The sequence below is a fragment of the Bubalus kerabau genome, chromosome 12 (assembly GCF_029407905.1).
Source record: "Bubalus kerabau isolate K-KA32 ecotype Philippines breed swamp buffalo chromosome 12, PCC_UOA_SB_1v2, whole genome shotgun sequence".
In the NCBI taxonomy this organism is placed as follows: Eukaryota; Metazoa; Chordata; class Mammalia; order Artiodactyla; family Bovidae; genus Bubalus; species Bubalus kerabau.
This window is the reverse complement of record NC_073635.1, coordinates 73,392,969-73,657,345: the sequence shown is the minus strand read 5'-3', so window position 1 is coordinate 73,657,345 and position 264,377 is coordinate 73,392,969. Positions and strand designations below refer to the sequence as shown.

The window sequence follows — 264,377 nt, the reverse complement described above, 5'->3', positions numbered from 1 at the left end:
TGAAGTCCATACTATATATTTAAATATTTAAAAGTTATAAATCAATCAAACAAAACAGTCAAGTACACCTTCCTAACTATTAATACCTGGCAGACCGGGGTTTTGGACACTGAGCTCCAAGCCAGAAGGCAGGACAGCAGAGGGAGGGGCCGACCCAGCCCCCCAGCCCTCCCCCTGCTCTTCCCACCTCTGGCTCTGACCCTCTCTGTGCCCTGAGGAATCTGCTGCTCAAGCAAGAGCACCCCCAGCCTTCAAGTCCAAGCTCAGGCCACACTCTTCATGCCCATAAACAGCTGTATAGTGACCTCCTTTCGGGCTGGGACATGGGCCCTGGGAGGGAGGCGGGCACCGGCGCTGGGAGCAGGGGTTCTTGGGTACAGGTGCTCAGAGGACAGCCTGGAGGGGGCGGGGCTCCAGGTGGCCACACCCCCTGGTCCTCCCTGGCGGCCTGCCCCTGGAGAGGGTGCAACCGCAGGCAGGCGGACTGATCAGGGCCTCTAAACCAGCGCTTCTCTGACTGCACTGTGAGCAGGACTCACCTGGGATCTGGAGATTCTGAGTCAGTGGGTCTGGGTAGAGAAAAGATTCCGTGTTCTAACAGCCTCGCAGGGCAATCTGACACTGGTGGCCCGCATGCCACGCTTAGAACAGCAGAGCCCTAGGGCAGGGTGGGCAGACTTTCCCTGTAAACAGTCAGGAAGTCAAAACATTTCCAGGCTTTGATGGCCATATGATCTCTGCTCAGAAAAACATCTACTTCTGCTTTATTGACCACACTAATGCCTTTGACTGTGGATCACAACAAACTGTGGACAGTTCTTAAAGAGATGGGAGTACCAGACCAGCTTACCTGTCCTCTGAGAAACCTGTATGCAGATTAAGAAGCAACAGTTAGAACCAGACATGGAACCACTGCCTGGGCCAAAACTGGGAAAGAAGAACGAAAAGGCTGTACTTTGTCACCCTGTTTATTTAACTTATATGAAAAAGAATGTATGTATATGAATAACAATCACTACTGAATAGCAGAAATTAACACAACATTGTAAATCAGCTATGCTTAAATAAAATACATTTTTAAAGAAGCAAGAAAAAATGCCAAGGGTGTCAGTAGTTTCATTATTAGTAATGTTTACTCTGGTCACTTGCTTAGCCTGGTGTTTGCCAGATTTTTCCACTTTAAAAATACAACTCTTCCCTAAAGAATTAATCAAGGAAGATACTTTGAGTCTATGAAAATGCCATGCCTCCCCCAACCCCATAAACATTCACTGTATATTCAGTCAATGATGAACTTTGTCTGAATTATTTATGATGATGGCTGCCATATGATACTTTTCTGTTGACCTGTCTACATTTGTAAGTTGGTATTCTATTGCAAAAAAGAACTCACCCTTCCTCCCGTCTATTTTATGTCTTATCAGAATGAGTATAAACTCCTGGATTTTTAAAAATTTTATTGTTGTAAAATGTAGGGTTTAAAAACCTTCAGTCCTCTGTTTATCACTACTTACTTACAGTATTTCTAATGTAATATGAACTCCATCTCAGAGATTCAATTTTTGTCTAGGTAGTCTGCAAAATTTAATTTTAAAAATATTTTTTACCTAATGTCCTCCATAATTAAATATGATTAGCTTTTGAATTAAACACTGTTTTGGAATACCCAAAGCTTCCAGCAATTAGAATGGATAATTGTGAGCATGTTTGCTGAGTGAAGAGTGAATTTAGTCAGAACCATCCAAAGTAAACTTCATGTAAAACATGCTCAGTGTATCTAAGTCTTAATCTTTGTTCTTAAAAAATCACACAATCCCAATTTTCAATCCTAAGACAAATCATTTGGGCCTGGAGTATAGATAGAGGTCTCACTAAACTCAGGCATGTATTCCTTCTAGTAATGTTATTTTTTAGTTCTAAATTAAAAAAAAAACTATGTATTTCTCCCAGCTTTTCAGCAAACATTGCTGTTTTAGTTTTTGGGAAAAAAATTTTTTTTTCCTTACTACATTAGGTTTAAAAAGCAAAAGCTGAGTTAATCCACATTCTTGCTGTTTTTAAAGGAAAATTAACAGGTTACACATAAAACCTGTGTTTAAAAACCTCTGAAGGCTTTAAAATGGTCTGTTGTGTTTCCTGGGACCTTCTTCAACATTAGGACCATGCTGCTGATTCAAAAATAGTATCAGTATGAATATAAGCATAATATTGTTTTTAGACTTGAAAAAAAAAAAAACCCTCCAAACTTGAACAGAAATTTAATTATTTCTAACTTTATAATGCTATTAAAAATATTGATAATATATAATAGGGCCTTTTGAAAACCTGTATGGTCTAATTTTAAACATAAATATGATGGGAACAATTAAGAAAGAAGGCAGTGCTGGAGAGGGTAGTACTGATGGGGCGCTAATCACAAATCCAGCATAGTTCAAAAGCAGTGTTTCCCACCTGTCTGGGGTTAAGAATCAGTTTTATTTAATTTTACATTTTCAGCCCATTGCAACCTAATCAGTGATCCACTGAGCACAGCTAGTGCTCAGCTCAGTCGTGTGCACCTTCCCTCTGCAAGTGAAACAGTCACACTGGTCTCTGGGCTGTTCAGGATCCCACCCCTCCTGAGTGTAGATGTCACAGCAATAACAGACGGCTGCACGTGTCTAGTTTTGTCGAATTTCCTGTACTTATTTCTAACATAGTTACAAACTGGTCATAGACTGGCGCTAGCCCACAGACCATGCTGTGAGTATCACTGTAACAGTTACCTTTGCAACAACCCTCTGAGAATTGTACTAACCTCACTTCCACTATCAAAGAGACCAAGACACAGTGGGTTTGCTAATCTTAAAAGCCCACAGTTAGCAGGTAGCAGAATCATAACCAATCCCAGTCAGTGCCCAGAAGAACCAGTAATTGTCCCTGAAAGCCTGATTCCAGAACATGTGCTCTTTGTGTGCATGTTTCATTTTATATGTGAAGGAGGAACAGTTTGGTTTAGGCCATTAGATGAGGACCTCCTCAAATACATCTTCTACAGTCTACAAACCTACCTTCATCCACATCCATCTTGCTCTCCTCTCCTGGTAATTAGGAATCGCCAAGGTCAATGATTCCACCTGTGTCTTTGGACACAAGGATGGATGGTCACAGACTGGCAGTAGCCAGTCTATGTCTCTTGGTCCATCCGTCATCCCAACCAAAGAACTGTTCAAGTGCATAAACTATATTCATTTTCCAGATGAAGCTGAGATTCAGAGGTTGAGACACTTACCCAAGCATGTAACTATGGCTACATGGCTATAGGGTGACCAGAGCCCATTTTGTCAAGGATGGTGCCAGTTTATTTTCCTGGCACCTTGGCTGGTTATTGTTTTCCTTTCACTCTCAAGTGTCCCACTCTGAACAGTACATTCTTTGGGCACTTACACTGATAGTGAGTAGTAGAGAAAGAACTGGCATGCAGACCTGTGACTGACTCCAAAACCAGGGCTTTCTGTTATCCCAGGCTACCTCTTAAAACTTCAAATTTATGAAGTTGTGAAGGAAGGTTTGTTCTCAGATACCATTCATTCATCCATGCATTCAGCAAACATTTATGGAGCACCAGCTATGTGACACATACCGTGCTGGGAGATGGAATTAAAAAGTGAATAGGGCATAGTTTAAAGTCTTTTTCTCACTTAGTTTTATAAGAAAATAGAATGCTTATGGATATTCATTGTTAGGACAGGTTGCATAATTTATAGGATCCAGTGCAAAATGGAAAGAACAGGGACCCTTGTTTAAAAATGAAGTATCTCAAGATGGTGACAGCAAGACACTAACCAAAGATGGTTCAGATTAACAAATGAGAGGTGGTCAGGGTATTACAGAAATCCAGGTTACCTAGGGCAAGGATTAATCTTAAGGTGACTTCCTAGCAGGGGTGACAACTGGGCTGAGCCTAGAGATGAGGCTGTCTCCTCTACATGGACCTTCTCTACTTTTTTTAGACCAAAGGGCACTGAGAAGAATCACAAAATCATCGTTTTGACTTACGTGTCGTCACCAAGAGTTCTCCCCACAGCACAGCCTAATCACCCATGTCTGGAACTGTGACACATGCTGTTGCATAACATGGAGATGGGCTGCCCAGACCTCCCTTCAAGGACTCGTTCTCCAGTTGCTGGAAGTGCTGTAGGTGGGCAGTCTTCAGCCACCAGGTCTTCTGGGGGCAGCTTCTATGCTATGTCCCATCTGTGTGGAGGTATAAATACCTGGCCACTGGACATATCAGGATAACCCTGAAGGGCTACCTTCACTCCAGCTCTCCATGGGGTCAGTTAAGGTCATCTGGCCAGTGATGCGTCTTGATCTTTCCCTCTGCCCTATCCTGTTAATTCCCTCCTGATGCCACAAGTGTTGATCCCAAGGGCACCCCTGATACTCATCCCAGCACTAAACTCCATCCCAGTCTGCATCCCAGAGAACCAACCAGCAACACATGTCAGAAAATATTCCAGTACTCAGGGGGGCTTTTATTTGAAAATTACTGATTACAAACATACTTACAACATTTTAAGCCCCCCAAATAAAATACAAAACAGGGGTAACAAGGGCTTTTTGTGTGAACGTGGTTACCTTTGATTTAAAATCCACAATCTAATGTTGTCTGACCAAAATGACATTATGTTATTAATAACAAAAGAAAACTATTAGGTTGAACCACATGAAAGTGCCACTGTATGGCTTATAAAAAGGCTGAAAGTTAGCTGTTCCATATGGGGCAATCTAATAGAAAAAATCAATTAGCATTTGAAATTTAGAGAACATTATATTTATGAATAACTCATGGGTAAAACATATAGTTAATGAATTAAATTAGGAATTAGAAAATATATAATATTATGGCTATTGATTGGTGGTGAGTATCAAAACTTGCAGGTTGCAGCTAAAGTGGTCTTGGAGGGTGGAAAGGCTTTATATACTTATATTACAAAAATAATGACATTATTAAACTGTTTCCAATTTAATAATTTATAGAAAAAAACCTCAAAGTAAAGGAAAAGTTGAAAGAAAGAATGATACAATGAACTAAGAGAAAAAAAAGGAAGAGCAGCAATCAAACAAAAAGTTGATTCTTTGAAAACAGGAAAAATATATGCAAGATTATTCATAAAAAAAGAAGGCTCAAAGAAAATTAAAAAGCCAAAAGAACACAGTTAGAGATGCTGCAAAGACTAAACATATAAGATATTGTGAATAAATTTATGCCAATCAAGCTCAAAAATTCACAGGAAACAGAGCTACTCCTAGAAAAATGAAACTTATCAAAATGACTCTGCAGAAATAACACACTGAATAGGAAGCACATAATTACCAAAAGTTACTAGACAGCATATGAAAAAGCAGAGACATTACTTTGCCAACAAAGGTCCATCTAGTCAAGGCTATGGTTTTTCCAGTGGTCATGTATGGATGTGAGAGTTAGACTATAAAGAAAGCTGAGTGTGAAAGAATTGATGCTTTTGAACTGTGGTGTTGGAGGACTCTTGAGAGTCCCTTGGACTGCAAGTCGATCCAACCAGTCCATCCTTAAGGAGATCGGTCCTGGGTGTTCATTGGAAGGACTGATGCTGAAGCTGAAACTCCAATACTTTGGCCACCTGATGCAAAGAGCTGACTCATTTGAAAAGACCCTGATGCTAGGAAAGATTGAGGGCAGGAAGAGAAGGGGACGACAGAGGATGAGATGGTTGGATGGCATCACCGACTTGATGGACATGGGTTTGGGTAGACTCCGGGAGTTGGTGATAGACAGGGAATCCTGGCGTGCTGCAGTTCATGGGGTCACAAAGCGTAGGACATGACTGAGTGAGTGAAATGAACTGAACTGACCCAGACAATGATAGTTGCACAACATGGTGAATGTGAGTAATGCCACTGGATTGTGGGATTAAAAATGGTTATATGGCCAATTTTATGTTCTATATACTTTACCAAAATTTTTAATGTAAAAATATAAAAACCTTTATCTAGAAGACAGTCTAGCACATATCTGTCCTTCATTAGCAAATCCCCTAGAAGGGCTCCTATTTTGAGAAAGCATATTTTCTTTTCCTTCTCTTAGAACATATAATATTGTCCTTCTGTATTTAACCATATATCCTTTTTTTTTTTTGGTTACTTAAACTATGCAGAGTACATCATGAGAAATGCTGGGCTGGAAGAAGCACAAGCTAGGATCAAGATTGCCGGGAGAAATATCAATAACCTCAGATATGCAGATGACACCACCCTTATGGCAGAAAGTGAAGAGGAACTAAAAAGCCTCTTGATGAAAGTGAAAGAGGAGAGTGAAAAAGTTGGCTTAAAGCTCAACATTCAGAAACCAAAGATCATGGCATCTGGTCTCATCACTTCATGGGAAACAGATGGGGAAACAGTGGAAACAGTGTCAGACTTTATTTTTTTGACTCCAAAATCACTGCAGATGGTGACTGCAGCCATGAAATTAAAAGACACTTACTCCTTGGAAGGAAAGTTATGACCAATCTAGGCAGCATATTTAAAAGATATATTTAAAAGCATATTTAAAAGCAGAGACATTACAAAAGTCCGTCTAGTCAAGGCTATGGTTTTTCCAGTGGTCATGTATGGATCTGAGAGTTGGACTGTGAAGAAAGCTGAGCGCTGAAGAATTGATGCTTTTGAACTGTGGTGTTGGAGAAGACTCTTGAGAGTCCCTTGGACTGCAAGGAGATGCAACCAGTCCATTCTGAAGGAGATCAGCCCTGGCATTTCTTTGGAAGGAATGATGCTAAAGCTGAGACTCCAGTACTTTGGCCACCTCATGCGAAGAGTTGACTCATTGGAAAAGACTCTGATGCTGGAGGGATTGGGGGCAGGAGGAGAAGGGGACGACAGAGGATGAGATGGCATGATGACTCGATGGCCGTGAGTCTGAGTGAATTCCGGGAGTTGGTGATGGACAGAGAGGCCTGGTGTGCTGCAATTCATGGGGTCGCAAACAGTCGGTCAAGACTGAGCGACTGAACTGAACTGAAACTATAGTATATTGTATGTTTTTCCTATCAGGTTTCTCTGTAGTATTTTAACCAGAGGTCTTTTGGTGGAAAAATGGATCCTAGTCATGTTAAACGAAGTGCTGACACAAAACAGCAACTTCACACAGTCATCAAGTAAACATACTCCCTGATAAAATCAGAAAGTAATATGTAATTCTGGGAACAGTAAAAAACCATCTGTGACAACTTTGTCTCAAATCTTAGAAAATGAGTTTGGCTCTGGAGTCTCTCAAGGCACAAAATCTGGGACACAGCTTTTATTGGTGGCCTGTGCCTTTCATTTGCATAAGAAAGAAAACATTATATAAATAAATATAATAAATCCTTTTTCAAGAGCTTGAAATGTTGAGTGAAGTTGGAGAACATCTTGTAATGTGTAAATATTTGTTGCTGGTATTAAAAAAGCAGAATATAGTTTATGCAGTGCAAAACCTATTGGAAAAAAGCCTTGGAGTAGACATGAACTCATGGTAGAATCACAGTGTTGACTCAAATATTATTAAGGCTGAGGGCTGTCCACTGGAAACATTCACAACCACAAGGTCTCTGTGAGTAACATCTGGCTATCTCCTTTTGAAGTACACCTGAGGGAGAAAAAGACAAAATCAACATGTTTAAAATTTTTAACGTACTTCTCCTAAGGCAACACATTTCTAGGTTTCCTTCTTCATGTGAAGCAATCATATCACTATTGGAGGAGGCACAGTTTTTAAAAATCAGGGTTGTATTTATTCTATGGAGGAAATAGCCCCACTAAAACATTCAGTGGGGCTGGGTTAAATGCCAAACAACCTGTAGATCTCCTAGATTTCTGATCATTCTGATTCACAGATATGCTTTATCACTATCTTAAATTGATAAGCAAAATCAGTTTACTCCCTGGAATAAATTAAAAACAGGGTAACAAAGAGGATAGGAAATCTTGCACCTCAACAGGGTTTCTCATTTTCACACATAAAAGGAACACAACAGATTTGGATGTTAATATCAGGTTGTTGCTTTTATATTTTAAAAACTCTGACTGACAAGGACTGAAACACTGGCATATATGTACGAAATATCCTGGTGTTTAATTTGTGCAGCAAAGCAGTTATAGGTCCTGTAGAAATGTGACCTGTGGATAGTGGTTCCCAAGAATGAAAGGGAATCAAAAGCTTTAACAAGGACTCAACCAAGTGACTTCTCTAAAATGGAAGATGATACCCAATAATAGGACAGCTCTCTGCCAGGCCTTGGGGTTCTTGAATTCTACCAAATTCTAACTGAACTGGAAGAAATACCGGTTTTCTCAGTGTATAATCAGAACACAGAGGAAGTGAAGTGCTGTCAAAGTGCACAATTGTCAATTTTCAGTAGCTGTGTTGTATCTCGGTTCCTTAACAGATGCACATAACAAAATAATGTCAGGGCTTGTGAAGCCTTATCTCTGAATGTGTTTGGGCAAAAAACGACTTCAAGTGTAACTCTTTATCCTTAAAAAAGAATGTGAAAAGTTTTGTTTGAGTCTTTCAAACAGAAAATATATCATCTACCAGAGGCTGACTTGTGTCAGAAACTGGGTTGCTTAGACATATGATTCCAGATCTCTTTTATAAAACTTGACCAGAAGTGCATTGTGGGTGCTGTAAGCAAAGTTATCATGAGAGAGAATGAACTTCAGACACGAAACAGAAAAGCACTAGGACACCCACCTTCATAGTAAGTGCACTTTCTTACTCTCTTGTTGCCAGCATAACCTACTACCCCCAAACAGCTCTGCATACGAAATGCTATATATTTAAATGTCACTTAAGGAGAAAAATAAACCCTCCAAGAATGCTTCAGCCTCACTGGCTGAAATCTGAAGCTATTTCCATTGTAATGGAAGCATTTAAAAATAAAGCTTCTGGTGGGGGTTGGGAGGGGGGGTTAACTGCATACCATCACCCTCCTCCATTTTATTAACCTAGCCATATTTTCTGATTCTATCCTTATGTACTCTTTTGGTGAAAAGTAAAACGAAAAAAGAAAATTAATTTCATTTTCTACTGCTTGATATTCTTTCTAAAATTACCTGGTTCCTTTCTTCATAACCCTTCTCAATATAATTTTCATAAAGAAAAATATTATTTTTAGCAACATGTAACTGAAAAGGACTTTGCTTCGTGGTCTGAAATACCTGAAGTGAATACTGCGAAGGAACTTCAGCAGTTGGGGATCCCTGACTCAGAGTCTCTAAAGTTATCTAGAAGAAGATATAAAGAAGAGGTGTCAAGAATTCACAGAAGAGCTGTACAAAAAAGATCTTCACGACCCTGATAATCATGATGGTGTGACAGTCATCTACAGCCAGATATCCTGGCATGTGAAGTCAAGTGGGCTTTAGAAAGCATCACTATGAACAAAGCTAGTGGAGGTGATGGAATTCCAGTTGAGCTATTTCAAATCCTGAAAGATGATGCTGTGAAAGTGCTGCACTCAATATGCCAGCAAATTTGGAAAACTCAGCAGTGGCCACAGGACTGGAAAAGGTCAGTTTTCATTTCAATTCCAAAGAAAGGCAATGTCAAAGAATGCTCAAATTACCACACAGTTGCACTCATCTCACATGCTAGTAAAGTAATGCTCAAAATTCTCCAAGCCAGGCTTCAGCAATATGTGAACCATGAACTTCCAGATGTTCAAGCTGGTTTTAGAAAAGGCAGAGGAACCAGAGATCAAATTGCCAACATCTGCTGGATCATCAAAAAAGCAAGAGAGTTCCAGAAAAACATCGACTTCTGCTTTATTGACTATGCCAAAGCCTTTGACTGTGTGGATCACAATAAACTGTGGAAAATTCTGAAAGAGATGGGAATACCAGACCACCTGACATGCCTCTTGAGAAACCTGTATGCAGGTCAGGAAGCAACAGTTAGAACTGGACATGGAAAAACAGACTGGTTCCAAATAGGAAAAGGAGTACATCAAGGCTGTATATTGTCACCCTGCTTATTTAACTTCTATTCAGACTACATAATGAGAAATGCTGGGCTGGAAGAAGCACAAGCTGGAATCAGATTGCAGGGAGAAATATCAATAACCTCAGATATGCAGATGACACCACCCTTATGGCAGAAAGTGAAAAGAAACTAAGAAGCCTCTTGATGAAAGTGAAAGAGGAGAGTGAAAAAGTTGGCTTAAAGCTCAACATTCAGAAAAGAAGATCATGGCATCTGGTCCCATCACTTCATGGGAAACAGATGGGGAAACAGTGGCTGACTTTATTTTTGAGGGCTCCAAAATCACTGCAGATAGTGATTGCAGCCATGAAATTAAAAGAGGCTTACTCCTTGGAAGGAAAGTTATGACCAACCTGGACAGCATATTAAAAAGCAGAGAGATTACTTTGCCAACAAAGGTCCATCTAGTCAAGGCTATGGTTTTTCCAGTGGTCATGTATGGATGTGAGAGTTGGACTATAAAGAAAGCTGAGCACAGAAGAATTGATGCTTTTGAACTATGGTGTTGGAGAAGACTCTTGAGAGTCCCTTGGACTGCAAGGAGATCCAACCAGTCCATCCTAAAGGAGATCAGACCTGGGTGTTCATTGGAAGGACTGATGCTGAAGCTGAAACTCTAATACTTTGGCCACCTGATGCAAATAACTGACTCATTTGAAAAGACCTTGATGCTGAGAAAGATTGAGGGTAGGAGGAGAAGGGGACAACAGAGGATGAGATGGCTGTATGGCATCACCGACTCAATGGAAGTGGGTTTGGGTAGACTCTGGGAGTATGTAATGGACAGTGAGGCCTGGCATGTTGCAATCTTTGGGGTTGCAAAGAATTGGACATCACTGAGCAACTGAACTGAACTGAACTGAAAGCTATCTAGCTTTCTAGATAGCTATATCTATATAGCTAAATATAGATAGCTAGAAAGCTAAGTATTTTGTTTTATTACTGGGATACAAGGCTTCTGCCTACAGTCTTTTTAAAAATGATCCCACCTTTACACTGTAAAACACTATATTCTCAAAGAACTTAAGCATCTGCTCTCTTATCTGATCCCCGTAATAACTGTGAAGAAGCTGGCAGGGCTGTAATCCCTGCTCTACACACAGGCGAGGACCTGAGGCTCAGGGACCTTGGGGACACAAGGCCAGTGGATGGTAAGTGCCTCCTCCATGTATTCAAACTGGTCCAGGCTCCTAGAGCTAGCATATTAGGATTTTATAACTTCTGGTTGTATTAGGTGATTTGACAAATAGACAACATGACAGCTCTGTGACACACTGGGAGCAGAGAAACTTCAGAAAATTCAACCAGGTCTGCTTCATCATAGAACAGAATGAATGGAAGGCATCTATACTTTATTATGGGCTGAACTGTCCCATCCAATTTTACATGTTGAAGTCCTAAACCTGGCAGTACCTCAGAATGTGACTATTTGGAAACAGGGTCTTTAAAGAGGCAATAAAGTTAACATGAAGTCATACAGGTGGGTCCTAATCTAATAGACTGGGGTTCTTATAAGAAGAGAAAATCAGGCACAGACATATACAGAGAGAAGACCATGTGAGGACAAAAAAGATGGCATCACCAAGCCAAGGAGAGCATCCTCAGAGGAAACCAACCATGCTGACACCTTGACCTGAGACTTCCAGCCTCCAGGGATGTGAGAAAATGAGTTTCTGTTAAGTCACCTACTCTGTGGTACTTTGCGTGGAGGTCCTAGCAAACTAATGTACCCTTCAGCTTTATGTATCTAAAGATACTTTCTCTGCTATTTCATGGATCATCTAAAGGGCTTAATCAAACAGTGATCAGCTCACCTGAACTGTGTGTTTAAAAAAATCTGACTTGGAAGCACATTTCCCCAGATGTTGTTTTGTTTTTTGTTTTTTTTGTTGTTTTTCAGATGAATGAATTCTGCTCTATTAGAATGAAAACCTTGTTGACTTAGGCTAATGCTCCCAGTGTTACAGCTCTCAACAATGGATTGCCATCTGATGCTTGCACATTCAAAAAAAACTGATAATCTGACGGCTCACCTAAGAGGATGCAGAAATAATGCCAAGAAGACATTCAACTGGAATGAGAATCAAGAAATGTACTTCTTTCCTTAGAGGTGACCTGACCCAGCGGCAGGACTGGAATCCAAGACTGAGGTTCTGCCACTCTGTGAACTTGGGTGATGGCCCCATTGTGGCTACCAGGTGACAGAAGCAGTGTTCTCAGACTCGATGCACAACACAGTATATAGGACAGCACGCAGGCTCCACCAGTAATTGCCCCTCTGTGCTTCCTGGACCAGCTCTATGACCTTAGGTGAGCCTGGACCCACTCTCCTCATCCATGACATGGGATAAAAAAGGACCATCATGAGATTAAGTGAAATCATACATGTGAGAACAATATAAAAAGAATTATAAAGAACTACACAAATGTAAATTATCATTAGTATTGTCAGAGTAGGTGCAGGGTTATTAGGCCAGGAATCACAAGATTTCTAATTCTATGACCTAAGTCTGCTTCCATGTGTATGTTACACTTGATTTAAGACATTCACTGAAAGAACAGATTTCTAATTCTGAGTCTGCTGCAAATTAGCTTAACATCAGTTTTATACATAGGGCCACGTTCCTTCTAAGGGGCCTTAGTTTCCTCACCTGTAAAATGAGGCTGTTGAATCTTATTATCTTATATGATCTAGACTGATCTAAAATTTTGTGATTTCTCATTACTCAATGTCTTGATAAAATATAATGAAAACATAGGTTTTAAATGAAGACTGTGGCATATAGGTGGATACATCTCTTTTTTATATGAAATGCCTGAGGTCAAAAGAGCAAAAGGGTTTTGGAGATTCCTGGGTCTCTAGGTCTTAGGAAGGAAGGTCTGACTGGGAGATATTCTAGTAGATGAAAGCACTCTGTGAATTTCAGGCATAAAAATTAGAGTTCTTTGTTCAACTTCTCAAGATTTGCACACAATATAGTACTTATATGAAAAGTTTAGAACACAGACTTCCTTGTTTCTAAACCTAGGTATGAATTCCAACTCCACCAGCTCTTCAGCCTGCTCTGTGACCCAGGCAATTTCCTATCCTATGAGCAGTGGAAGGTCCTGCTCTGCATTTCCTCTATTTCTAAGGAGGATTGAGAAGAGACAGTGACAGAAGGAACTTAGGCCACATTTTAGATAAATCTTTCGTATAAAAGTACTTAAGATACTGGGACATGTTTTCTTTATGATATATTTTAAATACTACACTAGTAATTATTCTACTCACAAATGAAAATCTGGGACATGCAGAAAAGCCTGAAGAAGGGAAAATACACCCTTAATTTAATACCCAGAAATAAATTTTCGATGGGTAAGCCTCATAGCATGCAGCTGGAAGCCTCATCCCACCATGAACCACAAATGTCAAGGGGTAAGAACACCAAACCTTTCTTTCCTCCCTCTATCTTCTCATCAACCCACTCCCACCTTGTTCCAGAAAGAATTACAGGCAGCTGTATGACAATGGCTAAGTCTCTTAAACCAGACCTCAGTTACCATCTCACCTTTGTTAGGAAGGTGTCACGTGACCTGAATGTTACCCATCGAGAAACTTCCTCAAACCATGTACAGTGCATTACACACCCCATCTCAGAGAAAGTGCTTTGTAAAACTTCAAGCACCATTCTGACTATAGAGTTAAGGCATTGTGGGTTCTTGATTTGTCCTGATGACAATTTCACCTTCTAGGAGGTAGAGGAAGCATAGCGGGGCAACTGGACCTAACTTTCAGTTCAGTTCAGTTCAGTTCAGTCGCTCAGTCATGTCCGACTCTTTGTGACCCCATGAATCACAGCACACCAGGCCTCCCTGTCCATCACCTACTCCTGGAGTTCACTCAAACTCATGTCCATTGAGTCGGTGATGCCATCCAGCCATCTCATCCTCTGTCGTCCCCTTCTCCTCCTGCCCTCAATCCCTCCCAGTATCAGGGTCTTTTCCAATGAGCCAACTCTTCGCATGAGGTGGCCAAAGTATTGGACCTAATTCTAAACAACAGTAATTAGGGATAAAGTGATAATATCAGGTAGATGTTTTCCTTACAGATTAGAAAACAGAAAAAACCCACACCTTTCCCTGGTAAATCTTGCTAAAGCCAAAATATTCTAAACTGTTTTCCCTTAAACTCTCAAATTTCCTGGATATTCCTTGATAGCACTTTTAGTACAAATGTGCTGAGCACCAATCAGAATGAATGTGAAGGGTTTACAAAATGAGTTTTCTGTTCTCTATGAGATTCTGAACCCACAGTCCAAACTGTGGAAAGTCCAATCTGACATCTCTCTCTCAGGCACATTTTTGCACACACAGAGAAGCACACATATCCACCCCACCCCCAAATCTGCTGCAGAATCCCTGCAGATCTGCCTTCAACCTGCAATGTGTTGTTAAGACCCAGCCATGAGACTTCCTCTGTGGAGGCTTATAAGGGCACAGAGTGCTTGTTATCAGACACCCAGTAGAGATTGTGAAGATTGAACCCTGGAGACAAACTTTAATTACAACTCCCCGCAGCGAGCTCACCTATTTCGCCCTTTCAGTGAGGGCAGTGACCTCAGCCTCACCCAGTTGTCGCGCCATCTTGTAAAATAGGCTGTTTTTATTCCGCCGCAAATTATGTGGCTCTCCAGCTTCTCTATATATCCCTGAATCCAAAACCTGTTAACATCATAAAGAAATCCATTAGCACACAGTATCTCTCAGTACCATATTATAGCCCAGACAATATTTCAAAAAGGGGCAGGACAGGGAGAACAGACAGACTCTGTGTGGGTGGTAGGACTGGCTGGTGTTTAAATGGTCTGATTACTGTTTTACTGGGCAGACAAAGGCCTCGCCTGACCTTTTAATATTACAATGTTATCAGAAAGGAAGAAAATGAGTTTTACACTAGGATTACTGGCACTCTGTAGCATCTTATATTCTGCCCAGGGTATTTGGGGTTGTTATCATTAGTTAGTGCTTTTATCTCTCAGGCTCTGAGCTTTGCGGCAATTTATACAGATACACAGAGTTGGGAAATATCTTGATTGCAGAAAATGAAACTGCATTTATCTAAAAAGTAGGGTGATGACATACAAACCAGCAGGCAGAGCCCTGACCACAAATTAAATGTCAAGTTGATTTGAGAATCTGAGCAGTATTTAGGGAAAAAAGAAAACACGTTCCGAATTTCTTTCAGGTCCTGGATTATGTCAGCTGCTAAGAAGAACAGAATCCCTTGTCTGAGAGGTTGAGATACTTCTAGAAGTTGGCTGTGGTTGTGGTTTATTCTTCTGAGAGTGGAAGGCTGGCAAAAAGAGCTGGTACAGAAGCAGCTTTTACCGAATTGCTCTGCACAGAAAAATTCTCTAGAAATCCAGTTTTGTCTTTGGTAAGACTAAAGAAGCAAGTAAGAAATAGAGCTCCGAATTCCAGTGATCTCAGCCTGCAGAGAACATGGGGCAGCCCAGTCTAACTGCCTAGGATCTGAATCTGTAGGATCTGAATCTGTTTTCACAAATTACTAATATATTTTTTACTTTGTTTCTCTCTCTTAAACCACCTGCCTTTCACCCCTTTTATTGCTCATTAATAAGTCTGCTAAATGGAAATTGAAAAGGAGAGGAAGGGGCTCTTAACTCTGCCTTTCTACTTATTAGTGACTTTGGTTAATGGTTCTGGAGAGAAAAAAGTGTCTGAAATAAATGGCCCAAATGACATAATTATAAAAACAGTCCTGATGCTAAGAAGCACTCAAGCCTTCATTTAGGTCATGTTTAGAGTACATGTATCTTAAGAGAATATGCTGGATGGGCTTCCTGGTGGCTCAGTGGTAAAAGAATCTGCATGATGATGCAGGAATCACGTGTTCAATCCCTTCTCCTGGAAGACCCCACAGGGTGCAGAGCAACTAAGTCTGTGGGCCACAACTATATAGCATGTGCTGTAGAGTCTGGGAGCCACAACTCCTGAGCCCATATGTCACAACTACTGAAACCCACGTGCCTAGAGCCTGTGCTCTGCAGCAAGAGAAGCCACCACAATAAGAGGTGTTCACACTGTTCAAAAAGAGCTCCACTCACTGCAACTAGATAAAAGCTTGTGCAGCAAGGAAGATCCAGCACAACTTAAAATAAATAAATTTAAAAAATTAACTTTTTGAAAAAGAAGAGAATATTCTGGAACTCTAAACGAGATACAGGTTGTTTTTCCACATCTAGGTATTTCAATTAATTTCATCCTTTGTATTTAATTGGAGACATTTATTAAGTCTCATGAAGGCCATTTTTCTGTTAATCATTTGTTTACTATTGTGGATCATTGCTAAGGGCAGCATTCTCAAATAAGTACAACAATAATTCAAACTGTCTTATCCACATAATAATTTAAATGTTCTGTAACTTGGCATACCAATTTAAATGCCTCAAATGTGCAATTTTATTTAAGCATAGCATAATAGAACATAACTGTTCTTCCCCATGTTGAATAAGAAAAACTGCAGTTTTAAAACACTGGTCTCCATACATCTATGGTCAATTAATCTATGAAGGAGTAGACAAGAATAGAGAAAAATACAGTTTCTTTGGTAAACAGTACTGGGAAAGCTGGACACTGACAATGAATGAAATTAGAACACCCACTCATGCCATACACAAAAATAAAGTCAAAATGGTTTAAAGACCTATTATAAGACTGAGCACTATAAAACTAAAGGAAAGCACAGGCAAAAGACTCTTTGACTACATTGCAGCAAATATTTTCTTAGTTCACTCTCCCAAAGCAAAAGAAATAACAGCAAAAACAGATGGGACCCAATCAAACTTAAAAGCCAAGGCTCATGTCAGAGGCCACAAGAGCTGAGATGGGACACAGACTAAGAAAAGGCCAGAAATAGAAATTTATCAACTTAGCCTTTATATTTACTGGTTTGATCAAAGAGTCTAGATATTTCAGAACAAATAAACACAAAGCAAATCCAAATTCTCTTTCTGTACAGAAAAATAGGTATAATTTTGAATTTTTAACATCTTTTATAAGAAAAGGTTCCTATATTTTTCCTCTGTCCCCTCTCTTCCTGTAACCCAAGTTAAACTATAAACTAAATCACACATTAAAGTTGCTACAACAACAACCCCAGGACCTCTCCTGGAGCCCCAAACTTGAATGGCTTATCAAGTTCTAACATTATGTTGTATGAGTCAGTCAGTTACATAAGCTCAATGAAGATGTGTTCATCAAGCTGTTTGTGTGCAAATATTCCCAGTAGCTGTTCTAGACATAAAAATGAAATGGACCCACTGTAAGATAATTTCATCCATTTTCACTGGCAGGATGTTATCAATGATGTAGATGAGTACATGGAAAGGTGGAGGACAGGAGAGGGTGGAGGAAAAGCCTGATAAGAAAGATGCTGGGAAATGATGACAACAATAGAGATAGATCCCACTTAGCAATATGGAGAGTTGTGAGGGGAAAGACCGGAGAGTCAGACCTCTGTCTTTGGCCACCAGGTGATGACACAGGACAGTTGTCCAACCTTGGAAGGTGGATCCCTCATTGTTAAAATGGTGCCTGTAGTTTTCTCAGTGACTGGACAATGTGGTAAGTATTAACTCAAAATCATTTCTTAGGTCTTGAAATAATAAATCATTCTCTCACCATGGGAAAAATGAATGCTGGGTCATAGTCACTTCCACAGCTGCTCTCTCAAAACTGTTGCTTTTGCATATAAGCGACCCCTTTATAAAGTATTTCTCCTCCCTGACTATGCTTTCTACCTCAGTGTTAGTTATCTCTCCTCTGAAAACTTGAATGAAATCTCTTGGCGTGTTTTTGAAGGAGTTTTTCTCTTCTCAAATGTTCTAATTGCAGCCATGCAGGTTTATGAAAGAAAAGTTTCATGAAGGTGAAAAACAGAATTTAAGTAAAACTGTAGTTAGGTATGAGCTGTTTTGGGCTTTTCAGGTGGGGATGTTAAAACATTTTTGGTTTTCTCTTCTGTGAGAAAATTCTAATAAGAGGTTTGTGTTGAGGAAGAAACATAAAAAATATAGAACCATAAATTGACTACTAACAGAAGAGGTGGGATCTGAGTTTCTTAGCTCTGCTTTTGGTTCTTCATCATTCATTGCCAAAGAATACTCTAACTAGAGACAGTGAAAATGTTGACCACAGACAACAATACTGTTAGAGCAAGTGCAGCTTGTCACAGGCTCCCTTTGCTCACGTTACCAGGGAGAATCCGGGTAATATGAAGACTGCAGTGAGCAGAGACTAGAGGGAAGGGCTGTGCTGCTGGCTGCAGAAAAAGCAAGTCTGGAGCACCCAGCTAATCCTGAAAACTACAGGAAGAACCCTCTAGTGTAGAGAGAGTGGTGAGTCAGGATAAAGAGCATTTCTAATTTGTCTGTCTTGCTCCACTGTTTTGTGGCAACAGAGAAAGTAAGGAAGATTATATTACTATCACTATGACTCCATCATGTTTAATAAATATTGAGAAAACTTCTTTGTGAAATAGAATTCCAAGCCTGACACATTAATGGTGCTTAATGACTCATTGGAAAAGACTCTGATGCTGGGAGGGATAGGGGGCAGGAGGAGAAGGGGACAACAGAGGATGAGATGGCTGGATGGCATCACCGACTCGATGGACGTAAGTTTGAGTGAACTCTGGGAGTTGGTGATGGACAGGGAGGCCTGGTGTGCTGCGATTCATGGGGTCACAAAGAGTCGGACACAATTGAGCGACTGAACTGAACTGAACTGAATGAATCAAATCACAGTAAATCCCTTTGGAAAGTCAACAAATAAACAAAGCTATTAATTAGGTCACATTTGTTTCCCAACATGTCCTTTCTCTGATTTACTTACAGTGAACAAAACTATATCCATCTAGATATGTCCATCTAGAAATCCATTTCAAAATTTTTGATAAAAGTGACAATTGGGAAAATATATAAATGTCTAAGTTTGAGATTAATTATACTCTAGCTCTATGATGAAATTTTAGGCAGCTATTAAGAACCAAGCTATGGAAAATTAATAAATGACATGGGGAATTTTAAGAATAAATAAAAATTCTGCTAATAAAATAATTTGTTTTGCATAAAAAAATATTAAACTGGCTCTAGTGATACCCAAATAATATTATTATAGTATTAAACAACTGTTACTTTCTGGTAGTGAGTATTTTGTAATCTTCCCTTTATGAGATTTTCTTTTATTTCCCTATTCTACTTTGCACATTTATTGCTTTTTTATAACAAAAATATATTATTATGGATTAAATTCAATTAGAAAATAAAATTTAAAAAACCCATCTATCTTTGTGCAGAAGTATTCACTTGGGCAACAAAATGTAATTATTACACCTTCAGTTTAGTTCAGTTGCTCAGTCGTGTTGACTCTTTGCGACCCCATGAACTGCACCACACCAGGCCTCCCTGTCCATCACCAACTCCCGGAATTTACTCAAACTCATGTCCTATGAGTCGGTGATGCCATCCGACCATCTCATCCTCTGTCATCCCCTTCTCCTCCTGCCTTCAATATTTCCCAACATCAGGGTCTTTTCAAATAAGTCAGTTCTTCAGATCAGGAGGCCAAAGTATTGGAAGTTCACCTTCAACATCAGTCCTTCCAGTGAATATTCAGGACTAATCTCCTTTAGGATGGATTGGTTGGATCTCCTTGCTGTTCAAGGGACTCTGAAGAGTCTTTTCCAACACCATAGTTTGAAAGCATCAATTCTTTGGTGCTCAGCTTTCTTTATAGTTCAGCTCTCACATCCATACATGCCTACTGGAAAAACCATAGTCTTGACTAGATGGAACTTTGTTGGCAAAGTAATGTCTCTGCTTTTTAATAAGCTATCTAGGTTGGTCACAACTTTTCTTCCAAGGAGCAAGCATTTTTAATTTCATGGCTGCCGTCACCATCTGCAGTGATTTTGGAGCCCGCAAAAATAAAGTCTGTCACTGTTTCGACTGTTTCCCCATCTATTTGCCATGAAGTGAAGGGACCAGATGCAATGATCTTAGTTTTCTGAATCCTGAGTTACACCTTAAGCAATAGGACTTTATGGTGACAACCCTGTCGGTTATGCCCTTCGTCAGCATCTGTCACTTCCCCAGCTACTCCTTGAGGCCGGTCACCCACCCTCTGGAGCATCAGTCTTTGCAACAGATTCATTAATCTTTATGTCCACGTTAAAGCTTCCAGAACAGACAATCACCTGTTTTCCCAAAAGGAATGAGGTACAGTCATCCCTCAGTGTGGGTGCAGTTCCAGAACACTGGAATGAAGTGAACATGGCAGTAAAGTGAGTCATAGGGATGTTCTGGTTTCCCAGAGCACACAGAAGTTATGTTTAACTACACTAGCCTACCAAGGGTGTAAAAGCATTATGTCTGAAAAAACAATGTACAGACTTTAACCTAAAAGCAATGCATTGCTAAAAAAATACTAACCGATAGAGGAGACTGCAGCAAGTCAGAGCAGTAACACTGATGTTACAGATCACCAGAGCAACAACGTTGGTGAAAAAGTTTGACATATAGGGAGAGTTACCAAAAGGTGAGACAGAGAAATGGAATGATCAAATACTGTTTGAAAAATGGAGCCCATAGATTTGTTTGACGCAGGGTTCTGATAAGCTCTCAAATTGTAAAAAGGCAGTATCTGGGAAGGGCAATAAAACATGGTATGTCTATTTCTAAAGCAAGAAATACAAATAAGGTTAAAATTGGGAAACAAATACATCAAGGCTGTATATTGTCATTCTGCTTATTTAATGCATTTGAATCATGTGAAATGACAGACTGGATGAAGCTCAAGCTGGAAACAAGATTGCCAGGAGAAATATCAATAACCTCAGATATGTGGATGTGACTGGTGATAGAAGCAAGGTCTGATGATGTAAAGAGCGATATTCTATAGGAACCTGGAATGTCAGGTCCATGAATCAAGGCAAATTGGAAGTGGTCAAACAAGAGACTGCAAGAGTGAATGTCAACATTCTAGGAATCAGCGAACTGAAATGGACTGGAATGGGTGAATTTAACTCAGATGACCATTATATCTACTACTGCAGGGAGGAATCCCTCAGAAGAAATGGAGTAGCCATCATGGTCAACAAAAGAGTCTGAAATGCACTACTTGGATGCAATCTCAAAAATGACAGAATGATCTCTGTTCGTTTCCAAGGCAAACCATTCAATATCACAGTAATCCAAGTCTATACCCAACCAGTAATGCTGAAGAAGCTGAAGTTGAACGGTTCTATGAAGACCTACAAGACCTTTTAGAACTAACACCCAAAAAAGATGTCCTTTTCATTATAGGGGACTGAAATGCAAAAATAGGAAGTCAAGAAACACCTGGTGTAACAGGCAAGTTTGGCCTTGGAATACAGAATGAAGCAGGGCAAAGACTAATAGAGTTTTGCCAAGAAAATGCACTGGTCATAACAAACACCCTCTTAAAACAACTCAAGAGAAGACTCTACACATGGACATCACCAGATGGTCAACACTGAAATCAGATTGATTATATTCTTTGCAGCCAAAGATGGAGAAGCTCTATACAGTTGGAAAAAAAAAGATCAGGAGTTGACTGTGGCTCAGATCATGAACTCCTTATTGCCAAATTCAGACTTAAATTGAAGAAAGTAGGGAAAACCAATAGACCATTTAGGTATGACTTAAATCAAATGCCTTATGATTATACAGTGGAAGTGAGAAATAGATTTAAGGGCCTAGATCTGATTGATAGAGTGCCTGATGAACTATGGAATGAGGTTCGTGACATTCTACAGGAGACAGGGATCAAGAGCATCCCCATGGAAAAGAAATGCAAAAAAGCAAAATGGCTGTCTGGGGAGGCCTTACAAATAGCTGTGAAAAGAAGAGAAGTGAAAAGCAAAGGAGAAAAGGAAAGATATAAACATATGAATGCAGAGTTCCAAAGAATAACAAGAAGAGATAAGAAAGCCTTCTTCAGCGATCAATGCAAAGTAATAGAGGAAAACAACAGAATGGGAAAGACTAGAGATTTCTTCAAGAAAATCAGAGATACCAAAGAAACATTTCATGCAAAGATGGGCTCGATAAAGGACAGAAATGGTATGGACCTAACAGAAGCAGAAGATATTAAGAAGAGATGGCAAGAATACACAGAAGAACTGTACAAAAAAGATCTTCACGACCCAGATAATCATGATGGTGTGATCACTGTCCTAGAGCCAGACAGCCTGGAATGTGAAGTCAAGTGGGCCTTAGAAAGCATTACTATGAACAAAGCTAGTGGAGGTGATAGAATTCCAGTTGAGCTACTCCAAATACTGAAAGATGATGCTGTGAAAGTGATGCACTCAATATGCCAGCAAATTTGGACAACTCAGCAGTGGCCACAGGACTGGAAAAGGTCAGTTTTCATTCCAATCCCAAAGAAAGGCAATGCCAAAGAATGCTCAAACTGCTGCACAATTGCACTCATCTCACACAATAGTAAAGTAATGCTCAAAAATTCTCCAACCAGGCTTCAGCAATACGTGAACCGTGAACTTCCTGATGGTCAAGCTGGTTTTAGAAAAGGCAGAGGAACCACAGATCAAATTGCCAACATCTTCTGGATCATGGAAAAAGCAAGAGAGTTCCAGAAAAACATCTATTTCTGCTTTATTGACTATGCCAAAGCCTTTGACTGTGTGGATCACAATAAACTGTGGAAAATTCTGAAAGAGATGGGAATACCAGACCGCCTGACCTGCCTCTTAAGAAATCTGTATGCAGGTCAGGAAGCAACAGTTAGAATTGGACATGGAACAACAGACTGGTTCCAAATAGGAAAATAAGTACGTCAAGGCTGTATACTATCACCCTGTTTATTTAACTTATATGCAGAGTACATCATGAGAAATCTTGAACTGGAAGAAACACAAGCTGGAATCAAGATTTCCAGGAGAAATATCAATAACCTCAGATATGCAGATGACACCACCCTTATGGCAGAAAGTGAAGAGGAACTAAAAAGCCTCTTGATGAAGTGAAAGTGGAGAGTGAAAAAATGGGCTTAAAGCTCAACATTCAGAAAATGTAGATCATGACATTCGGTCCCATCACTTCATGGGAAATAGATGGGGAAACAGTGGAAACAGTGTCAGACTTTATTTTGGGGGGCTCCAAAATCACTGCAGATGATGACTGCAGCCATGAAATGAAAAGACGCTTACTCCTTGGAAGGAAAGTGATGACCAACCTAGATAGCATATTCAAAAGCAGAGACATTACATTGCCAACAAAGGTTCGTCTAGTCAAGGCTATGGTTTTTCCAGTGGTCATGTATGGATGTGAGAGCTGGACTGTGAAGAAGGCTGAACACCGAAGGATTGATGCTTTTGAACTGTGGTGTTGGAGAAGACTCTTGAGCGTCCGTTGAACTGCAAGGAGATCCAACCAGTCCATTCTGAAGGAGATCAGCCCTGGGATTTCTTTGGAAGGAATAATGCTAAAGCTGAAACTCCAGTACTTTGGCTACCTCATGCAAAGGGTTGACTCATTGGAAAAAACTCTGATTCTGGGAGCGATTGGGGGCAAGAGGAGAAGGGGACGACAGAGGATGAGATGGCTGGATGGCATCACTGACTGGATGGACGTGAGTCTGAGTGAACTCCAGGAGTTGGTGAATAACAGGGAGGCCTGGCGTGCTGTGATTCATGGGGTCGCAAAGAGTCGGACACGACTGAGTAACTGATCTGATCTGATCTGATGCACAGTAACTGAAGAAAACAAAGTCTTATAAGTTGCTACAAAGCTGACAAACACATACAAGAAAACTCCCTCTTGCCTTGCAAATGCTAGATATAATTCAATGAGAAAAGCTAGAGCAATAGAGAATTGGACAAACAATTTAGACCACTCCCACTCCCCAAGGTCCCCAAAACTGTGAACAAGAGGCAGAGACTGCTGGCTGTCCTTTCAATCTGCTCTTGTTCTTCTGAGGTAACAAACCCTGGATTTTAGCTGCATGTGGCAGCCTGGAAGGAGGCCCTCCCTCTGTCTCCAGGCTCCGGAGCAAACAAGGGGAGCCACGTGACTAAATCCAGGGCAGTGGAGAGTGACAGCAACCAGGACCTTCCTCCATACCAGCCTGGGCCTTGGGGGCTCCCAGCAGGGTTAAGGTCACATGCAGTGGAATAAGATAAGAAGAGAGAAAGAATCTGGGTCCCAACACCATGGAGGTTCACACTAGCCATGGGACTTGTTATGGGGAGAGTTGTATCACCATATAAAAGATACATTCTAACTCCACTTAGCTCAAAATGTGACTTTATTTGGAAATTTGGTTGTTGGAAATGTAATCAATTAGAGGGAGATCACAGTGGAGTAGGGTGGGCCCTGAATCCAATATGACTGGAGTCCTTAGGAGAAATGCACAGACAGACAGACACACAAAAAACAGCTACCTGATGATGGAGACAGAGGCTGGGGTGATGGCTTTCAAGTCAAGGAACACCAAGGTTTGCCTGCAACCACTCAGAGCTAGCAGAGGCAAGAAAGGATGCCCCCTTATCGGATTCAGAGGGATCCTAACTCTGCTGACAGCTTGATTTCAGACTTCTAGCCTCCAGGACTGGGAAACAAAACATTCCTGTGGTTTTAAGCCACATGTTTTGTGGTACTTTGTATCCGCAGCCCCAGGAAACCCATACAGAGCCTCACAAGGATTCTTGCATGAGAGAAAAACAAATGACCCCTGTGCAGGTTTAGCATGGGTACCTCTTGGACCCACAGGTAAACCAAATCCTAACCCATATGGGCAAAAACTGAAACAAGTATGTGAGAATGTTTGAGAAAGAAAATGACACATAAACAGTAATCTACTACCTTAAACATCTTGACACCCTATCTATCGTGCCTCAGAGTCATGAATGTGATTGCAAAGTTCTACTTAAAAAGAAGAACTGGTCAAAACTGAATGTGAAAACCCTTGTGCAGGTAAAGAAAGCCAGGATCCTTGCATCTCTGAGAAATATCAGCTGGTGGAAGATGCTTTCATTCCTTCCTCCGCTCATCCAAGCTCACTGAGAACCTAACACTGAGCACAGTGACTCCTACCTGCCCGGAGCCCATGTCCACCAGGAGGCAGGATGGACGGAGAGTGGTCTGAGGACACGTTTGCAGATTTTCAACCACCGCAGCCTGAGTTCTCTCTCCCCACCACCATCTTCAGCCAGGTACCAGCTCTCGCCTGTTCTGACACAATTAATCCCTCTCCCAACTCTCTTTTCCTCTTGAAACAAAATAATTTCAGAATCTCACTCACTATTAGTTATTTCAATAATGCAACTTTCCTTTTGCTGGTTCCTTCCCCAGTCCTCCCCAACATCACTGACCCCACCCCAAGACCACTCCCTCCTGATCTCCTTACAGCCCTTCAGAGTGTCCATAAGCTTAACACCCACCCACCCCCCCGCCCTGGCCCCAGTGGCTCCCCTGCAGCTAAGTACACGGTCCCCAGGCGGCCTCTGCCTGGACACCCTGAGTACTGACCCCACCCACCCTTCTGGTCCATCTCAAATACTAACCCTACTGAAACCAGCTCAGCACATCCCCAGCTGGCACTGCCCTCCCTACTTCTGAATCCCCTGAGGAATACTGAGTCACACAGAGGGGAGACACCTCATCATTTGTGCACTTTTACTGTCCCAACTCCAACTAAGACCAAGCCTTGCACAGTCAACCCATCGAGGGTTCAGGTAAAGGAAGGAACAGACTGCACGTCTGCTCAAACCAACCAACTACTGACTACATGGCTACAGGCTTACACAGTCTAAGCTGACACAGCAACATGCAAAAGGTGATGGGACAGGCTGGGACCTGGGACCCTCTACGGGAGTGCTTGCACCTGGACAAATGTCTCTTGAGCAACAAAATAGAAAAAAAAAAAACAAACAAAAAAAAAACATAAGGGACTAAACATACCTGCACACATGCAAAGGCAGTCATGAACAATAAGATACAAAAACACTACAAGCCAACTGGCATTTCTGAGCTGCTGGGAGCAAAGCAGGGAACTGTGCATGATCTTGGCACATGGCACCTACAAGACGGTGAGCAGACCACGTAAGTCACCCCTGTGGCTCAAACCACCAATCCTCGCCTACCCTCACCCCACTTAAGGAACCAGCCCACTCTTCTCAAACATCAATGGGACATCAGTTTCTTGTTTTCATACTTTGTGCTGAAGCACAAGCCTCAGTGAAGCCTTGCTTGAATTTCTCATCTGACGTATTATCAACGTCTATTGATTAAGTCACATCAGTCATGTCCGACTCTGTGCGACCCCACAGACGGTGGTCCATCAGGCTCCCCTGTCCCTGGGATTCTCCAGGCAAGAACACTGGAGTGGGTTGCCATTTCCTTCTCCAATGCATGAAAGTGAAAAGTGAAAGTGAAGTCGTTCAGTCGTGTCTGACTCTTTGCGACCCCATGGACTGCAGCCTATCAGGCTCCTCTGTCCATGGGATTTCCCAGGCAAGAGTACTAGAGTGGGTTGCCATTGCCTTCTGGTCTAGACAGAATCAAATTCCAATTTCAGCTTAAGCATGTAACCAAGACATTGATACTCAATCTGTATACATTAGAATAGAAACACCTCACTTTCAAACAAGAAATAAAGAAAAAGAAAAGTATACCCTATGTGAATAATTAAATTTATTGAGCATCTGTCCACAAACAATACCTCTGAGGCAAACAGATGTCACAGTCTCCCAAGGGTTAAATGAGACCCCATTCAACACATGATCAGCATGTAAAGGCACCAGAAGTGCTGGCTGTATTTTTCTCCAAGACTGAGTCTGATGAAAAAGCTGAAATTAAAGGGCCAGTAGAGCCATGAATTGCAGACCCAGAACAGGTTATGCAGGAAAGTTGATACTACCAAAAAGACTGACTTGCTTGTAGCTGGTAATGGAAAACAACCTCAGAGACAGATTGTTACTACATGTTATAGTTACTGAAGACTTTTAGTGAGTATTTTGAAGTTGAGATCTTTTACAATTCTGTTGGAGTCATCCAAGGCCAGGACCATGGGTCCCCCTTCCTCACTTAGAGAAAAATAGAGAGTTCTTGGGCTTATGAGGTCATAATAAATCATTCATTTTTACAAAGCTGATTTAATCTTCATTTTAAACAGAAATACTTGAGCACCTACTGTGTGCCAGCCCCTTGTGTGACTACTTAGGGACATTTAGTTTATTTACCCCTGACTACTTAGGGACATTTAGTACTTTTTCCTATAAAATCCCATGGATGGAGGAGCCTGGTAGGCTACAGTCCATGGGCTCGCTAGAGTCGGACATGACTGAGCAATTTCACTTTCACTTTCCACTTTCATGCATTGGAGAAGGAAATGGCAACCCACTCCAGTGTTCTTGCCTGGAGAATCCTAGGGATGGGGAAGCCTGGTGGACTGCCGCCTATGGGGTCGCACAGAGTCGGACATGATTGAAGCGACTTAGCAGAAGCAGCAGCAACAGTTTAAAACAGGAGACAGTAAGTATGGTCAGAATTACAAGTTTGAAAGGAAGAGGGCAGCTAGAGACAAGCTTAGACACTTAGTAAAATAATGACAGGAATAAAAATGTAGAGATCAGAAATCAACAAGAAAACATCTTTTGGAGGAAAGACTCCATTTTTAAACACAGAGAACTAAGTGAATCTGAGGCCACTCTTCTTGCCCAGGGAACAGGGACTTCTCAGCAAGTTCCTCCCCTCCCAGCCCAGAGAGGAATCCTAGTCACCCCAGGACTGTGCACAGTCACTGCCTAGTCATTCCAGTCAGCACAGGAGATTCATCTGTTCGCTTCTCCTGCTTTTAGACATTTTAATCATCCTGCAGCCATCACTGCACATCAAGAGTCTGTGCTGCCTATTTATACTACCAGTCCTAAACAAGCATGGATCTTACAGTATTTTTAACACACTTTTTACCTAAAAAAAAGAGGGGAATACATACATTTTGGAAAGACTACCAGCTTGGAACTGAAAGAGTTAAATCTCACCTAACTGGTACACAGTGACACCACATAAAAGGAGGAGTTTTAGGTAAAATCTGCCTGTAACTTTAAAAAGTTATTTTTCACTAAACCTTGATTCTTTGGATGCTGATGACAGCCTCTGACACCTTCTCAATGGCCATGGGGAAGTAGAGGGTGCTCGAGAACCACAGAGTCTTGAACAGCATCACCACCACAAACACTTGGCTGGCTGTGATCACGTTGTCAAGGAGCTCATTGGTGATGAAGGTGACAAAAATCATGATTTTGCTCACAGTGAAAAATGATGCCAAATTCATGCCTCTAAGGTAGGAACTTTTCAGAATCTTGGAAATTTACTTACTGTAAAAAGAAAGTAGGACAAAGGTTTTATAAGAAGCATCAGCATACAAGACATGAATTCAGTACCCTGTGTAAGTGGCCCCTTTCTAGGGAATTGACACAGATTAAGATAAACCATCCCTCACATCATGGAGACATTAGTATAGTGCACACTCAGGGGTCTGGCCGACACCAGGACAACACACTTCATCCCCACTTCACTCTTTCAAGTAAGGGGCTTTCTGTCACAATTTCAAACATTTTTGGGTCAATCCGACAGGGTCTGAACATTCATTCAACAAACTTTCATAATCACAAGTCTGTGCCAGGCTCCTCACAGAAAGACACAGCCTGACTCCTCCATGCACTCATGAACTTATGGGCGAAGAGAATTAGCAACCACAAAATTGGGAGACAATAGACAGAGATGGTCATCACAGCCCCCAAGGGAGCCCAGAGCTGGGATATGTAACTCAGAGCAGTGGAGTCAAGGTAAGTCACACACCTGTGGACCCTGAAGATGAGCTGGAGTCAGGCTTGGAGGCCAGAGTAGAAGGAAGATGGGCTCTGCAAAGGTGCAAAGTGAGACGTGACAAGGTGGGGTCAGAGAAATGCTCACCAGATATTTAAATGAAAGATGGAAAAACAGTATAAAAACATGAAGCAGAACAAAAGGGACAGTATTTTCATAGCTCCATTTGAATTGAATAATAGGGATTCATGAGCTTTCATGATGGTAAAGAATCCACCTCCAATGCAGGAGACACGGGTTCAATCCCTGGGTCTGTAAGATTCTCTGGATGAGGAAATGGCAACCCACTCCAGTATTCCTGCCTGGGAAGTCCCATGGCCAGAGAAGCCTGGCGAGCTACAGTCCATGGGGTCACAAGGAGTCAGATCCGACTAAGCAACTAAGCATAGCAACAACGAACAATAGTGATTCATACAGTTCGGCTCAATACAAGTATACCAAGTCTCTATAATCTTCCTGGTTATCAGCCATCACCATAAATTACAATTTAGTTTGAATGTCATTGTCTCAAATACTATGTTAAAAGCATTGCTTATTGGGATTTGAGGTATTAAGAACTACTTAGAATTTCATTTCTATATAAGTAAGAAGCATATATATTTTTCCTTTGAGAAGATGGCAAATGAAAGAGCAGGTTAAATGATATCTCCACTATTCTTAACCCTCCCTGCAACATGTAGGGGATGCAGTGAATAGTTAGTATTTAAGTTCACCTTAATGTGAAGATGAACTTAAATACTTCTTTGGTAAGACATCTAAAGTATCTAATAGAATAGGAAATAAAGTATGAAAATATGGAGTGATATCTATATATATAAACTTACCTTCTCAGTCTGGTAATAAGATCTATAAATGATTTTCCCCAAGCATTCACTTTTATTGTTCCGATGCCAGTTATGACTTCACTCATGGTCCTGATCCTCTTGTCTGTGAGAGCAGCGGTCTCACTCCTGAGGGGACAGACATGAGATGAGCCTTAGTGACCAAAGCCCAACTTTCCTCAGCAGCAGCAGGAGTGGGCATGGGGGTGGGGCTAAAAATAAAATTATTCTCTACAGCCCTTTTGCACTTAGAACTCAGGCAGGTCCTACTCAAAGTACAAATGGAGAAAACGGCTTCAAATAGGAAGTCAACCATTCAGTCCATTTCAAGAAGTAACTTGGAGAATGTGCAGCATTGGCTAAGAAAGACCTGAAATGTGTCAGATACAAACCATCTGCTCAAAGAGGTCACTGTCAAGTAGGGAAATACAAAGACACCCAGGAAGACAAAATCTGTGCTGTAATAAAATAGGAGAGAAGTTCTGGGGAGCAGAAAAGATGGGGCTGTTAATTCCACCAGGGAAAGAGAACAAGAGCTTCAGAGACCTGGTAGCACTGGAACAGGGCCTCGAAGGATAGGGAGTATCTATCTCTCCAGCAAAGACAGGAAAGGAAATTCCAAATAAAGAAAGACACCAAGCCCAGAACTGCACACACACAATAAACACAAGAATTGGTGGGAATGCAAACTAGTACAGCCACTGTGGAGAACAGTGTGGCGATTCCTTAAAAAACTGGAAATAGAACTGCCTTATGATCCAGCAATCCCACTGCTGGGCATACACACTGAGGAAACCAGAAGGGAAAGAGACACGTGTACCCCAATGTTCATCGCAGCACTGTTTATAATAGCCAGGACATGGAAGCAACCTAGATGCCCATTAGCAGATGAATGGATAAGAAAGCTGTGGTACATATACGCAATGGAGTATTTACTCAGCCATTAAAAAGAATACATTTGAATCAGTTCTAATGAGGTGGATGAAACTGGAGCATATTATACAGAGTGAAGTAAGCCAGAAAGAAAAACACCAATACAGTATACTAACCCATATATATGGAATTTAGAAAGATGGTAACAATAACCCTGTGTACGAGACAGCAAAAGAGACACAGATGTATAGATCAGTCTTATGGACTCTGTGGGAGAGGGAGAGAGTGGGGAGATTTGGGAGAATGTCATTGAAACATGTATAATATCATGTATGAAATGAGTCGCCAGTCCAGGTTCAATGCACGATACTGGATGCTTGGGGCTGGTGCACTGGGACGACCCAGAGGGAGGGTATGGGGAGGGAGGAGGGAGGAGGGTTCAGGATGGGGAACACATGTATACCTGTGGCGGATTCATTTCGATATTTGGCAAAACTAATACAATATTGTAAAGTTTAAAAATAAAATAAAATTAAAAAAAAAAAAGAAAAAGAAAAAAATGGTGAAAAGAAAAAAAAAAAAAAAAAAAACTCCATGAGCTTCAAATAGCACAACATCTCATCACCGGACAACCATCCACCTCCAACCCTCTGGGACCTGCTTCAATCTAACTCAGCACTAGAAGGCTCTTCACCACCAGCCACTTTTCTGTCACATGTGCTGCTGTGACTGTGGGGCTTCATAAAGACACAGTGAAGATCAGCCGGGCTCGGGGGGTGCTGATAACTTAATGGAAACATGAATAAATACCTGAAAGGCTCCAACACAAGCATAACAAAAATATATGCAGTGAGAAAAGGGACTACAAGATTATTACTATTTACCAATATTTAAATAAATTGGACAGGGTAAATTCTGCTGAAGGATACTCTACTTTTTCAGACATGGGGCCAAGAGGACCCAGTGACTGCCTTTCCTGTTCCTGTTTCGGGATCAGCCTTCAGTTTAAGGCTGGAGCCTCCACTGGCTAAGCCTGTAGGGTCTACAACTCACACAAAGAAGAGACTAGAGAAGGCATTTGTCTGTTTTTGAACAAAACCATCAAGCAGACTGTGGATGTTACCAATTAAGTATTATCAATTTTTAAAAGAAGTATTTCTCTTACCAGAGTGATGAAAACAACTTTCCGAAGCAGCTTTGCAAAAGCAGAAGAATAATGAGAACCGCCATCCCGGCAAGACATGATATTCCTATTTCCAACCAGAGCAGGGTGGTCACTGCGACAGCCTGCAGTGCCCCTACCCACAGATAGTGCAAGAAGATCCTTACCTTAAAAGAGAAAGACAAAAGCCTTCTTCAGTTCAGTTCAGTCTCTCAGTCCTGTCCGAATTTTGCGACCCCATGAAGCGCACCACGCCAGGCCTCCCTGTAAATTATTAACTCCCGGAGTTTACCCAAACTCATGTCCATTGAGTTGGTGATGCCATCCCACCATCTCATCCTCTGTCATCCCCTTCTCCTCCTGCCTTCAATCATTCCCAGCATCAGGGTCTTTTCCAATGAATAAACTCTGTGCATCAGGTGGCCAAAGTATTGGAGTTTCAGCTTCAACATCAGTCCTTCCAATGAACACCCAGGACTGATCTCCTTTATTTTTTTTTATTTATTTATTTTTCTTTTTGATCTCCTTTAGGATGGACTGGTTGGACCTCCTTGCCATCCAAGGGACTCTCAAGAGTCTTCTCCAACACCACAGTTCAAAAGCATCAATTCTTCGGCACTCAGCTGTCTTTATAGTCCAACTTTCACATCCATACATGACCACTGGAAAAACCATAGCCTTGACTATACAGACCTTTGTTGACAAAGTAATGTCTCTGCTTTTTAATCTGCTATCTAGATTGGTCATAACTTTCCTTCCAAGGAGTAAATGTCTTTTAATTTTATGGCTGCAGTCACCATCTGCAGTGATTTTGGAGCCCCCCAAAACGAAATCAGCCACTGTATTTGCCATGAAGTGATGGCACTGGATACCATGATCTTAGTTTTCTGAATGTTGAGCTTTAAGCCAACATTTTCACTCTCCTTTTTCACTTTCATCAAGAGGCTCTTTAGTTCTTCACTTTCTGCCATAAGGGTGGTGTCATCTGCATATCTGAGGTTATTGATATTTCTCCTGGCAATCTTGATTCCAGCTTGTGCTTCTTCCAGCCCAGCATTTTTCATGATGTACTCTGCATAGAAGTTAAATAAGTAGGGTGACAATATATAGCTTTGACATGCTCCTTTTCCTATTTGGAACCAGTCTGTTGTTCCATGTCCAATTCTAACTGTTGCTTCCTGACCTGCATACAGGTTTCTCAAGAGCCATGTCAGGTGGTCTGGTATTCCCATCTCTTGAAGAATTTTCCACAGATTATTGTGATCCACACAGTCAAAGGCTTTGGAGTAATCAATAAAGTAGAAATAGATGTTTTCCTGGAACTCTCTTGCTTTTTTGATGATCCGGCAGATGTTGGCAATTTGAGCTCTGTTTCCTCTGCCTTTTCTAAAACCAGCTTGAACATCTAGAAGTTCACAGTTGATGTATTGCTGAAGCCTGGCTTGGAGAATTTTGAACATTACTTTACTATCATATGGGATAAGTGCAATTGTGAGGTAGTTTGAGCATTCTTTAGCATAGCCTCTCTTTGGGATGGTATAAAGACCATTAAGGATAGAGTATAGAAACAATATGCTCTGAAGGAACTGACAGAAACCTAAATAGAAATGATCTCACTGGGTGTTAAACCTGCTAAAGCAGAAAGCCAAGTGTCCACCCCAGATGACACTGTTCCAGGGCAGCACAGGGCTGACTTCAGGGATGTCCCTGGAGAATCAGACCAGCAGCAAAGAAGGAAGATGTGGATTTTGACCACAACACAGATGAGCTCAGGGCTTCTCCAAATGCTCTCCATCCCAGAGTTTAGCCCCCATCTCTCCTGGGCTCCCCAGCATCCCAGGAAAGCCTGTATCATGGTACTCACTGCTCTCTCCAGTAATTACTTGTGTATTTACCTCCTTGATAGACTGGGGCTTCTACAGGGCAGAAACTAAGCTGTATTCATCCCTGAAAGTGAGTAGGGGCCTTACTTCATGTTTGATGAATGAATACTTGAAAGAGAAGTGTCTACTACAACATAGATCTGATCAACAGCTACGATGTTCTGGGTCATGTGATCTATGCTTAAGTTCAGTGGAAAAAACAGTGTGCGGGGACAGCAGAGAGGAGGTTGTGTCTGTGGACCCCCCACTTGAAATCTCCCTGTGCAGCAGGCACTGAACAGGGTGCATGGGAAAAAACAATCCATGACCACCAGGCCTTCATCACCTAGAGGAGGAGGAAGACAGTTCATCAACACCTACACCACGTGCCAAGAAGGGCCACTCCAGGAGGACCCCTTGGGACACTAACCAAGCTGGGCAAGAACAGTGCTTCCATTTATTATCAGAAAAACAAAACTTTCACTTATGAAACAATACGTATAATTACATCTAATTTGCACACAGAGAAGTGAAAGTTGGATAAATAGAACCGTTGTCTTACATCCTCAACAGAACCCTGGCTAACACCAAACCCTGGCACCTGGCATCCCAATAAGCTGAACTCCGTGAGAAGAACAGGAAATGGAAGAGGATCCCTCAGGGGCAGCGCACCTGGTCAAACCTGTTCACATCGTTGGACAGCAGGTTGACTATCTGGCCTGTGGTGGTCTTCCCCATGGCTGAGCTACTCAGGCAAAGGCCCTGAAATGAGAGAGGGAGACAGAGATCCAGATTCCTAAGGTGATACCAAGTCATCTTAGAATATAACACAATGGAGCATGTGTTCTGGGGTCCTAAGTGGTCTCAGCAGGAGCAGGATGACCCCTGACAGCAGGGCTCTAGGGACCCTTGTTCAGCTTCTAACTCCTGAGTGTGGCAGCAGCCCCAACCACAGGACAGCAAAGGGAGGAGCAGGAGGTAGAAGCAAAATCCACCCCCCGTTTCAGTGAACTTGGACTTGACTGAAGGTTAAAGTGTGTAGGTTTAGACTTAGGAGCCAACTAAGTAATTTTTAGCCAAATTGGATGAGACTGGAACAGTTGCCTTAGGAAAGAAATTCGGAGACTTGGATTCAATCATTCATCCTGTGGGTGACAATATTTAAACACTTTGGGCTTAGTTTCCTCATTCTGAAATGAGCAAGTATGAGGTTCAAAACACTGTTCCTGTGAGGAAACTGTGGTCTTGATGCCAGTCTGCTGATTTTACAAAGTACACAACCCGTGTTGCTCAATCCCTTTATTTAGTAAGAAAAATGCCCTAGAGATCTGAGGAAGCTGAAAAGACACCAGGAGTTGCTTCAACAGACCAACTACAGCCACTGATCCAAACAAAATGTCATACTTCATAAGAAACGTTTTCTTTACTCAAGTTAAAGAAGAAAACAATGATCAAGTGAGAAGGTAAAATGATATAAACACAATGGAAGAGAATACGGAAGTTCCTCAAAAATTAAACATGACATTAGCATACAATACAGCAATTACACTACCAAGGATACATTCAAGAAAACTAAAAACACAGCCTTGAACAGACAATTTGTACACTCATATTCACAGCAGCAATGTTCACAATAGCTAAAAGGTGGAAACAACTGTCCATTGACAGATGAGCAAACACACAGAATGTTGCATAGGCCTATAGTGGAAGATTATTGAGCCTTAAAAAGGAATTAAATTCTGACACCTGCCACAACATGGATGAATCTTGAAGGCATCGTGCTACAGAACATAAGCCTCACACAAAATGACAAACACTGTATGATTCCACTTACATGAAGTACTGAAGTACTCAAATTCACAGAGATAAGAAGTAGAATGGTGCTGGGTGCGGTGAGAGGGGTTGGGGAGTTAGTGTTTAATGGATGCGGAGGTTTAGTTTGGGAAAAAGAAAAAGTTCCAGAGATGATAATGGTGATGGCTGCACAACAATGTGAGTGTGCCTAATGCCACTAGATGCTGTACTTAAAGGGAGTGAAAACGGTCAACTTTACACTGGGAGTATTTTACCACCACCACCACCACAACAAAAACAATGATCAAAAGTCAAAGGTAATTTTACCAAAGCTGTGGAAATGTATTAATCAATAAATGGCAAGTCATTTTTATATATGATAACTCCTTCGCAATCATTCAAAATTCAGCTGCAAAGAGCACGAAATGCTGAATGGGCCATTTTAGGAGTGGAATATGTGCAGCCTTAGAGACCACCTGGAGATCTGCCCCAGCCTGGAACCCATGGTCAGAACAAACTATGGCTACGGGCTTAGCAGCCACTCCATTTCTAATGCCCAATCTGATTCCTCCCCAGGACCAGGGATCAGGAGGTGGGGCCTGAGCATGAACCACAGTTCAGAGGGGCCTTTCAGAGCTGTTCAGCAGCACCAGTTGTGCCCTAAAGAATCAGCCCACCTGTAACCTGAAAAGAAGTGTCTTGTTTCTGCACCCCAGCAGGACTCTAGATGCAAGGCTGTGCATGAGGAAATTTGTCTTTTCCAGGTTTCTGGAATTTCAAGTTATGTCTATGTTATAATCCCCATAATTCCTGACTTCATATAGGGCCAACATTTAGGTAAAATCAAGGCAGTGAATGAACTTCTTGGGAGATAGTTACATTCACATAAGCCAATGTGCCAGGTCAGATCACAATTCCCAAAGGCAAGATTCCAAAGTGTGGTGGGAAGAGGAAGAAACACAGGTAGACAATGGCTCACCTGTGCAGCAAAAAGTCAGCTTTCACTAAACCATCACCTCACACCTAACTTAAGGTTTCACAACACGGTTTGGGTAAAATTTCACAACTATTATGAGAGTTAAGTATGATCTGTAAAGACAAACATGTAGCCAATTTGTGAGGAAATCTGAGTATCCATCTCCTAAATGGTTAAAGATGCAACAGAATAACAAAGATGATGATAAATGACAGTAAAGACCTCTGACTGCGGTTTGCAGGCACAGTTGCAATTTCCACATCACCCAGAAGCTAAGCAGCTAGATGCTGTTGTCAGACAAGACAGTGAGATGCCAGGTCCCCAGTTTCACGCAATCCAGAAAAGTACAAGATTCTGCTCAAGGAAAGATGAGGAGAAGACATCTCACTTTCTGCTGAAAAAAGTATTCTGAAGAAGCAGAAGCTCTAGATAAGCAGCAGCCAGGTAAAAGAAGCAATATTTTCAATTTAAGCTGCTTGGTTTTATCTTTCAATGAGGACTTTATTTCTTAATAAGAATTGCATACATTTAAGGTTACAACATGATACTTTGGTATAAATACACACTGGGAAATGATTACTGTAGTAAAACCACTTAAAGTATCCACTATCTAATATAGTTATCCTATTTAACATGTGTGGTGAGAACATTTAAGATCTACTCTCTTTGAAAATTTCAAGGATACAATACAGTCAAATAAGGATTTTGTTTTTAAACAGTCTAAGGCAAAGACATATCCAGGATCAAGTTTATACACAGCCCTTCAGCTCTTGACACTGATATATCTGTGGCAATACCTTTGTAAAGATACCTGAAAGCCTTACTCTTTTTACACTAGTTTAGACAAGGGTAAACTATGGAATAATTTCATGGCATTCCTCAATACAAAATCACTAAACACATTAAATCAGTTCTTATTAAAACTGCTACAATGCATACTAAAAATAAAAGGAAATATTGTATTAAAATGATTTAAATGAAGAGCAATAAATTATCTCTAGAATTCATAAAACAATGTAAAATTTCAAATTTCATCTCAAATATCCTATTTTCTTTCATACTATTAACAAAAATTATCTATAAAATATAAGGAGTGAGTCTATATGTAGCATGAATTCTCTTTATATTTTTCCGTAGCAAACATAATTATATTGAATATAATTAGATGGGTCTTTTAAAATTAGAATCAGTCTGTTTATCAAATACATTCTCTGCTCTTAGATATAGTTTTATAGATCCAATCTCTGAAGCTCACTTTTAAATGCAAATTTGATGTACTTGAAGGTATTAATGAACGACAACAAAAAATTTCCATAAACATCACTATGGGATTTGGGCATGAAGACATTGAAAATCAACTTGATACTTTTCATACTTATTCTTGAATATTAATTTAATATTTTACAGTAAAAATTTAGTGGTTATTATGTGACAGCCTATGGCTAAAAGTTGCTAAGGACAGCCCACACTTGATCTCAAAAGAAAACTTTTCATTATTTATTGGTAAAGTTTGCTTCAACAACAACAAAGTTGGCTTGATGCAAAAGCAAACTTCTCTAGGAAGGTGTAAACAATCCCAGTTACAAAATTTGCAATTTACAGAGAACTTTCCCCAAATGTTCATGATCCCTCAAGAGAGGAACACACCGTGGTACCGAGCGACACTCACCTTGCGGTAGGTCATACGGCACACGGCTACTCTCAGCCTCATCCCCACGCGCTGCATGTGGTAGAAGCACAAGTGGTGCAGAACGGCCCACAAGAGCACGCAGGCGCTCAGCGCTGCCGCGTAGGCGTAGGCTTCAGGCAAAGCGGCAGAATCGGAAAGATGGTACTTTTCAACATAGCTAATCATTTTCCCCAAAAATATGGGTTGAACTACTCTGCCTTCCTAAAAGAAAAGAAACAAGTCTTAATTAGAAATGTCAGTTTTTCTTTACACAAGATTTACTTTTATCATTAACATGTTTAAAATACATTTTGACAAAACGCTATATTCGTGACTAATTTAAAAGAAAAATATGCAGATTTATTATCTCCTATAAGACAAGCAGGCAACAGTTTAACCTTAAGGCAAAATTTTCCATTCAAACATAGTAAAGCCTTAGCACATTGTGCTTAGCACACCTTGGATGCTCAACAAATGTCACAAACAGGCTCAATACCCACTGAGCCTTAAGATGAATAAAGAAAAAGGTGGCAGAAGAAGAGGAAGAAATCTGCTTCCACAGGAATAAGCCTGCTGACAGCCTGCCCCTGTCCTCCATACTCTCAGTGTCCCAGCCCAATAGAAAGTCAATGTGGTTCACATATGGGAGACACGCTTTCATCACCTTCTTCATGAATCCTTATGAACCGAGACACTGGCACAAACACATTCACTCTTTTCTACCCCAAACTCCACACATAGATCCAGGGAATAGAAACCAGCTTTGGCTGGAGTACCACAAAGAAACCAGGTTTGGCAGCTCTGCAGGCTCTCAGCTCCTGAGAGCACTGCCTCATTATGTCTCTACCCTCTAGAAGTTGGAATGTTCCTTGGAGTAAAAAATTAAACATGGTGGAGGCCAAGCTAAAAGTCTCCATAGTTCTTGATCCACCATCTACTGAAGTTGGTGATTTGGAAGAAATTTTACCAATCCTCTCTTCCCCAAGGCCTAAACCAATTGACTCAGGGTGCACTGAGGCTTCCACCCTGAGTACGACTTAGGGAAAGCAAGTTTCTTTCCCAAAGAAAAAGGCAAAGGAACGGCAACACCTACCCACCCTGCCAAACATCCACTCCACCTCACAACCTGCTTCCTCTCTCTAGTCACCCCTTGAAGGTCCCCTTCTTCCTAGGTCCCCTTCTTCACCATCAAGGAAAATCATTCAACAAATCCAAGTTACCAAAACTAAATACCTGGGGCCGAAATATCATTTCCTGCACAGACTTCTCAAAAGACAAAATGTTAAAAGTTTGGAAGTCTTTCAGGAACAGGGCTTTTCCTTTTTTGGCAATCCCGCATTACTAACACAGACAGGGTAAGCTTTGCTTACCTGACAGGTATGCTTTGATAGCTCTCTTCTGTCTATCTGAAGCTGAGGAATACACATACAAGAGGGAAGGAGAATCCATAACACATAACACCAAAAAGAAAACCAAGCATTTTCTGCTCAGCCAACCAGGGCTTGATCAGGATATTTATTCAAAGATGTACCCATCCTTCATATTGGGGTCTCATTAAACCTTAACATTCCTGTCTTGTTCTAACAAATGGACACATGCACACACACACGTTAACAGGCTGCACCAACTGCCTCTCCCTCCATGAACTCATGGAGATTTTAATCTATGATAGAGGATAAAGGGAATACTATTTAGTTGAAGAAGTGTGAGTAAGGTGATCAGACCTGAGTACAATGATCAGTTCTCATACATTTCCACCGTAACCTGTCATCCATCCCAAGAGGCACAGAGAGCTCATGGAAGAGTCCCTCACACAGTGAACAGTCAACCACACTGTTTACAGTTTCCTGAGATGGAAATGTGGAGGCCACACAGAGAAGCAAGAACATCAAACTGTACACACAGGCAGTCCCAGCCCAGGTGCCGCCAAGGGCAGTCCAGTGCTGGAGCCACAAACCACCAGAAGCCCAGCAGTAATATCTGCCATCCCAAACTTTCCTGAAACTTATGATTCTATTTGGGAAACACTGTTTGTTGCCTGTTCCTCAGCTCTCCATTTGAGCCTAAACTCCTTGTAATTACAGGAGAAATAAGAGTAATAGCACTCACCAAAGATAATATGGATAAATTCAATAAATCCAGCAAAAAGAAGTGTAAATAAAGGCAGGTCATTACTGTCTAAGCATATCTGGAGTTTTTCACTGAGAAACAATATTTAATAACCTAATTGAGGGACTTCCTTGGTGGTCTTTTAGCCAAGACTCCACACTCCCAATGTAGGGAAACTTGGTTCGATCCCTAGTCAGGGGAGTAGATCCCACATGCAGAAATTAAGACCTGGCACAGCCAAATAAATCAATATTAAAAAAGCAAAACCAAAAAACAGTTGGAGAAATAGCCTCATTAAGGTATAATGCCACTTCATGGCTCATATCTTCCACTCATCTGTGAATTATTTTTATTCTTAATAATGACTATTATTTAATTGGGATAGAAAATTTGTTATCTTTCAAAAAGATAACAAAGGATTTCAAACATGAACTCTTATTGATGCAATTTGAGGGGAGAGTCATTTATTATTTGGGGACTTTCTCCAATGGCTCAATGGTAAGGAATTCATCTCAATGCAGGAGTTACAGGGAATGCAGGTTTAATCTCTGAGTTGAGAAGATCCTCTCAAGAGGAAATGGCAACCCACTCCAGGATTCTTGCCAGGATAATCCTATGGACAGAGAAGCCTGGTGGGCTACAGTCCCTGGGGTCACAAAGAGTCAGACAGAACTGAGTGACCGAGCACACATGCACAACTTTGCCTCCAGCAAGGAGCTGTCACAGCAATTTAGAGCACTGATGAAAAGTATAACATACAAGAAATTTCCATTCTGGCATAAGTTGCAACTATGGAAAACAGAAAATTGATATTATGCTCCATATGAAAAATAGCAGCAAGTAAAAAACAATTTTCCAGTAATTTCTCTCAAAAAGAAAAAATAGAAAGCAAAATAATGAATAGCACAAAATTGTGAAAACAAAACCCCAAGTACATACAGAGAGTAAGAAGAAACATATTAAATATGATTCTTCAAAGCTTCCAGAATACACAGGGCAGAAGTGACTGAGGCCATCAAAGGTAGACTGAGTAAATCCATCCCCTCCACACACAAGGAAAGGTTAGAGATGGAGAGTCATTTAGCAGGACAGCTGGCAGCAGCATTTATAATCTGTGAGTGTTTCCATTTCTGACATTCGGTAAAACTGGCTGAGGCAAACCAGGCAAAAGTTTGTCCAGCTACCAGAAGATTAACTCCTGCATATGCTCAACGCTCTAGTCCAAGTATTAACTCCAAATGAAACAGTGGTGTGAATCCCAAGGGTAGACCGAATTTCAGAAGACTCTGCTTGCTTTGGAGAGTCTCTCAGAGAGGCAAGGAGTGGCTGTGGCTCACCCTGGGGACACAGACACTGGTGGCAGCCATTCCCGGGAGCTGCCCCCACCACGTGTACACTGCTGTGGGCAGACACCACCAAGGAATTCTCTCATCTAGACATTCCCAATTCTCACCATCAACTAATAAGAAATAAAACAACTGAGAAAATATTCATGATCAATCATGAAGCTAACCAAATTGAAACATTCTTGATAAGCAGAAACAAGGTCAAACACTGTCCCTTAAACCTTTCCTCTCTGACATCAATCTATGACCACATGTATATTCTTTCCACAAACCAGTTGAGAATATAGTTCTTATTCTTTCACAAGAATTCTTCACAGCTCTGAAATCATAAAGGATCTTTAAAAGAGTTGAATTTAATACCACAACATCCATTATTCAGGATTATCTGAGAGTCTGAGTCTCTGAGGCAGACTTTTTATTTTGGCCACACCCTGTGGCATGTAGAATCTTAGTTCCCAGTCCAGGGATCAAAAACCCTCATATCTGCATTGGGTGCATGGAGTCTTAACCACTGGACTGCGAGGGAAGCTCGTGGTAGCCATTTCTTGATAGAGTCCTTGGTATTCAGCCTCCTGAAAGCACCTGATATTGGGTTCCACCTTTTGCTTCTTAGGATAACTTCTTTCAGGGTTCAGTTAGAAACTAGAATATCTGCAGTGGATAGAATTCCTCCTCCAAGTTAAGGTACTTGAAACATTTCTCACGCAATTTCCCCACATCTCATTCATGGAAATAAAAACACAAAAATAGAAGCAAGGTAACAAAGAAAAACACTTGAGTGAAACATATAAGCAGAAAACAGTGAGCTTGTAGGGAAAAATTGAACAGGCAGTTAATCTTTAGAACTGGGGGAGTTCTAAAGTAGAGTTGAGAAAAATCCAGAGATGAGGAGAAAAAGCAGTGAATCTGCAAAATCATAACACCCAGCATTCTAGATATCCTAGCCTTCACTCATCTTTACACAGTAGTATTCATCCTGACTGCACCTTAGCATCACCTGGGTGGGGATAAGGGCACTCTGATGCCCGAGGTCCAGCCTCCAGAAACTGGCTTAGGTTCAACTGATTGGGGTGGAGCCTGAAGTTTCCTCTCCCTGGAAGAGTCTGGATGCAGAAACTAACCCCATGTAAGCATCTGCTAACCTCCACTCTTGCACTGTCTTGGCATCTGAGCCTGGAATGGCTACAGACCTGCTACGAAGGAGTTACAATGATCACAAAGAGTTTTAACCAGAGTCCCATGACACATTTCATGCTTCCAGAAAAATCCTTATAAACCCAAGTCCAGAGATTACAGCACTGAAATTGAAAATTTTCTTTCTGCACAGTAGGAAAATGAAAATTTCAGAAAAAACTATATTTAAAAAACATTAATAAAAAGATGAGTCAAAATTAGCCTGGAAAGTTATCTCTAAAAGGAGAAGGAGAATTAGAATAGAGCTAACAAGGATATTAGCCTTATTTAAAAGTAGCCTTGTCTTGATTTTGGAATCATGAAAACATATACAGAATTATAATTATAAAAGAACTAATGTTTTAGAAAGCAATTCCTAAACTTTCAGAGTAAACTTAAATAAAAGTACCTAAATATCTGCCCCTCCTGTTGGTTCAAAGAGCCATACAAAAAAGAACTATCAAAAGTGGTTTTAAACAAAACAATTTGAAAACACATTCTCTGCGTGATACACCCACAGTGAAGACAGTATGAACTGCCAAAAGATAAATCTTATTATGTTTTCAGAAGTCACATTATAAGGTAAAACAAATGAATAGTTACATTGATATCATTGAGAATTGGGCTTAGACATGGGACAAAGAGAATAGATGATGGGAGAAAAGAGATACAGATGTAAGCACAACAAGATGAAGTAAAAAACTAGTGTCCTGTATCTGATTTGGATTGGAAGCACCCATATAAACATAGTTGTTTACCTTAAAAATGTATTCTAACTTGGTCTAATGAAAAAAAGCCAAGAAACAATAACCAAGAGCAATAAGCCCCTCTAGCATCCAGACTATAGTCTTTAAATACCATTTCACACTAAAAGAAGACAGGGCTGCTTGGAGAAATGGATGATTCCAGGGCTGAGCAAATGCTGTACAAAATGAACTAGAAACATTCTTTCACACCAGAAACCAAAAAACCAAAACAAACAAAAAAAGACATTAAAAAAAAAATAGCCAAGACTTCTAGAGTATGTGCAAAAGACTTAGGACCCAACCTGAATATACTCCCACTTCCCAAAGATGGCCAAAGGTTGACACAAGCATAACAAATAAAATGGACTGAAGCAGATCAGAAATGCTTAAATCCATGAGCTCAAAGTGACATTCACCAAACCAAACCAAACAACCAACCATGAAAACTCACTAGCCCCTCTCCTTACTAGAGGAGAACCAATTCCCCATTTGGAAAAGAGGTTTTAAAAATGGAAAAAAACTATTTTCCCCTACTCTCCCTATAAACACTATAGTTCAGCATTAACCAAAGAGCTTAGAACATCCCCACTTTGCAACCCTTAATAAATTAATGGACCTTGAGCAAGGATCATGAATAGCTCCAACATCACACACACACACACACACACACACACACACACACACACAAGATGTTATGTACCTTATAAGGGAGATATACAACCCTACCTCCTACATAGACGAAAGGGGCGAAGAAAATCCGAATGAGCTATATCAAACTTCTAGACCTAAACACCAACCTAAGGTGCCAGGGAAACAAGTTAATTGACACAGGGGGAGATGCGATCAGCCAAATCCAGGCTGTGGGAATCTCTACAGGTCAAACAACCTAGAAGCTCGGGGTGGAGGGGAACAGAAAGGCAATCTGAATAACCTGTGTCAGCCAAGTGTACCTTATTTAATACTGCTTCCAGCAGAAGAGGGGAAAAAGACAACTGTAAGCACTGGCTAGATACTAATGATATTAAAGTTAATATTTATGCATAAAAACAATAAAGTGAAAGTGAAGTCGCTCAGTCGTGTCCAACTCTGTGACCCCATGGACTGTAGCCTACCATGTTCCTCCAACCATGGGATTTTCCAGGCAAGAATACCGGAGTGGGTTGCCATTTTCTTCTCCAAGAAATCCTCCCAACCCAGGGATTGAACCTGGGTCTCATGCATTGTAGGCAGATGCTTTACCATCTGAGACACCAGGGAAGTCTATAAAAATAATGTTTATGCTAAATATGTTTAGTGGGGGGAGATTACACATCTTTTAAAGATACATACTAAAATATTTATGGATAAAAATGATTTGATGTCTTGTAACTTTTTAAAAAGAATCTTGGGAAGTGAGGGTGAGTTTCAGAAGAATCAAGACTGCTCATTATGGCAATTATTGAAGCTGACTTAGGGTGACATAGGGGCTTATTTCCCTTTACCCTTCTGAGTTCCCTGTAATAAATGACAGAATAACAAGAGAAAATGAAACAGAAGTTTATTAACATGTATATTTCTGATACACATGTGAAATATCAAGAAAAACTGAGTAACTCCCTGAGATGGCCCAAGTCACCACCTTAAATGCCATCTCCCCCTAAAGACAAAAGAAAAGGCGATGGAGCCCCAATGAGAGGTTAGCAGGAGAAGCAGCTTAAACTACAGCAGGGTTGGATTTGTTAAGCAGATTTCATCCTTCTTGAAGACTGTCCTTCAACAGGATTCTGCTGTGATTTAGAGCCATCCTTCTTTTTCTGGTACAGAGAGGGAGACACCTTTACAAGTGGAGATTTCCTTTATCAGTGTAAATGTCCCTCAGAAGAATAACTTCTACTCTGTCTTCAGAGTTTCTCCTGTGTCTATTTCTGAAAAACACAATCAACTCACAACAATCGTTCTGCCAGAGAGCCCTACTCTGGAGTGACACATTGTGTTACCTTTCCATTCTATTCTATTTTTGTATTTTTGAAATGTTCTTAAAAATCTACAGGAAATTAAAAAGAAAAAAAAAAAAAAAACCACTATAGAAAGCAGTTGACAGAGGGGCCAGAGCTGTTGCTAGAAAAGCAGCTCCTCTTGGCTCTGAGCCTCAGTGGAGGCTGTGGGAGGAGAGGACAGAACACAGAGAACATGGGTCTAGCAGTCAGAACACCACGCCTCAGAAACCAGGTCGGCCACCTGCCAGTCACAGGACCCTGAGCCCATCGTGTGCCCTCCTGGGCCTCCGGGTCTTTACATGTGAAAATACCCACCATGCCTCCCTCAAGGAATCCTGGGACACCTAAATGAGCTACAACAGTGCAGAGTGCTCTGAAACCACCATAAAAACAAGGATTTTTCATCACTTTTATTAGAAGTCCTGATAAGAGACTTACTCTATTCTTAATGGCAGAGGCTGGATTCACAAAGGCTTGGAAAACTCATTATTCCTCACAGGCAACCACAGTGGAACAAGAACTCTTGAGAAAAGTCATGTGTAAAACCAAATTTTCTAGACTGTAATTAAAGTTTCACTTCTACCCAGACTGCCAACATTTTTAACCATTATGAATGCAACCTTTCAAAAAGAGTCTCCTACTTCCCTGACTACATAAAGAAAATGGATCGAGGAGGGTGGAGGAAACAAGTGAAATAGATGAAGGAACTTAAGAGGTACAAACTCCAAATTATAAAATAAGTAAAAGGGGATGGGTGGCAAAAATAAATATATAAAAATTTAAAAAATAAAAAAATCATGGAATTAAACAACATAGGAAATATATTCAATAATATTGGAATAATTTTGCATGGTGACAGTTGGTAACTAAAATTATCATGTACTGTATAAAATATTAAATCACTAATTATGGCAGAAAGTGAAGAGGAACTAAAAAGCCGCTTGATGAAAGTGAAAGAGAAGAGTGAAAAAGTTGGCTTAAAGCTCAACATTCAGAAAACGAAGATCATGATATCCGGTCCCATCACATCCTGGGAAATAGATGGGGAAACAATGGAAACAGTGTCAGACTTTATTTTTTGGGGCTCCAAAATCACTGCAGATGGTGATTGCAGCCATGAAATTAAAAGACGCTTACTCCTTGGAAGGAAAGTTATGACCAACCTAGATAACGTATTCAAAAGTAGAGACATTACTTTGCCAACAAAGGTCTGTCTAGTCAAGGCTATGGTTTTCCAGTGGTCATGTATGGATATGACAGTTGGACTATGCAGAAAGCTGAGCACTGAAGAATTGATGCTTTTGAACTGTGGTGTTGGAGAAGATTCTTGAGAGTCCCTTGGACTCCAAGGAGATCCAACCAGTTCATTCTGAAGGAGATAAGTCCTGGGTGTTCTTTGGAAGGAATGATGCTAAAGCTGAGACTCCAGTACTTTGGCCACCTGATGTGAGGAGCTGACTCATTGGAAAAGACACTGATGCTGGGAGGGATTGGGGGCAGGAGGAGAAGGGGACAACAGAGGATGAGATGGCTGGATGGCATCACCGACTCAATGGACGTGAGTTTGAGTGAACTCCTGGAGTTGGTGATGGACAGGAGTGCTGCAATTCATGGGGTCACAAAGAGTCAGACATAACTGAGTGACTGAACTGAACTGAACTGATGTACCAGAAACTAATATAACATTGTAAGCCAATCATACTTCAATTTTAAAAAATTCTTTTAATTTTACATTAAAAACTTACATATGCTTAGAAAAAGAAAATAAGGTGGATATAAAACCCTAATTTATAATTCAAGGTCATCACTGTGGATATTACTAACACCTAATGGCTAATCGCTAATGCTATGCTCTCAAGAACCAGCAGGGTGCACACAGCAGGTCTGCTCCACAGGTCCCCTTCTGCTTGGCTTAAGGCCCCCTCCTCTTCTCCCTTGCTGTGTGGTCCTCAGTGGTTGCTCTCAGCCCACAGTATCTTTGCCACCAGCAGCCACTCCTTTGCTCCTGGGTTAAGCAAAGTGAGGGACACATGGAAGAAAGTATTGGGAAATAAATGCAAAGACCACTCAGCTCTTGGGGAACCAGCTGTGAGCTGAGGCACAAAGCCCACTGTGGAATGCAGAGGATTCTGTTTACTTCCTGTCCATCAGCTGAGCTCCAAAGTGAAGGTTTACACACACATGGGCTTCCCACAGCCTCCAACTGGACCAGAGACCATCAGCAAAAGTGGCTTCAAACAAAGGCCAAGTGACTGGACAAGGCTGGGCCACTTCTAAGAGTCCTGGGAAAAGGACACAACTCCCAGAAACACCTCCCATCTCAGGGGAAGGGACTGGGTGAACCCACTCTGGCTCTCTGAGATCACCCCACTTACACACCAGCAATGGAGACCTCATCTCTTAGAGAGAAGCACTGATGACGTGGGGAGGTGGTCTCTGTGACTCAGGCCCAGGCAGAGGCTTCAGGCTCCTCCTCTCTACCCTGAGGGCTGCGGGCAGGTGGGGACCTGTCCTCTCCACCCACAGTACCCGTGGAGGTGCACACAGGGGCCAGGGGTGCTGGGAGCTCTCAGGCTGTTCTATTCTAATTAGGGGTGACAGGCAAGTGCTCCACAGCCTGCTACTTGTTTCTCTGAGAGGAAGAGATACTCCTCAGTTTTCACAGGACAGCCCATGGAATTCTCCAGGCCAGAATACTGGAGTGAGTGGGTAGCCTTTCCCTTGTCCAGGGGATCTTCCCAACCCTGGGATTGAACCCAGGTCTCCCTCATTGCAGGAAGATTCCTTACCAGGTGAGCTATCAGGGACGCCCTTCTCATAGGACAGAGGTTTCATATCTCAAAATCCTAAAACACTCACTCTGGACTGGCGTCACCCTGCTTTCTCCCACTGGTGCCGCCAGGAGCACCTGGGAGGCCCTGCTTGTGCTGTGGGTGGAAAGACCACACTGCTTGGGATCATGGATGATCCATGGGGCGTTCTGTGCACCTGAGGGATTAAAAGAGGGCTAGAGGTCAAAAAGGAAACATGTTTGTGTTTTAGAAAATCCTGGGCTGAGTTTAGATCTTCCACCATCTAAAATATAAAGAATAACAAGTATAGATTGATCACAACACGGGAAGTTGCTTCATAAAATCAATTATTAACTAACTAGCACTGCTGCTAGTGCTAGCAGTACTGCCACACAGATGAGCCCCTAAATTTACGTCCTCTACTCCCCACTTCTCTGCCATGACCACCCAGCGACCAACCTCCTGAAAGGGCCCAGGGCTCTACCAGTTGCACCTTATGCAGCCCCAGGCCTGGCCTTCCTGGACCCCCAGCAGGAAGTATTACTGGGGCTGGACAACTTGGAAATCAACACTCCCAGCACCACAGTGGGGAGGATTCCATCTCAGGAAGAACCCCAGATCCTGTGGCCTGTCCCTCTATGTCTGCTTTTCCCATGAGCTGACACAGCCAAGACCCAAAGCTCATATTAGGATGGGATCCATCCAAGGCTTAGCAACTCCACTCAAGGGACTAACAGCCCAGGACAGCAAGAAAAACTAGCTCAGTTCAAACCCAGCCACATGGGCTATGCTTTGAACCCACCTGACTTTAAGACTCTTTAGCATCTGCTACTAAAGAGAAACCAGAGAACCAGGGACAGCAGAGAAAGACCTGCCCCAGGATACGATCCAACATTAAACCCGGAGGCCACTCATCCAACCAGGCACCTGGCATGAGCCACAGGCACACACCGAGGCCCCAGGGTTTCCTGATAAGCAGGATTCATGAGACCTCTGCTGTGTGAGGTCGGGAAATCCTGCACAAACAGGCCACACCAACTTGCCACTTGTGTCTTTCAAACAGACTTACTGTGACTAAGTGGAAATTCCATGACTGGGACAGCTGCACACGGGACAAAGAAGGGCTGGGGCAGCCTGATGGGCTCCTGCTCCCTCTCCCACCCCTGTCCTTCACAAGACACTGCAGTACCTAGGTGGTCAGTGCCCTCTCAAAGGCGGCACTCTGCCCCACATACCTGTCCCACCCTCTGGCACAATGGCCAATCCTCTTCTGACATCAGTGAGAACTCCATCCCCCAGGACCATCCAGTCACCTGGGAGCTGACAGATTCTCTGTCTCTCCAGTTTTGTGGGGCAGACTTCACCTCCCCAGCTGCCCTTTGCCCGCAGTGCCCTTCAGCACAGCACAGCCTTTAAACCAGAGCCACGCCGCCCACCTGTAAACCACCTGGCCCACCCACGACACCCCCAACACAATGGACTGAGGACAGCTCACACCTTCTGCACCTAAAACACCCCTTTCACAGCAACTGCATCTTCCATCCCTCCCATCCTCACACACTCACAGCCCACCCATGTCCCTAAGGCAGCGCTAAGGACCACAGAGAGCACGAGCCACCCAAGGGGTTCAGCAGCAGACCCCCAGCAGGCTCAGCCAGAACAGGGGGGCTGACGGCACTGTGTCCCCAGGTGAACTGTCCTCTGGGGGATGTTGACCCAGGATCTTCAGGGTCACAGAGGTCACTGACCTCACAGCTTTCTGCCTCTGGTTTGCCCTGCACATTCCCTCCTACACCCTCTGCCAATGCCAGGATACCAGGATCCCCCTTCAACCAGGGAAAGAAAGCAGCGTGGAGGGTGCACAGAATTCACAGTGAAGCTGGAGCTCCTCCCCACAGGGGCTTTGCTCACAGTGCCAGCCCACGGGGAAGGGGGAAGCCTGGGGAAAGGTGTGCTCTTAGGAGTTCTGGGCAGGTGGTCCAGATGCAGGGCCCTGGGTTCTGATCCCCTGGAAGAGGAAAGACGATGGTATCTTCTTAGAAAAGCATTTATCAGATGTGACCTGATCAAGGTAACAATTTTTAACTTGTTAAACTATAACAAAGCACCATAAAAGGTATTTTATTCTGGGCTCGGGTCCAAGTTGCTGCTGCTGCTGCTGCTGCTAAGTCGCTTCAGTCGTGTCCGACTCTGTGCGACCCCATAGACGGCAGCCCACCAGGCTCCCCCATCCCTGGGATTCTCCAGGCAAGAACACTGGAGTGGGTTGCCATTTCCTTCTCCAATGCATGAAAGTGAAAAGGGAACGTGAAGTCGCTCAGTCATGTCCAACTCTTAGCGACCCCATGGACTGCAGCCTGCCAGGCTCCTCCGTCCATGGGATTTTCCAGGCAAGAGTACTGGAGTGGGATGCCATCGCCTTCTCCAAATTACCTTCCTCTAAATCACAGGGCGCATATTGCCTGAGGTTGCTGGAATCTTCTTTTGGTCAAAGATCAATCAGCGTTTATACTGAGCACCAGGAACTTTCTACCATACTATAAAATGCCTTTTATTTCAAGGCCATCCTTCCACAACAGTCTTGAATCAGTTAAAAGAAGAATAGTAACCCCTGGAGTCCAGTTCTTGTCATTCTAAAGATGAATACAATGTCTGAGCTCTATCATGTTTCCATGAGGGTTTATATTCAGACTTTAGACCACTGGCCTCTCTCCCCACCCGTCTCGTCCACCTCAGTACTGAAACACATACACCAAAAACCAATGCACAGTATAAAAATCTTTTACCTCAAGAAATGTAAACATTCCCTGAATTAAATAGGATTTCCAGTAACACTTTACGATTATTTTCATTAACGAAGTTTCATGTGACTCTTTCTGGGCTCTCTTCACTTCCTGATCCCAGTGCCTGCGATGAGAAACAAAGCACAGGGAAGCACAGCCTGTCCACCAAAGGGGAAAGGGGGCGGGGCAGAGTGGGAGTCGAGCCTGCACTACAGGGCGCTCTGCGGCTGTGCAATAGATGCTGGTTACCTGCTCAGAGGGCTCCTGAAAGACAAGCGGTGCAGACTCTGAAGCACCAGAGAAACAGGCCTTGAGGGAAAAGTTCCAGATTCTGGAAACAAGTTCCTGCCAAGCTTTGCTGGACTCACAGGTCATGAGGAGCTCAGGAGGGTAAACACCCTCCTCCAGGGGCCCCACCTCGGAGACAGAGCTCAGCCTCCAGGGCCGTGGCTGAGGGCTCCCTCCACGTCCACAGATGCACAGGGAACACGGGCTCCCCCAGACTCCAAAGTGGGCTAAGCCCGGGGTCAGCCTGAGGGGGTGAGTGTGCAGTGTCAGGCGAGGAGGCTCAGGAGAACCCAGAGGAAGGTAAAGCCTTCCCCAAACCTTTAGCCCCACATGGAAATTCTCACTCTTCCTCCCTTCTCTCTGATGTCTGTGCTCACCCTTGCAGCTCTTCTCCAAGGCGCTGAGAGCGATCTTCTGGAAGCACTGAATACATGTCATCGGTTCTAATTTCCGTTTGTGACCGATTTTAAACAAGGGGTTTAGCTACCTGTTAAACATGAAAAGGAGAGTGACATATATCCAATTTACACATCTCTAATTAGAAACCTACACTCATGGACATTGTTAAAAAAGAAGTCTACATTTTAAATATATAAAGATACAGGAGGAATTTAGACATGTGCTTACACACATACATTCTAGGTATAGGAAAGTCATGCTGGCTTATACATGGTATAATTTAAAAGCAGGCTGTTTGTGGCCTACTGAACATACACTGTACATCTGCTTTAATTATTAAGGAAAAAATATATCTAGAAATGAAAATAAAGTAACGGTGTTTCAGGAAAGCAGAATAGAGCTGAATAGCCATTGTGGGTAAGGCTGCAGATACGTTCCTGTATTACTGAGGACTTAAATGTTCTGAACTGTATCAGATTCAAGGATACCTACATGGCACTAGTGGTAAATAACCTGTCTGTTAATGCAGGAGATGTAAGACATGCTGGTTCGATCCCTAGGTTGGGAAGATCCCCTGGAGAAGGAAACAGCAACCCACTCCAGTATTCATGCCTGGAAAATCCCATGGACAGGGGAACCTGGTGGGCTACAGTCCATGCGGTTGCAAAGAGTCGGATACGACTAAAGTGTTTGAGCACCAGTCATATTCAAAGCAGTTTCAACCCTTATGTCAAGATCTTCTTAGATCAGCTGTCAACAGAGAGGAATTTTTACAGGCAATTATCTTATGGACACAAAACCCTGAGTCTAACAGGCTCTGGACCCTGAACTCCTTACACTCCTATCAGACTCCCCTCAGCCAGAATGCTCACGTGAGCCTCTTTCTGACCCCAATCTTCTGAAGACAAACTCAAGATAAGTAACACCTTCCCAGCTAAAGTGCACAGTTGATTCTTCTTATGGTCCTCCTTGGTAAAACTCCCTGGCAGATTCATTTATTTTAAAAAGTAACATTCAAGCATCCAAAAGGGCTGAAGTTTTACTGACTGTTGGAATCTTCACAATCAGCCTCAGTCAGGGAACTCCACTAACAACTGACAACATCACCAAACTACGGTTTAATTCCTCCATGCCCAGGCTTCTGCCCAGGGACATCAAGGTTGCCCACTGCCACCACACCCCTGCAAAGGCATATGTGTTAGTCAAATCCCTGTTTTCTAAGAGTTCAACCAACTGTTCACTATAAGCCCTCCACCTACAGGCATGGCCAACTCTAAGTAGTTATCATGCTTAATGGCTGTGGGAACAGGATCATACCAAACATAGAGGGGTCTGGTTATGCAACCAGTACCCTGGATGGAAGGGCGCCACCATGAGCCTAAACTTGACTCAAGAAAACTCAAAGACAGTGTATGCACCCCTGAGGGATGTTTATTCCTCAAGGCCCCTGTGGCAAGGGCCACCCATGTTGGGCCATCAACTGTCTCCAAGAAAACTCTACCAGGGGACACTGGGCTATAGGTAGTTCACACCCAGATCAAGGTTACATTCAGATTTTAATTACACTCTCACAACCTGTGAATCAAAGGGGGCCATTCATCTAGTCAGTGGGGGAGCTGGACTGGTAATAGCAGTTGTCTCTCTTGTGGGATCCCTGATGAGCCTAGAACTAGAAATGATTTATAATCCCATAACCATAAAAAAAAAAGTCAGAGACTGGCTTGGGTAAGTAGAGGACCCAGTTCTAACCTTAGAATGACAAAATCTTCACTAGACCCTCTGGCCCACATGACACTTGACCACTATAAAGCTCTTGATTACCTGCCGGCTGATCAAGGGGGAATCTGTGCTCCAGCAACCATTTCCTGTTGTTTCTATGTTAATACAAGTGGTCTGATAAAAGAGAGTACATCCCAACTGCCAGAGAAAGCTGCTTGCAGACTAAGATAAACATATGGTATCACTTATACATAGAATCTTTAAAAAACGGTACAAATGAACTTACCTACCAAACAGAAATACAGTTACAGATGTAGAAGACGAACTTATGGTTACCAGCAGATAACGGAAGAAGGGACAATTGGGAGACTGGAATTGACATATATAAACTACTATATTTGTGTCTGACTCTTTGTGACCCCATGAACTGTTGCCCACTAAGCTCCTCTGTCCATGGGATTCTCTAGGCAAGAATATCGGAGTGGGTTGCCATCTCCTTCTCCAGGGATTCTTCCCAACCCAGGGATCTAACCCAGGTCTCCTGCATTGCAGCCAGATTCTTTATCATCTGAGCCACCAAGGAAGCATATATAAAATAGATAACTAATAAGAACCTACTGTATAATGGAGGGAACGCTATTCAATACTCTGCAATAGACTTTATCATTTTTTCTTTTTTAAAGAAAATAATCTTTTTTAAAAAGTGGATATATGTATAATTGATTTACTTTGCTGTACTCCTGAAACTAACACAACATTGTAAATCAACTATACTCCAATAATTTTTTTTTTTTTTTAGAGAGGCCACTTGGCTAAATGCTTAGAACAAGAATGGCCTGACTGAACAAATTTGTGACAGTTTCAAAAGAAAGATCCACAGACTCCCTGAGCTTCTAAGGCCATTCTTAGAGCCTTTTCCAGTTACTCTCCTTCTCTTGCTCTTTGGTCCATGATTCCTCAATTGTCTCATTAGTTTCATCTCTTGGAGAACTGAGATAATCAAGCTGCAGATGGTCTTTACCCATCCTTCCTCTCCAGATGAGTGTAAAGACCTCTGCAGATGATCTTTACCCTCCTTCCTCTCCAGCAGGAAAACTAGAAATGGATGCCAACCAAAATCAAAGTCTCCACCTTCCATTTCTATGCACATACATTTTCAAAATCAACAAACAGAATGTGCTTTGAGAGTTTCTTGCCCTACCTGAAATTAAAGAGACATTTATCTGTTTTGCTATTATTTATGGTAACCACACACATATTCCTTCTTTTAGGGCCCTCTTTCCTTAAGGAACATCAAATAGCCATGAGATGTAGCCACATACACTGACTATACCACCATCAAAACAAGCATAGCAGCTGCCATCGCCCTGGGGATCCCCTAGGCTGTCCCAGAAAAGAAGTATCAGAATTTGTGGGAAAGATGAATGGGTTAGAGTCGAGAAACAAAAGATCTAGTAATCACCCAAGTGTAATTAAAGTCCAAAGGTTCAGGCCTGCCTTTCTGTGAAGTGAAGTGAGGTTGCTCAGTCGTGTCCGACCCTCAGCGACCCTATGGACTGTAGCCTATCAGGTTCCTCCATCCATGGGATTTTCCAGGCAAGAGTGCTGGAGTGGATTGCCATTTCCTTCTCCAGGGGATCTTCCTGACCCAGGAATTGAACCTGGGTCTCCCACATTGCAGGCAGATACTTTTACCCTCTGAGCCACCTGTAGTCCCAGCTATTAGATGAAAACTTCATTTAAGAGCTTCAGCACTCTGCAGCATTTTTCACCTGTGTGTTTCCTCCCAGCTCAGGGATCCTTCAGTGGTTTCAGGACCATAGGACTCCTGGGCAGGACCATCTACATCAAGACCATGCACTGCTTCTCTCAGCTAGAGATCTGGATAAGACCCCACAGGTTTCATGGACCCCATTCCCAGGATCTGGTCCTCAAAGGTGGAAGTGGAGATATTTACAGTAGGGAAAGGGGCTATGGTCAAATAGACACTCTGCTCCTGGCTGTGTGTCCCAGGAAAAAGCAAAAGCTGTTCCAGAATGGTGTTCCCATTCATTTCATAAAAAACAATTGTGTTTTGTACACACATGAAATTGGCCTCAACTAGGTACCAGGACAAACAGTCAACCACACAGGGAGGGAGGCAGGGAGAGAAAGAATGCCATGGCCATAGACAGGGTGAGAGAGGGAGCCCAGGGCAGTTGGAACTCAGATGTTCACCTAAGGAACATGGGGAAAGGTGGGGACATTATTGGAAGATGGCAAAAGTTCAGGGCACTGATTAGATAAATAAAGTTGTTCATAAGCTGCTTCCTTGGGGTGAAAGTCGCAGCTTCTTTCAGAACTGACAGTGAATTGCTGAGTGGTTCTGCGGCAGCTGGATAAGGTGGACACCAGGTCCTTGGGTCCTCCTCCCACCCCTAGTGCTACCAGTCCCGAGCGCACCCTCTCCTTGTCCCTTGGTCCCCAACAGAAGCCAGCAGTGTCAGGCACGTGCTCGCAGGAATTGTCACAGCTTAGATGGGGCGCTCACCAGACAAACAGGCGCGAGCAGAAGTTCGCCTTCTGCAGCGGGTTGGTCTTCATCTCCGGGGACACAGCCAGCATCTTGCTGGCCAAGGCGGACACAGACCGGGGTCACCCTGCTCAGGAGGTGCTGGGGCTCCTGCTGCTCCTGGAGGTGCAGGCGCGGATGCTGGAGACTGGCAGCCCCGCAGGTCCACTGGGCCGGAGCCTGAGAACACCTGCTTCTGAGAGTGGAGTGCCTTTGTACGCCAGGTCTCACCTCCCAGGACTGAGAAACCGCCAGAGTCCACCTTTGAGGCACCCGCTCTGTGCAGCTGCTGCCACAGGCCTAGGATGGATACAGCGTGCCACATGTGGGGCTGCAGGACCATGAGATACCCAGGTAAACGCTTCTAGGAGCCCCACGCAGGTGGGAGGCAAAGCTACCAGCTCTTTGATAAAGGCAGGCAGGCAGACTGACTGCGGGGCACATCCAGCCCAGCTTCCTGGAGCACACCTGGCTGCAACTCTACAGAAGTTCCTGCTCTGAGTCCAGGAACTCATAGGAGGCTGGAGTCTCAAGCCCCGCCCATCTCTGCTGCTCAGAGGCTGCCCATGCCCTGCAGAGGAAACTCTGAGAAAGATGGCAGAAGGAGACAGCAGCCCACCCTCTGGACATGCTGCCCTCCTCAGGACCAAACAAGGGCACTGTGGGAAGCTCTCCAACTGGAATGGAGCAGGACACTGAGAGACCTTCCTGGGATAGACCCTACCCCCACCCCATGCCCTCTGCCTGGCTCTTGTTTGTAGAAAAGCTTCAGTCTCCCAGACCTCCTCTGAGTCACAAAAGGCTGGCTCAAGGATAATTGGAAGAATGTGAAGATGTAATAACAAAAAACTTCATCGATAGATTAGCCATACAGCAGTCACAGAATCTTTATAAAAGGGTCTGGTGTATATTCCTGAGTCGTATTGCAGATGCTAAAATGTCCAACAGGTGGAAGAAGTTAACTGCATGATGACCAGGATCAACTGGAACCTAAGGATTTATGATGAGAACCCCTGTTACATTACCCTGCTGCTCAACATCAATCGGAATAGTGCGTGAGCTAATCAAGTACCCTGGACTCTCTCCCTCAGCTTGCCTTTAAAAATCCTCCCCTGAAATCCACTGGGGAGTTCCAGCCTTCTGAGTATGAACATCCTGTACTCCTTGCTTGACCCTTGCAATGAACCTTTCTCTGCTCAGAACTCCAACTTTTCAGTTTGTTTCACCTCAATGTACATTGGGCACAAGACCTTGGTTTGGCCAATACAAACCAGACACCAAACATTTGATGATGGCCAACAATCATGATGGTGTGATCACTCACCTAGAGCCAGACATCCTGGAATGTGAAGTCAAGTGGGCCTTAGAAAGCATCACTACGAACAAAGCTAGTGGAATTGATGGCATTCCAGTTGATCTATTTCAAATTCTGAAAGATGATGCTGTGAAAGTGCTGCACTCAATATGCCAGCAAATTGGGAAAACTCAGCAGTGGCCACAGGACTGGAAAAGGTCAGTTTTCATTCCAATCCCAAAGAAAGACAATGCCAGAGAATGCTAAAACTACCAGACATTTGCACTCATCTCACAAGCTAGTTAAGTAATGCTCAAAATTCTCCAACTCAGGCTTCAGCAATATGTGAACCGTGAACTTCCAGATGTTCAAGCTGGTTTTAGAAAAGGCAGAGGAACAAGAGATCAAATTGCCAACATCTGCTTGATCATCGATAAAGCAAGAGAGTTCCTGAAAAACATCTATTTCTGCTTTATTGACTATGCAAACGCTTTTGACTGAGTGGATCACAATAAACTGTGGAAAATTCTGAAAGAGATGGGAATACCAGACCACCTGACCTGTCTCTTGAGAAATCTGTATGCAGGTCAGGAAGCGACAGTTAGAACTGGACATGGAACAATGAACTGCTTCCAAATAGGAAAAGGAGTATGTCAAGGCTGTATATTGTCACCCTGCTATTTAACTTCTATGCAGAGTACATCATGAGAAACGCTGGGCTGGAAGAAGTACAAGCTGGAATCAAGATTGCCAGGAGAAATATCAATAACCTCAGATATGCAGATGACACCACCTTTATGGCAAAAAGTGAAGAGGAATTAAAAACCCTCTTGATGAAAGTGAAAGAGGAGAGTGAAAAAGTTGGCTTAAAGCTCAATATTCAGAACATGAAGATCATGGCATCCGGTCCCATCACTTCATGGGAAATAGATGGGGAAACAGTAGAAACAGTGTCAGGCTTTATCTTTTTGGGATCCAAAATCACTGCAGATGGTGACTGCAGCCATGAAATTAAAAGACGCTTACTCCTTGGAAGGAAAGTTATGACCAACCTAGATAGCATATTGCAAAGCAGAGACATTATTTTGCCAACAAAGGCCCATCTAGTCAAGGCTATGGTTCTTCCAGTGGTCATGTATGGATGTGAGAGTTGGACTGAGAAGAAAGCTGAGCACCAAAGAATTGGTGCTTTGAACTGTGGTGTTGGAGAAGACTCTTGAGAGTCCCTTGGACTGCAAGGAGATCCAACCAGTCCATTCTAAAGGAGATCAGCCCTAGATGTCCTTTGGAAGGAATGATGCTAAAGCTGAAACTCCAGTACTTTGGCCACCTCATGCAAAGTGTTGACTCACTGGAAAAGACTCTGATGCTGGGAGGGATTGGGGGCAGGAGGAGAAGGGGACGACAGAGGATGAGATGGCTGGATGGCATCACCAACTTGATGGACGTGAATTTCAGTGAACTCCAGGAGTTGGTGATGGACAGGGAGGCCTGGCGTGCTGCAATTCATGGGGTCGCAAAGAGTTGGACACGACTGAGTGACTGAACTGAACTGAACAACAGGGTTTAGCACATATTATGCTTATACAGCTGCAAGATTTAGAGAAATGTGACAGATTAGAGAACTCACAATGATTTAAAAACATGAATTTGCTGTCATCAGAAAACTCCACATGTGAGATGTCTTACATCTCACAGGTTACATTGTGGGGGTACTCTTGTGAGCTTTGTGCTGCCTTCTTACAAGGGGAATTTGGGGCAGAGAGATTGCCTTATGATTTCTTTCATCATGAGCTCAGCTCAATAAAGCTGGAGGACAAATCTATTTTAAAGAAATCCTTAATGTATTCAAACATTTTTTATAACTCAAACATGTAACAGTGGCATATGTTATAGAACACAGGTTATGTGCATTTGTGGGGAACTTGCTTCACTTTTAACTCAAACAATGCCCTATTCAGGGAGGTGTTTTCTGTTTTACAGATGAGAAAAATAAGGCTCAAAGACAGAACTTCTCCAAGGTCTTTGAATCAGTAAATGATAATCTTGATTTGGATTCAAGTCCAAGTCCAGCATGACTGTCCCACTAGTGGATGGTCAGTGTGTGAAAAGTGCCAAGAATATGCTATCTGAATGAATCAATGACCGTAGGACTGAGAACAAAATCTTGGGCCCTCACTCATAAGTGATAAATTATTTCTGTGGCTGCCTTATCAGCTCAGAAGCTTTACTTCCCTTTCATCCTAAATGAAGAAAGATCCAAGTTTATGGGGCTTATAACAAGATCACCTCATTATTCTTTTATAATTTCCCATGCACCTTGGCTAAAATGGTGTTATTAACAATGAGTTTTAGTTTCAGTTATGCAAGATGAATATGTCCTGCAGAACTAGGGCATGGCAATGTGGCTACAATGGACAATTCTGTACTGTGTCCTTTTCATTTGCTGAGAGAGTACAGCTTAGGGGTTCTCAACATAAAAGAGAGAAAAAAATCTAAATGATTAAGATGTGAAGTGATAGATACATTAATTGGCTTAGTATGATGAGCATTTCAGTGTATATGTATGTCAAGTCATCAAGTTGTACATCTAAATATATACAATTTTGATTGTCAATTAGATCTCAATAAAGCTGAAGGAGAAATCAATTTTAAAGAAATCCTTAATGTATTCAAACATTTTTTACAACTCATACATGTAACAATGGCAATGTGTTGATTATTTTCTATTAATGGGCATGATGGTGGCTTATTATACTATTTTCTTGATATTATTTTCTTAATTTGCATGCAGGTTTGAAATTTTCTATTGCAAAAAGGAAGACAGAGCTGAAAATCGTCAGTTTTCAATTACCCATCTTTCTGGTGTTAACTCTTTCTCAGATAATGCAATCTACAATCTAAATAATCACTCCTCACCTAATTTCCAGTTGTCTTTGAAATTCTCTACATTTTCCATCCCTATAAATGTTCAGCTACTAGTTCTTCTTCAAAGATGAAGAAATTGCTTGCTGAAGTTGGGAGTCTGGTGACTTCCCTTTTCCCAATTCCCCAGACTGTTCTCTCCAGTTCCAACTATCTCAGGACCATAATTGTCATCTCTAAACTGTCAAATCATTCAGTCCCCTCAGCTTCTGCTGTATTTTTTAAAACTAAGAGTTTTTTGAAAATTTTAGCATTCTTTTATGAGCATAAACTAATATGATGTTTAGAAGAAATGTTGAAATCCAGTGTTAAATTGTTCAGAGAAGAGTGGCTCTAGAACCAGGGGACCAGATCCTTCACTCATCCTACTTCCTACAGGGTTACTGTGAGCCTCAGGATTTGTGAGAGCATTTTCTAAAAACTAAAACCTAAAACAACATACAAATAAAACTTTGTTTTGCACAGATGTTCAGTGAATGCCTTTCAGGTGCAGGACCACTAGGCCAGACACAGAGCTTACAAATGGGGGAGATGTCATAAGACCTCTATCTTCACTTGTTTATTGATCTGAAATGGCTCAATACTATGACTAAAGGAGCAATAACAAGTGATGGAGAGGATGCAGAGAAACCGGAATCCTCATATACTGCTGGTGGGAAAGTAAAATGGTACAACCACAAAGTTACCACATAACCCAGCAATTTTTCTCATAGTTATCTATCCAAGATAATTGAAAACATATGCCCACTTGAAAACTTAGATACAAATGTTATAACACCATTATTCATAGAAGATAAAGGTGTGAGGGGTGGGAAGAAGAAAGTGTACACTACCTTATGAATGGGTAAATGAAATCTGGAATTACATGCAATAGGATATGACTTGTCAAGATAAATACACTGATGTATGCCACAAAGCAGATGAACATTGAATATATTATGCCGAGTTAATGAAGCCAGCCATTGACTCTAGTGAGGAGGACAAAACAATATCTAAGGAGAAATTCAATCTTGTTGGACTTGATGATTCATTTCCAAACAAACCTCAGGGATACATGGTGAAAATTTGTATCTGTGCAAACTATAAAATATTATATGGTCTACAGCAGGGGTCCTCAACCACTGGTCTGTGGCCTGTTATGAATCAGGCCACATAGTAAGAGGTGAGTGATGGGCAAGGGAGAGAAGCTTGATCAGTATTTACAGCCACTCCACTCATCACTCGCATTACCACATGAGCTCCACCTCCTGTCAGACCAGCAGCAGCATTAGATTCTCATAGAGGCACAAATCTAATTGTGAGCTGCCCACATGAGGGATCTAGGTTTTACACTCCTTATGAGAATCCAATGCCTAATGATGTGAGGTGGAGCTTAAGTGATGATGCTAGCACTGGGGAGCACCTGCAAACACAGATTATCACGAGCAGAGAGATTGACGACACAGAGGCCAAAATAAGACAATTGCTTGCAGACTCATATCAAAACCCTTTCAGTGAGAGGCAAGTGAAAAGCTGCATCTGCTGGCAGGCTGTACAGTAGCATGAGTTGATGTACTTCAACTAGACAGCCAGATCTCGTGATAGGCTTCAAGTCAGAATTTGACACTCATTTCATTGTGCACAAGGCCTGCCCATTATTTTCCATCAGTGGCTATTCCTGCACTGCACACTTGTCTCTGTCTCAGTCTGGTAAGTCCACAGCTAACTTTACCAAAATGAGTGAAAAACAAACACAGCTGGAGAGCTTCTTTGATAATGGGGAGAGACCCAATGATGAGACAGCAAAAGACTCTAAGACCGCCAACAAAAAGAAAACTTAATTTAAGATAAAATATTGAGAGTTCTACTTCAATTATGGGTTCATTGCAACACATATATGTGGCAATCAGTTATCCAACAAAGTAAAGTGGCTGCATTCCGTGCCAAACTGGATCTATGGGGGTGACAAGTGAACATTGAGATTTTTGACATGTTTCAAATATTAGCAGAGATTTTGAAAGAGACTGAGCCAGGGACTTCTTTCTCCCAGCTGGTGGGTGATCACCTATCTCAGCTTTCTAAAGAGTTTGAGCATTACATCCCAACAGCAAAAGACTCTTGAACTGGGAAGGAATGGATCTGTGACCCATCTGTGAATAAGCCAGGTGAATCGACTTTGTTCATGCTAGAAAGAGGATCAGCTTCGTGAGACTGCAAATGATGATGACCTAAAAGTATGTTTGAGACAACTTCAAATTTCTATACATTCTAAAGTCAAGGCAGAATATCCTGCCACAGGATATTCTCTGTGGCAGAGATTGCCACAAAGCCCTGAAAAGCCTGCTTCCATTTCAAACAATCTATCTTTGTAAAACAGAGTTTTCTGCAGTGACAGCAATCAAAGCAAGGTCACAAAGTAGATTGGACATAAGAACACACTTCGGGTGTCGCTCTCTCCCATCACCCTTGGATGAGACCATCTAGTTGTAGAAAAACAAGCTCAGGGCTCCCTGATTCTGAAATATAGTGAGTTGTATAATTAATTATATATTACAATGTAATAATAATAGAAATAAAGTTCAAAATAAATAAATTGATTGAATGATCTTGAAATCATCCCACTATCCCTGATCCGTGAAAAAAATTGTCTTCCATGAAACCAGTCTCTGGTTCCAAAAAGGTTGAAAATGACTGGTCTATAGGATCTCTGTCAAATCGTCAAAACTTCAAGTGTTAAACCTGCAGCAGGTATAAGAGCAGTACTAAAATGATTCAGCTGAGATAATGCAGGTCCTTAAGCATTTTCAACCAAGACATATAGGAAAATGAGATTCACAATTTAAACATAATCCTGTGGGTATGCATAGTTCTGAATATAGTGATAATTTCTCTATCACTTCTCCTAGTGATATATCCACCTCTGTAAACTCAGGAGTGAGTACCCAGCTGAAATCTAGCCAATCTTCATATGCCATGACCTTGTCCAGAGGGCTTGGTTGAGAGATAACCTCATGGCTAACCAGACCAACTGGATTTCTTCCTTGAGAATGTTGAGCAGTGAGGGGCTGGGGAGGTGAGGGTGATTTTTGTTTTGTTTTTTGCTGGAGCTAGAAAGAGAAAACCTCTCTTTCCTTTCTGATGAGGGAGTTTTAAGGACATGACCCATGATTGGTAGCAATATGTCCCATTTACATTGAGAGCCTTAAAGAATAAAGCAGGCACTCAGGGAAAGTCATACAGTCAACATTTATTAAACACCTACTATTCCAGGAGCTAGGGATATATAAATGAATAGAATGAGTGGTATAAAGCAGAGTCTTTGTAACATCAAGTCTTTGTAATATACTGAGGCTAACAGGATCCCTCCTTGGACAGTGTGACCTGCTGGAGCAGAAGCTGTCACTTTCTAGCTCATGTCCTCTGACTCTTCTCCAGGACTAAGGAATCCACTGCTTATCTGCAACTCTCCACTTAGGGCCTCTTTCTAGCTATGGAATCACACTGGGGCCATATGAAAAGCAAGCCAAAAACCTTGGATTCAACCCTTAACCAGTGATGGATGGGGAGTGGGTAGATAAATGCCCCAATGCCCTTGCCTATGAGTTGGAATAACTGTGTCTACCAAGGTGAACACAAGGGAAGGAGCCCAGTTGTAAAAGCAGTAACTTTCTTGCTAACACACTTTTTGTTGGTTTCCTTCCCACTTTGTCTCACTTCTCCACTCCCTACATGTGTTTTCCTGGGATCACTTCCAAAATAAACCACTTTCACTCAAATGTTTGCCTCAAAGTCTGTGACTGGAAAACCCAAACAATGAAACCTCTGAGGAACATCATTCCAAGTATTGAAAACTATATTCACTTTCTCTTTGAACCCATGAAAATCCTTTTTAATATTATAAACCTTGGGTTTATAATATTAATACAGCAGCAATATTCACATGATGATTTTGAGGTCTTGAAATGCATCAGGTCCAAACTGAAGTGTCCTTTAACTGCACAATACAACATGGATTTCAAAGACAGCATAAAACTTTTTATGCCTCAATGGTTTTTTACATTTATTACACATTGATATAGTATTTTTGACACATTGGCTTAAAAATATCTTCAGTTCAGTTCAGTTCAGTCACTCAGTCGTGTCCAACTCTTTGCGACCCCATGAATCGCAGCACGCCAGGCCTCCCTGTCCATCACCAACTCCCAGAGTTCACTCAAACTCACATCCATCGAGTCAGTGATGCCATCCAGCCATCTCATCTTCTGTCGTCCCCTTCTCCTCCTGCCCCAATCCCTCCCAGCATCAGAGTCTTTTCCAATGAGTCAACTCTTCTCATGAGGTAGCCAAAGTACTGGAGTTTCAGCTTTAGCATCATTCCTTCCAAAGGACACCCAGGGCTAATCTCCTTCAGAATGGACTGGTTGGATTTCCTTGCAGTCCAAGGGACTCTCAAGAGTCTTCTCCAACACCACAGTTCAAAAGCATCCATTCTTCGGCGCTCAGCCTTCTTCACAGTCCAACTCTCACATCAATACATGACCGCTGGAAAAACCATAGCCTTGACTAGATGGACCTTTGTTGGCAAAGTAATGTCTCTGCTTTGCAATATGCGAAGGTTGGTCATAACTTTCCTTCCAAGGAGTAAGCGTCTTTTAATTTCATGGCTGCAGTCACCATCTGCAGTGATTTTGGAGCCCAAAAAAGATAAAAAGTCTGACACTGTTTCTACTGTTTCCCCATCTATTTCCCATGAGGTGATGAGACCAGATGCCATGATCTCAGTTTTCTGAATGATGAGCTTTAAGCCAACTTTTTCACTCTCCACTTTCACTTTCATCAAGAGGGTTTTTAGTGCCTCTTCACTTTCTGCAATAAGGGTGGTGTCATCTGCATATCTGAGGTTACTGATATTTCTCCTGGCAATCTTGATTCCAGCTTGTGTTTCTTTCAGTCCAGCGTTTCTCATGATTACTAATATTATTTGTCCCTATTAACTTTTTCACAGGGCTACTACAAATTTAAATTTACAGATGTGGTTCACTGTAAATTTCTATGGATAGCACGGCTGTAACCAGTGGAAAGGCTTTAGCACCAAAAATTTCTCTCCCATTCAAGAAAGCAAATAAGTAAGGTCATGTTAGTATACGAATTTCGAATGTGATCTAATTCATGGAAAGAAGTCACACTCACATTTCAGAACTTTGTTGTTAGTGATGAGTTCCTGTGTCACTTCCCACTGGCCCTCAATCCCATTTGCATCATTTCACTATCATATAGAGACCTGATGTAAAAAATTAAGCAAAACTTCTCAATTTGGGCCAATGGCTTCCCTGGGGGCTCAGTGATAAAGAATCTGCTTTCCAATCAGGAGGCCCGGGTTTGATCCCTGGGTTAGGAAGATCCCCTGGAGAAGGAAATGGCAACCCACTCCAGTGTTCTTGCCTGGGAAATCCCATGGACAGAGGGGCCTGGCAGTTACAGTCCATGTGGTACTAAAGAGGATGACTGAGTGACTAAACAACAATATTAAGACATTATAATAATAATGGGAGCTTCAGTTATTTTGTTTTCAGCCTTTTGGAAAACTAGTCCATTACTGAGATAAGTTATCTGGAAACTGCTAAGAGTTGATAAGTGTGTCCTCAGAGAATAATATACCTAAAAAGATGAAAACCCTGCTTTCATTGGGCTCACAATCTAGAAAAGGAATAGGTAAAAAAAAAAAAAAATTGCAGCAAAATGATACAAATAATATAAACGTAGAAGTATATTCATTCTCACCTATTAAATCAGCAACACTCTTTAAAAACCAGACTAGCCCACACTAATGAAAAGTGTGATAGGCACTGTAGTCTATTGGTTAACTATAAATTAGAAAAGCATTTTCAGAACATAATCTGACAATATCTATTAAAAGCCTTAAAAACATTCATCTTATTTGACTCAATAGGATTTTTACTTACACGATGATGAAGGCAAAAAAGTCATTTATAGAGAAGTATTTATGCACAATTTTATTTATATGCAAATGTTTCTCAGAACAGTGGTTATTATTAAATTGTAATAGGATTTAGAAATGTCCTAACTTCTAACTTTAGCAACAGCAACATGATTGAACAAATTATGAATTATTTTTAAACAAGTGCTTTTTAACATCTACCATACATCTATCTTTCAAAGCACTGGGAATCAATGGACTACAAGATATGTAAGGTTTATCTTCTCATGGTGTTCACATTGAAGTAGTGGGAGATAGATGGTTAAAAAGTAAATGGATGAACAAGATAACATTAGGTTTGATGAGGAATATGAAGAACAGGAAGTGATAGTGGCTAGAGATGGCTGGCAAGCCCTGCTTTAAATTAGGTGGTCAAGAAGGCTTCTTAGAAGAGAAACTTAGCCAAAACCAGAGAGTCAGTCTTCTGCAAACCTGGTAGCAAAAAAAAAAAAAAAAAAAGGTAAAAAAATTCCATGGTATTGGATAAGATAACTTACATGAGTGTAGATTAAAAAAAAAAAAAAAAAAGAGGAAAGGGAGACCTGCTCTTGCATCTGTCAAAGGAGGCAAACTGCCACCCCCGAGAGTAGGGAGGCTCACAGGTGAACAGAGGAAGTTGAGGCTTCCTCAGGGTGAAACAACCATGGGAACCTGTGCTTGGGGAGGAAACCAGAGCCATAACTGACAAACTGCTGGAGGCTCAGTGTCAACAATCTGAGAGTAAAAACTCCACGGGACCCAGTCATGGGGGGACTCACAATATTGTGAGATTTACCTCCAGGAGCTTCACCAGGATCCTACAGGAATACCAGGGAAAATCCCCTCAGCCTTCCTGCTAGGAGTGGGGTGATAGTAGCCAATTTGAAATAGACCAGAACACTCAGTCCTCTTAAGAAGCCCCTAGATGAAAACTAGTACTAGAGTCTAACCCTCTGGGGTATTAACTGAGCCCAGCTGACCCTCAGAAGGGACTACCCAGCTACAGCTGGCTCAGGCCATTCTGTCCCACATAAAGGATGGGGTAGGGGAAAGAAAAATGAGAAACACTTGTGAGGTTCACAGTCCAGAGGAAGAGGCTCACTGAGGGGCTGAGACCTAATCATGGGATCTGCCTGCCCTCACACCTCACCTCCTCATTTAGCAGTGCCTTTAATCCAGGATATCATGTCCGCATTTCAAGAAAAACTTACAAGACACACCAAAAGGCAAAAGAAAAAAGAAAAATATTTTTGAAGAGACAAAGCATCATCAGAACCAGACATGGCAGGGATGTTGGAAATATCAGATGAGGAATTGAAAGGCAACTATGCCTTCCCTGGTGGCTCAGTGGTAAAGAATCTGCCTGCCAATGCAGGAGACCTGGGTTTGATCCCTGGGGCAGGAAGATCTCCTGGAGAAGAAAATGGCAAGCCACTCCTGTATTCTTCCCTGGGAAATCCTACAGACAGAGGAGCCTGGTGGGCTACAGTCCTTGGGGTCACAAAAGAGTCAACTGCTACAGAGAAACTAAACAATAACAATAACATGAATAATATGCCAAGGACTCTAATGGATAAAGTATACAATATATAAAAACAGATGGGTGATAAAAGCAGAAAGACGGAGATTCTAAGAAAGAACCAAGAGTAAATGCTAGCGATAAAAGGCAGTGTAACAGAAATGGGGGGGGGGGCCCTAACTAGGCTTATTATTTTCAAATTAAATAAAAAACATTTTGGCTATAGATAAATAAAGATAAAAATTATATTCAATTCTCCTCAGAAACCAAGCAAACATGGAAGAGAGTAGGGTGAAAAAGTTTTAAGTGTTGAGAGAAAAAAACACCAACTTAGAATTCTGTAATTTGTGAAATGATTGTTCAAAAGTGAAGGAAAAATGAATACTTTTTCAGACAGACAAAAATTGGGAAAGGAGTACAACAAGGCTATATACTGTCATACTGTTTATTTACCTTATATCCAGACTGCTGTTGCTGCTAAGTCTCATCAGTCGTGTCCAACTCTGTGTGACCCCATAGACGGCAGCCCTCCAGGCTCCCCCATCCCTACATCATGCAAAATCCCAGCCCGATAAAGCACAAGCTGGAGTCACAGTTGCCAGGTGAAATATCAATAACCTCAGATACGCAGTTGAAGCCTAGTGTGCTACGGTCCACAGGGTCGCAAAGGGTCAGACACAACTGAATGACTGAACTGAACTGAGGCAGATGATATCACTCTAGTGGCACAAAGCAAAGAGGAACTAAAGAGTCTCTTGAGGGTGAAAGACGAGAGTGAAAAAGTTGGCTTGAAACTCAACATTCAAAGAGCTACGATCATGGTATCTGGACCCATCACTTCATGGCAAATACATGGGGAAAAAGTGGAAGAAGCAGTGATAGATTTTATTTTCTTGGGCTCTAAAATCACTGTGGATGGTGACTGCAGCCATAATGTTAAAAGACACTTGCTCTTTGGAAGGAAAGCTATGACAAACCTAATAAAATCTAAAGGGAAGATGTAGAAATTCTGAAGATGGAGTCACAACAATGTGAATATAATTACTGCCACAGAGCAGTGCATTTAAGAAATGGTTAAAAGGGTTAGTTTTACATTATGTATACTTTACTGTGTAGGGGAGAGGGAAATTCCTCTTTATTTTATACTTCTAGGTTCTCTGGATGGAGCCTTGGAAATTCAAATGATGTAAGACAGATAAACAAGAGAAATACAGTTTATTAACCTGTGCAGCATGCACACTTATGGAAAGATCTTCTATCATTTACAGATTGGTATTGTTGTACTCGGATAGTTTTGCAAAAGTGTTTCATGTTCAAGAAGATTCATAGAAAGGGCTTTTGATAAATACAGGTTTCTGATAAAATTCAGATGCTACTCAACTTTGTAAGAAATTTTATAGATCTAGCAGAAAGCCTAATGGCTTCATAAAACTGTTAACAAAAAGGATTTGTTTCTGAGTGAACTGGTGAATGCAGCTATGATTTTTATGGTTTTTGTCTAAAATATTACCAGTTTAAGTTTGCATTTTCCAGATATAATGAAACAGTTCCCTTCAAGATAATTATGACTTAACAACAATTTGGAAAATTAGACCTTTGTAAGTAGAACTAAAACAAGTCTTTTCTTTCTACCTGATCCCTCCAAAACTTGGAAACTCTTAGGTTCCCAGCAGATGTATCAGATAAATAAGGAAGGGCACCTCCTAACAGGGACAACTCTTCTACCTCTGGGTGATAATCATACTCCCTGAACATAGTTTCTCATCTGTAAAGGGGGTACTGAAAATCAGTATAAATTTCATGGAGTTATTGTTGATGTGAAAGAGCTTACTGCAGATCCTAGCACAGAAGAGATGTTCAATAAGTGGAAACAATTACAGAAAGATATTTTACCAGAATATTAAATTGACTGTCCCTTGCTATGGTGTGAATGTTTGTGTAAAAGGAATGAAAATGGAATTCTTGAGGTTATAGCTTAAAGGGTACTGGTGCTGGTATAAAGAGCACAATTGGCAAGAAAACAGCCAACCACGATTTCCTCCACAGAACAGAGATCAAAACCCAAGTCAGAGGAGAGCAAAGGTCTGGGAATGAGAGGCAGAGAGCTGGAGACATCTGTCCCCAGTGATCACCATCCCCAAAGAAGGGAGGGATAGAGGATATGATAGAAACCCCTTCAAGTATGGCTCATGCCTTACCTCCTTCTAGAAGCCAGCAGAGTTATCAGCTTTGTAGAGGAGACTCCCATGCCATAAACCTGTATTACGAGTGAAGTAGAAAATCCTGATTGCCCACTTGGGGTCTGGAAAATTCAGAAAGCAGAAAGCAACAGGCTTATGGAATCTAGAGACAGGATGAGAGAATGCCATAGAGGGAGATGAAGTATGTGCCGTCCAGCTGGGGAGCAGATGAGACCGAATTACACCCTTCTTTAAAATCCCATGAAGCTAAGAGAAGTGAAAGTCACTCAGTCGTGTCCAACTCTTTGTGACCCCATGCACTGTCCATGGAATTCTCCAGGCCATAACATTGGCGTGGGTAGTCTTTCGATTTTCTAGGGGATCTTCCCAACACAGGCATTGAACCAAGGTCTCCTGCATTGCAGGCGGATTCTTTACCAGATGAGCCACCAGGGAAACCCAAGAATACTGGAGTGGGTAGCCTATCCCTTCTCCAGCAGATCTTTCCAACCTAGGAATCAAACCAGGGTCTCCTGAATTGCAGGAGGATTCTTTACCAACTGAGCTATCAGGAAAGCCCTAAAATCCCATACCAAAGTGCGGGGAGCTGTCCGTGAGAACGGGGTCTTTTGTCCGAAGGACACAGCTCTGGGAGCTGCCTCAGTCCTTGAGGGTTTGCTTGCAAACACAGCTCTCTGTCCCGCCACCCCAGAGATTAGGCGCTTATTTACTGCAGGCACCTGGAGTTCTGTGCAAACTTCTCACGCACAGAGAAATGTTATCTGGTGTAAGAAATAATAACAGGGTGCCATTCCCATGCTCTCAAGATTTCTTGTGACTTTGTAAAATGTATAGGTCAACCAAGAAAAATGCTGTCTTGTCTTTCTCACGCTCTTCTGTATAAATATGAGATGTTGAATAAAGTTGGTGTCAGACTGCGTCCCTTCGTGGAGACATGTCTGAACCTCTCGACCCCATCTTTGTTGTAGATTTCTCTTGCTTTAGTTTCCTTTCTAAGCCCCGCCGTGCATGTTCTCGGGACCTGATCGACTTTGCCGGCTGGCACCGGCAGGTGGCGCCCGAAAAAGGGACTCGGGAATCGGAGCGCGACGACGGCCACTGCCCGCCAGGATTGAAGTAAGTAACAAGGAATTCCTAATTATATGAAGTAAAAGGGCAGGGGGTGTTACTGTCGAGAGTAATAAATCATGGGACAAGGCAATAGCCGCCAGTTATTTGTACATATGTTGAAAACTATGTTAAAAGGTAGGGAAATTCATGTAAATAAGTTACAGCTAGAGAAGTTTTTACTTTTTATAGTGGAAGTTTGTCCCTGGTTTCCAGAGGAAGGAACAGTTAGTCTGGAAACTTGGAAAAAAGTAGGAAAACAATTGCAGACATATTACTCCTTACATGGTCCCAATCGTGTACCTGTGGATGCTTTTTCTTTGTGGACTCTCATAAGAGACTGTCTGTATCCTGAACATGAGGGACATAAAATTCAAACGGCTCTCAGAGATTCCACAGAACCCAGAGTTGCAGAGCCTTCTGCCCCTCCGCCTGAGCCGCTTTATGCTGTGCCTGAGGGAACAGCTTGTAAGGCTGGAGGGAGTGATGATGTGTTAAGCTCTGATGAACAAGAAGAGTTAAATGAACAAACAGCTCAGTACCATATAGAGGATATGCCTTGGGAAATAATGGTTAACATGCAATCCCCCCCGGGAAAAGGGGAATTAAAGCATTCAGGGCTTTCTGAAGAACAACTGGAAAATTTAATTCAGAAGATTGTTATAGCAGTAAAAAGGGATGCACAGGGAGACTCCCACTCCAGTCAGCCTGTGCCTCCAGCATGTCCTCCCTCGGTTCTTGCTGAACTTGATCCACCTCCACCTTTTGTAGAACCGAGAGAGCTTATATCTATCCCTGCTTCTTTGCCTGGTGAAAACATAAAAATTAGAAGTGAGATATTATTATCTCCTCTTCAACAAGCGATTAAGCGAGCTAATGAAGGAGAACATATTCCTGGGTTTTCAGGAATCTATCCAGTATTTGAAAATTCTCAACAACAGAGGTATTATGAACTGCTGCCCTTTAAACAACTTAAAGAGTTAAAAATGGCTTGTGCACAATATGGCCCGACTGCGCCGTTTACTCAGGCTATTATAGAGGCTTTAGGAAATCAAAATCTGCCACCTAATGATTGGAAACTGGTTGCTCGAGCTTGTCTATCTGGAGGAGATTATTTACTATGGAAATCTGAGTTTGTTGAACAGTGTGGGATCACAGGTGATATCAATCGGTGACAGGGACTGAACACCACTTATGAAATGATGGTGGGAGAGGGAGATTATTGAGACACTAATAGTCAATTATTTGCCTGGAGCCTACCCTCAGATTAGTGCTGTGGCTCTACGAGCATGGAAAAAACTTCCAAATTCTGATAAAAAGACTGAAGATTTATCTAAAATTCGCCAGGGGCCAGATGAACCATATCAGGATTTTGTTGCCCGCCTGCTTGAGGCAATTGGTAAAGTGATAGGGGATGAGCAGGCGGGGATGGTGTTGGCTAAACAGCTTGCTTATGAGAATGCCAATTCGCCTTGTCAAGCTGCCTTGAGACCTTACAGACAAAAAGGGATGCTTATCCGATTATGTACGGATTTGTGCCGATATCGGCCCTTCGTACGTTCAAGGCATAACTTTGGCCGCGGCATTACAGGGAAAGACAGTCAATATATCATAAGAGCCTTAAACGCTATTGAGACTGTTCCATTTATTGGTACTCTGAATTCTACTATCCAAACTCTTTTTCGTGATATACAACATTTAATTTGCTCCAGAGTTAATAAGTGCTATTTTGGTCATATTCGTGCTCACTCTGGACTTCCTGGACCCTTAGCATGAGGCAATGCTTTGGCTGATGAAGCTACACGTATGATATTTCCTTCATTGGAACAAATGGCAAAAACTTCTCACAGCTTACACCATCAAAACAGTAATAGCTTAAGACTTCAATTTGACATTACTCGAGAAGCTGCCAGACAGATTGTTAAGCAATGTCAAACACGTCCTCAAGTTTTTAGTGTCCCCCATTATGGAGTTAATCCCCGAAGATTGTTGCCAAACGATATATGGCAAATGGATGTTACTCATATTCCTGAATTTGGTAAACAAAAATTTGTTCATGTTACTATTGACACCTTCTCTGGCTTTTTACATGCCTCTCTACAATCCAGAGAAGCTAACAAACAACGTATAGCTCATTGCATTAAATGTTTTGCTGTTATGGGAACCCCTAAGACCATAAAAACAGACAATGGTCCAGGATACACTGGAAAAAATTTTCAACTATTTTGTACACAATTGTCTATCTCACATAAAACAGGTATCCCTTATAATCCTCAAGGTCAAGAAATTATTGAACGGGCACATCAAACTCTCAAACATCAATTGCAAAAACTAAAGAAGGGGGAATTGTATCCCAACACCCCCTCCAACTCTCTAAACCATGCTTTATTTGTTCTAAATTTTTTACAATTGGATATAAGTGGCCATTCAGCAGCACAGCGATTTTGGAATTTTGATGCACAAACAATAAGACCTAAAGTCTTTTGGAAAGACCCACTTGTAGGAAAATGGTATGGACCAGATCCTGTACTAATCTGGGGACAAGGGCATGTTTGTGTTTTCCCACAGGATGCCAAAGCGCCGCGCTGGCTGCCGGAAAGGTTGGTACTCACGGAGCAGACGATCTCTAGTAAACCAGATGAAGAGATTGGCGATTCAAGAGCATGATGAATTACCATCTCGGCAACAACTTCAGACATTGATGCGAGAGGCACAGAATCGTGTTGCTGTGCAGGGTGATCTGATATCGCCTTTAAGCTTCCTGATAACCTTATTAATTATCTTAAATCAGATTAATACTGCACATTCTAAAGAATATTCAAATGCTTACTGGGCTTATTTTCCCGATCCTCCCCTTCTCCAACCAGTGGGCTGGGAGGGTCAGTCCATCCCCATTTTAACTGTTTTAGTTCTTGCACCTTGTTTAATTAAAAAACTGATTGATGATCTATGGATGATAAAGGCTTCCATCTATGGAAATGGTCTGCAGTTAAAGGAACATAAGTAATACATTTGAATCAGTTCTAATGAGGTGGATGAAACTGGAGCCTATTATACAGAGTGAAGTAAGCCAGAAAGAAAAACACCAATACAGTATACTAACGCATATATATGGAATTTAGAAAGATGGTAACAATAACCCTGTGTACGAGACAGCAAAAGAGACACTGATGTATAGAACAGTCTTATGGACTCTGTGGGAGAGGGAGAGGGTGGGAAGATTGGGGAGAATGGCATTGAAACATGTAAAATATCATGTATGAAATGAGTTGCCAGTCCAGGTTCGATGCACGATACTGGATGGTTGGGGCTGGTGCACTGGGACGACCCAGAGGGATGGAATGGGGAGGGAGGAGGGAGGAGGGAGGAGGGAGGAGGGTTCGGGATGGGGAACACATGTATACCTGTGGCGGATTAATTTTGATATTTGGCAAATCTAATACAGTTGTGTAAAGTTTAAAAATAAAATAAAATTAAAAAAAAACAAAAACATACAACTGAAAAAAAAAATAAATAAAATGAATGTGAAAAAAAAAAAAAAGGGTATGAGGAATGAAATTGCATTTTGTGAAGGGAAAAGGAAGTAAGCCTAACTTACAGGTGGCTTTTTAGATGGACGATGACAGTAATGGGTACAGAAAGGGATAAGGTTTGTGAAAAGTCAACCCTGAGGAAAAGTTTTGTATATGGTTATGCTAGGTAGTTAGAATAGGGAAAAAAAAAAAAAAAAAGAAAGGAGATGCAGGGAGCTGCCCCTGAGAACGGGGTCTTTTGTCCGAAGGACACAGCTCTTGGAGCTGCCTCAGTCCTTGAGGGTTTGCTTGCAAACATAGCTCTCTGTCCCGCCACCCCAGAGATTAGGCGCTTATTTACTACAGGCACCTGGATTCTGTGCAAACTTCTCACACACAGAGAAATGTTATCTGGTGTAAGAAATAATAACAGGGTGCCATTCCCATGCTCTCAAGATTTCTTGTGACTTTTTGTAAGATGTATAGGTCAACCAAGAAAAATGCTAACTGTCTTGTCTTTCTCACGCTCTTCTGTATAAATATGAGATGCTGAATAAAGTTGGTGTCAGACTGCGTCCCTTTGTGGAGACATGTCTGAACCTTTTGACCCCATCTTTGTTGTAGATTTCTCTTGCTTTAGTTTCCTTTCTCAGCCCTGCCATGCATGTTCTTGGGACCTGGTTGACTTTGCCAGCTGGCACTGGCACCAAAGTAGATTTTAAAAACAAAACAAGTTAAAAAAAAAAAAAAAAATCTGCTGGGAAAGCAGAAACCAGACTTTGCTAGAGTTTAAGAGACACTAGGACAATAAATGAGAATTCTTCTTAAATACAGGTCAACTACTTATAATCAGGTTAGATCTATAATCTCTATCCTTCATTCTCCAGGTTACTAGTGGTGCAGGAGAAGGAAATATCGTGTCCTGGGAGCCCTGAGACTAGCTGTCCAATGAGGGTCTTTGGCTTCTGCAGGAAAGAATACAAGAGCGAGCTGAAATAGAGTGAAAATGGACTGATTCAGAGAGGTACACACTCCACAGACAGAATGTGGACTTTCTCAGAAGGCAAGAGTGCCCCCAAAGTATGGGGTTGTGAGTTTTAATGGGTTGGGGAATTTCATAGGATAGCAAGTGGGAAGAATATTCTTGCTATTCTGAGGAAGGGACGGGGAGTGTCAGGAGCTGGGTCACGGAACATTTTTTGCCTTTCATGGTCAGCCTTGGAACTATCACAATGCCTGTCATGGTGCAAGGGGAATGATTTTTAGTGTTCTAATGAAGGTGTAATGAGTTAGAGGTCAGTGACCAGATCATACTCAACACCATCTTGATTGTAGCTAGTTTGAGCCAGTTTTTGTGGGATCCTGTTTTTCTTAATATCTATGCTCCTGTCCTCATTTTGTTAACCATTGTGCCCCCTCCTTCCTGTCTCACAAGCATAGACACAGTTCCCATAGGGATGAGGCCATCTTAGCCCCCTACCCAGGAGCCCAGACATGGTTCTCTTGCACCCTGATGCCTAGTCTCTTCCCTTTCCTATTTAAACAGTACCTAGTTGTCTTCCTCAAATGAGGGACTCCAAGGAATTCCACTAATTTCAGGAGCAACATCAAACCCCTGCCAAGAGGGAGTTACTTTGTGAGTAAAAAACAACAACAACAAAACAAACAAAGTTGATTATTTCTTTGTGCTTAGGGAAGAAATTGGTCTCTTTCTCTTCATTGGATTGTCACCACAGGTAACAAAGGAAACAGTCATTAAAGGTAAGGTGGTGCCCTTAATATTCCAGGAGGCCAGGTGCTGATGAAGCAGTAACTAGCAAAGCCACCAACAATTCCCTGGAGTAAAAGTAGAATCCGGGGCTTCCCAGATGACTCAGTGGTAAAGCACCCGCCTACCAATGCCGGAGACACAAGAGACGCAGGTTTGATGCCTGGTTGGGAAGATCCCCTGGAGAAAAAAACAGCAACGCACTCCAATATTCTTGCCCAGGAAATCGAATGGACAGAGGAGGACGGTGGGCTACAGTCTACGGGGTCACAAAACAGTTGGATTCGACTGAGCAACTAAACAACAGAAAGTAGAATCTGGGTCATAAAATAAAAATCTAACCTTTTTTCTTTCCCTTTGTGCTGAGTTGACTTTCACTTGCTCACGAGTCACCTCCTGCAGAGGGCTCGCATCCCTGGCCCTACAGACAAGACTCCCTGGGGAGAAATGGCTCCATGGACACCTCAGTGCAGAGGGCCGAGGGCAGAGACGTTGCTCCCGGGGCTGTGATCAAGATGGTGGCCAGGGGGCGGTGGGCAGAGACGATGCACCTGGCACTGGATCTGGGTGCGTAGCTACACAGCTGAGCCCGGACTCCCGAGAACCCCGCCCCTCTCCATTCACATGAACCACTGGCAGCAGCCCCTGGAGGGCTTTTAGTGGGGAGCATGTGCTCCAGAGCAAGTTCTGTTGGAACTAGCCACACCTGGTAAAGGATGCTTGTTGGGGTCTAACGTGGGATGGTGGGTAACAGAACAGGAAGAAATCCAACCCCCTTCTGCTCAATAAGAGTATGATTCTCCTAGAGACGTAGGTAAGGGAGAAGCAGCAGACTAGTTAAGAAAATTATTACTTAATACCATTGTAGTTTGCATCATTCCCTTTAAAAGTTATATTTACTCTTGAAAATCTATGCCTCCCCTCCTGATAGAAGCCAGGTGAGGCTGACATACCTTCCTGTTCTATCAGGTCAAAGACTTAAAGAACCAGATTCTCAGGAGCCTCTCAGAGTGGGACTCTTGAGGGAAATCTGTTGTCTGGGTGACCAGGTTCACACTAGACCCAGAAACCAAGAGCATCTTCTCCTTCAGATGCCCCCAGTTTTCCTGACATGAGCCCCAAGAAACACCCTGTCATGCTAAACTGAGGATTTAAACTCAAGATTTACTGGGTGGCCAGGGAATGGAGCCTGACTCAAGTGATGAGACCTTCATGGGGATGGGATTTTCCCATGAGGATGGGTCTCCTGCAGGAGGCAGGTAGAGATTCATGTGAACAGAGTGGAAGGGGACCCTCAGTAAAAACCCAGGTTCAAGAGGGATTATGTTGCCATGGGGAGTTCCCTCCAAAGAAAGAAATTGTAGTCACTCAGTTGTTTCCGACTCTCTGCGACCCCATAAACCATAGCCTGCCAAGCTACTCTGTCTGTGGAAATCTCTAGGCAGGAGTACTGGGGTGGATTGCCATTCCCTTTTCCAGGGGCTCTTCCCAACTCAGGGATTGAACCTGGGTCTTCCATATTGCAGGCAAATTCTTTACTATCTCAGCCACAAGGGAAGCCTAGTCTCAATTCTCTAAGTGATTTCCCCTTTATAATATAGGAAAAGACAAATTGTGAAAAACTTTAGCTCTTTCCCTGCTTACTGAAATAGATACTGACCCTTTGAAACCTATTCTGGTTCTTGAGTTAACTGAGACCATCCCTGCCCAGTGCAGGGCTGCAGTTCCAGGGAGCCTGATGGGACAAGAAGGTGAGATAGAAAGGGGAACAGTCTCCCCACATCCACTCACTGACCTAATGGGGAGAGAGCGTCAGCCTGTCAAGTGGACCGTGACTCAAAAACTCAGGTCCTGAGAGCAGTCCTGTGAAGGGGACAGAGCAGGAGGTTAGGGGGAAATTCCCCACAGTAGCAGGGAGCTCTCCTTACTGCACAGTCAGGAACACCAGGGAGAATGAATCTGCTGTCTGTCACTACATCAACCACCTGAGACATAAGCACCCTGAGGCAGTGGTCACTTTTTCATTACTCAGTACAGTTGTGAGGCTGATGAGGCAGAGTTGTTGCTGGCCTCCTGGGCTCACTCACAGGCCTGCCCACAGCCAGGGACCCCGCTGGCACTGGGTGTCCAGATGGGACTCACTTCCACTCCAGCCTGAGCTGGGATGGCTGGAGGACCTGGGGTGGCCTGGTTTCTCTCCCCATGTGGCCTCTCATCTTAGGCTTTAGTACAGCTTGGTGGTCAGGGAGGGAGTCTGTGATGGAGTCACCTTCAAGGTGAGGTCTCCTAAAGGATTAGAAGGCAGCAGTGAGCAGGGAAAAGGGGCAGAGGCTGGTGAGAGGGGAGAAATTGACTTATAAAAGAGAATAGCAAGACCCTGTGAGGGAAGAGGAAGTATGACACTTTCTAGAAAAACAGGAATAAGGTTAGGTTGGTTACTGCAAGTAATATAAGAAAAGAGGGGAGGTGAGTGTCCAGTCATGCAAATTCAAGGAGCTAAGGAGGTTTTGTTTGTTTTTAATCTTCCTACTAAGAGTGGGAAACCGTTGAAAAGTTTTAAGCAATGGGGTGACATGACCTGATGTTCTCTTTAAAGAAACAGCATGATTATGCATTTCAGGTTTTACAGGGGGAATGGAGCAGGCTTTCTCAAACTTAGCACTGTTGACATTTGGACCAGACAAGTCTTTGTTGGTGAGGGGACCTGTACATTGCAGGGTGTGTCACAGCGTCCCCGACCTCTATCCACTGGATGTAGTAGTCACCTCCTCCCTCAGTCGTGACAACCAAAAATGTGTCCAGACGTTGTTGGTGAGGTATCCTCAGGGAAGCCAGTTCCTGGTTGAGAACCACTGGGCTAGAGTGAATGCAGAGTTTCCTCTGTCTTCCGGGAGAGAAATACTCCTCACCTGGCTTGAGTGGTGGAGGTGGAGCTGAGATGAGCAGATGGGACTGCAGAGACCGGGAGATGAACTCAGCAGTACTTGGGGGGACAGACCCATCACTATGATCCAGTTCTCAATCCTCTCTCTGCTTCCCTCCTTCAACATTCCACCTGCTCTGAAGAAGGAATCTGGTCTTGTGTTGGGGATACTCATAGTTGGGTGGCAAAAGGATAGTATGTGGAATGTAAAGTTCTCTTTCACCCTGTTGTAGTTAGTTGATCCAACACTCATATAGTGTTGAAGTCTGATAAAGGAATTTATTTCTCACGTGGGGTGAAAGTTTGATCAAGGAACTGATTGAAAATCAGTAAGGTAGGGCCAAAAAACCCAAAAGTTAAAAAAAACAACAAAAGGGACTTCCCTGGCGGTCGAGTGGTTAATACGACTATGTGCTCCCGATACAGGAGGTACAGGTTTAATCTTATTTTCCCTGGTTGGGGAACAAAGACCCCCCCTGCCACACAGTGTGACATTAAAAAAAAAAAAAAAAAAAAAAGGAAAGAAGGCAGGTTAGTCCCATGATTGTTTGTTTACTTGTTTTATTTTTGGCTGTGCTAGTCTTTCAGTCTTTGTTGCTTTCATGCAGCTTTCTCTAGTTGAGGAGAGCAGGGGCTGCTCTGCATTGTGATGTGTGAGATTCTGGTTGCAGTGACTTCCCTTGTTGTGGACCACAGGCTCTAGGTATGTGGGCTTCAGGAGTTGCAGCATGGGCACTCAGCAGTTGTGGCACACAGGCTTGGATGTTCCACAGCATGTGGAATCTTCCCAGACCAGGGATCGAAGCTGTGTCCCCTGCATTGGCAGGTGGATTCTTATTCACTGTGCCACCAGGGAACTCCTCCCAGGCTTATTTTTAAATGAAGGAAGTCTAGAGGTCTGGACAGCAAACTGAGATGTGAGGGCAATGGAGAGAGGGCTCTGGAATGAACTTGCTGAGGTACTAGCAGCAAACCTTAGAACATTTGTCTGCAGAGACAACCATGTTTTTAAATATAACTGTGCCCTCATTCCCTTGGTTTTTCATGTTCTTATTCAGTCACTTAGTCATGTCCAAGTCTTTGAGACCTTATGAACTAGAGCACACCAGACTCCTCTGTCCTCCACTGTCTCCTGGAGTTTGCTCAAATTCATGTCCATTTAGTCAGTGAAGCTATTTAACCATCTCATCCTCTGCCACCCCCATCTCCTTTTGCCTTCATTCTTTCCCAGAATCAGGGTCTTTTCCAATGAGATGGCTCTTTGCATTAGGTGGCCAAAGTATTGACGTTTCAGCAACAATCCTTCCAGTGAATATTCAAGGTTGATTTCCTTTAGGATTGACTGGTTTGATATCCTTGCTATTCAAGGGACTCTCAAGAGTCTTCTCCAGACCACAATTCAAAAGCATCAGTTCTTTGGCCCTCAGCCTTCTTTATGCTCCAACTCTCACATGGATACATAACTATGGGAAAAACCAGAGCTTTGACTATATGGACCTTTGTCGGCAATGTAACATCTGCTTTTTAATACACTCTCTAGCTTTGTGATACCTTTTCTACCAAGGAGCAAGTGTCATTTAATTTCATAACTGCAGTCACCATCTGCATTGATTTTGGAGCTCAAGAAAATGAAATCTGTTACTGCTTTCACTTTTTCCTTTTTTATTTGCCATGAAGTGATGGAATCATATACCATAATCTTAGTTTTCTTTCATGTTGAGTTGCAAGCCAGCTTTTTCACTCTCCTCTTTCACCCTCATCAAGAGGTTCTTAATTTTCTCTTCACTTTCTGCCATTACAGTGGTATCATCCACATATCTGAGGCTGTTGATACTTCTGCTGGAAATCTTGATTCAAACTTGTAATTCATCCAGCCAGACATTTTGCATGATGTACTCTGCATAGAAGATAAATAAGCAGGGTGACAAAATACAGCCTTGATGTACTCCTTTCCCAATTTTGAACCAATTAGTTGTTCCACATCTGGTTGTAACTGTTGCTTCTTGACTCACATACACATTTCTTTCTGCATAATGAATAATAATTCTCTCTTCTGTGCCTGCCTATTAAGGAAGTATCATGAGGAATGCTGAGTTCCCAACCCTAAAACACTGGGAATTCATCTGATCAAAAACCCTGTCCTTAGTTCTTATTTGTTCATATCCTATCATGGCAAGTAGGTGTTTAAACTTTTTATTATAGAAATTTTCAAACATATCCAAAAGTAGAATAGCACAATGAACTTCCACGAAACAAGCTTCACCAGTTATTCACATGTTTTCCATCTCATTTCATTAAGCTCTCCTCTTTTACAGTAGTGCCACCAATGTTTAGCACAACTTCCAGATACATATTTCACCCACTGATATTCGAGTACACATTTCTAAGAGCTAAACACTTGAGAAAGATAAACACAGTACCATCATCCCTTTACTAATCACATGAACATTAATATATATGTGTGTGTATGAATATATATACTCACACTCAGTACAGTATCTCAAGAGCATCTTAAGAAACAGACAGTTGCCTGCTAAAATCTTAATGCTAGTATTTCACTACAGTTTTCATCAGATCCATCAGCCTTTATAAGCATGCACATTTAATTCAGCATTACAATCCTTTATGTATTGAACCCAAGAGGTTGTTCCAATGATCACTGCTTCCTTTTCTATTTTTTAATTAAATTTATTTATTTTAATTGGATGCCAAGTACAATATTTTGACATGAATCCACCATGGGTGTACATGTGTTCCCCATCCTGAATGCCTTCCCACCTCCCTCCCCATCCCATCCCTCTGCTGCTGCTGCTGCTAAGTCGCTTCAGTCGTGTCCAACTCTGTGTGATCCCATAGACGACAGCCCACCAGGCTCCCCCATCCCTGGGATTTTCCAGGCAAGAGTACTGGAGTGGGGTGCCATTGCCTTCTCCATCCCATCCCTCTGGGTCATTCTAAATCATCACAAGCCATTGGTTTAGTACTGCACTTGGGCTTCCTTGGTGGCTTAGTTGGTAAAACATCCATCTGCAATGCAGGAGACCTGGGCTTGATCCCTGGCTTGGGAAGATCCCCTGGAGAAGGGAAAGGCTACCACTCCAGTATTCTGAGTGACTTTCACTTTCTTTCACACTTATTTGGAATTTTACATGAGGGCAGTTTCTGGAATGATTTATTTCTTCCCTTTGAAACATTGGATAGTGAGCTTCAGTCTTATCTTGATACCACTCTTTTTCTTTTGTTATTATTATGCAATAAGCAAATGAGATAATTTTCCACCCAACAACTGGAGCCAGATAATAAACATGAGTTTGAGGGCTTTCCTGGTGGCTGAGATGGTAAAGAATCTGCCTGCAATGTGGGAGGCCTGGGTTTGATCCCTGGGATTGGGATGATCCCCTGGAAAAGGGAATGACTACCCACTCTCATATTCTTTCCTGGAGAATCCATGGACAGAGAAGCCTGGCAGGCTACAGTCCATGGGGTCACAAAGACTAGGACATGACTGAGCGACTAATACTTTTATTTTCACTTTGAGAAGAGGTAGGAACAGGCCAAAGACCTGGAGTGTTGGGAAGGGCTGCCAGTGACACGGAGGTCAGTTCAGTTGCTCAGTCGTGTCCGACTCTTTGTGACCCCATGAATTGTAGCACGCCAGGCCTCCCTGTCCATCACCAACATCCGGAGTTCACTCAAACTCATGTCCATCGAGTCGGTGATGCCATCCAGCCATCTCATCTTCTGTCATCCCCTTTTCCTCCTGTCCCTAATCCCTCCCAGCATCAGGGTCTTTTCCAACGAGTCAACTCTTTGCATGAGGCGGCCAAAGTATTGGAATTTCAGCCTCAGCATCAGTCCTTCCAATGAACACGTAGGACTGATCTCCTTTAGAATGGACTGGTTGGATCTCCTTGCAGTCCAAGGGACTCTCAAGAGTCTTCTCCAACACCACAGTTCAAAAGCATCAATTCTTCCGTGCTCAGCTTTCTTCACAGTCCAACTCTCACATCCGTACATGACCACTGGAAAAACCATAGCCTTGACTAGATGGACCTTTATTGGCAAGATAATATCTCTGCTTTTCAATGTGCCATCTAGGTTGGCCATAACTTTCCTTCCAAGGAGTAAGCGCCTTTTAATGTCAGGGCTACAATCACCATCTGCAGTGATTTTGGAGCCCCCAAAAATAAAGTCTTACACTGTTTCCACTGTTTCCCCATCTATTTCCCATGAAGTGATGGGATCAGATGCTATGATTTTAGTTTTCTGAATGTTGAGCTTTAAGCCAACTTTTCATTCTCCTCTTTTACTTTCATCAAGAGGCTTTTTAGTTCCTCTTCACTTTCTGCCATAAGGGTGGTATCATCGGCATATCTTAGGTTATTGATATTTCTCCCAGCAATCTTGATTCTAGCTTGTGCTTCTTCCAGCCCAGCGTTTCTCATGATGTACTCTGCACATAAGTTAAATAGGCAGGGTGGCAATATACAGCCTTGACATACTCCTTTTCCTATTTGGAACCAGTTCATTGTTCCATGTCCAGTTCTAACTGTTGCTTCCTGACCTGCATATAGGTTTCTCAAGAGGCAGGTCAGGTGGTCTGGTATTCCCATGTCCTTCAGAATTTTCCACAGTTTATTGTGATCCACACAGTCAAAGGCTTTGGCGTAGTCAATAAAGCAGAAATAGATGTTTTTCTGGAACTCTCTTGCTTTTTTGATGATCCAGCAGATGTTGGCAATTTGATCTCTGGTTCCTCTGCCTTTTATAAAACCAGCTTGAACATCTGGAAGTTCACAGTTCATGGACACAGAGGTCAGGGGCCAACAAAGCTAATTTCCCTCCCTGTCACAGGTGTAGGGGATCTGGTTCTGGTGAAATGCTGTGATGTATGCCTTTGCTGTGTGTTACGTGCTCCACACCCTAGTTTAAAAGTGAGATAAGAAACTAAGCAACACCTCAGACCCTCCTGTCTTTGCCATACTCCCAGTTCTCCCCTTGTCCTGAGTGAAGTCACTCAACTATCAAGGGATAAGATTTTACACAAAGGAAAAGATGGTTTAAGAGAGATTTCAGCTCTGAGATAGAACTCTGGGAAGCCTTGAATGAATATGAGAGGAAATCCAAGGGCAAGTACAAGGGCAGAGGGAATGGAAGGGTGGAGGTGCTGGGGGTAGGGCCGGGGAAGGACTGGCTGTGGGACCAGAGGACACTCATTCATCTCACCCTCCTCCCTACCTCTAAGTCACGGGCTCACTCAACAGTCAGGGTGCTGGGGATGGAGACATGACAAGCCTTCTCCTACCCTCAGGCCTGCTGTTCTGGGGAAAGTGAATGAAGAGTTCTCAGAGGTTGAAGGATAGGACTCAGGGATAATCAGTCCTTCCTTCCCTGGGAGTGGATGAGAGATTTGGACACTGTAAAATGTGTGACATCCCTATTTAAGCAGCTTGTTTGGGGGTACAGAGTAGCAGCCATTTATACAAAGAGACACAACACGTGTTTCCCTCAGGTTGAGTTTCCATTCACAGCCTTGACCTCAGAGCCTCAGCATATCATAGAACCAGCCATAGGAAGCCCTCAGGGAACATCTCCATGGCACATTCATCCTGGGAGCCTCTTTCACACACACAGGACAAGCTTTGTGCGAATCACAGCAACTAGCTGTCGGCCATACTCTTCCTGAACTTCCCAGTTCTTTTCTCCCTTCTCTCTCCAACTGTCTTCTATTTAAATCATGCAGGTGTCCTAACCCTGCCCTCAAACACCTGAAGTTTATTAGCCACTATGTCCTAAGTCCAAGGGGAAAAGAAAACCAAGTGGACACATTTGAGACTTGGAAAATTGTTCACCTACCACCTGGATGTTTTCAAAGTCAGTCACTAAATACTGAGCCCACCTGTGCCCGGGCTCCTAGACAGGTGCTGGGGTCCCTGGAGGAGACACAACTGCCACTCTTCCCGGCTGAAGGAAGGAGAGGAGAAAGGAGCCAAGAAAGGAGGGGAGAGGGGCAGGGACGGGGGTTCATCTCAGGGAGAAAGAGTCCTGCTGGGTAGAGCCATGTCTCACTTGTGACCTGAGAGGAGAGTAAAAGTCTGTCAATAAAATATGTGTGCAGGGAGAAGGTTTCCTTGGCAGAAAAAGATGGGTCCAAAGGTCCAGAGCAAAGGAGAGGTTGGTGGATGTGAGAAACTAAAACAGTTAAGACACATTGGAGCTCAGGCTAGAGTGAGAGAAAGTCTGGAGATGAAGCAGGAGAGCAGGCAGGACTCAAGTGATGGAGGAGTCATCCCACTTCCTCCTGTGGACACAGTCTTCTGTCCTAAAAGAGTCCTTCCCCAACTCCTTACATGCCCCATTAGGGTTTTTCACTGAGTAGTTAAAATCCAACCTTCCTCAGCACCTTCTAGGGCAGGCCTGGGACTAGATCTGGAGGAAAATAGTGATAACACTCAGTCCTCCTAGTAAGTGGGCCATGTAATTATGTTCTTTTTGAAACACCAACTATCAAACACAATGACTCTATCTAAGACACAGGAGAAAAAAATTAAAGACTAAAAAAAAATTTAAAAATCCCACATAATCAACTCCTTTCAGTTAAGTCACTCAGTCGTGTCTGACTCTTTGCAACCCCATGGACTGCAACATGCCAGGCTTCCCTGTCCATCACCAACTCCCAGAGTTTACTCAAACTCATGCCCATTGAATCAGTGATGCCATCCAACCATCTCATCCTCTGACGTCCCCCTCTCCTACCTTTAATCTTCCCCAGCATCAGGGTCTTTTCTAATGAATCAGTTCTTCCCATCAGGTGGCCAAAGTCTGGAGCTTCAGCATCCAATGAATATTTAGGACTGATTTCCTTTAGGGTGGACTGGTTGGATCTCCTTGCAGTCCACGGGACTCTCTAGAGTCTTCTCCAACACTACAGTTCAAAAGCATCAATTCTTCGGTGCTCAGCTTTCTTTATGGTCCGGCTCTCACATCTATATATGACTACTGGAAAAAACATAGCTTTGACTAGACAGACCTTGGTTGGCAAAGTAATGTCTCTGCTTTATAATATGCTGTCTAGGTAGGTTATAACTTTCCTTCCAAGGAGCAAGTATCTTTTAATTTCATGGCTGCAGTTACCATCTGCAGTGATTTTGGAGCCCCCCAAAATAAAGTCTGTCACTGTTTCCATTCTTTATCCATCTATTTGCCATTAAGTGATGGGATTGGATGCCATGATCTTTGTATTTTGAATGTTGAGTTTTAAGGCAGCTTTTTTCAATCTCCTCGTTTAATTTCAAAAGTCTTTTAGTTCCTCTTCACTTTCTGCTAAAAGGTTGGTGTCATCTGCATACTGATATTTATCCCGGCAATCTTGATTCCAGCTTGTGCTTCTTCCCGCCCAGCATTTAGTATGATCTAGGCAATGGCACCCCACTCCAGCACTCTTGCCTGGAAAATCCCATGGGCAGAGGAGCCTGGTAGGCTGCAGTCCATGGGGTCGCAAAGAGTCGGACACGACTGAGCGACTTCACTTTCACTTTTCACTTTCATGCATTGGAGAAGGAAATGGCAACCCACTCCAGTGTTCTTGCCTGGAGAATCCCAGGGACGGGGGAGCCTGTTGGGCTGCCATCTATGGGGTCACACAGAGTCGGACACGACTGAAGTGACTTAGCAGCAGCAGCAGTCTGCATTTAAGTTAAATAAGCAGGGTGACAATATACAGCCTTGATGTACTCTTTCCCAATTAGGTTGCACCATGTCCGGTTCTAACTCTTCCTTCTTGACCTGCATACAGATTTCTCAGGAGGCAGGTCACGTGGTCTGGTATTCCCATCACTTGAAGGATTTTCCACAGTTTTTTGGGATCCACACAGTCAAAGGCTTTGGCGTAGTCAATAAAGCAGAAGTAGATGTTTTTTTCTGGAAATCTCTTGCTTTTTCTATGATCCAATGGATGTTGGCATTTTGATCTCTGGTTCCTCTGCCTTTTCTAAATCCAGCTTGAACATCTGGCGGTTCTCAGTTCTCATACTGATGAATCCTCACCTGGAGATTGTTGACCATTAATTTGCCAGCAGGTGAGATGAGTGTAATTGAGCAGTAGTTTGAATATTCTTTGGCATTGCCCTTCTTTGGGATTGGAATTAAAATTCACCTTTTCCAGTCCTGTGGCCACTGCTGAGTTTTCCAAATTTGCTGGCATACTGAGTACAGCACTTTTACAGCATTATCTTTTAGGATTTGAAATAGTTCAACCGGAATTCTATTACCTCTACTAGCTTTATTCATAGTGATACTTCCTAAGGTCCATCTGACTTCACATTTCAGGATGTCTGGCTCTAGGTCAGTGATCACACCATCATGGTTATCCAGGTCATTAAGTTTTTTTTTTGTTTTTTTTTTTTTGCATAGTTTGGTGTTTTCTTGCCACTTTTTAAAAATATCTTCTGCTTCTGTTAAGTACATTCTCTTTGTGTCCTTTATTGTATCCATCTTTGCATGAAATGTTCCCTTGGTATTTTAATTTTCTTGAAGAGATCTCTAGTCTTGCCAATTCTATTGTTTTCCTCTATTTTTTTGCATTGATCACTTAAGAAGGCTTTCTTATCTCTCCTTGCTGTTCTTTGAAATTCTGCATTCAGATGGGTATATCCTTCCTTTGCCTTTAGCTTCTCTTCTTTCCTCAGCTAATTGTAAGGCCTCCTCAGACAACCATTTTGTCTTTTTACATTTCTTCTTCTTGGGGATGGTTTTGATCACAGCCTTCTGTATGATGTTATGAACCTCCATCTATAGTTCTTCAGACACTCTATTTATTGGATCTGATTCCTTTAATCTATTTGTTATTTCTACTCATAAGGGATTTGATTAGGTCATATCTGAATGGTCTAGTAGTTTTCCCTACTTTCTTCAATTTAAGTCTGAATTTGGCAATAAGGAGTTCATGATCTGAACCACAGTCAGCTTCCAGTCTTGTTTTTGCTGACTGTATGGACTTCTCTATCTTTGGCTGAAAAGAATATAATCAATATGATTTCAGTGTTGACCATCTGGTGACATCCATGTGTAGAGTCATCTCCTGTGTTTTGGGAATTGGGTGTTTGCTCTGACCAGTGCCTACTCTTGGCAAAACTATGTTAGCCTTTGCCATGCTTTGTTTTGTACTCCAAGACCAAATTTGCCTGTTACTCCAGGTATCTCTTGACTTCCTACTTTTGTATTCCACTCTTCTATGATGAAAAGCACACCTTCTTTTGGTATTAGTCCTAGAAGGTCTTGTAGATTTACATATAACATTCAACTTTAGCTTCTTTGGCATTAGTGGTTGGGGCATAGACTTGGATTAGTGTGATATTGAATGGTTTGCCTTGGAAACAGAGACCATTCTGTTGTTTTTGAAATTGCACCCAAGTCCTGCACTTCAGACTCTTTTGTTGACTATGAGGGGTACTCCATTTCCTCTAAGGGATTCTTGCCCACAGTAATAGAAGAAATGGTCATCTGAATTAAATTCAGTCATTCCAGTCTATTTTAGCTGAGTCCTAAAATGTCGATGTTCACTCTTGCCATCTCCTGTTTGATCACTTCCAATTTACCTTGATTCATGGGCCTAACATTCCAAGATCCTATGTAATACTGTTCTTTACAGCATCAGACTTTACTTCCATGGTCAGTCACATCCACAATGGGCCATTGTTTTCTCTTTGGCTCTGTCTCTTCATTCTTTCTGGAGTTATTTCTCCACTCTTCATATTGAGCAATTACAAGCCTTGGGAGTTCATCTTTCAGTGTCATATCTTTATGCCTTTTCATACTGTTCATGGGGTTCTCAAGACAAGAATACTGAAGTGGTTTGCCATACCCTTCTCCAGTAGACCACGTTTTGTCATAAATGTGAATTAAAGCAGCTGCCATTTGGGAAGAAAGATCTTTTGCCTCCAACAGTGGTTCTCAGTTGGCAACAGGGTAGAATCACCTGTGGGGTTTTAGTAATAAAAAGTGTCGACTCCTGCCTCCCATCCCCAAGATTCTGATTTAACTGAGAGGACTACTCAGCACTGGGATTTTATAGAGCTCCTCTGGTGATTCGAATTTGCAGCCAAGTTTACAAACCACCGGCCTTTGTCATATTGAGGATATAAAGGACTGTACCTGGAGAAGGTAACTGAATATACAGGGATCAAGTGATTCTTCAGGAGCAGGAGTGTGCATTTCTGTGTGTGGAGGTGGGGATGAATGAGGATGAGGCAAAGCTAGAGGCCCCAACCTTCTTGCCTGCCATGAGGCCTTCCTGGTCCCTCATTCCATGAACTTTCCATGTGCCTCACCTGGACTTGTGGATTCTTCTGCCCCCTGGTAGTGATTTTCAGTATGGTACAGTTGTTTTTAGCCACTTGATGAAAGTGAAAGTTGAGAGTGAAAAACTTGGCTTAAAGTTCAACATTCAGAAAACGAAGATCATGGCATCCAGTCCCATCACTTCATGGGAAATAGATGGGGAAACAGTGGAAACAGTGTCAGACTTTATCTTTTTGGGATCCAAAATCACTGCAGATGGTGACTGCAGCCATGAAATTAAAAGACGCTTACTCCTTGAAAGGAAAGTTATGACCAACCTAGATAGCATATTCAAAAGTAGAGACATTACTTTGCCAACAAAGGTCTGTCTAGTCAAGGCTATGGTTTTTCCTGTGGTCATGCATGGATGTGAGAGTTGGACTGTGAAGAAGGCTGAGCACCAAAGAATTGATGCTTTTGAACTGGTGTTGGAGAAGACTCTTGAGAGTCCCTTGGACTGCAAGGAGATCTAACCAGTCCATTCTGAAGGAGATCAGCCCTGGGATTTCTTTGGAAGGAATGATGCTAAAGCTGAAACTCCAGTACTTTGGCCACCCTTGTGAAGAGCTGACTCATTGGAAAAGACTCTGATGCTGGGAGGGATTGGGGGCAGGAGGAGAAGGGGACGACAGAGGATGAGATGGCTGGATGGCAACACTGACTCGATGGACGTGAGTCTGAGTGAACTCCAGGAGTTGGTGATGAACAGGGAGGCCTGGCGTGCTGCAATTCATGGGGTCGCAAAGAGTTGGACACGACTGAGCGACTGACCCAAACTGAGCGGTTGTTCCTGGAGGTTTTATACAAGCCCCTCCTCAGTTCATCACAAATCTGTGAGCAGGATTCCTTCACATCCCAAAGATGTGGTTTGCCGGGAGGGAAATCCTGGGAACCGTACACAAGGAGCAGCTTGGCAGTAACTTCAGGAGTTGCTCCTGCACAGGGAAGCTCAGGGAGCTCTAGGTCACTGGCCAAGCATGGGTCTGGCACATGCCTGTGACTGGAGCCTTCCTGTGCCTGGGGTTTGAGGAAATTGGTCTTAACAGCCAGTGACAAGTGCCTGTGATATCAAGCATCAGGAAGTTCAGAGGTGTAACTTGACAAGCTTCACAGTAAACGACAACAGTCCTGCTGTATATTCCGTTCTCCTGTATAGCAAAGCTATGTTTTTACTTAATTACCACGTTTACCTGTAACACAAGCCTAGAGGTGTTAGGATTCCCATTTCACAGACATGGAAACAAGCCTACAGAGCTTAAGGAAATTGCTCAAGGTCATCCGACTCCTAACTGGCAGATGCAGCCTCTGAGCCCAGGCAGGTGGGACCCCACAGTCTGTCCCCGCTCCTCCCGTGTCCTGGCAGGACCCGGAGTTCTCTCCTGTCCCAAGATCTGCCCAGCCCTTCAGCCCGACTCTCCCGGTGGGTCCGGGTGGTCCGTCCAGGCTCCTACAGCCTCTTTGCTCCTATTTTCCCTGACTCCGATCCTTCCTTCTGCAGGGCAGCCCCAAGAGCCCCACAGTCAGCAGGAGGACACACTTGCCCTGTTCTGGCAGCTTCTCCCTGCAGCCAACTCCCGAGGGTGGGGTCAGCCCAGGTTGTAAGGGCTCATGAGAGAAGGAGGAAGGGAGTGAGCTTGTGGTCAGTACCTTCCTGTGACCTGGGACCTCCCTTTCTCTACCTCTCACTTCCGACCACTTATGGCAGCTTCCCTCTAAGTTCCTCTCCCGCCGCACCCCCCCCCACCCCACCCCCCAATTACAAGTGCTCCTGTAGCTCTGCTGTGGATCAGAGTTACCAGGGGAGAGGTCAGAATGCAGAGTCCTAGGCTCCATTCCCAAAGATCTGATCCAGGAGGTCACACAGTGGGGCCTGGGAATTTGAATTTTTATCAAGCATCCCAGTGGATTGGGGGATTGGGATGCAGGGGATCCTGTGAACACTCGGAGAAACATTTAATAGACCTGCCACTCACATCTGTGGGCCCTGGGTCAAGAGTACAAATGAAGGCCATAGAGTATTTTTAAATAGTTAGAAGTTATAAATCAATCAAACAAAACTGTCAAGTACACCTTCCTATTAACACCTGGCAGAATGGGGTTTTGGACACTGAGCTCCAAGCCAGAAGGCCGGACAGCAGAGGGCGGGGCCAACCCAGCCCCCAGCCCCCTCCCCCTGCTCTTTCCACCTCTGGCTCTGACCTTCTCTGTGCCCTGAGGAATCTGCTGGTCAAGCAAGAGCACTCCTATCCTTCAAGTTTAAACTTAGGCCACACTCTTCCCACCCATGAACAGCAGTATCTTGACCACCTGTCAAGCTAGGACATGGGCCCCAGGAGGGAGGCTGGCACTGGGGATGGGAACAGGGATTCTGGGGTCCAGGTGCTCAGAGCACGGCCTGGAGGGGGCGGGGCTCCAGGTGGCCACACTCCCTGGTCCTCTCTGGCTGCACCTGGGGAGGGTGCATCCGCAGGATGACCGAGCAGGGCCTTGAAACCAGTGCTTCTCAAACTGTACTTTGAGCAGGACTCATCTGGGATCTGGAGATTCTGAGTCAGTAGGTCTGGGATAGAGACAAGATTCCGTGTCCTAACTGCCTCCTAGGACAGTCGATGCCGCTGGTCCACAGGCCACACTTAGGACAGCAGAGCTCTAGGGCAGGGTGGGCAGAATTTTTCTGTAAAGGACCAGGAAGTACATTTCCAGAATTTGTAGGTCTTATAGTTTCTGCTTAGGAAAACATCTACTTCTGCTTCATTGACTATGCTAAAGCCTTGAGTCTGCAGATCACAACAAACTGGAAAACTTAAAGACCACCTTACCTGTCTCCTGAGAAACCTGTATGCAGGTCAAGAAGCAACAGTTAGAACCAGAAATGGAACAACTGCCTGGGTCAAAACTGGGAAAGGAGTATGACCTGTATGTTTTCACCTTGCTTATTTAACTTACATGAAAAAGAATGTATGTATATGTATAACTGAATCGCTGCTGTACAGCAGAAATTAAGACATTGTAAATCAACAATACTTAAATAAATTTTTAAAGAAACAAGAAAAAAATGTCAAGGGTGTCAGTAGGTTCACTATTAATAATATTCACTCTGGTTATTTGCTTAGCCAGGTGTTTGCCAGATTTTTCCACTTTGAAAATACAATTCTTCCCTAAAGAATTAATCTGAGAAGATACTTTGAGTCCATGAAAATCTGTGTCTCCCCCAAGCCATGAACATTCACCGTATATTCAGACAATGATGAATTTTGTCTGAATTGTTTATGACAAGGATGGCTGTTAAATGGTACTTTTCTGTACATCTGTCTACATTTGTGAGTTGACCTTCTACTAAAAAAAAAAAGGGTTTTCCCTTCCTACTATCTACTTTATGTCTTATAGGAATCAGTATAAACTCATGGATTTAAAAAAAAAATTTAGTGTTGTAAAAAGTAGGGTTTAAAAGCCCACAGCCCTCTGTTTATCATTATTTACTTATGACATTTCTAATGTGATAAAACTCCATCTCAGAGACTCATTTTTTGTCTAGATAATCTGAAAAATTTAATTTAAAAAATGCTTTTCCTGTAACGTCCTCCAGAATTAAATATGATAAGCTTTTGGATCAAACACTGGTTTGGAATACCCAAAGCTTCCACCTGTTGGGATGGATACTTGTGAGCATGTTTGCTGAGTGAAAGAATGAATTTTAGTCAGGACTGTCCAATGTAATCTTCTTGTAGAACATTCCTAGTGTATCTAAGTCTTAACCTTGGTTCTTATTAAAAAATCACACAATCCCAGTTTGACTCCTAAGGCAAGTCAGATGGGCCTGGAGTACAGATGGAGGTCTCACACAGCTGGGGCATGCAATTCCTTCTAATAATGTTATTTTTTAGGTCTAAATTCAAATAAATATATATTTCTCAGTTTTCAACACACATTGCTGTTTTAGTTTTTGGAAAAAAGAAATACTTTTCTTAGAACATTAGGTTTAAAAAACAAAAGCTCAGTTAATCTACATTCTTTCTGTTTTTAAAGGAAAAGTAACAGCTTACACTCAAAACCTTGTGTCTAAAAAAATTCTGAAGGTTTTAAAGTGGCCTGTTGTGCTTCCAGGGACATTCTTCAACATTAGGACCATGCTGCTGATTCAATAATAGAATTGGTAAAATATATGCAACAGTACTGTTTTTAGACTTGAAAAAAAAAAAAAACCTTTAAACTTGAACAGGAATTTAATTATTTCTAACTTTTTAATGCTATTAAAAGTATCGATAATGTATAGTAGGGCCTTTTGAAAGCCTGTGTGCTCTAATTTTAAGATAAATATGATGGTAACAATTAATAAAGAGGATAGGGCTGGAGAGGATAGAACCGATTGACAGATTATCACACATCCAGCATTGTTCAAAAGCAGTCTTTCTCACCTGTCTTGGATTAAATATGAGGTTTACTTAACTTTACATTTCCAGCCCATTGCAACCTAATCAGTGATCCACTGTGCACGGCTAGTGTGCCGCTCAGCCACGGGCCCCTCCCCCACCCCACAAGTGCAACCCTCACACTGTCCCGGGGAGTTCAGGATCCCACCCATCCTGAGGGCGGATGTCACAGCAATACAGAGGGTTGTGAGTTTCTAGACTTCTTGAATTTCCTGTACTTATTTCTAACCAGGTTACAAACAGGTCAGGGACTGGCACTAGTGCACAGACCACACTGTGAGTATCACTGTCATAGTTAATCTTTGCAGCAGCCCTCTGAGAATCAAGAAGGCTATCCCCACCTCACCTTTCAGACAAAGACCCTGAAGCACAGTGGGCTTCCCAACCTTAAGAGCCCACACTTGCCAGGGAGCAGAACTTGAATCCAAGCCCAGTCAGTGCCCAGAGGAGCCAGTATTTGTCCCTGACTCCAGAGCTTGTGCTCCTCCCCGTGTGCTTGTGTCATTTTAACTACATGTGGAGGAGGAACAGTCTGGTTTAGGCCATCAGATGAGGACCTCCTCAAGTACACCTACAGCCTACAAACCTCCTTCATCCACACCCATCCTGTTCTCCTCTCCTGGTGATAAGAATCTCCAAGGTCAGTGATTCCACCCTGTGTCTTTGGATGCTCTTAGGTCATCATTCCAACCAAAGCAATGGTTCAACAGCAGGAACTATATTCATTTTCCAGACAAAGAAGCTGAGATTCAGTGGTTGAGATGCTTACCCAAGCATGTAACTAAGACTACGTGGCTGTAAGGTGCCCAGAGCCTATTTTGTCAAGGATGGTGCAATTCTAATGTCCTGGCACTTTGACTGGTTACTGCTTTCCCACACCCACAGTGCTAGTGAGTAGTAGAGAAAGGACAGATCAGTGTGACTGACTCCAAAGCCACGGCTTTCTGTTATCCCAGGCTACCTCTTAAAATCTCAAAGTTATAAAGTTGAGAAGGAAGGTTTGCTCTCAGTCATCATTTCTTCATTCCACAAACACTTACTAAGCACCCTCTGTGCACAAACACTCTGCTGGAAGACATAATTAAAAAGTGAACAGGGCACAGCTTCAAGTGCCCTAAACTAAGGGAGAAAAAGACCACGTGTGAACACTCACAGTCAGGGCAGGCTACATGCACAACAGAAAGAACAGGGCTTTGTTTAAAAATAAAGTCTCTCAAGATGGTGACACAGGACACTAACCAAGTATGGTTCAGTTTAACACAAGTGGTGCTCAGGGTAACACACAAATCTGAGTTACCTAGGATGATGACTGATCTTAATGCGACTTCCTAGAAGAGGTGACAACTGGGCTGACCCTGGAGAATGAGGATTTCTCTACTACATGGACCTTCTCTGTTTTTTAGACCAGATGGTATTCAGGAGAATCACTGAGTCATAATTTTCACTTAAACATCAGTCATCAAGAGGTCCCCCACAGTACACCCTCACCACCTACCTCTGGAGCTTTGATACATACTGAGGGGGGACATGGAGACGTGCTGTCCTGACCTCCCTTCAGGGACTCATTGTCCAGCAGCTGTAAGTGCTGCCAGTGGGCAACCTTAAACCACCAGCCCCTCTGGGGGCAGCCTGAGTGCAATGACCCATCTGGGTGGAGGTATAAAGGACTGGTCATTGGATGTGTCAGGACAACCCTGAGGGGCCATCATCATTCCAGACTCCCATGCGGTCAGCTCAGGTCATCTGGCCAGTGATCCAGCTTGATCCTTCCCTCTGCCTTACCCTGTTTCTTCCCTCCTGATTCCACAGTGTTGACCCCAAGGGCATCCCTGTACACATCCCAGCACTAAACTCCATCTGAGTCTGCATCCCAGAGAGCCAGCCTGCAACATGTATCAGAAAACATTCCAGTATTTGGGGAGGATTTTTACTGAAAATTACTGATTACACATGTACCAGTTAACATTTTAACATTAAATGTTAACATTTTTAAAACTCCCAATAAAATACAAAATGGTAGAAATAAGGACTTTTAGTGTGAATGTAGTTACCTTTGGTTTAAAATTCACAATCTAATGTTGTCTGACCAAATGAAATTAAGTTATATATTAATAACAAAAGACAACTATATGTTGAACCATATAAAAGTGCCATTTTATAGCTTGTAAAAAGACTGAATATTAGCAGTTCCACATGGTTCAATCTAAAAGAAAAAATCCATTAGCATTTGAAATTTAGAGAACATTATACTTATGAATAACCCATGGGTAAAAGATATAGTTAATGAATTCAATTAGGAATTAGAAAATACATAATACTATGGCTATTGACAGTGGTGAGTACCAAAACTTGCAGGTTGCAGCTAAAGTGGACCTTAGGGAAGATGTCAGCTTTATATATTTACATTAGAAAAATGATGACATTACTAATCTTTTTTCAATTTAAGAATTTAGAGGAAAAACCTCAACGTTAAGGAAAAGTTGAAGGAAAGAAAGAATGATATGATGAACTAGGGGGAAAAAAAGAGCATCAATCAAGCAAAAAGTTGATTCTTTGAAAACAGGAAAAAGTTATGCAAGATTATTCATAAAAAAGAAGTCTAAAAGAAAATTAAAAAGCCAAAAGAACACAGTTAGAGATGCTGCAGAGATTAACCATATAAGATATTGTGAATAAATTTATGTCAACCAAGCTCAAAACTCACAGGAAACAGATTCCTCCTAGAAAAATGAAACTTATCAAAATGACTCTGCAGAAATAACACACTGAATAGGAAAAACATAATTACCAAAAGTTACCCAGACAGTGTGGCTACACAACACTGTGAATGCAATTAATGCCACTGTACTGTGTGACTAAAAATGGTTATATGGTAAATTTTATGTTATATATATTTTACCACAATTTGTAATATTAAAAAAAATAAAATTATCTATCTAGAAGACAGTCTAGCACACATCTGTCCTTCATTAGCAAATCCCCTACAAGGGCTCCTATTTTGAGACAGCATTATTTTCCCTTCCTTCTCTTTTAGAACATATAATATTGTCCTTCGGTATTTAACCATATATCTATTTTTTTGTTGTTGTTATTTAAACTATAGTATATTATTATGTTTTCCCTATCAGTTTTCTCTGTAGCATTTTAACCAGAGGTTTTTTGGTAGAAAAATGGATCCTAGTCATGTTAAAGGAAGTGGTGACACAAAACAGCAACTTCACACAGTCTTCAAGTAAACAGAATCCCTGATATAATTGGAAAGTAATATGTAATTCTGGGAACAGTAAAAATACATCTGTCACAACTTTGTCTCAAATCTTAGAAAATGAGTTTAGCTCTGGAGTCTCTGAAGACACAAAACCTGGGAGACAGCTTTTATTGGTGGCCTGCACCTCTGATTTGGATAAGAAAGCGAGTAATATAACATTTAAATAAACATAATAAATCCATTTTCAAGAGCTTGAAATCATTGAGTGAAGTTGGAGAACAAACATCTTGTAATGTGTAAATATTTGTTGCTGGCATAAAAAAAGTAGAATATAGTTTATGCAGTGCAAAACCTATTGGAAAAAAGCCTTTGGAATAGACACGAACTCCTGGTAGAATCAAAGTGTTGACGCAAAAATTGTTCAGGCTGAGGGCTGTCCTCTGGAAACATTTATAACCACAAGGTCACTGTGAATAATATCTGGCTATCTCTTTTTGAAGTACACCTGAGGGAGAAAAAGACAAAAACAACATGTTTAAAAGTTTTAAAGTCCTCCTCCTGATGCAACCATTTCTAGGTTTCCTTCTTCATGTAAAGCAACCATATCACTACTGGAGGCATGGTTTTTAAAAAACCAGGGCTGTATTTATTCTATGGAGGAAGCAACCCCATTAAAACCCTCAGTGGGGCTGGATGTAATGCCAAATAACCTGTAGATCTCCTAGATTTCTGGTCATTCAGAATCACATATGCTTTATAACTACAGTAAATTGATAAGCAAAATCATTTTATTCCCTGAAATAAATTTAAAACAGTGTAACAAAGAGGACAGGAAAACTAGCATCTGAACAAGGTTTGTCATTTTTACACATAAAAGGAGCACAACAGATTTGGATGTTAATGCTGCTGCTGCTAATTTGCTTCAGTCCTGTCCGACTCTGTGCAACCCCATAGATACCAGGCTCCTCTGTCCCTGGGATTCTCCAGGCAAGAACACTGGAGTGGGTTGCCATTTTCTTCTCCAATGCATGAAAGTGAAAAGTGAAAGGCAAGTCCCTCAGTTGTGTCCAATTCTTCGTGACCCCATGGACTGCAGCCTACCAGGCTCCTCCGTCCATGGGCTTTTCCAGGAAAGAGTGCTAGAGTGGGTTGCCATTGCCTCCTCCATTGGACTGGCATATACGTATGAAATATCCTGGTGTTTAATTTGTGCAGCAAAGCAGTTATAGGGCCTATAGAAATGTGACCTGTGGATAGTGGGTCCCAAGAATGAAAAGAAAATCAAATGCTTTAACAATGACTCAACCAAGAGACTTCTCTAAAATGTAAGATGATACCCAATAATAGGACAGATCTCTACCAGACCTTTGAGCTCTTGAATTCTACCAAATTCTAGCTGAACTGGAAGAGATACAGGTTTTCTCAGTGTATAATCAGAACACAGAGGAAACGAAGTGCTGTCAAGTTCCACAATCATCAGTTTTTAGTAGCTGAGTCGTATCTCAGTTCCTTACAGATGCACATAACAAGATAAAATAATGTCAGGGCTTGTGAAGCCTTATCTCTAAATGTGTTTGGACAAAAAAAAGGACTTCAAGTGTAACTCTTTATCCTCAAAGAAGAATGTGAAAAGTTTCATTTGAGTCTTTAAAACAGAAAATGTATCAGCTATCAGAGGCTGACTCCTGTCACAAACTGGTTTACTTAGACACATGATCCCAGATCTCCTTTATAAAACCTGACTGCAGGTCAGGTGGGTGCTGTAAACAGAGTTATCATGAGAGAGAATGAACTTCACACACAAAACAGAAAAGCACTAGGACAGCTACCTTCATAGTAAGTGCACTTTCTTACTCTCTTGTTGCTAACATAACCTGCTCTGCATATGAAATGCTATACATTTAAATGTCAGTTGCCAGTCCAGGTTCGATGCACAATACTGGATGCTTGGGGCTAGTGCACTGGGACGACCCAGAGGGATGGTATGGGGAGGGAGGAGGGAGGAGAGTTCAAGATGGGGAACACATGTATACCTGTGGCGAATTCATTTTGATATTTGGCAAAACTAATACAATTTTGTAAAGTTTAAAAATAAAATAAAATTAAAAAAAAATAAATAAATGTCACTTAAGGAGAAAAATAAACCCTCCAAGAATGCTTGGGCCCACTGCCTGAAATCTGAGGCTATTTCCGTTGTAATGGAAGCACTTAAAAATAAAGTCTTTGGTGGGAGTGGGGGGGATGATTAATTGCATATCATCACCCTCCTCCATTTTATTAAGCTAGACATATTTGGTGATTATATGCTTATGTACTTTTTTGGTGAAACTAAAAACAGTTAAAGGAACCAAAGAAAATTCATTTCATTTTCTATTCCTTAATATTCTTTCCAAAATTATCTGGTTCCTTTCTCCATAACCCTTCTCAATACAATTTTTATAAAGAAAATATTATTTCTGCTGCTGCTAAGTCACATCAGTCGTGTCCGACTCTGTGCTACCCCATAGATGGCAGCCCACAGGCTCTCCCGTCCCTGGGACTCTCCAGGCAAGAACACTGGAATGGGTTGCCATTTCCTTCTCCAATGCATGAAAGTGAAAAGCGAAAGTGAAGTCACTTAGTCGTGTCCAACTCCTAGCAGCCCCATGGACTGCAGCGCACCAGGCTCCTCCGTCCATGGGATTTTCCAGGCAAGAGTACTGGAGTGGGGTGCCATTACCTTCTCCCATATTATTTCTAGCAACTTTTAATTAAAAAGGACTTTGCTTCATGGTCTGAAATACCTGAACTGAATACTGCAAAGGATCTTCAGCAACTGGAGACACCTGATTAGGGTCTCTAAAGTGACCTAGAAGAACTATGGGTATATTTGTTTTATTATTGGGAGGCAAGGTTTCTACCTACAGCCTTTTATAAAATGATCCCACTTTTATACCGTTAAATGCTCTATATCCTCAAAGCACTTAAGCATCTTCTCTCTCAACTGATCCCTGTGATAAGTGTGAAGAAGCCAGCAGGGCTGTAATCCTGCTCTACACACAGGTGAGGACCTGAGGCTCAGAGACCTGGGGGACACAAGACCATGTGGATGCTAAGTGCCTGCTCCATCTATCCAACTGGACCAGGCTCCTAGAGCTAGGATATGAGACTTTTACAACTACTGGGCTGTATTAGGTGATTTCATGAATAGGGAAAATGACACCTCTGTTACATACTGAGAACAAAGAAACTTCAAAAAATCTCAACCTGATCTGCTTCGTCACAGAAGAGAATGGATGGCAGGCATTTATTCTTGGAGCTGAACTGTGTCCCCTCTGAAAGGCTGTTGCTGAACACAAAAGATGCCACGATTCTTGGCCTCCAGAGAAGAATTCAATTTGGGGCCAGTGATGAAGCCTGATCACTCAGAGCTTCTGTGTAATAAAGTTCTAATACAGTATAAAAGAGACAGAGAAAGCTTCTGACATAGACATCAGAAGGGGCAGAAAGAGTGCCCCCTGCTAGTTTTTAGGCGGATGTTATATAGCTACTAGTAGTAGTAGTGTTAGTCACTCAGTCGTGTCTGACTCTTTGCGACCACATGGACTGTGGCCTGCCAGGCTCTTCTTTCCATGGGATTCTCCAGGCAAGAATACTGGACTGGATGGTCAATCCCTTCTCCAGAGGATCTTTCTGACCCAGGTATCTAACCCAGGTCTCCTGCATCATAGGCAGATTCTTTACCATCTGAGTTACAGGGAAGATCAATATAGCTACTAGCAGTCTGCTAATTAGAGAAAGGAAATGTCTTAAAACTCAGAGAATGGTACCAGGCCCCTCACAAACAACTTGCATTTTGAGACAACATTGGCACAAGATGAACTGTCCCTGGCCATAAAACGATTGACATGAATCTTGAAGAAAGGCACATTTCTAAGCAATTATATTCTCATTGACATAGCTTAAGAGAACATTTGAATGAGTAAACATTCTGGTTTCTCAAGTCCATTCTGAGTCTTAGGGGAACTGACTTGAAGACAGAATCTAGGATAAATACATAGTTCATTAACATAGTTTAAGAAAAACATTTCCATAAGAAAAATGCATTGGTTAGCTCAAGGTTTGAGAAAAGTTCAGGTGGAACCAGGTATCCTATGGCAACACATAATTTTAAAAGAAATCTCCTTTTCAAATTTGTATCATTTCAGTTCAGTCACTGAGTCCTATCCTACTCTTTGTGTCCCATGGACTGCAGCATGCCAGCCTTCCCTGTCCATCACCAACTCCTAGAGCTTACTCAAACTCATGCCCATTGAGTTGCTGATGCTATCCAACCATCTCATCCTCTGCCATCCCCTTCTCCAGCCTTCAATTATTCCCAGCATCAGGGCCTTTTCAAATGGGTCAGTTCTTCACATTAGGAGGCCAAAATATTGGAGTTTCACCTTCAGCATCAGTCCTTCTAATGAATATTCAGGACTGATTTCCTTTAGGATGCACTGGTTGGATCTCCTTGCAGTCCAAGGGACTCGCAAGAGTCTTCTCCAACACCACAGTTCAAAGGCATCAATTCTTCTGTGCTCCGCTTTCTTTATTGTCCATTTCTCACATCCATACATGACTACTGGAAAAACCATAGCTTTGACTAGATGGACCTTTGTAGTTAAAGCAATGCTCTGCTTTTTAATATGCTATCTAGGTTGGTCAAAGTTTTTCTTCCAAGGAGCAAAGAAAGTGAATGTGAAGTCGCTCAGTTGTGTCTGACTCTTTGCGACCTGTGGACTCTAGCCCACCAGGCTCCTTCATCCATGGCAAGAATACTGGAGTGGGTTGCCATTTCCTTCTCCATGGGATCTTCCCAACCCAGGGATTGAACCCAGGTCTCCCACATTGCAGGCAGATGCTTTAACCTCTGAGCCACCAGGGAAGCTCCAAGGAGCAAGCGTCTTTTAATTTCATGGCTGCAGTCACCATCTGCAGTGATTTTGGAGCCCAAAAAAACAAAGCTTGTCATTGGTTCCATTGTTTCCCCATCTATTTGCCATGAAGTGATGAGACCAGATGCAATGATCTTAGTTTTCTCAATGTTGAGCTTTAAGTCAACTTTTTGGGTCTCCTCTCTCCTCATCAGGAGGCTCTTTAATTCTTCCTCACTTTCTGCCATAAGGGTGGTGTCATCTACATATCTGAAGTTATTGATATTTCTCCCAGCAATCTTGATTCCAGCTTGTACTTCATCCAGTCCAGCATTTCTCATGATGTACTCTGCATATAAGTTAAATAAGCAGGGTGACAATATATAGCCTTGATGTACTCCTTTCCCAATTTGGAACCAGCCTGTTGTTCCATGTCCAGTTTTTACTATTGCTTCCTGACCTGCATATAGATTTCTCAGGGAGCTGATCAGGTGGTCTGGTATTCCCATCACTTGAAGGATTTTGCACAGTTTGTCGTGATCCACAGAGTCAAAGGCTTTGGCATAGTCTATAAAACAGAAGTAGATGTTTTCGTGGAACTCTCTTGCTTTTTTGATGATTCAGTAGCTGTTGGTAATTTGATCTCAGGTTCCTCTGCCTTTTTTAAATCCAGCTACTTAAACATCTGGGAATTTACGGTTCACATCCTGTTGAAACCTGGCTTGGAGAATTTTGAGCATTACTTTGCTAGCATGTGAGATGAGTGCAATTGTGCAGTAATTCAAGCATTCTTTGCTATTGCCTTTCTTTGGGATTGGAATGAAATCTGACCTTTTCCAGTCCTGTGGCCACTGCTGAGTTTTCCAAATTTGCTGGCATACTGAGTGTAGCACTTTCACAGGATCATCCTTTAGGATTTTAACTAGCTCAACTGGAATTTCATCACCTCCACTAGCTTAGTTCTTAGTGATGCTTCCTAAGCCCCACTTGACTTTGCATTCCAGGATACCTGGTTCTAGGTGAGTGATCACACCATCGTGATTGTCTGCATCATGAATATCTTTTTTGTATAGTTCTTCTGTGTATTCTTGCCACCTGTTCTTAATATCTTCTGCTTCTGTTAGGTCCATACCATTTCTGTCCTTTATTGTACCCATCTTTGCATGTAATGTTCCCTTGGTATTTCTAATTTTCTCGAAGAGATCTCTAGTCTTTCCCATTCTATTGTTTTCCTCTATTTCTTTGCACTGATCACTGAGGAAGGCTTTCTTATCTCTCCTTGCTCTTCTTTGAAACTCTGCATTCAAATGGGTATACCTTTCCTTTTCTCCTTTGCCTTTAGCTTCTCTTCTTTTCTCAGCTATTTGTAAGGCCTCCTCAGACAACCATTTTATCTTTTTGTATTTCTTTTTTGGCAGATATAAATTGTATAGAGAAGGGGAAAACATATAACACTAGTAGTTTGATTCTTCCTGCAGCTTATGAGAGAGAGAAAAAATGTCTGACACTTGCAGCCCACTCCCTCCATTTGGAGACCCCTGGCCTTCCTTCCTCCAATTTTACATGTTGAAGTCCTAAACCTTCCAGTACCACAGAATGTGACTGTATTTGGAGACAGTGTCTTTAAAGAGGCAATAAAGTTAAAATGAAATCATACAGGTGGATCTTAATCTAACAGATTGGAGTTCTCATATAAAGAGACCAGGACACAGGCTCAAATAAAAGGAAGAGCATGTGAGGACACAGAGGGAAGATGGTGTCTACAAGGCAAGGAGCGAGACCTCAGAGGAAAACAACCCTGCTGACACCTTGACCTCAGATTTCCAACCTCCAGGGCTGTGAGGATATAAGTTTCTGCTCTTTAAGTCGCCTACTCTTTGGTTTTTGTATGGCAGCCCTAGCACACTACTGCCCCCTTTAGCTTTATGTACCTAAAAGGGACTTTCTCTACTATTTCAAGGATCATCCAAAAGGGTCAATCAGACAGTGTCAGCTCACCTGAGCTGCAAGTTCAAGAAAATGTGATGTGGAAGCACCTTCTCCCAGATATTGGGTTTTCTTTTCAGATGAATGAATTCTGTTCTATTAGAGTGAGAACCTTGTGACTTAGGCTAGTGCTCCCCGTGTTACAGCTCTGAACAATGCACTGATATCTAATGCTTGCACATTCAAAAAAACCGATAATCTGACAGTTTATCCTCCTAAAAGGATGCAGAGTATGCAGAAGTAATGTCAAGATGGGATGAGAATTAAGAAATGTATTTCTTTCTGTAGAGGGACTTGAGCCAGTGGCAGGACTGAAATCCATGAGTGAGGTTCTGCCTCCCTGTGAACTTCGGTGACTGGCCCGACTTTGGCTAACATGTGACAGGAGCAGTGTTCTCAGGCTCGACACAGAACACAATACCTAGGACGGCACTTCGACTCTGCCAGCAGTTCCCCCCTCTGTGCTCCTTGGACCAGCTCTGTCACCTTTGGTGAGCCCTGTACACACTCTCCTCATCCAAGACATGGGATAAAAATGGACCATCATGAGATTATGTGAAATCATACATGTGAGAACTGTATAAAACAAAGAACTACACAAATGTAACTTACCATTAATATTGTTACAGTAGGTGCAGGATTACCAGACCTGGAATCACAAGATTTCTAATTCTATGACCTATGTCTGCTTCAGTATGTATGTTACACTTGATTTAAAATATTTACTAAAAGACCAAATTTATAATTCTGTGTCTGCTGCAGACTAGCTTAACACCAGTTATATACATAGGGCCACCCTCCTTCTAAAGCACCTTAGTTTCCTCATCTGTACAAAGAGAGTGTTGAATGCTATTATCTTATTATCTGGACCAATCTAAAATCCTGTGTTCTATTTCTCATTATTCAATGTCATGATGATATAGTTTTAAAATGGATACTTTGACATACAGGTGGGAACACCTCTTTTTGATGTGAAATGCCTAAGGTCAAAAGAGCAAAGGGTTTGGGAGATTCCTGGCTCTCTAGGTCTCAGGATGGATAGTCTGACTGGGAGACACTCTAGTGGATAAAAGCACTCTGTGAATTTCAGCCATAAAAAAAAAAAAAATACCCTTGTTCAGCTTCTCTACATTTGCATACAATGTAAGTACTTATGAAAAGTTCAGAACACAGACTTCCTTGTCCCTAAACCTAAGCACAAACTCTAACTCTACCAACTCTTCAGCCAGCTCTGGGACCCAGGAAGTCTCCTACCTGATGAGCAGCAGAAGGTCTTGCTCTGCATTTGCTCATTTCTACAGAGGATTGAGAGAAGACAGTGATGAAATCAGGCCACATTTTAGATAAATCTTTCTTATACAAGTACCTAAGATACTGGGACATGTTTTCTTTAAGACATTTTAAATATTACACAAATACTCTTATTCTATTTACAAGTGAAAATCTGGGAATGGCAGAAAAGTATGAAAAATGGAAAATATATCCATAATTTAAAACATCCAGAGATAAAGTTTTGATGGGGAAACCACATCCCACCCTGAACCACACATGTTAAGAGGTAAGAACACCAGACCTTCCTTCCCTCCCTCTATCTTCTCATCAACTCCAATCCCACTCCCACTTGGTTCCAGAAAGAATTACAGATGGCTGCTTGACAATGGCTAAGTCTCTTAAACCAGACCTTGGTTACCACTACACCTCTCTTAGGAAGATACCACATGACCTGAATGTTACTCACTGAGCCCCTTCCTCACACCACACACAGTGCTTAGTGCTTCACACACCTCATCTCTGAGAAAGTGCTCTGTAACCTTCAAGCACCATTCAGACTACAGTTTTAAGGGTATTGTGAGTTCCTGATTTGTACTGATGACAATTTCACCTTCTAGAAGGCAGAGGAAACATGGGGGGGGGGGGCGAAAATGGACCTAATTCTAAACAACAAAGAATTAGGGAGAAAGTGATAATATCAGGTGAGAGTTTTCTTTACAGGTTAGGAAACAGAAGAGACCTACACCTTTCTCTAGAAGAGCTTCCTAGAATCAAAATATTCCAAGTTTTTTTCCCCTTAAACTCTCAAATTTCCTGGATATTCCTTGACAGAACCTGATTCACAAATGTGTTGAGCACAAGTCAGAATGAATGTAAAGGGTCCAAAAAATGAGAGTGTTCAGTGCTCCATGAGAATCTCAACTCAGAGTCCGAACATGTGGAAAGTCGAATCCAAAATCTGTCTCAGGCACAGGTGTGTGCACACAGAAGGGTTCACACATCCCGACCCCACCCCCAGCACTGCTGCAGATTCTCAGCAGACCTGCCTTCCACCTGCTACATGTTGTTAAGACCCAGTCATGAAGCTTCCTCTCTGGAGGCTTCTAACTGAAAACAGCACAGAGTGCTTGCTCCCAGACCCTTGGTGGAGATCCTGTGAAGAGTGAACCCTGGAGGTGAATTTTAATTACAGCTTCCCGCAGCAGGCTCACCTATTTTGCCCTTTTGGTGAGGACAGCAGCCTCTGCCTCGCCCAGTTGTTGCACCATCTTGTAAAACAGGCTGTTTCTATTTTGCAGCAAATTATATGGCCGACTATATTCTTTCCGTGTCCCTGAATCCAAAACCTGTTAACAGCAGAAAGAAACCCATTAGCACACAATATCCCCCAGTAACATAACTCAGATAATATTTCAAAACGGGGCAGGTCAGGGAGAATTTGGGTGGTAGGACTGATATTTAAATAGTTTGATTACTATGTTTTACTAGGGAGACAAAGGCCCAGCCCAACCTTTCATCATTATATGGTTATAGGAAAGGAAGAAAATAAAAAGTTTAGAATATGATTACTGGAACTGAACAGTCTATAGCATTTTATATACTGCCCAGGGCATTTGGGGTTGTTATCATTAGTTAGTGCTTTTGGCTCTCAGACTCTGACCTTCGAGGGCTATTTATACAGATACACAAAGTTGGGAAATGTCTTGATTCAAGAAAATCAGACTGCTTTTATCTAAAAAGTAGGTTGACATCATACAAACCACATGGCAGTTTCCTGACAACAAATTAATTGTCAAGTTGATTTGACAATCTGAGCAATATTTTGGGGGAAAAAAGTAAATACTTCCAGAATTTCTTTAGGATCCTGGATTATGTCAGCCCCTACTGGAAGAACTAATGCTGAAGATGAAACTCCATTACTTTGGCCACCTAATGGGAAGAGCTGACTCCCTGCAAAAATCCCTGATGCTGGGAAAGATTGAAGGCAGGAGGAGAAGGATACGACAGAAGATGAGATGGTTGGATGGCATCACCAATTTAATGAACATGAGTTTGAGCAAATTCCAGTAAGTAGTGAAGGACAGGGAAGTCTGGAGTGCTGCAGTCCATGGGGTTGCAAAGACTCTGAAACTGAGAGACTGAGCGACTGAATAAGAGGGGCAGAATCCCTTGTCCAAGAGGTTAAGATGCTTCTTGACATTGGTTGTAGCTGTAATTTATTATTATGAGAGTGGAAGGCTGGCAAAAAGAGCTGCTATATAAGCAGCTTTTGCAGAACTGCTCTGAACAGAAGGAATTTCTAGAAATACAGTTTTCTTTTTGGATAAGACTATAAAAGCAAATAAGAAATTGAGCTCCAAACTGAAGTGATCACAGCCTGCACAGCACATGGGGCAGCCCAACCTGAACTGCCTAGGATATGAATCTGTTTTCACAAATTACTTTTATTTGCTTCTTTCTCTTTCTTTCTTAAGCTACCTACGTTTCACCCCTTTTATTACTCATTAATAAACCTGCTAATTGGAAATTGAAAGGGAGAGGAAGGGGCTCTTAACTTTGCCTCTCTACTTATGAGTGACCTTGGTTAATGGTTATGGAAGAGGAAAAAGTACCTGAAATAATTGACCCAAATAATAGAACTACAAAAACAGTTCTGATGTTACTGCTGCTGCTGCTAAGTCACTTCAGTCATGTCTGACTCTGTGCGACCCCATAGACCGCAGTCCACCAGGCTCCACCATCCCTGGGATTCTCCAGGCAAGAACATTGGAGTGAGTTGCCATTTCCTTCTCCAATGCATGAAAGTGAAAAGTGAAAGTGAAGTCACTCAGTCGTGTCCAACTCTTTGTGACCCCATGGACTGCAGCCTACCAGGCTCCTCCGTCCATGGGATTTTCCAGGCAAGAGTACTGGAGTGGGGTGCCATTGCCTTCTCCAGTTCTGATGTTAAGCGGAATTTAATTATTCATTTAGGTCATATTTAGAGTAAATGTATCTAAAGAGAATATGTGGTATGGGCTTACCTGGTGGCTCAGTGTAAAAGAATCTGCCCGCCAATGCAGGAGTCAGGTTTGATCCCTAGTCCGGGAAGACCCCACATACTGTGGAGCAAATAAGTTCATGCACCACAACTACTGAGCCCACATGTCACAACTACTGAAGCCTGAGCGCCTAGAGCCTGTGCTCCACAACAACAGAAGCCTCTGCAAGGAGAAGTCTGCACATTTGCCGCAACTAGAGAAAAGCCCATACAGCAATGAAGACCCAGCACAGTCAAAAATATATTAATAAAATTATTTTTTTTAAAAAAAGAACAGAATATGCTGGAACTCTAAACAAGACATAAGTTATTTTTTCTACACATAGGTATTGCAGCTAACTTCATCCTTTTTATTTAATTGGAAACATTTTTTAAGTCTCACAAAGGGCATATTTCTATTAATCTTTTGTTTATACTGTGAATCATTGTTAACAGCAGCTTTCTCAAAAGACTCCAAGAATAATTTAATGTCTCATCTACATAATTAATTTTCTATATGCCAATTTAGCATGCCAGTTTAGATGCCCTGAATGTGCAATTTTACTTAAGTATAGCATAATAGAACATAACTGCTCCTCCTGAAGTTGAAGAAGAAAAACTGCAGTTTTAAATCACAGGTCTCAAAATATCTATGTTCAATTAATCTATGAAAGATTAGGTAAGAATATATATTGAAGAAAAGACAGTATCTTTGCTAGGTGGTACTGGGAAAGCTGCATACCTGGAAATGAATGAAATTAGAAAACTCCCTCATACCACACATAAAAATAAACTCAAAATAGTTTAAAGACCTAAGATAAGACTGGGTACTATAAACAAAAAGGAAAACACAGGCAGAAAACTCTTTGACATAAAATACAGCAATATTTTCTTAGATCAGTCTCCCAAAGCAAAGAAATAAACGCAAAAATAAACTGGATCTAATTAAACTTAAAAGGCAAGACTCACATTAGGGGCTACAAGAGCTAAGATGGGACATAGATTGAAAAATGGCCAGAAACAGAATTTTACCACCTTAGCCTTTACATTTACTGGCTTGATCAAAGACTCTAGATATTTCAGAATAAATAAACATAAAGCAAATCTAAATTTTCTTTGTGTACAGAAAAATAGGTATAGTTTTAGATTTTTAACATCCCTTATAAGAATAACATCGTATAATTTCCCATTATGTCTCCACCCTTGCTGTAACACAAGTTAAACTATAAACTAAATCACACATTCAAATTGGTGTGATAATAATCCCAGAACCCCAGGATCTCTCCAGGAACCCCAACCTTGAATTACTTATCAAGCTCTAGTCAGTTATGTAAAAAAACATTATGTTGGACAAGTGAGTTACATAAGCCCAATGAGACATGTTTATCAAACCTGTTTATGTGTATATATTCTTGGTAGCTGTCTAGACATAAAAATTAAATGGACCCACTGCAAAAATAACTCGATCCATTTCGTTGGCAAGATGTCATCAGTGAAAAGGAGGAATGCAAGGAGATGTGGGCGAGTGCACAGAGAGGTCGAGGGCAGGAGAGGATGGAGTTAAAGCCTGATAAGAAATGATAACAACAATAGAGATAGAGCCCCACTTATCGACAAGTAGAGCTGCAAGGGGAAGGTCTGTGTCATATCTGTTTCTTGTCGCCAGGTGATGACACAGGGACAGCTGTCCAAACTTGCATCGTGGGTCCCTCACTGGTGACATGGGTGCCCGCGATTTTCTCAGTGACGGGGCAAGGTGGCAAGTATTAACTGAAAATCCTTTCCTAGATCTTTAAATAATAAATTAGTCTCTCACCAGGGGGGTGATGTAGGCTGGGTTATAGTCGCCTCCACAGTCACTTTCCCAAATCTGCTGCCTTTGCACAGAAGCACTCCCCTCTTAAAGTATCTCTTCTTCCCAACTGTGCTTTCTACCTCCATATTATTTTCCTTTGAAAACTTGAGTGAAATCTTTTGGAGTTTTTGAAGGAGTTTTCTCTTCTGAAATATTCTAATTACAGCCATGTAGGCTTCTGAAAGAAATGTTCCATGAAGGTGAAACACAGAATTTAAGTAACAGTCTAGTTAGACATGAGCTGTTTTGTGCTTTCCAGGTGGGGATGTTACAACAGTTTCTGGTTTTGATTTCCCTGGGGAAAATTCTACTGAGAAGAGGTTTGTGTTGAGGAAGAAACAAAAAACAAAATCATAAGATTGACTGTAAACAAAAGAGGTGGAATCTGAGTTTCCTGTCCCTGGTTTTGGTTCTTCATCATTCATTTCCAAAGAATTCTCTAACTGCAGACAGTGAAAATGTTGACCACAGACAACAATACTGTTAATGCAAGTGCAGATTGTCACATGCTTCTTTGTTCATGGTTCTAGGGAGAATTCAGGTGACATGAAGACTGAAATGTTCAGAAATTAGAGGCAACAGCTCTGCTACTGGCTGCAGAGAAAGCAGGTCACAAGCACCCAGCTAATCCTAAAATCTATAGGAAGAACCCTCTAATATAGACAGTAGTGAGTGTAAGGAGAAAAAGGATTTCTAATTTGTCTGTCTCACTCCACTATTTTGGAGCAAATGAGGATGATTAATTTAGTTGCTGTTCTGACTTTTATGCTTAATCATAACTTAGATGCTGTTATGACATCTTTAAGATACTTAAAATTCAGAGAATTTCTTTGGAAAATAAAATTCTGAAATGGTTTAGTGAACCAAAACTAGGTAAATCCCTTCAGAGAGCCAACACATACACAAAGGTATTAACTGGGTCACAGTTGTTTCCCAACAAGCCTTTTCTCTTGTTCACTTACACTAAGCAAAACCATATCCATCTAATCACTTCAAGATTTTTGAATAAAAGTGACAATTTAAAAAATATATAATCTCTAAAGTGAAAGTGTTAGTTGCTCAGTCATGTCCGACTCTTTGTGACCCCATGGACTGTAGCCTGCTAGGTTCCTCTGTCCATGGAATTCTCCAGGCAAGAATACTAGAGTGGGTAGCCTTCCCTTCTGCAGGGGATCTTCCTGATCCAGGGATCAAACCTGGGTCTCCTGCATTGCAGGCAGATTCTTAACAGTCTGAGCCTCCAGGGAAGCCCATATTATGTCAAAGTTTCAGATTAATTATACTCAATCTCTAAGATGAAATTCTAGGCAGCTATTAAAATTGTACTATAGAAAATTAATTAATGACATGGGGGATTTTAAGAATATATTGTTGCTATAAAAATTCTGCTGGTGAAATACTCTGTTTTGCATAAGACTAATTATCAAACTATTAATAGTTCTAATTTTATCCAAATAATATTATAGCACTATACAACTGTTACTTTCTGGTGGTGCATATTTTGTAATCTTCCCTTTATGAGATTTAAAAAAATTTTCTTATTTGTACCTTGCACATTTATTGCCTTTTTGTAACAAAATATATGTTTTTATGAGTTAGACTCTTCATTTTAAAAAACAGAATAAAAGAAAATATCCATCTATTTTTGTGCCAAAGTGTTCATCAGTGCAACAATATGTAATTATTACACCTTAACACCTGCAGTGACAGGACTCTATGGTGACAGCGCTGTTGGTTATGCCCTTCCTTCGTCAGCATCTGTCACTTCCCCAAGCCCCTCCCCCAGGCTGGCAGCCCTCCCTGTGAAGCATCAGGCTTTGTAGCAGATTGACTTTGACTTGTCTTTATATCCTTAAAGCTTTCAGAACAAACAATCACTTGCTTTCCAGAAAGGAACTGGTATAGGCATCCCTCTGAGCTATTGCAGATTCAGTTTCAGAACACCAGAATACACTGAATACTGCAGTAAAGTGAGTCACGTGAATTTTCTGGTCTTCCAGGGCATATAGAAGTTATGTTTACACTATACTATACCCAAGCATGTGTGCAATAGCATTATGTCTGAAAAAAAAAAAAGTACAGAACTTAACTTAAAAATAAGGCATTGCTAAAAAACATTAACCATCATCAGAGACTTCAGTAAATCATAGTAGTAATATCAAAGATCGTTGATGTTACAGCTCACCAAAGCAACTGCACTGATAGTGAAAATGTCTGATATATTGTGAGAATTACCAAAAGGTGACATAGAGACATGGAATAAGCAGATACTGATGGAAAAATGGTGCCTGTAGACTTGCTCAATGCAGGTTTATGATAAGCTCTCAATTTGTAAAAAATGCAGTATCTGGGAAGCACAATAAAACAAGGTATGTCTATAGTTCTAAAGCAAGCAATAAAAATGAGATTGCCTCAAAAATTGAAGGTTTGAAAGAGAACATTATTTGTGATGTTTTCACTACATTGAAAGCCAACTGGTAATTAGAAGCTCTAGAATAACATACAAGCTTTACACCTGGGATGAATGGAGCACAGAGGACAATCCCCAACCCTGAAGCTGGGGGATGCCTGTCTCTTGGTGCCCTGAGGTCTAATCCTGTTATTCCTACAAGAGGAGTCAGCAACAAAAACTAGCTCAGAATGAGAAGTAAACACAGGGCAAAGCTTACATCTCCTGGTAGGACCTCCTTGTGACACCACTGATGATCTCAACCAGGGAACCTTAAACTGAAGGTCTCCCAACACAGAAGTGGGAAGAGCAGCTCCACGGTGAAGGGTAAGATCCTTTCTGGAAACAAGGTCATTCATCACCATGCTGACAGACTCCAAACAGAACCCTTGCCTTTCCCTTCTCCCTCCATCTTCCCCATTCACCCAAATGCTCAGTCTCTGCACCCAGAAACCAGCATCAACTTCTCTCTCTGCCCTCAGATCCCATGTTCAATCCATCACACAGTCCACTTGGCTCCACTTCCATATCTACCCCAAGTCCCACCATCTCACCATTATCCACTGCAGGCACCTTAGACTAAGCCAACAGTCTACAGAGAGCACATTGTAAGAGGGTGAACATTGAATTTGGAGAACTGAAAGACCATCAGTGTGGTTTTAGCTGTAAAGGAAGGAGGGAGAAGAGAGTGAGACAAAACTAGAAAGTTGGGGAGGGACTGGCTGTACATTGCTTCATAAAAGTCCTTTAAAGATTTGTTCACAGACATTGACCAAGAGAGAAAAATTTGAGGTTATAGAAATTTACCAGGATATATTGATAAGATATTGCAAGATGCTTATTCCTTGGAAAAAAAAGTTATGACAAACCTAGAGAGTGTATTAAAAAGGAGAGACATTGCTTTGCTAACAAAGGCCCATATAGTCAAAGCTATGATTTTTCCAGAAGTCATATATAGATATGAGATTTGGACCATAAAGAAGGCTGAGTGCCAGCCAATGAGTTGATGCTTTTGAATTGTGGTGATGGAGAAGACTTTTGAGAGTTCCCTGGACAGCAAGGAGATCAAACAGTCAATCCCAAAGGAAATCAACCCTGTATATTCACTGGAAGGACTGATGGTGAAGCTGAAGCCCCAGTACTTTGGCCACCTGATGTGAAGAGCAAACTCACTGGAAAAGACCCTGATGATGGGAAAGATTGAGGGCAGGAGGAGAAGGGGATGACAGAGGATGAGATGGTTGAATGGCATCACCGACTCAATGGACATGGGTTTGAGTAAGCTCTGGGAGATAGTGAAGGACAGGGAAGCCTGGCATGCTGCAGTCCATAGGGTCACAAAGAGTCAGACACAACTGAATGACTGAACAACAGACCAATAAGTAAAGAATTAAAAAAAATGAGCATATTTTGATAATAGCAACAAAGCTGACTGGTTCAGAGGATATAGATGTTCACATCTGCAGATCAGGTGCTGAGTGATAACAGTTTAGGACTGATCAGGCAACATGTCCTCCATTTCTGTGCTTCTTCAGTTTCCCTAACCAACCACACATTCCAAGGTGACAGTATTTCCAAGAATTAGATAATAAAAATAATCTGTTACCATGAATGTTATTAATGCTATAATACCGAAAAACCAAAAATAAATCTTTAGGGTACATTTAGGAACAAAAAATTTAATTGAACAGACCCTTAACTGAGCTGGATATCAAGCCATCTTTCTGCCGCTATGTTTAAAGCCTGACAAAGGGCTTGAAACAGGTACATTTCACAGCATCATTTATTTATTATGGAAAAATGATGCTTTGGGGGACAGTCTTTGAAATACAATGTTGAGAGGTAAGAACAACAAAGTGACAGGTAAAAACTAGAAATAAAAGGTTACTTTTCCAATTAGCATTCAAGAACACAAAATGAAGGACTGACACAAAACATTTCTAGAAATTAAGAGTCACTGTTGGGCAATCTTGAATGTCACCTCATCTTTCATGAAAGTCTGCAGGTAGAGCCTGCTTCCTACTGTGATATCTAGTCCACGTGACCAGACACACTGCTTGGAGCCTAGACGACAGGATGTCCCACTCCTGTCGTCTGCCTCCCCAGAGCTCACTCCTGAGCACTTCCAGCTTGGGGTGTGAGGCTACAGGCACTGCCTCAATGCTGACAGCCTGGTATCTTCTCAGTGTCCCACTGATGATCCCATCTGACAATGCATGTGAAGTAGGATAGGAGGTGATATTCCAGAAGCTGCCCAAGAAGTCAAAAGAGATGGTACTATTATCCTTAAACATAAGGAACTGTGGGTATTACTGACCACTCATTAGTGATTATTACTTGTTTTGTATGAACCATCAACATACCTTAAAGTATCTTGCATTCCCTGAGATTATTTGCTGCCAAAGTTTTTCCTTTGAGGAATGCTTTTTTTGTTTTATAAAGCCACATCCTAATATTTATTGAAACTGAGCAAACAACAGAGGGAAAGGACAAGGAAAGAGATAAAATGAAAAAGAGAGAAAAGGAATAGTTAGAGGAAGGAAATAAAGCTAAGGATGGAAATATTAAATTACTAAGGAAGAAAGAGCCAACCAAACCTGGAAGGAATATACTAGACAGATAACCAGAGACCAAAGCCTGGAACTTGCCATGTGTGCAGAACAGAGATATTGTGTAAGAGACTTGCTGGTTGTTTAGTTAGTCTCTCATCCCTGATTTGCCTTTCTTTCCAAACTCTCATCTGTGATGCAGAAGCTGGGTCTCTGCAAGTCACTGCAAGACTTCAGACTCTTTTTCCAGGTGGCCTTTGTTAGGTCCTGCAAGTAGGGGGCCCTAGAGCGAGACTGAAGGTGGAAACAGCTAATGTGCTACCTGATTCTGCTACTAGCATCACCTCGGCACTGGGACCTGACTCAGCTCCCAGCTATTAGCACCTGGAGAACCAGCCCCATCCTGCCCCCTCACAAATATGACCAGCAACCGGGCAGTGACCTCTCCTTGGAGGTCTGAGCATCAATTTTTTAGGGCCTCTCTTCTGAATTCTCAGGTCTGGAGATCTGTCTGAGGATATGGTAGCTGCTTTCTAAAATCATTACCCCAGTGTTTCATTTTTCTAGCCCTCTAATCCATATGTAATACATTTCTTATATGAAATCCTTTCAGTTAAAGTACTGTTTTTCTCACTAGGCTTTTTCTTCTCATGGACTCCTGAGAAATTCTACAACTTTAGCCATCAACCTCCTGGCAATCTAAATTAGAGCCAAATTTTTTGATAAGAGAATCCAAAAATGCTGAAATTACTATGATACAGTGAAGATGATGGAGTTCTGCAGCACTAAAATATGGAGCTATAACTTGGGTTTGAAATATTTTAATGGTTGGTGATCATAAAAAAATGACAATTCAAATAAACTTTTAATATGAAAATATAAGATTATTGGATATATTATTTAATAGTGCATTCTAAAAGTATAGTTAAGTACTTGAGTAATTTTCAGGAATGAGAGAAAAAACTAAAAGAAAAATTAATGGACGTTCCTATCAAATTTTACATGGAAGGATACATTGAAAATTGAACATAAATGGAAACAACTAAAATGGAGAGGGTCTTACCAGTATCCAATCAGAGTCAATAATGTTGCTCAATCTGTGTGCAATGGTCAGCACAGTGCACTGGGCAAATCTCTCACGAATTTTTCCTTGTATTAACTCATCAGTTCTAGAAACAAAGAAGTTTATTTAGTTCAATAAAGACAGGAAAAGCAGACTTAAGACTTAAAAATATCCTATGATATTTTTACAATGTTTTTAAAGATCAATACTTTAACATATAGTCTTGTTCCTAAAAAACTAAGTATAAAAATCTACTTAGAAATTTAATATTTTTTATAAAATGATGGAAAATTAGTCTTCCCTCAAAATTGCTTGAAACTATCAGGAGTTGGATTTAGGAATTCAGCTCTCTTATTGTGCCTCAAAACATTAACACCATATAACATGTCTTGGTTTTTTCCTTTGTTTTCTGGAATTAATATTATCAACAGATATCCATGAGGCCAAAAGAGCACTTAGAAACATTTCAAAGATTCACTAAATGTTTTCCATTTACCACATTTACAAGTCAGTTCAAGATTTCCTGGGGCTCAGCTCCATACCTTGGATCCACGTTTGATGTGGCTTTGTCAATAATCAATATCTGATTCTTCCTGAGAAGAGCCCTGGCAAGGCACACCAGTTGTTTCTGACCAACACTCAAGTTCAGTCCAGATTCTGCTAGTTTGGTATTCATTTTAGCAGGAAGACATTCGATGGATTCTTTAAGTTGTACCTATGGATACAGAAAGAATGACATTTTTCTAAGCAAACTGTTCCTGAAGTAGACAAGCCTCTTAGACATTAGAGCTTTGACATTCTCAGGACTTCTTATGTATCTTTCATGTACAGCCAGGTGATGGGGAGAGCTCCTTCCAGTGAATGTTCACTGAGAAAGAGGGTGGAGTCAACTCAGGACAGAAAGATCTCAGTGTCCCCCATTCCCATCACAGGACATCCACCAGAAACCCCACCTAGGGGTTAGTTAAGGAAGTCTCTCAAAAAGTGAAGCTATTTCTCCCAATGTGACTTAAACAGAAAAGTTAAAAGGATCTTTATGGTTGAGTCAAGTTTCCCAAAGTACATTTTGCATAGGAGTTGGTATACTAGAGAAAAACTTTCAAAAATTTTACATAAAAACTGGTTCTCTGAAGATATAAGCTTATTGAGCCTTTATTATTTTCTGAAGTTTAATATATGCAAGTTCAAGCAATGACAAACTGCCCCTTATACATTAGTAATCCTGGAACCCATTCTGATGATGGTTCTTTCCCAAGTTTAATCCTATAAATAGTGGACAAATCAAGTGCATTTTCTTCAGTGTCATAAATGCATTGTAGTGAATGAAAACACATGAAAAATAAAACACAACATCTTATTTCCCAAAGCATATGGATACAGGTTATTGTCGTCCAGTTGCTGAGTCGTGCCCAACACTTTGCAACCCCATGGACAGCAGCACACCAGTATTCCCAGTCCTTCACTATTGCTTGGAGTTTGTTCAAACTCAGGTCCATTAAATTGGTGATGCCATCCACCCATCTTGTCTTCTTTTGTACCCTTATCCACCTGCCTTCCATCTTTCCCAGCATCAGGGTCTTTTTCAATGAGTTGGCTCTTCACATCAGGTGGCCAAAGTGTTGGAGCTTCAGCTTCATCATCAGTCCATCCAAGGAAAATTCAGGGTTGACTTCCTTTAGGATTGACTGGTTTGATCTCCTTGCTGTCCAAGGGACTGTCAACAATTTTCTCCAGAACCACAGTTCAAAAGCATCAGTTCTTCAATACTCAGCCTTCTTTATGATCCAACCCTCACATTGGTACATGACTACTGGGAAAACCATAGGTTTGATTACATGGACTTTGTCGGTAAAGTGATGTCTCTGCTTTTTAATATTCTGTCTAGGTTTCTTGTAACTCCTCTTCCCAGGAGCAAGCATCTTTTAATTTCATGGCTGCAGTCACCATCTGCAGTGATTTTGGAAATAAAGTCTGTCATTGTTTCCACTGTTTCCCCATCTACTGCAATGTAGGATGAGACAGGATGGCATGATCTTAGTTTCTTGAATGTTGAGTTTTAAGCCAGCTTTTTCACACTCTTCTTTCACTTTTATCAAGGGGCTCTTTAGTCCTCTTCACTTTCTATGATTAGGGTGGTATCAGATGCATATCTGAGTTTATTGATATTTCTCCCAGAAATCTTGATGCCAGCTTGTGCTTCATCCAGCCCGGCATTTTGCATGATGTACTCTGCATATAAGTCAAATAAGCAAGGTGACAACATACAGCCTTGACGTACTCCTTTCCCAATTTGGAACCAGTCCAAATTGTTGCTTTGGAACAGCTGTTCCATGTCCGGTTCTAACTGTTGCATCTTGACCAGCATATAGGTTTCACAGGATGCAGGTAAGATGGTCTGGTATTCCTATCTCTTTAAGAATTTTCCACAATTTGTTGTGATCCACACAGTAAAAGGCTTTAGTGTAGTCAATGAAGTAGATTTTTTTTTTTTTTATGGAATTCTGTTGCTTTTTTGATGACCCAATGGATGTTGGCAATTTGATCTCTGGTTCCTCTGGCTTTTCTAAATACAGTTTGTACATTTGGAAGTTCTTGCTTCATGTACTATTGAAGCCTAGCATGAAGGATTTTGAGTATTGCTTTGCTAGCATGTGAAATGCGTGCAATTGTGTGGTAATTTAAACATTCTTTAGCACTGCCCTTCTTTAGGATGGAAAGGAAGACTGACTTTTTTCCAGTCCTGTGGCCACTGCTGAGTCTTCCAAATTTGCTGGCATATTGAGTGCAACACTTTCATGGCATCATCTTTTAGGATTTGAAATAGATCAGTTAGAATTCTGTCACCACTAGCTTTCTTCATTATGATGCTTTCTAAAGCCCACTTGACTTTGTGTTCCAGGATGTCTGTCTTTAAGTGAGTGATCACATCATTGTAGCTATTTGGGTCATTAAGACCTTTTTTAAAAATAGTTCTTCCATGTATTCTTGCCACCACTTCTTAATCTCTTCTGCTTCTGTTAGGTCCATACGGTTTATGTCCTTTATTTTGCCCATCCTTGCAGGAAATGTTCTCTTGGTATTGCTAATTTTATTGAAGGAATCTCTGGTCTTTCCTTTTCTATTGTTTTCCTCTATTTCTTTGCATTGATCACTTAGAAAGGCTGTCTTATCTCTCTGTGCTATTCTTTGGAACTCAATATTGAGATGGGTATATCTTTCCTTTTCTCCTTTGCCTTTAGCTTCTCTTCTTTTCTCAGCTATTTGTAAGGCCTTCTCAGACAACCATTTTGCCTTGTTGCATTTCTTTTTCTTGGGGATGGTTTTGTTCACCACCTCCTGTAGAGTGTTACAAACCTCTGTCCATAGATCTTCAGGCACTTCAGAACTAATCCCTTGAATCTACTTGTCACTTCCACTGTATAATTTGTAAGGGATTTGTTTTAGGTCATGTCGGAATTGCCTTGTGGTTTCCCCTACTTTCTTCAATTTATGCCTGAGTTTTGTAACAAGGAGTTCATGATCTGAGCCATAGTCAACTGCCATCTTGTTTTTGCTGACTGTATAGAGCTTTTCCGTCTTTGGCTGCAATGAATATAATCAATCTGATTTCAGTATTGACCATCTGGTGATGTCCATGTGTAGAGTTGTCTCTTGTGTTGTTGGAAAAGGGTGTTTGCTATGACCAGAACGTTCTCTTGACAAAACTCTGTTAGCCTTTGTCCTGCTTCATTTTGTACTACAAGGCCAAACTTGCCTGTTACTCCAGGTATCTCCTGACTTCCTACTTTCACATTTCAGTTCCCTATGATTAAGAAGACATTGTTTTTGGTTTTAGTTCTAGAAAGTCTTCTAGCTCTTCATTGAACTGTTCAACTTCAGCTTTTTTAGCATTAGTAGTTGGGGCATAGACTTGGATTACTGTGATACCGAATGGTTTCCCTTGGAAATGAACTGAGATCACTCTGTCATTTTTGAGATTGCACCAAAATACCGCATTTTAGACTTTTGTTAAATATTTTTTTTTCCAGCCAAACAAAAATAAATTGGAGACTTGAAGCCAGGCAGCCTGGCATAAGTCTTGCCTGGCTGTGCCAATTGGGCAAGTTCCTGAACCTACTCTATCTTATCTTCCTAAACTCTATGTAAGACTATAATATCATAATTATAAACATGTATACCTCTTAAGATTGTTAAGAATATTAAATGTGTCAGTGCATGTAGAATTTGTAACAGATCAATAGATATTGCCGATTATTAATAATGCTATCAGCTCACCCTTCCTCAAGTTCTGCTTCACTCTTCTCCTTTGCATGTATCAGCACTGAGATTTCGTTACATATGTGCATTTTGTTACATATGATTGGCTTGATTTTCAACTTCTCCAGGAGAATTTCAGCTCCTGAAGGACAGACATTTTATCTCTTGATGATTGTGACAGCCTCAGAATCTACAGCATTGCCTAACAAGCTCTCAGTAGATATTTGTTGGCTGGATGAAGGTGGGCTTCCCTGGTGGCTCAGTGGTAAAGAATCCACCTGCCAAACAGGATACTTGGGCTCGATCCTGGGTGAGATCCCCTGGCTAAGGAAATCGCAATCCACTCCAGTATTCTAACACTGTTTCCTTAGTAAGTGTAATTGTAAAAAGGATATATTCTTATAACAATTAACTGACTCCAAGATATCATATCACACTTTAAACAAAGGAAAGCACTGAAAAAGTTATAATTTAAGGAAAATAGAACAAATAATAAATATTCAAACTATACATCTCTGTATAGAATACTTCAGATTATTTTTGAACTTGGGAAAATAATAGAATATAGCAAAACTGAAAAAAATAAACTGGACTCATAAGGCACCCTGTCTCCATCATTGCTATGTGCACTCTGTGTAGTAGGTGCTGACGCCCCTCACATGAGGTGAACACAGATGTCAGGTGCTTTCCAAATTTTGTGGAACTTTATTACTTTTGAAAGAGAAAATCTGGTGTGGGCCAGAAGGAGACACTGAAATGCAATCAACAGATGGGGAAGAGCTGTTATCAGAGCAAGGCCAGCGGTAGAGGAAGTTCACCTAACACAAGGCCCCAGGAAATGGACATGTGACCTGTCTCCACCTCAAGGACTGAACCACGTGGTTCCTGATGCACCAGCTGCTGATGCCCAAATTTCTTTATCTCAGTTTCCTGTGTGATGTGACACACTTGTGTCCTAACAGAGGCACTATCAATGTCAGACATTTAACCACATGATTTCTTCCCAGTTTTGACAGGACATTTTTGTTATTGTTTAGTTGCTAAGTTGTGAAGCTGATGGACTATAGCCCACCAGGTTCCTTTGTCCATGGGATTTCCCAGGCAATAATATTGCAGCCAGTTACCATTTCCTCTTCTAGGTAATTCTCCCAACTCAGGGATCAATCCCACTTCTCCCCCATTACAGTCATACTCTTTATCACTGAGCAACTGGGGAAGCCCACATACTCTACCCTTAATTCCAAATCCCAGTATCTAAGGTGTTTTGTTTTTGCTTTTTAACAGAAGCAACACATCAATGATTCATTCCCAGAGTTTTATCTACTATGAAGTTTTAACCTCTGAGTGATAAAGTGCTTCATCTTCAGGTACTACTCATGTTATATTTTTAGAGCTGCCTTTGCTTTTTAGCACCCCAATAGCACTAATTTCTGATGAACTTTTATCAGTTTACAGTAAGTTGGCAAGTTTTCAGTACAGGAAAAATGTATTTTCAGCATATTTAGAAAAATAAACAAAATGAGACAGGCAGCATCCATAGGACTGTCTTCCTTCTGAATGCCCATCTCTGCCAAGGAAGAAGGAGGAAAGAGAACTAGAGGACATTAAAAAAATTTTAAGCCATATTTTCCTTTTAACTGAAGTTCATAAAGAGGAAAACATAGTGGTTCTCTCCTACTCATTCTCAGGTTAACTCTGTGAGTTTGGGTTCATATATCCAGTTAGGCATCATACACAAATTAATAACTAGGGTTTTTGGTTCACTTAAAAACTGACTTCATTGATTTAGTGATACCTCTTGATGAGGGTGAAGGAGGAGAGTGAAAAAGTTGGCTTAAAACTCAACATTAATAAAACTAAGATCATGGCATTCAGTCCCATCATTTCATGGCAAACAGAAGGGGAAAAGATAGAAGCAGTGACAGATTTCCTTTTCTTGGACTCTAAATTCAGTGCAGATGGTAACTGTAGCCTTGAAATTAGAAGATGATTTCTTCTTGGCAGGAAAGCTATGACAAAACTACACAGTGTGTTAAAAAGCAAAGATATCACTTTGCTGACAAAGGTCCGTATAATCAAACCTATGGTCTTTCCAATAGTCATCTACAGATGCAAGAGCTGGACAACAGAGCACTGAAGAATCGATTAGATTATGGACTGTTCCATCTCTGGGTTGGGGAGATCCCCTGGAGAAGGGGATGGCTATCCATTTCAGTATTCAGGCCTGGAGAATTCCATGGACTGTATAGTCCTTGGGTGCAATCTATAGCACTTGGATGCAATCTCAAAAACGACAGAATGATCTCTGTTCATTTCCAAGGCAAACCATTCAATATCGCAGTAATCCAAGTCTATGCCCCAACCAGTAACACTGAAGAAGCTGAAGTTAAACAGTTCTATGAAGACCTACAAGACCTTTTAGAACTAACACCCCCAAAAGATGTCCTTTTCATTATAGGGGACTGGAATGCAAAAGTAGGAAGTCAAGAAACACCTGGAGTAACAGGCAAATTTGGCCTTGGAATACGGAATGAAGCAGGGCAAAGGCTAATAGAGTTTTGCCAAGAGAACACACTGGTTATAGCAAACACCTTCTTCCAACAACACAAGAGAAGACTCTACACATGGATATCCCCAGATGGTCAACACTGAAATCAGACTGATTATATTCTTTGCAGTTGAAGAGGGAGAAGTTCTATACAGTCAGAAAAAAAAAAGATCAGGAGCTGACTGTGGCTCAGATCATGAACTCCTTAATGGCAAATTCAGACTTAAATTGAAGAAAGTAGAGAAAACCACTAGACCATTCAAGTATGACCTAAATCAAATTCCTTATGAGTATACAGTGGAAGTGAGAAATAGATTTAAGGGACTAGATATGATAGAATGCCTGATGAAGTATGGACGGAGGTTTGTGACACTGTACAGGAGACAGGACCTGTCTCCATCAAGACCATCCCCATGGAAAAGAAATGAAAAAAAGCAAAATGGCTGTCTGGGGAGGCCTTACAAATAGCTGTGAAAAGAAGAGAAGTGAAAAACAAAAGACAAAAGGAAAGATATAAGCATCTGAATGCAGAGTTTCAAAGAATAGCAAGGAGAGATAAGAAAGCCCTCCTCAGTGATCAATGCAAAGAAATAGAGGAAAACAACAGAATGGGAAAGACTAGAGATCTCTTCAAGAAAATTAGAGATACCAAGGGAACATTTCATGCAAAGATGGGCTTGATAAAGGACAGAAATGGTATGGACCTACAGAAGCAGAAGATATTAAGAAGAGGTGGCAAAAATACACAGAAGGACTGAACAAAAAAGATCTTCATGACCAAGATAATCACGATGGTGTGATCACTCACCTAGAGCCAGACATCCTGGAATGTGAAGTCAAGTGGGCATTAGAAAGCATCACTACGAACAAAGCTAGTGGAGGTGTTGGAATTCCAGTTGAGCTATTTCAAATCCTGAAAGATGATGCTGTGAAAGTGCTGCACTCAATATGCCAGCAAATTTGGGAAACTCAGCAGTGGCCACAGGACTGGAAAAGGTCAGTTTTCATTCCAATCCCAAAGAAAGGCAATGCCAGAGAATGCTCAAACTACCGCACAATTGCACTCATCTACACGCTAGTAAAGTAATGCTCAAAATTCTCCAAGCCAGGCTTCAGCAGTAAGTGAACCGTGAACTTCCAGATGTTCAAGCTGGTTTTAGAAAGGTCAGAGGAACCAGAGATCAAATTCCGAACATCTGCTGGATCATGGAAAAAGCAAGAGTGTTCCAGAAAAACATCTATTTCTGTTTATTGACTATGCCAAAGCCTTTGACTGTGTGGATCACATTAATAAACTGTGGAAAATTCTGAAAGAGATGGGAATACCAGACCACCTGACCTGCCTTTTGAGAAACATATATGCAGGTCAGGAAGGAAGAGTTAGAACTGGACATGGAAAAATAGACTGATTCCATACAGGGAAAGGAGTACATCAAGAGTGTATATTGTCAGCCCACTTAATTAACTTACATGCAGAGTACATCATGTGAAATGCTGGGCTGGAAGAAGCACAAGCTGAAATCACGATTGCTGTGAGAAATATCAATAACCTCGGATATGCAGATGACACCACCCTTATGGCAGAAAGTGAAGAGGAACTAAAAAGCCTCTTGATGAAAGTGAAAGAGGAGAGTGAAAAAGTTGGCTTAAAGCTCAACATTCAGAAAACGAAGATCATGGCATCTGGTCCCATCACTTCTTGGGAAATAGATGGGGAAACAGTGGAAACAGTGTCAGACTTTATTTTTTGGGGCTCCAAAATCACTGCAGATGGTGACTGCAGCCATGAAATTAAAAGACGCTTACTCCTTGGAAGGAAAGTTATGACCAACCTAGATAGCATATTCAAAAGCAGAGACATTACTTTGCCAACAAAGGTCTGTCTAATCAAGGCTATGGTTTTTCCTGTGGTCATGTATGGATGTGAGAGTTGGACTGTGCAGAAGGCTGAGTGCAGAAGAATTGATGGTTTTGAACTGTGGTGTTGGAGAAGACTCTTGTGAGTCCCTTGTACTGCAAGGAGAACTAACCAGTCCATTCTAAAGAATATCAGTCCTGGGTGTTCTTTGGAAGGAATGATGCTAAAGCTGAAACTCCAGTACTTTTGCCACCTCATGTGAACAGACTCATTGGAAAAGACTCTGATGCTGGGAGGGATTGGGGGCAGGAGGAGAAAGGGACAACAGAGGATGTGATGCCTGGACAGCATCACTGACTCTATGGACATGAGTTTGGGTGAACTCCGGGAGTTGGTGATGGACAGGGAGGCCTGGCGTGCTGAAATTCAGTGTTGCAATTCATGGGGTTGCAAAGAGTCAGACATGACTGAATGACTGAACTGAACTGAGCTGAAGAATTTATGCTTTTGAACTGTGGTACTGGAGAACACTATTCATAGTCCCTTGGAAAACAAGGAGATCAAACTAGTCAGTCTTAAAGGAAATCAACCCTGAATATTCTCTGGAAAGACTGATGCTGAAGCTGAAGTTCCAATATTTTGGCCACCTGATGCAAACAGTTGACTCTTTGGAAAAGACTCTGATGCTGGGAAACATTGAAGGCAGAAGGAGAAGAGGGATCAGACGATCAAATGCCTGGATGGCATCATCGACTCAATGGACATGAACTTGGGCAAATTCCAGGAGGTGGTGAGGGACAGGAAAGCCTGGCATGCTGTAGTCCATGAGGTCACAAAGAGTTAAAGTTGACTTAGCAACTGAACAACAATAACTTAGAATGATAAATCACCCCTTTATCCAGATCCTCTAGGAATTATTTCTTTATTACATTTGTATGTTTTTCAATGAATGATTTGGTAAGGTTTCTTTTAAAATAGTCATAAGGAATCAATTCCTAGAGAAGCATAATAATGGGATGATTTCTTTAAGTGATATCACCAAAATTAACAGGGTTAATTCCAGAAGCAATACATAGAAACCACACACTTCACTTCGTGAAATAAACTCACATTTTTTTTTATAGAAAGTTCCAAATGTAGTTTAAATAGAAGTAGATCTTAGTATTATCTACTACTTCAGCATTTTTATAATTTAGATTGCCTCTCTGTCCATGGAACAATGTGTTCTAAAATTCTAGAGTAATGCTACCTGTGAATCTGTGAAAAAAGGTCTCAATCTAGGAAACAAATAGAAAAATAATTTACCAGTACTTCCTGTTTTTTCTTTTTTAAGATGTGTCCCAATTTCACTATTAAATTTGTCCTATGAATTAAAGAATAATGGATCATCCTTTTGTTCTTTGTGTTTTATTGTTAAATGCTCTACACACCTCTTCTCTTGTAGAATTTTACTGCAAAAGTGTTGGGAGCCGCGTTCAGCATTACTGACAAAATGGAGGCATGGCCCCAACCCCCTATCCTTGTCCTGTAGGCACGGACCTGGCATGAAGGAGTTGGGCCTTGTGATTCTGACTTGTCTTTTCCTCTCCTTGGCTGAGTTGACTGAAAAGGAATATTAAGCTTCTTATTGTTCTTGAGAGGAGCATGAGAAGGCACAAAGCCTTCTGCAGTTGTGCTCAGAGAATAATTCATAAAGTTAATCACTGAAATTTGTTCAAGGACTTGTACAAAAGAGTATTCCAGGATGAGCACATAGGCCACAGCCTGAGGCCATGGGAGCGATTGCTATCTGTAGCCTATTTGTGAGGAAAATGTTTATGGCAAAGGAGTTTACTCAATTTAGGGCTTAGTAATAATTAAATAGAAGTTAAAGATTTAAGAAATGTTGTAATGTTAGCATATTTTATTATAGCTTATAGAGGTTAGGAATTTTAGAGATACTGATAGAAGTCTTTTTAAGAGATAGTGAGCTCAGGATGTTAGGAGCAAACAGGATTTAGAAAGATAAGAAATAAACTGAGGAATGTAGCATGAGTTACAATGTAATCACAAGTTAACTATAGGACACATAAGAGGAAGTAGATAATAGATGGTAAAGCTTATTCTGAGAGAATCGCTGAAGCAGGAACTGTGTTTGAAGGGCAACAATGATTTATGGAGATAACAAATCTGGGTGAGGGGAAATAGAAAATGTCAAACCTCCAACCTAATGCTTTTGTAAAAGTACAAAAGAGAATTATAAGCTTGAAATAAATACACAGTCCAAGAAAATTGAGAGGCTGCATCATTTCTTGCTGACACCGCTCACCCCTTCAGGTTGAATCCCTGGTTGCTGGAGCTGGACTCAAGCATAAAAGACTCACAAACATAAATGAAATCAGAGGTGCACTGTTTTTCAGGCAGAAGGTGAAGCAATCGACCCAATTTAAGAAAACAAAATCCATATGCTGCTGAAAAGCAGGGTGGGTGTATAAAGACTCAGTGGTGACATCCTTCAGAAACCAGAATTACTGCCTGGAAATGGTCATACCTCCAAATCTGCCTGCTTACAGTCAAGGCTTATCTGCATATTACAGATTTCAGAGCTTCCCTGGAAGGGTGACACTAAATGACAAACACACCAATTCAAACCAACATGAACAATAAATCTCTCAGATTTGTGTAACAACAACAACAACAAAGATTAAAAAATATATATGCCACACTTCTCTGAAATGAAAAGATCAATCAAACACTTAGTAGTTATTTAGGTAGTGTTTTCCCTGTGTTGTCCTCTAAGAGTGTCATAGTATCTGGCCTTCCACTTAGATTTTCAATCTACTTTGAGTTTAATTTTGTATATGGTATCAGGGAGTGTTCTAATTTTATTCTTTTACACAGAGCTGTCCAGTTTTCCTACACCACTTACTGAAGAGACTGCCTTTTCTCCATTGTATATGCTTACTTCCTTTGTCATAGGTTAGGTGACCACAGGTATGTGAGTTCATCTCTGAGCTTTCCATCTTGTTCCATTGATCTATATTTCTGTTTTTGTGCCAGTGCCATACCACCTTGATTACTCTAGCTCTGTATTAAACTAGTGAAAAAGTTCATTTAAGTTTTTCCATCAAATCTTATGTAACAAACGTTTTGGTCAACTCAATAATATATTCTGAAGTCAGGGAACCTAATTTCTCCAGCTTCATTTTTATTTCTTAAGACTGCTTTGGCTACTTGGGATCTTTTGTGTTTCCATTAAAACTGTAAAAATTTTTGGCTCTAATTCTATGATAAATGCCACTGGTAGTTTGACAGGGATTGTATTGAATCTGTAGATTCTTTGGGTGTATAGTCATCTTCACAATATTGTTTCTTCCAATCCAAGAACATGGTATATCCCTCCATCTGTTTTGTGTCATCTTTGATTTCTTTTGTTAGTATCTTGTAGTTTTATGAGCACAAGTCTTTTGTCTCCTTAGATAGGTTTATTCCTAGGTATTTTATTCTTTTTGTTGCAATGGTAAATGAGATTGTTTTCTTAATTCCTCTTTCTGATCTTTTATTGTTAATGTATAGGAATGCTCATTCTTACTTTTTAAAAGCAAAAGACTATGTATGGAAAAACCACTGCAATATAGTAAAGTAATTAGCCTCCAATTAAATAAATTACAAAAAAGAAGTCTAGGGTTTCTGCCATCAGTAGAACTGATTTGTAAAAGGAATGCAAAATCACAAAATAGTCTGTATTAAAATACAAACTGACAGCAACAGTCAAATTTTCTTTTCATGCAAGGGTTAAGAAATTCAAAGAAACGGAGCAAGGGAAAACATGACACAAATAACAGAAAATTCTCTGGAAATGAAGCTCCCATGTGAAAGCTGAGCAGATGTTCCAGGGCTCTGTTATCTGCATTCAAGCTACAGCATTAAAATGACATAATTTCCAATAAATAATCATCATTAATTCCGACTATATAATTTACCTTTATAAACACTTTCCTATGAAACTCCTACATTTCATTAGTATGATCTTGTTTATATCTTTTAGTTTTAATAAGGAAAAACTACTATTGTCTCCACTTAGGAGATGTTTCCTAAGACCAGAGGAATAAAACGAATATTGGAGTGTAATGGAGTAATTAATTCACTATGTCACTAGTAGAATTTGATCCCACAGTTTTAACATCTAATTGAGTACTCTGCTAAGGACAAGATAATGTGTCTATTTGTTCAGGGTTCTAGGAAAATAGCTAAAATGAAAACATGTCACATTATATTGTTGATTTTCATCATCAATACACACATTTTTAAGTGCACCCATGTCATCAGTGTTTTCTATTACCGAAGTCAGTGAAACTGACACGCTCCCCTTAATTATCTGCAATGCTCTAAATGTAAACACACATATACAGATGCTAACAAGTTAATTACAGTTACTATTAATAAATTACCTCTTCCAAGGCATTCCACAGTTCGTTATCTGTATGCTCATTAAAGGGATCCAGATTTTCCCTCATTGTTCCAGTGAATAAAACAGGTTCCTAAATATGCCAAAACAGTGAGTGTTATTACCTTAACCTCTTTTTATTTTATTCTAATGTGTACAGACTGTCAAAATTAAAATACAAAAACATCTAAATTCATTAACTATTAATAATAAAGTTGCAAATGTATGTTTGCAAAACAGTATCTCTAAAATAATTTTCCATTGTACCAAGTATGCTACAAAATATCTTCTGAACTACTGAACACTAACAGAATAAAGTGTTGAAGAAGTTTTTTTCATCTTAAGGAAAAAACTGAAGACAAAGGAAGACTTGATAAAAAAAAAAAAAAAAACACACACACACACACCCTGGTAATAAATATCTGTTTAAACACTCACACAAACTGAGGAAATAATTACACAAGAAACTTAACATCAAGATCTACATAAATTAACTGTCAATCCTGGTGTGACTGGGAAATACCAACAGCATGATTAGTAGAGGTTTGTGCCTCAAAGCAAACCATTAAATATTTACACATTAGCACCAAAGACTAAACTAGGCTATTTTCTCCATTGGTCAGACTGTCTTCTAGGATCTGGAATCTCTCCACATGTGTGAAATGAACATCCCCACATGTGCAAGGGGAACGTCAGCTCCTGGGGTCTGCAGCACCAATGTCCATGGAGAGATCAGCTCTGATTTTGGCATCAGTTGGCCCCCATGTTCTCTCACATGTGTGTTAGGCTGGCCTGCCTCACAGAACTTCATTATTAACTGCAAGGACAGGAGGACCTGAAACCCACTGTGACCTGTGTCATGATGCTATGCTATGCTATGCTAAGTCACTTCAGTTGTGTCCGACTCTGTGCGACCCCATAGAGGGCAGCCCACCAGGCTCCCCCATCCCTGGGATTCTCCAGGCAAGAACACTGGAGTGGGTTGCCATTTCCTTCTCCAATGCATGAAAGTGAAAAATGAAAGTGAAGTCGCTCAGTCGTGTCGGACTCTTCACGACCCCATGGACTGCAGCCTACCAGGCTCCTCCATCCATGGGATTTTCCAGGCAAGAGTACCGGAGTGGGGTGCCATTGCCTTCTCTGCTGTGTCATGATATTTTAATTTAAATAGTTCTTCCTATTCCTCTGCTTCAGGAGGAGCCACAAGTAAATTAATCTGGGAATATATGTCTCTTCTTGCCTCAATAGAGAATCCCATACATAAACTAATGTAGGCCATTTACATTTTCTTCTGGAAGGCTCAGTAAGCCAGGTCATAAGAATATGCGCAGAAGAGAAGAGCCCAATTGGCTCCTTTCAGTGAAGGGGGCAGGACAAGGGGAGGCACATGTGTGGGAACAAGAGGAGACCTGAGTCTTCCACAAGTGCCCAGAACTGCTCAGAATCCCCACATTCAAATCCCACCTGGCCTTGGGGCTGGATTTTTTTCCTCACTTCACAAAAGCCCAAGAGGAAAGATGAAGAAGACAGACATTTCTTTTCCCTAATCATGAGGAAGAATGATACTCAGGAAGCCTTCCAATCCTTCCTTCAATATGGTCTCAGTTTTAAGTCTAGTGAGAGAGAAATGAATACAGAAAACTCAGGGTATGCCACCAAAAAAAAAGACATACTCCTGAGCAAAATCCACAATTAAAAAGACATTATAAAGGGAGATTTAATTGCACAAAGTTGATTAAGTGGCCAATATGCTTCCAAAGCACTGAAAATCACTACTCATACAATATTTCAGAATGAGTACTTGTTGGGAGCTGCATTAGGCATTGCTAACAAAATGGAGGCACGGCCCCAACCCCCTCTCCTCATCCTTCAGGCATGGTCCTGGGATGAAGGAGTTAGGTCCTGTGATTCTGACTTGTTTTTTCCTTTCTTCGGTTGACTTGGCTGGAAAGAATGTTAAAGTGGTTCTTGTTCTTGAGAGGAGTGTGAGAAGGCACAAAGCCTTCTGCAGTTGTGCCCAGAGAATAATCCATAAAGTTAACCACTGACATTTGTTCAAGGACCTTTACAAAGAGCATTCCAGAATGAGCACGTAGGCTGCAGCTTGAGGCCATGGGAAGGATTATAATCTGAGATCTGTTTGTGAGGGAAATGTTTATGGCAAAGGAAGTTTGCTGAGTTTAGGGTTTAAGAATAGTTAAGAATAGTTAGAAGCTAAAAGTTTAGGAATGTTGTAGTGTTAGCATATTTTACTATAGCTTGTAGGGATTAGGAATTTTAGAGATATTAATAACTAGAAGCTTTTATAGGAGATAGTGATCTTAGGAAATTAGGGGCAAGCAGGATTTAGAAAGATAAGAAATAAACTGAGGAATGTGGTATGCAGCCCAGACATAAGCATGAGTTACAATGTAATCACAAGTAAACACCATTCTGAGAGAATCACTGAGGCAGGAACTCTGTTTGAAGGGCAACAATGAGACAATTAATCTGGGTGAAGGGGAACTGAAAATGTCAAACCTATAACCTAATGCTTTTGTCAAAGTATAAAAGAGAACCTGGAGCTTGAAGCTTGAAATAAATATGTTCCTTTTCAGGGGAATAACCATAATTCTACTTCAGATTTTTATAAAACTTGTTACTCTTTGTAATTATCAACCTTAAGATTCCCACATCCAGGTGATTTCTCATCCTTCAGCTGTCTCCATGAGTTTTACACAAGCGACATAGCCAGGCGAGGGGAGGCTGGTCCCCAATATTCTTCCTCCTTCCCCTCTCCATCTTCCCTTCATTTTCCAGTTTCTTTCAAGTAAGCAGGCTACTCCCTGCATATAATCTCAATCTCAATTTAACTACTTCAGATCCTGAGCACAAAGAACACACATACTTCAGCTACCTGTTGTGTTTCTGGAAATTTGTTAAGAAGAACTTTCATTTTAGATTATTCCTAAAATTTTGAACAGAAGTTGAGGAGTATCTTCTTAAAAACACAGAATTTATCTTTGAAAGTTCCCCCCAGGACTGATGGTCTATGTCCCTACTACCCTGTCTCTGCTCCTGCCCAGGTCCTTGTTACCATCACATCTCCCCAGTTCTGACCTGTTCATGCAGGGTAAGCAGTGATGGGGATGAGCCTGGGAGGAAGAGAGAACACCATGGAAGCTCCTGATGCTTCCTGGATCACAAGGACCCAGGATCTAGGGAAGATGGTATGGGCCTGGCTCAGCTAAGAGAGACAACTCAAAGAAACAGCACTGGGCTCCCCATCTTCAGAGTCTGCTCTCAGCTTCCTAAGTTCCCTATATTGGGGTGTTGAGACACAAGCATCACTGCTTCCTACTCATTTGGGGGAAGAGGAATGTAAGTTTTTGCACTTAGACAAGTAAATTCAGGCAACCAAACTAACAGACTTTCTCCACCTCTGCAGCTAGCAAGATGCTGTAAAGACAAAGGGCTCTTGATTGGGAGGGATAACATTTTGAGTATCTTCAACTGACACATATCAGCCCATAACATACAAGTGCATAAACCCATTTCTAAATTGATATTGTCCAAATGAGGGACAGAGCAATAGGAGTAGTATCTTCTGGCTTTGTTCTATAGTTATTCATTCTTGCTATGGTTTGGGGAGTCCTTCCAAGTGGGATGGTAGGAAAAATGGTAAAAATATCTGATGAGTACAACACAGCTGAAGAATTGATGCTTTTAATTGTGGTGTTGGAGAAGATTCTTGAGAGGCCCTTGGACTGCAAGGAGATCAAACCAGTCACTCCTAAAGGAAATCAACCTTGAATATTCACTGGAAGTACTGATACTGAAGCTAAAGCTTCAATACTTTGGCCATCTGATATGAAGAGCTGACTCACTGGAAAGACCCTGATGCTGGGAAAGATTGAAGACAGGAGGAGAGGGGGATGGTTGGATGGCATCACCAACTCAATGGACATGAGTTCGAGCAAGTTCCAGGAGTTGGTGATGGACAGGGAATCCTGGTGTGCTGCAGTCCATGGGGTCACAAAGAGTTGGACATGACTAAGAAGTGGACAAGGTGGAGACTGGAGAGCGTAGGTCTCTGTTATATGACTAGTACTTACTAGTACTTTGGATTTTACTCTGCTGCGATGGGAGTCTTTGAAGATAAAACTGAAACTCTTCGCTATACAACTGAAACACTGTGAATCAACTATGCTGCTACTACTAAGTCGCTTCAGTCGTGTCCGACTCTGTGCGACCCCATAGACAGCAGCCCACCAGGCTCCGCCGTCCCTGGGATTCTCCAGGCAAGAACACTGGAGTGGGTTGCCATTTCCTTCTCCAATGCATGAAAGTGAAAAGTGAAAGTGAAGTTGCTCAGTCGTGCCTGACATCTTAGCGACCCCATGGACTGCAGCCTACCAGGCTCCTTTGCCCATGGGATTTTCCAGGCAAAAGTACTGGAGTGGAGTGCCATTGCCTTCTCCAGAATCAACTATACTTCAATTTAAAAAAATAGGCACACATAAAATTTGAATCCTGGTTCTGCCCCTTACTTGAAAAATAGGATAAGCTCCCAGTAACTCAGTGTTTAAATCTGTCAGATAAAGATAACAACAAATTGTGAGGATTAAGCAGGAAATGGTGGGATACGAAACTAAAATGTATTAACAATTCCATAAACTTTAGGAATTATTATTAATATTCTTGTAACTTGTCAGGGACTGTAACAAGCACTAGAGGAACAGAAATGAGAGATATAGGCCCTGTCCTCAAAGAGAGAAAGAAAATAGTCAAGAGTGTGCAGAGGGCTGAGAAAAAGGCTGGAGGTTTTGGTGGGGGATTGGAAAGTAAGATCATGTACAAGGTGATAGTCAGGAAAGAATCTGGTGCGAGGAAAGCCAGAAATCAAAATACAAAAAAATTTTAGTCTGAGTTCTTGCTCTTGGTGGAAAATGTTAGACACATTTCTCTGTTATGCTTTTCCCCAAAATTCCTATTGTGTTTTTTGTTTGTTTTTGTTTCTTTGCTTTACTATTAATATTTATGTAACAATTTAGTTTTTATTATTAAGCAATAAATATAATCACCAAAGACCATGAACACATAAACAAAAATTAAAGAGAAAAGTCATTTCAGAAGGTGTTACTCTTTTTACTTAAGTAGAAACAATACCCAAAAGGCCAGTGCCCTGATTCTTAAGAATATTAACAGTTCCTGATGACTGAGCACTCCTAAGAATGAGACATGGGCACAAACATTATCTCACTAAGCTACATCTTCACAAATCTGTGGGTCCATGATTTCCAGACCGGGTTTAAGGACGAGGATGTTGATGCTTGGCAGCCAAGTTACATCATCAAGGCCCCACAGTCGACGAGGCAGAGCAGGAATAAACTGTGGGTCACACTGGCACTGGGTCTACACTACCATTCTATCCCCGTCTGCCTCCTGAATGGCTTCCTGGGAATCTTTACACATTGAAAGTTCTCTCCAGATTCTTTTTCTTTAATCAACCAACACTGCACCTTGGAGACAAAGGCATAAAAAGTGGAATCTACATGGATACAAAGCTCAGCACTATTCTGTAAACACACTCTCTGGAGTGTGTACCTAGAACATGCTCCAAGGAAGGATGGAAACCAACAGAACAGAACCAAAACATGCTGAGGTCAAGGCCTGTTTAGTCCTTGCTCAGATGTGCTTCCAAATATTATTGGCAGAGCCAAAAAATCATCCAATGTTATTTATTTACAGAGTTATTTTATGTATACAAACATGCAACTTTTTCCTATTAAGAAGCATTAAAAATAACGCAGGGCATGTTTCTAAAGCTTTGCATCCAATAATATGAAAGGAATTTACAGACATGCCCTTTATTTCTACTAACTAATCTCACATGACCATTTTAGTGATGAGTACCATCAAAACATAAAACTTGGGAATCTAAGCTCATTTATTTTATACTGTAACCATAAGTCATAAATTTAATAACCAGAGGAAATCTTTAAATATGGGGACTGAATGTGCTGAAACATTCTTCCCATTTTTCCTGAAAGGGATACCTTTGAAAAAAATTTTTTTTCAATTGTGATAAAATATACATAAAATTTGCTGGATTAACCACGTTAAGTGCGCAGTCCAGTGACGCTAAATACATTCATACTGTTGTACAGCCATCACCACCACCCAGCCACAGATTTCCTTTCATCTTAAGGAACTGAAACTCTGTACCCATTAAACAACATCTCCCCTCTCCTGGCCACTCCTGGCACCCACCATTCTACATCCTGTATCCATGAATTTGCTATTCTAGGTAACTCCTATAGTAGAATCATACAGTATTTATCCTTTGTAAATGACTTATTTCACTTAGCTTAATTTTTTCAAGGTTCATCTGTGCTATAGCATGTGTCAGAATTTTCTTCTTTATTAAGGCTGAGTAATATTCTACTGTATGGGTATGCACCACATTTTGTTTGTTGACTCATCTGTCAATGGACATTTGAGTGCCTCCACTTTTTTGCTGTTGAGAATAATGTTGCTATAACAAACACGTTTCAGCATTTCTTCAAGACCTTTCTTCCAATTCTTTGGGGTTTATACTCTAAAGTAGAATTGCTAGGTAGGTAATAGACTATGGTTTTTCCAGTGGTCATGTATGGATGTGAAAGTTGGACTGTGAAGAAAGCTGAGCACCGAAAAATTGATACTTTTGAACTGTGGTGTTGGAGAAGACTCTTGAGAGTCCCTTGGACTGCAAGGAGATCCAACCAGTCCATTCTAAAGGAGATCAGTCCTGGGTGTTCATTGGAAGGACTGATGCTGAAGCTGAAACTCCAATACTTTGGCCACATCATGCAAAGAGTTGACTCATTGGAAAAGGCCCTGATGCTGGGAGGGATTGGGGGAAGGAGGAGAAGGGGACGACAGAGGATGAGATGGCTGGATGGCATCATCGACTCGATGGACAAGAGTTTGAGTAAACTCTGGGAGTCGGTGATGGACAGGGAGGCCTAGCCTGCTGTGATTCATGGGGTCGCAAAGAGTCGGACGTGACTGAGAGACTGAACTGAACTGAACTGAACTGATGACAATTCCATCATTAACTTTTCAGAGCAACCACCAAGTTGATTTCCATAGTAGCTGGACTATTTTACATTACTATCAGCAATGAACAAGGATTCTAATTTCTCTACATCCTTGCCAATGCTTATCATTTTCATTTTTCTCTCTCTTTTCTTTGATAACAGACATCTTAAGGGGTGTGAGGTGGCATTTCACTAGAGTCTGAAAAGAATATCTTGGTTTTAAAATTATTTAGAGTAATTCCAGGTATTTTTGAGGTCATGGGTAGGTAGCAACACTTGTACCCAAGTCCACATCCGCCTTCCTTTGGGAGCCATGTTGTACATGCTTCCTGATAAACAGGTATTTCAGGACATATTGCACCCACATTCCAGGAAGCACATTTGCCTGGCTCATTCTCTCTCCTCTCCTCTCTGTTTCTCATCTCAAGCAGGTATTTTTCTGAGCTTTCTTTGATGGGAAAATGATTATTAAGTATATAAATAAAAAACTCAATTTTTTTTTTTAAATAAGCATGTCTGTCAAAGCACTGGGCAGGATGATAGATGAGGACACAGGAACTAGGTTGCCCTTGGCTATATACTTGGAGGATAGTAATTCTCAGTAAATATCATGGAATTATGTTCAGTGAATGAACCACAAGGAAAGACAGGAGTGTCTACCCGTCTATATAATCCAGTCTCCAAAACTCTCCCTGAAAGTTATACTACTTTACGAAGAAGAAGAAAAGAAAACAGAATCAGAGCCCAGGAAGAGATGGCCAACTCAGCACTCCACCATCACAGCAGGCACATATGGGTCTACATGAACCACTTCACACTCACTGACCTATTTTGTCCTCACAACAGACTGAGGGGGTGATATCATTATCAGCTTTGTTAGACAGAGAAAACCAAGGTACACAGAGACAGAATTCTGAGTCCACTGCTCTTCCTTATTATTCTGTACTGCCTCCCTGGTGAAAATTATTCATTAATGGCTAAATTATCAGTCTCCCCAAAGCTTCTATATATCCTATAATTCTCAAAGCCCCAGTTTCACAGAAAGTTCTCCAAGGAGATATCACTTTTGAAAAGATGTCCTCATTTCCCACAGCAAAATTATATCTATAAGACACTTATTAATAAAATCCATGTTTCCCTATAGGAAACTCTGCAGTGCTAAGCAAACCATTTATCCTTCTGTTCTCAGAATTATGTGATTATCAGTGGATAACATTGTGGAAACTGAGGAAGTCTGAGTCCAGAAATCTATCTCAGTAAGTTATTAAATCACATGCACACAAAACTAACAGATGAAACAAAACAAAACAAAACCTGGTATCCAATGAAAGTGTTTGTTGAAAATACCTCCTGCTAAAAATATGCTCTATTGGGTAGAAAAGGATCAACTCATTCACTTAACTTGAAAAGACCAATCAAATTAAAAGCACTTAAACTTTAGACACCTTATGAAAAGAACATGTGAGAGTGCTCTGCTATGCATACCTGAAGTGCAACTGACATTTTCTTCCTTAAATCGTGCAGTCCAATCCTGGTTGTCAAGATGTCATCAATACAAATGCTACCTTCAGGTTCTGACAATCTAAAAAGGGCAGCAATGAGGGAACTTTTTCCAGCTCCTGTTCTTCCCACAATGCCAACCTGTAAAGAGACCCAGGGGGATGAAGAATTAACAGGATGCACAAAACCCAGGAGAACCCTGATTGTTGAAGATGAATTTTATAAGTTCTATTATATGTAAAGAATAGTCTATAAGTTTCTCAAGCAAGGTCCTGCTGACATTTTGGACCAGATAATTCATTGTTGAGGGTTGGGGGCCTGTCCTGTATATTGTAGGATGATTAACAGTAGCCATGAACCCACTAGATACCAGATGCAACGCCCAAAACTGTGGCAACCAAAAATGACAGAAATTCACAAATGTCCCTAAATGAGACCACCATCATCTCTAGAATACACAATATAAAGTATAACGACTTTTATGCCTTCTATTCATATTTCCCTGAGTAAATGCTTAATATGCAGAAAATTGTTTGTTTTCTATAATTATCACATAGTATCTGTTATGTGGTATGTTAGAGGGGGAGACATGTATATGTATGTGTTATATATGTGTGTTTGTTTGTGTGTATGTATGTAACTAACATCCATAAATAAAGGAAGAAGATGACTTAAATAACCTGACTGTAGTGAAAATCCAGCAGTCTCCTAAGTGGTCCATAAGAAGTCAATTTTGAATTAGTTTTATTCCTACTCCCTGTGTAATTTGACCTTGAGAATTACATGGGTAATTTTACAGAGATATCAACAAGTCAAGTCAGAAGGATTATACACAAACAATATTCACTTTCTCAGGGGTATGTTATTTATTTAAGAGGAATTATTCTTCGGCAGAAAAATGAAATCACTTCCTGATATTAAATACCTTAATTACATTTTATCTTGAAAGGAAACATCTTCACATATAAAATGCAGGTCTCAGTCTTGAAAGACAGAGGCCAGTAGACAAAATGTACATATTGAGACCAACAACAACACAGACAATATTTGATATTTACATTGGACCTTTCATTGGAGCAGTTCAAAAGACATTTTATTAATACTTAAAATTGAACCTTGGAAAAACACATGTCAAGCGTCAGTCTATTTATTAAAAGCAAAGCAGAGAGAAACTAAATGCACTAACAGTAAGGTTAAAGAATCAATACAATGTAGGTAAAATGCTGGTGGTTGGTAGTTTAGTTGCTAAGTTGTGTCTGACTCTTGCGACCCATGGACTGTCACCTGCCAGACTCCTCTGTCCATGGGATTCTCCGGGCAAGAATACTGGAGTGGGTTGCCATTTCCTTTTCCTAGGTAAAATGCTGGTAGGGGATAGTATATGCAAATATATATGCAGAAACTGGCCTTTTTTACCAATGAATTTTAAAATGAAAGAAAGCATTAGACGATCAGTCATGTCCAACTCTTTGCGACTCCATGGACTGTGGCCTGCCAGGCTCCTCTGTCCATGGAATTCTCCAGGAAAGAATACTAGAGTGGGTTGCCATTTCCTACTTCAGGGGATCTTTCTGACCCAGGGATGGAACCCGTGTCTCCTACTTTGCAGGCAGATTCTCTACCGTCTGAGCCACCCAGGAAGCCTAAGTGCAAATTTTCTGAAGGAAGTTTTCCAAGAGATGATTTCATCTCTATGTAAAATCTGGAATTGATGAGAGTGTAAGATATGCTTGAATCATTTGTAAATCAGTAAAGTTTTAAAACTCCTGGCTTTAAATAAAGAAGAAATAAATCTATACAGTTATGTAAAGTTTAAAAATAAAATAAAATTAAAAAAAAAGAAAAAAAAAAGAAGCTAGTGTTAAAAAAAAAAAAAAAGAAGAAATAAATCTTTCTGAGTAATATAATCGGAATGCTTAGAACTTTTCATGTTTCCTGATTTGAAAACCTCTGAAGTTTCACATCTTAGTCTGTAAAATCAATCATGGCACTTCAAAAAAGAATTTATCTTTATAGAGATTAAACGTAAGAAAAGTGGGTTCAGCTAATTTTATTATCTTATAAAGATAATGCAATGACTATAAGATATTTTGATATTGTTCAGTAGTGTCTGACTCTTTGCAACCCCATGGACTGCAGCACTCCAGGTTTCCCTGTCCTTCCCTATCTCCTGGAGTTTGCTCAAACTCATGCCCATTGAATCGTGATGCCACACAACCATTTCATCCTTTGTTGTCCCCTTCTCCTCCTGCCTTCAGTCTTTCCCAGCATCAGGGTCTTTTCCAATGAGTTGGCTCTTTGTGTCAGGTGGCCAAAGTATTGGAGCTTCAGCATCAGTTCTTCCAATGAATATTCAGGACTGATTGCCTTTAGGATTGAATGGTTTGATCTCCTTGCTGTTCAAGGGATTCTGAAGAGTCTTCTCCAGCACCCCAGTTCAAAAATATCAATTCTTCAGTGCCCAGCCTTCTTTATGACCCAACCCTTATATCCGTACATGACTACTGGAAATACCATCGCTTTAACTATACGCACGTTTGTCAGCAAAGTAATGTCTCTGCTTTTTAATATTCTGTCTAGGTTTGTCATAGCTTTTCTTCTAAGGAGCAAGTGTCTTCTAATTTCATGGCTGCAGTCACCATCCACAGTGAGTTTCTGAGCCTAAGAAAATAAAGTCTATCACTCTTTTCATTGTTTCTCCATCTATTTGACATGAAGTGATGGAACCAGATGCTGTGATCTTAGTTTTTTGTATGTTGAGTTTTAAGCCAGATTTTTCACTCTCCTCTTTCACCTTCATCAAAAGGCTCTTTAGTTCCTCTTTGCTTTCTGCCATTCAGGTGATATCATCTGCTTATCTGAGGTTACTGATATTTCTCCCAGCAGTCTTGATTCCAGCTTGTGCTTCATCCAGCCCAGCATTTCGCATGCTGTACTCTGCATTAAGTTGAATAAGCAGAGTGATGATATACACCCTTGAGGTACTCCTTTCCTAATTTTGAACCAGTCCATTGCTCCATGTCCGGTTCTAACTGTTGCTTCTTGATCTGCATACAGGCTTCTCAGGACATTTTGTACCTTATGTTAAACCCTAATTCATATAATATAGATGGGCCATTCTCTGCATATAGGCAGGTCATAGTATGTATTTATGTGGCTCATGCATTCTGTGTACAGGCAGGCCTCAAAGATATTTTGAATATCAAAATAAACCAAGTTATATGAATGTTTTATTTCTCTATGCAAATAAAAGTTAGGTTTATACTATACTGTAGTCTAGTGATGTACAATAGCATTATATATAAAAAATGTACATACCTCAAATACTTTATTGTTAAAAGAATGCTAACCATCTAAGCATTTATAGGGTAGTAACATTAAAAGCCACTGATCACAGATCAGGATAATAAATATAATAATAATAAAATGGTTTGAAATACTGCAAGAATTATCAAAATCTGACAGAGACATGAAGTGAGCAAATGCTATTGGAAAAATGGTGCCAGTGTACTTGCCTGACACAGCGTTGCCATAAATGTCCATTTTTTTAAAAGCATTATCTGTGAAGCACAGTAAAACAGGTGGGCCTATATTTCTGAGTATTCTTAGACACAAATCAACACACATCAGGACACAGGTGAGAACTGATCTGTGAGAATGTGTGTATGTTCCCATGTTATCAGCTCCACCAAAACTGATTCATCTGTGCAAATGGGAACATCTGTAAACTTTGCATAAATGGATTGAGATATGTAGGGGCACCGAGGACTGTTCATTACCACAGGACTGTGAGTTCCAAACTCCAGTGAAGAGGACTAAAAAACCAAGGGACTTCCCTGGCATTCCAGGGGTTAAGAGTCTGTGCTTCTACTGCTGGAGGCATGGATTCGATCCCTGGTCAGGGAAGTAAGATTCCACATGCTGCATGGCCTCAGACCCCCCAAAAAGAAAAAGGCAACTCAAATAAAACCTGATTCTGATCATTCCTAGAGTTCAGTCATCAAAGCTATAGTCCAAATGTCTTTTCTGGGTAACCATAGGGTTTTACCAATTGCCCATGGAGAGTGTCACCAGTGTCAGTAAGCTTACATTCTTCAATCTAAAGACACCTGGGGTCTTCCCTGATGGCTCAGTGGTAAAGAAACTGCCTGCCAGTGCAGGAGATGTGGGTTCAATCCCCAGTCCAGGAGAATCCCACATGCTGCAAAGCAACTAAGCCTGCGAGCCACAACTATTAAGCCTGCACTCAAGAATCCATGAACCACAACCATTGAGCCTATGTGCCACAACTGTTGAAGCCCTCTCACCCTATAGCCCATGCTCTTAACAAGAGAAGACACCACAGTGAGAAGCCCACACACAGTAACTAGAGAGGAGCCCTAGCAGCAACAGAGACCCAGCCCAGCCAAAAATAAAGAAATAGATACAATTATAAAGACTCTTAAAGAAAATCTTCTGTTATTTTCTTCAGTGGCGCCTTTCTGTTTTTCCAACCAGGTTGCTCTCTGATGATAACACAACTTGTTAGACACTTACTCCTGGATCTCTCTTCACACATCAAATTCAACATAATCAACACCCAATGCTCCACACAAAACCACCCCTTCATCCATCTCCCCCACTTACTCTCATTACATCTTTCCCAGGCACACAGTGTTTAAAAAACAAAATAAACTCTTTCCTTGATCATAATCAGTACAAATGAATTTGAAAAGTAAATAAATACTAGCTATGCCCCAGCACTCTGAAAAAAACATTCTTAAAATGATGTTTTTAACTTTCTAGGCTTCTATATATGTTCTTTTTGTTGTTGCTGTTGTTATTTTTTTGGATGTATTCTTAAAGATACAAGTTCACATATTTAAACAAAATGGGATTAATGTGAACATACTGTTATATGTGCTTTCATTTCATATTTCATAAAAAATTACATTAATTGTTGCATAATATTATAGTACATGTGATCATTTATTTAACAGATCCTCTACTGCTTGATCGGAGAAGGCAATGGCACCCCACTCCAGTACTCTTGCCTGGAAAATCCCATGGACAAAGGAGCCCGGTAGGCTGCAGTCCATAGGGTTGCTCAGAGCCGGACAGGACTGAGCGACTTCACTTTCACTTTTCACCTTCATGAACTGGAGAAGGAAATTCTTGCCTGGAGAATCCCAGGGACGGAGGAGCCTGGTGGGCTGCCATCTATGGGGTCGCACAGAGTCGGACATGACTGAAGCGACTTAGCAGCAGCAGCAGCAGCAGCAGCAGCTACTGCTTGATATTTAGGCAGCATCAAACAGTTAGCTATTATAAATAACTGTCTTAAATATCCCTGAAGCTAAATCTTTGCAAACAATCTGAATCATTTTTTTCACATAAATTCTCAGATGTGGAATTGCTGAGAGTCAAATATGAACCCCTTGACAGCAAGTATGAATTCGCTGGACAGCAAGGAGATCAAACCAGTCAATCCTAAAGGAACTCAATCCTGAATATTCATTGGAAGGACTGATGCTGAAGCTCCAATACTTTGGCCACCTGACACAGAGAGTCAACTCATTGGAAAAGACCCTGATTCTGGGAAAGATTGAAAGCAGGAGGAGAAGGGGATGAAGGATGAAATGGCTGGATGGCATCACTGATACAATGAACATGAACTTGGGTGAACTACAAGATGGTGAGGGATAGAGAAGCCTGGTGTGTATCAGTCCATGGGGTCATGAAGAGTCAGGCATGACTAGGTGACTGAACAACAACAAGGTATGAACATTTTCAGGAGGAAGCTGTTAAACTGCTAACCTACCCCCAGAAGTATAATACCATTTTCTGCTCCCACCCATTTCCCTGCATGTTCACAAATCCAGGTGATATAGCTTTGTTTTAATCGACATCAATTTGATTCCAAGAAGTGGAATCACTTTCCCAGGATGTCTTGCTGGAGGCATAACAGCTCCTGGCTCCCTGTCCCCTGCCCCTGCCTACTCTGGTCCATGTGCTCTCACTTCTCAGATTAAACTTCTGAATTCCAGCTCAGCACTCAACACTCCACCCCAGGATGTCTCTTCTACAAAACTGTCCTCTCTAACCTCTCCATTCTTCATGTACACGAGTCAGCTTCCTTGGCACCACTAAGTAGTGGTGAGGGTTGAATGTAAAAATGTGTGTGTCTAGGTCTTCATTCACTGTATCAGGACATCATACTTTTGCTTATGCTGGTCCCACCTCCTGGAATGCCTTTCACATGCATTCCCACCTGCTGAAACCCTAACGACACATCTCTAAGTCTGTCTCATATGTCTAATTCCTTGGAAATACTCTCCGTGTCTCCTCATGTGGGTTTGTTCCAACTCTAAGAGATGTTATGTCATTTTTTATATACATCCATAAAAATTGTGACCTCGTTCTAGCTTACAAAGTTAATATAGCCATTTTCTTGTTTCTTCAACTAGACTGTATATGTTGACATCAGGATCTGTATTGGATTTGACTTTTTCTTATTTGTATTACCTGTGGTGCCCTGAGACAAAGAAACTTCCACTGGGAGCTGAGATTTTTAACTCAAGCCAGAGAAATTTATGGGAAATCTATTACCATATTATTTATGTATAAGATAAATCAGACAGAGACAGACACAGCAGATGGATCCTATAGCCATAAATACAACTTCAAATGGCTAACACCTCATTCTTATGGGACAGAAACCACCTTCCACAGTGTAAGTGGTTATGGTCATTTTACACCCTATGAAAATGATGACCATTTTTGTCCAAGTATTTACTCTTGGTGCTTTACATGTCTTATCTTAAATTGTACATCAGGCCTACAGGTTACATCCTTTCACTTCCATTTTGCATAAGAAAATATTTAGGCTTAGATAAATTAGTCTGTCTGAATATCAGAGCTAATAAGTAGCAGGATGCAACTTAAATCCACATATGTTGGCCTCTTTTCCATCTGCTGATGGGCCTTCTTATCCCCTGGATGGCCTGACAACTTATCATGCCCCTCTGTGTAGACAGAACAGAGAAAGTGGGGAGAGGTGTAGTTGTAGTTAAAGGAACAGGCCTACCATAGAGATCTTATGGTCAGAGAGTTAAAGCATGACGGGGACACAGGCATATATGTGGCGAGTGAGAGTGAAGAGGGTACCTGCAGGCAGGTGTACCAGCCATCAGCAGGAAGAACCGGCACCCACAGCCAGACTGAGAGAGAAATCTGCATAAGTGGGACACATGGTGCCTGGGGAATAGGCCAAACAGACTTCATGCCCTGCTTGGGGCAGAAAGACTCATTTTTGATCCCATCAGGTTGTGAAACAGCCAAATATACACTGCTACTTGGGGCTGTCTCTGACTCCAGGTCCAGGCAGGGCTGAGTCTGTGGGAAATCCCTCCAGTCCCTGAAGGAGACTGGTGTGGGGAACGACAGACAGCAGGATGAAAACCGCCTGTAATGCAGACAGACTCCACTGGAAAGACACAAATAATGTGATGGAATCACACAGAATTAGATTATAATGTAAAAGTGAAATTTATAGAGCATAAAAGTAAGTAAATCTAGAGCCACAGAACATTCTAGAGCCTCTTGCTCAACCACAACAGAGATTTGGGAATTCATGAGTTCAATTTCAAACTGTCAAAGAACTTTTCTTGAGAATCACAGGTTATCACTCATCAAAAACTGTCCATGGGAGAGAAAGGAAGAGGTCATGTTCAGAAACGAATCTGAGTCAAGAGGTCTGGGTGAGCCTGAGACTCTGCATTTCTAAGAAGCTCCAGGAGAGGCAGGTTCTGCTGGCCCTGACACCACAGTCTGAGACACAGGGAATTAGGAAGCCAGCAAGGAAAGGGGATGACCTGGGAGTGAAGGGAGCAGTTTTTAAGAAAATATTATGTAAAAAAGGGAAAAAGTAGTAAACTAATATTTTTGTACATTATAGCATGGTCTACTAAGCATCTGTAAAACTGTATCATCCGAATAATAGCTGTGAGCAAAAACAAAGCAAAATCAATCTACCTCAAGAACTGGACAATACTTTATTGTTCAGGACTCTCTAAAATGATCAAATCAACCACAAAATCATCTAAATGAAAAATGAAGCCCATGTTCAGACTCTAACCAAGAAGTCTAGGGTGCTATTTGCCTCATGTTTATTTATTTATTTATTTATTTTTTGTTTGGCTGTGCTGGGTCCTGATTGCTTTGCACGAGCTGTCTCTAGTTGTGACAAGTGAGGGCTACTCCTGCAGTGCACAGGCCCCTCACTGAGGGGGCTTCTGTTGTTGCTGAGCAAAGACTTTAGTAGTTGTGGCATGTAGGCTCAGTAATTGTGGTGCAGGGCTTAGTTGTTCAGTGGCATGTGTAATCTTCCCAGACCAGGGATTAAACCAGTGTCTCCTGCCTTGGCAGGCAAATTTTTATCTGCTGCACCACCAGGAAAGTCCTAGTTCTTTATTTTCACTTGCTATTTCTTCTGTGAATTAAAATTCTGCATAGTACCTACTATACTCTCCTATTGACTGTAACTTCTAGGAATTGGGATAGAAGAAGAAATGAGGGAAAGAAAATAAAGCCCCCCTTCTGCTGGGCTGGCTCACTCCCATGTCCCCATCCCCCACCCTCTGACAACAGCCTCTCTCAATCAAATCCAACACCAAAGAGGTGTCCTGGAGTGACTAGGGCTGGGACAGGTGAACAGGAGACCGAGCCTGGGATGTACACAGGTGGAGCGAAATCAATTCATGAACACACTGCCAGGGTATAATTTCCAAACACAGAAATGAAGCTAACAGTGATACTGAGAGTGGACCAAGGCACAGATCAAAAGTCAAGTTACTGAATTTATTAATTCAGTGTCCAAATTCATTTCTCCCTCAAACATTTTAGAATCTCAATTATCCTATGATTTACAGGTTTTAAGAAGGAAGAAGAAGAATCTGTTATGTTTCTAAGTTGTACTACAGAGTTTCTTAGATAATTCATATTTTATGGCTTTGGGGAAATTTTAAGACAAGTACAGGTTAACAGAATTACATTTACAACAGAAAACCTGACAGACACATTGTCTGAGTGTAAGTAAACATCACACACAATGCTCTGAGGGAAAGATTGTATCAAGAGCTGTGATTAATGTTTTCCTGACACAGTAGTTCACATTTTTCCTGACCTACAATGGAACTGGAAATAATTAGGACCAGCTTTTGCCCTGTGACTAACTGAAGCTGCTCCCTGGGTAACATTTAGGCATTAAATTGAATATTCTTTTATGTTACAAGGGTTTCATTCATTCAGTTCAGTTCAGTTCAGTCACTCAGTTGTGTCCGACTCCTTGCAACCCCATGAATTGCAGCACGCCAGGCCTCCCTGTCCATCACCAACTCCTGGAGTCTACCCAAACTCATGTCCATCGAGTTGGTGATGCCATCCAGCCATCTTATCCTCTGTCATCCCCTTCTCCTCCTGCCCCCAATCCTTCCCAGCATCAGGGTCTTTTCCAATGAGTCAACTCTTCACATGAGGTGGCCAAAGTACTGGAGTTTCAGCTTCAACATCAGTCCTTCCAATGAACACCCAGGACTGATCTCCTTTAGAATGGACTGGTTGGATCTCCTTGCAGTCTAAGGGAATCTCAAGAGTCTTCTCCAACACCACAGTTCAAAAGCATCAGTTCTTCAGTGCTCAGCTTTATTCACAGTCCTAATCTCACATCCATACATGACCACTGGAAAAATCATAGCCTTGACTAGACAGATCTTTGTTGACAAAGTAATGTCTCTGCTTTTTAATATGCTGTCTAGGTTGGTCGGACAGGGAGGCCTGGCGTGCTGCAATTCATGGGGTCGCAAAGAGTTGGACACAACTGAGCAACTGAACTGAACTGAACTGAGGTTGGTCATAACTTTCCTTCCAAGGAGTAATTGTCTTTTAATTTCATGGCTACAATCACAATCTGCAGTGATTTTGGAGTCCCCAAAAATAAAGTCTGACACTGTGTCTGCTGTTTCCCCATCTATTTGCCATGAAGTGATGGGATCAGATGCCATGATCTTTGTTTTCTAAATGTTGAGCTTTAAGCCAACTTTTTCACTCTCCTCTTTCACTTTCATCAAGAGGCTTTTTAGTTCCTTTTCACTTTCTGCCATAAGGGTGGCGTCATCTGCATATCTGAGGTTATTGACATTTCTCCTGGCAATCTTGATTCCAGCGTGTGCTTCTTCCAGCCCAGTGTTTCTCATGATGTACTCTGCATATAACTTAAATAAGCAGGGTGACAATATACAGGCTTGATGTACTCCTTTTCCTATTTGGAACCAGTCTGTTGTTCCATGTCCAGTTCTAACTGTTGCTTCCTGACCTGCATATAGGTTTCTCAAAAGGCAGGTCAGGTGGTCTGGTATTCCCATCTCCTTCAGAATTTTCCACAGTTTATTGTGATCCATACAGTCAAAGGCTTTGCCTTAATCAATAATGCATTAAATTATAGCTAATTTCCACTAGATGGGTCTGTGGGGTGGTAGGAGTTTTAAAGAGCAGTTTTTCAGTTATTTACGGAGTTGTCGCGTGCGCACGTGTGTGTGTGTGTGTGTGTGTGTGTGCTGGTTTCTGCTTGCTCACACCTGTGTAACTCACTCAGCCTCACAACCAGCAGTCCCTCAGTACTCTCTCTGTGCCCTGCAGAATGCTACTTTCTGGAACAAATATGAAAACAAGATGCTCCCTGATTTTACAAAGCCTCAAGGTACTATGAGATATAGATCCCAAATTACAAAGCACGCCACAGGTGCTATCTTTTCTTTTATTTATGATAAAATTCACATAACATAAAATTTAACTATTTTACCATTTTTAAGTGGTTAGTTTGGTGTTCAGTACGTTCACATTGCTGTGCAACCAAGCTTGAGAATTTTTTTCTGCCTTGTAAAACTGAAATTCATACCCATTAAATAAAGAGCTCCCCATTTACCCTCCCCCAGTCCTTGGAGACCACCATCCTACTTCTTGGATTTTACTCTCTAGGAGTCTCACACAAATGGAATCGGAGTATTCATTCCTTTTTTGTCTGGCTTATTTCATTTAGTAAGATGTCATCAAGGTTTATCCACAGGTCAGAATTTTCTTCCTTTTTAAGGCTGAATAATGCTTCACATAAGGATTTAGTTCCTTCCAACTTTGGGCTGCTATAAATATAGCTGTACCATAAATGCTATCTTGAAAGAATATATAAGACACTAAGGAAGAACTGAGGGTCTCAAAGATGCACTAGGATTGACTCAGAAAATGAGGAGATTTTCACCATCCAGATGACAGAGGGCCTGGGTCTATGAGGCTGAGGGGCAGCATGTGCACTGGGAACAGGGAGGACGTGGTACTTTGGGAGAAACTACACACAATCCGAGTTCAGGGGTGTGTGTGTGTGTCAGACAAACTGGCTGCAGAGGGAAGTGGGGAAGAGCTCCTATCACCTTGTCCAGTTCAGTCTCTTCTTCAAGATTCTGTCCTGATCCCAGCTGAGGGCCTCAAACTGAGTGCAGAAGGAACATCACAAGCAGACATGGATGCTGACAGGTCCAGGTCACAAGCCTCTCTGCCGTCTCCCACACAGATCTTCTCTGATCCCATCAATTTGCTTTTGACTTTGAGCCAATCTCTAGACCTTGCCTCCATCTGATACCATGATTCCTCACTGCTGACTGGGTTATTATTGAGGCTCTTCTCTGGTGGACACAGCTCACTCCATGGCCCCTGCTGGAGTGGACTTGAAGCTATGCTATGGTTCCAGCAGCAGCTCACCAGGCCAGTAAGGATCAGATCTGTGCTAAAGAAAGCAGCAGTCTGTGGTGGGAGGGCAGGGGGATGGCAGCTCAGTGTGGGTGAGTGGAAGACAAGGCTACAGGAAGGGCTAAGAGACAGAGAGGGAGGCTGCAACCAGAGGGCACCATGGGAGGAAAAGAAGATTTCAGAAATACAAACAAGTAAATATGGCAAGGAATGAAATACTGGAGAGTTAGGGCCAGGAAGACAAGGCTGACGTCCCAGACTTTGTATGAATAATCAGATGTCATATATAGTGTCCTGAGTCAGGTTAAGATGGAGCCCTGGATTCCAGGGCCCATCAACCATCATGAGGGAACTCATGACACAGGGAAGAAATTTCTTGGTATCCCCATTCCATGGTCAGTTTCCAAGAAAGATTAGCCTACAGTGTCACTGATCTAACCTGCATCCATTAGGAATAGAGTCCCCCTGACACACTGACAAAGAAGTCAAGAGCAGATGTGGTGCTAAATCTTTAGCCAGATTTTAAAAAGGCAAATGGCTTAAACTAACCTTTTGTCCTGGGTTAAATTTTGGATACATGTTCCGCAATACCAGACGCCCGTCCGATGTATGCCTGAAGCACACATTGTAAAAGAAAATCATTCCTTTGTTGGGCCAGGATGGTGGTGGACGATACTCAAGTTCCCAGGATGCTTCTTTCACAAGGTCTGTGTATTCAATCACCCTTTCTACTGAAATCATCTGAAACACGTATGACATCTCATGAGTTAGTATCAGAGAGTCTTGTTTATAGATGTTCAGACATTGTAAATGAAACCTTCTGCTTTTATACAGTTCAGAACAACATCCACAAAGATCTAGATCTAGATCTCAGCATCCACGAAGGACAGAAGTAGGAGTCTGATAAGGCCTTGAATGATTTAAAAACTTATTCATCATCTTCAACACTTTTACATATGACTATTTCCTTCAATTTTATATTAAAGTTAAAAAATTAAAGAAATGCATGGTAAAATTTTATTGATCCTCCTTTCACATCTGAATTTAAAAAAAAAAAAAGAATATTTTCAAAGAAAAGAATACTTTTGGACACCAATTAGTAATGTGTGGCCACAGAAGGGCCACGTGTTACAGATGAACAGAACTGGATTATCATCAAACCTCATTTTAATAATCAGTCATTTTCTACTCTGTTATGAGCTTTCCTGATAGCTCAGTTCATAAAGAATTTGCCTGCAATACAGGAGACCCTGGTTCAATTCCTGGGTTGGGAAGTTCCCCCTGAAGAAGAGATAAGCTAACCACTGCAGTATTCTTGGCCTTGCCTTGTGGCTCAGCTGGTTAAGAATCCTCCTGCAACGCAGGTGACCTGGGTTTGATCCCTGGGTTGGGAAGATCCCCTAGACAAGGGAAAGGCTACCCACTCCAGTATTCTGGCCTGGAGAATTCCATGGACTGTATAGTCCATGGGGTCGCAAAGAGTCGGACACGACTGAGTGACTTTCACTACTTCTACTCTGTTAGAAGAAAGATATGGAAAATTTTCATTTTTATTATTTTTCTCCCTTTAGGAAAAGGTACAAATATTCAAAAGCGTATAATGTTTCTTCTAAACAACCATGACTCCACATCTTAGAGAACATATTCTGAGAGGGAGCCTATCCTACCAGGAAGAAGGGCCACCAGCAAATTCAGTGTTCAACACACACAAAAACAAACGATAAAATTGGGGATGGGTGGAGGAACATAGTAATTAAATAAACCTCAAAATATTGGATTATTTTCTTTTACCAAAAATGAGGAATTACCCAATAAGAAACAAATGCAAAAAAGCTGCTAAGAAATTAGCTTACATTGTCTCCAGAATTTCAGAACCTCCCTCCTACAGAGACATTTATTGTATTTGAAGACAGTTTGTGATGAATACAAAACCTTCTGACATGGCATACACATGACTGAGAAAAATATGTGTATATTTTATTTTACATTAACTTTAAGCACATGGAAAGTTAAAGTGAAACTTGTTCAGTCATGCCCAACTCTTTGCAACCCCATGAACTGTAGCCTGCCAGGCTCCTCTGTCCATGGGGATTCTCCAGGCAAGAATACTGGAGTAGCTGTTCCCTTTTCCATGGGATCTTCCCAACTGAGGGATCGAATCTGAGTCTCCTGTGTCTCCTGCATTGCAGGAGGATTCTTTACCGTCTGAGCCACCAGGGAAGCCCTTAAGAAGATGGAGGAGAATGTAAAAAACTTTGTAAAATGATGTAAAAATAACAGTTTCATTATTTTACATAAGAATTGCTTTTATGTCATATAACAGCAAGGAGACCTGAAAAGGCTAAGAACAGAAAAATAAACATCACCATGTTCTCAACTTCCACACTTTGCCTGACGCACCACTGGAAGATACTGGTAAGTGTGATGGTTAGTGACAGGACGAGACCAACATGCCCAGCATCCAAAGCTAAATGAGGAAGAAGAAGAAAGTCAGTCTGCTTCTCAACCCCTCACATAGGTCCTTCTGTCACTCTACAAAGAAGACTCCTTTATTTTTATGATTTTTATTGGAGTGTAGTTGATTTATAAAGTTGTGTTAGCTTCAGGTGTACAGTAAAGTGAATTAGCCAGACATATATGTAATCTGCTCTTCTAAAATTATTTTTCTACATACATCATTACAGAGTATTAAATAGAGTTCCCTGTGCTATACAGTAGGTCTTTTTAAGTTAGCTATTTTATATATAGTAGTGAAAAGACTCCTTTATAATATTTAAATCATTTGTATGTAATGATAGTATTACTCATAATATTACTTCTGTTGTATGAGACAATAATAAAGTTTAAAAAAAAAAAAACACTATGAGGGACTTTCCTGGTGGTCCAATAGCTAAGACTCCGAGCTCCCAATGCAGGGGGTCCAGGTTCAATCCCTGGTCAGGGAACTAGATGGACTACATATGCCACAACTAAGAGTTCACATGCTGCAACTAAAGTCCTGCCTGTTACAACGAAGACTGAAGATCCTGCGTGCCCCAACTAAGACCCAGTACAGCCAAATAAATAAGTAATTTTTAAAAAAATATGAATTTAGAAAGAACTAACAAAGTTGTTAGATGACAGAGGATGAAACTGTTGGATGGCATCACCAACTCAATGGACATGAGTTTGAGAAAACTCAGGGAGTTGGCGATGGACAGGGAGGCCTGGCGTGCTGCAGTCCATGGGGTCACAAAGAGTCAGACACGACTGAGCAACTGAACTGAACAAAGTTGTTCAGTCACTAAGTCATGTCTGATTCTGTGTCTCCATGGACTGCAGCACACCAGGCTTCCTGTCCTTCGTTATCTCCTGGAGTTTGCTCAAACTCATGTCCATCAAGTCAGTGATGCCATCCAACCATCTCATCCTCTGCCACTCCCTTCTTCTCCTGCCTTCAATCTTTCCCAGTATCAGGGTCTTCTCTAATGAGTCAGCGCTTCTCATCAGGGGGTCAAAGTATCAGAGCTTCAGCTTCAGCATCAGTCCTTCCTGTGAATATTCAGGGTTGATTTCCTTTAGGATTGACTGGTTTGATCTCCTTACAGTCCAAAGGACTCTCATGAGTCTTCTCCAAAACCACAGCTTGAAAGCATCAATTCTTTGGCCCTCAGCCTTTTTTAATGGTCCAACTCTTATATCTGTTGACAACTCTTACATGACTACTGGAAAAAATATACCTTCAATATGTGGATCTTTGTTCTCAAAGTGACATCTCTGCTTTGTAATATTCTGTCTAGATTTGTCATAGCTTTCCTTCCAAGAAGCAAACATCTTTTCATTCATGGCTGCAGTCACAGTTTGAAGAGATTTTTGGAATCCAAGAAAATAAAATATGTCACTGTTTTTAATTTTTCCCCAGATGGGACCGGATATCATGATCTTAGTTTTTTGAATGCTGAGTTTTAAGCCAGCTTTTTCACTCTGCTCTGTTACTTTCATCAAGAAGCTCCTCACTTTCTGTTATTAGAGTGGTATCATCTGCATATCTGTGGTTATTGATATTTCTCCCAGAAATCTTGATTCCAGCTTGTGCTTCATCCAGCCCAGCATTTTGCATAATGTATTCTGCATATAAGTTAAATAAACATAGTGACAATATACAGCTTTGTCATTCTCCTTCTCCAGTTTTGAAGCAGTCCATTGTTCCTCGTCCAGTTCTAACTGTTTCTTCTTGACTTTCATACAGGTTTCTCAGGAGACATATAAGATGGTCTGGTATTCCTATCTCTTTCAGAATTTTTCACAGTTTGTTGGGATCTACACAGTCAAAGCCTTTCACATAGTCAATGAAGCCGATGTTTTCCTGGAATTCCCTTGCTTTCTCTATGATCCAGTGAATACTGGCAATTTGATCTCTGGTTCCTCTGCCTTTTGTAAATCCAGCATGTATAGCTGGAAGTTCCGGGTTCATGTACTGCTGAAGTCTTGTTTGAAGGGATTTGAATATAACCTTCAGTTCAGTTCAGTTCAGTGACTCAGTCGCGTCCAACTCTTTGCGACCCCATGAATCGCAGCATGCCAGGCCTCCCTGTCCATACCAACTCCTGGAGTTCACTCAGACTCATGTCCACTGAGTCAGTGATAACCTTACTAGCATGCAAAATGAGTGCAATTGTATGATAGTTTGAATATTCTCTGGGATTGCCTTTCTTTGGGATTGGAATGAAAACTGACCTTTTCCAATCCTGTGGCCACTGTTGAATTTTCCGAATTCACTGGTATATTAAGTGCCCCACTTCAACAGAATCATCTTTTAGGAGTTTAAATTGCTCAGCTGGAATTCCATTACCTTCATTAGCTTTGTTTGTAGTAATGCTTTGAAGTTAAGGTCCACTTGACTTCACAGTCCAGGATGTCTGGCTTAGGTGAGTGACCACATCATCATGGTTATCCAGGTCATTAAGATATTTTCTGTACAGTTCTTCTGTGTATTTATGCCATCTCTTCCTAATCTCTTTTGCTTCTCTTAGATCCTTACCATTTTCATTCTTTATCATATTAATCCCATGTGGATTGAGATACACTTGACAGAATAATATAGGTGAGGATGTCATTGCTCAGATTTTTATCCTTATACTTCAATTATCATTATGTAATTTCACTTTCTATGTCCAATGTAGCTGCAATTGAAATCACAAAAACAAGGCAATGGGTTTTGCAAAACAAGGCAATGCTTTTAAATCTAAAAAATTACTCTCATTTTTGCATTAAAGACTGTGATCCAGGGTTATTGCTATGGAATAGAGAGGGATGGTGAATTCATGACACACATTCCAACAATTGCTCATCTGTGACCCACACAGCAGTGAGGATATTGTTTTTGCTACAGAGACTCTTTCTAACACCAGCACACCAGACCCCTACAACCAAGAGATCCAAGTAGTCCTAAAGCTAAAACCTATAAACTAAACTGTCAGTTCAGTTCAGTTGCTCAGTCCTGTCCAACTCTTTCTGACCCCATGAATTGCAGCTCGCTAGGCCTCCCTGTCCATCACCAACTTCCGGAGTTCACTCAAACTCACGTCCATCGAGTCGGTCATGCCATCCAGCGATCTCATCCTCTGTCGTCCCCTTCTCCTCCTGCTCTCAATCCCTCCCAGCATCAGAGTCTATTCCAATGAGTCAGTTCTTCGCATGAGGTGGCCAAAGTCCTGGAGTTTCAGCTTTAGCATCAGTCCTTCCAAAGAACACCCAGGACTGATCTCCTTTAGAATAGACTGGTTGGATCTCCTTGCAGTCCAAGGGACTCTCAAGAGTCTTCTCCAACACCACAGTTCAAACACATCAATTCTTCAGTGCTCAGCTTTCTTTACAGTCCAACTTTCACATCCATACATGACCACTGGAAAAACCATAGCCTTGACTAGCAGACCTTTGTTGGCAAAGTAATGTCTCTGCTTTTGAATATGCTATCTAGGTTAGTCATAGCTTTCCTTCCAGGGAGTAAGCATCTTTTAATTTCATGTCTGCAGTCACCTCTGCAGTGACTTTGGAGCCCAAAAAAATAAAGTCTGACACTGTTTCCACTCTTTCCCCATCTATTTCCCATGAAGTGATGGGACCAGATGTCATGATCTTTGTTTTCTGAATGTTGAGCTTTAAGTCAACTTTTTCACTCTCTACTTTCACTTTCATCAAGAGGTTTTTAGTTCCTCTTCACTTTCTGCCATAAGGGTGGTGTCATCTGCATATCTGAGGTTATTGATATTTCTCCTGGCAATCTTGATTCCAGCTTCTGCTTCTTCCAGCCCAGCGTTTCTCATGATGTACTCTGCATATAACTTAAATAAGCAGGGCGACAATATACAGCCTTGATGTATTCCTTTTCCTATTTGGAGCCAGTCTGTTGTTCCATGTCCAGTTCTAATTGTTGCTTCCTGACCTGCATATAGGTTTCTCAAGAGGCAGGTCAGGTGGTCTGGTATTCCCATCTCTTGAAGAATTTTCCACAGTTTATTGTGATCCACATAGTCAAAGGCTTTGGCATAGTCAATACAGCAGAAATAGATGTTTTTCTGAAACTCTCTTCCTTTTTCCATGATCCAGCGGATGTTGGCAATTTGATCTCTGGTTCCTCAGCCTTTTCTAAGCTGTACAGAAAGCTTAATAGTAAACTTGGTTCTCTGTATCCAACTACAGGACACTACCTGGGATGTTCAGAAGGTCATCCTGCTACATTTATGTAGACCTCCACCCATTCAAAGAAAGATAAAAAGATAAAAGATCTCCATGATGACCTCCTGTAAACAAACAACCTACTTAAGCAATCTACAGCTTCAATGCAATTCCTATTCAATTACCAATGGCATTTTTCACAGAATTAGAACAAAAAAGTTTACATTTTCAATGGAAACACAAAATACCATAAATAGCCAATGTAATCTTGAGAAAGAAGAAAAATGAAGCTAGGAAGAATCATGCCCCCTGTCTTTAGACTATATTACAAGGCTACAGCAACAGAAAGTGGCACCAAATACTAAGAGGCACCAAAATCAGAAATACAGATCAACAGAACAGTACAGAAAGTCCAGAGATAACCCCCAGGCACCTATGATCACTTATGACAAAGTAAGCAACAATATACAATGGAGAAAAGACTGTTTCTTCAATAATTGGTGCTGGGAAAACTGGACAGCTACATGTAAAAGAATAAAATTAGAACTTTCCCTAACATCATACACAAAAATAAACTCAAAATGGATTACAGACGTAAATGTGAGACCAGACACTACAAAACTTTTAGATGAAAACATAGGGAGAACTCTCTCTGACATAAATTGCAGCACCTCCTAGAGTAATGAAAATAAAATAAAACATAAACAAATGGGACCCAATTAATCTTAAAAGCTTTTGCACAGCAAAGAAAACCATAAAAAATACCAAAGACAGTCTTCAGAATGGGGAGAAATATTTGCAAACAAAGTGACTTACAAGGGATGACTCTCCAAAATACACACACAGCTCATGCAGTTCAATATAAAAAAATAAATAAATAAATAAACAAAAAAATCCAAAAAATGGGCAGAAGATTAAAAGAGATGGTCTCCAAAGAAGAAACACAGATGGCCAAAAAAAAAAAAAGCATGAAAAGATGGTCAACATCTCTAATCATTAGAAAAATGTATATCAAAACTACAGTGAAAAAAAATGAAAAAAAAATGCAAAAAAACTACAGTGAGGTTTCACCTCACCACAGTCAGAATGACCATCATCAAAACAATAAATACTGGAGAGGATGTGGAGAAAAGGGAACCCTCCATCACTGTTGGTGGGAATGTAAACTGGTAAAGCCACTATGGAGAAAAATATGGAGGTTCCTTTAAAAACTAAAAAGAGAGCTACCATATGATCCAGCAATCCCACCCCTGAGCATATATCCAGCGAAAACCATACTTCTAAAAGATACATCCACCCTTATGTTCACTGTAGCACTATTTACAATAGCCAGAACATAGAAGCAACCTAAATGTCCATCAACAGAGCAATGGATAAGGAAGATGCGCTATTATACGTATAGTGTAATATTACTCAGCCATAAAAAAGAGTGAAATAATACCATTTGCAGCAACATGGCTGGACCTAGAGATTTTCATACTGAGTGAAGTAAGTCAGACAGCGAGTATGATATTGCTTATATATGGAATACAGCAAAAGGCTACAAATGAACTTATCTACAAAATAGAAGTAGTGTAATAGATGTAGAAAATAAACTTATGGTTACCAGGGGATAAGTGAGGGGAGGGATAAATTGGAAGACTGGGATTGACACATACAACTATATATAAAATATTAAAATAGATAACTAATAAGAAACTACTGTTCAGTACAGAGAACTCGGTAATGGCCTACATAAGAAAGAACCTAAAAAAGAGTGGATATATGTATATGCATAGCAGATTGACTTTGCTGTACACCAGAAACTAAGACAACAGTGTAAGTGAACTATACCCCAATAAAACTTAAAATAAAAATGAAAGAATGGCCTGAGCGAGCCAAAGCAGGGGCCCAGGGCACCACAGGTCTGCTGGAGCAGGCATGTCATACCTGGTCTTTGCTCCTAAGGACTCTGAAAGTGAAAAATAGAAATTCTTTTCTAAAAGACAGTTCATTTGAAGTATTAATCAAAATGCAAATTACTAAAAAAAAATATACATTCACCCCAATGTTCATGGGGTATGGAAAAATAATCTTTAAAAACTGGATATATGTATAACAGAGTCACTTGGCCGTACACCTGAAGCTAACACATTGTAAATCAACCATATACCAATCATTTTTTTAATGGCCTCAAAAAGACCTACTGTAAATAAATAAGTAAATTAAAAAAAAGATAAAAGTTCTCATTAAGACACAAACAACTTCTCATGGACCACACTGTGGAGTCACATACTGCAGACACTTAAATACAATTCATTAGAACCAAAGAGTATATATTAGACATGATGACAAGAGTTTAATAACTACAAAAAAAAGCTAAAAAGTGTAAACATACCACAAATATTCACATGTGTACTTACTTTCTACCAGAATCAGGGCCCCAAAGGCAACAACAGTGACAAAGATGGCACAGATGACATCCAGATACACAGCGAGCCATCGGGACGTCGTCAAAAGCAGGAACCAAGCCTCTGCATTTGTGAACCATAATAAGTGTAATATAAAAACCATGTTAGCTGCTTCTCATGAGGGAGAATATTTTCTCAGTTGAGCTACAGAAGATTTTACACAGGTAGGACAGCAAAGTTACATACCCAAGGAACCTGAAGATTCTAGAAAACTAGGTTCTAACACAAGACAATGTATGAGACACACAGAAATCAGTCCAGGAAGCATGCATTGAAAACTTCAACCCACAGGTTATCAACAGAAATAAGATCAGAAGAAGGAAGATGGAAAATTGTCTCATCTGTGCATTTCCTGCAGTGCTGGGCCTCAGCGTGAAGATCATCCTCTCACAGGGTCGACTGCTCCCAGCTCTCACACAGCAGAGAGCACAGCTCACACTGTTTCCAGCACCTTCTGCCCTCACTATAGGACCCTGCAGTGTTTATTCTTAGGATCCAGTGTCTATATGACCATCAGCTAATAGGATCTGCATGTGACTTTCAAAATGCCATTTTTATCTTCAAAATACAATAATTATTGGAAAGTTTGGCTTGGATTTTATAGACTTAGAGGAAATTCTGAATTTTCTACCTAGGGAAAAATTTCACTGATAAAAACATAATGAAGTGGGTGGCAAATCAGGAAATTATTTCCTCAATCACATCTGCCACCCTCCATGCTCTGAAAAGAGTCAGCAAACCGCAGTATGGAGGGTGAGAACAGCCACCACCTGATTCTGTAAATAAACTTTTATTGGAACACAGAAACCGCCATTTTCTGATGTATTATCTTTGCCCCTCTTTGTGCTACAACAGCAAAGGTGAGTAGTTGCAACAGGCACAGTATAGCACACAAGCCTACAATATTTTCTATCTGGATCTTCACAAAAAAAGAAGCTAGCTGACACTCTTACCCTAAAGAGACAGAAGTCTACAGGGCACAGTGATGCAAGGACAATGCGAGCCAGTCAGGGGAGAAAAGCAGGGGATGACAGGGAAGAAGGGAGCACTGAGGAGATGCTGAGAGGAAGGGGTGGGGGAGGCAGGTGTGTAGAGGGGGATGAGGAGTGACACAGAAAGAGGTGCTGGCCTACTAGGCCACCTGAGAGGGAGGTCAGCCTCAGAAGGGAGCACATCCCATCCTTTGAAATCATCTCCAGAAACTTACAGACCTGAGTGCAAATCCTGGTGTGCATCAAACAGTTCCTGAAACTTCTGTTCAGCTTTGAACACCCGGATGGTCCAGAGTCCCCTGAGAGAAGATGCTAAGTGGGAAAATACCGGGCTCCGTGCTGGGGAAGCAGAGACAGAGAAGGTCAAGAAGGCTGGATGCAAGGAAACCCACTGCCTCCCGGGCTCTGTGGTCACATATCCCGACAAAGAGAATACTCCATATGACCCTCAAAGTCCTGCTCACACCAAGCTTCACTTTAATGACCTGGGAATGAAAGATTCTCCTTGAAACTATCTTTGATCAAGTTCAAATCACAGCTAGATTTAGATAAAGAAATTATTGTTCTTTCATCAAGATCCTCTCACACATGCCTCCCTCCAAATTTTTCTGGCATCTCATCAGGTGGAAATTGTTGACAATTTTTTAAAAATATATTGAAGTACAGTTGATTTACAATAATGTTCTAGTTTAAGGTATATAGTATAGTCATTCAGTTATTTTTTTCGGATTTTATTTCATTACAGGTTAATACAAGATACTGAATAAAATTCCCTGTGCTTTGCAGTAATTCCTTGTTGTTGTCTATCTGACACATTAATAGCAGTATGTCTATTAATCCCATACTTCTAATGTCTCTGAGTCTATTTCTATTTTGTGTACAGATTCATTTGTATTATTTTTAGATTCCATATATAAGTGATATCATATTTATCTTTCTCTGACTTACTTTACTAATATTCCCTAAGTCCATCAATGTTGCTTAAAATGGTAATATTTCATTATTTGTCATGGGTGAGTAATTACTGTTCACTAATTTTTGAATCAGTAGCCTTTTAAAATTTAATTCCTAATTAGAGTCCTCACCACACTGAATTTTGTTGAGCAACCTGTGGGCCATCTCCTCCTTAGATGAGTAACCTAAGGGCTGGGATAGAGTCAGTACATCCCCCATCCTGCACCAGAGCCAGACACAGGACAGGGTGAGATAAATAAGGGGAGTGGACAGTCTGCTGCCTCCCGCGTCGTGGGCCTCTCTCTGCACCTGCGCCAGGAGCCTCTGTGTGGGTCACAGAGCACCTGGTACTGCCCCGCCCTTGTGCCCACAGGATCCGGCAGACGAAGAGCCTTTGAACAGTCTTGACTTCCATTCCAGGAACCTGATGGACATTTTATTAGCTGTCTGCTAGATACCTGTCCTGGTGTTCTGAGGTCACTGTGGCATGTGACACTCACATCAGTCTTTTAGAATCTGACAGTGGCCTTAGTGGCCATTCTCTTTTGAGTGACTTCATGTGGGTGTGGACCTGGTGTCACATGACTGACCATTCATTTCCTGCCTTCTTCTCTAAGAGCACACTGACCACAAGCACCAAGGTCAGGCTCCTGCCTATCAGGGAACAGGTGGGCTGCATGCTGCCAAGCAGGGAGGACACTTCTGGTGGGGTTTTCATTCCTCCCATGAATGAGACTGTAACTTGCTGTTGTCAGGGGCACATAGTGAGCCTGTGACCTCTGTCTGGGGTGAGTGATAACTTGTGCTGTATCAGCAGGAAATACTGACATCACTTTGTTACCTGTGTGTCTCCTCGAGAAGACCTGTTAGTACAATTAGGTTGTTTATGGGAAGTTAGTAATGCATCTTACAGGAGGCTACAGAGATTTTATAAAATGATGGGGAAATAATCAAGGGGGAAACTCCAAACTGTTTTCAGGTCCTCACTCTTTAGTCCAGTATCTGAATGCCTGTCTAATGACAGTTCAGTCAGTACCAACATGCATCTGAGCACTGCACATTTAGAGGGATTGAGGTACAAATAGGTAAAGACACAGAACCTCCTCTTGTGTTTAGTGTTCCCAATTCTATAAGGAAGGAAGGAGCAGGCTTCCTTCTGTGAGACACTGGGGCTCAGAGAGAATGGGAAGCCCTCGGCTGGGGGAGGACAGCCTGGGCTAGGGGCCAGGTGACCATCCACTCAGCCCTAGGATGAGATGGTTGGATGGCATCACCAACTCAATGGACATGAGTTTGAGCAAACTCTGGGAGATGGTGAAGGACAGGGAAGCCTGGCGTGCTGCATGTAGTCCCTGGGGTCAAAGAGTCAGACACCACTGAGGGACTGAACACAACCACCACCACCACCTAGATAGAGAACATAAACATTCTAATCAACTGGCTACTGAATATGGTTATCTGAGGTGTGCAGGATGGGGTACCTGGATTAAATGTATTGTCTAACTTGTTTTATTGACTATGCCAAAGCCTTTGACTATGTGGATCACAATAAACTGTGGAAAATTCTGAAAGAGATGGGAATACCAGACCACCTGACCTGCCTCTTGAGAAACCTGTATACAGGTCAGGAAGCAACAGATAGAACTGGACATGGAACAACAGACTGGTTCCAAATATGAAAAGGAGTACGTCAAGGCTGTATACTGTCACCCTGCTTATTTAACTTATATGCAGAGTACACCATGAAAAATGCTGGGCTGGAAGAAGCACAAGCTGGAATCAAGATTGCTGGGAGAAATATCAATAACCTCAGATATGCAGATGACACCACCTTTATGGCAGAAAGTGAAGAGGAACTCAAAAGCCTCTTGATGAAAGTGAAAGAGGAGAGTTAAAAAGTTGGCTTAAAGCTCAACATTCAGAAAACGAAGATCATGGCATCTGATCCCATCATTTTATGGGAAATAGATGGGGAAACAGTGGAAACAGTGTCAGACTTTATTTTTCTGGGCTCCAAAATCACTGCAGATGGTGACTGCAGACATGAAATTAAAAGATGCTTACTCCCTGGAAGGAAAGCTATGACCAATTTAGATATCATATTAAAAAGCAGAGACATTACTTTGCCAACAAAGGTCCATCTAGTCAAGGCTATGGTTTTTCCAGTGGTCATGTATGGATGTGAGAGTTGGACTGTGAAGAAGTCTGAGCGCCGAAGTATTGATGTGTTTGAACTGTTGTGTTGGTGAAGACTCTTGAGAGTCCCTTGGACTGCAAGGAAATCCAGCCAGTCCATTCTAAAGGAGATCAGTCCTGGGTGTTCTTTGGAAGGAATAATGCTAAAGCTGAAACTCCAGTACTTAGGCCACCTCATGTGAAGAGTTGACTCATTGTAAAAGACTCTGATGCTGGGAGGGATTGGGGGCAGAAGGAGAAGGGGACGACAGAGGATGAGATGGCTGGATGGCATCACCAACTCGACGGACGTGAGTTTGAGTGAACTCCGGGAGTTGGTGATGGACAGGGACGCCTGTCGTGCTGCAATTTATGGGGTCGCAAAGAGTCAGACACGTCTGAGCCACTGAAATGAACTGAACTTAACTTGTTTCAGCCTACTCTGTGCAAAAAATCCAAATAATCCACAGTGATGGTGCCAAAGTTCTCAGACTCTCCAAATCAAATTCTGAGAAAATCCTGTACTGCTTCTTGACAAAAGCCTCAGAAGGAGCTCATTTCTCCACTTCCATGTGAATGGGAAATAGCCCTTGCCCCACGCAAAAATTCTGTCAAATATTCTTTCTGGAACAACCTCTCTCTCAATGTGCCAGAGACCTGCTTTGCAACAAGACTATTGAATGACTCCATTTCATGAGTGGCCTCAAACCATAAAACGTCTGAACCCTGTCTACACAGAAGACTGGATGGAGCTCATCACTTCCTCTTCTGCCTACCCAGGTCCTACCATCCCACTGAGTCATATAGGTAGAACTGCACACACACCTGGACTCTACTGCTCCCCATCCATCCAAACACCTCGCCAAACTTGACCTCACAGGAGGTTAGCTGCTTCTCTTGATGAGTGAAAATGTCTTCTACAGATTTTATGAAACTGATGATCACTATTCTTTTTGCAAATAAAGGTAAGTACCTCAAGTGTTATTATTAAAAACAAAACATACAAATTCCACAATAAAACAACTCCTCTGACTGGATGAACTGAGATTTTTTTCCACTTAGTAGATACAGAGAAGCATGAGACTCAACATGCATCTGTTCTTGGCTTGATTTCTAGAAGGTTAAGTTGGTATTAATCTCCAATAATTATTCAAGGTTGAGGTCTCTGATGCAAACATATTCTCTCCTTACTTTTTGGTTATTTTTAGAACTTTTAAAAACACATAACAATCTATTTTCCTTATTTTTGTTTCAATACTGATGAAATGTGTGCAATAATAAGAGAAAAATTTGATTATTTCATCATCTGTGATTATCTGTAGAATAGACTAATGAATCATAAAATGTGTTCCCCATTATTCTGTTTTTTTTTTTGTTGTTGTGGTTTTTTTTTTTTTTTGCTGTATCTTGCAGGATCTGGTTTCCCAACCAGGACTAAAGTGGTGGCCCCCACAGTGGAAGCACAGAGTCTTAATCACAGGACCACCAGGGACGCCTCTGTTCCCCACTATTCTAAAACTAGGAAAGTGAATGGAGTTATCAACTAAATACATACTGAACCATTCCCCTCCTGTGTTCTCCTAGGGGATTATTTTCAGCATCATTTATATGAATAGCTTTGAGAAAGGGGAACACAAACAGTGTGGTTCAATTCAGTTCAGTCGCTCAGTTGTGTCAGACTCTTTGTGACCCCATGAACCACAGCATGCCAGCCCTCCCTGTCCATCACCAACTCCAGGAGTCCACCAAAACCCATGTCCATTGAGTCGGTGATGCCATCCAACCATCTCATCCTCTGTTGTCCCCTTCTCCTCCTGCCCTCAATCTTTCCCAGCATCAAGGTCTTTTCAAATGAGTCAGCTCTCTGCATCAGGTGGCCAAAGTATTGGAGTTTCAAATGCTTCAAAATCAGTCCTACCAATGAACACCCGGGACTGATCTCCTTTAGGATGGACTGGTTGGATCTGCATGTAGTCCAAGGAACTCTCAAGAGTCTTCTCCAACACCATAGTTCAAAAGCATCAATTTTTCACCACTCAGCTTTCAAACAGTGTGGTTATCACCCCAAATACTGAAAATGACAAAGAGCAGACATGAAAATAAAAGGGCTTATCTTTTCAATAGGGCTTCCCTGGTGACTTAGATATCAGAGTCCACCAGCAATGCAGGAGAGCTGGGTTCAACCCCTGGGTCAGGAAGATCCTCTGGAGAAGGGAATGGCTATCCACTCCAGTATTCTTGCCTGGGGAATTCCATGGACAGAAGAGCCTGGTGGGCTACAAACCATGCAGTCTCAAAGAGTCAGACATGATTAAGTGACTAACACACATCTTTCCAATACTTTTAACAACTGCAACTTAACTAGAACATGTGAAAGAATATTTTTTTCAAATATATCACTTTTGACATATATTTCCTGAGGTCTCCTTTCCTTTCCCTAATCTTTTCCTTTTCTTGTCATTTCTGGTAACTTTCAGTTCAGTTCAGTTCAGTCACTCAGTAGTGTCCGACTCTTTGTGACTCCATGAACTGCAGCACACCAGGCCTCCCTGCCCATCACCAATTCCCAGAGTTTACCCAAACTCATGTCCATTGAGTCAGTGATGCCATCCAACCATCTCATCCTCTGTCGTCCCCTTCTCCTCCTGCCTTCAATCTTTCCCAGCATCAGGGTCTTTTCAAATGAGTCAGCTATTCATATCAGGTGGCCAAAGTATTGGAGTTTCAGCTTCAACATCAGTCCTTCCAATGAACACTCAGGACTGATCTCCTTTAGGATGGCCTGGTTAGATTTCTTTGCAGTCCAAGGGACTCTCAAGAGTCTTCTCTCCAACACCACGGTTCAAAAGCATCAATTCTTCAGCGCTCAGCTTTCTTTTGAAGAACAATTCTCTATTTTCCTTCTACATTAGTTCCAACATGATGAAATACTTTCAAGAATAGTATTAACAGAGTGGATACTCTGTGTTAGGACATAGGTCATGAACAAGACAGAAATGGTTCCTGTCCTCATGGTGCTCACATCCATCCTCCTTGGGATAAAATGCAAAGGGCAGCTGACCTGCTGCCAGCTCCATTTGCCTTAAGGGCCAAACCTACTCTCAGGGGCCATAACTTTCAATCACCTAATGTTAACAGTGAGAAATACCATAGAACAGTCTGCAGAGTTTCAGAGGTCTGGTTAATTGAAGCATAAATGGAAGATAGACTGCACTGCCATCCCAACCTGAGAGCCCTGGTACTCACTTGTACATTCCAGGCGTTTCACATCTCGTGATGTCTCTAAGAAATATCGCTGAAGAAAAAAGAAAATGATGCCAAGAGGAATCACAGGTATAGCAGTCCAAGGAATTGCAGCCACCATCACGCCCACCACACCAATCACAAGTAGAAATGTCTGAAATAGCAAAAATACAGAGGCCTTCATGTCAAGGATACTTTTCAAAGATAAATTTTATTGATTTGTTAGGATTAAACTCCTTTCCTTGAAACTTGTTGAAACAGCAGGGAATGCTTTCCCTTCCAAAGAAATAGAAGTATAGGTGGTCCTCATGATGTTTATTGCATGCACCAAACACTCTGATAAGAACTTTCTAGGTATCAGCTCTTGTGATACACTCAGTAGCCCTTTGAGGCAGGAATTATTATTTTAAACAGATGAGACTATTTGAGGCTCAGAGAGTAGGAGCTGCATCTCAAACTATCAGGAGTCAGCAGGTGCTACTAGAGAGAGGAGTGAGCAAGCATTACAGATGAGGAATCCAGATGCTTCAGCTATCCATGTAGGGATAAAGAAGTGGTTAATCACTTTCACTTTTCACTTTCATGCATTGGAGAAGGAAATGGCAACCCACTCCAGTGTTCTTGCCTGGAAAATCCCAGGGACGGGGGAGCCTGGTGGGCTGCCGTCTATGGGGTTGCACAGAGTCAGACACGACTGAAGCGACTTAGCAGCAGCAGCAGCAATTACAAATTCAGTGTAACATATCTAGTAACAGTATTATCTAATTTTACAAATGGAGACAGTGAGGCACAGGGAGAGGAAAAGTAACTTGATGGAAACTGCAAAGCCTAAGTCATGGAGCTGGGAACCCCATTTCATGAGCCATTATGACATATTTAAGCTTGCCCCCAACATACAACCATCTTTCTGTCATTATACTAAGTATTTAAAATGCCCATTCCAAAGGTTAACTATTATAACACCACCAGATTCCATTTACAGTGTGTGTACTGTGTGTAAGGCCCTGTGCTGAGTTCCATGAACATTCTCTTAATCATCACATTATCCCCTGAGATGATTTTCTCTTAGGAAATGATCTAGGTCTAAAAAAGACAGCAGGTAGAACAGAAAATGAAATCATTGGTTGATGCTGATTTAAGTATACATCTTTATCAGGAAAAGTATGATGATACTCTGGAGGACAGTATCAGGCAATAAGAATACAATCAACACTTAGTGTCTGCCTGCTATGAAAGTCGGGTGAGGTACTAGGGACTAGCAGATTCACCCAGTCTCGGCCAAGGCCTCTGAAGTTTATGATATCAGGTGGATACAAATCCATGGTGATCTGCACAGGGGGATGGGGAAACACAGGGAAGAATACATGAATATTTTTAGACAAATTTAAGACTCATGACTGATTTTATAGGCTTCTTTAACAAATAGAAAGAATGGCATGAATGACTTGCAGGCAGTAATCACAGTTGATGGAAATTTTGACAAAAAAGGAGCTGGGATGAGAAGGCTGAGATGCTTGTCTGAGTTAACACTGGCTATTCTTTAAGATAAGAAATGATGAAGTTGGGAGGGTAAGTGGTTGTCCTAAAGTTTCCCAGTAAGGTATTGCTTATCCTGGAGAAAGAGAGGAACCGTTTGTACTCAGAGAATCCCAGAGCCACAGCTGCAGGCGGGAGGAACAAACAACCGGAACTGTGACTCTGTGGCCAGGAGCCCTTGGGAACCAAACTGCATGATCTGGATAGAGACACATGTGCTTTTCCTGTTTCTCCCTGTCTCTGCTGTGGTATCAAAAGAAAACTCAGAGTGAAGAGCATGGAGTTCTGAAGGAATAAATGCTAATCATAAGTGGAGAAAAATAGGGCTGTCTGACCGCCCTCCTATTAGACCTACAGAAAACAATTTCTTTCAGCCACTGGCTTAACTGTGCATCCTACCAGGCTACAACCTTCATGTTCATAGGGAGGGGTCCTTCCAGCTCCTTCTATGTCTAGCCTTTAGGTCACTTGGCTTGCCATTGTTTTTTGTCAAAAACAAAAAACTACACCTAAAGTGTTAATTATTAAAAGAAAAAAACCCAAATTACTGGTTTTTAGCAGACTTGCATCATTTGATGAACAACATTCATCCGTTTCAATAATCTGGCTCTCCCCAGGTGGCTTCCCTGGTGGATCAGTCATTAAAGAATCTGACTGCTATGCAGGAGACCCAGGTTTGGTCCCTGGGTCAGGAAGTTCCCCTGGAGAAGGAAATGGCAACTGTCTCCAGTATTCTTGCCTGGAACATCCCATGGACAGAGGAACCTGGCATGCTAGAGTCCATGAGGTCAAAAAGAGTCAGACAAAACTGAGTGACTAAACCACTCCAGGTGAGGGCCTTTTATGACTAACCCAGCCTGGCATGTAGCCTGGGAAGCAGAGGTAAGATCAAAATGAAGGGTGCCATGGAAGCTGTGCCAATGCTTTTTCCTTAGGTACCCACTGAAGACCCATTACTAATGCTCTCAGAAACTCTGGAGTTAGGTTCAGATTTCATGGCCCTAAATTCTAAAGCAATTCAAAGAGGGTGCCTCTAACAGCTTTATTATACATACACACACACACACACACATACACACAACATATTGGTTTCCCAAGTGGCTCAGATGGTAAAGAATCTGCCTGTAATGCAGGAGACCCAGGTTTGATCCCTGGGTTTGGAAGATCCCCTGGAGAAGGGATGGGCAACCCACTCCAGCATTCCTGCCTGGAAAATCCCATGGACAGAGGAGCCTGGCAGGCTACAGTCCATGGGGTCCCAAAGAGTTGGACATGTCTGAGAACTTTTACTTTTATATTTATGTACATTTGTGAATCTTTTATTGTCAGCCATCTCAAACACTTTATAGAAGTTTGTAGAAGATGAAAATAATATCTAAGCAAGAAGTTAACATCTGAAGGAGGAAACAAAAGGTCCTAGTGTACAATAAACACACAATAAATCCCTTCCTTGTAGCCAACCTCATTTCTTTCTCCTACATTCTCAGGAATGTCAAAAAGCCCAATTCAAGCTACACACACAGTTACCCCCACCTGGTTGGATTCCAGGCCCATCTGATGGACCACATCACCATGGCCTGTGCTTCTGCACCTCTGTCAGACTATGGAACAGAGACAGTGATGGATATATAGAAAGAAGCATATTGACCCAGAAGCAAGTGACACAAGTCCTGGTATTCCCCAGATAAGGAGAATCATTATTTTTATATATTTCCCATTTGGACTACACCATTTGGGAAATTCTATCCAAAGTCTATGAATCCACATAATCAAATAAAAAATTCTTAGATGAAATCTTTCACTTGAGAGAAAATAGTGATTTTTCATAATTCAGAAAAATTCACAGAAAATCCCTGGGTTGGGAAGATCCCCTAGAAAAAAGAATGGCACACCACTTCATAATTCTTGCCTGGAGAATTCCATGGACAGAGGAGGCTGGCAGTTTAGTCCATGAGACTGCAAAGAATCGGTCACAACTGAGTGACTAACAAGCGTACACACCCATGTACAAACCCTAAGACTAAGCTTTTCTAAACCCGCCCTTTGCTTGGGATATATTAATCATATTCTTCATCCCTCATTTGACTGCCTTGGGTCTTTTCACAACCACATAAGCTCTGGGACCTGGATATCCTTCAACTCACTCCCAACATAGAGTCATAGCTAACTCCACTGAAGAGTGAATAGTGGGGTTTGATTCACAGTTTGCTAACCAGCACAAAGGAAGCTTTAGGGAAACATGGTGTATCTCTTCCTTCATGTTTAGTGTATCTCACTGATCAATAGTTTCCTTTCCACTTTTGTCAGGGTTCAACGATATTACAAAATTTAAGACTGGAGTCCTCTTATTTTATAATTTATCATGGTACACCTTAAAAAGAAGAGCACTATAAAAGTATATCACAGGGAAATCTATTTAACATTCTGTGATAACCTATATGAGAAAAGAACCTAAAAAAATGAATATAGGTACATGTATAACTAAATCACTTTGCTGTACATCTGAAACAAATACAACATTGTAAATCAACCATATTCCAATAAAATTAAAATAATTTTTTAAAAAGAAAAAAGTCTTTAAAAAAAGCTAAAATCAAGGGTTTTGAAATCCATCTTATAAATAAAAGAAAGAAAACAGCATATTAAAGTATGTTGAAGAATGAAAATAGAAAAACAAAAAAAATAGACTCTAGAGAGTCCCTCGTACAGCAAAGAGATCAAACCAGTCAATCTCAAAGGAAATCAATGGTGATTATTCACTGGAAAGATTGGATGCTGAAGCTCCAATACTTTGGCCACCTGATGTGAAGCACTGACTCACTGGAAAAGACCCTGATGCTGGGAAAGACTGAGGGCAGGAAGAGAAGGGAGCGACTGAGGATGAGATGGTTGGATGGCATCATCAACTCAATGGACATGAGTTTGAACAAACTCTGGGAGATAGTGAAGGACAGGCAAGCCTTGCGTGCTGCAGTCCATGAGGTCACAAAAAATCAGACACAACTAAGCAACTAAATGACAAAAGACCTGAATGAAAAAGAAAACTAACTTCTAAGCAGAAAAATCAACAAACACAAAGCATGGTTCTTTGAAATCACCACAAAATGCAAAAGGAAAAAAAAAAGAGAGAGAGAGAGAAAATTTACAATTCACATGAATTAAAAGAGGATAACACAAAAGATTGGGCTTCCCTGGTGGCTCAGATGGTAAAGAATCTGCTTGCAATAGGGGAGATCCACATTTGATCCCTGGGTTGGGAAGATCTCCTGGAAAAGGAATAGCAACCTATAGCAGTATTCTTGCCTGGAGAATCCCATGGACAGAGGAGCCTGACAGGTTACAGTCCATGGGGTTACAAAGAGTCGGACATGACTGAGGAACTAAAACTTCAGCTTTCATTTTAATACAAAAGATACCATAAGCATTACAAAGAGACTATAATAAACATTGTGCAGATAAACTTTTAAATTTTAATGTAAAGGACAAATGTCTTAAAAAATGACATATAAAACTAACATAATGATATAGAAAATCATAATAAATGCATATTGATCTAAGAATTAGAATTCTTTTTTTTAATTTTACTTTATTTTATTGTTTTGGCCATTCCATGCAGCTGGTGGGATCTTAGTTTTCCTACCAGCAATCGAACTCAGGCCCGCAGCAGTGAAAGCACCAAGTCGTGACCACTGGACTACCACGGAATTCCCTGAATACATAATTTTTAAATTTCTCAAAGAAAAGACTGTAAGTCCAGAGGGCTTCACAAAAACACTGTGCAGAAAAGTTTTACCGAACTTTTCCCAGTACTTTTCCAGGGTCCAGCATTATCATGATATAAAAACCAGATAAAGACATTAAAAGAAAGAAAAATTGTAAACCAAACTGTCTTGGAATAGTAAATGACATACCAATGAACTGAATCTAGCAATATAAAAAGGTAATATTCCACAATCTAACTTGACTGGCCAAGTCCAAAATACTCAGGGTCGCCTGTTACAAAGGACAGGGTGGAACCCTTGGGCAGGAGCTGATACTGTTCTCTACAAGCAGAATTTCTTTTTAGTTCAGGGAGGCTTTGTCCCTACTTAAAATCAACTGATTATGGACTTCAATCACATCTACAAAATACCTACAGAGCAACACACAGATCACCTTTTGACTGAATAACTGAGGAATGTAGTCTGGTCAAGCTGACATTAAACTTACCATTAAAAATGGAAATATTTCCCATGTATTTTCATGAAGATACATAAGAATTGATGCTTTTGAACTGTGGTGTTGGAGAAGACTCTTAAGAGTCCCTTGGACTGCAAGGAGATCCAACCAGTCCATCCTAAAGGAAATCAGTCCTAAATATTCATTGGAAGGACTGATGTTGAAGCTGAAACTCCAATACTTTGGCCACCTGATGCAAAGCGCTAACTCATTAGAGAAGACCCTGATACTGGGAAAGATTGAAGGCAGGAGGAGAAGGGGATGACAGAGGATGAGATGGTTGGATAGCATCACTGACTCAATTGACATGAGTTTGAGTAAGCTCCGGGAGTTGGTGATGGACAGGGAAGTCTGGCATGCTGCAGTACATGGGGTCATAAAGAGTCGGACATGACTGAGCAACTGAACTGACTGACATACTTCTGATAACAAAAGGTGACAAAATATTTTAAGTAAAGCAAATTATAGACCAATATCCTTCATGAACAACAGGTCCAGAAATTCTTGACAAACTACAGCAATACAGAAAAAAGATGCTACATTATGACCAAGTAAACTCTTTTCCAGGAATGTTAAGTTAAACTTTCAAATACCAATCACTATAATTCACATTAAAAGAGTAAAGATAAATAATTGTATGACCAGCTGAAGAGATGTAGAAGAAATATTTGTTAAAATTCAATACCTATTCTTCATTTTTTTTAAAGTAAAATTCCTGACAATTGAGAAATTAAAAGAAACATTTTCAATCTGATAACAGATACCTACTTTAAAAATTGCAATTAATATTATTTGTAATGAAAAATTACTGAAAGATTTTGCCCTAAGAATACAAGATTATCTTATCTAACCAATTCTCTTTAACACTAACTGGAAACTCTAGGCACAACAAGTCAAGAAAAGGAAATAAAGGTCATAGATATTGGAAATGAAGATACAAAACTGCCATTATTTACAGCTGACATGTTTGCATATGGACAAAATCCTATAGAATTTAAAAATATAAAAAACATACCACTATTGACTCCAGGCAATGCAAAGTTAATTCACAAATAAATCAACTATATTTCTATAGACTAGCAACAAGCAAGTGAATAATGGTATCAGAAATAAGACTTCCCTAGTGGTCCAACTGGTTAAGAATCCACCTGCCAATGCAGGGAACATGGGATTGATCCCTGGTTTGGGAACCACATGTGCAGAGCAGCTAAGCCCATGTGCCACAGTCACTGAGCCCAGGCTCTAGAACCAGACAGCTGCACCTACTGAGCCCATGTGCCACAACTACTGAAACCCATGTGCCCTAAAGCCCATGCTCTGCAATAGGAAAAGCTAAATGAGAAGCTCACCACAGCAACTAGTCACCCCCACTCACCACAGCTAGAGAAAGCCCATACATAGCAAAGAAGGCCCAGTGCATCCAAAATAAATGAATAAATACTTAAAAAAAAATCCAATAATACTATGAAAAACAAATATGCATGAATAAATTTAACCAGAGAAGTGTAATATGTCTATACTAAAAATTACAAAATATTTCTAAAATTAAAGAAGACCTAAATAAGCAGAGAGAGACAAATATTAGTAATTGCAGATCCAACATTGTTAAGACTCAGACTTCTTGAATATTCTATAGCTAAAAGGAAACATTAATAAAATTTTCAGGCTTTTATTTAAAAACAAATTGAAAGATTTCTAAAACTGACACATAAAAGTAAAGAATCCAGAATGATCAAAGCAAACTTGACAAAGAAGCACATAGTTAGACAATTTAAACTATGGGTTTCATCTCTTATTAAAATGTACAGTAACTAAGAATGCAGTATTGGTATAAGGATCAAAATATTGGCATAACCTGCAACTACAGATGCAGATTTCCTTAATCCAATGCATAAAAGTCTTTAGCAAACATGTCCAGAATAATTGGAAAAAATAAAACTCAACCACTAATTACTCTTTCACATATAAAAATTAGTGCAAGATGCATCAATATCTAAAAAGTTAGAACACAGAAAATTATCTTCACACTCCTAAGGATATGCAAAGATTTCTTAGGATACAAAAACACCAACTACAAAAGAAAAAAAAAAAGGTAAACATTAGACTTCATCAAAATTAAACCTTGATCTCCACTAAGGATATAAATGGCAAGCCACTGACAGGAATAAAATATCCACAAAGGACTAGCATTAAATATATATTAAAAATAAACATCCCCAAGGGGAATTTGAGAAAGGGGTTGGGAAAGGGATCAACACCCACAGAGATCCTAAATGACAAAGTCATTGTTCAGTGGGAGAGGCTGGAATACTCTGTACACACTTTCCCTGACATCTCCACACAATGAAATGCAAGGGTCAGTGGTGCTGAGACAAGTAAAGGCTGCAAAATCAAGTGGCCCATAATAACCTATTACACTGAGTCTCAGGCTTCGTTCTCAATATCCAGATGCAGTGGCCTGTTGTTTTGAACTCCCCTCTCTGGAAAGAAATGACTGAGGACACCTCCTTCACATTTTATTTTTCTTGGGCATTTTCGCTTTATAAAACTGCAGTCAGCGCATTCTGTGTGTGCTGAGGAGGGAGTGACACTGTCCGTGGTGGTCCCACCATGGCCGCCATTGGTCACCCAAGTGCCCTCAGGATTAGCCCTTTGTGTCCATGAAAGGACATGAAGACTAGTTCAGCTCTGTCAAGCTGCTGATTTTTTTTTTTTTTTTCCCGAATGAGGGATGTGTGGGGAATAAGCGTTTTGCAACTTAGTTTTCCTCAATAAATGACAGTATTTTGCTGAGAGCAGCTGTGTGCAAGTTCACATGCTCAGACCAGTCCTAAACCTTTTCTTTGGAAAATTACAATGCCTAAACCTAACTTCCACATCTCACCTTCATTTTCACTTGTTTTAGCAGTAGGAAGACTCCTTGGAGATGATGATTTCAATGACAAGAATTGTAGATAATTTAGACTTCTTACTCAGTGTTATTTGGGACTTTGGCAAATTGTTTGAAAATTACATTACTCTGAAATAGTTAATGCTCAATGGTCTATCTTGAAAACAACTTATTTTTATTTTGTGAGTCTATATAAGAAAGTATCCATCAAAATCTTCAAGGATTACAAACCTGGAATCTCTGTGATACAAATTCATAAGATAATATTTATGGGCCTTGAAACTGTCTCTGATAATAACTTTAATGCAAAATAATGCCACTTTGCCAAAGGCAAAAGGAGAAGAAGGTAGCAGAGAATGAGATGGTTGGATAACATCACTGATTCAATGACACTGAACTTAGGCAAACTCCAAGAGATAGTGAGGGACAGGAAGACCTGGTGTGCTGCAGTTCATGGGATCACAAAGAGTTGAACATGACTTAGCAACTGAACTACAACAAATACCACTGTCATCAGACTATTTCTCTTACCTAAAACACACATGTGGTATTTTAAAAATAGATACTTAGTGCTCAACATTCATTTAGATGTTATGTAAAAAATAATATTAAAATGAATTTCATTTTATCTTTCCAACAAACTTAGGAAGTGGATGTTATTTTCTCCATTTTACAGAAAGGACAGTGTGGCTTTGTGGGGCAGAGATGGTAAGAAGGAGAGCTCGGATGGAGGCTTGGAAAGGGAGACTGTGGGGCTCTGCACTGCCACACTTTAAGGCTGTTGACATCATGAATAATTATCAGGTGCAATTACACCACATAAATTGACTTTTTTATGCTGCTCTCCTTCATCCTTTGAAATGATGGACAGATCCAATTTGCCCAACCACTTATATAATGTGACTGAACAGGCTGGTGGCTGTAAGAGTCAGTGTACAGGATGGTGCACAAACTCATGATCATCTCTCTGTTGGAACGTGGTCTCTGAGTGAAATCACCTGAGGGGGTGGACTGTCCTGCAGTGTAGACCACTACTCAGAGTCCAGGGTTTTCCTTAGCCACATTTGGCATCACTATCACAAAATATTAAATAAATTATCTGAAATTTCATATAAGGGAATGAGAAGGAATTAGATGAGGGAAAGTATATGGAGTAAACACTTTCAGTTCAGTTCAGTTCAGTCACTCAGTCATGTCCGACTCTTTGCAACCCCATAAATTGCAGCATGCCAGGCCTCCGTGTCCATCCCAACTCCCAGAATTCACTCAAACTCACATCCAACGAGTCAGTGATGCCATCCAGCCATCTCATAAAAATAAAAATGATCAAGAATCTTCTAAGGTTTATCAAATACAACAGGGATAAGCAAAATCATCAAAAATGAGTTTGAACACAGGTATGCTAACATTACTGAAAAACGACCTTCCAGCCCCTTCCCCTCAGCTGGTGATAGAGAGAAAGACTGGGTCCCACACAGGAATTTGGTTTCCACCAGCACCTTTTGCCCCACCATTCACAGTGGCCTTTCCCTCTCATCCGGGATCAAAGGTCACCTCCTAGAAGATTCTCCTACCTCCTGGACCAGGAGTCAGCTCTTTGCATCAGGAGGCCAAAATATTGGAGTTTCAGCATCAACACCAGTCCCTCCAATGAACATTCAGGACTGATTTCCTTTAGGATGGACTGGTTGGATCTCCTTGCAGTCCAAGGGACTCTCAAGAGTCTTCTCCAACATCACAGTTCAAACACATCAATTCTTTGGCACTCAGCTTTCTTTATACTTCAACTCTCACATCTACACATGACTACTGGAAAAATCAAAGCCTTGACTAGATGGACCTTTGTTGGCAAAGTAATGTCTCTGCTTTTTAATATGATGTCTAGGTTGGTCACAACTTTCCTTCCAAGGAGTAAGCGTCTTTTAATTTCATGGCTGCAATCACCATCTGCAGTGATTTTGGAGCTCCAAAAAACAAAGTCTGACACCATTTCCACTGTTTCCCCATCTATTTCCCATGATGTGATGGGACCAGATGCCATGATCTTCGTTTTCTGAATGTTGAGCTTTAAGCCAACTTTTTCATTCTCTTTCACTTTCTTCAACAGGCTCTTTAGTTCTTCTTCACTTTCTGCCATAAGGGTGGTGTTATCTGCATATCTGAGGTTATTGATATTTCTCCTGGCAATCTTGATTCCAGCTTGTGCTTCATCTAGCCCAGCATTTTTCATGATGTACTCTTCATATAAGTTAAATAAGAAGGGTGAAAATATACAGCCTGGATGTAGTCCCTTTTATATTTGGAACCAGTCTGTTGTTCCATGTCCAGTTCCAACTATTGCTTCCTGACCTGCATACAGATTTCTCAAGAGGCAGGTCAGGTGGTCTGGTATTCCCATCTCTTTCAGAATTTTCCACAGTTTATTGTGATCCACACAGTCAAAGGCTTTGACATAGTTAATAAAGCAGAAATAGATGTTTTTCTGGAACTCTTTTGCTTTTTCAGTGATCCATCAGATGTTGGCAATTTGATCTCTGGTTCGTCTGCCTTTTCTAAAACCAGCTTGAACATCAGGAAGTTCACGGTTCATGTATGTTGAAGCCTAGCTTGGAAAATTTTGAGCATTATTTTACTAGCATGTGAGATGAGTGCAATTGTGTGGTAATTTGAGCATTCTTTGGAGAAGGCAATGGCACCCCACTCCAGTACTCTTGCCTGGAAAATCCCATGGACGGAGGAGCCTGGTAGGCTGCAGTCCATGGGGTCACGAAGAGTCGGACACGACTGAGCGACTTCACTCACTTCACTTTGAGCATTCTTTGGCATTGCCTTTCTTAGGTATTGGAATAAAAACTGACCTTTTCTAGTCCTGTGGCCAGTGCTGGCATATTCAGTTGAGCACTTTCACAGCATCATCTTTTAGGATTTGAAATAGTTTACCTGGAATTCCATCAACTCCACTAGTTTTGTTTGTAGTGATGCTTTCTAAGGCCCACTTGATTTCACATTCCAGGATGGCTAGCTCTAGGTGAGTGATCACACCATCATAATTATCTGGGTCGTGAAGATCTTTTTTGTACAGTTATGTTTATTCTTGCCACCTCTTCTTAATATCTTCCGCTTCTTTAGGTCCATACCATTTCTGTGCTTTATTGAGCCCATCTTTGCATGAAATGTTCCCTTGGGATCTCTAATTTTCTTGAAGTGATCTCTAGTCTTTCCCATTCTATTGTTTTTCCTCTATTTCTTTGCACTGATCACTGGGGAAGGCTATCTTATGTCTCCTTGCTATTCTTTGGAACTCTGCATTCAAAAGGGTATATCTTTCCTTTTCTCCTTTGCTTTCCGCTTCTCTTCTTTTCACAGCTATTTGTAAGGCCTCCTCAGACAGTCATTTTTCTTTTTCTTAAGGCCTCCTCAGACAGTCATTTTTCTTTTTCTTGGGGATGGTTTTATCCCTGTCTCCTGTACAATGTCACAGACCTCCATCCATAGTTCATCAGGCACTCTGTCCATCAGATCTAGTCCCTTAAATCTATTTCTCACTTCTACTGTATAATCATAAGGGATTTGATTTAGGTCATACCTGAATGGTCTAGTGGTTTTCCCTACTTTCTTCAATTTAAGTCTGAATTTGGCAATAAGACACCTTAGGACAGAGCAATCAGCCTGTGATAAGAAAAACTGTCTACAAAAACAAAAGACATTTTCTGAGATGACTTTGATCCCATAATCAAATTACTTGCTTAAAAGCCTTCATATCTTCAAAGCTTGTCTCTATTAAACTTGTTGGACTTCTCAGGTGGCTCAGTGGTAAGAATCTGCCTACACTGCAGGAGACACAAGTCTGATCTCTGGGTCAGGAATATTCCCTGGATAAGGAAATGGCAACCCACTCCAGGATTCTTCCCTGAGTAATCCCATGGATGGAGAAGCCTGGTGTGCTGCAGTCCATGGTGTCCCAGAAGAGTCGGACACAATTTAGCAACTAAACAACATTGTCCTTGTTAAAGTATTATTTTCACCTTATTTTTAACCAATCTTTTATTTGGCTTTATCCAAATAAAATGGTGCAGCAGATATTTGTCCCCTGTGGGACTATAATGCATCATGCTCGTGCTCAATTGTGTCCAACTCTTTGCAGCCCCATGGACTATAGCCTGCCAGGCTCCTCTGTCTGTGGAATTTTTGGGGCAATAATACTGAAGTGGGTTGCCATTCCATTCTCCAGGGCATCTTCCCAACCCAGGATTGAACCCATGTCTCTTGCATCTCCTGCCTTTGCAGTTAAATCCTTTACCACTGAGCTACTTGGGAAGCCCAATACAGTGCATAATTTAGTTAATCTAGGTTATCTTTCCATGAGAAGTGACTGTCTCTCTGTTATGAAATGTGCTCACAGTAAAGGGAATCCACACCAGACACCTGGAAGGCAGAGGGAGAACCATTTACCCAGCATGTTGCTGCTTCAGAGGAACATTGACATAGTTGTGTAGCCACTCCTGCCCCAGGGGTTACTCATGTTAACTCAGCCTCCGAATCGCAGCCACACCTCTCTCTCAATTATGTAAAGTTTAAAAATAAAATAAAAATTAAAAAAAAAAAAGACCACAGCCTCTTACAGAAGATAACAGGACACATCACCAGGGTGAAAGGCCCACCTCCAGTCCCTGTGGAAAATCCTTAAGAAACAGGCACTCTGCTCTTCCCTGTGAGAACTCTGGCAGGACTGGTACACTACCTGGATGAAATCTTGAAATATCAGGGGCAGCAAATCATCCATATGCCCAATGTCTTTGAAGAAACGATTTAAAATTCTTCCTGCAAGAATAGGATACAAAAATTACTCATTTCTTCAGATAGGAGCTTTAAGAGAAATCATTCATGCACAAATCAAAACAATATTTTTGAAGTATACGTATTTACTTTCCTGGTAATACAGTGTCCCCAGTGCAGGGGACATGGGTTTGACCCCTGGTGCAGGAAGATTCCACATGCTATAGAGCAACTAAGCCTGTGCACCACAACTACTGAAGTCCATGTGCCTAGAGCCTGAGCTCTGCAACAGAAAAAGCGACCACAATGTGCAGCAACAAAGACCCATGCAACTAAAAACAAATAAATAATTCTTTTTTTAAAAGTCCACCTGCCAGTGCAGAAGACATAAGAGACAGAGGTTCAATTTCTGGGTCAGGAAGATCCCCTGGAGTTGGAAATGGCAACCCCATCCAGTATTCTTACCTGGGAAATCCCATGGACAGAGGAGCCTGGCAGGCTACAGTCCATGGGACTACAAAAGAGTCAGAGATGACTTAGTGGTAACACAACAACAAATTAAATATATTACAAATTCATATGAAATAAACCAATGCCAATGGTAAAAAGAAAGACAAAATAGGATGATACCTAAAGAGAAACAAAAATACCACCAAATGGCAGTGGGTGGGAAATTGAAATTGAGTCCTGATTTCTACAATAATGGGGGAATCTTGTGGCAGTAACAGGAAGGGTTGGTGGATTTGAGAATGTTCCCTCCCTTTAGATCCATCCCATCTAAGACTTACTCCAAGTGCTAAATTGGTAAATAAATAGTTGCAAAATACCTAAGTTAATCCTAATTGTTACACCAATTTTGCTTTAATTATCAAGATTAATTTTGCCAAGTGATACTTTTTAAATAAACATAATTATAACCTCTCTGCAATTTTTTTTTTCCCTCCAGATGGCTCACAGCAGCTCACATTTTGGGAAATTATGGCTTGTGGCCATTTACGAGTTGTAAGTTTACTACTTGGGTAATAAGCTGTTATTTTCAGAGGTATACCAGATGTGACAAGCACAGACTTATGAATAAGCTTCTAAGAAGACCAGAGGGATGTAGGCAGGAAAAGTGAAATATTACTAAATGACCAAGAATAACTTATCATTGATTTTACTTCCCTTCTCAAAATCCACAATAATAGTATATCCTTAAGGCTGCAGGATAGAATATGAGAATTTCTGGTAAATATCTGGTGTGAACTAAAAATGTCACCTGTCACATCAGTAAACAAAGGATGCTGCAGCCATCAGGACTCTGCAGCCACCCCTGCAAGGGTGATGCACCCTGAGGAGACTCAGGATGAGAAAGAACAAGACGCTGGCCCCAGACAGGGGAGGGGCACACCAAAGGAACTGTAGCAGGGAGGAGCCAATTTTGACTCCACGCTGGATCTGTTTCTTTGACCATTGCTATGCATTGTTTTTGTCAGGGAACCCTGCCCTCCTGCCTGAATGTTAAACTAAAGTGGTCTTCATCAGCTCACAGGGAGACAATCTGACTCTCACCACCTGTGAATGGCTGCAGAAAAAATGCCCTCTTATTGTGCAAGATAACTGGCCTTTTGACTTCACTTCCTCACTTCCTCTCCCCTATGTTCTGTAAAAGAACCAGGCATCCAGACCCCAGTAAGATGGTTATTTTGAGATATCAGTCTGTCATCTTCTCAGTCTGCCAGGTTTCCAAATAAAGTCATTATTCTTTGCCTTAACATGTTGTCTGTAAGACTTACTGGCATTGTGAGTTCAGGCTCTACTACAAAGCCACAGTTATCAAGACAGTATGGTACTGGCAAAAAGACAGAAATATAGATCAATGGAACAAAATAGAAAGCCCAGAGATAAATCCACGCACATATGGACACCTTATCTTTGACAAAGGAGGCAAGAATATACAATGGATTAAAGACAATCTCTTTAACAAGTGGTGCTGGGAACTCTGGTCAACTACTTGTAAAAGAATGAAACTAGAACACTTTCTAACACCATACACAAAAATAAACTCAAAATGGATTAAAGATCTAAACGTAAGACCAGAAACTATAAAACTCCTAGAGGAGAACATAGGCAAAACACTCTCTGACATACATCACAGCAGGATCCTCTATGACCCACCTCCCAGAATATTGGAAATAAAAGCAAAAATAAACAAATGTGACCTAATTAACCTTAAAAGCTTCTGCACATCAAAGGAAACTATTAGCAAGGTGAAAAGACAGCCTTCAGAATGGGAGAAGATAATAGCAAATGAAGCAACTGACAAACAACTAATCTCGAGAATATACAAGCAACTCCTACAGCTCAACTCCAGAAAAATAAATGACCCAATCAAAAAATGGGCAAAAGAACTAAATAGACATTTCTCCAAAGAAGACATACAGATGGATAACAAACACATGAAAAGATGCTCAACATCACTCATTATCAGAGAAATGCAAATCAAAACCACTATGAGGTACCATTTCACACCAGTCAGAATGGCTGCGATCCAAAAGTCTACAAGTAATAAATGCTGGAGAGGGTGTGGAGAAAAGGGAACCCTCTTACACTGTTGGGAATGCAAACTAGTACAGCCACTATGGAGAACAGTGTGGAGATTCCTTAAAAAACTGGAAATAGACCTGCCTTACGATCCAGCAATCCCACTGCTGGGCATACACACTGAGGAAACCAGAAGGGAAAGAGACATGAGTACCCCAATGTTCATCACAGCACTGTTTATAATAGCCAGGACATGGAAGCAACCTAGATGTCCATCAGCAGATGAATGGATAAGAAAGCTGTGGTACATATACACAATGGAGTATTATTCAGCCATTAAAAAGAATACATTTGAATCAGTTCTAATGAGGTGGATGAAACTGGAGCCTATTATACAGAGTGAAGTAAGCCAGAAAGAAAAACACCAATACAGTATACTAACGCATATCTATGGAATTTAGAAAGATGGTAACAATAACCCTGTGTACGAGACAGCAAAAGAGACACTGATGTATAGAACAGTCTTATGGACTCTGTGGGAGAGGGAGAGGGTGGGAAGATTTGGGAGAATGGCATTGAAACCTGTAAAATATCATGTATGAAATGAGTTGCCAGTCCAGGTTCGATGCACGATACTGGATGCTTGGGGCTGGTGCACTGGGATGACCCAGAGGGATGGAATGGGGAGGGAGGAGGGAGGAGGGTTCAGGATGGGGAACACATGTATACCTGTGGTGGATTCATTTTGATATTTGGCAAAACTAATACAGTTATGTACAGTTTAAAAATAAAATAAAATTAAAAAAAAAAGACTTACTGGCATTGTGAGACAAGCAGAGAAAGCTTGAAGTTGGTAACAAGTAATACCACTAGATGTGGTTTTTCTCTTCATGCCATCACATACCAGAAACAAAGACCACAATAAATCATTTATTAAAAATTCTAGTTTTGAAAATAAACACAGAGAAGAGTTCAATTTAATATACTGCTAAAAGAGTAAATAACTGATGCCCCTAAATCTTTGGTCCTATCTTTGCAGTACTTATTTGGGTTTCTATTTTCTTGAAGGAATGAATTTCTGATAATAGACACAGGAGGGGGAAACAAGATACACACTGTTATGCCTGCTGCTCTAGGATGAGTGATCTTAAAGATTTAAACTTGGTTCCAAATCCTTGAATAATAAATCAGCATCTGGAGAAGTCTACAGGTCATCAAGAGCCTGGTTAACAGTGGTCACAACCACTCAGAGGCTGTGATAACAGAAATTCAGCCTCACTTCATGCTCCCAAATTTATGACTGTAGTTTTCACATTAACAGGCAAAGTAGAGAGACCTCACAGCTGTAATAGCAAAGACTCTTCCAATCACTTCCTCACTCCAGCTTCATTATAAGATGAGATTCTGTGGGCCTCTGCAGTTTAGCATCCTGTGCTCCTCACAGTGCCTGGACTAAAGAACATGTGTTGAATAAATCTACACAAGATGCTGCACTAAACACTCTTATTTAATCCTCACAACAGTCTTGTGAAACAGGAAGGGCACAGGTTATTCCCATTTCACAGGAGAGAAGTTCCCAGACACCATGCCATCATCCTCACTAAGGTTCATTAGGCACTGACCCTGTGCTAAGTGCTGTGAATGTATGAACCTGCTTAATGCCCACAACGTCAAGATATTGGTAAGTGTGTGAATAGTATCCTCATTTTATAGGTAAGAAAATTGAAACACAGAAAAATTAAATAACTAGCATATAAGTATTAACATAACTATAACTGGCTACCACTATTAATAACTAGCACTAGGACTGAACCCAGGAAGTTGGCTCCAGGGTCCATACTTATAACCATGACAACATCCTGCCTGGAGATTTGCCTGCCCAGTAGTATCCACCTACTCTGGCCTTGATCACACACCTAGTTGATGGCCAGGCCAAGGCTACTGCTGTCCTCTCTCCAGTCACATCCCTGCATTAACAGGCCCTGTCAATCATCACCTGCAAAAACAAAGCCACCCTGTGCCTCAGCACAAGTCTAACCAAATGAACAGAGTGGGCATGTAGGCCAATGAACTAACTCTTCATAGGAACCTAGGTCACGAGACTACCTTCACTAGCAAGACAGGTCGAAGGCCTCAGGGAGGAGGAAGCAATCACTGTGAAACCTTCAGGGACACTCTTAACACTGAGGATCCACCTGCTATAAACCACAAGACCTCCTAAATGTAACCAAAAGTCCATTGTAAAACTAGAGTGTTGATTTTATTGAAGAGGATGTTTATATTTCACTGATCTTGTATTTTAATTAATCTTACATTACCATTTAGGTAAAACTCAAAATAAGGGCACATGTCAGAGTTCTGTGGTCCCAGAAATGGATGGACAATGAAAGAAAGAAACACACAGCCTGTCGTCAGTAGAGATTTTCCTGGAAGAAAGTCCTTCCTAGTTAGCTTAACACTATGTAACACAGCCAACGTTTCAACAACTAGTCAAAAACATTTCAACACATTTGCATCATCCGTTAGGTGTTTCATATGCCACATAAAAAATGGACTCCTAAATCATCCTGCAAAGTAAACAGTCATGTAGTTTTACAGACATGTATAAATTGGAATAAAAGCTTATATGCTCCTATATTCAGATTTTCTCTGGCAGGAAAAATTATCAGTGAAGCTTTTTTTAGAAAATGAATAAACACACACAGTGATTTTCTTGAAAGCATCTCTTCCATTTTCAAATATGAAAATGTAACCAGGCACTTAATGTGTTAACAAGATATATTCACTAAAAAATATGGTGTCTGACTTACCTATTGGATTTCTATTGAAGAACAATACCGGAGATCTTAAAATGGTCTCCAACATTTTGTTGTGCAAAGTTTGTGAAGAATAAACAAGGATGTAGAATATCAACAGAGACCGTGTGATGCCAAAAAGGACAGTAGACACAGTTAACCCTGAAATAAAGAAACATCACTCAGCACAAGATCTCTGTCTGATCCCAAACCATGCTAAAGCATGGCAGGCAGTTTAAAAAGATACTGTGTATTTTATTCTATAAATCAAATTTGTATAGAGGGTTACATATATAAAATACAGAATAGAAAACATACATATATATATGTATGCATAAAGTATATTCTCTAAGAGTTTAATGCTTTCAAAAAATACATTTCTAAAGAAAAGTGTAAAAATCACTGTTTTCCTCTCACTAAATAGAAATAACACAGGGGAAAAAAATAAGTGTAAACTACAGTTTCATTCTAGGCTTGCCTAATTCAATTACAAGTCCTAATAAAACATATAAGACAGATAATTATACAAGTAGCTAATTTAAGTAATGCTGAAAATTCTCCAAGCCAGATTCAGCAATATGTGAACCGTGAACTCCAGATGTTCAAGCTGGTTGTATAAAAGGCAGAGGAACCAGAGATCAAATTGCCAACATCCGATGGATCACTGAAAAAGCACAAGAATTCCAGAAAAACATCTATTTCTGCTTTATTGACTATGCCAAAGCCTTTGACTGTGTGGATCACAATAAACTGTGGAAAATTCTGAAAGAGATGGGAATACCAGGCCACCTGACCTGCCTCTTGAGAAACCTATATGCAGGTCAGGAAGCAACAGTTAGAACTGGACATGGAACAACAGACTGGTTCCAAATAGGAAAAGGAGTGCGTCAAGGCTGTATATTGTCACCTTGCTTATTTAACTTATATGCAGAGTACATCATGAGAAATGCTGGGCTGGAAGAAGCACAAGCTGGAATCAAGATTGCTGGGAGAAATATCAATACCCTCAGGTATGCAGATGACACCACCCTTATGGCAGAAAGTTAAGAGGAACTAAAAAGCCTCTTGATGAAAGTGAAAGAGGAGAGTGAAAAAGTTGGCTCAAAGCTCAACATTCAGAAAATGAAGATCATGGCATCTGGTCCCATCACTTCATGGGAAATAGATGGGGAAACAGTGGAAACAGTGTCAAACTGTATTTTTTGGGGCTCCAAAATCACTGCAGATGGTGACTGCAGCCATGAAATTAATAGAGGCTTACTCCTTGGAAGGAAAGTTATGACCAATCTAGATAGCATATTCAAAAGCAGAGACATTACTTTGCCAACAAAGGTCCATCTAATCAAGGCTATGGTTTTTCCAGTGGTCATGTATGGATGTGAGAGTTGGACTGTGAAGAAAGCTGAGCACTGAAGAATTGATGCTTTTGAACTGTGGTGTTGGAGAAGACTCTTGAGAATCCCTTGGACTGCAAGGAGATCCAACTAGTCCATTCTAAAGGAGATCAGCCCTGGGTGTTCTTTGGAAGGAATGATGCTAAAGCTGAAACTCCAGTACTTTGGCCACCTCATGCGAAGAGTTGACTCATTGTAAAAGACTCTGATGCTGGGAGGGATTGGGGGCAGGAGGAGAAGGGGATGACAGAGGATGAGATGGCTGGATGGCATCACTGACTTGATGGACGTGAGTCTGAGTGAACTCCGGGAGTTGGTGATGGACAGGGAGGCTTGGCGTGCTGCGATTCATGGGGTCATAAGGAGTCGGACATGACTGAGCAACTGAACAGAACTGAATGCTATGCAATATATATTCTAAATACTCTTGTGAATAGAGATAGTCATGATAATATTAGTCTGGCAAGCCAAATTTTCAATTAATCACACAGTTGGGGAGGAGATAACACTGTGATCTCAGGGTAAGAAAGAGAAGGAATCCTAATTCCAGACACTGGACTTCCCCTGCTTAGCTTCTCAAGTTATTAGTGAAGCCCAGGAGATGAGCAGTGTGGAAATGGGAGCTTTGCATACCTGGGAGGGAATAATGCTTTTATCTGGGGTCCATGCTGCCAGAGGATTTCATCCAACATCAATAAAAGCCAAGGTTTATTCATACAGAATCAGAACAACGGGATGGGGATCCATTTCTAATCCCCTTACCCATCCATACAGCGATATAAGATTTAGTTAAAGCACCTTTTAGAATACACAGTAGCTACATATTTCCAGTAGCTGATTTTCTCAATATTCAATCCTGGTTTAACTACCACAATCCAGTATGGACCAACTTAAGAGTCTCCATTCAACCTCTTTTCTTCTAGTAGATCTTTAAAATAACTATTCTAATTAATTCACAGAGTAAACATGATTCATATACTTAATCTATTAAGACATTACTGAATTACTCTGCAAGTCCTCTTGCTCATGCAGAGTCATTGTAAGCACCTTAAACTCTGGTATTATAGAGCAGATGACCCAACTTTACCTGAATAAACTCTTAAGTACCAGTTCAGAACAAACATTACATCTTCATCTTCTTTTACTAATAACCTAGAATACAGCTCACTTTGTAGATTCGCCCTATGGAAGAGGAAATAAAAAATATTACACTATAGATATACATAGAATTTATACAAATATCACAAAAAATTACCTCAATTCAAGAAATGTATTTTATGCTAGAAAGTGTTTCCCAGCTCACAAGGCCCTCTGTGTGTCTCCCTTTTAAAAATCTGAATCATGACTTTCAGTTTTCAAAATTATCTGTGAAGACAGACTTAGAAAATGAACTTATGGTTGCCAAGGGGAAGGATAGATAGAATGTTTGGATGCTCATGCACACACTGCTGTTTAAAACAGGTAACCAACGAGGGCTTATTGTATAGCACATGGAACTCTGCCCAATGTTATGTGGCAGCCTGTATGGGAGGGAAGTTTGGGGGAAAATGGGTACGTATATATGTGTGGCTGCATCCCTTGACTGTTCATATGAACCTATCATAACATTGTTGATCGGCCATATCCCAATACAATATTAAAAGTTCAAAAAAAGAAAAAGAATTGTCTGTGAAGAAGCTGCTAAAGGGAGGGACATGTGGAGAGACCATGAGGGGATCACACACCATCCACAGGAACTTTCATCTTTCTTCAGGGAAACTACATGAGGGTCAGAAGAGGAGGCTGAACTTGCCCCATCTCTCCCCCTGACTCTGTGGGAAAGGGGGCTTTGTGTAGATTTCACAGCACTTTGGGTCAGACCAGGAATCACTCACCAGAATGCAAGCCACCAGTCCTGCAGGACGTAGACAACCTGGAGCAGGAAACAGCAGTCACTCACACACTGACATCACTGAACCTCGCACCCCACTTACTAGGATGGGGGATGGAAAGGCTCCAGAACATGGAGACGGTCCTTCCGCCTCAGGTCTGCACCAAACCCCATACCCTAGATGACCACAGGTCAAGGGAGGGCATCTTGCATGTTAATATCTTTAAAAGAAATCCCCTTTTCCCTAGAAGACTTTGCTCCCCAAATATAATGTACTTCAATGCAAATCCAAGTGGACTGCAAAAGGCAGTAATAACAGTACATATGTTTGGATTTTTTTCAAAGAAAAAGCTTGACAGGTACAGTGATGGTCAGTTCTGGGTGTCAGCTTGGCTAGGTCAGTCTCCAGTGATTCAACCAAACACCCATCTAGATGTTGCTGTGAAGGTATTTTGTGGATGTGGTTCACATCCATCATCAGAACTTCAGGAGAGGAGACCACCCTCAACACTGTGGTGGCTTCGTCCAGTCAGATGAAGGCTTGAAGAGCAAACCCTGAGGCTTCCTAGAGGAGGAAGAAATTATGTCTCAAGACATCAGGGTCAGCTCCTGTCTAAGGTTTCAGTCTGCAGGTCTGCCTTTCAGATTTCACATTCGCCCAGATAGGCCCACAGCTGCATGAGCAAAGTCTTTGAGATAAATTTCTTAATATATATATTTAAAAATAATTATATTATATTTTATTTTTTTTGTTTGTTTTTGTTTTTTTTTAATTTATTATTATTATTTTTTTTTTTTTTTTACTTTACGATATTGTATTGGTTTTGCCATACATCAACATGCATCTGCCATGGGTGTACACGTGTTCCCCATCGTATATAAATAAATAATTATAAAACACAGTATAAATAGTATATAAATATCAAGCTGAGTGCACAAACCAAAATAAACGCCCTTACGTACCTGAGCTGTGATGTTGACTAGCATAAGGAAGATGATGACAGGCCAGTCAGCACCAGCTGTGAAGTAATTCACATATGTCTTAAAACCAACTTTTCCTTCCAAATGGTCCTCCAGAGGTAGTATAACCTGTATATTCTCAGTCTAGAATGGAAAAATGGCAGTAAGAGATGAAATTTTAAAAAATGAATCCCAAATTTCAAAAGCTCAGCAATGTCCTCCACTGCAAAGCTGTGGGAAACACACATCTCATACACTGGTAGGAGTGCAGGATGGTCCACCTCCTACAGAGAAAGGTGTGGGCATATCTGGCCAAACTACATATGTGTTTACACTTGGACTCAGCCATCCTACTTCTAGGAATCTGTTAGAAATAAGGAAATGTCATTCGCATGAGTTCATTCATTCAGCGTTGGGTAGTTTTGCTTAAAATACATCATGACTCTCAACTAACACACAACAAAATCAATTAACATATAAATGCAGAAGTTTGATCTAAGATAACACATAAAATGATATGGAGCTAATGTATCCCTCTAGATGACTTGTGTCATTCAATGATAGAAACATAAAACATAATTGGGGCTCAAAATACTAGCCAAGTACAGTAAACTGAGTTCACAGAGAGAGCTGGAGTAATATGAATTTGGATAGCACACTGCAAGCATATGGTCTGAATCTATTTGGTTCCTAAGTTTCAGAGAGTGATTCCTGAGTTTAGAAAGTGAACAGCTAATCTGAATACTTATAGAACCATTCCAGGCTCTTGGGTTTGGATGTTGAGGGTTTGGCTATCAAGGGAATATCTGTGTATGTTTTTATGGGAGATCTAGTGCATTTCCTCATCTCTGTCTGGAGGACTTAGAATGCATTACAACATCACAGGAGCCTAGTGTGTCCTAGGCTCTGCCTTGGCCACTGGGGTTCAAGGTTGATAAGACGTGGTTCTTGGTCATGAAGGGTAAGAAAGGAGGACGGGAACTAACACCAAAGTGTTTACCATGTGTCAGGTCCTTTGCCCACATTACCTCTGACCTATCACAAACCATCTGACACTGAGGCAAAACACTACCATCAGTCACCTGCAGTGCCAGAACATTCCAACATATAGGAAAAGTAGCTAATTTAACGTGGCAACAGCAGGACTCAGTCTCAGGGGGTCTTCACATTAAGCCTCTGGATGCATAAGGGAAGCCAGGGGCCACCAGCATGACTAGGATGTAACTAAGGTAAACTGATGTGGCTCACAATCAGTGTGAGCCACATGCACTCCGAAATTCATAGCATGGCACCTGCTACTACTCTCCATAAGATTCTCCATCCTACACCCAAAGGGGAACCCCAAGCAGGCTTGCTCCCCGCATGCTCTTCTAACTCTACTAATTCCATGGAACAAGACTTTGGGAACTTAGGGTCTACTTTGGGACAAATGAAGATGTCACAAGAAGACTGAAGGTCCACGAGGCCACCAAGAGCACACAGACCCGGGCACACTGCAGGATGAGAAACTCACTTCTTGGTCCTCTGGAGCTGCATCTTTCAATGAGGGTCTGGGAGACTGGAGAGACTGAACCAAAGACTCAGAGATCACAGTGGGAGCTCCTGGAACTGGAGATGATTCAGACTGCTCATTCCCCTTCTCAAAAAGGGAAAAAATATCTACCCCGGATTTCAGGAACTCAGAGTAAGTTCCTCTTTCCACCATTTTGCCCTAAAATTAAAAAAAAAAAATTGAGAGGAATTAACTTATATTTGATAATATTAAACCAACCTAAATACTAATCAAAAAAGTTATCTGGTCTTAAATTATGATTTTTGAAGGAAAAAAAAATGATGCCTGGGTCTAGAATTCTTGTTGAGAAATCTAGTTCAGTCAACTCAGTACAGAACTGAGCATTGTGTTCTCTGCCAAACCCTGTCCCTGTGTCAGGTGCTGGGGGATGTGAAAGAAACATGTTCTCATGTGTTAAAATGGAGGCCACTGACACGACTACCCTGGGCACTTAGGGAAGCAAGAAGTACAGAGGTTGGTGGGAGGACCACCACAGTCTTTTTAGACAACATGGGAATTGAGAGAAGCCTCATGTGACAATTCCAGGAAAGGAATTTAAACTTAACCCAGAGGTGGGCACAAGCACATCTGCATATGGGTAAGAGTCTCTCATTAAATCTCCACTGACCACTGTCACTGTTGCACTATCATGTGCCCGGCTGGGATAATAGGAACCAGCCCCGGACAGCAAACCCATGAGAGGCCTCTCTCTGGTCTCTACAACTGCCCCCACACACTCAGCAAGTTCCCAACTGAAAATTCAATATTCCACCTGATAAAGTAATTAAACAAGGAAGCCATAGGACTGGAGTGGCTCTAAAGCCTTGGCAGTCTGTGCCCACAAACCAAAACCTAAGCTAGAATCAATGCACTCAGATCTGAGAAAAAACTTAGGAATGACCAACCATAAGCAGCCAACTAGGCCTCCCCAAATCAGGCAACTGCTTAAAATATAACCAATCAAATAATTTTCTTTGAACACATGTGACATATCCTTGCATAGTTTCTCTCCCTTTCAAATTCATATAAGATAATGTCTGCAGATGTTTTACTATTTTCTGACCCCGTGAAACCAGACTCAGCTGATTCCCTCAGTAGCAAATAAAACATTAGGGGAAAAAAATCTCAGGATGCAAAACTCATCAAATGAGAAGCAGCTCTGGTTGAGGCAGCTCAGGTGGAGGGAGATGACCAGGACCCTCACTGGGACCCCTCTCACACTCTCCCCTGAGGGGGTCCACTGGGAGAAATGCAGGGAAGCATCTGGGTACCATCTGATACTGCAGAACCAGAAAAAGATACAGGATATATTATGTCATGTTCCACTTGGGAGGGGAAATTCACACACTTCTTTAGTGAAATTACCACTCACCACATCAAATCTGTAATATGGAAATTTAAATGATTGGTGGTACAAAGACAGCAATTTCACTCAACAGTCAAGCACTGACAATTCTGGGGGGATGAAGGGACAGCCATCCCCCATCTGCTGTGAAGAGAGGGACCCGACAGTGAGGATGGACCCCAACTCATGCAGGGGTGCTCACCAGTGGACAAATAGTTGTTTTATTAATACTAAAATTGGGGGTAGTATCCTCAAAGGAAACACTAGGGGGACCCCAAAACATCTAGAGATGGGCGAAATAGGTTATACTCCTGCCCACTGATCCTGTGCTCATAACACTATCAACATTGGGGTTTACACACTAGAATTGCCCTCTCTGCACATGAAATCAACTGCTCTCAAACTTGAGAACCCTTAGCCTACCCCTAGAGTGGAGAAGGGCTGACACATGGAACCGCTCCTAGATAGGCAGGGGTTCTGTACTTTAATAATCTTTCTTAGAGTAGAGATTCGTTTCAGAAGTCAGGGATCTGACCAAGGGCCTGTGGAACAGTCAGGGGTTAACAACAAAGGCGCTGAGACCCAGAGGCAAACAAGCCAAGGAGTGAAGCATCGGACGACCACCAAGTCTGAACAGTTCTCACTAGTCTCCACCCCACACCCAGCCATGCTAGGAGTTGTGGGTTGGATGGTGCTCCCTCCTTAAAAAGATGTGCTCAAACATGACACCTGTGGACGTGACCTTATTTGGATACAGGGTCTTCGCAGATGTAATCGAGTTAAGATGAGGTCACACTGGAGCAGGGTGACCTAAAGTCAGTAAGACCGATGTCATTATGAGAATAGAAGAGACCCAGACTGACACGGGGACAAAGGCCATGTGACATCAGAGGCAGACACCACAGTGCTGCAGCTGGAAGCCAAGGAACACCAAAGAAGGCCCGTGAACACCAGAGGCTGGAAGGAAGGATTCTCCCTGGAGCCTCTGGTGGGAACACGGCCCTGCCATCACCTGGATTTGGGACTTGTAGCCTCCAGAACAAGGAGACAATAAACTCCTGCGGTCACCCAGCTTGCGGTGCTGTGATACGGCAGCTCTAGAAACTGAATCTCTAACCTGAGCCCACACTTCTGTCTCCTCAGCTTTACTAAGGCTCCTAACTGCTTCTTCTGTCACCCCTCCAGTGACCATCAGAGGAATCTCTTAACTCCCACATCAGATCACATCCCTCCTTTGATCTGGAATATCCAAGACTTCCATCCCACTTCCGGGTTCGCTGCCCACTGCTCGGAGACCAGCTCCCTCCCATTGCCCTGGTCACTCCTTAGACACTCTGGTCTTCCTGCTGTTCCTCCAACCTGCCAGGTCAACTCCTTCCTTAGGACCCCCTGCCTCAGACTCCCTCCCCCAGGTGACTGTGTGGCCCCCACCTTCATGTCACTCAAACCCTGTGAGGCAGCCAGGATGTCACCTTCTTTGTCACATCCTCCCCATAAGAACAGGGTCCCCATGAAGGCAGGGCCTTGTCCTCCTGTTGCACAGGCTCCCACACGTATTGGGCACATAGAGACCTGGGCAGGGAGACCAGCAACTGGAGACACCAGCAGAGAGGATGTCTCTGACCTGGATGCTCGGATACCCAACCTCGCTTCTAGAGCTAATGGAAGATGCTCTTTAGACAAATTATGTATGACAATCACCTGGATACCAACAGATCGTAGAATCTCTAATTTCTAAGTGATACACTTTGACTTAAGTCATGGAAGAAGAAAGTAAAATGTTCTAAATAAAACTGTAACATTTCCCTTAACAAATTTCATTAGAATAGTGATGATTCAATAACCCTGTGGTTGAACTTTTATACACTTTAGGGTTTATGTGGCTTAGAGTGTAACAGTGACATTTCTATAGGGCTTTAGGTTCATCCTCCAAGGCATGAACACCAGCTCTGAGAAGAAGGAGGCAAAAAACTGAGGGAGAAGAGGGCATTTACCATAAACCCAGGAGAGTAACCCGCAGGGAGGTCTGTCTTTCAACACACCTGAGTGCTAGCAATTCCACGGATTACTAGAAATTACTTACATCTTTCAATATCAGAATCTGACTTGAATTTTTTAGGTACTGCAACTGATGCGTGACTAAGATTGTGATCTTCTCCTTCAAGGCCTGATGGACACACCTGTAAATGTAAAAGGCACAGTAAGCAAAAGCACATTAATGGGGTGCCTCAATGAAACCCTATATTTTGAAAACAGTGAGACAAAGACCACGCAGCAGTGAAAGATCTTTAGTTTAAATACCAAATCAATAATACAAATTAAGTAAACACAAATCAATTCATCCAACTAGGTTCTTAAATTTATCAGCAGCAAATTTGAATCTAGTGCTATAAAAAAATTCTTAAAACCAGTCTACTGAAGGAGACAAAAACAGCTAAGTTTTTTCCTCTAAAACTCAGTTTAACAATTATTTACATGTTTCATTAAGGAAAACAACTGAGTAATACTGAGATTTCAAAACTTGACTAAACTAAAACACTATTTTATTTCTATCTGGGAATGCGAGAAAAGGGATCCATGTCATTTAAAAATGTGTACATTCTTAGACAGCTTTCTAGGTGATTATTTATAATTAATGAGGCAAATATTCACAACAAAAAATTAATAGATTCTTGGTCATCTTTGCCAGAGTGCATTTGCTAGACACTTGTTCCCAAAGAATGTTAGATAGAAAATGAATGCCAGAGTGGCCTCTATCAGTCACTACAATATTCCCAATTCCATTCAGGAAGCAAGTCTTCTTTCATTTGGAGTGAACACCTTCCACCTATGAAAGTAAAAGAACAGAATCCAAATGGCCCAAATCACAGTGGAAATCACCCAATGGCTCAGAGCACCCACCAGTTCTCTTAGTCAAGACACCCCTCACTGCTGCTGCTGCTAAGTTGCTTCAGTTGTGTCCAATTCTGTGCGACCCCATAGACGGCAGCCCACCAGGCTCCCCCGTCCCTGGGATTCTCCAGGCAAGAACACTGGAGTGGGTTGCCATTTCCTTCTCCAATGCTTGGAAGTGAAAAGTGAAAGTGAAGTCACTCAGTGGTGTCTGACTCCTAGCGACCCCATGGACCACAGCCTACCAGGCTCCTCTGTCCATGGGATTCTCCAGGCAAGAGTACTGGAGTGGGTTGCCATTGCCTTCTCCAACACCCCTCACTATTCAACCTTAAATTGTTTTCACAGTTTAAAAAAAAAAAAAAAAAAAACTACTCCTACATTTCAAATGTAGACCCCAAGGGACTCAGGTCCAGTGTCATTCCACAGGGTCCACAACCCCTCCAGGGAAGCAAGTGGGTGAGCCTGGGGCCCCAGTGACCACAGGCAGGGCTCCAGGCAGGTACTCTGGGAGCCCAAGGCCCTTGCAGAACAAATCTCAGGAACCTGGGCCAGAGCTCAGCCTGTGAGTGAGTCAGATAGAGTCTGGAGGCAGCAGACTGCAGCTCAGTCCCTCTCATGAGACGGACGACATCAGACAAGTGACTAAACCTCAGTTTCTTCACCTTAGAACATCAATTACAACTCACCCATGTGTTCTGAGAAATCAAACCATCAATCTACTCAGCAAATGTCAGCTTTCTTTTCCACTCTTCCCTAGCCACGAGCGGTCATGTGCTTTGGACTCAGGTCAGAAAACTCTTAAGGGGACACTGTGGGCACTGAGTCTATGATCAGAAACAAGACCCTGGGATGTAAACACACACACCATCCCTTCGCTAAGTCTAAAGGGATTCATTTTTACACTTTGACATGTGTTAGTTCAGCGTTCATACCTAAGTTTCTTGACTAAAACTTGTTCAAACTTAGTACTAAAAACTTAATACTGAATCAGAATTGTTTCTCCTTAATTCATAATTACCTGCCAATAATCTCTAAAGGTGGATGTTAATCAAATCTGACAGGGTATTGTGTCCAAGATGAACCAACCCAAAAGTTTTAAGATGTTTTCTTCCTAACATCCCATCACAGATGAGGTAATACAAATAATTACAATGAAGAGATCAGTTAATGGCTTTGAATTTTTCCTAAATGATGCTTTTATCCAAATCACTAGAAGAATACACTATTTTCCAAGTTTTTAAAGATTTCCAAGTCATGCCATAGAAATGACTGAGTCAGCAACCAGTTGTATAACAGTTATTCCAATATAGTCTGTGTTAATCCTATAATCCCACATATAATCCTATATAAGGACTCTATTAAAAGGGGACGCATCTTGCGCTGGAGGTGATACAAGTAAGACAGAGGCCCCACCTCCGTTCATTCAATTGGCAGAGGTTTGCTGAGGAGCCAGGCACTGTCCTAAGTGCTGAGGATCCACCCATATAGGTCAAGATGGAAGACAATACTCTGCACCGTGTAGAGGACACAGTGAGCAAGCATAAAAAACCCACTATTGGGCTGTGACCTGTGCTCTGAAGGAAAAAGAAGGGCAGCTGCTGTCTTAGATGTGGAGACACGGGAGCCCTGAGACTAAGTGGGGAAACATCCTGGAAGAAGGCACAGCAGGTGCAGAGTTCCTTGGAAAGAACAGGCTGGGCTGAGGTGTCTTCCTGCATTCATAGTTTATGGGTGGCAGGTGGTGGTGGTGGTTTAGTGGCTAAGTCGTGTCTGACTCTTGCAATCCCATGGACTGTAGCCTGACAGGCTCCTCTGTCCATGAGATTTTCCAGGCAAGAATACTAGAGCGGGTTGCCATTTCCTTCTCCAGGGGATCTTCCCGACCCAGGAGTTGAACCCGGGTCTCCTGCACTGCAGGCAGATTCTTTCCAAACTGAGCTACAGCGGGTGGCAGGGGGACTCATAAATGGTCAAGTGCACCCACTGAGGGCTGTGGGCAGACAGAGGGCACGGGCGCCCCCTGGAGGAGCAGGAGGGAATGGCAGGTCCCATCCTCCACCTTCCTTCTGTGTCCTGGCGCACTGCTCCCTGGCTCTGGGACAGAGGGACCGGTGTGTACAGACAGACAGGGGTGAGAAAGGACCCCCACAGAGCCAGCCCAGCTGGACACCGAGTGGGTGTGGGGACGAACTGGAAAGGCTGATGGGAGCAGACAGCAAGGAAGCCTGTTTGTTTAAGGACCTGGAGCTGCTTTATGAATGTGGTGGTGGCAGAGTGGTGGTGGGTGGAGGTGGTGGGGGGGGAGGTGTATCCATGAAGGGCTGGAGCAGGTGGGTGAGCTGTGTAGACAAGAGGGTGAGCTGTGTAGACAGCAGCGTGGGAGTCTTATCAGGACAGACCCCAAGATCTGATGATGCAGGAGGCAGGGGTCTAGTGATGTGGGGCTGAACCAGGATGGGATCCATGACTGGACACAGATGAGACTGCATCACTTCACATAAGGCCCTCACCTTCTGTAGCTGATAGAATCCACTGTGTTCACAGCATAAAGCTATAAAAGTCATGAGCCTCAATGACCTTGGATATAAATTCATGACTGAAGGAAACTGTTAATGGCAAGCAGACATGTGAGTCATTCATTTGTAATACAAAACCCTCCCCATGACAAAGCTTCCACACAACCACCATATCTCACAGCATATTGTTCCATCCAATTCTCTGACTTGAAAACACTCTCCAGTTGCTGCTGAGTGGTTTCCTAAATTGCTTTCACGCTCCCTGCTTTAAGTTTCCCTAGAGAATGAGATCAAATTGCCAACATCTGCTGGATCATGGAAAAGCAAGAGAGTTCCAGAAAAACATTATTTCTGCTTTATTGACTATGCCAAAGCCTTTGACTGTGTGGATCACAATAAACTGTGGAAAATTCTGAAGGAGATGGGAATACCAGACCACCTGACCTGCCTCTTGAGAAAGCTATATGCAGGTCAAGAAGCAACAGTTAGAACTGGACATGGAACAACAGACTGGTTCCAAATAGGAAAAGGAGTACGTCAAGGCTGTATATTGTCACCCTGCTTATTTAACTTATATGCAGAGTACATCATGAGACACACTGGGCTGGAAGAAGCACAAGCTGGAATCAAGATTGCAGGGAGAAATATTAATAACCTCAGATATGCAGATGACACCACCCTTATGGCAGAAAGTGAAGAGGAACTCAAAAGCCTCTTGATGAAAGTGAAAGAGGAGAGTGAAAAAGTTGGCTTAAAGCTCAACATTCAGAAAACTAAGATCATGGCATTTGGTCCCATCATTTCATGGGAAATAGATGGGGAAACAGTGGAAACAGTGTCAGAATTTATTTTGGGGGGCTCAAAAATCACTGCAGATGGTGACGGCAGTCATGATTTAAAAGACAGTTTCTCCTTGGAAGGAAAGTTATGACCAACCTAGATAGCATATTGAAAAGCAGAGACATTACTTTGCCAACAAAGGTTCGTCTAATCAAGGCTATGGTTTTTCCAGTGGTCATGTATGGATGCGAGAGTTGGACTGTGAAGAAAGCTGAGCGCCAAAGAATTGATGCTTTTGAACTGTGGTGTTGGAGAAGACTCTTGAGAGTCCCTTGGACTGCAAGGAGATCCAACCAGTCCATTCTAAAGGAGCGTGGTCCTGGGTGTTCTTTGGAAGGAATGATGCTAAAGCTGAAACTCCAGTACTTTGGCCACCTCATGCGAAGAGTTGACTCATTGGAAAAGACTCTGATGCTGGGAGGGATTGGGGGCAGGAGAAGGGGACAACAGAGGATGAGATGGCTGGATGGCATCACTGACTCGATGGATGTGAGTCTGAGTGAACTCTGGGAGTTGGTGATGGACAGGGAGGCCTGGCGTGCTGCAGTTCATGGGGTCGCAAAGAGTTGGACACGATTGAACGACTAAACTGAACTGAACTGAACTGAGAGAATGTGGTTTAAAAACAAGTCTTAAGCTTGCTTCTATCAAGTATATATCCAAAGCGGTATACTCAAAATATTTGAGAGGATTTTATAATTATCTCCAGTGTTTTAAAAAGAACTCAGGAGAACTTCTGTGATCAGCACACTGTCCTTAGCACCAAAATGCCTTGCTCTCCTTCCCTGTGACATGGATGCAATGACCAGCAGAATCTGTTCCTGCCTTGATGGAGAACTTGTGCAGATGCACACAAGATGGGGTGACACACATTTGTGAACTCAGGGTCGGGTGCTAGGAACAAGGAGGCTGAGCTACTCATGATGCCAGGGGGGTGGGGGTGGGGAATCGCTGTCACAGCACGAGCTCTTGTCATTGAACTCATGGCAAGACACAGGCACTTCTCTAAGGGAAAATTCATCAAGGCATGAACGGGAGAGGCTGGGAAAGGGGGGTCAGATCAGAGAGCTGGAGACCATGCCATGTGTCATCTGCCCTGTTGCCTCTTGTTCTCAAGGATTCTGTGCCACTATTCAGGTTTGTATGTGTGTTACAATATACCTAACATGAAATTTACTGTTTCTGCTGTTTTAAGCATACAAGTCAGTGGCATTAAGTACATTCACACTGATGTGCAACCATCACCACCATCCATCTCCACCACTCTTTTATCACCCCAACACTAAGCATGTTTTATACAAGGGCAGGTTCCACCAAAGTCTAACAACGCTCACTTAGTGGATGTGTAATCCCAGCTCCTAGCCAGCTCCTAGTGTCCAGAGCCCAGAGCTCCTCACAGGCCTCCCTCTCTCATTTGCTGACTCTGCTGAAGTCTCTACTTTGCTATTCTGGACCTGCTGTAAATCAATCACATCCCCTCAGATTCATATGTTGTCACCTTAGTAGTCAGTACCTTAGAATTTGGTGTCATGGACTTTAAAAAGGTAATCATTACCCTTAATTATACTGAATCTAATCTAATCTGACTGGTATGCTTAGATGAAGAGACTAAGATACAAGGACAGAGACACAAGCATGAAATCAATAAAGTTAGAACACACCCCCCCACCATGCACAAAAATAAACTCAAAATGGCTTAAATACTTAATCATAAGATGTGACACCATAAAACTCCCAGTAGAGATTATAGGCAAAACATTCTGTGACATAAATTATACCAATGTTTTCTTAGGTCAGTCTCCTAAGGCAACAGACATATAAGCAAAAATATACAAATGGGGGCTTCCCTGCTGGCTAAGTGGCAAAGAATCCACCTGCCAGTGCAGGAGACACGGGATCCCTCCCTGGTCCAGGAAGCTCCCACATGTGCAAAGCACCTCAGCCCATGCACCACAACTACTGAGCCTGTGCTCTGGGGCCCAGAAACCGCAACTACTAAGCCCACACATGATAAAGCCTGGGCTCTGCAATGAGAGAAGCCACCACAATGAGAAGTCCATGCATCACAGCTAGAGAGTAGCCCCTGCTCACTGCTACTAGAGAAAACCCCGACTGTGTGAGGACACAGCGAGGGGCATGTGGTCAGAAGCCAAGGAGAGAGGTCTCAGGAGAAACCAAATCACCCACACCTTGAACCTGTAGCCTCAAGAAATGTGAGAAATTTAATTTCTATTCTTTGATCACCCCCATCTGTGACAACTTGCTATAGACTGAATGCTTTTCTCCTCAAAAGTCATACATTGAGACCTAATCCCCACTGTGTTGGTAATAGGAGGTGGGGCCATCGGGAGGGACCAGGTCATGAGGATGGAGCCTGAATGAAAGGGATTAGTGCCCTGATAAAAGGAACCACATGGCTCCCTCACCTCTGCCACCACGTGAGGCCGCAGGAATCGGACTCTCAGCAGACTGAATCTTTCAGCACCCTGACTTGGACTTTCCCAGCCTCCAAAACCATGAGAGAAAAACTTCTGTTATTTCTAAGCCACCAAGCACTGGTCTCCTGTGAGAGCAGCCTGGACAGACACAGTCCTAGAAACTAACACAGAACCTGGCAGAAAGAATTTCCAGCTTCTCCCTGCTGCACACTCCACCTCCTCCAGGTGAGGACGTGCCTGCTGTTCTCACAGCCCTGCTTCCTCCTCCCTCCATACCTGATTTTCTACTCTTGCTTCAGCAAAGGACTGGGTCCTCTTCTCAGCCTCCATGCACCTGGCCAGCCTGCAGGCCCCCAGGGCACTGCCCGCCCAGCCCCGGGCACAGGGAGCTTTCCAACTTCAGTGAAAGTCTCCAGCTGCCACTTCCACTTTACATTCAGCACTTACTGCTGCTGCTGCTAAGTCACTTCAGTCATGTGTGCGACCCCACAGACGGCAGCCCACCAGGCTCCACCATCCCTGGGGTTCTCCAGGCAAGAACACTGGAGTGGGTTGCCATTTCATTCTCCAATGCATGAAAGTGAAAAGTGAAAGTGAAGTCCCTCAGTCGTGTCCAACTCTTAGCGACCCCATGGACTGCAGCCTACCAGGCTCCTCCGTCCATGGGATTTTCCAGGCAAGAGTACTGGAGTGGGTTGCCGTTGCCTTCTCTGTCAGCACTTACTATCCTGTATTAAAACCCTCTAAACCCTGACTCTGCTGAGCTTTTCTCAGGCATCTGTCTTAACAATCTCCACATAGAGATAGGTTCCTCAGAGGCAGGAATGAGAGCTGGGCATCCTCTTCTCCCTTATTCTGCTTAGTGAGGTCCTTCCCTTCTCCTGGCTAACTGTCCTCCTTGTAAACTAAGAGGTTATATTCAGTAAGGCATTGATCTCAGTGCACACAGCAGGGTGTTTATAAGTGCAGGGTATTTATAAGCGCATCTGGAAGGCTCATTGGCTTTAACAAAGTGAACAACAGCAAGCGACCTGACCGTGGGGGAGATGTGGAGGCTGTTTTAGGAAAAAAACAAGTTTGCAAGGCTTTCAAAAAGGCCAGTCTAGACTCCATAAGAGGCCTCAGTCGGTGTGTGTTAGGACACATTATACACAGAAAAGAATCAGAGTTGTTCTACTTTAGTCATTGTGTAGCCAACCAGGAGCCACTGACAAGTTCTACATTTTAGAAACAGGAATGAGAGTCAAGACTTAAGCTAGATTATAGGTGACTCTACATTGTAGGTCTAAGTATTAATTCTAGTAAGTGTCCATGAAATAACATGAAATGATTGAAATCATACTCAGATGTGGAATAAATGATTCTCAAGTTCTAGTCTTTATTAAATCTAGACTTAATAAAGACTTTATTTCCAAAGCGATAGAATAACAAGCATAAGCCAACAGGGTCTTTCCAACTGAAGCCCTATGTCAGTACCGAAAACATCTCTTCTAAAGTGCCTTAAGCAAATGATGGAGGAAAGAAACTGGCAGCCAAGTACCAGGTTATAGAGTCTCATGCTCTGATTTAAAAACCCTACATCATCTTTCTTATTCCTGGCATCTGGATCCACCCGAAGTGTCTGGTAATCAACTGCAAGTAGCAGGAGGGAAACTGCCATCTATCCCTCACTCCCTAAAGCACGGACCCCACTGGCCCCCACACACTGGAAGCACCTGCTGTATGTTCCTGTCCTGACCTCATCATAAGGCAAGATTTCTCTACGACAGATCTTCTGTGGAGGGAAGGGAGGGAAGGGAGGGACACCAGGGCAGAGGGAGCTGAGTCTCCTGGAGCATAAAGACCTTTCTGAGCTCTCTTCCATCATCTTTGAAGGGCACTTGGAGAGAAGAAACAATAGAAAACAGGAGCAAACTCACTGTTCAAACAAGTGCCTGCTGACTCCTGCATCCACTGCGCTGAGCGGATCGTCCAGGAGGTAGATGTCTGCGTCCTGATACACGGCTCTAGAAAACACAGAGAGATGTCAAGAGAGGACACTTCACACTCCCTGGGTCTTATCTCTGAATCGTGATGGCATCCAACAACTCCAGGTTCCTTCCAGAACCCCAGGGAAAGGGCCAAAACCCTGCTTCACACAGCCCAACCCGGTGAGCGGGGTCTGCGTGCTCACATCCACTAGGAGCTGTGGAGGAGAGGGGCATGATGGCAACTGAAACCCCACTTACCTGGCGAGGCTGACCCGGGCTTTCTGTCCTTCACTCAGCGGGGTTCCTCTGTCTCCTATCTCAGTTAGATCTCCTTTCTCCAAAAGCTGTAAATCCTATACAGATAGAAAAGGGGAAAAAGATATAAAATGTGTTCTACTACCATCTTACACTTTTCACATTAGTTCCTCATACAAGTATTTGATTAACATGCATACATGCTCAGATGCTAAGTCGTATTCAACTCTTTGTAACCCCATGGACTAGGGCTTGTCAGGCTCCTCTGTCCATAGGATTCTCCAGACAACAACACTGGAGCAGTTTGCTGTTTCCTCCTCTAGGAGATCTTCCTGACCCAGGGATCGAATCAGTGTCTCCTGTGTCTCCTGCACTGGCAGGTGGATTCTTTCCCACCAAACTACCTGGGAAGCTAAAGCAGTGGGTATAAGTCAGAGTAACTAAACTGTGACCTTGAACATTAAAAAAAAAAGTCTCAGTGTTTTTTATTTGTTTTCAATCTGTAGTTTTGCACAGCATCTATGCATTTGACCATTTTAACAGATATTTACTGAGGACCTACTGTATGACAGGCATTGCTCTGGGCACAATGAATTCTGTTGTAAACAAACAAAGCTCCTAGAGTTTCTTTCCATGATGGAAGATGGACGATATGGAAAATTAACCTGAGCACAAGTACTGAGGACAAGAAGGAAAAGCAAGCTGGCTCAGGAGGATGGAGAGTGAAGGAGGGAAGTGAGTCCACACTGGGGGGGAGGGCTCTGCTCAGAGCCCTGTGAGCAGATCTGGGGGAGGGGCTCAGGTAGACCTGGAGAAGCTGCTCCACACAGAGGGAGGGGCAAGTGCAGGGGCCACGGGGAGATGCCCAAGGTGTTCAGGACAAGCAAGGAGAGAGGAGAGCAGAGCTGAGTAAGAATGAGGGGAGTGAGGGCAGAGACACAGCAAGAGGAGCCTGGGGGCACTCCAGTAAGAAGAGGAGGGGGGAGGATGGACCTATTTGAGGTTTTAAGGAATCACTCCTGTGTTTTACAGAAAAAGACAGTAAGTAGGGAAGGGTGAGGGTGGATACAAGTGAGGAGGCTACCAGAGTAATCGAGGTGAGAGATGACGGTGGTCAGGACCAGAGTGAGAGCAGTGGGAATGGAGAGATGGGGTCACACTCCAGGCACATGTTGAAGGCAGAGTCTGAAAGACCTGCTGACAGGATGGGTGTGGCTGTAAGAGAAGAGGAGATAGTGGTGTTTGGGGTGAGGAAGGGGAAGGACAGGGTCTCCATTTACTGAGTTGGGGAAGGTGGTGGATGCAGGTTTAGGGAACTCCACTCATGGACAAGCTGAGATGACCTCCCAGTGGTGTCATGTTGCAGTTGTACATGCAAGTGTGAAGGTCTGTGCTAGAGACACATGTGTGAGAGCTGGTGGCCCAGGAGGTGAAGGCACAGGACTTGTTTTTATCAAGGAATGAGTGTCTCTTAAAAAGACATTTTGCTATTTACTTTATTGTTTTGGGTTCGAATTTATACACCATTTTTGTGTTTCCTGTCTAGAGAAGCAACTAGAAAAGGAAGAAATGAAGAACCCCAGGGTTAGTAGAAGGAAAGAAATCTTAAAAATTAGAGCAGAAATAAATGCAAAAGAAACAAAAGAGACCATAGCAAAAATCAACAAAACCAAAAGCTGGTTCTTTGAAAGGATAAATAAAATTGACAAACCATTAGCCAGACTCATCAAGAAACAAAGGGAGAAAAATCAAATCAATAAAATTAGAAATGAAAATGGAGAGATCACAACAGACAACACAGAAATACAAAGGATCATAAGAGACTACTATCAACAATTATATGCCAATAAAATGGACAACGAGGAAGAAATGGACAAATTCTTAGAAAAGTACAACTTTCCAAAACTCGATCAGGAAGAAATAGAAAATCTTAACAGACCCATCACTAGCACGGAAATTGAAACTGTAATAAAAAATCTTCCAACAAACAAAAGCCCAGGTCCAGACGGCTTCACAGCTGAATTCTACCAAAAATTTAGAGAAGAGCTAACACCTATCCTGCTCAAACTCTTCCAGAAAATTGCAGAGGATGGTAAACTTCCAAACTCATTCTATGAGGCCACCATCACCCTAATACCAAAACCTGACAAAGATCCCACAAAAAAAGAAAACTACAGGCCAATATCACTGATGAACATAGATGCAAAAATCCTTAACAAAATTCTAGCAATCAGAATCCAACAACACATTAAAAAGATCATACACCATGACCAAGTGGGCTTTATCCCAGGGATGCAAGGATTCTTCAATATCCGCAAATCAATCAATGTAATACACCACATTAACAAATTGAAAAATAAAAACCATATGATTATCTCAATAGATGCAGAGAAAGCCTTTGACAAAATTCAACATCCATTTATGATAAAAACTCTCCAGAAAGCAGGAATAGAAGGAACATACCTCAACATAATCAAAGCTATATATGACAAACCCACAGCAAACATTATCCTCAATGGTGAAAAATTGAAAGCATTTCCTCTAAAATCAGGAACAAGACAAGGGTGCCCACTTTCACCATTACTATTCAACATAGTTTTGGAAGTTTTGGCCACAGCAATCAGAACAGAAAAAGAAATAAAAGGAATCCAAATTGGAAAAGAAGAAGTAAAGCTCTCACTGTTTGCAGATGACATGATCCTCTACATAGAAAACCCTAAAGACTCCACCAGAAAATTACTAGAACTAATCAATGACTATAGTAAAGTTGCAGGATATAAAATCAACACACAGAAATCCCTTGCATTCCTATACACTAATAATGAGAAAACAGAAAGAGAAATTAAGGAAACAATTCCATTCACCATTGCAACGGAAAGAATAAAATACTTAGGAATATATCTACCTAAAGAATCTAAAGACCTATATATAGAAAACTATAAAACACTGGTGAAAGAAATCAAAGAGGACACTAACAGATGGAGAAATATACCATGTTCATGGATTGGAAGAATCAATGTAGTGAAAATGAGTATACTACCCAAAGCAATCTATAGATTCAATGCAATCCCTATCAAGCTACCAACAGCATTCTTCACAGAGCTAGAACAAATAATTTCACAATTTGTATGGAAAAACAAAAAACCTCGAATAGCCAAAGTGATCTTGAGAAAGAAGAATGGAACTGGAGGAATCAACCTACCTGACTTCAGGCTCTACTACAAAGCCACAGTTATCAAGACAGTATGGTACTGGCACAAAGACAGAAATATAGATCAATGGAACAAAATAGAAAGCCCAGAGATAAATCCACGCACATATGGACACCTTATCTTTGACAAAGGAGGCAAGAATATACAATGGATTAAAGACAATCTCTTTAACAAGTGGTGCTGGGAACTCTGGTCAACCACTTGTAAAAGAATGAAACTAGAACACTTTCTAACACCATACACAAAAATAAACTCAAAATGGATTAAAGATCTAAACGTAAGACCAGAAACTATAAAACTCCTAGAGGAGAACATAGGCAAAACACTCTCTGACATACATCACAGCAGGATCCTCTATGACCCACCTCCCAGAATATTGGAAATAAAAGCAAAAATAAACAAATGTGACCTAATTAACCTTAAAAGCTTCTGCACATCAAAGGAAACTATTAGCAAGGTGAAAAGACAGCCTTCAGAATGGGAGAAGATAATAGCAAATGAAGCAACTGACAAACAACTAATCTCGAGAATATACAAGCAACTCCTACAGCTCAACTCCAGAAAAATAAATGACCCAATCAAAAAATGGGCCAAAGAACTAAATAGACATTTCTCCAAAGAAGACATCCAGATGGCTAACAAACACATGAAAAGATGCTCAACATCACTCATTATCAGAGAAATGCAAATCAAAACCACTATGAGGTACCATTTCACACCAGTCAGAATGGCTGCGATCCAAAAGTCTACAAGTAATAAATGCTGGAGAGGGTGTGGAGAAAAGGGAACCCTCTTCCACTGTTGGTGGGAATGCAAACTAGTACAGCCACTATGGAGAACAGTGTGGAGATTCCTTAAAAAACTGGAAATAGACCTGCCTTATGATCCAGCAATCCCACTGCTGGGCATACACACTGAGGAAACCAGAAGGGAAAGAGACATGTGTACCCCAATGTTCATCGCAGCACTGTTTATAATAGCCAGGACATGGAAGCAACCTAGATGTCCATCAGCAGATGAATGGATAAGAAAGCTATGGTACATATACACAATGGAGTATTATTCAGCCATTAAAAAGAATACATTTGAATCAGTTCTAATGAGGTGGATGAAACTGGAGCCTATTATACAGAGTGAAGTAAGCCAGAAAGAAAAACACCAATACAGTATACTAACGCATATATATGGAATTTAGAAAGATGGTAACAATAACCCTGTGTACGAGACAGCAAAAGAGACACTGATGTATAGAACAGTCTTATGGACTCTGTGGGAGAGGGAGAGGGTGGGAAGATTGGGGAGAATGGCATTGAAACATGTAAAATATCATGTATGAAATGAGTTGCCAGTCCAGGTTCGATGCACGATACTGGATGCTTGGGGCTGGTGCACTGGGACGACCCAGAGGGATGGAATGGGGAGGGAGGAGGGAGGAGGGTTCAGGATGGGGAACACATGTATACCTGTGGCGGATTAATTTTGATATTTGGCAAATCTAATACAGTTATGTAAAGTTTAAAAATAAAATAAAATTTAAAAAAAAAAAAAAAAAGACATTTTGCTGATCTCTGCCTCAGCTTCCCACTTTGAGAGAAGGGATAACACCCAACCCAAGTCTTCACAGTAATACTTAAAGTAAGTGACAGACAAGGTCTGTACAAGAAATGGGAGCAGAAAGAGCAAGCTGGGCAGGAAAACCAAAAGGAAAGAAACAGTGTGCTCAAAGGACACCCAGCAGATCAGCTGGACTAAGCAGATGCTTGTCTGTGAAAGCAGGAAAAACTCAAAGCTAAGAAGGAAATAAAGTTGTAACTTGAGGATCTGGGAATTAATCAAAAGTTATATTTGAATATTATTTAAGAAGTAAATAGACAAAGCAGCCTATTTTCCCCAGAGTACCATGGGGAAAAAAGAATAATTGACAAGTACATTCCCAAAATGATGTGATAGAAATCAGGCTTAAGAAGTTGTTCAGTCACTCAGTTGTGTTTGACTCTTTGTGATCCATGGAATGCAGCACTCCAGCCTTCCTTTTCATTTACCATCTCGTGGAGCTTGTTCAAACTTGTGTCCACTGAGTCCGGGATGCCATCCAACCATCTCATCCTCTGTCATCCACTTCTCCTCCTGGCTTCAATCTTTTTCAGCATCAGGGTCTTTTCTAATGAGTTGGTTCTTCCCATCAGGTGGTAAAAGTATTGGAGCTTCAGTATCAGTCCTTCCAATGAATAGTCAGGGTTGATTTCCTTTACAATTGACATGTTTGATCTCCTTGCAGTCCAAGGGACTCTCAAGAGTCTTCTCCAACACCACAGTTCAAAAGCATCCATTCTTCTGCACTCAGCTTTCTTTATGATCCAACTCTCATAGCCATACATGACTATCGGAAAAACCATAGCCCTGACTAGGCGGAACTTTGTTGGCAAAGTAATACCTCTGCCTTTTAACTTGCTGTCTAGATTTGTCATAGCTTTTCTCCCAAGGAGTAAACGTTTTTAATTTCATGACTGCAGTTACCATCTACAGTGATTTTGGAGCCGAAGAAAATAAAGTCTGTCACTGTTACCATTGTTTCCCCATCTATTGCCATGAAGTGATGGAACTGGGTGCCATGATCTTAGTATTTGAATGTTGAGTGTTAAGCCAACTTTTTCACTCTCGTCTTTCACATTCATCAAGAGACTCTTTAGTTTCCCTTCACTTTTTGCTATAAGGGTGGTGTCATCTGCATATCTGAGATTATTGATATTTCTCTCAGCAATCTTTATTTCAGCTTATGCTTCATCCAGCCTGGCATTTCACATGGTGTACCCTGCATATAAGTTAAATAAGCAGGGTAACAATATACAGCCTTGTACTCCTTTCCCAAATTGGAATCAGTCCGTTGTTCCACGTCCAGTTCTAACTGTTTCTTCTTGACCTGCATACAGGTTTTGCAGGAGGCCAGTAAGGTGGTCTGGTTTCCCATCTCTTTTAGAAATTTTCCACCCTTTGTTGTGATCCGCACAGTGAAAGGCTTTATCATATCAATGAAGCAGAAGTAGATGCTTTTCTGGAATTCTCTTGCTTTTTCTATAATTCAACAGATGTTGGGAATTTGATCTCTGGTTCCTCTGCCTTAGACTTAATTTCGATGGTATTATATTAGAGGTCTTAGGTTGCCTGTAATTATTAATTGGCACATTCTGTCATAGACAGAGTTTGTTTGGAGTTTTTATCTACTAAACCTATATGCAAATCAGGAAGCAACAGTTAGAACTGGACATGGAACAGCAGACTGGTTCCAAATAGGAAAAGGAGTACATCAAGGCTGTATATTGTCACTCTGCTTATTTAACTTATATGCAGAGTACATCATGAGAAATGCTGGGCTGGAAGAAACACAAGCTGGAATCAAGATTGCTGGGAGAAATATCAATAACCTCAGATATGCAGATGACACCACCCTTATGGCAGAAAGTGAAGAGGAACTCAAAAGCCTCTTGATGAAAGTGAAAGAGGAGAGTGAAAAAGTTGGCTTAAAGCTCAACATTCAGAAAATGAAGATCATGGCATCTGGTCCCATCACTTCATGGGAAATAGATGGGAAAACAGTGGAAACAGTAGCAGACTTTATTTTTTTGGGCTCCAAAATCACTGCAGATGGTGACTGCAGCCATGAAATTAAAAGACACTTACTCCTTGGAAGAAAAGTTATGCCCAACCTAGATAGCATATTCAAAAGCAGAGACATTACTTTGTCAACAAAGGTCCATCTGGTCAAGGCTATTGTTTTTCCAGTAGTCATGTATGGATGTGAGAGTTGGACTGTGAAGAAAGCTGAGCGATGAAGAGTTGATGCTTTTGAACTGTGGTGTTGGGGAAGACTTCTGAGAGTCCCTTGGACTGCAAGGAGATCCAACCAGTCCATTCTGAAAGAGATCAGTCCTGGGTGTTCTTTGGAAGGAACGCTGCTAAAGCCAAAGCTCCAGTACTTTGGCCACTTCATGTGAAGAGCTGACTCTTTGGAAAAGACTCTGATGCTGGGAGGGATTGGGGGCAGAAGGATGATATGGCGTCAGAGAATGATATGGCTGGATGGCATCACTGACTCAATGGATGCGAGTCTGAGTGAACTCTGGTAGTTGGTGATGAACAGGGAGGCCTGGCATGCTGCAATTCATGGGGTCGCAAAGAGTCGGACACAACTGAGCGACTGAACTAAACTGAACTGAAACCTCTCATGCCTCAACCTAGGATGCACAGCAGTACCTTTCTGCAGGTGAAGGCCTCACTTCTCTGTCTCTACTGCAGCAAATCTGGGGAGAAAGCAAGTAGCTCACTGGTGCCACCATGACAAACAAGTTCTTTGACCTCCCTGAGTCTCATTTTCCTCTGCTATAGAATGTGCTGCGGAAACCAGAGTCTCTAAACTCAAGGATGCTGTGAGAATCTAAACAAGTGTGTGAATACCTCCACAAATGAAAAAATGACATGAGTTGATTATAACTTGCTGTTGGTGACTGATCCCTATTTTCTCACCAAGCCAACAGTAGGACACTGTTTACAGTGTGAATCGTAACATAAAAAGCACATGACCACCACAGAAGAAAGAGACTCCATCCGAACCCTCCCTGACACCACAAAGACACAGGCACACACAGGTTCTCCACTCACTCAAATCTTAATGGAGGTGCATCTGATGAAAGGCAGGAAATGTTTTGTTGTAATAATTTATAATCACCTCACATTCTTTCTTTCTTGGGCTCAGAAATTAATACCATATCTTGCTTTTGGTTTTCATTGAAAAAATGAGCTGTGTTATGTTCTCAGCCTCATGCTCCCACACAGAATTACTTGGCCTCTCTTTCACTGTTCACAGTCCTTGCAAACTGTTATGCTTAGTTTTTATGCTTTGATTTTATGTTGTTCAAATGGTTTTCTTCTTAAAATAGCACCCCATTGTTATACAGCAGTCTTAAGCACATTGTAGAAAAAGCACTCACAGCCTCTCTTTCCAGGACCCAAGAAATTATCTCTGAGTCTGGTAGTAATACTTTGAGTGTGTTGTTGACTCTGCACATTGTATATGAACAAGCCACCAAGGGGAAAAACACTTTGGAGGATTTGAAGTAAAACCAAGTCAAGTTGATTTCTCAGCCAATGTGTTCTGATTCGATTAAAGGGGAAAAGCCTGAGCTGAGTATATATTACAGTTCCTTCCACTGACAGGAAAATGTTCTTATTCATATTTGTTGCCTCTAAGTTAAGTAAGTAAGTGTTAGTCACTCAGTCACGTCCAATACCGTGATCCCATGGACTGTAGCCTACCAGGCTCCTCTGTCCATGGAATTCTCGAGGCAAGAATACTGGAGTGGGTTGTCATTTTCTTCTCCGAGGGATCTTTCCAACCCAGGGAGTGAACCCAGGTCTTCCTACATTGCAGACAGATTCTCTACTGTCTGAGCAACCAGGGAAGCCCAAAAATGTAACTGATTCTCACTGAACAGCAGACACACAAACTAGAGGCAAACTAGGAAAAGGCGGTACTGGTTTGGTGCCATCCATCCAGAGGCACATCAAGGGCCCTTCAGCAATGGTGGAGACTTACAGTAGAAGCAAATAGTTAATGAGGGCCAGATGTGAGGCCCTGGCAGAGGAGGGCTGGGTTCCAGAGTCAAACAGCAGGAGGCCTTGCTTTCCTTCACAGCTTTTCTTCCATTTGGAATTGCTCTTTCTCTCACAGCCTATCAATATCCTGCCCATTTTCTAGCCTCACCCCAAACACACTCTCCCATGAAACCATCCTGCACTCATCTCTCTTCCTGCTGGGTTGCCAAGGCTCTCATCTCTCATCTCTCATGAAGGACCATCTTATTCTGCTCCATCATTTGTACATGTGCACATGGCTTCTCTCAGCTTCTGCGGGGTAAGATCTGTGCATGAAGCTCTGTGCTGGACCCTGATGCTCATTATCTCTAATCCTCACAGCAAGATGCACAGTAAGTACTGGCCCCATTTCACAACTAAGGAAACTGAGAGTGAGTGAGGTCACCTTACTGGCCAGATGTTAAACAGAAGAGCTGGAATCTGAACCAGCTCATGTCAGTTCAGAGCCTTCTTCTCTTTCACATCATGCCACCCAGATGGTGACTGAGGTATATTTGAAATGAAGACAACTCAATAAAGTAACTCAAAACTTGAAGGCCTCTATACCTAGACATATAAATATCAATAAACTTATTATCTGATGATTGTCAAAGCAGTCTGAAAAGAAATGTCCAAGTAAGTGATCTATGTGGAAAAATATTAAACTAGAATTTATCAATTTGATACCTTTAAATACATGTCCACTAAACATTTTCAAATGCCTTAAAGATAACATGTAACAAATGTTACATACTATACTGGGTAACAGGATATTGTTATTGTTGATTTACATAATGTACTATGTGTAGAGCACCTATAGAAATATCAACTTGAACAATGGAAGTTAAATACTTCTTTCTTACATGTCACATTTTATGGATATAATTTTCCAGAATCTGGCTGAGTTTATAATTAAAAATTAATTTATTTTAAAACTCATTTACAGAGTACTTGTTTTGTCCCTAGCAATCAGGTGCTTTAAAATCATTACCACATTTCATCCTCAAAAAAACCTCATGAGGTTGATAGTTTTACTATCTCCATTTTACAGATGAAGAAACAGGCTTGTAAGGATCAAAAAACCCAAAACCAAACATCTGGTCAATAGAGTGACTGGGACTCAATTCCTGAACCTTCTGACTCCTAGACCTTGGAGTTGATGTCATCAACCTGAATCAACATTGCCCTCTGATTACTTCATGTCTCCCTGTTTTGTTACAGAAAAATTTTCAGCTCAATGAACTTAAAGAGTTACTTCAATAAGATTTAGTATAATACATCTAGTTGCTACTAACATATGTTTTATATTAAAATGTTGCTTTTAGAAAGACAATAATGAAGATCCTACATGCAGAGTAGCAAAGGAGACACAGATGTAAAGGACAGACTTTTGGACTCAGGTGAGAAGGCGAAGGTGGGATAATTTGAGAGAATAGCATTGAAACATGTACAGTACCATAAGTAAAATAGATGACCAACGCAAGTTTGATGCATGAAGCAGGGCACCCAAAGCTAGTAATCTGGGGCAATTCAGTGGGATAGGGTGGGTAGGGAGGTGGGAGGGGGGTTCAGTATAGGGGGACACATGTATACCCATGGCCGATTCATGTTGCTCTATGGAAAAAATCATCACAATATTGTAATTATCTTCCAATTTAAATAAATATTTTTTAAACAATAAATGTTGCTTTTTTTATGGCTTTTCCTTCAAGATTTGGGGGATGTAGGGGTAAAGAGAAATCTTTATTACATTTATGCTGCTGCTGCTGCTGCTAAGTCGCTTCAGTTATGTCCGACTCTGTGCGACCCCAGAGACGGTAGCCCACCAGGCTCCCCCTATCCCTGGGATTCTCCAGGCCAGAACACTGGAGTGGGTTGCCATTTCCTTCTCCAATACATGAAAGTGAAAAGTGAAAGTGAAGTCGCTCAGTCCTGTCTGACACTAGAGACCCCATGAACTGCAGCCTACCAGGCTCCTCCATCCATGGGATTTGCCAGGCAAGATCAATGGATGGATAAATGGATGGAGAGGAAAAGGTTAGAATAGTAACAATAGCCACCATTAACTGAAACTCTGGTCTCTTTACATTTCACAGGCATTTTCTGTAGCCTTTACAGTAACCCCAACCCTCCCCCATTTAATAAGAATGGAAACTGAGACACATATCTGGAATTACTACCCAGGACTGTTTCTCTCCAAAGTGAAAGTGAAAGTCGCTCAGTCTTGTCTGACTCTTTTCGACCCCATGGACTATATAGTCCATGGAATTTTCCAGGTCAGAATACTGAAGTGGGTAGCCTTTCCCTTCTCCAGGGCATCTTCCCAAACCAGAGACTGAACCCAGGTCTCCCACATTGCAGGTGGATTCTTTACCAGCTGAGTCACAAGGGAAGCCCAAGAATACTGGAATGGGTAGCCTATCCCTTCTCCAGCAGATATTCCCAACCCAAGAATCGAACTCAGGTCTCCTGCATTACAGGTACATTCTTTACCAACTGAGCTATGAGGGAAGCTTGGCCAAGCCTTTCCTACCACACATGCCATCTCTGTGTCTACAGGCCAGACTAACTCCAGGATGCTGCTATTTCCTATGATTGCCTTATGACCATCCTCTGATACCTGGAATCCAAAAGGAGACAGGCAGAGGCTCTTTTAACTTACTAACTAGTTCTCAGGTGTCATAAAGCCTTTGCTGACCTCTTATTAATCGGAGTCATACATGACATTTCAGAGCAGCAACAAAACCTCCTGGAAACCCTCTGACCCAATGTTCTCATTTTGCTGCAGAAACGTCAGAGGTCCAGGCAGGTAACTGGACATGTCCAGAGTGACAGCAGGCAAGTGATGAAGCTGGGGCCAGAACTCTCCTCTCCGCTACTTCTCCACGCTGGGCCTCCCTTTCTGCCAAGGAGGGGCTGGGCATGAGAGGCCCAAACTCCATGTCCCAACTACGCACACGAACAGGAGAGCAGTCCATGTTTATAGAAACGTCACATCACATACAGAAGAATCACTGTGCAGCCCAGTCCTGCAGGTCCCCTTCCCACCAGAGTCTGTGCTGCACGGATGCCCCAGGGTGGGTAAAGCCCCAGAACACTGCCCGTGTTACTGGTCCAATCACCCCACGAGGCTGTGGCAAAGCATCATCTCCCTGGGATCTGAACTTGAGCTGCAAATGTAGAGATAAGGTGTCTCATTGCTCCAGGCCTCAGTTATACTAACTATAAAGTGAGGATGGGAACATCGAAGACACTCATAAAGAATGAATAACTCATAAATCTAAATTATGTGTGTGCACATGCACGTGTGAAAGACAGAAAAAGGCTTTGCACATGGACTCTGAATAAATGGGAGCTACTGTTCTCACTGTTTTACATTTGCTATCCTTTCTTTTCTTACATGGTATCGACACCATTTAATAAAAATCTAGCTCATTCCTGCTAATTTGACATCATTTCCGCAAACATACAATCACCCATGAACAAGAACCCAGAATAAAGAAACAAGCCCATTAAACAAGCAATTCTGTTTGTTCAAATAATGTGAATCCACCTGGCAATGCCGGAGACATAAGAGGCGAGGGTTTGACCCCTAGGTCAGGAAAATCCCCTGCAGGAAGGCATGGCAACCCAACCCAGTATTCTTACCTGGAGAATCCCATGGATAGATAAGCCTGCCAGGCTACAGTCCATAGGGCCGCAGAGTCAGACACAACTGAAGTGACTTAGCATGCACACGATCACCTGATATATCCTATGCTGTTCGAGGAGAATTACCGTTTCCTCACAAAGCAGATTTGGAGTCTTCAACACCACACCTTTGAAGATCTGTCCCTGTCTTTTCCTTACAGTAAAAGAGAATAGTGGGATTCCAGACTGCACTGAACAAAACCCAGGGGTGGGGGTGGTGGGGAGCCCTTCAATACTATTATTCACTGATTTTTATAACCCAAGAGAGTAACATAGTATTTAACGTTATTTACTTTTTTCCCTTTCTTTTCGCCAAATTGAATTCTCCTATCAGTTAAGTTTAGTTCTCATCATTTACTCACTAATCTTATTTAAATCCCAACATACAGTTAAACCTTTCATCTCACCATTTCTATGAAATCCAACTCCATTTCTGAAAATAATCTCCCTCAGTGAAATGATGCAGTATTAAAAGGAAATATTAAAGCATTCCAGTTTCCTTAAATAATAAATTACTAGTCAAAAATGAAGTGGAGAGAGACACCCACAGACTGAAAGGGAACAAGGAAGCATCACCTAAGTACAGGGACAGACCTTACGTGGGTTCAAACAGTGGTGAAGGAGATTTCTCAGTGAGATGATCAAAAACACGCCAACACAGACTAGCAGGTCGATAATATTCAGGAACTTGAGGTATTTTTCAGGTGAAATATAGTGATTTTTTTCCCCAAAAGGCTTTACTATATTTTAGAGAAAACTAATGAAGTGTTTACAGATGAACTAATCTGAGGTCTAGGATCTGCTCCACAATACTCTGGGTGGGGGTGGGGCTGGCAGAGGGCAGGGGTAGAGATACAGGGAGACTGGCTACCAGCTGATCCTGGCTGAAACTAGGGGTGGGTACATGAAGGGTTCATTACACTGTGCTCTCTGTTTTTGTAAGTTTTTATAGCTTTCCATTAAAAAAGTTAAAAGCTAATGAAACTTCACAGATTGAAACAACCCCTCCCCCCGCCGGAAAAGGTATTCTGTGAGTGTCATTATCCCATAAGCATTAAAAGGACAGCATATGTAAATATGCCTGCATAAAATCCCAGAAGACCAACTTTAAGCAACATTCAAAAAATCTTTCCATTTTTTAAAAAAGAACTTTTGACAAACCTTGTAGTTTAAATCAACACTATCATTATTTGAAATTCAAATAAATGCAACTCACAAGTCATTACTCACCTCTTTCAAAGCACAAGCCTTTATTACTTTTTCATATTGTTCTTTTTCATATTTCTTCCCAAATAAAATGTTACTCTTCACAGTTCCTGGAAACAACCAGGGCTGCTGAGAGACATACGCGATCCTCCCGTGGACGTTGACCTTCCCCTGGCTCGGGGGCAGCTCTCCCAGCACAGCGCTCAACAGTGATGACTGCAACAGACGGCAGCACACACACGTGAACAGGCAGCACACAGGGCGGAACACTCCGTGCAGCACACCCCACCCCACCCTGGTGCTTGATACAGGATAGAACCTTTTCCTTCAACAGGATAAAGTACAGCCCTCACAGTTGATTCCAAAAAAAAACAATTGAAAATGACACAAAAAGTCAAGGAAAAAAATGACTGATAAGGAATATATTAATAGTATAGTGAAGTCGCTTAGTTGTGTCCAACTCTTTCGACCCCATGGATTGTAGCCCGCCAGACTACTCTGTCCATGGGATTTTCCAGGTTACAATACTGGAATGGGCTGCCATTTCCTTCTCCAGGGGATCTCCCCAACCCAGGGATCGAACCTGGGTCTCCCACACTGCAGGCAGACTTTACCATCTGAGCCACCAGGGAATATAGTATAACAACAGTATAAACAATCTACTCTGCCCAGGTATCCTTCAAATGAAGTTCTACTCAGGAAAGAGTAATTAAGAAGGTTAACATCCTTCTCTAGCAGAGCAGCCCAGCAGGATGTGTATTTTGTATCTGATGTTTAATTTAGTTTCTCTTGCATCTGGGTATCTTTTACTTGACAAACACTTGTTCTTAAAAAGCTATGTGTGAAGAATATATCAAAGATGATTAACTGAAAGAACTCTGAAATGACCTGTGTCTGCAGAGCAAAAGTCCATCACCGAGGAAATCAGCACCCTTTCGTGCACACATCCCACATTTTTAAAAATAATTTTATTTATCTTGATTTCTTTTATTTATTTTTTATTTATTTTTTACAATATTGTGTTGGTTTCTGCTGTACCACAGTTCTAATTTTATTTATTTTTGTTTGCACTGGGCCTTCATTGCAGTGCATGGGGGTTTTCTTGTTAAGGAGCACAGGCTCTAGTGGGCAGGCTTCAGCAGCTGCAGCTCCCAGGCTCCAGAGCACAGGCCCAATAGTCATGGTGCATGGGCTTAGTTGCTCCACATGTGGGATCTTCCCAGACCAGGGATCAAACCTGTGTCTCCTGCATTGGCAGGTGGACTCTTATACCACTGAGCCAGCAGGGAACCCCACATCCCACATTTAGATTTCTGTATGTTGTTGTTTGTTTGCTGTTTGTTGTTGTTTTGTTGTTTGTTGTGCATGTGCACATTCCCTTCAGATCTTTAACATCACAGAGACGTGGTATGCATCCACACCATCAGAGCACTCACGACACTGGGCTGAAATAATATGTCTGCATGCCTGTCTCGCCCCAGAACCTGGTTGCCTCTGAAAGGCAGAGAGTTGGGGTCTTGCCCACGTCTGTATCTTTATCTCCAGCACATGGCTGCACATTCACTCTACATGCACCGACAGGATCACATCAAGTCACAGGAGGAAATACTCAAAGTTTCCAGGAAGAGCTTTATGACCTCCAGACTTCCTGGAGGGGCCACAGATGAAAAGGAGTCCTCATTGTCTCTGTCCATCCTGAACAGCTGTCACATAAATAATTTCCTTCACTGAGACATCCAAATTCCCCACAAGCAATTCACAACTGGGCCATGTGAAGCATCAAGAAGGAAAAGACAATATGCATTTATCCTGATTTATTTGCCATGAAACCTTCTTGTAAAATGGGTGTTCCATGGAACACACCTAGAGAAACACTGTTCTAGACACACTCAATTCAAACTGAGTCACACTCGGCTCTGGGCTCCACTCTGAGGATTGAACAGGTGCTGTGGAGTTGCATCAAGCTGACAAAAGGCATCACAACTTACCTTTCCTGCGCCCACAGGTCCAACCACAGCTAACAGTTCACCAGGTCTGACAGTAAAGGAAAGGCCTTGTAGGGTTGGGGTCTCTGATGCCTACAAATTAAAGTTTATAAAAATGTACCCATTTTAATAAAGTAACAAATTATTTTACAAAGGGGAAAAGATAACAATAGTCAACATAACTGATATGCAAAATATAACCCACATTTTTCTCTTTCCTGTTTTAAGATACTGTGTCCTAGAGGTCTCTTCATTAAATCTTATCTCTTTGGGGATTTGAGGCAGCTTTAGCTAACTTTAGGAAGGTTCCTTCTTTGATTAGATTCCCATACGGACAGAGGAACGTTCCAACTACCACACAGTTGTGCTCATTTCACGTGCTAGCAAAGTAATGTTCAAAATCCTTCAACCTGGGCTTCAGCGGTACATGAACAGAGAACTTCTAGATGTGTAAGCTGGGTTTAGAAAAGACAAAGGAACCAGGGATCAAATTGCTGACATTTGTTGGATCACAGAAAAAGCAAGAGAACTCCAGAGAAACATCTACTTCTGCTTCATTGACTATGCTAAAGCCTTTAATTGTGTGGATCACAAGAAACTGTGGAAAATTTATAAACAGATGGGAATACCAGATCATGTTACCTGTCACCTAAGAAACCTGTATACAGGTCAAGAGGAAACAGTTAGGATGAGACATGGAACAACAGACTGGTTCCAAATTGGGAAAGGAGTATGTCAGGGCTGTATATTGTCACCCTGCTAATTTAACTTTTATGCAGACTACATGATGCAAAATGCCAGGCCAGATGAAACACAAAATGGAATCTAGAATTCTGGCAGAATATCAACAATCTCAAACATGCAAGTGATACCACTCTAATGGCAGAAAGTGAAGAGGAACTAAAGAGCCTCCTGATGGAAGTGAGAGGGGAGAGTGAAAAAGCTGGCCTAAAACTCAACATTCTAAAATCTAAGATCATGGCATCTGGTTTCATCACCTCATGGCAAATAGAAAGGGGGGAAGTGGAAACAGTGGCAGATTTTATTTTCTTGTGCTCCCAAATCACTTCAGACAGTGACTGCAGCCATGAAATTAAAAATGCTTGCTCCTTGGAAGAAAAGCTATGACAAACCTAAACTGTGTATTAAAAAGTAGGGACGTTACTTTGCCAACAAAGGTCCATATAGTCAAAGCTATGGTTTTTCCAGTAGTCATGTATGGATGTGAGAATTGGACCATAAATAAGGCTGAGTGCAGAAGAATTGATGCTTTTGAACTGTGGTGTTGGAGAAGACTCTTGGGAGTCCCTTGGCCAGCAAGAAGATCAAACCAGTCAATCCTAAAGGAAATCAATCTTGAGCATTCATTGGAAGGACTGATGCTGAAGCTGAAGCTCCAATACTTTGGCCACCTGATGCAAAGAGCTGACTCATTGGAAAAGACCCTGGTGCTGGGAAAGATTGAAGGTAGGAGGAGAATGGGATGACAGAGGATGAGATGGTTGGATGGCATCACTGACTCGATGGACATGAGTTTGAACAAGCTCTGGGAGAATGATGAAGGACAGGGAAGTCTGGCATGCTGCAGTTCTTGGAGTTGCAAAGAACTGGACACTACTGAGCTACTGAACAAGAACAGAAATACTGGAGTGGGTATCCATTCCCATGGATAGAGGCACCTGGTGGGCTATAGTCCATGGGGTCACAAAGACTCAGACACAGCTGAAGTGATTAACACTTCACCCTTCAGCCCAGAGTATTAGATCTGGCTTTTCTGGCTCAGCTGGTAAAGAATCTGCCTGCAATGTGGGAGACCTAGGTTCAGTCCATGGGTTGGGAAGATCTCCTGGAGAAGGGAAAGGCTACCCACTCCAGTACTCTGCCCTAGAGATAATCATGAACTGTATAGTCCGTGGGGTCACAAAGAGTCAGACATGACTGAGCAACTTTCACTTTTCATGAAAAAATGTATTTATGTTCTATATATTTTTTTTACGGTGATCCTATTGTATAGCACAGGAAATTATATTTAATACTCTGTAATAAAACATAATGAAAAATAAACTAAAAATTAAAAGAAGAATTTACATACTTTAAGCTCAACACATGCTAATACATTGAAAGCTCTCTTGAAAATGAGAAAAAGGTTATTACCCAAAGAATGGCATTGAAACATGTAAAATATCATGTATGAAACGAGTTGCCAGTCCAAGTTCGATACACGATACTGGATGCTTGGAGCTAGTGCACTGGGACGACCCAGAGGGATGGTATGGGGAGGGAGAAGGGACGAGGGTTCAAGATGGGGAGCACATGTATACCTGTGGCGGATTCATTTTGATATTTGGCAAAACTAATACAATTATGTAAAGTTTAAAATTAAATTAAATTAAATTAAAAAAAAAAGAGAAGTTGACAGGAAATCAAAAAAATAAAAAAAAGAAAATGAGAAAAAAAGCAACATGTCAAATGCCTCAGGCTATTACACTTAATCTCCATTCATTGTAAACCTTATTCCTGATTCCGAGAATTTTTATAACATATTCTCAGTAAATGAGAAAGTCACATTTTACAGTATGTGTAAATCTCAAAATTCTCCAGTAAATCTATGTCACAGTTTTCTTTTAGCAGTCACGATTTTGGAATGGAAGGTTTCTTACCTTTTCCCAAAAAGCTGTAAATGCCTGCACATCCACAATTGTTCTACCATCTGATGGCAGCTGAGGGTAGCACTGTGACGTCTCATCAAGTAACAGAAATTTCTACAGAAAATGGCAAAACATAGATTGTTTATACTGAAAGAAGAAAGCACAAACAAAACAACTGTTTCTCTGAAATTTGCAATACAAATTTTATACAGCCTATCTATCATTTTATAGCTGTATTTTATTAGGTCTTGGGCTTCCCTGGTAGCTCAGAAGTTAAAGCGTCTGCCTCCAGTGTGGGAAACCCGGGTTCGATCCCTAGGTAGGGAAGATCCTCTGGAGAAGGAAATGGCAACCCACTCCAGTATTCTTGCCTGGAGAATCCCATGGATGGGGGAGCTTGGTAGGCTACAGTCCACGGGGTCGCAAAGAGTCACACACGACTGAGCGACTTCACTGGTTCACTTGAGAAATAGTAAATAGTATATAGTATGCAATATACTATTATTATAGTACATATACATCTAAGTCAACTCCCCATTGGAAAAGACCCTGATGCTGGGAGGGATTGGGGGCAGGAGGAGAAGGGGACAACAGAAGATGAGATGGCTGGATGGCATCACCGACTCGATGGACATGAATGAAAATGCTTGTGCAGGAAAAGAAAGACAGGATCCTTGCATTTCTCTCAAACACTAGCTGGCAGGAGACTTGATCCTCTCATTTCCTCCTCCTTTCATCTAGGCTCATAGAGAATCTAACACTGGGCAAAGCTACTTCTGCCCACACCAAACCCGTGTCCAGCAGGAGGCAAGATGAACAGACAGTGGTCTGAGAACTTCTCTGCAGGCTCTCAACCACTGCAGCCTGAGTCCGCTCTCTACACCACCTCTCCCATCATTAGCCATGTAGCAGCTCTCATCTGTTCTCCCAAAGCTCATCTCTTTCCCAATTCTTCTTTCCTCTGAAAACAACATAATTTCAGAAACTCACTCACTAATTAATCATTTCAAATACTGATACTTTTCTTTTTCTGATTCCTTCCTGAGTTCTCCTCCAAACCACCAAACTGACCCCAAACACACCACTCCTTCCTGATCTCTCTACAGCACCTCCAAGAATGTCCACCACAATTAACACCTCCCAATGATAGACCAGCACCTAAGTCCACACTCCCCAGGTGACCTCTACTTGGACACTCTGAGTTCTGACCCCATCCTTCCTTCTGGCCCATCTCAAATACTAACCTTACTGGGAACCATCTCAGTACCTCCCCAGCTGGAACTACCCTCCCTACCTCTGAATCCCCAGAGGAATATTAAGTCACATAGAGGAGAGACACTATGTCATTTATGCACTTATGCAGTCCCAACCCAAGCTAAGACTGAGTCTTGCATAATCAGACTGTATGGTTGTTCAAATCAGTCCAACCACTGTAGCATGGCTACAGCCTTACATAGTTAAAGCTGACACAGCAACAAGAGAAATGTTATGAGGCAGGCTGGGACCCAGGGCCCTGTATGGGAGCACTTGCATCTGGACAAACATCTCCTTGAGCAACAAAATACAAAGAAATCGTAAGGGACTAACTGCACACACGCAAAGGCAATTACGAACAGTAAGATACAAAAACACCACAAGCCAACTGCCATTTCTGAGCTGCTGGGATCAAAAGCAGGGAACTGTGTATGATCTTGGCCCATGGCACCTACAAGATGGTGGGCAGACCACATAAGTCACCCCTCTGGCTCAAACCATCAAACCTCCCCTACCCGCACTTAAGGAACGAGCCTGCTGTTCTCAAAGAGTCAACAGGGCATCAGTTTTTTATTTTTTTTTAATTATACAAATATTGTTTTATTTTATTTTTTATTTATTTATTTTTAAATAAATTTATTTATTTTAATTGGAGGTTAATTACTTTACAATATTGTATTGGTTTCATACTTTGTGATGCAGCATAAGCCTCAAAACACCTTGCTTGAATTTCTCATCTGGAATATATCAATTTTTATTGATTAAAAAGACCAAGGGCCATGGAGAGCAATGTATATGTTATATATCTGGTCCACACAGAATCAGATACAATTTCAGCATAAGTGTGTAACCAAGACATCAACACTCAATGTGTGTATATTAGAACAGAAATTCCCACTTTCAAAGAAAAAAAGCAGTCCAGGTTCGATGCACGATACTGGATGCTTGGGGCTGGTGCACTGGGACAACCCAGAGGGATGGTGTGGCGAGGGAGGAGGGAGGAGGGTTCAGGATGGGGAACACATGTATACCTGTGGCGGATTCATTTTGATATTTGGCAAAACTAATACAATTATGTAAAGTTTAAAAAATAAAATAAAATTTAAAATAATAAATAAATAAATAAATAAAAGAAAAAAAGCACCTGAAGTGATGGCTGGATTTTTCTCCAGGACCCACTCTGATGAAAAGCTGAAATTAAATGGCCATTAGAGCCATGAAGTGCAGACCCAGAACAGGTTATGCAGAAAAGTATCCACATCAGAACTTCAGCCAAAAAGACTGACTTCCTAGTGGTGGTAATGGAAAACCTAAAGCTGCTCTGTGAATAAGATAACCTCAGAGACACATTTTACCGGATGCAAAAGTCACTGAAAAGTTTTAGTGCTTTGAAGTTAAAATCTTTCACAATCCTATGGGAATCATTCAGTGCCAAGAACATGGGCCCCCCTTCATCGTTTAGAGAAAAATAGACTTCTTGGGCTTATGAAGTGAAAGTGAAATCGCTCAGTCATGTCCGACTCTTTGCGACCCCATGGACTGTAGCCTACCAGGCTCCTCCCTCCATGGGATTCTCCAGGCAAGAATACTAGAATGGGTTGCCATTTCCTTCTCCAGGGGATCTTCCCGACCCAGGGATCGAACCCAGGTCTCCCGCATTCCAGGCAGACGCTTTAACCGCTGAGCCACCAGGGAAGCCCGCATAATAAATCATTCATTTTCACAGAGACGATTTAATCTTCATTTTAAACAGAAATATTTGAGCACCTACTGTGTGCCAGGCCCTTGTCTTCATGATAAAAATTATTTACCCCTAACTATTTAGGGACAGTTAGTTTTAAAAAGGAGACAACAGGCATGGTGGGAATCACACATTTGAAAGGATGAGGGCAGCTAGAGAGAGGCTTAGACACGAAGTAAAAGAAGAACAGGAACAAAAATGCAGAGATCAGAAATCAACAATAAGACATCTTTGGTGGAAAGAATCCAGTTTTAAACACAGAGAACTAAGTGAATCTGAGGCCACACTTCCTGTCCAGGGAACAGGGACTTCTCAGCAAATTCTTCCCCTCCCAGACCAGAGAGGAATCCAAGTCACCCCAGGACTGTGAACCATTACTGCCTAGACGTTCCAGTCAGCACAGGAGATGCAATTTGTTTGCATCTCCTGCTTTTAGACATTTGAATCGTCCTGCAGCTATCACTGCATGGCAAAGGCCTGTGTTGCTGCTATTAATACTACTACTGCTAAATGAGCACGGATCTTCAGTTCAGTTCAGGTACTCAGTTGTGTCCGACTTTTTGCGGCCTCATGGACTGCAACATGCCAGGTCTCCCTGTCCATCAACAATTCCCAGAGTTTAGCTAAACTCATGTCCATTGAGTCGGTGATGCCATCCAACCATCTCATCCTCTGTCATTCCCTTCTCCTCCCGTCTTCAGTCTTTCCCAGCATCAGGGTCTTTTCAAATGAGTCATCTCTTCACATCCGGTTGTCAAAGTATTGGAGTTTCAGCTTCAACATCAGTCCTTCCAATGAACACCCAGAACTGATCTCCATTAGGATGGACTGGTTGGATCCACTTGCTGTACAAGGGACTTACAAGAGTCTTCTCCAACACTACAGTTCAAATGAATCTATTCTTCAGTGCTCAACTTTCTTTATAGTCCAACTCTCACATGCATACATGACTACTGGAAAAACCATAGCCTTGACTAGATGGACCTTTGTTGGCAAAGTAATGTCTGCTTTCTAATATTTTGCTAGGTTGGTCAAACCTTTCCTTTCAAGAAGTAAGCATCTTTTAATTTCATGACTGCAGTCACCCTCTGCAGTGATTTTGTAGCCCCCCCCCCCAAAAAAAATAAAGTCTGCCACTGTTTCCAGTGTATCTCTATCTATTTGCCATGAAGTGATGGGACCAGATGCCATGATTTTAGTTTTCTGAATGTTGAGCTTTAAGTCAACTTTCTCACTCTCCTCTTTCACTTTCATCAAGAGGCTCTTTAGTTCCTCTTCACTTTCTGCCATAAGGGTGGTTTCATCTGCATATCTGAGGTTATTGATATTTCTCCCTGCAATCTTGATTTCAGCTTGTGTTTCATCCAGCCCAACGTTTCTCATGAGATACTCTGCATGTAAGTTAAATAAGCAAGGTGACAATATACAGCCTTGATGTACTCCTTTTCCTATTTGGAACCAGTCTGTTGTTCCATGATTAGTTCTAACTGTTGCTTCCTAACCTGCATCAGATCAGATCAGATCAGTCGCTCAATCGTGTCTGACTCTTTGAGACCCCACGAATCGCAGCACGCCAGGCCTCCCTGTCCATCACTAACTCCCGGAGTTCACTCACACTCACGTCCATCGAGTCAGTGATGCCATCCAGCCATCTCATCCTCTGTCATCCCCTTCTCTTCCTGCCCCCAATCCCTCCCAGCATCAGAGTCTTTTCCAATGAGTCAACTCTTCGCATGAGGTGGCCAAAGTACTGGAGTTTCAGCTTCAGCATCATCCCTTCCAAAGAAATCCCAGGGCCAATTTCCTTCAGAATGGACTGGTTGGATCTCCTTGCAGTCCAAGGGACTCTCAAGAGGCTTCTCCAACACCACAGTTCAAAAGCATCAATTCTTCCGCACTCAGCCTTCTTCACAGTCCAACTCTCACATCCATACATGACCACAGGAAAAACCATAGTCTTGACTAGATGAACCTTTTTTGGCAAAGTAATGTCTGCTTTTGAATATGCTATCTAGGTTGGTCATAACTTTCCTTCCAAGGAGTAAGCGTCTTTTAATTTCATGGCTGCAGTCACCATCTGCAGTGATTTTTGAGCCCCCAAAAATAAAGTCTGACACTGTTTCCACTGTTTCCCCATCTATTTCCCATGAAGTGATGGGACCAGATGCCATGATTTTCGTTTTCTGAATGTTGAGCTTTAAGCCAACTTTTTCACTCTCCACTTTCACTTTCATCAAGAGGCTTTTGAGTTCCTCTTCACTTTCTGCCATAAGGGTAGTGTCATCTGCATATCTGAGGTTATTGATATTTCTCCCGGCAATCTTGATTCCAGTTTGTGCTTCTTCCAGCCCAGGGTTTCTCATGATGTACTCTGCATATAAGTTAAATAAACAGGGTGACGATATACAGCCTTGATGTACTCCTTTTCCTATTTGGAACCAGTCTGTTGTTCCATGTCCAGTTCTAACTGTTGCTTCCTGACCTGCATACAAATTTCTCAAGAGGCAGATCAGATGGTCTGGTATTCCCATCTCATTCAGAATTTTCCACAATTTATTGTTATCCACACAGTCAAAGGCTTTGGCATAGTCAGTAAAGCAGAAATAGATGTTTTTCTGGAACTCTCTTGCTTTTTCGATGATCCAGAGGATGTTGGCAATTTGATCGCTGGTTCCTCTGCCTTTTCTAAAACCAGCATGAACATCTGGAATTTCATGATTTACGTATTGCTGAATCCTGGCTTGGAGAATTTTGAGCATTACTTTACTAGCATGTGAGATGAGTGCAATTCTGCGGTAGTTTGATCATTTTTTGGCATTGCCTTTCTTTGGGATTGGAATGAAACCTGAGCTTTTCCAGGCCTCTGGCCACTGCTGAGTTTTCCAAATTTGCTGACATATTGAGTTCAGCACTTTCACAGCATTATATTTTAGGATATGAAATAGCTCAACTAGAATTCCATCACCTCCACTAGCTTTGTTCATAGTGATGCTTCCTAAGGACCAGTTGACTTCACATTCCAGAATGTCTGGCTCTAGGTGAGTGATCACCCCATCATGATTATCTGGGTCATGAAGATCTTTTTTTGTAGAGTTCTTCTGTGTATTCTTGCCACCTCTTCTTAACATCTTCTGCTTCTGTTAGGTCCATACCATTTCTGTTCTTTATTGAGTCCATCTTTGCATGAAATGTTCCCTTGTTATCTCTAATTTTCTTGAACAAATCTCTAGTCTTTCCCATTCATGGATCTTATGATACTTTTAACACACTAAGAAAAGACGGAAGTACATACACTTTGAAAGACTGCCAGCTTGGCACTGAAAGAGTTACATCTCACCTAACTGGCACACAGTGACACTACATAAAAGGAGGTATTTTAGGTAAAATCCAGCTATAACTTTAAAAAGTTATTTTTCACTAAACCTTGATTCTTTGGATGCTGACAACAGCCTCTGACACCTTCTCGATGGCCATGGGGAAGTAGAGGGTGCTCGAGAACCGCAGAGCCTCAAACAGCGTCACCACCACAAACACCTGGCTGGCTGTGATCAGGTTGTCAAGGAGCTCATTGGTGATGAAGGTGACAAAAATCATGATTTTGCTCACAGCGAAAAATATTGCCATATTCATGCCCCGAAGGTAGGAACATCTCAGAATCTTGGAAATTTCCTTCCTAGAAAAGAAAGTAGGATATAGGATTTAAAAGAAGCATCAACATACAAGACATGAATTCAGTGCCCCACATGAGTGGCCCTTTTCTAGGGAGTAGACACAGATTAAAATAAACTATCCCTCACATCATGGAGACATTAGCATAGTGCACACCCAGGAGTCTGCCCCAACACCAGGACCACAGATTTCATCATCACTTCACTCTTTTAAGTAAGGGGAGGATTAAATCACACTTTCAAACATTCTGGGTCAATCAGACGGGATTCAACATTCATTCAACAAGCTTTCATAATCACAAGTCCTGTGCTGGGCTCCCCACAGAAAGACACAACCTGTCCCCTCCAGGGGCTCATGAACCTGTGGGGGAAGAGAATTAGCAACCACAAAATTGGGAGACAATAGACAGAGACGGTCAGCACAGCTCCCATGGGAGCTCAGAGCAGAGGCATGTAACCCAGAGCAGTGGAGTCAGGGCAAGTCACACACACGTGGACCCTGAGAAGATGAGTTAGAGTTGGTCAGGCTTGGAGGAGGCCAAAGAAGAAGGAACATGGGAGTGTATTCCCAGCAGCGGGGCAGGGGGGCGGTCCCCAGAAAGGTGCAAAGTCAGAGGTGACAAGGTGGGGTCAGAGAAATGCTCATAAGATATTTAAATAAAAGATGGAAAAATAGTCTACAAACATGAAGCAAAACGAAAGGAACAGTGTTTTCATAGCTCCTTTTGAAATGAATAATAGTGATTCATGAACTTGTTAGTGATAAAGAATCCACCTGCAATGCAGAAACACAGGTTCAATCCCTCAGTCAGGAATATCCTCTGGAGAAGGAAATGGCAACCTCTCCGGTATTCCTGCCTGGGAAATTCCATGGACAGAGGAGCCTGGTGAGCTACAGTCCATGGGGTCACAAAAGAGTGGGATATGACTGACTAATCACAACAACGAAGAATAAAGAGAGATGGGAGGGAGGTTCAAAAGGGAAGGGATATTTGTATACCTATGGCTGATTCATGTTGAGGTTTGACAGAAAACAGCAAAATTCTGTAAGGCAATTATCCTTCAATAAAAAATAAATTAATTTAAAAAAATAGTGATTCATATAGTTTGGCTCAATATAGGTACACCAATCTCTATAATCTCCTCATTTATGGGCCATCAACATAAATTACAATCTTAATTTGAATGTCATTGTCTCGAATACTATCTTAAAGACATTGATTATTGAGATTTGAGGTTTTCAGAACTACTTAGAATTTCATTTCTATACAACTAAGAAGCATATGTATTTTTTCCTTTGAGAATATGGTAAATGGAAGAGCAGGTTAAATGATGTCTCCACCATTCTCCTTAACCTTCCTGTAACACATGGATGATGCAGTGAATAGTAAGTATTGGTGAACTTAAATACTTCTTTGGTAAGACATCTAAAGCATCCAGTAAATAGGAAATAAAGAATGAAAATATGGAGTGACATCTATATATATAAACTTACCTTCTCAGTCTGGTAATAAGGTCTATAAATGACTTTTCCCAAGCATTCACTTTTATTGTTCTGATGCCAGTTATGACTTCGCTCATGGTCTTGATCCTGTCATCTGTGAGAGCTGAGGTCTTACTCCTGAGGAGACAGACGTGACAGATGAGCTTTAGTGACCACAGCCCAACTTTCCTTAGCAACAGCAGTAGTGGGCATGGGGGTGGGGGTGGCAGGTGGTGGCCAGGAAGCAAATAGTTCTCTACAGCTTTTTTGCACTTAGAACACAGGCAGATTCTACTCAAAGTACAAACGGAGAAGAAGGCTTCAATTAAGAAGTCAACCATTCATCTCATTTCGAGAAGTAACTTGGAGAATGTGCAGCTTTGGCTAGGGAAGACCTGAAATGAGTCAGATACAAACCATCTATCTGCTCAAGGAGGTCACAGGTAGGGAAGGCAGAAAGACATGCAGGAAGACAATGTGTAATGAAAAAGGAGAGAAGTTCTGGGGAGCAGAAAAGATGGGACTTGTTAATTCCCAACAAGAAGAGCTTCAGCGGCTTGGTAGCACTGGAACAGGGCCTCGAAGGATAAGGAACATCTCTCCACAGCAAAGACAGGAAAGGAAATTCCAAATAAAGAAAGACACCAAGCACAGACCTGCACACACACAAGAACTCAGTGAACTTCAAGCAGCACAACATCTCCATCACCTGAAAACCAACCACCTCCAACTCTCTGGGACCTGCTTCAGGTCTAACTCAGCAGAAGAAGGCTCTTCACCACCAGCCACTTTTCTATCACATGTGCTGCTGTGAATGTGGGGCTTCATAAAGACACAATGGAGATCAGCCCTTGGGGTGCTTATAACTTAATGGAAACATGAACATAAATACCTGAAAAGGCTCCAACACAAGCATAACAAAAATATATGCAGTGAAAAATGGGCCTACAAGATTATTACTATTTAACAATATTTAAATAACTTGGACATGGGCAAATTCTGCTGAAGGACACTACTTATTCAGATACGGTGCCAAGAGGAGCTAGCGAATGCTTTCACTGTTCCTGTTTCAAGACGGGCCTTCAGCATAAGGTTGGAGCCTCCACTGGCTGAGTCTGAAGGGTCTACAACCCACACAAAGAAGAGACTAGAGAAGGTGTTGGTCTTGTTTTTGAATAAAAGCAACCGTGATGTTACCAATTCAGATCAGATAAGATCAGATCAGTCGCTCAGTCGTGTCCGATTCTTTGCGACCCTATGAATGGCAGCACTCCAGGCCTCCCTGTCCATCACCAACTCCCAGAGTTCACTCAGACTCACATCCATCGAGTCAGTGATGCCATCCAGCCATCTCATCCTCTGTCGTCCCCTTCTCCTCCTGCCCCCAATCCCTCCCAGCGTCAGAGTGTTTTCCAATGAGTCAACTCTTCGCATGAGGTAGCCAAAGTACTGGAGTTTCAGCTTTAGCATCATTCCTTCCAAAGAAATCCCAGGGCTGATCTCCTTTAGAATGGACTGATTGGATCTCCTTGCAGTCCAAGGGACTCTCAAGAGTCTTCTCCAACACCACAGTTCAAAAGCATCAATTCTTCAGCGCTCAGCCTTCTTCACAGCCCAACTCTCACATCCATACATGACCACAGATTACCAATTACATATTATCAATTTTTTAAATCTTTTTATTGAAGGATAATTGCTTTACAGAATTTTGTTGTTTTCTATCAAATCTCAACATGAATCAGCCATAGGTATACATATATCCCCTCCCTTTTGAACTTGCCTCTCATCTCCCTCCCCATCCTACCCCTCTAGATTGATCTAGAGCCCCTGTTTAAGTTTCTTAGCTATAGAGCAAATTCCTGTTGGCTATCTATTTTACACATGGTACTGTAGGTTTCCATGTTACTCTCTCCATATATCTCACCCTCTTCTCCCCTCTCCCCATGACCACGAGTCTATTCTCTATGTCTATTTCTCCACTGCTGCCCTGTAGGTAAATTTTTCAGTACCATTTTTCTAGATTCCATGTATATGCATTAGAATATGATATTTATCTTTCTCTTTCTGACTTACTTTACTCTGTATAACAGGTTCTACGTTCATCTACCCTATTAGAACTGACTCAAAGGCATTCCTTTTCATGGCTGAGTAATATTCCATTGTGTATATGTACCACAATTTCATTTTCCATTCATTTGTTGATGGACATCTAGGTCACTTCCATGTTGTACTTTTGTAAATAGTGCTGCAATGAACAATGGGATACATGTGTCTTTTTCAATTTTGGTTTCCTCAGGGTATATGTCTAGTAGTGGGATTGCTGGGTCAGAACAACATACACAAAGATAAACTCAAAATGGATTAAAGACCTAAATGTAAGATCAGAAACTATAGAACTCTTAGAGGAAAACATAGGCCCAACACTCGATGACATAAATCTAAGCAAGTTCTTCTCTGACTCACCTCCTAGAGTAATGGAAATAAAAACAAAGTAAACAAGAGGGACCTGATTAAACTTAAAAGCTTTTGCACAGCAAAGGAAACTATAAGCAAGGTGAAAAGACAACCCTCAAAATGGGAAAAAGTAATAGCAAATGAAACAGCAGACAAAGGATTAATTTCCAAAATATACAAGCAGTTCATATAACTCAATACCAGAAACACAAACAACCCAGTCAAAAAGTGGGAAAAGACCTAAACAGACATTTCTCCAAGGAAGACATACAGATGGCTAACAAACACATGAGAAGACGCTCAACAGTGCTCATTATTAGAGAAATGTAAATCAAAACTACAATGAGATATCACCTCACACCAGTCAGAATGGCCATCATCAAGAAGTCTACAAACAATAAATGCTGGAGAGGGTGTGGGGAAAAGGGAATGCTCTTGTACTGTTGGTGGGAATGTAAATTGATATAGCCACTATGGAAGATGGTATGGAGATTCCTTAAAAAAACTAGGAATAAAACCTATATATTATCAATTTTTAAAACCAGTGTTTCTCTTACCAGAATGATGAAAACAATGTCCCAAAGCAGCTTTGCAAAAGCAGAAGAATAATGAGAACTGCCATCCCAGCAAGACATGATATTCCTATTTCCATCCAGAGCAGGGCAGTCACTGCCATAGCCTGCAGTGGCCCCACCCACAGATAGTGCAAGAACATCATTACCTTAAAGAGAGAAAGACAAAGCCTTCTTACAATGGTATAAAAACGAATAAGGATACAGTGTGGAAACAATATGCTCTGAAGGAACAAAAGGAAACTAAACAGAAATTATCTCAGTGGGCTTTAAACCTGCTAAAGCAGAAATCAAAGTGTCTACCCCAGATGACATATTTCAGGGGCAGCACATCTCCTGGGATGTCCCAGGAGAATCAGACCAGCAGCACTGAAGGAAGATGTGGATTTTGTCCACAACACAGATAAGCTCAGTTCAGTTCAGTTCAGTTCAATCACTCAGTCGTGTCCAACTCTTTACGACCCCATGAATCACAGCACGCCAGGCCTCTATGTCCATCACCAATTCCCGGAGTTCACCCAGACTCACGTCCATCGAGTCAGTGGTGCCATCCAGCCATCTCATCCTCTGTCGTGCCCTTCTCCTCCTGCCTTCAATCTTTCCCAGCATCAGAGTCTTTTCCAATGAGTCAACTCTTCACATGAGGTGGCCAAAGTACTGGAGTTTCAGCTTTAGCATCATTCCTTCCAAAGAAATCCCAGGGCTTCCCCAAATGATCTCTGTCCTAGAATTTAGCCCCCAACTCCTCTGGGGAACCGTGGCATCCCAGGAAAGCCTATCTTATGGTACCTACCACTCTCTCCAGTAATTACTGGTATATTTACCTCCTTGATAGGCTGTGGCTTATACATGGAAGAAACTAAGCTTTGTTGAACTCTGGAAGTGAGTAGGGGCCTTACTTCATGTTTGATGAATGAATACTTGAAAGGGAAGTATCTGGTGCAACACAGATCTGACCAATAGCTACAACGCCCTGGGTCATGTCATCTATGCATAAGGTCAATGGAAGAAAGACTGTGAAGGTGACAGCAGAGGGTAGGTTGTCTTTGGCTGGGAACCACTTACTTGGCATTGTTCCTCACAGGCTTTCTACGCAGCAGACATTGAATAGGGCACAGGGGAAAGAACAATCCCTCCCACCAGGCCTTCATCAACTAGAGGAGGAGGAAGACTGTCCAGCGACACCCACACCACGTGCCAAGGAGGGCCATGCCAGGAGGACCCCTAGGGACACTACCAAAGCTGGGCAAGAACACTGCTGCCCATCTATTATTAGAAAAACAAAATTCTCATTTACATAACAATACATATAATTACATCTAAGTTGCACACAGAGAAATGAAAGTTGGATAAATAGAACCTTCATCTTACATCCTCAATGGAATCCTGGCCAACACCAAACCCTGGCACCTAGCATCCCAATAAGCTGGACCCAGTGAGAACAGGACATGGAAGAGGATCCCTCGGGGCAGCTCACCTGGTCAAATCTGCTCACATCGTTGGACAGCAAGTTGACTATCTGGCCTGTGGTGGTCTTCCCCATGGCCGAGCTACTTAGGCGAAGTGCCTGAAATGAGAGAGGGAGACAGAGAACTGGATTCCTAAGGTGATACCAAGTCATCTTAGAACATAACACAATGGAGCATGTGTTCCTGGGGTCTTGAGTGGTGTCAGCAGAAGCAGAATGACCCCTGAAAGCGGGGCTGTAGGGACCCTTCTTCAGCCTTTAACTTAGTGTGGTGGCAGCCCCGCCAGCAAGGACGGCAAAGGGAGGAAGAGGAGGTAGAAGCAAAATCCACCCCCTGTTTCAGTGAACGTGGACCTGTCTGAAGGGTAAAGGGTGTAGGTTTACACTTAAGAGCCAACTAAATAATTTTGAGCCAAATTAGATGAGAGCAGAGAGGGTAATTTAAAGAAGGAAATTTGGAGACTTGGACTCTAAATCTGGACTCAATCATTAATTCTCTAGGTGATAATATTTAAACACTTTGGGCTTAGTGTTTTCATTCTGAAATGAATGAGTATAATGTTCAAAACACTGTTCCTGTGAGGAAACTGTGGTCTTAATGCCAATCTGCTGACTTTATGAAAACTACAACCCGTGTTGCCAAATCCCTTTATTTAGTAAGAAAAATGGCCCTAGAGATCTGAGAAAACTGAAAAGACACCAGGAGCTGCTTCAACAGACCACCAACTGGAGCCACCAATCCAAACACAATGTCATACTTTATAAAAATGTTTCGTTTACTTCTCAAGTTAAAGAAGAAAACCAAAGATCAAGTGAGAATGTAAAATAATATAACCACAATGGAAGAGAATATGGAAGTTGCTCAAAAATTAAACATGAAATTATCATAAAATACAACAATTATACTAAGGGTATACTCAAAAAAACTAAAAACACAAACTTGAACAGACAATTTTTACACTCATATTCACAGCAGCTATGTCCACAATACCTAAAAGGTGGAAACAACTGTCCATTGACAGATGAGCAAATACACAGAATGTTGTATAGACCTATAATGGAATATTACTCAGCCTTAAACAGGAATTAAATTCTGACACCTGCCACAACATGGATGAACCTTGATGACATCGTGCTACAGAACATAAGCCTCACACAAAATGACAAACGCTGTATGATTCCACTTACACGAGGTACTAAGGTAGTCAAATTCACATAGAGAAGAAGTGGAACGGCGCTGGGTGAGGGGAGAGGAGTCGGGGAGTTAGTGTTTAATGGGAGCAGAGGTTCAGCTTGGGAAAAACAAAAAGTTCCAGAGATGGATAACGGTGATGGCCACACAATGAGAATGTACCTAATGACACTAAATGCTGCACTGAAAAGGAGTGAAAATGGTAAACTTTATGCTGTGTATATTTCACCACAATAAGAAAAGATCAGTAATCAAAAGCCAGAAGTAACTTTACCAAATCTGTGACAATGTATTAATAAATAAATGACAGGTCATTTTCATATATACCTTCCACAGAATCATTCAAAATTCCTCTGAAAAGAGCACGAAAATGCTGAATGGGCCATGTTAGGAGTGGCAGATGTGCAGCCATAGAGATCCCCTGGAGACCTGCCCCAGCCTGGGATCCACGGTGTAGACAAACTACAGCTACGAGCTTAGCAGCCGGTCCATTTCTAACACTTGACCTGATTTCTTCCCAGGACCAGGGATTAGGAGATGGGGCCCAAGACGAACCACAAATGTTCAGAGGGGCTTTTCAGAGCTGCTCTGTCGTACCAGTTTTTGGGTCCTAAGGAATCAGTCCACCTGTAAACTGAAAGAAGTGTCTTGTTTCTGTAACAGGAGGAGTCTAGATGCAAGGCTGTGCCAAGGAAATTTGTCTTTCCAATGATTTTGGAATTTCAGATTATGTCAATGGTGTAATCCCCACAATTTCTGACTTCATATAGGAACCATCTTTTGGGTATAATTAAGCCAGCAAATGACATCTTGGGAGATGTTTACATTCACATAAGCCAATGTGCCAGGTCAGATCACATTTCCAAAAAGCAAGATTTCAAAGTGTTAGAGGGAAGAGGAAGAAAAACAAGTGGACAGTGGCTCATCTGTGCAGCAAAGAGTGAGCTTTGAGTACACCATCACCTCACACCTAACTTAAAGCTTTCACAATGCAGTTCTGGTAAAAAAATTTTGTAATTATTATGAGAGTTACAGAGAAGGAAATGGCAACCCAATCCAGTATTCTTGCCTGAAGAAACCCATGGACAGAGAAGCCTGGCAGGCTATGGTCTGTGGGGTCACAAAACAAAGGGTGGGACACAACTGAGCAACTATCATTCATATGAGAGTTAAGCATGATCTGAAAAGACAAACATTTAGCCAATTGGTGGGGAAATCTGAGTATCCATCTCCTAAATGGTTAAAGATGCAACAGAATAACAAAGATGATGATAAATGACAGTGAAGACCCCTGACTGGAATGTGCAGGCACCACTGCAATTTCCTCATCACCCAGAAGGAAACCAACTCAGATGCTGCTACCAAACAAGACAGTGAGATGCCAGGTCTCCAGGTTCATACAGTCCCGAGATGTACAAGACTCTGCTAAAGGAGAGATGAGATGACATCTCACTTTCTGCTGATAGAAGTATCCCAAAGTAATGGAAGTTCTAGATAAGCAGCAATCAGGTAAAAGAAGCAATATTTTCAATTTAAGCTGTTCAATTTTATCTTTCAATGAGGACTATATTAATGAAAATTATATATGTTTAAGGTTACCACATGTAGCTTTTATAGAAATATACATTGGGAAATGAGTACTATAGTAAAGCCACTTCAAGTATCTACTACCTAATATAATTGTCCTATTTTACATGTGTGGTGAGAATACTTAAGATCTACTCTCTAAGAAATTTTCAACACTATAATACAGTCAAATAAGGATTTTTTTTTTTTTTTCCAAGCAACACTATGGCAAAGAGGTATACAGGATCAAGTTTATACAGAGCCCTTCAGCTCTTGACACCAATATATCTGTGGCAATACCTTTGTAAAGACATCTGAAATCCTTATTCCTGTTATACTAGTTTAGGGTAAACTATGGAATAATTTCGTGGCATTCCTCAATATAAAATCACTGAACACATTAAATCAGTTCTTATTAAAACTGCTATGATGAATACTAAAGATAAATAGCTTAAATGAAGAGCAACAAATTCTCTCTAGAATGAATGAAACAATGTTAAATTTCAAGTTTTATCTCAAATACCCTACTATTTTCTCTGAAACAATTAACAACAATCACATCTATATAATATAGTGAGTGAGTCTATATTTGGCATGAATTCTTTATATTTTTCTCTAACTAACACAATTATATTGAATATAATTAGATGGGTCTTTTAAAATTATAATCATTCCCTTTCTCAAATACATTCTCTGCTTCGAGATATAGTTTTATAGATCCAATCTGTGAAGTTCACTTTTAAATAAATATTTGATATAAATTAAGATTTTAATGAACAACAACAAAAAATTTCCATAAACAACACTATGAGATTTAGGTATGAAGACATTCAAAATATGCTTGATAATATTGATACTTATTTTTAAATATTAATGTAACATTTTAAAAATATAATTTAATATTATTTAATATTACAAATTTAGTGGGTATTATGCAACACCCTATGGCTAAAAGTTATCAACAGCAGCCCTCACTTGATTTCAAAGAAAACCTTTCATTATTTATTAGTAAAGTTTGCTTCAACAAACTTGGCTTGATGCAAAAGCAAGCTTCTCTAAGAAGGTGTAAACAATCTCAGTTAGGAAATTTTTAGTTTACAGAGAACTTTCCCTAAATGTTGCTGATCCCTCAAGGGAGGTACACACCGTGGTACCGAGCGACACTCACCTTGCGGTAGATCACATGGCACACGGCTACTCTCAGCCTCATCCCCACACGCTGCATGTGGTAGAAGTACAAGTGGTGCAGAACGGCCCACACGAGCACGCAGGTGCTCAGCCCTGCCGCGTAGCCGTAGGCTTCGTGCAAAGCAGGAGAATCATTGGGATCATAGTTTTCAACATAACTAATCATTTTCCCCAAAAATATGGGTTGAACTACTCTGGTGCCTTCCTAAAAGAAAAGAAAAAAGCCTTAATCAGAAATGTCAGTTTTTCTTTATACAAGATTTACTTTTATCATTAGCATGTTTAAAATACATTTTGACAAAATGCTACATTTGTGAGTAATTTAAAAGAAAACTATGCAGATTTATTTTCTCCTATAAGACAAGCAGGCAACAGTTTAACCTGAAGGCAACATTTTCCATTCAAACATAGTAAAGCCTTAGTACATTGTGCTTAGCACACCGTGGATGCTCAACAAATATCACAAACAGGCTCAATACCCACTGAGCCTTAAGATGAATAAAGAAAAAGGTGGCAGAAGAAGAGGAAGAAATCTGCTTCCACAGGAACAAACCTGCTGGCAGCCTGCCCCTGTCCCCCATATTCTCAATGTCCCAGCCCAATAGAAAGTCAATGTGGTTCACATATGGGAGACACGCTTTCATCACCTTCTTCATGAATCCTTATGAACCGAGACACTGGCACAAACACATCTACCCTTTTCTACCCAAAACTCCACACGTAGATCCAGGGAATGGAAACCAGCTTTGGCAGGAGTACCACAAAGAAACCAGGTTTGCCAGCTCTGCAGGCTCTCAGCTCCCAAGAACACTGCCTCACTATGCCTCTACCCTCCAGAAGTTGGAATGGTAAGTTGGAGTAAAAAATTAAACATGGTGGAGGCCAAGCTAAAAAATCATGTTTTCCATAGTTCTTGATCCACCATCCACTGAAGTTGGTGGTTTGGAAGAAATGTTACCAATCCTCTCTTCCCCAAGGCCTACACCAATTGACTCAGGGTGCACTGAGGCTTCCACCCTGAGTAAGACTTAGGGAAAGCAAGTTTCTTTCCCAAAGAAAAAGGCAAAGGAACGGCAACACCTACCCACCCTGCCAAAACAGCCGCTCCACCTCACAACCTACTTCCTCTCTCTAGTCACCCCTTGAAGGCCCCCTTCTTCCTAGGTCCCCTTTTTCACCATCAAGGAAAATCACTCAACAAATCCAAGTTACCAAAACTAAACACCTCGGGCCGCAATATCATTTCCTCCACAGACTTCTCAAAAGACAAAATGTCAAAACTTTGGAAGTCTTTCAGGAACAGGGCTTTTCCTTTTTTGGCAATCCCGCCTTACTAACACAGACAGGGTAAGCTTTGCTTACCTGACCAGTATGCTTTGATAGCTCTCTTCTGTCTGTCTGAAGCTAAGAAACCCACACACAAGAGGAGGGAAGGAGAATCCATAACACCAAACACCAAAAAAAAAAAAAAAAAAAAAAAAAAACCAAGTATTTGCTGCTCAGCCAACCAGCGCTTGATCAGGATTTTTATCAAAAGATGTCCCCATCCCTCATATGGGGGTCTCATTAAACCTTAACATTACTGTCTTGTTCTACACAAATGGACACATGCACACACACACGTTAACAGGCTGCACCAACTGCCTCTCCCTCCATGAACTCATGGAGATTTTCATCTACAATAGAGAATAAAGGGAACACTATTCAGTTGAAGATATGTAAGTAAGATGATCAGAACTGAGTCAAATGTAAGTGATACATTTCCACCATGTCCTGTCATCCATCGCAAGAGGCACAGAGAGCTCTTGGAAGAGTCCTTCACACAGTGGATTGTCAAACACACTGCTTACAGTTTCCTGAGATGGAAATGTGGAAGCCACAGAGAAGCAAGAACATCAAATTGTACATACAGGCAGTCGCAGCCCAGGTGCCACCAAGGGCAGTCCAGTGCTGGAGCCACAAACCACCAGAAGCCCAGCAGTAATATCTGCCATCCAAAACTTTCCTGAAACTTATGATTCTATTTGGGGAACACTGTTGCCTGTTACTCAGCTCTCCATTTGAGCCTAACATCCTTGTAATTACAGGAGAAATAAGAGTAATAGCACTCACCAAAGATAATATGAATAAATTCAATAAATCCAGCAAACAGGAGTGTAAATAAAGGCAGGTCATTACTGCCTAAGCACATCTGGAGTTTTTCACTGAGAAACAATATTTAATAACCTAGTTAATGGACTTCCTTGGTGGTCCTTTAGCTAAGACTCCACACTCCCAATGTAGGGAAACTTGGTTCGATCCCTGGTGAGGGAAGTAGAGCCCACATGCAGAAACTAAGACCCAGCACAGCCAAATAAATAAATATTAATGAAACAAAACCAAAAAACAGTTGGAGAAATAGCCTCATTAAGGTATAATGCCACTTCATGGCTCATATCTTCCATTCATCTATGAATTCTTTTTATTCTTGATAATGATTATTATTTAATTGGGATAGAAAATTTCTTATCTTTCAAAAAGATAACAAAGGACTTCAAACATGAACTGTTACTGATGCAGTTTGGGGGGAGAGTCATTTATTATTTTGGGACTTTCTCCAGTGGCTCAATGGTAAGGAATCCATCTCAATGCAGGAGTCACAGGAAATGTAGGTTGAATACCTGAGTTGAGAAGATCCTCTGGAGGAGGAAATGGCAACCCACTCCAGGATTCTTGCCAGGATAATCCTATGGACAGAGAAGCCTTGCGGGCTACATTCCCTGGGGTCACAAAGAGTCAGACACAACTGAGTGACTGAGCACACAGGCACAACTTTGCCTCCAGCAAGGAGCTGTCACGGCAATTCAGAGAAGTGATGAAAAGTATAACATACAAGGAATTTCCATTCTGGCATAAGTTGCAACTATGGAAAACAGAAAATTGATATTATGCTCCATATGAAAAATAGCAGCAAGTAAAAACAATTTTCCAGTAATTTCTCTCAAAAAGAAAAAAATATAAAGCAAAATAATGAATAGCACAAAATTGTGAAAATAAAACCCCAAGTACATATACAGAGTAAGAAGACACATATTAAATATGATTCTTCAAAGCTTCCAGAACACACAGGGCAGACGTGACTGAGGCCATGAAAGGTAGACTGAGTAAATCCATCCCCTCCACACACAAGGAAAGGTTAGAGATGGAGAGCCGGACAGCTGGCAGCAGCATTTGTAATCTGTGAGTGTTTCCATTTCTGACATTTGGTAAAACTGTCTGAGGCAAACCAGGCAAAAGTTTGTCCAGCTACCAGAAGATTAACTCCTACATAAGCTCAATGCTCTAGTCCAAGTATTAACTCCAAATGAAACGGTGGTGTGAATCCCAAGGGTAGATTGAATTTCAGAAGACTCTGCATGCCTTGGAGAGTCTCTCAGAGAGGCAAGGAGTGTCTGTGGCTCACCCTGGGGACACAGACACTGGTGGCAGCCATTGCTGGGAGCTGCCCCCACCACGTGTACACTGCTGTGGGCAGACACCACCAAGGAATTCTCTCATCTGTACATTCCTGATTCTCACCATCAACTAATAAGAAATAAAACAACTGAGAAAATATTCATTACCAATCATGAAGCTAACCGAATTAAAACTTTCTTGATAAGCAGGAACAAGGTCAAACACTGTCCCTTCAACCTTTCCTCTCTGACATCAATCTATACCACATGTATATTCTTTCCACAAACCAATTGAGAATATAGTTCTTATTCTTTCACAAGAATTCTTCACAGCTCTGAAATCATAAAGGATCTTTAAAAGAGCTGAATTTAATACCACAACATCCATTATTCAGGATTATCTGAGAGTCTGAGTCTCTGAGGCAGACTTTTTATTTTGGCCACACCCTGTGGCATGCAGAATCTTAGTTCCCAGTCCAGGGATCAAAAACCCTCATATCTGCATTGGGTGCATGGAGTCTTAACCACCGGACTGTGAGGGAAACTGGTGGTAGCCATTTCTTGATAGAGTCCTTGGTATTCAGCCTCCTGAAAGCACCTGATATTGGGTCCCATCTTTTGCTTCTTAGGATAACTTCTTGCAGGGTTCAGTTAGAAACTAGAACTTCTGCAGTGGATAGAATTCCTCCTCCAAGTTAAGGTACTTGAAATATTTCTCACCCAATTTCCTCACATTTCATTCATGGAAATAAACACACAAAAATAGAAGCAAGCTAACAAAGAAAAACACTTGAGTGAAACATATAAGCAGAAAAGAGTGAGCTTGTAGGGAAAAATTGAACAGGCAGTTTATCTTTAGAACTGGGGGAGTTCTAGTGAGGTGGATGAAACTGGAGCCTATTATACAGAGTGAAGTAAGCCAGAAAGAAAAACACCAATACAGTATACTAACGCATATATATGGAATTTAGAAAGATGGTAATGACAACCCTGTATGTGAGACGGCAAAAGAGACAGAGAGGTATAGAACAGTCTTTGGACTCTGTGGGAGAGGGATGGGGGGATGATTTGGGAGAATGGCATTAAAACACGTATAATATCATATAAGAAACGAATCGCCAGTCCAGGCTCGATGCAGGATACAGGACGCTTGGGGCTGCTGCACTGGGATGACCCAGATGGATGGTATGGGGAGGCAGGTGGGAGGAGGGTTCAGGATGGGGAACACGTGTACACCCGTGGCAGATGCATATTGATGTATGGCAAAACCAATACAATATTGTAAAGTTAAAAAAAAAAAAAAAAAGAACTGGGGGAGTTCTAAAGTAGAGTTGAGAAAAATCCAAAGATGAGGAGAAAAAGCAGTGAATCTGCGAAATCATACCCACCAGCATTCTAGGTATCCTAACCTTCACTCCTCTTTTACACAGTGGTCTTCATCCTGACTGCACCTTAGCATCACCTGGGTGGGGATAAGGGCACTCTGATGCCTGAGGTCCAGCCTCCAGAAACTGGTTTAGGTTCAGCTGATTAGGGTGGAACCTGAAGATTCCTCTCCCTGGAAGAGTCGGGATGCAGAAACTAACCCCATGTAAGCATCTGCTAACCTCCACTCTTGCATTGTCTTTGCATCTGAGCCTGGAATGGCTACAGACCTGCTATGAAGGAGTTACAATGATCACAAAGAGTTTTAACCAGAGTCCCATGACACATTTCATGCTTCCAGAAAAATCTTTATAAACCCAAGTCCAGAGATTACAGCATTGAAATTGAAAATTTTCATTCTGCACAGTAGGAAAATGAAAATTTCAGATAAAACTATATTTAAAAAACATTAATAAACAGATGAGTCAAAATTAGCCTGGAAAGTTATCTCTAAAAGGAGAAGGAGAATTAGAATAGAGCTAACAAGGATATCAGCCTTCTTTAAAAGTAGCCTTGTCTTGATTTTGGAATCATGAAAGCATTATACAGAATTATAATTATAAAAGAACTAATTTTTTAAAAAGCAATTCCTAAAATTTCAGAGTAAATTTAAATAAAACTACCTATATATCTACATCCTGTTGGTTCAAAGAGCCATACAAAAAAGAACTATCAAAAGTGGTTTTAAACAAAACAATTTGAAAACACATTCTCTGCATGATACACCCATGTGAAGACAGAATAACTGCAAAAAGATAAATTTTATGTTTTCAGAAGTCACATTATAAGGTAAAAAAAATAAATAATTATGTTGATATCATTGAGAATTGGGCTTAGACATGGGACAAAGAGAATAGATGATGGGAGAAAAGAGATACAGATGTAAGCAAAATAAGATGAAGTAAAAAACTAGTGTCCTGTATCTGATTTGGATTGGAAACACCCATATAAACATATTTGTTTACCTTAAAAATGTATTCTAACTTGGTCTAATGAAAAAAAGCCAAGAAACAATAAGCAAGAGCAATATCCCCTCTAACATCCAGATTATAGTCTTTAAATACCATTTCACACTAAAAGAAGACAGGGCTGCTTGGAGAAATGGATGATTCCAGGGCTGAGCAAATGCTGTACAAAATGAACTAGATACATCCTGTCACACCAAAAACCAAAAAACCAAAACAAGCAAAAAAAGACATTAAAAAAAAAAAAATAGCCAAGACTTCTAGAGTATGTGCAAAAGACTTAGGACCCAACCTGAATATACTCCCACTGCCCAAAGATGGCCAAAGGTTGACACAAGCATAACAAATAAAATGGACTGAAGCAGATCAGAAATGTTTAAATTCATGAGCTCAAACTGACAGTCACAAAACCAAACCAAACAACCAACCATGAAAACTCACTAGCCCCTCTCCTCACTAGAGGAGAACCAATTCCCCATTTGGAAAACAGGTTTTAAAAATGGAAAAAATTATTTTCCCCTACTTTCCCTATAAACACTATAGTTCAGCATTAACCAAAGAGCTTAGAGCATCCCCACTTTGCAACCCTTAATAAATTAATGGACCTTGAGCAAGGATCATGAATAGCTCCAACATCACACACACACACACACACACACACACACACAAAAGATGTTATGTACCTTATAAGGGGGATATACAACCCTACCTCCTACATAGACGAAAGGGGTGAAGAAAATCCAAATGAGCTATATCAAACTTCCAGACCTAAACACCTACCTAAGGTGCCAGGGGAACAAGTTAATTGAGACAGGGGGAGATGCGATCAGCCAAATCCAGACTGTGGGAATCTCTATAGGTCAAACAGCCTAGAGGCTTAGGGTGGAGGGGAACAGAAAGGCAATCTGAATAACCTGTGTCAGCCAAGTGTACCTTATTTAATACTGCTTCCAACAGAAGAGGGGAAAAAAGACAACTGTGAGCACTGGCTAGATACTAATGATATTAAAGTTAATATTTATGCATAAAACAATAAAGTGAAAGTGAAGGCACTCAGTCATGTCCAACTCTTTGCGACCCCATGGACTGTAGCCTACCATCTTCCTCCAACCATGGGTTTTCCAGGCAAGAATACCGGAGTGAGTTGCTATTTTCTTCTCCAGGAAATCTTCCCAACCCAGGGATTGAACCTGGGTCTCACTCATTGTAGGCAGATGCTTTACCGTCTGAGACACAAGGGAAGTCTATAAAAATAATGTTTATGCTAAATATGTTTAGTGGGGCGAGATTCCACATCTTTTAAAGATACATACTAAAATATTTATGGATAAAAATGATTTGATGTCTTGGAACTTCTTTAAAAGAATCTTGGGAAGTGAGGGTGCGTTTCAGATGAATCAAGACTGCTCATTATGGCAATTATTGAAGCTGACTTAGGGTGACATAGGGGCTTATTTCCCTTTACCCTTCTGAGTTCTTAGCTGAGGATCCCTGTAATAAATGACCGAATATCAAGAGAAAATAAAACAGAAGTTTATTAACATGTATATTTCTGATATACATGTGAAATATCAAGAAGAACTGAGTAACTCCCTGAGATAGCCCAAGCCACCACCTTAAATGCCATCTCCCCATAAAGACAAAAGAAAAGGTTGATGGAGTGCCAATGAGAGGTTAGCAGGAGAAGCAGCTTAAAGTACAGCAGTGTTGGGTGTGTTATACAGATTTCATCTTTGAAGACTGTCCTTCAACAGGATTCTGCTGTGATTTAGAGCCATCCTTCTTTTTCTGGTACATAGAGGGAGACACCTTTACAAATGGAGATTTCCTTTATCTGTGTAAATGTCCCTCAGAAGAATAACTTCTACTCTGTCTTCAGAGTTTCTCCTGTGTCTATTTCTGAAAAACACAATCAACTCACAACACTCTTTCTGCCAGAATGCCCTATTCTGGAGTGACACGTTGTGTTACCCTTTCATTCTATTCTATTTTTGTATTTTTGAAATGTTCTTAAAAATCTACAGGAAATTAAAAAGGAAACAAACAAACAAAAAAAAAAACACTATAGAAATCAGGTGACAGAGGGGCCAGAGCTGTTTCTAGAAAAGCAGCTCCTCTTGGCTCTGAGCCTCAGTGGAGGCTCTGGGAGGAGAGGACAGAACACAGAGAACAGGGGTCTAGCAGTCAGAGCACTGCGCTTCAGAGACCAGGTCGGCCACCTGCCAGTCACAGGACCCCAAGCCCATCGTGTGCCCTCCTCGGCCCCCAGGTCTTTATCTGTGAAAATACCTGTCTTGCCTCCCTCAGAGGAATCCTGGGACAACTAAATGAGCTACAACAGCGCAGAGTGCTCTAAAACCACCATAAAAGCAAGGGTTTTTCATCACTTTTATTATTAGAAGTCCTGGTAAGAGATTTATTCTTAATGGCAGAGGCTGGATTCACAAAGGCTTGGAAAACTCATTGTTCCTTACAGGCGACCACAGTGGAACAAGAACTCTTGAGAAAAGTCATGTGTAAAATCGAATTTTCTAGACTATAAAGTTTCACTTCTATCCAGATTGCTGCAATTTTTAACCATTATGAATGCAATCTTGCAAAAAGAGTCTCCTACTTCCCTGACTACATAAAGAAAATGGATTGAAGGGGGTGGAGGAAACAAGTGAAATAGGTGAGGGAACTTAAGAGGTACATACTCCAAATTATAAAATAAGTAAAAGGGGATTGGGGGCAAAAAACAAATATATAAACTTTTAAAAATAAATAAATCATGGAATTATATAACATAGGAAATATATTCAATAATATTGGAATAATTTTGCATGGTGACAGTTGGTGACTACACTTATCATGTACTGTATAAAATATTAAATCACTAATGATGTATACCAGAAACTAATATAACATTGTAAGCCAATCATACTTCAATTTTAAAAATTCTTTTAATTTTACATTAAAAATTTACATGTGCTTAGAAAAAGAAAAGAAGGTGGATATAAAACCTTAATTTATAACTCAAGGTCATCACTGTGGATATTACTAACACCTAAAATTCTGGCAGTTGGTGATGGACGGGGAGTCCTGGCGTGCTGTGATTCATGGGGTCACAAAGAGTTGGACACGACTGAGCGACTGAACTGAACTGAACTGAAATGAATGGCTAATGTTATGCTCTCAAGAACCAGCAGGGGGCGCACAGCAGGTCTGCTCTGCAGGTCCCTTCTGCTTGGCTCAAGGCCCCCTCCTTCTCTCCCTTGCTGTGTGGTCCTCAGTGGTTGCTCTCAGCCCACAGTGTCTTTGCCACCAACAGACACTCCCCAGCCTCCTGGGTTGAGCAAAGTGAGGGACACATGGAAGAAAGGATTGGGAAATAAATGCAAAGACCACTCAGCTCTTGGGGGACCAGCCGTGAGTCGAGGCACAAAGCCCACTGTGGGATGCAGAGGGTCCTGTTTACTTCCTGCCCATCAGCTGAGCTCCAAAGTGAACATTTACACAAACACATGAGCTTCCCACAGCCTCCACCGGGACCAGAGACCATCAGCAAAAGTGGCTTCAAACAAAGGCCAAGTGACCAGACAAGGCTGGGCCACTTCTAAGAGTCCTGGGAAAAGGACACAACTCCCAGCAACACCTCCCCTCTCAGGGGAAGGGACTGGGTGAACCCACTCTGGCTCTCTGAGGTTACCCCACTTACACAGCAGCAATGGAGACCTCACCTCTCAGAGAGAAGCACTGATGACCTGGGGAGGTGGTCTCTGTGACTCAGGCCCAGGCAGAGGCTTCAGGCTCTTCCTCTCCACCCTGTGGGCCCCGGGCAGGTGGGGACCTGTCCTCTCCACCCACAGTACCCGTGGAGGTGCACACAGGGGCCAGGGGTGCTGGGAGCTCTCAGGCTGTTCTGTTCTAATTAGGGGTGACAGGCAAGTGCTCCTTAGCCTGGTACTTATTTCTCTGAGGGGTAGAGATACTTCTCAGTTCTCAAAGGACAGCCCATGGAATTCTCCGGGCCAGAATACTGGAGTAGGTAGCCTTTCCATTGTCCAGGGGATGTTCCCAACCCCGGGATCAAACCCAGGTCTCCCTCATTTCAGGCAGATTCCTTACCAGCTGAGCCACAAGGGAAGCCCTTCTCATAGGACAGAGGTTTTCATATCTCAAAATCCTAAAACCCTAAAAGCCTCACTCTGGACTGGCGTCACCCTGCTTTCTCCCACTGGGGCTGCCAGGAGTACCTGGGAGGCCCTGCTCGTGCTGTGGGTGGAAAGACCACACTTCTTGGGATCATGGATGATCCACAGGGCATTCTGTGCATGTGAGGGATTAGAAGAAGCCCGGAGATCAAAAAGGAAACATGTTTGTGTTTTAGAAAATCCTGGGCTGAGTTTAGATCTTCCACCATCTAAAATATAAAGAATAACAAGCAGTATAGATTGATCACAACACGGGAAGTTGCTTCATAAAATCAATTATTAACTAACTAGCACGGCTACTAGTGCTAGCAGTACTGCCACACAGATGAGCCCCTAAATTTAAACTCCCCACTTCTCCGCCATGACCACCCAGAGACCAACCTCCTGAAAGGGCCCAGGGCTCTTCCAGTTGCACCTTATGCAGCCCCAGGCCTGGCCTTCCTGGACCCCCAGCAGGAAGTATTACTGGGGCTGGACAACTTTGAAATCAACACTCCCAGCACCACAGTGGGGAGGATTCCATCTCAGGAAGAACCCCAGATCCTGTGGCCTCTCCCTCTATGTCTGTTTCTCCCATGAGCTGCCACAGCCAAGACCCAGGATTCATATTAGAATGGGATCCATTCAAGGCTTAGTGACCCCACTCAAGGGGCTAACAGCCCAGAACAGCAAGAAAAACCAGTAGCTCAGTTCAAACCCAGCCACATGGGCTCTGCTTTGAACCCACCTGACTTTAAGACTCTTTTGCATCTGGTACCAAAGAGAAACTAGAGAACCAGGGACAGCAGAGAGAGACCTGCTCCAGGATATGATCCAGCATTAAACCCTGAGACCACTCATCCAACCAGGCACCTGGCATGAGCCACAGGCAGACACCGAGGCCCCAGGGTTTCCTGATAAGAATTCATGAGAGCTCTGCTGTGTGAGGTCAGGAAATCCTGCACAAACAGGCCACACCAGCTTGCCACCTGTGTATTTTAAACAGACTTACTGTGACTATGTGGAAATTCCATAACTGGGACAGCTGCACACGGGACAAAGAAGGGCTGGGGCAGCCTGACGGGCTCCTGCTCCCTCTCCCACTCCTGTCCTTCACAAGTCACTGCAGTAGCTAGGTGGTCAGTGCCCTCTCAAAGGCGGCACCCTGTCCCACATACCTGTCCCACCCTCTGGCACAATGGCCAATCCTCTTCTGAAATCAGTGAGAACTCCATCCCCCAGGACCATCCAGTCACCTGGGAGCTGACGGATTCTCTGGTCTCTCCAGTTGTGTGGGGTGGACTTCACCTGCCCAGCTGCCCACTGCCCACAGTGCCCTTCAGAGCCTTTAAACAAGAGCCACGCTGCCTACCTGTAAACCACCTGGCCCACCCACCTCACCCCCAACATGATGGACTGAGGACAGCTCACATCTTCTCCACCTTCTCCACCCCTTTCACAGCACCTGCATCTTCCACCTGTCCTGCTCTCACACACTCACATGCTGCCCGTGTCCCTAAGGTAGCACTAAGGGACCACAGAGAGCACAAGCCCCCCAAGAGGGTCTGCAGCAGACCCCCAGCAGGCTCAGCCAGAACAAGGGGGCTGACGGCACTGTGTTCCCAGGTGGACTGTCCTCCGGGGGATCTTGACTCAGGATCTTCAGGGTCATGAAGGTCTCTGACCTCACAGCTTTCTGCCTCTGGTTTGCCCTGCACATTACCTCCTACACCCTCTGCCAATGCCAGGATACCAGGATCCCCCTTCAACCAGGAATCTGCTCCCACAATGAGGGAAAGAAAGCAGCGTGGAGGGTGCACAGAATTCATGGTGAAGCTGGAGCTCCTCCCCACGGGGGCTTTGCTCACAGTTCCAGCCCACGGGGAAGGGAGCAGCCTGGGGAAAGGTGTGCTCTTAGGAGTTCTGGGCAGCTATGGTCCAGATACAGGGCCCTGGGTTCTGTTCCCCTGGAAGAGGAGCGGCGATGGTATCTTCTTAGAAAAGCATTTATCAGATGTGACCTGGTCAAGGTAACAATTTTTACCTTGTTAAACTATAACAAAATGCCATAAAAGGTACTTTATTCTGGGCTTGGGTCCAAATTACCTTCCTCTAAATCACAGGGCACATATTGCCTGAGGCTGTTGGAATCTTCGTTTGGTCAAAGATCAGTCAGCGTTTATACTGAACACCAGGAACTTTCTACCATAATATAAAATGTCTTTTATTTCAAGGCCATCCTTCCACAACACTCTTAAACCAGTTAAAAGAAGAACAGTAACCCCTGGAGTCCAGTTCTCACCATTCTAAAGATGAATACAACCTCTGAGCTCTATCATGTTTCCATGAGGGTTTATCCTCAGACCTTAGACCACTGGCCTCTCTCCCCACCGGCCCTGTCCACCTCAGTACAGAGATACATACACCAAAAAGCAGCGCACAGTATGAAAATCTTTTACCTCCAGAAATGTAAACATTCCCCAAATTAAATAGGATTTCCAGTAACACTTTACGATTGCTTTCACTAAAGAGGGTTCCTGTGCATCCTTCTGGGCTCTCTTAACTTCTTGATCCCAGTACCTGTGATACAAAACAAACCACAGTAAAGAACAGCGTGTCCACCAAAGGGAAAATGGGAGAGGGACAGAGTGGAAGATAAGCCTTCACTACAGGGCACTCTGTGGCTGCCCCATAGATGCTGGCTACCTGCTCACAGGGCTCCTAAAAGATAAGCAGTGCAGACTCTGAAGCACCAGAGAAACAGGCCTTGAGGAAAAGTTCCAGATTCTGGAAACAAGTTCCTGCCAAGATTTGCTGGACTTACAGGTAACAAGCATCTCAGGCGGGCAGACTCCCTCCTCCAGGGACCCCAATTCCGGGGACAGAGCTCGGCCTCCAGGGCCGTGGCTGTGGGCTCCCTCCACGCCCACAGATGTACAGGGAATGCGGGCCTCCAAAGTGGGCTAAGACCGGGGTCAACCTGAATGACTGAGCGTGCAGTGTCAGGAGAGGAGTCTCAGAAGAACCCAGAGGAAGGCAAAGACTCCCACAAATCTTTAGCCCCACGTGGAAATTCTCACTCTTTCTCCCCTTCTCCCTGATGTCTGTGCTCACCCTTGCAGCTCTTCTCCAAGGTGCTGGGAGCGATCTTCTGGAAGCACTGAGTACATGTCATCTGGTTCTAATTTCCGTTTGTGACCAATTTTAAACAAAGGGTTTAGCCACCTGTTAAAAATTAAAAGGAGAGTGACATATATTCAAATTACACATCTCTAACTAGAAGCCTACATTTATGGACATTGTTAAAAAAAAAAGTCTACATTTTAAATATATAAAGATATGGGGAAAATTAGATATATGCTTACAAACACACATACATTCTAGGTATAGGAAAGTCATGTTGGCTTATATATTACATAATTAAAGCAGCCTCTTTGTGGCCTACTGAACATACATTGTACATGTGCTTTAATTATTAAGAAAAAAAAATATGTTTAGAAATCAAATAAAGTAACAGTGGGTCAGGCATGCAGAATAGAGCTGAATGGCCATTGTGGGTAAGGCTGCAGATATGTTCCTGTATTACTGAGGACTTAAATCTTCTGAAATGTATTAGATTGAAGGATACCTACATGCACTGCTGCTGCTGCTGCTGCTAAGTTGCTTCAGTCGTGTCCGACTCTGTGTGACCCCATAGACGGCAGCCCACCAGGCTCCCCCATCCCTGGGATTCTCCAGGCAAGAACACTGGAGTGGGTTGCCATTTCCTTCTCCAATGCATGAAAGTGAAAAGTGAAAGTGAAGTCGCTCAGTCATGTCCGACTCCTAGCGACCCCATGGACTGCAGCCCACCAGGCCCCTCCATCCATGGGATTTTCCAGGCAAGAGTACTGGAGTGGGTTGCCATTGCCTTCTCCCCTACATGTGCTAGTGGTAAAGAATCCGTCTGCTAAAGCAGGAGATGTAAGAGATGCTGGTTCAATCCCCAGGTTGGGAATATTCCCTGGAGAAGGAAATGGCAACCCACTTCAGTGTTCAAACCTAGAAAATCCCATGGACAGGGGAGCGTGGTGGGCTACAGTCCAATGGGTCACAGTCGGACATGACTGAAGTGTCTTAGCACCAGTCGTATTCAAAGCAGTTGCAAACTTGAGGTCTCAAGATCTCCTTAGATCAGTTGTCAACACAGAGAAGTTTTTACAGGGAGTTATCTTATGGACACAACACCCTGAGTCTAATAGGTTCTGGACCCTGAACTACTTACAGTCCTGTCAGACTCCCCTCAGCCAGAACACTCATGTGAGTCTCTTTATGAACCCAACCTACTGAAGACAACCTCAAGATAAGTAATAGCTTCCCAACTAAAATGCAATCGATTCTTCTTATGGTCCTCCTCGGTATCACTCTAGGGAAAATTCATTTTTTTTAACATAACATAACATTCAAACATCCAAAAGGGCTGGAATTTTACTGATTGTTGGATCTTTCACCATCAGCCTCAGTCAGGGAATAAATATTGCCCACCAGACTTTCAGGGAACTTTAGCTGACAATATCACCAAACTACGGTTTAATTCCACCATGCCCAGGCTTCTGCTCAGGGACATCAAAGTTTCCCCCACTGCCACCACACCCCTGCAAAGACATATGTGTTAGTCAAATCCCTGTTTTCTGGGGGTCCAACCAACCATTTACTATGAGCCCTCCACCTACAGGCATGGCCGACTCTAGATAATTACCATGCTTAAGGGCTCTGGGGACAGGATCATACCAAACATGGAGGGGCCTGGCCATGTGCAAGTACCCTGGATGGAAGGGCGCTACCATGAGCCTAAACAAGACTCAATAAAATTCAAAGACCGTGTGTGTGCCCCTGAGGGATGTTTGTTACTCGAGGACCGTGTAGCAAGGGCCACCCATGTTGGGCCATCAACTGTCTCCAAGAAAACTACCAGGGGACACTGGGCTATATGTGGTTCACACCCAGATCAAGGTTACATTCAGATTTTAATTACACTCGCACAACCTGTGAATCAAAGGGGGCCATTCATCTAGTCAGGAGGAGAGCTGGACTGGTAATAGCAGTTGTCACACTTGTAGGATCCCCGGTGAGCCTAGCATGAGAAAGAATTTATAGTAACCTAAGTATAAAAAAAAGAAGAAATTAAAAAAGTCAGAGACTGGCCTAGGTAAGTAGAGAACCCAGTTCTAACCTTAGAATGACAAAATCCTCACTAGACCCTCTGGCCCAAATGACACGACCACTGCAAAGCTCTTGACTCCCTGCTGGCTGATCAAGGGGGAATTTGTGCCCCAACCATTTCCTGTTGTTTTTATGTTAACACTTGTGGTTAGATAGAAAAGAGCACATCCCAATTGCCAGAGAAAACTGCTTGCAGACAAAGACAAATATCATACGGTATCACTTATACATGGAATCTTAAAAAGCAGTATAAATGAACTTATCTACCAAAGAGAAACAGAGTTACAGATGTAGAAAATCAACTTATGGTTACCAGCGAGGGAGGGAGGAAGGGACAAATTGGGATACTGGGATTGACATACATAAACTACTATATACGTATCCAACTCTTTGCAACCCCATGAACTGTAGCCCACCAGGCTCCTCTGCCCATTGGGATTCTCCAGGCAAGAATACCTGAGTGGGTTGCCATGCCCTCCTCCAGTGGATCTTCCCAACCCAGGGATCTAACCCAGGTCTCCTTCACTGCAGGCAGATTCTTTACAGTCCGAGCCACCAGGGAAGTATATATAAAATAGATAACTAATAAGAACCTACTGTATAGCAGAGGGAACTCTACTCAATACTCTGTAATAGCCTTTATCTTTTTTAAAGAAAATAACCTTTTAAAAATAGTGGATATATGTCAATTGATTTACTTTGCTGTACTCCTGAAACTAACACCACACTGTAAATCAACTATACTCCAGTAAAACTTTTTCTTTAATAGAGAGAAGGTCACTTGGCCAAATACTCAAAACAAGAAGGGCCTGGCTGAACAAATTTGTGACAGGAACAAAAGAAGGTTCCCCAGATTCCCTGGGCTTCTAAGGCCATTCTTAGAACCCCTTACAGTTATTCTCCTTTTCTGGCCCTTCGGCCCATGATTCTTCAATTGGCTCATTAGTTTTATCTCTTAGAGAACTGAGACAACCAAGTGGCAGATGGTCTTTACCCAAAGCTATGAGCAACTGGGACTCTATCCTGGTGACAATCAGATTCATTTTGGTGGAATCAGGAGAAATCCGCTCCTGTAATCCAAAGTGAAAACAACACCCAGTTGTGGATGTGACTAGTGATGGAAATAAAGTTCGATGCTGTAAGAGCAATATTGCATAGGAACATGGAATGTTAGGTCCATGAATCAAGGTAAATTGGAATTGGTCAAACAGGCGATGCCAAGAGTGAACATCGATATTTTAGGAATCAGTGAACTAAAATGGGGTGAAATGGGCGAATTTAACTCAGATGACCATTATATCTACCACTGTAGGCAAGAATCCCTTAGAAGAAATGGAGTAGCCATCATAGTCAACAAAAGAGTCCAAAATGCAGTACTTGGGTGCAATCTCAAAAACGACAAAATGCTCTCTGTTCGTTTCCAAGGCAAACTATTTAATATCACGGTAATCCAATGCCCCAACCAGTAAAGCCAAAGAAGCTGAAGTTGAATGGTTCTATTAAGACCTACAAGACCTTCTAGAACTAACACCCCCAAAAAGATATCCTTTTCATCATGGGAACTGAAATGCAAAACTAGGAAGTCAAGAGATAACTGGAATAACGGGCAAATTTGACCTTGGAATACAAAATGAAGCAGGGCAAAGGCAAACAGAGTTTTGCCAAGAGAACGTACTGGTCATAGCAAACACCTTCTTCCAACAAAACAAGAAAAGACTACACATGAACATCATCAGATGGTCAATACCAAAATCAGATTGATTATATTCTTTGCAGCTGAAGATGGAGACACTTTATACAGTCAGCAAAAACAAGACTGGGAGCTGACTGTTCAGATCATGAACTCCTTAGTGAAAAATTCAGTCTTAAATTAAAGAAAGTAGGGAAAGCCACTAGACCATTCAGATATGACCTAAATCAAATCCCTTATGATTATAGAGTGGAAGTGACAATAGATTCAACGGATTATATCTGATAGACAGAGTGCCTGAAGGACTATGGACAGAGATTAGTGACATTGTACAAGAGGCAGTGATCAAGACCATCCCAAGAAAAAGAAATGCAAAAAGGCAAAATGGTTGTCTGAGGAGGCCTTACAAATAGCTGAGAAAAGAAGACAAGAGAAAGGCAAAGGAGAAAACCAAAGATATACCCATCTGAATGCAGACTTCTGAAGAATATCAAGGAGAGATACGAAAGCCTTCCTAGTGATCAAGGCAAAGAAATAAGGAAAAAATTAAAATGGGAAACACTAGAGATCTCTTCAAGAAAATTAGGGAAAACAAGGGAAAATTTCATGCAAAGATGGACACAATAAAGGACAGAAATGGTATGAACATAACAGAAGCAGAAGATATTAAGAAGAGGTGGCAAGATTACACAGAAGGACTATACAAAAAAGATCTTCATGACCCAGATAACAATGGTGGTGTGATCACTGGACAATAGCCAGACATCCTGGAATGCAAAGGCAAGTAAGCCCTTGGGAAGCATCACTATGAACAGAGGTAGTCGAGGTGATGTAATTCTAGTTGAGGTATTTCAAATTCTAAAAGATGATGCTTTTAAATTGCTACATTCAATATGCCAGCAAATTTGGAAAACTCAGCAGTGGCCACAGGACTGGAAAAGTTCAGTTTTCATCAATCCCAAAGAAAGGCAATGCCAAAGAATGTTCAATGTACCGCACAAATTGCATTCATCTCACATGCTAGCCAAGTAATACTCAAAATTATCCAATAGTACATGAACCATGAACTTCCAGATGTTCAAAATGATTTTAGAAAAGGCAGAGGATCCAGAATCAAATTGCCAACATCTGTTGGATCACAGAAAAAGCTAGAGAATTATAGAAAAACGTCTACATCTGATTTATTGATTATTGCTAAGCCTTTGACTGTGTGGATCACAACAAACTGTGGAAAATTCCTCAAGAGACAGGAATACCAGACAACTTGACCTGCCTGCTGAGAAATCTGTATGCAGGTCAAGAAGCAACAGTTAAAACTGGACATGGAAAAAGAGACTAGTTCTAAATTGGGAGAGGAGTACGGCAAGGTTGTAGAGTTCCAGAAAAACATCTATTTCTGCTTTATTGACTATAGCAAAGCCTTTGACTGTGTGAATGACAATAAATTGTGGAAAATTCTTCAAGAGATGGGAATACCAGACCACTTGACCTGCCTCTTGAGAAACCTGTATGCAGTTCAGGAAGCAACAGTTAGAACTGGACATGGAACAACAGACTGGTTCCAAATAGGAAAAGGAGTACTTCAAGGCTGTATGTTGTCATCCTGCTTACTTAACTTATATGCAGAGTACATTATGAGAAAGCCTGGGCTGGATGAAGCACAAGCTAGAATCAAGATTGCCAGGAGAAATTTCAATAACCTCAGATATGCAGATGACACTGCCCTTGTGGCAGAAAGTGAAGAAGAACTAAAGAGCGTCTTGATTAAAGTGAAAGAGGAGAGTGAAAAAGTTGGCTTAAAGCTCAACATTCAGAAAACTAAGATCATGGCATCCAGTCCAATCACTTCATTACAAATAGATGGGGAAACAGTGGCTGACTTTATTTTTTTTTGGCTCCAAAATCACTTCAGATAATAATTGCTGCCATGAAGTTATGACCAACCTAGACAGCATATTAAAAAGCAGAGACATTACTTTGTCAACAAAGGTCCATCTAGTCAAGACTATGGTTTTTCCAGTAGTTATGTATGGATGTGAGAGTTGGGCTATAAGGAAAGCTGAGTGCAGAAGAATTGATGCTTTTGAACTGTGGTGTTGGAGAAGACTCTTGAGAGTCCCTTGGACTGTAAGAAGATCCAAGAGGTCCATCCTAAGGGAGCTCAATCCTGGGTGTTCATTGGAAGGACTGATGTTGAAGCTGGAACTCCAATATTTTGGTCACCTGATACAAAGAGCTGACTCATCTGAAAAGACCCTGATGTTAGGAAAGATTGAAGGCAGGAGGTGAAGGGGATGACAGAGGATGAGATGGTCAGATGGCATCACCAACTCAATGGACATGAGTTTGGGTAAACTCCGGGAGTTGGTGATGGACAGGGCAGCCTGGTGTGCTGTGGTTCATGGGGTCGCAAAGAGTCGGACATTACTGAGTGACTGAACTGACTGACTGAACTGATGGCAGAAAGAAAAGAGCTAAAGAGCCTCTCGATGATGGTGAAAGAGGAGAGTGAAAAATGCTGGCATAAAACTTAACATTCAAAAGATGAAGATCATGCATCTGCTCCCATCACTTCATGGCAAATAGATGGGGAAACATGGAAACAGTGACAGACTTTATTTTGGAGGCTCGAAAATGACTGCAGATGGTGACTGCAGCCATGAATTAAAAGATGCTTGATCCTTGGAAGAAAAGTTATGGCCATCCTAGACAGCATATTAAAAACAGAGACATTACTCTGCTGACAAAGTCTGTCTAGTCAAAGCTATGGCTTTTCCAGTAGTCATGAATGGATGTGAGGTTTGGACTATAAAGAAAACTGAACACCAAAGAACTGATGCTTTTGAACTGTGTTTTGGAGAAGACTCTTGAGAGTCCCTTGGACTGCAAGGAGATCCAACCAGTCAATCCTAAAGAAGATCTTTCCTGAATATTCATTGAAAGGACTGATGCTGAGATTGAAACTCCAATTCTTTGGCCACCTGATGCAAAGAACTGACTCATTGGATAACACCCTGATGCTGGGAAAGATTGAAGGTGGAAGGAGAAGGGGATGACAGAGGATGAGATGGTTGGACGGCTTCACCAACTCAATGGACATGAGTTTGAGCAAACTCCAGGAGTTCATGATGGACAAGGAAACCTGGCGTGCTGCAGTCCATGGGATCACAAAGAGTCAGACACTGAGGGACTGCATTGAACCGAACCCAATATGTGACAATGCCCACGCTTAGCAGGTAGCAAGATCAGAAGATGAACCTTTGCCCCTTCAGAGTCCTTCAGTAATAAGGAGCAGGAAAAAGGAAAGGCTGATGCCCCAGAAATATATCCCTGCCCCTCCCTTGAATGGAAACCAACTGCTCTTATCTGAGTTTCAGGCTCAATCATAAAAGGAAAGAAAAAAATAAGAACTGATTAGAACTAGGTAGGACCCAAATGGCAGAAGACCTAACATCTAGTAGACACAGAGCCTCATTATGCATCCACTGTAATATATAAGCATGATAAATGACACACCAACCAGGACCACTAAAGTTGACAATGGCTATGACAACAAAGCAAAGAGCTCATACAAGGACTGAAAGGAGTGTTGCCTTAATTTCAGGTCCAAATCACACCACATTATTGGGTAAGCCATGAATATTCTTCCCTCTTTTAACCTGATTACCTTCCTTTTACTTCCACCCTCCTATATACCCAGTTGGGCTGAGAGGTTGACTTGCAAACTAAGTCTCCATTTCTCATTCTTTGGTCACTGAGCAAAGCTTGTGCTCTACCAGTCTCACCATCAGCTTACTTATTGGTTGGGGGAATCTGAGTGGAAAAAGAACCTCCCCATCATCATAAGGTGTCTCAGTCTGGGCCAGGACCCTGGAACAAGTCCAGCCAACCAATTCCATGAAAAGCACAGCAGTTTCATACACAAGAAACACAGACTCCAGAACCAGACTTCCTGGTTTGAGATCCCACTCCACCGCTTACTAGCTGTGTAATGGTAAGCAACTTACTCAACCTCTATGCTTCAGTGTCTTCAAGCATGAAATAAGAGGTAATAGCTCGCCTTCCTCCCCAGCAGGAAAACTGGAAATGGGTGCCAACGAAAATGGAAGTCTTCACCTTCCATTTCTATGCACATACATTTTCAAAGTCAACAAACAGAATGTGCTTTGAGAGTTTCTTGCCATACTTGACGTTAAGGAGACATTTGTCTACTTTGCTATTATTTATGGTAACCACACACAAATTCCTTCTTCTAGGCCCCTCTTTCCTAAAGGGCGATCAAATAGCCAAGGGATGTAGCTACATGCACTGAATACACCACCATCAAAACAAGCATAGAAGCTGCCATCCCCTTGGGGATCCCCTAGGCTGTCCAATAAAAGAAGTATCAGAATTTGTGGAAAAGATAAATGGGTTATCTTTAAGACCTAATAATCACCCAAGTGTGATTAAAATCCAAAGGTTCAGGCCTGTACATCTGTAGTCCCAGCTATTAGATGAAGACTTCAATTAAGAGCTTTAGCTCTCTGCAGTGCTTTTCATCTCTGTGTTTCCTCCCAGCTCATGGACCTGTCAGTGGCTTCAGGACCAAAGGACTCCTGGGCAGGACCACCTGCATCAAGACCATGTACTGCTTCTCTGAAGGACAGAGATCTGGATAAGACCCCACAGGTTTCAGGGACTCCATCCCCAGGGTTTGGTTCTCAAATGTAGAAGTGGAGATATTCACAATAGGGCCAGGGGCTGTGGTCAAATACATACTCTACTCCTGGCTGTGTGCCCCAGGCAAAAGCAACACATGTTCCAGAATAGTGTCCCCATTCATTTCATAAAAATACAATAGTGTTTTGTACAAACATGAAATTGGCCAAAACTAAGTACTAAGACATAAAGGACCACACAAGGAGTGAAGGAGGGACAGAAAGAAAGACATTGGGTAGACAGGGGGAGAGAGGGAGCCCAGGGCTGTTGGAACTCAGATGTTCACCTAAGGAAGGTGGGAAAAGGTAGGGGCGTTATTGGAAGATGGCAAAGATGCAGAGCACTAAATAGATTAAGAAAATTGTTCACAAGCTGCTTGCTTGGGGGAGCCAGGGGGGAGTTGCAGCTTATTTCAGAACTGACAGTGAATTCCTGAATGGTTCTGAGGCCACTGGATAAGGTGGAGAGTAGGGAGCCCTGTCCCTTCTCCCGCTGGGCAGTGACTCCCCCTGAGCAACCTCCTTGCCTGCTACTCCTGCTGCATCAGCTCTCAGGCTCCGGGGCTGGCTGGGCGGAGAGCAGTAAGGCAGGGAGACTCAGTTCCCCTGACACCAGGTTCCTTGGTACCCCTCCCAACCCCACCCCTCCCAACCTCCCAACCCCACCGGCCCCAGGCACCCAGGCACGCTCCCTCGCCTTGTCCCTTGGTCCCCAACAGAAGCCGACAGTGTCAGGCTTGACCCGCAGTGGAATGTCACAACTCAGACAGGGCGCTCACCAGACAAACAGGCGCGAGCAGAAGTTGGCCTTCTGCACCGGGCTGGTCTTCACCTTCGCGGACACAGGCAACATCTTGCCAGCCAAGGTGGACACAGACCAGGGTTTCCCTGCTCAGGAGGCGGTGGGGCTCCTGCTGCTCCAGGAGGCGCTGGCGGGGATGCTGGAGACTGGCCGCCTCACAGGTCCACCGGGCCGGAGCCTGAGAACACCTGCTTCTGAGAGTGGACCGCCCTTTATGCACCAGGTCCACCTCCCAAGACTGAGCAGCCTCCAGGTCCACCTCTGAGGCACCCGCTCTGTGCAGGTGCTGCCACAGGCATAGGATAGAGACAGGGCACCACGTGTGGGACTGCAGGACCAAGAGACAGCCAGGTAGACTCTTCCAGAAGCCTCACGCAGGTGGGAGGCAAAGTTATCAACTCTTTGATAAAGGCAGCAGGGTGACTGCGGGGCACAACCAGCCCAGCTCCCAGGAATGCGCCTGGCTGCAAACTCGGTGGAAGTTCCTGCTCGGAGCCCAGGCATTCACCCGGAAGGTGGAGACAGGAGGCTCAGGCCCCGCCCATCTCTGCTGCTCAGAGGCTCCCCATGGGCTGCAGAGGAAACCTGGAGAAAGCTAGCAGAAGGAGATAGCAGCCTCCTCGCTGGGCCCTCTGCCCTCATCAAAACCAAACAAGGGCGCTGTGGGAAGTTCTCCAACTGTAATGAAGCAGAACCCAGTGGGGCCTTCCTGGGATAGATCCTACCCCCACCCCATGCCCTCTGCCTGTCTCTTGTTTGTAGAAAATCTTCAGTCTCCCAGGCCTCATCTGAATCACAAAAGGCTGGCTCAAGAATTAATGACTGGAAAAATGTGAACACGTGATAAAAAAAACAAAAAACAAACAACAAAAACAAAAACTTTATCAATAGATTAGCCATACTGCAGTCACAGAATCTTTAGTTTCTCCTAGAAGGCTACAGATAATATGTTTGGTGCACATTCCCGAATTGTTTTGCAGATGCTAAAAAGTCCACCAGGTTGAAGAAGTTAACTGCATGATGACCATGATAAACTGGAACCTAAGGATTTATGATGATAACCCCTGTTGCATTACCGTGCTCCTCAACATCAAGCAGAGAATCATGCATAAGCTAAATCAAGTACTCTCCACTCTCTCCCCTAGTCTGCCTTTAAAAAACCTCCCCTGAAATCCACTGGGGAGTTCCAGCCTTCTGAGCATGAGCATCCTTACTCCTTGCTTGGCCCTTTCAATAAACCTTTCTCTGCTCAAAACGCCAACATTTCAGTTCATATCACCTCAGTGAACATTGGGCACAAGGCCTTGGTTTGGCCAATACAAACCAGGCACCAAACATTTGATGATGGCCAACAAGAGGGTTTAGCACAGCTTTTGTTTGTAGAGCTATAAAACTTAAACAAATGTAACAGAAGAATAGAAGACTTCAAATGATTTTGAAACATGAATTCATTGGAGATCGCCACAATATGTGAGGTGTCTTGCATCTCACAGGTTACATTGTGGGGGGACCTCTGTGAGATTTTTGCTGCCCTCTTTGAAGAGGAATTTGGGACAGAGAGATTGCCTTATGATTTCTTTCATCATGAGCTCAGGGCCTGCCTAGTGGAGTAATAGTGGCAATATGTTATAGAATTCAGGTTATGTGCATTTGTGGGAAACTTAATTCACTTTTAACTCCCACAATGCCCTATTCAAGAAGGTATTATCTCTATTTTACAGATGAGAAAGATGAGGCTCAAGGACAGCATTCTCCAAGATCTTTGAATCAGTAAATGATGAATTTTGATTTGGATTCAAGTCCAAGTCCAGCATGACTGTCTCACTGTTGGATGGTCAGTGTGTGAAAAGTGTCTGGAATATGCTATCTGAATGAATCAATGCTGTAGGACTGAGAATAAAATCTTGGGCTCCCACTCATAAGTGATAAGTTATTTGTGTGGCCATCTTACCAGCTCAGCAGCTTCTCTTCCCTTTCATTCTAAATGAAGAAAGATCAAAGTTTGTGGTGCTTATAATAAGATCCTCTCATTATTCTTTGATAATTTCCCATGTACTTTGGCTAAAATGGTGTTATTAATAATGACTTTTAGCTTCAGTTATGCAAGATTAATATGTCCTGCAGAACTAGTGTACAGTAAATTGGTTACAGTTGACAGTACAGTACTGTGCCCTTTTCATTTGCTGAGAGAGTAGAGTTTGGGAGTTCTCAACATACAAGAGAGAAAAAATTAAATGATTAAGATGCAAAGTGATAGATATATTGATTGGCTTGGTATGATGAGCATTTCACAATGTATATGTATGTCAAGTCATCAGGTTGTACATGTAAATATATACAATTTTTGATCATCAATTATACCTCAATAAAGCTGAAGGAGAAATTAATTTTAAAGAAACCCTTAATGTATTCAAATATTTTTTATAACTCAAACATATAAGAATGGCAAACTGTTGATAATTTTCTATTGATGGGCATGCTGGTGGTTTATTATACTGTTTTCTTGATATTTCATGCACGTTTGAAGTTTTCTATTGAAAAAAGGAAGACAAAGCTGAAAATTGTCAACTTCCAATTACCTATCTTTCTGGTGTTAACTCTTTCTCAGATAATGCAATCAAACAATCTAAATAATCACTCCTCACTTGATTTCCAGTTCTCTTTGAAATTCTCTACATTTCTCCATCCCTATAAATGTTCAGCTACTAGTTCTACTTCAAAGATCAATAAATTGCTTGCTGAAGTTGGAAGTCTAGTGACTTCTCTCATCACATTTCCCCAGACTGTTCTTCTCTCTGGTCCCCATGACTGTCTCAAGACCATAATTAGCGTCTCCAAACTGTCAAATACACTCAGTCCCTACAGCTTCTGCTGTATTTTTTTTAATTAATATTTTTAAAAACTTCTTAGCATTCTTTTCTGAACATACACTACTATGATATTTAGAAGAAATGTTCAAATCCAATGTTACACTGTTCAAAGGACTGGCTCTGGAGCCAAGGAACCAGAGCTCTAGATGCCTCACTCATCCTACTTCCAACAGGGTTACTGTCAACCTCAGAATTTGTGAAAGTATTTTGTAAAAACTAAAACAAATACAAATAAAACTCTGTTTGTTTTGAAATGACTATACTACTAAGTGCAATCAACAGATTCAATGCAATCCCTATCAAATTACCAATGGTGCTTTTCACAGAACTAGAACAAGAAAATTCACAATTCATATGGAGGCATAGAGGATCCTGAATATCCAAAACAGTTTTCAGAAAGAAGAATGGAGCTGGAGGAATTAATCTTCCTGACTTCAGACTAAACTACAAAGCTACAGTAATCAAGACAGTATGGTTCTGGCACAAAAACAGAAATATAGAACAATGGAACAAGACAGAGAACCCAGAGATAAATGCACCCACCTATGGGTACCTAATTTTTGACAAAGGAAGCAAAAATATACAATGGGGCAAAGACAGCCACTTCAATAAGTGGTGCTGGAAAAACTGGACAGCTACAGGCAAAAGAACGAAATTAGAACACTACCTTAAACAATACACAAAGATACACTCAAAGTGGATTAAAGACCTAAATGTAAGACCAGAAACTATTAAACTCTTAGAGGAAAACATAGGCACAGCATTCGATGACATAAATCAAAGCAAGATCTCCTACCCACCTCCTAGAATAATGGAAATAATAACAAAAGTAAACAAGTGCAGCCTAATTAAACTTAAAAGCTTTTGCACAGCAAAGGAAACTACAAAGTGAAAAGACAACCCTCAGAATGGGAGAAAATAATAGCAAAGGAAACAACTGATAAAGAATTCATTTCTAAAATATATAAGCAGCTCATACAACTCAATACCAGAAAAGCAAACAACCTAATCAAAAAGTGGGAAAGGGACCTGAAGAGACATTTCTCCAAAGACGACATACAGATGGGTAACAGGCACACTAAGATGCTCAACATCACTCATTATTGGACAAATGCAAGTCGAAACTACAAGAAGTTACCACCTCACACCAGTCAGACTGGCCATCATCAAAAAGTCTACAAACAATGGATGCTGGA

The 264,377-nt window shown here is 41.7% G+C and overlaps 1 protein-coding gene and 1 long non-coding RNA gene across 5 annotated transcripts; both read right to left on the bottom strand.

Annotated features, from left to right (window-relative positions):
• Window positions 1-71,163: 71,163 nt before the first annotated feature.
• LOC129624658 (uncharacterized) lies at window positions 71,164-76,946 on the bottom strand. The gene is made up of 3 exons (XR_008701088.1): window positions 76,650-76,946; window positions 73,640-73,796; window positions 71,164-71,834 (listed from the first exon to the last, which is right to left on the bottom strand). It is a non-coding gene; the product is annotated as an uncharacterized LOC129624658 (long non-coding RNA).
• An 18,965-nt stretch (window positions 76,947-95,911) lies between these two features.
• On the bottom strand, window positions 95,912-260,373 carry LOC129624651 (ATP-binding cassette sub-family C member 4-like). Of its 4 annotated transcripts, XM_055542806.1 has the most exons (31): window positions 260,289-260,373; window positions 251,032-251,142; window positions 250,377-250,497; window positions 237,902-238,126; window positions 233,985-234,074; window positions 232,493-232,656; window positions 229,494-229,619; window positions 227,754-228,003; window positions 221,348-221,449; window positions 218,691-218,780; window positions 216,727-216,918; window positions 202,970-203,064; window positions 202,661-202,747; window positions 194,136-194,232; window positions 190,669-190,866; window positions 189,159-189,299; window positions 188,200-188,237; window positions 187,413-187,507; window positions 184,947-185,093; window positions 179,579-179,658; window positions 166,197-166,347; window positions 160,041-160,160; window positions 158,782-158,892; window positions 152,089-152,189; window positions 150,272-150,463; window positions 137,933-138,088; window positions 129,388-129,477; window positions 116,837-117,009; window positions 116,295-116,400; window positions 106,571-106,705; window positions 95,912-97,711 (listed from the first exon to the last, which is right to left on the bottom strand). In XM_055542806.1, exons 1-30 carry the CDS (start codon window positions 260,360-260,362, stop codon window positions 106,571-106,573), a joined length of 3,858 nt encoding a protein of 1,285 aa, XP_055398781.1. In that variant the 5' UTR covers window positions 260,363-260,373; the 3' UTR covers window positions 95,912-97,711. The 4 variants fall into 4 exon arrangements, with proteins under 4 accessions (XP_055398781.1, XP_055398783.1, XP_055398784.1 ...); XM_055542808.1 differs by lacking the exons at window positions 95,912-97,711; window positions 106,571-106,705; window positions 116,295-116,400; ... (5 more) ...; window positions 158,782-158,892; window positions 160,041-160,160 and adding an exon at window positions 180,079-180,127 and having other exon boundaries at window positions 166,213-166,347; XM_055542809.1 differs by lacking the exons at window positions 95,912-97,711; window positions 106,571-106,705; window positions 116,295-116,400; ... (6 more) ...; window positions 160,041-160,160; window positions 166,197-166,347 and adding exons at window positions 173,665-174,018; window positions 180,079-180,127.
• Window positions 260,374-264,377: the final 4,004 nt, after the last annotated feature.

Coding starts and splice junctions, on each gene's coding strand:
- LOC129624651 (XM_055542806.1), bottom strand. CDS start 260,362: ATGTTGCCTGTGTCCGCGAAGGTGAAGACCAGCCCGGTGCAGAAGGCC. Junction 228,004..229,493: donor CTTATTACCAGACTGAGAAG/GTAAGTTTATAT, acceptor TTTCTTTTCTAG/GAAGGAAATTTCCAAGATTC. Junction 129,478..137,932: donor AAATGTCAGTTGCACTTCAG/GTATGCATAGCA, acceptor TGGCATATTTAG/GAACCTGTTTTATTCACTGG.